Genomic DNA, 288,358 nt, shown 5'->3' on the forward strand with positions numbered 1-288,358 from the left:
TAGGAATGATTTAAAACTAAGCAGGCCAAGAAATTTGTGGCGCCTGTTACATGAATTTCAGTTTAGGAAAAGGACCTTTAAATATTAGATAGAGATTACAATTGTATACAACTTTTGTCTTTTAAAAGTAGATACGAGATCAACCATAATACTTTAGACAAAAGGGCTAGATTTTAGGGCATTTATTTATTTATACATCCACTGATTCATTTCAGAAATAATGTAGGATATAGCATGTACTAAACTTCTCGTACATAAATATTCAAGTATAAACAAGACTAAATACCATTAATAGCTAGAAACTTAAGGTATAGCATCAAATACTTAGGCTTCAAAAAACAATTATATTGCAATCTTGCTAAGCTAGTTCATTTCTTGGTACATAGAAAGGTGCCTACCATCCAGTGATTCGTGACTTAAATCACAGCATATAACAATTAGAATCTAGTTCTTAGAAAGTAGACAACAATGAGTTAATTTTGGAAAAGTGTAGGCTCAAGGACACTCAGATAATCCATAACTCCTAGGCCTGAAGAATTATACTATTTCAAGATTTCACTGGAAATGCCCTTAAAGGTTGCTTCATGACAGTCAAAATCCATTGATGAAGTAAAGGGGTAACAGTGTTCAAAACAGGGAATGTACTCATTATCTGGCTTATGCAATGGTAACCCCTCTGTACAATACTTTAATAATAACAAAATAATTTAGAATCATCCATTGATATGTATTCTACAGAGGAACCTATTGCTAATTCAAGATGGAAAAAACAAGAAGAAAATAGAAAGGAATCATTAAAATGAATCTTGATTACTCAGATGAATTAATAGAGTTACACATGCTGGATGTTTAGAGTACAAAAGCCAGACCCCTAGCATGGCGATAAGCTTGAGCTGAAAGGTTTACATAATTGAAATTCACGACAATTGACAATTAATTCTAATTTGCAGAACTTCTAGCAAGTAAAATCAGAAGGAGGCAGCAAAGAGCTGTCTGGGACAAAGAAATCAACCTAATAAAATGTGGTATATATACACAATGGAATTCTATGCCTCCATCAGAAAGAATGACATTGCCCCATTTGTTAGGAAATGGAAAGGCTTGGAAAAATTATAGTAAGTGAAGTAAGCCAAGCCCAAAGAAACATGGGTCCCATGGTTTCCCTTATTTGCAATATTTAGTATATGTATGAGTCAAGCAGAAAACGTCAACTAAGGTGATGTTAGGAAAATGAACCCTAAGATATGCATTTAAATGTTTTTATCTTTCATATATTTGTTTCTAATGCATTTATAAGATTACTTCTTTGTTACTTTGTATGTCCCTCACCCACAGTATAACCCCTGCTTTCACTGTATTTGATGTCGGTATAATTTGTGGAAGGGAAGGGGAAAAACAAGTCGTTTAAATAAGGATCAGGTGGACCCTTTGCAACAATGAGAAGTACAAGTTGTCATGTCGAAAACCAACTTTTCAACTTTGGTGGGGGGTGAGGATTGGGTGTGTGGGGGAGGCTGGTAAGGGATGGGAAGGGGAAACAAAGGAGGATGCTACAATGCTTGATAAGAAATGTACTCACTATCTTGCCCATGCAATTGTAACCCCTCTATATAGTATTTTCAAAACAAAAAAATATCAAAAGAAACAACGTGGAAAATGCTGCTCCACATGGGAATCAAAGATCCTCAAAGTCTGTGTTTAAGAATCGTCTCTCACCTCCATGGTTTTCTTCTTCTTTCTGGAAATATCTCTCTGCCATTTTCTTACTGAAATATTTCCTTTCTTCATTCTGTACATATTCTCTGGTGTTCTGGCCATGGTAAACTTTATTCTTATATTTCAGTGTGCTGTATCTTTACATTGTATGCAATTCTCTTACATGATCTCATGAGAATAATTAGCATCGATAATCCAAAAGAGTGTCACCTAACACATAAACTGACTTTAGTGCCAATAAGAAAATTGTGTGATCTTGATTTCAAACAGCTACTCCTAGGGAAACCAATAGAATCACCTCAGATTTCTCAGCAGAGACAATCAAAGCAAGAAGAGCCTGGAATGATGAATGCCATGCCCTAAAAACAAACAAATATCAACCAAGAATACTGTAACCAGCTAAAATCTCCCTCATAACTGAAGGCCAAATAAAAACCTTCCATAGCAAAGAAAAATTGAAACAATACATCTCCACCAAACCAGCCCTACAAAAGTTTCTTAAAGATGTCCTACACATAGAAAACCAACAACACCACAATAAAGGCCAAGAAACTGCACCCAAACTGAGAATCCAAGGACCATAGGAAGAATCTAGTTTTCGCAGCACCCAAGAAGGTGGATAGCATGGCAGGAACTCCCAAATACTCTCAGTCCTATCCCTTAACATTAACGGACTTAACTCTCCAATTAAGCGACATAGTTGGATTAAAAAACAAGATCCTTCTATCTGCTGCCTTCAGGAGTCACAACTTGCCCCTAAAAACAAACACATTTTCAATGTCAAAGGCTAGAACAAAATCAACCAAGCAAAATGCCTCCATAAACAGGCGCGAGTTGCAAGCCTAATGTCAGATAAAATAGACTTCAAATTCAAATTCGTGAGAAGAGATAAAGAAGGTCGATACATACTAATTAAGGGATCTATCCTTCAGGAGGATATTACAATTCTAAATATCTATTCGTCAAACAATGGAGCACTCACATTTATCGAAGAAACACTACTTTCCCTCAAATCCCACATAGTTCCAAAGACATTAATTGTTGGGTATTTTAACACACCACTCTCTCCACTAGATAGATCAACTCGGCAAAAACTCAACAAAAAATTCGCAGATCTAAACAGCTGCATAGATCAACTAGATTTAACAGAAATCACTGAATATTTCACCCAGCAGCCTCAGAATACACGTTTTTCTCAGCAGCACATGGAACATTTTCTAAAATAGACGAAATTTTAGGCCACAAAGGAAACTTGTTCAAAATCAGAAACATTGAAGTTATACCTTGCATTCTCTCTGACCAGAAGGGAATAAAATTAGAACTCAACACCAAAAGCCACTAAAGAAAATCCAGTAGTACATGCAGGTTGAACAACAGACTGCTGAATGGAAGAGATTAGAAAGGAAATTCAAATGGTCATGCTATTCAACAAAAATTAGCACACAAATTTCCAGCTCCTCTGGGACACAGCAAAGGAAGTACTCAGAGGCAAATTTATAGGTCTGAGCTCCTACATCAACAAATTGGAGAGATCTGAAACCAACAATTTAATGACACATCTAAACCTCCTTGAAAAAGAGCTGCAAGATAAACCCCAATCCAATAGATGGAAAGAAATAATTAAAATTAAATCAGAATTAAGTGAATTAGAATCCAAAAAAAACTATAGAAAGCATCAACAAAACAAAGATTTGGTTCCTCGAAAAAATTAACAAAATTGACAGACCCTTAGCAAATCTTATCAGAAAAAGAAGAGAACACACCAAAATAAATAAAATAAAAAAGGAGAATGGAAACATCACCACAGAAACAACCAAGATTCAGGATATTATAAGGGAATACTTCTCAAAACTTTATGCTAATAAGTTTGAGAACTTGACAGAAATGGACCCTTTCCTAGCAAATATTGACATGTCAAAACTAAACCAAGATGAGTTAAACCAGATTAACAGGCCCATATCAAGCATTGAAATAGAAACAGCAATAAGAGACATTCCAGCTAAGAAAAGTACAGAACCAGATGGTTTTACAGCGGAATTCTACAAGGCCTTCAAAGCTGAACTCAAACCAATACTCCTCCAACTCTTCAATGAAATTGAAAGACAAAGTTCACTACCGAACACATTATATGAAGCTATCATAACCCTGATCCCAAAACCAGGCAGGGACTCATCAAAGAAAGAGAACTATGGACCCATTTCTTTGATGAGCATTGATGCAAAATATCCTAACAAAATTTTGGCCAATCGACTTCAACAATTCAACGAAAAATCATACACCCAATCAAACAGGATACATTTCAGGGATGCAAAGTTGGTTCAACATACGCAAATCAATCAATGTTATTCATCACATCAACAGGAGCAAGGATAAGAACCACATGGTTATCTCAATAGATGCAGAAAAAGCATTCGACAAGATCCAACACCCCTTTTTGTTGAAGGTTTTGGAAAAATTAGGAATCCATGGAATATTCCTCAATAAAATAAAGACTGTATATGACAAACCTACAGCCAGCATTATACTTGATGGGGAAAAACTAAAGCCGTTTCCTCTTAACTCAGGAACAAGACAAGGATGTCCACTCTCTCCACTTCTCTTCAACCTAGTATTAGAATGCCCAGCTACAGCAATAAGACAAGATCCAGACATAAAAGGGATACAATTAAGGAAAGAAGAAATAAAACTCCCACTTTGCAGATGACATGAACTTGTACTTAAAGAATCCCATAGACTCCACTCCCAAATTACTCAAGCTGATTCAAAACTTTGGCAAAGTAGAAGGGTATAAAATTAACCCCCCAATATCAATGGCTTTTCTGTATTCCAACAATGAGAAAAGTGGGGCTGAAATTAGGAAAGCAACTCCATTTGTAATAGCCCCACAAAAAATAAAATACCTCAGAATTAACCTCACCAAAGAAGTGAAGGACCTCTTTGATGAAAACTTTAAAATCTTGAAAAAGGAAATAAGAACACAACTTAGAAAAATGCAAAAACTCCCATGATCCTGGATTGCAAAGATTAACATCGTGAAAATGGCAATACTTCCCAAGGCTATCTACAAATGCAATGTGATACCAATAAAAATCCCAACCTCATTCTTCAAGGAAATAGAAGAGGCAATCCAAAAATTCATATGGAACAATAAAAGACCCCGAATATTAAAAACGCACCCACACGGAAAGAACACAGCTGGAAGAATATCAATACCAAATTTCAAACTCTACTATAAAGCCATAGTAATGAAACAACTTTGTTCTGGCATAAGAACAGACCTCAGGACCAATGGAATAATATTGAAAACCCAGAAATGAACCTAGAGACCGATAGCCATGTAATCTTCGATAAGGGAGCTAAAACAATAGAATGGAAGAAAGACAGCCTCTTCAGTAAATGGTCCTGGCAAAATTGGTTAATTACTTGTAGAAAACTTAAGCTAGATCTTTATATATCACCCTGTACCAGAATCAACTCCAAATGGATCAAAGACCTCGGAGTCAAAGCAGACATTCTGAAAACATTACAGGATGGAAAGGCAGAAACCCTAGGTCTCCTTGGCTCAGGCTAAAATTTTCTTAATAGAGACACAGAAACACAACAAATCACAGAATGGTTGGACAAGTTGGATTGCATGATGTTGCAGAGCTTCTGCATGGCAAAGGACATAGCTAGCAAGATCAATAGAAAGCCCATGGATGGGGAGAATATCTGCACTGTCGATACAACGGACATGGGTCTCATATCTAAAATATACTTGGAACTCAAAAAATTAAGTCCCTCAACAACAAATCCTCAAAGAAACAACTGCCCAATAAATAAGTGGACTAAAGACTTAAAGAGAAACTTCTCTGAAGAAGAGAGAAGGATGGCCAATAGACACATGAAGAAATGCTCAACCTTCCTATCTATAAAAGAAATGCAAATCAAAACAACATTCAGATACCACTTCACCCCCGTTAGAATGGCAAAAATCAAGAATTCTAACAACAACATATCCTGGAGGGGACGTGGACAGAAGGGAACCATACTTCTTTTTTGGTGGGAGTGTAAACTTGCTCAACCACTTTGGAAAGCAGTGTGGAGGCTCCTCAAAAGACTCCACATAGAGCTCCCCTATGAGCCAGAAATCCCACTTTGGTGCATTTACCCAAATGTTTACAAACAAGACCACACTAAAGCTACCAGCACAACTATGTTTATTGCAGCATTATTTACCATAGCTAAGATCTGGTACCAACCCAGATGCCCCTCAGTGTAGGAATGGATCAGGAAAATGTGGTATATGTACACAATGGAATTCTGTGCCTCCATCAGAAAGAATGACATTTCCCCATTTGTTAGGAAATGGAAAGGCTTGGAAAAAATTGTTTTAAGTGAAATAAGTAAAGCCCAAATAAACATAGGTCCATGGTTTCCCTTATTTGCAACATCTAGTATATGTATGAGTCAAGCAGAAAAGGTCAGATAATGTGATGTTAGGAAAATGAACGCTTAGATATGTATTTAAATGTTTTTTTCTTTCATAAATTTGTTTCTAAAGCTTGTATAACATTACTTCTTTGTTGCTTTGTATGTACCTCCCCCACAGCATAACACCTGCTTTCACTATATTTGATGTCGGTATAATTTGTGGAGGAGATGGGAAAAAACAAAGTCGTTTAAGGATACAGATGGACCCGTTGCAACAATGAGTAGTACAATTTGTCATGTCATAAACGAACTTTACAATTTTGGTGCAAGGGGGGGTGGTGAGGGTTGGGTGTGGAGTCGGAGGGAGGCTGTGAAGGGATGTGAAGGTTAAACAAAGGAGGAGGCTGCAATGCTTGATAAGAAATGTACTGGTTGTCTTGCCCATGTATTTGTAACCCCTCTGTACAATATATTCACAAAAAATAAACATAAAAAATAAAATAAAAATCAACATGGTTCCCTGTAAGACTCATAACATTTTCTACCTTTTTGCTTATTTGATATGAAAAGGAACTTTGTCTTTTAAAAACTATGTTCTTCTCTATTCACAACATATAAGTATGATGTTATTCACCTTTCAAATTTTTATCTCCAAAAAGAAACATTTAGGTTGATTGTATTTGACTAACTTCATAGAATAATCTTTTTTCATTAAGATTCCACTCAGGATTTTGCAAAGAATGCAAGGAACATCTACTTTCATGCTAGTTGAACATATGACATAATTTGTTGTATGTCAGAGTTTAAATTCGATCACCACAATTAGTTCAAAATGGAAACATTAGACTAATTCGAGTTTAATATTACACTCATTTTGTTATTATACCTAGAAGTGTAATAAACAAATGTATTTTTATATATTTTCCCAGTTGTTCACAAATACTTATTCCAAGTCTTTTGGTAATAAGTACATCACAAAATCCATACATCATTCAATCAATTGACTAATCACAAATTATTTGTCCTTTCATTCGTTCATCCTCATTTTTTTGTCATGTATTTGTTTTTCATGCTTTCTTGCGGCTTTTCACTTCTCTCTTGCAGCTTTTCTCCTGGGGACTGTCCTACCATCAAACATTCAATACTATTTTTTAACTAATTAAAAAAATCACCTTCATGTCAAATCCTACTTTTTGGAATATTCAAAGCTCACTTTTCAATTCTAATTTCAGAAAGAGTTGGCTATATTTACTTTCTACTTTCTCACCTCCTATTTCCTTTGGAACACACTTCCATTTCCACAAAATGACACTTTGTTGAGGTTTCCAGAAATGACTGTGTTTCCCCTTTGGCAAATTCTCAATGTTCAAAAAAGATGAGCCACAGATTTTATAGAGTGGATCACACCTGTTTTTGCTACACATATTATTTTCTTTTGATTTCTTTATTTTATTTTATTTTTTATTGTGAAAATACTGTACAGAGGGGTTACAATTACATGGGCAAGATAATGAGTATATTTTTATCAAGCATTGTAGCCTCCTCCTTTGTTTCTCCTTCTCATCTATTCCCATGCTCCCCCTGCCCCCACTCACTCCTCCCCACTAAACCCCCCTTCGCACCAAAGTTGTAAATTTCATTTTTCGACATAATGATGTGTACATCTCATTGTTGCAATGGGTCCACCTTTATCCCTATTTAAACGATACCACTTTCTCCACAGACTTTACTTTTATATATGTCCATAGTTATATGTATGCATCAAGACACATTCAAGCAAAAGTATTTTATCTGAAAGTAAAACACTCTAAACCAATACTTTTCTTTGCATTTTCTTTCAGTGATTTCACCGTTGAGAACTCCTTGGTTGATTATGAACTTAATTTGCTTTTTTTACTCGAGGCTAGACCTTTACTGCTTTGAGCCACCGTGCTATTTCTGGTTTTCTGGTAGTTAATTGAAGATGAGTCTCATGCACTTTCCTGCCTGGACAGACTTTGAACCATGATTCTTAGATCTCAGTCTCCCGAGTAGGTAGGATTACAGGTGTGAGCTACCAAATGGCTAGTAGGAATGCAAAATGTAAATCATTCATAGGGGTACACAAATATTAACTCATTTTGTAATTCCAGCTACTTGGAAAGCTGAGGTAGAATGGTTTGTGGACAGCTAGAGAATAGTGCCACTCCCTATCTTAAAAAGCAAAAGCAAACTAAAGAGCAACATCTTTTCTCCTTTTGCTCCCTAACCAAAACAAAAAACAAAAACAAAAAAAAGCAAGCAAAGTTAAACTAGTTCATCTATGAATATTTACAATTGGAAAATGGTTAAAATTTTGGAGCCTTTATTATCTATTATTTTGAAACTTTCTTCCTCATTGTAAAATGCAAAACTCAGCAGGCGCATGTAATTCCTTAATCTCTCATTTTTACCATTTTTCTAATTTGTAAATTTATCAAAATATATTTACTTCTGGCAAATTGAATTAGGACAGCTAGAAGACATAGCAAATATGAGCAAAGACTCAGTTACTCACACATGGTAGTCAACATGCACAGGAGGAAGATACCAGATTATCATGGTTTGAAGCCAACCCAATCATAATATTTTTGTTTGCTTGTTCATTTTAAGCACTGCTTACTGAAGCTTGAAAATATGATCTCACATTCATGTTTAGTTCATCTGTTCAAGGCTGTCATTCTACCTCTTGAGCCACAACTCCATTCCTGGCATTTGGCTGTCTAATTGAAGGTAAGATTCTCTCCCATATTTAAGCCTAGACTGGATACAGATATCCTTAGATCTCAGTTACCTGAGTATCCGGATTATAGGCTTGGGCCACCAGTGACCAATTTATATACAGTTGTAATATACTTCTTTTACTAGAGCATTTTTAAAGTGGTTTTTTTTTTGTTAATGAATTTTACAAAGGGAATTAATTCCACAAGCCAGCTTATGAATACAATGGATCTGAATCAATGTCACCTTTTCTGTATTTCTCCCTTATAGAACATTCTTCATATTTGTAGAAAGCTTGGAAAGCTAACACAAATAGTTCCACTCTCTTCACCCAGTTCTTCCATTTGTATATTATATAAATGATGTGAATGTCTTATAATTAATGAATTTATGTTTATGCATTATGATTAATTAATGTACATTAATGAGAAGTTTTAAATAACATTTTTCCTGGGCCTCAAATGGAGGTTCAAGTTGTATTCCATGCTATTTAGTAACAGTTGAGTTCAGGGAGCTCTGGCTACCTTACCTGTCCAGAAAAACTGCATTGTAATCCCAACTCATGTTAGATGTATGGACATCTGCAGGTTTCCTAACATTTCTGACCCTTAATCTTGCGTTTGTGAAAACAGACTAAAGAAACTGTCAGTTTGAACTATTGAGAATTATTAATTAATTGGGAATTAATAATTGATTAATTAATTAATCTAATTGATAAGTACATTCACAAACTCAAGTTCTGTTCTGTGAAGTAATCATTAGTATTAAGCAATTTGGAGTCCATGGTAAATGTACAGAATATAGTTCAAACAAATGATAAGAATCCACTTTCATGTGCACATGTGTACATTCGGCAAGCTTACCAAGATGGCAGCAGTAATTATGTGAATGAGAAAATAGTAATGCAGTTTTCAGTGAAATCTCACCAGCACAAGTTCTTCCAATCCTAGATATAAATACGTAGCAGTTTGTTATAAGTCTTCTGGAGGAAACAGTTCCAATTTTGCCTTAGTGGGTAGCAAATTAAACGGTTGTGTAATATTTTACTTTATTCCTTTTGTGTGCTTGGGGAAAACAAACACACAAATAATGTCAATATGACCTGGGTGGTGGTGGTTCATGATTATAACCCTAGCTACTCAGGAGACTGACCTCTGAGGATCAAGGTTTGAAGCCTCATTTCCAATTAACCACCAAGAAGTCAGAAGTGGATCCAGGGCTCAAGTGGTAGGGAACCAGTCTTGATTGTGTGTGTGTGGGGAAGGGTCACAAGGGAGAGAGTGAGGTCCTGAGTTCAAGCCCATGGATAGTCATCCATCCAACTATCCATTCATCTATCCATCCATCCATCAAGCAATCAATCAATAACACCAGCAAGTGAGTGTTTACTTAAAAAAATTAAAAAGTGAAAGGAGTAAATCAAATACCTGTTTTGGAACCTAGAAATCTGAGAGGCAAGAACAAACAAAAGCTTGCCACAAATTAGGTAAATTCATGTGTAATATGTCAAAAGCATATGTAGTAGGGAGGCCAAGTTTGGTGGAGCAGAGAGGGTTAGGACCTGAGTAGGTCCTGAAATGAGAAAAGTGATACACATAGTCAGGACCCCATCTTTTAGCCTTATTAATAGCTATATCTGTTTATCCTTCTGACCCTAGATATAATTTAAAAAAATGAAATCTACTGGAATATAAATCTTTTTCCAACAAGATTATTCTTAAATTTAGGTATTATTAATGACTTCAAAATATTGATTAATTGTTTTCTTCTCCTCTTGTCATTTCTGTATCTGTTGTTTGTGGTATTAACAGTAAAGTTTATGATGTTTTATTTACAGCTCTGTAATTTTACTTTTAGCATTTCCTATTATGGCTTAAATTGATCCTCTTGGGTCAATTTATTCAGTTGTACTATCATTCTTCATTCTAGAATGGATACTTTCCTACAAATATGAGTTAGTTTCCTGCTGCTACCTCTTGGATTCTAGTCATTGTAATTAGCATAAATTAAAGTGTTTTTTCTAACTACCAATAAATAGTTTATTCTTTTTGGATTAAGAGTTTAAATTGGATATTATAACAAAAAACATGGCAGAAACAGGCAATACTGGTACAAGTTATGCTTAATTACCTTTCATGGCTAGAAATATTATATGTAAATGTCAATTTTGTTTCACTATGCTGATAAGTATAAATTAAAGTATTACAAGAAAGCTTATGAACAAATATCAAAGTTCTAAATTCAGCACATACAGAGAATCTCTCATACTAAGAAATATTAACTAAAGTCATCATTTTACTTTTAAGTTAGAGTTTATTTTTTGAAATAAAACAAGATGAATTAGCCAATATGTAACATTGCTATTATCTAACTAGGTAAAATAGCAATAGCCTGTCAATACACAATTTTTTTAGGAGACTAGCTTTCAAGTAATATTTTACATTAAATTCTAACAGTAGTGTAATAATTTTAATGATAATATATTAATTTACAATAATAATGAGACCTACTCCAATAAAATTAGTCCCCATTTTTGATTTAGGCAATGTGAAGTTTAGGAATCAACTAGCCTTACTCAAAACTCCCCAAGTGAATTCATGTGATTGCATAAAAATTGTTAAGAAATAATTGTTAGAGAACACTTTTTGGATATGATATGAACAACAACATTGCACAATTCCCATACATTAGATATTACCTTACAATGAAAATAATAAAGGCAAGAAACCTGGAAATAAATGACAATTTTAGTAATGACTTAAAAGTTTATTTTAGCCCATCATTGTGGATTTCTCTAAGAATGCTTGTAAAGGATGATTAATATTGGATATATATTTGTCAATTCCCACCAGATAAAATCACCTTCTAATTTTCACATAAGCAATGTTACCTATTGAATATAACTATGAGCTTGCGATTGATTTAAATTACTTCCCTAAATACGCTTTCTAAGTCCTCTAGCATTCCTCTTAGCTTCTGTGGCTTCTGAGAAAATATTTTACCTCTTTTTTGTCTATTGCTTGTTAAGAAGGAAAAGACAGTTATTAAATGTGTGTTTAACAGGGTGAAGAAGTTGGTATTATGGAGCAAGAATAATTGAAATGTATAACATTGAAGCATAATGAAAAATCACTCTGGAAGCCTGTTAGCTCTCCAGTGTTGGATTCAGTATAGCCTTCAATTGCTTCCTGCAATTCGTGCATGGGATAGCCACTCACCCCCTGTCTTATAGCCTCCTGGGGAGCATTTGTGACGTCAGAAGTACTGCTCAAGGTTACAGGACTGTGAGACTTCAGAGCTCTTCCAGGCTTGTCAAGCACTGTACTCAAAGACTCGAGTCGAAGTCTCGACTTACTCGAATTCTCTCACCTCTCTTGCTCGTGCAACTTAATCATACACACAGTGGAAATTTATAACATGAACAGTTCTAGAATAAAAGGTGTGTCAATGTGCTAGCAGAAGGAACCCGCAGAGGTGTCTGACATAGTCAAAGTGAGGTACAATAATCGTTGCAGATTGTTTTAGGAACTTATTTTAAAGGTACTAAGGTACTGAGGTTTCCTACACAAATGCTTACAACTCAGGAAGAAAAACGACAAAATGAACATGTTAAGGTGCAACACAGTTATTCAGTGTTGAAGAAATCTTTTGGTGTGTAATTTAAAAGTATTTATTTATTTTCTGAGAACATTCATGCCAAAATTAATAGTATGATTACTCACTTGACATCATAAGTAGCTCTAAATGAAATTGTCACCGACAAGTGCAATTGATTCAATAAAGTGAATTAGAATTAATGTGTAAAACTAGTTAAAAATTAGTATTTCAAACTCGTTGAATACAAGTTAAAATTAGTAGTTTACTTTATTGACCCAATTAGGAAAATTAATACACACTTACATTTTAAGCATTTTAAAATTAATATTAGTACATACTTTGAATGTTCCTATAGTAAGAATATAAAAATTCAAGAGGTAGTCTTACCTTCTGATTTACAAAAGAAATGAATGGTCTCAGATGCGTTTTTTCTTTATAAATTTTCTTATATTTCTTCCATCAAAAAACCTTATAGTTTGCACTTTATTGAAATAATTCACATGAAAGGTATAGAAAAAAACATAAGAAAATAATATATACTAAAATATTTAAGAAAGTATTCTTACATATTTATTTTTTCGTTTTAGTCAAAATAATACATATAACAAAAAGGTCATAATATAATATTTGAAGCTGAAAATAATAATAAGTGTAAAAATTGCTTCCCAAACAAGGAAACAGGATGACCCATTTCAACAACGATACCCACAAGACAGTATAATGGAAACGAAATTTACAACTTCAGTGGGGGGAGGAGTGAGAGGGGTTGGGGAGGGAATGGATAGTGGGAGAACAACAAGGGAAGGGATAACAAAGCTCGACAAGAAATATACTCATTGACTTACTTATGTAACTGTAACCCCTCTGTACAGCATCTTTACAATAAAATAAAATTTAAAGAATTTGAAAAGTTAAGGCAAATACTGGGAGTAAATACTTGTAAAACATTTACGTGCTAAGTGTATGGAATTAGCATATTTATAAAAACATTGAAAATAGGGGTACTGGGAAGTTGGCTAAGTGGTAGAGTGCTTGCCTCTCATGCAGGAGGCCCAGGATTCGATTCCTCAGCACTGCATAAGCAGAAAAAAGCTGGAAGTGGCGCTGAGCTCACGTAGTAGGGCACTATCCTTGAGCTGAAGAACTGAGGGATAACGCCCAAGCCCAGAGTTCAGCCTCCACGACAGACCAAACAAACAAAAAAAGAAAACAAAAACAAAGAAAATAGGCACAGAGTTAATTAACATGGAAACTGAAGAGCCACTATAAAGCTGATAGTGATCAATACAGTAAGTTTCTGGTCAGCCATTCTGATAGCAGTATGTGGAATAAGTAGAAATGAACAATGGAATAGCGGGAACTGTTTCTCATTTTTTGGATATAAACTTTCAGACAAGGTGCGATGCCTAGAAATATAAGACTAGAGGATTGGTATCAGAGATGTTATAATCTCCTGCTTAGCTTAATGCAAATACAGAATGGATATATAAGTTCATAGATACTCCTTAGTATGCAGCAATATACCTCCTTATTCTGTCAGCTGAGAGAATTGCAGGAGACGACATCAAAGAACTAAACACAATCAGATAAAAGATGATTTTGTCAATATTAAATAAAGAGGGAAATTCAAAAATTCCTAGAATCCAACAAAAAAAACAAACAAACACAACCTCCTAGCCAGGCAGCAGTGGCTCACTCCTCTTATCCTAGCTACTCAAGGGCCTGATATCTGAAGCCAGTCTAGTCAGACAAATACCAGGAAAGCCTTATCTCCAATTAATAAGTAAAATTCTCTAAATGTAGCTGTGGCACAAGTAGCAGAGGTCCATCTTCCAGCAAAAATAGTGAAAGGAGATAATGAGGACCTAAGTACATACCCAGGACTAACACACACATTCCACACATGTACAAACACACATGCATGCATACACACACACACACACACACACACAAACAGAAATTCAAAACCATATGCTAGAATCGTTGTGACAATATTAAGAGGAACATTTATAAATATGAGTCATAACTCTGTCTTGAAAAACTATGGATACAAAATAGCACTGATTATAAGTCAAAACTTGTGTTTACTATTATTTAATGAATTGTTTCCTAGGGGTCTTTTGAAAGAGGTACTAATTTCTACGGGATTAAAAGGGCACCAAACAAGTTTGTAAGTGTTCTCCATCCTTGATTATGAGAAGTCACAACTTACTGCACATATCTATTAAAATTAACTGGTATTTTTATATGTAATTCATCATAATACATAGTTTTAGTAGAAAAACTGAAATACTACAATAACCATGCAATAAAATAATTACCATAACTTATTTAATAAAGCATCTGAAGCATCTATTACTAATCTCATAGAGTTGACAAAAAAAAATCCTGCTCTTAGTGGTTTTGAAGTTATTTCAAATGAATGTGTTAAAAGTATGTCTTCATTTACTAAAAAATTAAGACTTTTAGAATATAATAAAGCCTATGAAATAAGCAATTGTCTATCATCATAGTTTATGTATACATGCCCATTATTAATTCATCTTTCTATAGTGTCTAGGATTCAATATCAATGTTATAAATCTATTTATATTTGTTTAATATAGTTTTTCCATAATATGTTTTATCATAAAAATATTATGAATAATGTTATAGCAAATAAGGTAACATACTTTTATAACAAATATATTTTTCCTCACTCATCGATATGGTTGATGTATTCTATAAACAAATAATTTTTGAAAATTATTAAATAACTTATAAAAGATATGACTTTCATAAAACTGGTTAGGTCCTAGATGTATCCAGTTTCTTTCATGCATGTGTTTCTAACGCATTTATAAGATTATTTCTTTGTTGCTTTTGTATGTCCCTCCCCCACAGTGTAACCCTCGCTTTCACTATATTTGATGTCAGTATAACATGTGGAGGAGATGGGGACAAACAAGTCGTTTAAGGGTTCAGGTGGACCTGTTGCAACAATGAGAAGTACAAAATGTCATGTCAAAACCAGCTTTACAATGTCGGTGGGGGGGGTATGATTGGGTGGGGGGGAGGGGGAAGGCTGGGAAGGGAGGTGAAGGGTAAACAAAGGAGGAGGCTGCAATGCTTGGTAAGAAATGTATGCATTATCCTGCCCATGTAATTGTAACCCCTCTGTACAGTATGTTCTCAAATAAAATAAAATTTAAAAAAAAGAAAAAAATTCATAAAAAATTATAATATGTCCTACATTCCAGTATTTAAATTTGTATGCATTCTATTTTGTCTTCCCTTTGGGAAAAACTGGTATATATATATATATATATATATATATATATATATATATATATATATGTATGTATGTATGTATGTATGTATCATCCAATGCACAGTGATTATTCTATATACTTATTGTTTGAGTGGAAGTGTGCATTGAAATCCCTCACTGGTATCAGCATTCTATGACGTTACATCTAACTCTTGGATAAAAGAGAAACAATATGCTACGTGGTTCATCATACTTTAAGAAGCACCCAAGAATTTATGTGCAAGCCTAGACCTTCTAAATTATTGCAATAAACGGCTCGTCATAAATCCTATAAATGTTTCCTCTGATTTTCAGTCTTTGCTAGTGGCTGCCATAATCCTAACAATTTCTATAAGTTCCAGTGGCTTCATTTTTTATTTTGTCTAACCCAAATCTGAAAAATGTTATGTTGCTGTAGTTTAGCAACAAATGGTACCCCATATCCTTCTTTTTACCCATAATCTCTTCATGAGTGGTAATTACTATGAGAAACATTTAACATAACCCATTATTTTTCTGTCCTTAGGACTGTACAAGGTATCTAGCTAAATATCAAATGTATAACTTTTCCAAAAGGATATTTAGAAAAAGTAGTGCATTTAATCAGAAAATTAATATGACCAGGTTTTCTTTCCTTTCTATTTGAATTAGGAGGGGACATTTTTGTTGGATAATGATAAAATTATGTCGTTAGTTTCGGCAAACATTTTCCTAAAATAATTTACAATGATGAGTAATTGTTATGATTTAATTTCATAAAACATGTACATATGTGTGACTGGGAGAATTTATAGGAGTACTTCATAATTTTCTATGAAACAATAAAAGAAAATGGAATCATAAATGCAGAGTTAATTGTTGCACAAGGCATGACTAAAGGTCCAAGAGACGAAAGACATAGAAGTTTATAGAAAACCTTTTTATTGTCTGAATATGAAATGAGAAAGGAAAAAAAATAAAAAAACTAGATGCTACTGGCAAATCACTGTAGGTTTAGATACTAGGAGGCTGAGATATGAGAATCCCAGAGTTCTCAGTTTGCAGCCAGCCCCAGTAGATCAAATTATAATGATAAAGTACCAATATTAAGCTAAAAAGCCCAGCAAAAGTACAAGGCCCTGACTTCAAGCCCAAGTAGCAGCACTAACAATTTTTAGTAAGAATTCATTCGTAATAATAATGATATATAAAAAATATTATATTATCATTTTATATGATCTATATTATATACATTATATAATGTATATATTATGTAATGATAATATGATGTATGTAAGATATTATGTTTGTATATAATATTGTATATTGCATATACTCTAATATAATATATTATAATATATACTATAACAGTATATGTTAATATTACCTATTGTATATAATGTATGATATATAATAGATATCATATGCCATACATTATATTATATGATGTATACTTATATATAATGTGTTATATATTATACACAATATGTAATGTTATATAATGTGCAATATATAAAATACATTATATTATATATAATAATATAGAGATACTATATTATAATTCTATTATTATATAGCATATGCTATATTATATCATATTATATATGTGTTACAATTATTATAACTGTATTATAATAAATTATTATTATACTGAAATAGCTGAGTGCTGGTGACCCGCATATGCAATTGTAGCTATTGAGGAGTCTAAGATTTTAGGATCACTGTTTGAAAACAGCCGAGGCATGAAAATTTATGAGACTCTTATCTGCAGTTAACTACCAAAAAAAACTCAAGGACAATGTCACTTCCTGAGTCCAACCCCCAGTATTGAGACACAAGAGAGAGACAGAAACAGAGACTTAAATAGATACAGAGATACAGAGAGGAGAAAAAAGTATAGTTTTCTTAAGAGTAGTGACATATGAAAATTACTGACTTGACAACTGTTTGATAGAATCAACTGTTTCTATACTCTATTGTTACCATAACAATAAGTCAATAACAGGAAATAACCCATGTACCTAAATGGATAGTTATCTCAATTTCTCTCCAGAACATGATTTTTTAAAGCCAGACCAATGGTCCAAAAATCACGGCCTTAGTCCACTATGCTTTCAACAACAAGATAAATGATACAAATTTACATATTCATTGAGTAGTTGAAATTAGAATACAATGTGTAGTGGTATTTCTGAATATCTAGTAACAATATTCTTTATTCCATTAGAATAGAAAGAGGTAACAAAAATCTCATTACTATTTTAGGCACATTCATATAGTATTCTAGATGGCATCATAACTTAATATGTATATTTCTATACCATTCACTACATAGAAAATAGATCCTCTACAATCTCTCTTTCAAAACTGAATGTAAATTGATAGCCTCATCACACACACTGGAGAAGAAAGCCATTTATACCATGTTAATCCACTTTCCAAAAAGAAGATTTTTACATGATATCTTTGATAGGGGAATTTTCTCAAAGCAATTTGTCAAGTTGAATATGACCCTCCAGCCTAAGTGAAAATATCTAGTTGTTATTCATGAGAAGAAGCATATCAGTTTAACAAGGTTGGCTTATTATAGTAGAATGGCAATTCTAGATTTCATTGTATTACTTTCATATACATGTGTATATTGACATTTTCCCTGAGAATATTTTATTTATGAATGAGCTAAATTTTGAATTAATGAAACTGACAATTAAGTTGCACTACTAATGGTTGCAATGCATACTTAAAGTAATTACTTTTCTAAAGAATAATGCAACAGGCTATAGATGCTGTTGGTAGTGAATGGAGTAAATAGGCTTTGTGTAATAATTTTATACTAGAATGCTATTATGACAAATTTTAAGATTCAGATACACTGGTTCTTGCATTTATAAATGTATGTGTATACATGTATATCTATGTTTATAATGTATACGAGTATGTCTAACATTGTTTTGCAGATGATAAAAATAACTTTGGAAGATTTTAAACACTTGTCTAAGATTCCTTTTTTTCTTTTTCTATTTTTTATTGTGAAAATACAGTACAGAGGGGTTACAATTACATGGGCAAGATAATGAGTGCATTTATTATCAAGCATTGTAGCCTCCTCCTTTGTTTCCCCTACCCATCCCTTCCCATCCTCCCTCTCCTCCCTCCCACAAAATCCCCCCCATCAACGTTGTAAAGTTCATTTTCGACATAACGACTTGTGCATCTCATTGTAGCAATGGGTCCACCTGTATCCCTATTTAAATTATTTGTTTTTCCCCTTCCCTTCCACAAATTATACCGACATCAAATAGAGTGAAAGCAGGGATTATATTGTCGGGGAGGTGACATTGCCCCATTTGTTAGTAAATGGAAAGGCTTGGAAAAAAATATATTAAGTGAAGTAATCCAGGCCCAAAGAAACATAAGTCCCATGGTTTCCCTTATTTGCAATATCTAGTATATGTCTGAATCAAGCAGAAAAGGTCAGATAAGTTGATGTTAGGGAAATAAACCTTAAGATATGTATTTAAATGTTTTTTTCTTTCATGTGATTATTTGTCTAAGATCCTTAAAGAGAAGTATTAAGGTCTATACAAAAGAGGAAAAAATGGGTGGTGCTCTGGTTGCTGACATCTATAATCCTAACTACTTGTGAAATTCAGATACACGGATTAAGGACCAAGCCATTACAAGTAGCAAAACCCACGAGATTCTTACCTCTAAGCAAGCACTAGAAAGCCAAAAGTTGAGCTGAAGCTCATAGAGTTAACGTCTTGAGCAAAAATGTCTTTTTTCTCCTAGGCCCTCAATTTAAGCCCAGAACTGGCACATATATACATATATATGCACACACACACACACACACACACACACACACACACACACACACACACACACACACACACAGAGGCAGGAAGAAACATCTCACTCTTTAGAGCATTCTGATTCTACCATACCACAAACATTTTTCCATCTCTGCCATTTAAAGAGCTTAAGTTATGATCTAACATCCATGATGGTGATACTTAAGAGTACTTTCTATTTCCCTGGCATTGTTCTAAATTATGTTCCATCTATCAATGGACAATCTCAGTAACAACCCTGATACAAAGATTCTGTGATTACTTTCAGTAAAAACTAAGAAAAATATAAATGACTAAACTTAGAAAATTACTGAAGTTATCACAGCAATAACTGGTTTCAGAATGCAGTTTTAGAGAATTACTTGATTTTATCAAGTGTCTTACTTGTATGATCTAGATCGTATCAATATCGTCCTTCAGAATATCCTAGATTGAGTTGGTGACTTAAGATTCCTCTTAACCAACTACCTGGCACTGCCCAGTTGAGAACTTGGACTTCCTCATGTTAAACGATTCAAAGTTGCAATGATTCCATATATGTGGCCCTTTATGTCATAGCCAAGATTCCTTGGTCCAATGATCAAAGGAAGTAGCATTGTTCATGGTTAATCATAGCTAATTCAAGTAATAATATTTTTATTTCCTGTGTTGCCTCCTTAAGCTCTGCTCTTATTCTATTTCCAAAGTTAGAGTGCTTCACAGGGGGACACAAATACTATTCAACCAGAAATCAAACCTTTCTCTGTGTAATGTGAACACCTCCTACCTCTACAGCTGGTGAAGAACAAAGTTATGAATCTGGTTTTGGTTATCCTGGATACTAAAAGAAAGTTGGACCATTGCTACATAAAAGTGACAATGAATATCGAGTTTGGTATTGCTTAATACCACAGTGTCTTGTAATTAGAGGCAGTGGAAAAATTATGACTACTCAATCAAAGACATGACAAGATAATTATGGGCACTACTATAAACCCGGATATGTCAGTATTGAAGATCATCCCCAAAACAAAGAAAACATGACTAGCTTTCACATTTCGGATTTTAAAAGTGAATAGAAGGCTGATGTATTAAAACATGGTCTCCAGGTTTTGATGCTATTGCCAGTTACAGGGATCTTAGAGAAATGGGACCTACTGGGAAGTTCTTAGTCATTGGGATTTTGTCTTGTCCATTCCTTGCTCTCTTTTGCTTCTTAATATTCAGAGAAATGTGCTTGCTCTGTCATGTACTGCTTTCACAATGTACAAGAAATGTTACAAGTTAGCCAAAACTCTGTGCTAAAAAACCTTTTTATCTTAATTTAATCATATTAGTTAGGAATTTTATTACATTAGTAGAAAAAATCTAGTACACCATCAGAAGTTCTTGTGAGGACAAAGTGCATATGAAATGATTAGAAGAATAAGGAATTAATTCTAAATAGTAATTAAAGCCAGGTGGCTAGTAGTAACTTTTGATGAATACATATCTGGATTTGTTATAGTGACTTTTCTTAATATATTTAGATTATGTACATATTTATGAGAGAGACAAATTGATATTTTGTTTTATTTCCATTCTTAACACTTTATAACCTAAAATGGTATTAGAATAGATTATTATGTTCCATGTGATTTCAGTTATGGCACTATCAAGAAATATGACTTTCATAAAAGACATGAAGAAAAGAGTTAAAAAGTTTTCAGTTATAGGTATGACAGGCATATGTTGGGTGGAAGTAGGACTTTCCTATTATCTTTATTTGGATAATATGGTGGGAAGTCTTAATTTTCAAATTTATTGGATTGAGGAACACCTAGGAGATTGATAAATAATTCTGGGTGGTTTGGGGTAGACACGTTCAGAGACAATAACATGACAAAGGCTCTCACCTAAGGACTGCTTTGATGGTTTTGTAGCCTGATGAAACTGTTGGGAAGCCGTGCTGAGTTGGATGTTGGACCATTAGAAGTGGCTCACTATTGCATGTTCTCAGGGCTATGTACAACTTGCCCTGGCTCCATCTTATGTTCTTTTTCTGTGCTTCCAGGCCTACATCATGAAAGCTGCTCTGTTCTTCCTCATTCTTCCTTCAATGATGAACTGAAGTTTGGGAAAACATGAGAAAAATAAATCTACCTGAATTAATTTGCTTATGTCCAAAACAAGCAGGCAGGGAGCTAAAACAGATCACATTGATATGTATGGGTGATATATGTATAGGTGTCAAGTTGGTAAGAAAAGAACAGTGGCATGAGTTTTATGTGTCCATTTGCATAAGCAATATTACCTTACTGTCCAATTAAGCACTACTAATCTTGGTGATGATGTGAAGGCATTTTTTAAAGATGTGGATAACATATACAATCAATTGACTTTAAGTAAAGTAGATTACCTTCCTTAAACCTGACCTCATCCATTTAGTTGATAGGTCTTAATTATAAAACTGAAATTTCCCTAGGGAATTATGGTCAAGAATGAAACATCAGTGCCTGGCCAGGAATTTCTGCCTTGAAACACCTTGCACTACAGATTGAAAACTGGCCAAACTGCACAATTTACATCAGCTGATTATGTACATTCATATATATGCCTGTATGAACTAAAAAAGTAGATACACACTCACACACTAGTCATAGAATTATTCCTCTTTTCTATAAGTTCTACATCTATAGATTCAACTGAGAGCAGATAGAATATAATTATAAAATAAATTATTTCTTTACTAAGCATGATTATTATCAATAATCTCTAAGTAATAGAGTATAACAATGAATACAATTTGCACTTTATTAGATATTATAAATAACATGGAGATTATTTACAGTATGCAGGGCTGTGTTCACAAGTAATAAGTGAATACATCAATGTGTTGTATAATGCAATTGATTTTAATATCCAGAGGGTTTCCTGGAAACAATGTCCCCTGGATATCAAGGACCATCTATGTATAGATAATCTCCTACTAGCTGTTGTCAGCTAGAGAACCTTAACTGATACATACTTGAAGAAACAAAGATAAATATAATATCCATCCATTAACTGAGATTTGTAGCCTAAAATGCGCCAGGAAATGTGATATGAATTTCTTAACTTCCGTTTATCCACCCCTGGTCTCTGCAGGATACAATCATGCTTCACATGGTTTTGCTCAGTGGGTAACATCTCTCTCCTGAATCAAAGTATTGCTATATTCATTCTAACTTCCTCTATGTGCTATTTGTAGAAAAGACTGACATGTAGAATTTGGGATCAAAAACCATTATCTCACTAGGAAAACAAAATGTTCATCGTAAGGATCTCTGCAGAGATTCCGTCTTAGATCTGCTCTCTCTGCGGGTGTCCCTCTTCTGGTTATTCTAAATGAACTGATTCTGTATGGTGCATCTCTCCTATAGTTCTTACGTGATGACTTATTTTCCACTGATTCAGTTAGTCCAAGTTTTTTTTTAATTTTAATTTTTATTTTTTGTGAACATACTGTACAGAAGGGTTACAATTACATGGGCAAGATATTGAGTACATTTCTTATCAAGCATTGCAGCCTCCTCCTTTGTTTACCCTTTACATCCCTTCCCAGCCTCCCCCCCCCCCCCGCTCCCCTACCCAACCTCCCCCTCCCATCCCCACCAAAGTTGTAAAGTTCGTTTTCGACAGGACAACTTGTACTTTGAATTGTTGCAACGGGTCCACCTGAATCCTTGACGACTTGTTTTTCCCCATCTCCTCCAAAAATTATACCGACATCAAATATAGTGAAAGCAGGGGTTATACTGTGGGGGAGAGACATACAAAGCAACAAAGAAATAATCTTATAAATGAGTTAGAAACAAATGCATGAAAGAAAAAAAGCATTTAAATACATATCTAAGGTTTCATTTTCCTAACATCATATTATCTGACCTTTTCTGCTTGACTCATACATATACTACATATTGCAAATAAGGGAAACCATGGGGCCTATGTTTCTTTGGGCTTGGCTTACTTCACTTAATATAATTTTTTCCAAGTTTTTCCATTGCCTAACAAATGGGACAATGTCATTCTTTCTGATGGAGGCATAGAATTCTATTGTGTATATATATAACACATTTTCTTGGTCCATTCATCTATTGAGGGGTCTCTGGGTTGGATCCATATCTTAGCTATGGTAAATAATGCTGCAATAAACATTGTTGTGCTGGTAGCTTTAGTGTGGTCTTGTTTGTAAACATTTGGGTAAATGCCCAAAAGTGGGATTGCTGGGTCATAGGGAAGTTCTATATGTAGTCTTTTGAGGAACCTCCATACTGCTTTCCAAAGTGGTTGAACAAGTTTACACTCTCACCAACAATAAAGTAAGGTTCCCTTCTGTCCACATCCCCTCCAGCATCTGTTGTTGTTAGAATTCTTGATTACAGCCATTCTAACTGGGGTGAGGTGTTATCTCAATTTTGTTTTGACTTGCATTTCTTTTATGGCTAGGTAGGTTGAGCATTTCTTCATGAGTCTATTGGCTATCCTTCTTTCATCTTCAGAGAAGTTTCTCTTCAAGTCTTTAGCCCACTTATTTATTGGGCAGTTGTTTTCTGAGGATTTGTTGTTGGGGTATTCAACTTTTTGAGTTCCAAGTATATTTTAAATATTTGACCCTTGTCCGTTGTATGGCTAGTGAAGATCTTCTCCCAATCTGTGGGCTTTCTATTGATCTTGCTAGCTCTGTTCTTTGCCGTGCAGAAGCTCTGCACCTTCATGCAATCCCATTTGTCCAACCTTTCTTGGATTTGTTGTGTTTCTGTGTCTCTATTCAGAAAATTTCGGCCTGAGTCAAGCAGACCTAGGGTTTCTCCTATTCCATCCTGTAATGTTTTCAGAATGTCTGCTTTGACTCCAAGATCTTTGATCCATTTGGAGTTGATTCTGGTGCAGGGTGATTTATACGGATCTAGCTTTAGTTTTCTACAAGTAGTTAAGCTCTTTTGCCAGCACCATTTACTGAAGAGGCTGTCTTTCTTCCATTCTACTATTTTAGCTCCCTTATCGAAGATTAGTTGACATTAGGTCTGTAGGTTCATTTCTAAGTTTTCAGTTCTATTCCATTGGTTCTGAGTTCTGTTCTTATGTGAGTACCAAGCAAATTCCAACCTCATTCTTCAAGGAAATGGAAGAGGCAATCCAAAAATTCATATGGAACAATAAAAGACCCCGAATAGCAAAAACGCTCCTCAACGGAAAGAACACTGCTGGTGGAATATCAATACCAAATTTAAAACTCTACTATAAAGGCTTAGTCCACGTTTTGAGTTGTTGACCCAACTAAGCCTATTATTTTAAGTAATAGCATCTTCCTTCAATTGCTTACTGAATACTAGTTTCTTATAGAATATTAATTGCTGTATCATTCTATATCAAAGCTAAGTGTATTCAATGCTATTTTTCTTAGTGAGTGAGCCATGTAATCATGTCTAGGAATTTTTAAAACCTGACATTCTCCTTACTTCTTTAAGTATTGACTTTCCAATAAATCAAAAGCTTTCCTTACAAGCTGTAATTCTGTTTTCTTTTCTTTTTTATTGTGAGAATACCATACAGAGGAGTTACAATTACATGGGCAAGATAATGAGTACATTTCATATCAAGCATTGTTGCCTCCTCTTTGTTTCCCCTGCCCATCCCTTCCCATACTCCCCTCCCACCTCCACCTGATCCTCCCCTCATCCTCCATCAAAGTTGTAAAGTTCATTTTTCCACATAACGACGTGTATATCTAATTTTTGCAATGGGTCTACCTATATCCCTAGTTAAGCGATTTGTTTTTTCCCTTCCCCTCCACAAATTATACAAATATCAAATACAGTGAAAGCATGGATTATAACTGGGGGAGCGATATACAAAGTAACATAGAAATCATCTTATAAATATGTTAAAAACAATTGCATGAAAGAAAAAAAACAAAAAATCATTTGAATCTTATCTTGGGGTTCATTTCCCTAACATCAAATTATCTGACCTTTTCTGCTTGACTCAGACATATACTAGTTATTGCAAATAAGGGAAACCATGGGACCTATGTTTCTTTGGGCCTGGCTTACTTCACTTAATATAATTTTTTCCAAGTCTTTCCATTTCGGAAGAAATTAGGAGAACATCTTCACTAGCCATACAACAGACAAGGGTCTCAGATCTAAAATATACCTGTAACTTAAAAAATTAAATCCCCCTAAAACAAATCTTCAAAGAAACAACTGCCCAATAAAAAAGTGGGCTAAAGAGTTAAAGAGAAACTTCTCTGAAGAGGAAAGACAGGTGGCCAATAGACACATGAAGAAATGTTCAACCTCTCTAGACATAAAAGAAATGCAAATCAAAACAACATTGAGATAACACCTCATCCCATGTAGGATGGCTATAATCAAGAACTCTAATAAAAACAGATGCTGGAGGGGATGTGGACAGAAGGGAACCATACTGCATTGTTGGTGGTAGTGTAAACTTGTTCAACCACTTCAGAAAGCAGTATGGGGGTTCCTCAATAGACTCCACATAGAGCTCCCCTATGACCCAGCAATCCCACTTTTGGGCATTTACCCAAATGATCAAAAACAAGACCACACTAAAGTTACCAGCATGACTATGTTTATTGCAGCTTTATTTACCATAGCTAAGATATGGAACCAAACCCGATGCCCTTCAGTAGATGAATGGATAAAGAAAATGTTGTTTATATTCATAATAGAATTCTATTTTCTTTTCTTTCTTATACTTGCAATGTCACTGTCCTTATTTTCATGTTTTAACAGTCCTATTTCTTCAAATATTTCAGTTTATATAGTAGTCATGTTATTTAAAGCATACATTAAAAGTGCTTCCCATATATGAGACACTATGAATTAATTCATTTGAGTAACTACTACAAAGAGAAATTATGTAAAAAAGCAAGCTGAGCTATGAAGCATTACATGAAAAAATATCTAATTAATCAGTTTGAAGCATAGCCCATTGGAACTACAGTCAGTAAATATTTAAGACAATTATCATTAAAGTAGAAAAATTTTCTACTACTTCAAAAATATTGTATGAATAGAGCTTTTGTTGGTAGTAAGCAAACCATTTAAATCTATACAGATAGACTAATTAAGGATATCAGAACATAATATGCTGATAACAACGTGGAAGACTAGGACAGGCATGTACTGAGTTGCCAGAAGACAATTATGTAAAATTCAAATGACTAATTAGATTTTCCAGTCCCACAGAAAAAAATAGAGCTAGAACAAACATCAGTCAACTATAGAGACATTTTCTTCGAACATTCCAAAAAATAACACAAAAATAGATTTTTAGCTTTATTATTCTTCTCTTAACTAAGAACAAATTGTCCCTGAGAGAAATGTATTGACTAAACATGCTCCACCCTTTCATAAATTTATCGTCCTAGGATATCAGTTTGTCAGAATGAGAAAATAAACATGCATGTATGTGAAAAGGATTATTAAGGATAATGACCATGATGGAATCATAATTATACTTACAAAGAGACTTCGCCTAATCCTTCCTATTGGAAAAACAAAAGTGTTCTAATGATAATAAAGTTTATCTACTTAATTTGAAAAGGAGACATGGATGATGGTGAACAGAAGTTTGACATGTAAATAACTTAGAAAGATGCCACATTTACAAATACTCAAATTCAGTGTTTCACAAGAGACTCTAAGGACAATGTTGTTATTTTTAACACACAACAGCATGCCAAATGTCATAGAAGGGATGTCTGTACTTAATAAATTTTCCATTGCATATACACATCCTTCTAATGATAGATGCGGTTCTGAAAATTAGCATGCTATAGACTTGCTGAGTAACAGTTTGAATGATGGATTTATTGATAGTAATAACTGGATTGGTGCCAATTCATTACCGGATTATATTTAATTCAGTTTAATAATATTAAATTGTACGTGTGTAGAAATGATTTTCTATAAAAAGAAAAAGAATTGTGATTAAACATGTAAAGCTTTGAGGTAAGGTTAACGAGTTTAATCCTTATGTTTATTTTCAGTCCAAATATCGGAAGACCTAAACACATCATGGTTAAAGCCACCTATATTTGTCACCCTCCTAAGGTCACAATTTTGAGAGAGATATACAGACCCGGACACAAAGAGACTCAGGACACTTAGAAAGGTACAGCAAATCAGGTCCAGTTGCAATATGCTTTTACGGTTAAGAGTGCCAATTTGAAGCCTGAACTTTTGTTTTTATTTTTTATTTATTTTATTTTATTTTATCTTTTTATTGTAAAAATACTGTACAGAGGGGTTACAATTACATGGTCAAGATAATGAGTATATTTCTTATCAATCGTTGTAGCCTCCTCCTTTGGTTCCCTTTCCCATCCCTTCCGGTCCTCACCCCCGACCCCTCCGTCCAATCCTCCCCATTACCCCCTCATCGCACCAAAGTTGTAAAGTTCATTTTTCGATATAACGACCTGTACATCTCATTGTTGCATTGAGTACACCTGTATAATTATTTAAATGATTTGTTTTTCCCCTTCCCCTTCCCAAATCATACCGAAATCAAATACAGTGAAAGCAGGGGTTATACTGTGGGGGAGGAACATACAAAGCAACAAAGAAATAATCTTGTAAATGTGTTAGAAACAATCGCATGAAAGAAAAAAAAACATTTGAATACATATCTGAGGGCTCATTTCCCTAATATCACCTTATCTGAACTTTTCTGCTTGACTGAGACATATACTAGATATTGGAAATAATGGAAACCATCAGACCTATGTTTCATTGGGCCTGGCTTACTTCACTTAATATAATTTTTTCCAAGTCTTTCCATTTCCTAACAAATGAGGCAATGTCATTCTTTCTGATGGAGGCATAGAATTCCATTGTGTATATATACCACATTTTTTGATCCATTCATTTCCTGAGGGGTATCTGGGTTGGCTCCATATCTTTTTTAAAAATTAATTAATTTATTTATTTATTTTTATTTTATTTTATTTTATTTTATTTGTGAGCATACTGTACAGAGGGGTTACAATTACATGGGCAGGATAATGCGTATATTTCTTAACAAGAATTGCAGCCTCCGCCTTTTGTTTACCCTTCACGTCCCTTCCCAGCCTCCCCCCTCCCCCCCCAATCCCAATCCTTCTCCTTCCCCCCATTCCCCCCCCCCCCCGCACCGACGTTGTAAAGCTCGTTTTGGACATGTCAAATTGTACTTCTCATTGTTGCAACAGGTCCACCTGTATCCTTAAACAACTGGTTTTTCCCCATCTCCTCCTCAGGTTATACTGACATCAAATATAGGGAAAGCAGGAGTTATACTGTGGGGGAGGGACAAACAAAGCAACAAAGAGATAATCTTATAAATACGTTAGAAAAACATGCATGAAAGAAAAAAAAACATTAAAATACATATCTAAGGGTTCATTTTCCTGACATCACATTATCTGACCTTTTCCGCTTGACTCATGCATATACTAGATATTGCAAATAAGGGAAACCATGGGACCTATGTTTCTTTGGGCCTGGCTTACTTCACTTAATATAATTTTTTCCAAGTTTTTCCATTTCTTAACAAATGGGGCAATGTCATTCTTTCTGATGGAGGCATAGAATTCCATTGTGTATATATACCACATTTTCTTGATCCATTCATCTACTGAGGGGCATCTGGGTTGGTTCCATATCTTAGCTATGGTAAATAATGCTGCAATAAACATTGTTGTGCTGGTAGCTTTAGTGTGGTCTTGTTTGTAAACATTTGGGTAAATGCCCAAAAGTGGGATTGCTGGGTCGTAGGGGAATTCTAAGTGGAGTCTTTTGAGGAACCTCCATACTGCTTTCCAAAGTGGTTGAACAAGTTTACATTCCCACCAACAATGAAGTAAGGTTCCTTTCTGTCCACATCCCCTCCAGCATCTGTTGTTGTTAAAGTTCTTGATTTTTGCCGTTCTAACTGGAGTGAGGTGATATCTCAATGTTGTTTTGATTTGCATTTCTTTTATGGCTAGGGATGTTGAACATTTCTTCATGTGTCTATTGGCCATCTTTCTTTCTTCTTGAGGGAAGTTTCTCTTCAAGTATTTCACCCAGTTATTTATTGGGTTGTTGTTTCTTTGAGTATTTGTTGTTGGGGGTTTTAATTTTTTGAGTTCCAAGTATATTTTAGATATGAAACCTTTGTCCGTTGTATGGCTAGTAAAGATCTTCTCCCAATCCGTGAGTTTTCTATTGATCTTGCTAGCTATGTCATTTGCCCTGCAGAAGCTCTGCAACTTTATGCAATCCCATTTGTCCAACCTTTCTTTGATTTGTTGTGTTTCCGGGTCTCTATTCAAAAAATTTCGGCCTGAGCCAAGGAGACCTAGGGTTTCTCCAATTCCATCCTGTAATGTTTTCAGAGTGTTTCCTTTGACTTCCAGGTCTTTGATCCATTTGGAGTTGATTCTGGTGCAGGGTGATATATAAGGATCTAGCTTTAGTTTTCTACATGTAGTTAACCAATTTTGCCAGCACCATTTACTGAAGAGACTGTCTTTGTTCCATTCTATTGTTTTAGCTCCCTTATCGAAGATTAGATGGCTATAGGTCTTTAGGTTCATTTCTGGGTTTTCAATTCTATTCCATTGGTCCTGAGGTCTGTTCTTATGCCAATTCCAAGCTGTTTTGATTACTATGGCTTTATAGTAGAGTATGAAATTTGGTATTGATATTCCTCCAGCAGTGTTCTTTCCATTGAAGAGCATTTTTGCTATTCGGGGTCTTTTATTGTTCCATACGAATTTTTGGATTGCCTCTTCTATTTCCTTGAAGAATGAGGATGGAATTTTGATAGGTATTGCGTTGAATTTGTAGATAGCCTTGGGAAGTATTGCCATTTTCACGATGCTAATCTTTCCAATCCAGGAGCAAGGGAGGCTTTGCCATTTTTTAGTTCTGTGTTGATTTCCTTTTCAAGATTTTAAAATTTTCATCATAGAGGTCCTTCACTTCTTTAGTTAAGTTAATTCCTACGTATTTTATTTTTTGTGGGGCTATTACAAATGAAGTTGCTTTCCTAATTTCAGCCACACTTTTCTCATTGTTGGAATACAGAAAAGCCATTGATTTTTGGGGGTTAATTTTATAACCTGCTACTTTGCCAAAGTTTTGAATCAGCTTGAGTAATTTGGGAGTGGAGTCTATGGGATCCTTTAAGTACAAGATCATGTCATCTGCAAAGAGGGAGAGTTTTATTTCTTCTTTCCCTATTTGGATCCCCTTTATGTCTGCATCTTGTCTTATTGCTTTAGCTAGGCATTCTAATACTAGATTGAAGAGAAGTGGAGAGAGTGGGCATCCTTGTCTTGTTCCTGAATGAAGAGGAAATGGCTTTAGTTTTTCAACATTGAGTATAATGCTGGCTGTAGGTTTGTCATATACAGCCTTTATTGTATTGAGGAATGTTCCATGGATTCCTAATTTTTCCAAAACCTTCATCATGAAGGGGTGTTGGATCTTGTCGAATGCTTTTTCTGCATCTCTTGAGTTAACCATGTGGTTCTTATTCTTGCTCCTGTTGATGTGATAAATAATATTAATTGATTTGTGTATATTGAACCAGCTTTGCATCCCTGAAATGAATCCTGTTTGATCGTGGTGTATGATTTTTTGGATGAATTGTTTAAGTCGATTAGCCAAAAATTTCTTGAGAAGTTTTGCATCAATGTTCATCAAAGAAATGGGTCTATAGTTCTCTTTCTTTGATGAGTCCCTGCCTGGTTTTGGGATGAGGGTTTTGATGGCTTCATAGAATGTGTTCGGTAGTGAGCTTTCTCTTTCAATTTCATTGAAGAATTTGAGGAGTATTGGTGTGAGCTCTTCTTTGAAGGCCTTGTAAAATTCTGCTGTAAAACCATCTGGTCCTGGACTTTTCTTAGCTGGGAGGTCTCTTATTGCTGTTTCTATTTCAGTGCTTGATATGGGCCTGTTAAGATAGTTTAACTCATCTTGGTTTAGTTTTAGCATGTCAATATTTGCTAGGAAGAAGTCCATTTCTGTCACGTTCTCAAACTTATTAGCATAAAGTTTTGAGAAGTATTCCCCTATAATGTTCTGAATCTTGGTTGTTTTTGTGGTGATGTTTCCATTCTCATCTCTGAGTTTATTAATTTGGGTGTGTTCTCTTCTTTTTCTGATAAGATTTGCTAAGGGTCTGTCAATTTGGTTAAGTTTTTCAAAGAACCAAATGTTTTTTTTGTTGATTTGTTCTATAGTTTTTTTTGGATTCTAATTCATTTAATTCTGATTTAATTTTGATTATTTCTTTCTGTCTACTGGATTGAGGTTTATCTTGCTGCTCTTTTTCAAGGAGGTTTAGATGTGTCATTAAATTGCTAGTTTCAGATCTCTCCAGTTTGTTGATATAGGAGCTCAGAGCTATAAACTTGCCTCTGAGTACTGCCTTTGCTGTGTCCCAGAGGAACTGGTAATTTGTGTGTTCCTTTTTTGTTGAATAGCATGAACATTTCAATTTCCTTTCTCATCTCTTCCAGGACCCACTCTTGGTTCAGCAGTGTGTTGTTCAGCCTCCATGTGATACCAGACTTTCTTTGGTGGCTTTTGGTGTTGAGTTCTAATTTTATTCCCTTGTGGTCAGAGAGAATGCAAGGTATAACTTCAATGTTTTGGGTTTAGACAAGTTTGCTTTGTGACCTAAAATGTGGTCTATTTTAGAAAATGTTCCATGTGCTGCTGAGAAAAACGTGTATTCTGATGCTGCTGGGTGAAATGTTCGGTAGATGTCTGTTAAGTCTAGTTGATCTATGCAGTTGTTTAGATCTGCGGTTTCTCTGTTGAGTTTTTGCCGAGTTGATCTATCTAGTGGGGAGAGTGGTGTGTTAAAATCCCCAACAATTAATGTCTTTGGATCTATATTGGATTTGAGTGAAAGTAGTGTTTCTTTGATAAATTTGGGTGCTCCATTGTTTGGCGAATAGATATTTAGAATTGTAATATCCTCCTAAAGGAGAGATCCTTTAATTAGTATGTAGCGACCTTCTTTATCTCTTCTCAAGAATTTTAATTTGAAGTCTATTTTATCTGATATAAGGATTGCAACTCCCGCCTGTTTATGGGGGCCGTTTGTTTGGTAGATATTGTTCCAGCCTTTAACATTGAAAATGTGTTTGTTTTTAGGGGCAAGATGTGACTCCTGCAGGCAGCAGATAGAAGGGTCTTGTTTTTTAATCCAACTAGACAGTCTATGTCGCTTAATTGGAGAGTTCAGTCCGTTAACGTTAAGAGATAGGACTGAGAGGTATTTGGGAGTTCCTGCCATGTTATCCACCTTCTTGGGGACTGCAAAAACTGGGTTCTTCCTATGGTTCTTGGATTCTCAGTTTGGGTACAGTTTCTTGGCCTTTGTTGCGGTCTTGTTGGTTTTCTATGTGTAGGACATCTTTAAGAATCTTTTGTAGGGCTGGTTTGGTGGAGATGTATTGTTTCAATTTTTCTTTGCTATGGAAGGTTTTTATTTGGCCTTCAGTTATGAAGGAGAGTTTAGCTGGTTACAGTATTCTTGGTTGATATTTGTTTGTTTTTAGGGCATGGCATACATCATTCCAGGCTCTTCTTGCTTTGATTGTCTGCTGAGAAATCTGAGGTGATTCTAATTGGTTTCCCTTTATAGGTGATTACCCTTTTCTCCTTGACAGCTTTAAGGATCTTTTCCTTGGTCTGAGTTGATCCTGTCTGGATTATAATGTGACGGTGGGATGTCCTATTCTGGTCTGGTCTATTTGGTGTTCTAAAAGCTTCTTGTATCTGGATAGGCCTATCTTTTTGTATGTTAGGGAAGTTCTCTGCTAGGATCCTGTTAAACAAATTTCCTAGACCATTAACTTCTGTTTCTAGGTGCTCCTCTACACCCATTATCCTTAGATTAGGCCTTCTGATGGTATCTTCCAGGTGTTGGATAGATCTATCATATTTCTTGGACTTGTCTTGGATGGTTGTATGTTCTTGTTCTATAATATCTAGTCTGTCTTCATATCTTATCTATAGTAAATAGTGCTGCAGTAAACATAGTCGTGCTGGTAGCTTTAGTGTGGTCTTGTTTGTAAACATTTGGGTAAGTGCCCAAAAGTGGGATTGCTGGGTCATATGGGAGCTCTATGTGGAGTCTTTTGAGGAACCTCCATACTACTTTCCAAAGTGTTTGAACAAGTTTACACTCCCACCAACAATGCAGTAAGTTTCCCTATTGTCCCCATCCCCTCCAGCTTCTGTTGTTTTTAGAGTTCTTGATTTTAGCCCTTCTAACTGGAGTGAGGTGGTTTCTCAATGTCATTTTGATTTGCATTTCTTTTATGGCCAGGAAGGTTGAGAATTCTTCATGTGTGTATTGGCCATCCTTCTTTCCTCTTCAGAGAAGTTTCTCTTTAAGTCTTTTTTTTTTGTGTGTGTGTGTCTTTTTTTTTTTATTTGTGAACATACTGTACAGAGGGGTTACAATTACATGGGCAGGATAATGCGTACATTTCTTACCAAGCATTGCAGCCTCCTCCTTTGTTTACCCTTCACAACCCTTCCCAGCCTTCCCCCTCCCCAACCCAGTCCCAATCCTTCTCCCTCCCTCCCCCCCCACCCCGCACCAACGTTGTAAAGCTCGTTTTGGACATGACAACTTGTACTTCTCATTGTTGTAACAGGTCCACTTGTATCCTTAAACGACTTGTTTTTCTCCATCTCCTCCACAAGTTATACTGACATCAAATACATTGAAAGCAGGGGTTATACTCTGGGGGAGGGACATACAAAGCAACAAAGAATTAATCTTATAAATACGTTAGAAACACATGCATAAAAAACATTAAAATACATATCTCAGGGTTAATTTTCTTAACATCACATTATCTGACCTTTTCTGCTTGACTCATACATATACTAGATATTGCAAATAAGGTAAACCATGGGGCCTATGTTTCTTTGGGCCTGGCTTACTTCGCTTAATATAATTTTTTCCAAGTCTTTCCATTTCCTAACAAATGGGGCAATGTCATTCTTTCTGATGGAGGCATAAAATTCCGTTGTGTATATATATACCATATTTTATTGATCCCTTCATCTACTGATGGGGCATCTGGGTTGGGGTGAAAGACTTGAGAAACTTCTCTGAAGAAGAAAGAAGGATGGCCAATAGACACATGGAGAAATACTCAACACCCCTAGCCATAAAAGAAATGCAAATCAAAACAACATTTAGATACCACCTCACTCCAATTATAATGGCAAAAATCAAGAACTCTAACAACAACAGATGCTGGAGGGAATGTGGACAGAAGGGAACCTTACTTCATTATTGGTGTGAATGTAAACTTGTTTAAGCACTTTGGAAAGTAGTATGGAGGTCTCTTTAAGTCTTTGGAACAATTACTTATTGGCTTTTCTGTATGCCAACAATGAGAAAAGTGTGGCTGAAATTAGGAAAGCAGCTCCATTCATAATAGCCCCACAAAATCCTAGGAATTAACTTATCCAAAGAAATGAAGGTGCTCTATGATAAAAACTTTAAAAACTTGAAAAACGAAATCAATCTGAACTTAGAATGTGGCAAAAACGCCCATGCAACTGGATTGGAAAGACAATCATCATGAAAATGGCAATGCTTCCCAAGGCTATCTACAAATTCAATGGGAAACCTATCAAATTCCAATCTCATTCTTCAAGGAAATAAAAGAAGCAATTCAAAAATTCATATGGAACAATAAAAGACCCCGAATAGCAAAAACGATCCTCAACAGAAAGAACACTGCTGGAGGAATATTAATACCAAATTTGAAACTCTACTACAAAGCCATAGTAAATCAAAACATCTTGGTACTGGCACAAGAACAGACCTCAGGACCAATGGAATAGAATTGAAAACCCAGAAATGAACCTACGGACCTATAGCCATCTATTCTTCGATAAGGGAGCTAAAAACATAGAATGGAAGAAAGACAGCCTCTTCAGTAAATGGTGCTGGCAAAATTGGCTAACTACTTGCAGAAAACTAAAACTAGATCCTTATATATCACGCTGCACCAGAATCAACTCCAAATGGACCAAAGACCTCGGAGTCAAAGCAGACACTCTGAAAACATTACAGGATGGATTAGGAGAAACCCTAGGTCTCCTTCGCACAGGCTGAAATTTTCTTAATAGAGACCCGGAAACACAACAAATGGGTTGTTGGACAAATGGGATTGCATGAAGTTGTAGAGCTTCTGCATGGCAAAGGACATAGCTAGCAAGATCAATAGAAAGCCAGATCTTTACTAGCCATACACCGGACAAGGGTTTCATATCTAAAATATACCTGGAACTCAAAAAATTTAATCCCCTAACAACAAATCTTCAATGATCTTTTGTTTATAATTTGGCAGTTTGTGAACTGACCAGGCGAATTGTATACGAACTATTATTTCTTTTTAAGAATTTGAGGATCAAATTTAGCCCAGGGTAACATAATGCAACCCAGAATACTGCCTTACCTAGAGGAATGACTGAAGGAAATCTGCCATCAGCAAATTCCCCCCCCCCTCATTCCCAAACAGAGGGAAGAGTCTAGAAATGTATTTGAAACACCCTACATTTGCTCCAGTGGGTAGATTACAAAACTGGAGATCACTTCGTGTTACAGTTTTCTCCTTAAAAAGTGCTTTAGTTTTCTAATCATTTAACTTCTGTTAAAAACTCTACATGAACTGAATACCAGATACTCACTAGGCTGAAGTCTGTGGATCATAGTTAGAAGCCAGCCTAGGCAGGAAATAAATCACATACACACAAAACAAAGCAAAAAAAACCAATAAACCCAGAACTGGAGCTGCGGTTCAAGTGCTAGAGCATTGGCCTTGAGCAAAATATTTTGGTAGGTGCTGGGAATGTGGCTTAGTGGTAGAATGCTCGCCTACCATGAATGAAGACCTGGTTTCGATTCCTCAGTACAACATAAACAGAAAAGGCTGGAGGTGATGCTCTAACTCAAGTGTTAGAAGGCTAGCCTTGAGAAAAAGAAGCTAAGGGATTGTGCCCAAGCCCTGAGTTCAAGTCCCAAACTGTCAAAAAAAATGCTTTCGGACAGCACCTAGTCTCTGAGTTCAAGCCTAAAGACCAGCATGAAAAAAAGACAAAACCTCATTTCTATATAAACAAGATATCCACGTCCTAGGATGCAAAATAGTATTGCAGAAGCTCACAACTATCTAACATTATTATTAACAGGTTTTGTGAATTATTTTTCCTTCTTTAATAGAGTCAGGCTTCCAGTCATTTTCTCTCTCTCCATTGTCAAGAAATCGGGGAAAGTTTGAGCTACAGAGACTAAATTCTAGACAATTGTAGATGAAAGTTGTGGAATCTTTTTCTTCTACACAATCACACCTTTCAGGGAAAATGTGGTAGAATTGGAAAAAAATAATAACAACCAAATGAAAAGCTAAGTTCTTACATTCTCTTACTTCAGATCAATCATAATGTAGATTTTCTACACTGAGAAAGGTATGAAAAAAGAGGCAATCGTCTCTGTGACATCACTTAAACCAGCATTGTCATTTCTAAGAGAAATAGTCCATCTATTCTCCATTGCAAGCACTATAGAAGAAATACAGATTTTTTTACACAGAGATGGAGGGCAAAACATAAGGATAGGGAACACCAGAGCTCATAGAACATGTTTACATAACATGGTTCTCATTGTGAGTACTTTGGCATCTGAATTGTATATAACTACATCTTAAAGTAATTAAGTCATGGTTACACCTATTTTAAATGATTGTTGGTAAAATATTTGATCACTAATTTTCCAGTTGATCAACTGGCCAAATTTTAACTGCATCAATTATAGGTAAAAGTTACAGCAGAGCAAAGCAAAATATTGCTATTATTTCATCATTTGAGCATAGCTTGTTCTTCATATTAACCAATGGTGATCAAGTACACAATTTTTCAATAAAATAAAATTTATTCTAAACCACACCCCCTCCTAACTACATCAAGCATTGGCTGCTACTCTATAACGACACAAAAATATGGCATACACCACCCAAATTAATGAACCTATTCTGTAACAAAACATAACTTTTTCCTTTTTTTATTGTGAAAATACTGTACAGAGGGGTTCCAATTACCTGGGCAAGACAATGAGTACATTATTTATCAAGCATTGTAGCCTCCTCCTTTGTTTCCCCTTCCCATCTCGTCCCATCCTCCCCCTGCCCCCCAAACCTCCCCACTCCCCACGACCCCTCCCACCAGAGTTGTAAAGTTCGCTTTCGACAAATCTCATTGTTGCAATGGGTCCACCTGTATCCCTATTTAAAAGATTTGACAAAACAGAATTTTTAATTTGCATTCTATATTCCAAGAGTTCAGGATAATTATGAGAGGAGAAGAGAGAGATTTCTTTTTCACATTACAAGCTGTAGCCTTATGAGATTTGGGGATATTTAAAAATACTGAAACTTTGGAAGAATCTTTTAATATTTTTAGTACTATTTTGAAGTTGTTTCTCCAGGCACCAGTACCAAAAGATAAAGAATAAAATCTTAGTTCAATAAAAGGCACATCACAAGTCTTTGTAAAACCCATGAAAAATACATTTCAAAAGAAAGAGAAGCTCCAGTCATCCCATAAGTATATACTAGAGGCTTCTGTTGTTTTTGTGGTTTCCTCAAGTGAGAAAGTTAAGAGAAATATAGGAATTGAAGTTATGAAAGCAGCTCAAAATATAATTCGGATAACTTCATGAAGGAAAATGGCATCAGAATCGTATAGTTCATCCAATATAGTTGCACTACAGATATCAGATAATAGAAATACAACTTTTAAATAATGACAGATATTTTCTCTTTTTTCTCTTGCTTTCTTCCTAATAAGGAATTAGTATAGATTTTTGTAATTTTCACACACACAAATTAAATTATTCAATTAAAAACTTAGCTTAAATAACCCCAAGTGCTCACACAATACATAAATTAGAGTTTAGTAGGTGATATCATCCAACACAAAGACAATTTTATAATAAATTATTGAATACCTCCTGTCACTTATTGCACACTTATATAAAAAACATACCTGCAACACAGCATCCAGAAGTCAGCTGTTTACGTTGCGATTACAGTGCTGCATGTGGTTGAGGATCAGCACAGCTGCCCAGTTTGTAACAGAGAGTAATCTACCATATGTGTCTAGTTAGAAACATATCAAAATTCAACAACTGAAGTAAAATTACTTCTCAAGGTGTGCCCCTTTCAAACTTTTGTAAACTTCAACAATACAAAGTGCACCATCATAAGACAGGAAACATGTATATTTAATTGTATACAGTGTGTATCAGTATTATTTATAAACATATAGTTCAAATGTGTTTCTATCAATACACAATAGATAAAATACACACAAATATATATGTTAATAATATATTCATTTATATTATATATAACTGTGTGTATATTATGTATTTATATACTGGTAAACTTTATTATCAAGTAAATTGCAAGACTCTAGGTATTCACATACAAACAAGAAGTGGAAACATGGGTTATTGTTTTTGTTGTTGGTTGTGATTGTTTTTCTTTTTATTGGGGGCAATGGGAGGGTGCAGAAATCGGGAAAAGAAACGTGAACAAATGCAACCACTCTTCAGTATACACTATGTGGAAAATGACAATGAAATTATATTTTAAAATATCTAACTTAAAAGCACACAAATTATCAGAGACCTCGAAAGAGAATATCTTCAAATTACATAATCACACAAGAAAAATATGTTTCCAAGAGGTACAGAGCATACTCTTCATGAAAATTTTTTCTTAAGAATATTTTCTATTGTGCATTTGGGTGGTGTATTCAATGAATTTGTTGGATCTGCATTGACATATCATTGTTAATCAAAATCTATAGTTTAAATTAGGATTCACTCTCAGTGTTGTACATTCCATTGGTTTTTAAATTTAATTTTACTTGATTCTTTATTTTGCCTAATCAAGACATGAACACACCAAGATATTAATACTGTGAGATGGTATGTATGTGTCTACAATCCCACTCAATACCTCTTTAAAACTACATTGAAACCAGTATAATTTGTGATTTCATAAGTAAATAAGCAGATCACTGAGGCTGCCAGCAAATCAAGATATCTTGGAATATTATGAGGTTATTATACCCAATCTATGAGTCTATGAACACATGCTGAGATAATGATACACATAATGCATTGAATACATAGAATCAGTTCTAGGCAAAACTAATGTCAGTGATAGTTTAGTTTTCCTTCGTTCTTTCTTTCTTGGTGGCTAAGGGATTCCCTGAACTCTGCTCTCATTTAGAAATAATAAAGACCATTTTATAGTTTATAATAATATTTATTAATCAGAACCAACATCATAATGACATCAGCAAAATGAGTCTGAAAATTAATGTGTTAATATGTATTAATGTCTTGAAGTTTTGTTCTTCTATATAATATAGCTTGCTTTTGCGATGATTTTCTATGATATTTCAATTTTAAGTATATAGAATGAATATGGCAGCAGCAATTTCATGCGAAGCTTAAATGAATGAGTTTCTCAGTAATCTAAGCCTCTTATCACTTCTTCTCATCATATACTTTGGAAAGGACTAAGAAATACACTTTCATTTTGGGGAAGCTAAAATGTTGACCTTTTAGTTACATCTAAAACTTTGAGACTACACCAGGTATGTAATCTGAGTTATAACAGTATTCATCAGTGATTCAAACATCTAAAACACTACAATGAAGAGTTCTCTTTCTGAGCTATTTATATGAGGTAGAAGAATCTTTGAAATGTATATGTTGGTTCGTGTATATGTATACATGCATGATTTCATATATTATCTATAAGTTCTACAATGAAAATTCATAGCACACTAAAATGATACAATTGAGGTATAAAAATGTATTATATATTTCACATATATCCTAATTTATCCTTGGGATATTAATAAAACAACTAAACTCTAGTAAACAAAGTAAATATATTGCTTAATGTTAGATTTTTCTCCTTTTCATTAACCTGGTGTTGAGTTTGTTTCTACTTTTTTAATTATTGAAATGGTTAATTTTCTTTCCAAGTCCTCTATTATTTAGTTTAAATCACATACTTTTATTCTGAAATCAAACACAGATGTCATTATTTTAGATGTTATCATGGTTATTTCTCTTTTTTATCATTTTCTTTAACTCCACTGTACAATTCAAAGATTTAGAGATGTCTAGTGCTTCTTCTGCTGGTTCATGGGGCAAAACACACCCATGACAGTGTTTCTGACCCTGGTCTCCGTGGTGATTTCATTAGAGATCAGTACACTAGGCCTCTCCAGCTCTGTTTTCTGCACTGGCTTCCTGACAAAGCAACTACTCATTGGAGATCTTCTATCCCCAAGTTTCTGATTTGTGCCTCAATTTCAAATGGATCCTTTTCAAATAACAGGAAGATAATGATGGCTCTTGCATCACACAAATGCCGTAGAAGGAACATCTAGATCCTGACACTGTAAGTATTCTGTGATTCCTGTTAAAAGTGCCATTCTTTTCTTAGGGCTTCTTGCTTCTTTGGCTATAGGAATAGCTTCAGTGTTCTCTCTCTCTCTCTCTCTCTCTCTCTCTCTCTCTCTCTCTCTCTCTCTCTCTCTCTCTCTCTGTATCTTTTTTCTCTGTATATCTCCCTCCCTCCCTCCCTCCCTCCCTCCCTCCTTCCTTCCTTCCTTCCTTTCTTTCCTTTTTTTCTTCTTTCTTCCCTTGCCTGTATCTGTATATGGGCTTAAACTCAGAGCCTGTGCTCACACATGGCGTTCCTTGCTTATGGATTATGTTCTACCAAATTATTCTCTTTTTAAATTATTTCTAAATGAAGTCTTATAGAATTTCCTGTGTGGCTGGTTTTGAACTACCATTCTTCAAATCTCAGCCTCCTGGTAGTGAGGATTATAGATGTGGTCCACCAATTCAGGGCTCTCATCTTTGGATTAAGTAGAGAAGATAGTACAAGTACAAATGCAATAGTATAATGAATTTCAGATTCAGTCTAAAAATCAATAAAAATATATGCACATATGCTTTCATATATACTTAAGAACATTAAGATATTAGCAAAAAAAAAAAGACCTGCAAGTGAGGATCATGGAAACATGAAACATATTTTCTTTACCTTTAGTCAGTAATTTTTCAAGGTTTCTAAATAGATAACATACTACAAATATTTCAACATTTCACTATCATAACTAAACCTCTTCATCTTTGCTCCTGTATGTTACCATAATTAAAACATATGTGGGCTATTTATGAACAATATAGGTGTATTTTTTTATGATTATATAGGTTCGAATAGCTCAGTTGCTATCAAATGCTGATCTGGCCTCTGGGGGCAGTCTCCTTGTTTCTTTCTTAGACAATGCCTCTTCATTCATCCTCATGTGGGAAATGGGTCAATGCTGTATCTTCCTTCCCATGTAAAAAGAGGTGCACCACCTCGTTCCTTTATTTAAAGCACAAACTCCATTCATGAAGCTGGAATCCTCATAATTTAATCACTTTTCCCCAAATTCAGCCTCCTTTTACTTTCACAATGAGGGTTTGGTTTCACCCTATGTTTTGGAGGTAAACATTCACACTATTCTATACATTTTTAGAGAGCAATGCATATGATAAATATAAATAGATGAAACAAAGATTGATAAAGACCTAAGCAGTCAAAATCTCTTCAAGCTATCAGGAGCCACATGGTATTAATATAGAATTTAATAGTAATTTGTATAACCACTGGGGTTACAGCTTGCTAAGATGAAAAGCCAGAATAGCATAAAAAATTACAACATGCAAGCCAAAGGATCTGGTGGCTCATTTCTGAAAACCTAGCTACTCAAGAAGTTGAGAACTTAGGTTGCAGTTGGTAGCCAGCCTGGTCAGGAAAACTCAGGGGACTGTCTCCTATAAACTACCACAAAAGCCATAAATAAACTGTGGCTCATGTAGAATGCTAGAAGCTCAAGGACAGCATCCAAGCAGGATATTCAAGCCCCAAGAGTGGGAAAAAATGTAACATGCAGCACAAAGGTAGAAGGTTGTAAGCAACTCTGTAAATTTACTGCAACTTAAAAAGTTCTCTAAGTCACTCTATCAGTTTCCTGATTGGATCCACAAAAGTGAGTAGTCATGTGATGTTCACATTTTTTTTATCCTTAGTCATTTGTCTCAATTTCCAAATTTGATTAGACTAGATTTTATTGAAAAAACAGAATTAGAAAAAATTAAAGTCATAGAAAAATGTGGACAGACACACAAAGAAAGTAATGCAAAGAACTGTCCATATTTCCAAGCAATTAAGGATCTTGCAACATCCCCAACATCCCCAGCCAAACAAAGAAGAATGATGACAGTGTAGGAATGGTAACACTGGACCTGTGCTCTCTTAGGATGCCCCGTAGGGCTTAATTAAACTGACAAAGTTGATAGATTTGTAGGACAAATGCAAACAAATTTAAATGTTATGTGACCTGGATAAAAAAAATGAAGTAACAGAGCACACATGCTTTCATATGAAGTGAAGAGAAGAAGTTATATAAAATGAAAATAAATGAATGATATGGACAGTAAAGAGAAGATAGTAGTTTTGTTTGTTTGTTGTTGTTGTTGTTGTTGCCAGTCCTGGGGTTGAAGTCAGGGCCTGAGCACTGTCACTGGAGATCCTTTTGCTTAAGGCTAGCACTTAAGCCAAAGCACCACCTCTGGCTTTTTCTGTTGATGTGGTACTGAGAAATCGAACCCAGGGCTTCATACATGCTAGACAAGCCTCTACCACTAAGCCACCTTCTCATCCCCAAAAGTAGTTTTAACAAATTCCCCCCACCCCAGAATTCTCATTTCTGTCACTCCAGGTCTAAGAGTTTGCTTTTAGTTATTTTATTTTATTTTTCTGTTCTGAGATTGCAATTTTTTCATGGGAGTTTTTAATCTCCTGGCTTTGGAAGAAGGGTGTTGCGTAAGGGGATCTCTTTTATCTGCTATTGCATGTAGCTTTTCTGACAACAATTCTAAAACTCACCAAAGCAGCATATTTGGGGGAAGGGCGTGCGTTCTTCTTCCTTCCATTAACATCTATGAAGATACTCCAACTTCTTTCCTTCCAAGGAGTCATAACAATTATGATTGTTATCAGAGAATTTCAACGCATTTATTTATTGTTTTATCTTTGAAATAAGACTCCTTTTTTAATACATTTTTATTGTGAAAATACCATACAGAGGGGTTACAATTACATGGGCAAGGTAATGAGTACATTTTTTATCAAGCATTGTTGCTTCTTCCTTTGTTTCCCCTTCCCATCCCTTCCCATCTCCCCTCCCCCATCCCACCCCTGTTCCCTGCTACCCCCTTCCCCTCCCCAGCCAAAGTTGTAAAGTTTGTTTTTCGACATAACATCTTTTACATCTCTTTGTTGCAATGGTTCTACCTGTATCCTTATTTAAACAATTTGTTTTTTCCCTTCCCCTCCACAAAGTATACCAACATCAAATACAGTGAAAACAGGGGTTATATCATGAGGGAGGGACATACAGTTTCTCTTCAGATCATATAAATCTTTGGCCTTTTAATACATTCTTTATTGTAAAAAAATGTACAGAGGGGTTACAGTTACATGAGCAAGGTAATTAGTACATTTCCTATCAAGCATTGTTACTTCTTAATTTGGGGGCAATACTGGAATTGGAACGCAGCACCACACACTTGCTGGGCAGGTTCTCTGCCACTTGAACCATACTTTGTTTCCTTTTGTCATAATTTTTGTCGTTTTTTAGAGTGTCATGTGCTTTTTACCTAAGCAGACATCTGATGATTAGCCTCTTACTGACACCTCTACGGTAGCTGGGGTTGCACCAGCAAGCTGTTGCCCCAAGCCACAGAATTTATACAATCATTAGACATACTTTGGATTTTCCTAATTTGATCATAACATAATGGACATTTTAAGGAATGTTTTGTGAGATCCAGCTACCTTTCCTAAACAACTGCTTTGAGATTCATTTATGTTACATAGATTTATTTCTGGTCTATCATAATAGATTTGTTTGTCCTTTTATGAAATTATATTGGCTTGGTTTTAGTAGCTTGTAATATATATCTTAAATCAGAAATTGGGCCGTTATTCTGATACAAAAAGTTTAGCTTAAATATGACTCCTTTTGAAGAATTTACTCCATCCAATTACACTCCTGCATATACAATTCTTCAGTCAGCTTGATTCTGTACATATACATATACCCCCATGTATGTGTTTATATGGGAGTTTGTATTATGCATTCACAAACACACAAAAATCCACATGTGATGGACTGGGAAAATGGCTCAGTGCTAGAGTGCTTGCCTTGCATGCATGAGGACCTGGTTTCAATTCCTCAGCACCACATAAGCAAAAAGAAAAAAGCCGGAAGTGGTGCTGTGGCTCAATTGGTAGAGCACTAGCCTTGAGCTAAAGAGCTGAGGGACAGTGCCCAGGACCAGAGTTCAGGCCCCACGACTGGACCCCCCCCCAAAAAAAAATCCACATGTGAGAGAAAATATGCTTGGGCCTGAATTATTTCACTCAGTATATTTTCCAGATATCTTCTCCCTGCAAAAGACATAATTATGTTCTTACCTAATGGTTACAGAAAATTCCAGTGTGTGTGTGTGTGTGTGTGTGTGTGTGTGTGTGTGTGTGTGTGTGACATTTGGGGTTTAGGTGAGGGGTTTGTGGAGGGAGAGATGGATTAATAATAAAGGAAACAGAGGACAAATACAGTCAGAATACTCAATGTACATATGCAGTAAAGCAAATGGGAAATGAGAAATGAGTGGTTACATGTGGGATTGTCGAGAATGGTAGCAGAGGTAAGTGATCAGGAAGCATTGGAGAGGGTTGGGATGTAGCCCAGAGGCAAAACACTTGCTCAGCAAGTGCAACATCCTGGTTCAAATAATTTAAAAATATTAAAAATAGTCGGGCGCTGGTGGTTCACGCCTGTACTCTTAGCTACTCAGGACGCTGAGATCTGAAAATCACTGTTCAAAGCCAGCCTGGGCAGGAAAGTCCTTGAGATTCTGCTCTCCAATAAACCACTAGAAAACTGGAAGTGGTGCTGTGGCTTAAGCAGTATAGTGCTTGCCTTGAGCTGAAGAGTGCAAGGACAGTTCCCAAGGCCAGATATATATCAAACTAAAGCTCCCTGGCTTGGAATTCGTGCCTATTTTTTTCTGCCAGGCCTGGGAATTGAACTCAGAGACTGTGTAACTGTTATGCACTGTGGGGGACAAGGAAATTCACCCTCTTTGAAGACAAGTAATTCAGGCCTGTTCCCTAGGCCTGAATTCAATCCCTAGCCCTGTTAAAGTAATATTCATCCACATTTGAAATAATTAATATCTACATACTTATGTTTATTAAAATTGCTTCGAGTGTATTTATTTTATTTTTTTATTGATTCATTATTTTTGTTGACTATTATTACACTTATGTATTAAATTGATTATATCTTATGAGTACTATACAGATTTGCATATGTATTATGTATCTTACTTCAGACCCAGGACATTCACTGAAATTCTATAGTATATCATCCCATGCTTAGAAAAACAGAAAGAATACACCAACCAAAGTCTAATTTATCCCTAGGCACCCCAGTGGCTCACATCTGTAATCCCAGCTACTCAGGAGGTGAGAAGTAGAAGATGAAGTTTCAAAGCCAATCCAGGCAGCAGAGCCTGAGAGACATCATCTCTAATTAACTGGCAAAAAGCCAGGCTACAAGTATGGCTGAAGTGATAGAAAATCAGCTATGAACAACCAAGCCAAGAAAGAGCAAGCTGAGTTCAATTGCGGGGAGGGGGGGTAGGGGGATAAAGGGGAGAGAAATCCTCCAAAAACAGAGAACTAAACAACACACAAATCCCACCTAATTTATGGTACCAACAAACTGAAAAAAATATCAAGCTTGTGCAGTTGTATAAATTTACATTAGCACATATGCTCTTAGGTACACTTCAAAGCCATGTTTTTAATAATATATGTATATATAAAATTACTTATGTATATATGTGAATAAACTAAGAAACCAGCCAATGAACAAATACTTCTGAATTAGTGCCTTTATATTTATATTAGTGGCACTATAAATTATTTGTACTAAAAATATATTCCAAATTTCTTTCTGCGGAATCGATCTTAAAATGTTTCTTCATGCACCAGGCGTCAGTGGCTTATGCCTATAATACTAGCTCCTCAGGAGGCTGATATCTGAGGATGGCAGTTCAAGGCAAGCCCCTGCAGGAAAATCCGTGAGACTCTTATCTCCAATAAACCACTAGAAAACTGGAAGTGGCGCTGTGGCTCAAGCTGTAGAGTGCTCACATAGAGCTATAGAGTGCAGGGATAATGCCCAATCAGAGTTCAAGCCCCACCACAGACAAAAAAATAAGGCAGAAGTTTGTTCATACAAAATTCTAACATTCTGAGCTTTAGGAAACTTTTCTTCCAGGGTCTTATGCTCTTCAGGCAACTACTCCACTACTGAGCTACATCTCAGTACCAATGTTTTTGTTTTTCATTTTACAATCCAGTTTATTCCCAAAATGCTTACAAGAACTACTGTCCTCACAGAAGTGAGTTTATATTCAGAAACCCAACCTTTTGTGGTATGAAGACTCCCCTAGTGTATTTCGTGGTAGGCACTGAGGAAAACTCACACGACACAATTGCAGACATTTTATAATTATACAAATAATTCAAAATAGAAATAACATAAACTATTGGGCACGGGTAGCTCATGCCCGTAATCCTAGCTACTCAGGAGGCTGAGATCTCAGGTTTGTGAGACTCTTATCTCCAGTAAACCACTAGAAGCCTGGAAGTGGTTCTGTGGCTCAAGCGGGTGAGCGCTTGTCTTGAGCTGAAGATCACAGGGAAAGTGCCCAAGCCTAAAGTTCAAGCCCCACGACCGACAAGAAGAAGAAGAAGAAGAAGAAGAAGAAGAAGAAGAAGAAGAAGAAGAAGAAGAAGAAGAAGAAGAAGAAGAAGAAGAAGAAGAAGAAGAAGAAGAAGAAGAAGAAGAAGAAGAAGAAGAAGAACAAAGACAAGGACAAGGACAAGGACAAGGACAAGGACAAGGACAAGGACAAGGACAAGAAGAAGAAGAAGAAGAAGAAGAAGAAGAAGAAGAAGAAGAAGAAGAAGAAGAAGAAGAAGAAGAAGAAGAAGAAGAAGAAGAAGAAGAAGAAAAGAAGAAATAACATCAACTTTCCCAAACTTCTAGGGAGAAATTATATCCTCATTTTCATTCTCACTCTTCATGGCAGATGGTCAAAATAGAAAAACCAATGTGCTATGCTGAAATGTAAAAGTTTAAACCCCTTTAAAAAAAACTCTCATGTTATAAAATCAAAATGTTTCAAATAAAGGCAAAGTGAGCTTAAAACAATATTAAAAATGCTAATGAAGCTCCTTGGCTTGAAATGTGCCATTTTTACTCTTCAAGGCCTGGGATTAGAACTCAGGGTCTGGGTAACTCTGTTGCACTGTGGGGGAAGGGGAAGCTCACTGTGCTTGAAGACCAAAAAGTCAATCCTGTTCCCTGGGCCTGAATTCATGCCCCAGTCATACTCCTTATATACATTTTAAAGATAGGATTGAACTTCCGTACAGTTGTTCAGTCTATATAATGTTTGGTGTGGTTATTCATTGTATTTTTTGTTTTATTCATTTATTTACCGTTTGTTTTATTGACTTTGATGACACCTAACCATGTATTACATTGTTTACATCCTATCCCATAGCATCTAGATTTGTAGACTTGTTCTCCATCATGCCTGACACCCAGCACTCTCCCAGAAAAGGAAAACAGGTGTCACACTTGGCTTCTTACTCCATGTTGAAATTTTTGGCAGGCGCTGAGATCAAGCCCCAGAGGTGGCCAAAATAGCTATACATGGATAGGCAAGCGGTAGTATACCAATAAATGCATATTAGTACAGAGTGTCAGAGCCGTGTATCTAGTATTCAATGATATCTACTAGGTTCCTAACCAGTCTTAGGTATTTATTATGCCTCCATTGAAGTAATATTATTCTTTTCATGCCTAATTAACCATTAATTAAATGCAGTCTGTGTCCTAGGATTATTGTGTCTAATTTGATACTCGACTGATACACAGACTACTCATTCAATCAGAACTTTTATGCATGGGCAGGAGTCTCTTGTGATCTCTTGCCATTGGTAGGTGTCAGGACTGGAATTTGAACTCAGGGACTCTGTTGCGGGGTTGAACTATGGCTTTTCTGAAAGTTCGCCAGCCCTCAGCAATGACAAGTCACCTGTGCGTGGCAACCATGTCATTCAGACCCAGGATAGTCACCACGCAAGGAACCACATCCAAGAAACCACTTACAATGTGCAGCTTGCAGCTTTTTTTTTGGTGACATTTTCATTTTGGTTTCCTGTCAGAACTAGGGTCTTAGGATTCCAGGATCAGCTTTGGTTCCTGAGGCTGCACCCCAGCCTAATGTGAAGAAGCTGAGACAGAGCTGGGACGATTGAGTTCAAGCCATGTGCATGGCCAAAAAAATTAAAAAAATTAAAAAAATACAAAATTAAAAAATTAAGACAATTAAATACATAATAAAACGATTACTTATCTCCCTGGTTTGCAATTCGTGCCATTTTTTTCTGCGAAGCCTGGAATTTGAACTCCAGGTCTGGGTAAATAGGCAGCACTGTGGGGAAAGGGGAATCTCACTATGCTTGAAGACAACAAAGTCAGGACTGTTCTCTAGGCCTGAATTCAAGCCTCAGTCCTGGAAAACATACTCCTTATATACATTTTAAAAATAGGACTTATACTTCCATTCAGATATTCAGTCCATATCCTGTTTGGTGTGGTTATTCATTTTATTTCTTGATTTATTCATTTATTTACCATTTATTTTATTGACGCTTATGACACTTATACCATTTATTACATTGTTTATATACTATCACATAGCATCTAGATTTGTCGATGTGTTCTCTATCATGCCTGACATCCAGGACTCTCCCAGAAAAGGAAAACATGTGTCACACTCGGCTTCTTATTCCAAGATTAAATTATTGACAGTGCTGGGATCTGAACTCAGGGCCTTGTAGGCCCAATTCATGAATGGGTGAGTGTGAGAACAGCAGCCTCTAGCCAGTGAAGCTGTCAGATGGTTCCCATGCACTGAGATCAAGCCCCAGGTTTGTACAAAACAGCCATACATGGGGAGGCAGACGGTGGTATCCAAAAAATATATATTGGTAAAAAGTGCCAGTCTGTCTATGACTGAATGACATCTACTACGTTCTGACCAACTCTTAGGTATTTATTATACCAACATTGAAGGAATATTATTCTTTTCATGCTTAATAAACTATTAATTAAGATCAATTAACATTCTAGGAATATTGCATACAATTTTACACTCGACTGATGCACAAACTATTCTTTCAATTGTATCTCTAGTGATCTCCTGCCATTGGTAGGTGTCAGGACTAGGATTTGAACCCGGAGCCTATGTTGACAGGTTGGCTGTAGCTTCCCTGATAGCTCTCCAGACTTCAGGAATGTCAGGTCAGGTCCACTTTGCAGCCCTGTCATTCAGACCCGGGATGGTAACCATCCAAAGAAAAAAACGTAAAACCCCCCAGCCCTCTGCAGCTCACCACATTTTGTGCTTTACCACTTTTTTTTCTTCTTACAAACCCTCTGGGCCTAAGATCCCAAGATTGGCTATGGGTCTGGAGTCTGCAACCAGCCTAGATGATTGAGGCTGAGGTAGAGCTGGCACGACCTGAGTTCAAGCCCCGTGGTTGGAAAAAAAAAAGAATAAATAAAAGAACTAAGTAAGTAAGTAAGTAAATTTAAAAAAATCTCCCTGGTTTGGCATATCTGCCAGTTTTCTTTCTAGCCTGGGATTTGAACTCAGGCTCTTGGTAAATCCGTAGCCATGTGAGGGAAGGTGCAGAGTTGCCACTACTTGAGTTCAAACCCCATGCCAAGCCAAAATTTATTAAAAAATTAAGTCACTGACCTTGGCAGGGGGAGAAGTTGTGGAGATGGGAGGGAAGGGATGGTAGGGGGAAACAAAGAAGGAGGCAACAATGCTCAATAGGAAATGTACTCTTTACCATGTTCATGTAATTGCAACCCTCTGTACAACATTTTTACAATAAAAAGTGCACAAAAGAAGAAACAATGTAATACTCAGAGAAGCATTTTGGGAGTAAGGGAAGGATGTCTGAATAGCTGTACAAAATTCTACACTGCTTTGTTTTTTAATGTTCACTATGGAACTGAATAAACATAACTGCTTTTATTAAAAAAAATTAAGTCACTGTCTTGGAACTGGGACCAGTATTTCTGCCATTACTGGGATCTGATCTCACCGTCCAGGTAACTCTTTTGATCCATGTGGGAAGGCAAGGCTCACTATCCTTGAGGAAAAGAAATTCAGGCTAGAGTTACCAGGGACTGAATGCAGGTCCTGCAATAGAAAAAAAAATATTTCTAGGGGCTGGGAAGTTGGCTCAATGGTAGAGCGCTTGCCTAGCTTGCCTGAGGCCCTGGGTTCGATTTCTCAGCACCACATAAGCAAAAAGAAAAAAGCCGGAAGTGGGGCTGTGGCTCAAGAGGCAGAGTGCTAGCCTTGAGCTGAAGAGCTGAGGGACAGTGCCTAGGCCCAGAGTTCAGGCCCCATGACTGGACCCAAAAAATAAAAAGAAAAAAAGAAAAGAAAAAGAAAAAATATTTCTACATATGTGTAATATATGATATAAACTTACATATGTCTGCTAATTACATATTATGATTTTTTATTATTGATTTTGTATATATTTATTATTTGATTCATTTATTGTTTATTGTAGTTAGTGTTATTATACACATATTTATTTTAAAATTATACAAAATAATTTAAGACATTGACTCATTTTTCCTTAATACTATATTAAGTGTTGAAATATGATACATAATTAAATGGAGGCATTTGTCACGGTCTTCACATGTTTAGAGTCTCTCCCAAGTATGATATTTGACTTCTTTATCTCTGGACATCTTCCTCTAGGGATTTTTTAGATGATTTATACTCAGAAGCCTTTTCATGAGGATAGGCAAGTTGAGGGATAAAATTGCAAGGGTGGGGTTAGAAATGTGGCTGAGTGGTAAAGAGCTCACTCAGCATGCATAAATGCCAAGGTTTGAATCCTCAGTGCCACATACTCAGAAAGAGCCAGAAGCTCTGGAGTGGCTCAAGTGGTACAGTGCTAGGCTTGATAAAAAGGAGCTCAGAGACAGTACCCAGGCCCTAAGATCAAGCCCCAGGACTGGCAAAAACAAATGGCCAGATGCCAGTGGCTCACACCTGGAACCCTAGCTTCTCAAGAAGCTGAGATCTAAAGACCACAGTTCAAAGACAGCCTAGGAAAGGAAAAACAGTTAGACTCTTTTCTCCAATAAACCACCAAAAGACCCCACATGGTGCTGTGGCTCAAGTGGTAGGGTTCACCTTGAGCTGAAGGGCTTAGGGACAGTGCCCAGGCTTGAGTTCAAGAAACAAAACAGGAAAAAAGTGGGGGATAATCAAAGTACTTTTCTTATTTGCTAATTATGAGAACATTATCTGGAAAATGAACGCTGATGTACACCAGAATTGGAGTCTGAGTTCATTGTTCAAGTGTAGCAGATCCATATGCTGAGGCTCTCTGTCTCTAGCATTATAACCTTGTGTCCTAGAGGGTTCTGAAACGTCCAATGTTGAAAGGCTTAATATGCTCCCCAAGCCCTTTGTGATAAGCAGTTGACTTGTATTGTCAATGTCATTACAGTTCTGAACCTCATGCCCATCACCCTAGCTCAGGAGGCTGAGTTCTGAGCATCACAGGGTGAAGCCAGGCAGGGCAGGAAAGTCTATGACACTTTGACTTCCACTTCTGCAAGATCAGATATTCAACAGCTTCTTAGATTTCCTTTGGTAATGAGAAGTTATTTGCCCCTAAATGTTCTTAGAGTTCTCGAGCTATCGATGCAGGATAAAAAACATCATTGACCCATCCTGGGTTTAAATGAAGTTCTCAGGATCCAACCTGTAGCCCTGATAGCAAAATAACCTCCAGTGTAACACTGTATTTGAGGAACAGAAAACAGTTTCAAAAGCCAGGCTAGGTGAAGAAACCTAGGCTTGCTGGACTGGGAGGCAGAATGAACACACTCAATAGGGAAGTAAGCTGCAAAACCACTTCATTCATTCCTGGCAAAGCCAGCAATGGGAGGAAACCTGAAACATTTGTTAGAGTTACACCAGGATCAGGCTTTTCTCAGCCTCTTCAAACAATGACTAATTAACCTTCCTCCCTCAGGTGAAGGGAGCCTCAGGCTATCTTTAGTTTAACAATCAAGAGACAGTTTAGAGGGGGATAGGGGAGGAACAGAGTAGAAAACCTTGCTCGCTGGTTTTAGGGAGTGGGTTTTTGACTCTCCATCTGTCAGATTTAAAGGCCCTTCTACCTCTGCCAGTGCTTTTTCCTTCCTTCATTCTCCACATCATTAATGCAAATCCCCAGTCCAAGGAGAGAGGTAGGGCTGTTTCTTTTCTGTCTCTGAACACCTGAGTTAGAACCTGGCTCTGCCTTCTTGGCTTTGGAGCCCTCGGCTTCCTGAGAAGTGGGACAGACACAGTCTTCCTGCTCTGTGGTTGTGTGAAGGCAATGCTGGTGGCATGGCACACTGCAGAAGGCCTCATCAATGGAAAGTATTCCCTTTGATACTCCTGACATCCAAGAGCAGGTTCATCTATCTATCTATCTATCTATCTGTCTGTCTATCTATCTATCTATCTATCTATCTATCTATCTATCTATCTATCTATCTATCTATCTATCTATCTATCTATCTATCTATCTATCTATCTATCTAATCTATCCTTCTATCCTTCTATCCATCTATCCATCTATCCATCCATCCATCCATCCATCCATCTATCTATCTATCTATCTATCTATCTATCTATCTACTATCTATCTATCTATCTATCTATCCATCCATCCATCCATCCATCTATCTACATAGGTGTCTACATACCTACCTAGCTATCTCTTTGCCAGTTCTTGGGTTGAACTCAAGGCCTGGGCACTGTCTCTAGCATTCTACTACTTGAGCCACACCATACTACTGAGGAATCAAACCCAGGGATTCTTACATCTTAGGCAAGCACTCTCTCAGTAATCCAAATTCCCAGGCCCCTATCTTTTTCTTAGTGGTAGTTTTTACATAATTATGCTACCAGCCGACATCTCCAAGTTTAATTTTCTGAATACAGGTTATTTCTACAAAACATACCCTTCTCTTCCCCTACCTGATTTGTGACTCTACTGGCCTTTACCTCATAATAAAATGTAAATAAAGGCTACTGTGAGCTTAGGTGGGCATCATATAAGGTCACATGCCTGGAACCCTGGAAGAGAAAAGCCATGGGCCAGAAATGAAGAGAATGAGGCAGTATGCACAAGAGCATATCTGAAAAATAAATCTGTAAATAAAAGCAGAAGCATTTCATAAGGTCTGTTTGCACTCAGGGAGGTAATATACACACATTAGTAGTTAGGGCTCTCATTTTTTTTGAATTTTTTTGGCCTTCTCTTTTTGAAATGTTTTGTCGTCATCCCAGGGCTTATCCTCAAGGCCGGATGCATTCTTCAGCTGTTTTGCTCAAGGCTGAGGCTCTACCACTGCCACAACTCCACTTAATTGGACATAAGTGCCTCCCAGGCTTTCCTGCCCGGTCTGGACTGTATCTATTACTTGGCTTTATCAAAGCTGGAGCTCTACCCTTTGGGCCACTGCTCCACTTCTATTTTTCAGGTGGCTTATTGGAGATAAGCCTCTCACAGTCTCTCCTGCTCAGGCTGCCTTTGGATTGTGATCTCTTGAGGAGGCTTCAAGCGGCTTTCCTCAGGGATTCACCAAGAGCAGATTCACAGAAACCCTTAGTCTAAATCTCGAGAGCAACTGGAGTAAAACAGACACATGAAGATGCTTCTAGTGTGTTCTAGATAATTAAAGTGGGAGACAAAAAACACTCATACTAATTAGATCATTTTATAGGCAAAAGGAGCAATGCAGACAGCATGAAGATTGCTCCAGCTTTCGGTCCTCTCATCCTGAGACAATAAATTCACTGCAGCTCAATGCTAAGTTACAGAACTGGTATGTCTTGTGGACATTTGCTCCCAAATCCTGTGACACTCATTTCTCACTTTTGGCTTCCAACCTCTGACCAGAGGAGAAGATGACAAGAGAGATTCCTTCTCAGAGAAAGCATCTATAAAGAACATTTGGTAGTTTACTTATAAATTCAAACCATTGGAATGACCTTGTGAAGAAGTCAGATTATCCAGATTAAAAAATGACGAAGAAAAGGAAGGCAGGTGGCAGTGGCTGCTGGCTGTAATTCCACCTCCTAAGGAGGCTGAGATGTAGAGAATCTGAGTTTGAATCCAGCCAGCATAGGAAAGTCTATGACACTGTTATTTCTAAAAGATCAAATTAAAACACAGAAGTGAGGCAGTGACTCAAGGTTAATGCACGACCCTTAAACAAAGGAGCTCAGGGACAACCCCTGAAATATGACCTTAGTGTCATATTTCAACTGCAGGACCTGCCCCCCCAAAAAAAAGAACCTGTACATCATGTAGTTTGTATATATGGATGTATTCCTATAGGTGAAGCTCCAGAGTATCTATGATGATTGGCACCAAGCTAGGAAATTTGTATTCAATACAATTATTTCAAAACACAGAGACGGCTTTCATGACAGTACATATTTCAGGCTTCCCTTCACTGTTCCCAGTGTAGGCTGAGGGTTTCTCTGCCTCCAAGGCCTGCTGGAAGAAGTCTCTCTCATTGTCTGGATATGCAGACAAAAGGCCTCATTTCTGTACAGCTATGTAACAAACAATTCCATCAGGGCCACTTAGTGAGGAGGAGTGTGGGAGGACTGTGACGGTCAGGAGAAAAAGGCCTCTTTGTACCCAAAGTTATCTCTTTCCCCAGTGCTCCATGTTGACAGGAAGCCTTCATTTGTGCTACCTCCTGTGGCAGGCCAAGTTCTATTCACTTATCCTGCCTTCGTGAGACAATATAACTGGTGTTCAGATACAGTGCTCAATATAATTCAGGAGTCCTTCTGACAGACAACTCGGGCAAGGGGCCTTATGAGATGTTTCACTGATGGCGATGATGGGCCTATGCCATCTCTTCTAGGTTTGCAGAAGCTTGAGAAATCCAAGTGTATGCCAGATATCACAACGCTCCCTGTCATATTGGGTTGGTGAAGCTCATCAGGTTTTGAAATCTTTGACCTCTCCTACTTGGGCCCTGGGTGGCTAGGTTTTGGGTTGAACACAGGGCCTGGTTGCTGAGCATGAGCTCAGTGAGGAATCCCAGTGCTTTACCATTTTGTGTCATAGCTTCACTTCTGGTCTGCTTGTGTGTGTGTGTGTCCATGTGTGTGCACACTTACACCAGTCTTGGAGCTGGAACACAGCACCTGAGTACTGTACCTAGTTTCTCTTGTACAAGGATAGCCCTCTCCCACTTGAGCCACAGAGACACTTCCGGCTTTTTTTTTCTAGTGATGTGGTCCTGAGAAATCATGGCCAGGGTTTCATATATGCAAAGCACTATACCCCTAAGGCACATTCCCAGCCCTCTACTTCAGGTTTGTTAGTTAGTTTCTTTCTTTTTTGTTGTTATTGGTTGCAGGAGTTGAAGTCTAGGCCAGGTGGTGTCCCTGAGCTCTTCAGCTCAAGTCTTGTGCTTTACCACTTGAGCCACAGAGCCACTTCAAATTTTCTGGTGGTTCGTTGGAGCTAAGAGTCTCAAGGACTTTCCTACCCAGGCTAGCTTTGAACCATGATCCTCAGATCTCATCCTCCTGAGTAACTAGGATGACCAACATGAGCCTCAAGCACCCAGCTTCCACTTCAGGTTTCTTAGTGATGAATTGGAGATATAATCTCATGGGACCTTTTGTGTCAGGGATAGTTTGGAACCCAGATCCTCAGATTTCAGTTTCCTGAGAAGGCAGGATGACAGACATTGGCTATAGAACCCTAGGCCATGGCAATCTGCTGCAAGGGGCTCCTTGGCTCCACATGGTGGAGTGCTAGCCATGAGCACAAGAGGTAAGGGTCAGTGCCTAGGCCCCGAGTTCAAGATTCATGACTGAGGAAAAACAAAACAAAAAAAATTGTCTGCAGGAGACAACTCACCCACTCTTTAGTAATACATAATTTCGTCCCTGCTATTGGGACATATCTGAGCCTCAATATTCTTGTCTGCAAAATCATCTCATTTCAAAGAGACTCACTTACTTCCTGTCAGGGCTGGGTTTTATAGCCCCCGAGCAGCTTGGATGATGGGGGTAAGCCAGCAGCCTCTGGTTCCATGTAGCTGGGTTGCAGCGGCTTTCATCTGGCTAAGTCAGGTTAAGTGGCATTTGTCAGCGCCAGACTCCTAGCTTGCTTTGTGATGAGTTGTTTGAAGTCCTGCCCTTCTGTAGTTGCAGTTAGAACATTCTACCTTTTTTTGCGGCAGTCCTGGGCCTTGAGTAAGGGCTTAGACACTGGCCTTAAGCATTTGTGCTCCAGGATAATGCTCAATTGATTGAAAGACAGCAGAACTTCTGGGTTTTCTGTTTATATGGCACTGAGGAATCTAACCCAGGGCTTTGTGATTACTAGGTGAGCACTCAACCACCGAGCCCCAGGAGGTATAGAAATTGCATAAGAAGAGAGATGTCTGTATATTATTAATTTATAGATAATTACTACCATTTATTATGTATTAAGTTATGTCTCCTTAATGATTTGTCTCTGTAGAACAACTAATAAAACATTAATTAATAATTACTTAATATCCTGTTATTGTTTATAATATATGTATATACATCCATACATATAATTACATATTTTATTGAATGAGACAGATGTCTATATATAATGAAATTATGCATCATGTGTTACAACCTATTATTAGGTATTTAATTATGTCTCCATGTAATTTTTATTCTGTTAATGCTTAATAAAATAGTAATTTTACTTAATTCACGTTCTATAACTATTGTGTCTAATTTTATCCCAGAATGATTCACTACTAATTCAATCTGTTTTTCATTTATTGTAGTGACAATCCTTCCGCCTATGACATTTCTTACCTTTATGACATTCTCTTACATAGCATATAGATTTGCATCCAAATTATACATCCTACCTGACACTGAGCACTTTAAAAGAAAAGGAAAACATGTGTCACGCTCAGCTTCTTACTCCAAGACTACATTTTTGGCAGTGCTGGGATCTAAACTCGGGGCCTAGAAGGCTCAATTCATGAATTGGTGACTGCCAGCACAGCAGCCTCTAGCCATATTGCACTTAGTGTACTTATTCATTTTATTTTTTATTCATTTATTTACCATTATTTTATTGAATGTTATTACACATGGAATATTTACTACATTTATTGTATAGGATATACATTTGCCTATGTATGAAACTTCACACCTGACACCCAGGCTTTTCACAGAAAAAGAAAACTTGTCACCCTAGTCTTCTTACTCCACCATTCAATTTTTGTGAGTGCTGGCATTTGAACTCACAGCATACATGGATCAATTCATGAATAGGTGAGTGTCAGCACTCCAGCATGAGGCATATGGAGCTGACAAGCAGGTCCCAGCATCTGAGATCCAGCCCCAGGTGTTGACAAAACAAGAACAGATTGACATGCTGATGGTAGTACACAAATAAATATATATCCTTAAAATGTGCCAGAGATGTCTACACATTATTCAGTTATATAGGCTACATTCCTACCAATTCTTGGGTATTTATTATGCCTCCATGTGATTATTGTTGTTTTCATCTTTAATGAATTATTAATTAAATCAACCGCTGTCCCGAAACTATTGCATCCATGTAATTAATAGTACTCTTTGGATGTGTCAAAAAGTATTCATTAAAATCCATTGGCCTCCTAAAATCACTCTCTAATTTTATACTAGTATCATTCAGGAAAAACTAATTCAACCTTGATATTCATAACCTTCCATCCGTATTCCTATGAATAGGAATGAGACTCTTAGGATCTCCCTCCATTGGTAGGGGTCAGGACAGGGCTTCAAACACAGGTCCTATGTTGCTGTGTTGGTCTATGGCTTCCGTGGCAGCCTGCCAGCCTTCAGCAATGCCAGGTAACAAACACTTTTCAGCCATGTCATTCAGACCCAGTATGGACAACTTGAAAAAAAAATTTAAAACTGGCAGCCATGTTCAAGTTCCTGGGGGTTTTTTTGGTGTCATTTTATTTATTTATTTATTTCCTGTCAGCCTTTGAGGTTCAGGAACCCAGGTTTGGCTGTGGGTCCAGTGGCTTCAACACAGCCTAAAGTGATCAAAGCTGAGGCAGCGTTGCCATGCCCTGAGTTGAAGCCCTGTGCTTGACAAAATAAAAATACATACATACATACATACATACATACATACATACATACATACATACATGCATACATGCATGCATATATACATACATTTAAAATATTAAAAAAATTATGAGGCTCATTGGCTTGGAATTCATGCCATTTTCTTCTGCAGGACTTGGGATTTGAACTCAGGGTTTGGGTAAATCTGCAGCACTGTTGGCGAAGGGAAAGCTCACCATGCTAAAAGACAAGAAAGGGTGCTGGGAAGATGGCTCAGTGGTAGAGTGCTTGCCTTGCATGCCTGAGGCCCTGGGTTCGATTCCTCAGTACCACATAAACAAAAAGAAAAAAGCCAGAAGTGGTGCTGTGGCTCAAGTGGTAGAGCACTAGCCTTGAGCTGAAGAGCTGAGGGACAGTGCCCGGGCCCAGAGTCCAGGCCCCACGACCGGGCCCCCCCAACCCCCCCCAAAAAAAGACAAGAAAGTCAGGCCTGTTCCCAGGGGTTGAATTCAAGACCTAGCACCCGAAAAAATAATATTCATATACATTTTAAATACATGATTTATATTTACATACACATGTTTACTACATATTACAATTAGTGTAGTTATTCATTTTATTTTGTGTTTTATTTATTTCTTATGTATTTTAGAGAGTATGATTAAATGTATAACATTTTTTACATTCTATTACATAGGACATAGATTTGACTATGTATTATACATCATCCGCAGACCCAGGACTTTCACTGATAAGGAAAACAAGTGGGACAATTGGTTTCTACCACAAAGATTAAGTTTTTGGTAGTTCTGTGATTTGAACTCTGGGCCTCGAAGGCCCACTTCATGAATGGGTCAATGTTAACACACCAGTCTGATGCAAGTGAAGTTGGCAGGAAAATTTGATGACCTGAGATCAAGCCCTAGAAGTCGCTAATATATAAACAAATAGATGTGTAGGTTGCTGTGTGTGTGTGTGTGTGTGTGTGTGTATTTACATATGTATATACATCTATAAATAAAAGTATACAGAGACAGATGAACATTTAAGTAGATTCTAGTGTATAACTCTATATGAAGTGATGTTTTATATGTTCTATTACTATAAATTATTTGGTCTAAAATTATGCCTCCATCAACTAATCACGGTAGAAAACTTACAAAGAATTAATTAAATTAATCATTGACCCATATTTATTGCATACAATCTTATTTTATAATTATTAGCTAATTAGTAATTCAATTAGTACATGTCAAACGTACTATTAGTTCCTATAGAGAGGAAAGAGTTTTCTAGGATCTTCAGACATGTGTGGGTGGCAGTCCCAGGATCAAACTAAGGGCCTAGGTGTCTGGGTTGGGCTCAGGGTTCACCGACAGACTGGGAGCCTTCGGCCATGTAACGTCACATACAATTTTCACGCCGAATCATTGAGACCCAGGATGGTCACAGTGCAAATGAAACAAAGGTAAAACAGTTGTGCAAAACTTACTGGTTTTTTCCTCCTCCATTTTTGTTGGTTTGATGCATTTTTGCCAGTGTTGGGAGTTGAACTCAGGTCCTAGGAAGCCTGGATCATATGTGGGTGTAAATGCTACACCCCGGCCTAAGGTAATCATAAGTTAAGACACAATACAGTGCTTCCTTGTGCAAAAGTAGCTCAGGGACAGTGCCTAAGCTCACAGTTCAAGCCTCAGGACCTGCCACAAAAAAAAGAGCCAGTAACACCATGTGTCTGTGTATGTATGCATGTATTTTTATCAGTGAACATCCAGAGTTGTTATGAAGAAAGGTTTGAATAGAATGATTTTATAGCACAGAGAGTGCTTTCAAGACAGTGTATGTTCCGGGGCTCCCCTCACTGTTCCCAGTGTAGCCTGAGGGTTTCTGCACACCCAAGGCTGCTGGAGGAAGTCTGCCTCATTGTTGTAACAAGCAGACAAAAGGCCTCAGTCCTGTACAACTGTATAACAAACAATTCATCCAGGGCAATTAGTGAGGATGAGTGTGGGCAGATTCTGAAGGCCAGGAGAAAAAGGCCTCTTTGTACCCCAAGCTATCTCTCTCCCCAGAGCTCTCTTTTGACAGGAAGCCTTCATTTGTGCCACCTCCTGTGGCAGGTCAATTTCCCTGCACTTATCCTGTCTTTGTTAGACTATGTTCCAGTGTTGAAACAAATTGCTACAATTAATTCAAGGGTCTTTCTGGCAGACAACAAGTTAGCTGAACCTAATGAAAAGATTCCTAATTGGCAAAGGTGCCTCCCTAGGTTTCCTGAAGCTTGCTAATTCTAAGCACTTGTGCAAAATCACAACGCTTCCTGTCATCTATGGCTGGTGAAGTTCATCAGGTTTTGAAACCTTTGACCTCTCCTAGTTGGGCCCTGGGTGGCTAGGTTTTGTGGTTGAACACAGGGCCAGGGTGCTGACCATGAGCTCAGAGCAGAAGCTCTTCGCTTTACCACCATTTGGTGTCACAGTTCCACTTTTGGTATCTGTTTTGTGTTTGTGTGTGTGGGGGGGTGCGCATGTGCAAACACCAGTCCTGGAGCTTGAACTCAGTACCTGAGCACTGTACCTGAGTTTATCCTGTATAAAGATAGTGCACTACCACATGAGACACAGAGCCACTTCAGGCTTTTTTTCTAGGAATATGGTACTGAGGATTCAAACCAAGGGTTTCATACATGCAAAACACTCTACCCCTAAGACACATTCCCAGCACTCCATTTCAGGTTTCTTTCTTTTCTTGTAAGTTGGAGGAATTGAAGACTGGGACTGGGTGCTCAAGTCTAGCACTCTACCACTTGAGCTACAGTGGCTCCTCAGGCTTTCTGGTGGTTCACTGGAGAAAGCATCTCAAGGAATCTCCTGCCCAGGCTGGCTTTGAACTGTGATCCTCAGCTCTCAGGTTCCTGAGTAGCTAGGATGACAGGCATGAGTCACCAGTGCCCAGCTTCCACTTCAAGTTTCTAAGTGGTGAATAGAAGATAATAGTCTCATGGGACTTTTGTGTCTGGGATAGTTTGGAACCCAGATCATCAGGCAGGATGACAGACCTCAGCTAAAGACACCTAAGCTGTGACACTTTGCTGCAAGGGTGTGCTTGGCTCCACGTGGTAGAGCACTAGCCATGAGCACAAGAGGAAAGTCAGCGCCTAGGCTCTGAGTTGAAGGTTCATGATGGAGAAAACTAAACCAAAACAATTGTCTGTAGGAGACAAGTCACTAGAGTTCATTACATACATAAATTTGGCTCTTCTTTGGGGACATATCTGAACCTCAACTTTCTCAGCAGCACAATCATCTTACTTGTTGAGCTATAACAAGGACCAGATGAAAGAAAACCCCCCTTGAAGGGCTCAGCACATAGCTCCCTGTGAAAGACTCGGCACACAGCATCCCAGGAAGGACTTGTACATTTCAAATTGAGAAATTGTAATAGAGTGGATTAAAAACTACACGTAAATATTTTCTCAGTCTACACATAAAAAAGCACACAAGAAGAAGGGTGTAGTGTGGGCTAGGATGATATTAAATAGGTTTCCTGTCATAGTTCTACCTTGCCTGAGTTGCCTTGTGTTTCCCTTTCTTACTATAATAAGGCCTGGGACATTGGTTTCGTAGTTTAGCACTGATCCAATGTCTGCAGCATTGAGTGAGGCACTCACACCTCTCATGCCTGAGACCTGAGTCTCTTGAACTTTGAAAACAACACAGGAACATCTTTCTTGTTCCTGAGCCACAGGCCAAGTGAGCTGGCTTGAGCTGTCAGTTACAGTTACTTGGTGCTCAGAATTCCATTATGAGGGAGGTAGTGTCATCTCTCAGAGTCCAATGTTCTAAGCTGCTTTCTCACATAAGACCATCCCAAAGACAAACTGGAGGCAGAAATCTCCCCTCCCACATCACTTTATACACATATGGACATTGTTAAATCCCAACATCCTCAGCTTGAACTAGATACAGGCATTGTCTCAGCCTCAAAGAGCCCTCCCTAGGTCAGATTCAGGCCTTATTTGTCACTATTCTTCACATCCTGCACAAATCATTTTGCTTCTCAGGGCCCTATCAGCCTGCCATGTGCTTCTTGTTTGTATTCCTAGGACATTGTTAGGTTTTTATTTCCTAATCTTCTGTTTGCTCTTGAAGCCCTTGTGTGCTGTCACTTGGAAAAAAGATAAGTACTTAGAGGTGGGAAAAATCAAAAAAGTATTGAAAACAAACATTACACATATAGTCAGACATTTTTACAGGTGTACAGTCTTGTAAGACGAGAGTATTTTTGATACTTTTATCATATTTTATGACAGATGGGAAGGGGAGAAGGGAAGAGGTGCTGCATTGTATTCTCATAATTCAATGATTATTATTTTAAAATACTGTATTTGAAGGAATGTAATATTTAAAGATAAAAATTGTGCTCCTGTTCTTTATTATAAGCTAGTGGTTTATAAAGCATTCCTCACTAAAGTCTTGTCATCTGTGTCCCATGAACAATCCTCCTCCTTCAAAATAATCAAGGAAAACACTTCACAAATAAGTGGACTGTTGTCCAATCTCTGGATAAGAATTTAAGATACAGCATTGCCTGTGATTTTGTGCGTGTACATGTGTGCGGGAGTGTGTGTGTATGTAGGTGAACGTGTGTCTGTGCATATGGGTGTTTTAGGACTTGAACAGGGACTATATGACAATCCTGAGCATCTTTACCTTGACTATAGTGCTGTACCAATTGTGCCACAGTTCCAATGCAAGCTTTTCGTAGTGAACTGGAGAGGAGAGACTCATAAAAATTCCTGATTAGGCTATCTGAACTAAATCTCACGTCTCAACCTCCTGATTAGGTAGAGTTATAATTATGAGTCTCCAGAACCTGGTGATAAAGCACTGTTACTGGAGAGAGTGGGATTGCATGTTTCAGTCCAGCTTCACAACACTCTGTATCAAGAAACAGCAACAGCAAAAACCTATATCAAAATACAATAATAAGATGTAATTATAATACAATTTAGTGATATATTCTGCTAGCATAACTTTCAGGAAAAGTTGGTCTTAATGATTTAGCAACACAAAACCAAACAAAATGAGATAATTTCAGTAGATTCTATGAATTTTTTAAATTCCATCTTAATAATTTCAAAACATTATAAGGAACAAGAAAACATTCATACTTCTAAGGAGAATGTTAAAAAGATAAAAGATGGAAGATTATGAAATGGAATATTCTACACTGCAGGAATATTATTGTCATGGTGAATATATGGTGGTATTGTTATGGTGAATATATGATAATGTTCTTCAGAGGAGCAATAGATAAATATATACTTACTGCACATAGTTTAACTTGTCTATCTCTATCAACTTCCAGTCTTCTAGTGCACATTATCAATGTATTCATGTTTATGGTGTATTCCAAAAAATAACTATCAGAGGCAGGAGTTACCAAAATACATTAGCTTCAATGTTTTAGGAGATAAACGTGTTAATCATATTGACTGTTTTATATAAATTATACATGTAATGTGTTATCATTGTATCTCTAAGTATGTACAAACACTACTTCAAAGTGAAATGAAATACAACAAGGTTTTGAAGGCATATGCCTATAAAGCTAGCTATTTGGGACATCAGTTCATGACCAGTGTAGTTTTACCTGCAATGGTCCCCAACCCCTGGCTCTGTGTGATGGAATACATCTATCATCACAGGTTCATGGGGAGCTGAGAGCAGGAGGATTTGAATTTCATGCCATACTTGGCAAGAATTTCCACATGGCTCCATCTCAACCAAAGAAGGTTCAACACTCCCCCACCTAAGTGAAAGTAAAAATAAGAGCATTATAGTATAAGAAACGAACAATATTAAAACATGCCAATACCATCATGAACAACACACATCTAGTGTTTGTTTCTCAGACCTGTAATCCTAACTATAGCTAGGATTATATATGTGAGCCAGAGGAACTAAGAAGTTCATTATTTAAAAATGACTATTTGAGTGTCTGCTTTGACTCCGAGTTCTTTGATCTATTTGGATTGTTTCTGGTGCAGGGGGATAATATAAGGATATAGTTTTAGTTTTATACAAGTGATTAACCAATTTTGCCAGCACCATTCACTGAAGAGCCTGTCTTTCTTCCATTGTATTTTTTAACTCCCTTATCGAAGATTAATGGCTATGTCTATAGGTTCATTTCTGGGATATTAATTCTATTCCATTAGTCCTAAAATCTGTTCTTGTGCCAGAACCAAACTGTTTTGATGACTATGGCTTTGTAGTAGAGATTGAAATTTGGAATTGATATTCCTCCAGGACCGTTCTTTCTGTTAAGGATCATTTCTGCTATTCGAGGTCTTTTATTGTTCCATATGAATTTTTGGACTGCTTGTTCTATTTTCTTGAAGAATGAGGTTGGAATATGGATATCCCATTGAAATTGTAGATAGCCTTGGGAAATATTGACATTTTCGCGATGTTGATACTTACAATACAGGAGCACGGGATGTTTTTCCACTTTCTAAGTTCTGTGTTGATTTCCGTTTTCAGTTGTAAAATTTTCATCCTAGACGTCCTTCACTTCTTTGGTTAAGTTAATTCCTAGGTATTTTAATTTTGTGGGGCTATTACAAATGGAGTTGCTTTCATGATTTCAGCCACAATTTTCTCATTGTTGGCATACAGAAAAGCCATTGCTTTTTGAGTGTTAATTTTATACCCAGCCACTTTGCCAAAGTTTTGAATCAACTGAGTAATTTGTGAGTGGAGTCAGTGAATAGGAGAAACCTAGGTCTCCTTGGCACAGGCAGAAATTTTCTTAATAGAAACTCAGAAACACAACCATTCAAAGAAAGGTTGAACAAATGGGATTGCATGAAATTGCAGAGATTCTGCATGGCAAAGGGCATGGTAGCAAGATCAATAGAAAGCCCACTACTGGGAGATCTTCACTAGCCATACAACGGACAATGTTCTCATATCTAAAATATACTTGGAACTCAAAAAATTAAATCCCCCAACAACAAGTTCTCAAAGAAACAACTGCCCAATAAATAAGTAGGTTAAGACTTAAAGATAAACTTCTCTGAAGAGGAAAAAAGGATGGCCAATAGACACATGAAGAAATGCTCAACCTCCCTAGCCATCAAAGAAATTCAAATCAAAACAACACTGATACATCACCTCACCCCAGTTAGAATGGCTATAATCAAGAGCTCTAATAACAACAGATGCTGGAGTGGATGTGGACAGAAGGGAACCTTACTGCACTGTTGGTGCGAGTGTAAACTTGTTCAACCACTTTGGAAAGTAATATGGAGGTTCCTCAAAAGAATCCACATAGAACTCCCCTATAACCCAACAATCCCACTTTTGGGCATTTATCTAAATGTTTACAAACAAGACCACACTAAAGCTACCAGCACAGCTATGTTTATTGCAGTATTATTTACTATAGCTAAGATATGGAACCAACCCAGATGCCCCTCAGAAGATGAATGGATCCAGAGAATGTGGTATATATACACAATGGAATTCTAGGCCTCCATCAGAAAGAATGACATTGCCCCATTTTTTAGGAAATATAAAGACTTGGGAAAAAAAATATTAAGTGAAGTAAGCCAAGCCAAAGAAACATAGGTCCCAGGGTTTCCCTTATTTGCAATATCTAGTATCTAGTATATAGTCAAGCAGAAAAGGTCAGTTAAGGTGATGTTAGGAAAATGAGCCCTAAGTTATGTATTCAAATGTTTTTTTTTTCCTTTCATGCATTCGTTTGTAACACATTTATAAGATTATTTCTTTGTTGCTTTGTATGTCCCTCCCCCACAGTATAACCTCTGCTTTCACTGTATTTGATGTCGGTATAATTTGTGGAGAGGAAAGGAAAAAACAAGTCTTTTAAATAAGAAAATCTATTCCCTATTTTAAAACATATATCAATTTAGTGGATGTTAGTGTTATCAGTATAAATTATGCATGCATAATATATGCAATGCATTATATTACATAACATATAAATGATATATTTATAATGTATGTATAATTACTGATATTCTATAAATACTGTATGTTTAAAACTGGTTTTAGTATTATATTGTGAAGGATACAAAGAATGACAACTTTATTTCAATAAATATATTTGTATGATTTAGTCACTTTATTTTTTTCTGTGTCAGTACTGAGGCTTTAACTGTGGTCTGGGTGTTGTCCCTGAGCCATTTAACTCAAACTGGCTTCATATAGCTATATATAGATTTCAGCCCCTAAGTAGCTGGGATTACAATCATGAGTCATATTATGTTTTTTTTTTTAAATTCCATCCTTGGCATGTTCTTACATAATTATTTTTGAATGTTCAATTATATTATGATATTTCATTTCTAAACCAATTCAGAATAAATAACTACTTATTGGGTAAAGCTATTTGTTGCAATAGAAATTGTAAAGACCCTACTTTACTATCAATTTTCAAAGATATTACTAGTTTAATACCTGGACAGACGAGTAGAAAAATTAAATTAAGTGTTCATAATAAATGTACTATATTATATTACATAATATGTAAATGATATATTTATAATATATGCATAATTAAGGATATTCTATAATTACTATAAAAATATATGTATAAAACTGGTTTTAATATTATACTGTGAAGGATACAAGGAAAGAAAATATCCCTATCTTAACTGTCTCACTTTCAACGGTAGACAAACTATGCTAAAAAAATATATCTTCAAGAAAGCACACCTTTGAAATCAGTGTTCATCTTCATCGGTATGAACACCTTCTAAGATTGCCTACATTTATCCACTAGTGTCAACCTACAATCACAAACACTTTGTGATACTTTCTGGATAAAGTTGCTTCTCCTCATTCTCATGAACCTTTCAGTAACTTCAGTGCAGAACATTTTCTCCTGCTTAGCCTGTAGATGATATCATCCTTTGTTATTTCCCATCAAAGAAATTGTGGCTAGCAGGCTTGAGTATTGGTATATTCAGAAGTTCTTTGGTTGTGAATTTTTCCTTTCCTTTCTTGGCAAGTGAGCTGGAATAATGAAAAACATTTAAGGCAATGTGTTTTACTGTAAATAAAAACATACTGATTTGGAAATACTACAAATACTGATTCTTAAAATTTATTTTTAATTCAAATATAATAGGGATGGGTTTAGTGTTGCATGCCTTTAAATCTAGCTATTTAGATGGCTGAAAACAGAGGATCATAGTTTCAAGCTAGAATAGGTAAATAGACCATGAGTCACTTATCTTCAACTAAGAACCAAAAAGCTAAAAGTGGAGCTGTGGTTCAAATAGAAGACTGCAAGCCTGAACAAAAAGAAGAGTAAAAGAACCTAGGCCCCAAATTTAAGTCATAGTACTAGTACACATATACTATATAGATATATGGTTCCTAATATATTTGAAACCTGGTCATAGATTAAGTATGAAGTGTGAAAAAGTATGTAAGTCTGAAATGACTCCGAAGTATTTTGACAGGACAACTGGAAGAGTTATCACTTAATCAAATAGTAATGAGGGATTGGTTTGTAGATAAAGATCAAAGCTCACTTTGGAAACTGTTTAGTTTGTTAAAATCAGTAGCTAGGAGTTGTCAGTAAACAGGATGCTATTAAGCATTGTAATTAAAGAAAGAACAAAGCTGGAGAAAAAACAGAAATAATTACATGTACTCAGTGGTAACAACCATGAGAAGGAATATTATAGAACTAAGATAGAAATAAGCCCTGTGATACAAATATGTAAAACATGACAAATGAAGAAAAACAGTAATAAGTATGCAATGCAGACTTATATGGGTAGGTATTTTTAATGTTTAAAGCCTATGAAGTGATTGTGTGATGACCTAAAATTTAAGAAATTGGTAAGGTCAACTATCCCTTGTGCCAACCATAGCTGATAGTTTAAGTAAAACAAGGCCACAATAGTGTGTCTTGATTTACCAAAGTGAAAACAGGCCAATATTTGGAAAGCCAATTTTTGGATATGTGGTTGGAGTGACAATTACTGCAGTTTGTTCAAGTATCAGTAGAAGGGTACAGTTTTAGCACAATGATAGAAATCTTTCAGGCATCTGGTAGATTTCCCTCAGTCTTCAATTTTCCTTTTTTTTTCTGAGTACCAAAATATCATTACTGGAATCCAGTCCCAAATTTTGCCTTTGGCAATTTATCAGATATTCAGTCTATCCCATGTCCAAATAATAGAGAATGGGAACAGGTCTACATTGAGCACTCACAGGAGACAGGTCTCTGGAATTTCTCATGAAGAGCCTTCTTTAATCGTGGGATGGATAGAGCTGGATTATATACAAAATAGACATCATAAATTGAAAGTATTCTGCTAAATTGACACTTGAGATATTGGATGTTTTAAGTGCATTGTATTGATTTTTATGAATCAATTAATTAGATACTTCATACCATATGATATTTACAAGACAATGAATTGCATGCTTCCTGCATTACCTTTGTATAACATATACTATGTTTTGAAATTTGGTAAAAAAAAAAGATTCGTCTTTGTATTTTTTTAATAAGGATTACTCCTAGGGAAATGCCCTGGAACATTGTAACTTCAAGTCATATGATGCCATGTGTCATATCCTATTTTCCTTGTACAGACTTGGTAATAAATTATATGTAATTTATTTTTTATTTTATTTATTTTCTATTGCAGCACCTTGATATATGTAATTAAAACTGTAGTTTTCTTCAAGTATTTCATCTTACACTCAAGTTTTTTCCTTCCAAGCTTTCTAATAAATATGTAATCTATTCAATTTTGAAAAGTACTGCTGTACCTCCCACTTATTTGTGGCATTTCTGAAACCTTGTGTGTCAGGGTGGATACCTTTGCCTGTAACAATATTGTTGAATACATAACATGTGGCTACTTAGAGAACAAAGGATGTGAAGTACACTAGCCAGATAAAGATCTTCCAGGACAATTCCAGGGCAACTCATGTACTCTCTATGTAGGTGAATAGGGAGCATAGAAAAGAAATTCTTACACTTGAAAATGATTGAGTGTGTGTGCACATAGATGTTCACTTATTTATCTGTTGCTAGAGTTTTACACATTCACAGTTTCCAAAATCCAGAGAACCACATCCATGGGCATCGCTTTCCTATGTTGCTCTTTGGGTAATAAGAATGAAACGTGGTATTGTCCTGTGGTAGAGAAATTACTCAGAGATTCAAGTTTTTTCTTTCAGGATGTTGCTTGTTCCTACCTCTAAAATTAGGAAGTCTGTTAATACATAATATATTTTAAATTATTACACATTTAATACATAACACAATATATAATATATTATATATAATACCTGACAGTATTATATATTCATAAGGTCAAATACGGCAAACGTCTCAATGTCCATACTTTCCTAGCCATGATTAGGTTCAGTAGAGTTAGGTGCATTACATCTCCACAGGGAAAGTCTACTGAAGTTTTAATGACCTTGACCTAGATAAGGAGAATTCCTGTAAAAGGAGCCTCTCCTCAATTATGAGAAAAGATAAGTTTGGAAGTTTTTTGGTTTTTTGTTTGTTTGTTTTTATTTTGGCCAGTCAAAAGGTCTGAACTTTGGGCCTGGGCACTGCCTTTCACCTCTTCAGCTCAATGCTAGTGCTCTACCACTCAAGCCATAGTACCACTTCTGGCTTTTTCTACTTACGTGGCACTGAAGAATCGAACCCAGGGCCTCATGCATACAAGGCAAGCACTCTACCACTGAGCCACCTTCCCAGCCCAAGTATGGAAGTTTTTGAGAAGAGGGATTTGGCATTTGGTTTGCATCCTTGATTATTAATGAATAGGTATTATTTTACTCCAAATTTCCTCTCCTTTTATGTTCCATAAACAGTTACACATGATCAACATTCCATTGCATATCTTTTTTGTTGTTGTTGTTGTTGGTCGTGGGGCTTGAACTCTGGGCCTGGGGGCTGTGCCTCAGCTCTTCAGCTCAAGGCGAACACTCTACCACTTGAGCTACAGCTCCACTTCCGTTTTCCTGGTGGTTTAATGGAGATAGGAGTCTCATGGTCTCTCCTGCCCGGGCTGGCGTTGAACCACGATCCTCAGATCTCAGCCTCCTGAGTAGCTAGGATTACAGGCATGAGCCACCAGCGCCCGGCTCCATCGCATATCTTTAAGTCCTTCTTTTATTTTTTTTATCATTATTATTTTGTTGTAGTTTTGCTGATCCTGAAGCTTGAACTCAGGTCCTAGGTAGTGTCCCTGAGCTCAAGGCTAGTACTCTGCCACTTGAGCCACAGCACAACTTTTGAGTTTTTCAGCTTTGGCTTGCTTTGAAGCATAATACTCAGATCTCAGCCTCCTGGGTAGCTAGGATTACAGGTGTGAGCCACCAGTGCCCAGCAAGTCCCTCTCTTTTAGATATTATTCTAAAAGCTTCCTGTCCAAGGTCACTCCTAAGAGAGTAAATGGACCTATATCAATAGTTCCTTCAAACTCTTATCTCCTGTTATGTCTATGGTGTGTCTTTTGCATCGTATCCTAGACCTAATTCACTGTTCTCTTTCCAATCCATGATTCTAGATGTGTTACTAATAATTACCTAAATTTTGTGGCTATAAACCCTAAATCACTCAACTATTAATTTCATTTAAATTTTTTTCAATATGATTGTTCTTCAGTACAAATCTGAGCTTATACTCACCTCTTCCATCTACCTCTTGGCATGAGCAGAGCCTGGGCCTATTCTACCTCAAATGCAAAAGGTTAGCCAAAGAATAGCCTACAGTAATCCTGCCTAGGAGTCCGGACAAGTAGTTGAGTGCCTGAAAGAAGCAATGCATTCCTGGCATGGGAAGGGGTGAGAGAGACAACAGCCTAGAGAGCAAACTGACAGTCACACCATTTAACAACTTCTCTTTTGGAGAAACTGACCTCCTGCAAAGTGGCAGTGAGATAACTCACCTAGCGAATTTTCGTATATGAAGGAAGTTGTCATGTTTCACTACACAACTCACTTGTAGTCAAAGAGAAGGTCATTCTTTTGTGTCCTCCTTTGGCCCAGTCTCATTTAATCTCCATGTTAGAATTTGCTCATAGTCTGTTCCTTCCAGAAGGTCCTTGATGAAGAAAGTGTGATCTTTTGGCTTCTGACTGGCCCTGTGGGAACTGAGGCCACTTTTAGTTTTGAACCTGTTCTTTCTGACATTGGGAAAGCTCATTCTCTGAATTTTGCCTGAGGGAGTGAGTTTCTCCAATTCCAAAGAGGTCAATAAATATCTGATTCTAAGACCCAAGTGGAATTCCTTCACCAGATCCTCCAAGCTGGAGTGGATGTTAGCTCAGACTTCAGGCCATCCTCATATTTCTCCAGCTCTTTCTCATGAACCAAAAGGTTACAGGAGTTCAGTTCAGAAACAAAGATAAATGAGAATAGCAGAAGAATCATTGGCAGGGGGAGGAATTAGAAACATTGGGGGAAACAAGGGCTCAGAAAATCTAGGATCACTCACATCATTTGGGAATGACATCGTAAGATTAGGAAATAAAAGTAATATATTACTACCTAAATTATTAACTCGTCTATTGTACATCACAACTGTTCTGTCAAAAGTAGCTGTCCTAGTTGTATTTTGATGAGGGAAATGGAGCACATTCTTTCCTAACTGAGTTCTACTGAGTATTTTCATCCATACCCCAGGTTGTTCTCACTCTCTACTTCTCTGTTACTTTCCTTTGCTGGATTCAGTCAATGACACTTGAAAGTGTTATCATCTTCAGACATGTAATTACATTTTCTTCTAATCCATTTGTTATCAAATACAACAAATTATGTGGAAATATATGTCTATGGTAAATTTTCTCCATGGCATATTTATTTGATGATATTAAGTATTATTTTTATAGTTTCAACTTTAAAACTTGAGGAAAATGTTTTGTTACTATTAGCACTATTTGTACATTTTTTTGTATTTTTCCATGTCTGTGTATTTGGTATTAACCTTCTAACATTTTCTTTTTCCCCAACTGTTGCCTTCTTAAAATTTCAAGTTACAAGCTATATATGATGGTCCTGTATGTGTGCAGTGATATATTTAAATTTGGATCTGATATCCACATATTATAGGATATCATCAACCTATTGTAACTGCTCTGAAAATAAATAGGGAGGTCCTCAACTGCATGGATCAATTAGATTTAACAGACATCTACCAAAAATTTCGGCCAGCACCATCAGAATACACGTTTTCCTCAGAAGCACATGGGATATTTTTCAAAAATACACCACATTTTAGGTCACAAAGCAAACTTCTCTAAATTCAGAAACATTGTACTTTTACCTTGTGTTCTCTCAGACAACAAGGGAGTAAAATTAGAACTCAACACCAAAAGCCACCAAAGAAAGTCCTTTAACGCATGGTGGCTGAACAACACACTGTTGAATCACCAGTGGGTCATGGAAGTGATTAGAAAGAAAATACAAATATTCATGATATTCAACAAAAATTAACACACAATTACCAGTTCCTCTGGGAAACATCAAATATAGTATTCAGAGGCAGATTAGAGCTCAGAGTTCCTACACCAACAAATTGGAGAGATTTGGAGCCAACAATTTAATGAGACATCTGAACGTCCTAGAAAAAGAGCACAAACATAAATCCCAGTCCAGGAGACAGAAAGAAATAATTAAAATTACATCAGAATTAAACGAATTACTTTTAAAAATGATAAAAATAATAAACAAAACAAAGAGTTGGTTTTTTGAAAAAATTAACAAAACTGACAGACACTTAGCAAATCTTATCGGAAAAAGGAGAGAACACACCCAAGTAAATAAACTCAGAGATGAGAATGGAAACTTCACCACAGAAACAACCAAGATTCAGAACATTATAAGGGAATACTTCTCAAAACTTTACGTTAATAAATTTGAAAACGTGGCAGAAATGAACCTTTTCCTGGCAGATATTGACATGCCGAAACTCAACCACAATGAGTTAAACCAACTTATCAGGCTCATACCAAGCATTGAAATAGAAACAGCAGTAAGAGACCTTCCATCTAAGAAAAGCCCAGGACTATATGGATTTACAGTGTAATTCTACAAGGCCTTCAAAGCAGAGGCCACACCAATAGTCCCTCCAATTCTTCAATGAAATTAAAAGAGAATGTTACCTACCTAACTCATTCTATGAAGCCATGATAACCCTCATCCCAAAACCAGGCAGGGACTCATCAAAGAAAAAGAACTATAGGCCCATTTCTTTGATGAACATTGATGCAAAACTTCTCAACAAAATTTTGGCCAATCGATTTCAACAATTCATCCAAAAAATCATAAACTGCGATCAAAAAATATTCATTTCAGGGATGGAAAGCTGGTTCAATATAGCAAATCACATGACTCGTCACATCAACAAACAGCAAGGATTAGAACCATATGATTATCTCAATAGATGCAGAAAAAGCATTTGACAAGATCCAACCAACCCTTTATGATGAAGTTTCTGGAAAAATTAGGAATTTATGGAACATTCATCAACACAATAAAGGCTGTATATGACAAACCTACAGCCAGCATTATAATTAATGGTGAAAAACTAAAGCCATTTCCTCTTATGTACACTCTCCACTTCTGTTCGATTTAGCATTAAAATGCCTAGCTACAGCAATAAGACAAGATGCAAACATCAAAGGGATCCAAATTGGGAAAGATGAAGTAAAATTCTCCCTCTTTGTAGATGACATGATTTGCCATTTAAAGTATCCCACAGACTCCACTACCAAATTACTGAAGCTGATTCAAAATTTGGCAAAGTAGCAGGGTATAAAATTAACCCTCAATAATCAATGGATTTTCTGTATGACAACAATGCGAATATAATGGGTGAAATCAGGAAGGCAACTCCATTCATAATAGCCCCACAACAAATAAAAAACCTAGTAATTAATTAACCAAAAAAGTGAAGGACCTCTATGATGAAAATTTTAAAAACCTTAAAAAGGAAATCAAAAGGGAACTTTGGAAGCAGAAAAACCGCCCATGCTCTTGGATTGGAAGGATCAACATCGTGAAAATGGCAATACTTCCCAAAGCTATCTACAAATTCAATGTGATACATATCAGTATTCTAACCTTATTCGTCAAGGAAATAGAAGAGGCAATCCAAAAATTCATATAGAACAATAAAAAAAACCCAAATAGCAAAAACAATCCTTAACAGAAAGAACAGTGCTGGAGGAATATCAATACCAAATTTCAAACTCCACTACAAAGCCATAGTAATCAAAACAGCCTGCTACTGGCACAAGAACAGACCTCAGGACCAATGGAATAGAATTGAAATCCCAGAAATGAACCCATACCTAATCTTCGATAAGGGAGCTAAAAAATAGAATGGAAGAGAGACACCCTCTTCTGTAAAGGGTGCTGGTTAAATCGGTTGATCACTTGTAGAAAACTAAAGCTAGAGGCTTATATAGCATCCTGAACAAGAATCAACACCAAATGTATCAAAGAACTCAGAGTCAAAGCAGACACCCTGAAAACAGTACAGAATGGAATACAAGATACCCTAGGTCTCCTTGGCACAGGCAGAAATTTTCTTAATAGAAACCAGGTAACACAACAAATCAAAGAAAGCTTGGACAAACGGGATTGCATGAAATCACAGAGCTTCTGCTGGCAAAGGACATAGCTAGCCAGATCAATAGAAATCCCAAGGATTTGGAGAAGATCTTCACTAGCCATACAATGGACAAGGGTCTCACATCTACAATATACCTGAAACTCAAATAATTAAAATGCCCAACAACAAACCCTCAAAGAAACAACTGCCCAATGAGTAAGTGAGCTAAAGACTTAAAGAGAAACTTCTCTGTAGAGGAAAGAAGGGTGGCCAATAGACACATGAAGAAATGCACAACCTCCATAGCCGTAAAAGTAATGCAAATCAAAACACCATTGAGATACCACCTCATTCCATTTGGAATGTTTATATTCAAGAATTGTAATAAAAACAGATGCTGGAGGAGATGTGGACAAAAGGGAACCTTACTGCATTGTTGGTGGGAGTGTATACTTGTTCAACCACTTTGGAAGGTAGTATGGAGGTTCCTCAAAATACTCCACTTACAGCTCCCCTATGACCCAGCAATCCCACTTTTGGGCATTTACCCAAATGATCACAAACAAAGCTATCAGCACAACTATGTTTATTGCAGCATTATTTACTAGAGCTAAGATGTGGCACCAACCCAGATACCCCTCAGCAAATGAATGGATCAATAAAATGTGGTATATATACACAATGGATTTCTAGGTCTACATCAGAAAAGATGGCATTGCCCCATTTGTTATGAAATGGAACGACTTGGAAAAAATTATATTAAGTGAAGTAAATCAGGCCCAAAGAAACATAGGTCCCATTGTTTCCCTTATTTGCAATAACTAATATATGTCTGAGACAAGCAGAAACTGTCAGATAAGTTGATGTTAGGAGAAATTAACTCCAAGATAAGGATTCAAATGTATTTTTTTTCTTGTGTTTGTTTCTAACATATGTATAAGGTGATTTCTTTGTTTCTTTGTATGTCCTTCCCCCACAGTAAGGCCTTGATTTCACTGTATTTGATGTTTGTATAATTTCTGGAGGGGAGGGAACAATTATTGTTTAAATAGGGATACAGGTGGACCCATTCCAGCAATGAGATGTGCAAGACTTTATGTCGAAAAACAAAATGTACAACTTTGGCTTGGAGGTGGGATGGGGGAAGATGGGAAGGGATGGAAAGGGGAAACAAACGAGGAGGCAACAACGCTTGATAAGAAATGAACTCATTACATTGCCCATGTAATTGTCACCCCTCTGAAAGGTACGTTCACAAATTTTCAAAAAAGAGGCAAAAAATCACCTCTATGGTTTCTTGTGAAAAGACAGAAGAATACAATAAGTTTCTCAAGGAAATTGACCCATAACTATAGTATTGTCAATTTCATAAATGATGTAAGAAGACAAGAACAAATTTCAACTCAAAGTGTATGATATAAAATTTACTTTGTCTCCTGTAAACAACCTTTCAATTCTATCTATGTCTTCTTCCCAAAGTGATTGGTATTTTATTCTAATCATATTTTTAAATTAACTTTAAGTAGCTGTATAGAAATTGCTGTTTGACAAAGCAGTTTATGTACAGTATTTAGTGTGGTACTGGGGTTTGACCTCCGGGCCTGGGCTCTGTCCCTCACTTTTTTCATTCAGGGCTAGCACTCTACCACTTAAGCCACAGCTTTTCTTCCAGGTTTTGGGTGGTTATTTGCAGAAGAGAGTCTCACAGGCTTTTTTATCTAGGCTGCCTCTGAATGGCACTCCTCAGATCTCAGACTCCTGAAGAGCTAGAAGTATGAGAGCATGAGCTATTAGCATCTGGCCACACTTCCTTTCTTGGCTAAAACATACTACCTCTCTCCCAGCTGAGCACCCATCTACAGCTACCCCTCCTACCCCAGGCTTCAGATGAAACATAACCTCCTCCCCTGAGGAAAAAGAATGGGATCAGGTTTGAGTTATATGTTCTTCACACAGTCAGGGGCTGGTGGAAGCTGATGTGGAGGTCAGAGATCTAGGCCAGGGCAAGTAGACAGCTGTTAGAACAGAAGAGATTAGGAAAAGACATCCATGCAGCTGGATGCCAGTGGCTCATGCCTATAATCCTAGTTACTCAAGGCTGAGACCTATGGATCAATCAAGATTCAAAGCTAGCCTGGAAAAACTCTTATCTCCAAAGAATCATGAAAAAGATGGGAAGTGGAGCTACTGTAGTTCAAGTAGTACAGCACCAACCTTGTGCAAACAAGTTAAAGATACCTAGGATACCACCTAAGCTCTGAGTTTAAGCCCTGGTAAACACACACACACACACACACACACACACACACACATACACACACACACACACACACACACACACACACACACACACACACACACACACACACACACACACACACACACACACACACATCCTTAGCAGTTGCCAGAGACTCATACCAGAAATCCTAACCACTCAAGTGGTTGAGCTCTTAGGGCAGCAACTTGAAGCCAGCTAAGGCAGGAAAGTATGTGAGACTCTTCTGTCTACTCAGCTACTAAAAAAGATGAAAGGTGAGCTGTGGTTCAAGTGTTAGAGTGTTAGCTTTGAACAAAGGAAGCTCAGGGACAATGCCAAGCTCTGAGTTCCAGCTCTAAGACTTTATTAAAGACACCCTACACCCCATTCAGGCCATAAATCCCGATTTTGATCATCCTAGATCTCACCTCTGCTCCTACCACTTCCACAGCACAAGTGGCCGGTGTGTGGCTAGCACTGGGTTAAGAACTTACGCAAGGGGGACATAGCCAGTTCAAGGATAATGCCCCAGAACATTGAGGCACTGGCCATACCAGTCTCTCATCCCCTAGTTCTCTGGCCCTGGAGCTCAAACTCTGTGCCTCTGTATTCTGACATCTGGACTTGTCTAGAGGCCCTGCTAGGGTTGGAAGATAGACTTACCTGTGAAAAGATATGTTGACATTTCCTAGACATCGACCAATACTTCCAAGCCACCTTGGCCTCACCTCCCATGTCAACCCTGATCATCCTTGCTGGGTTAGCCTTCAGTGAGCTATCAAACTCGAGTTGGTCAGAGCCACTGGCAACCACCCTTCCCCTACTCCACTGCCAGACTGCTGAGAGTGGGACGTACAGCCAGAGGCCCAGCTGAGGAAAATGACAGGACATCGCATGACTGACCCTGCCCCCCCAAAGGCAGGGGAGAACATATGCCAGCTGGCCCTGCTGACCCAGAATCCTCTGGAGGTGTACAAAGATATGGACAGCCGAATTTGGGCTCCAAAGGAAAAGTGGAATATTCAGGTCTCTGACAATTTAAGATTGATTACAGATCCTGATCGAGGCTAAAGGCAAGTATGCAATGGAGAAGGGGCACTATCCGAGATTAGGAATAGGCAGACAGGCACTCACAAAGTGGACAGGGGAAAATGAGGGAAACAAACACACTCACACACACACACACACACACACACACACACACACACACACACACACACACACAACAATGGGTAGCCCAAGGCCTCAGGGAGTCCTTGAACACATGAATATTCTAACCCCCAAGAAGATGACACTATTGTTATCAGAACAACTGTAGACAAAACTCAGAGCCTCTACACATCTGGAATGGCTCCTAACACAGCAGGTCATTTCCTAATGTACACACAGCTTTTTACAAAATTTATTTTTTATTTCAGTTTTCTCAAGGCTAGTATTTTATTGCTTGTACCACAGCTCCATTTCTAGTTTTTGCTGGTTACTTTAAAATCAGAATCTAATGGACTTTTTTTTCTTGGTCTGCTTTCAAACACAATCCTCAGATTTCATCTTTCTGATTAACTAGTATTAATGACATGAGCCACTAGTGTGGCTTCTACTTTTTTCTCTATAACTATCTAATGCACATACTTAGATAGTAATGTAAAACTGAGAGTATAGAAGCAAGATGTACAGTGATGATACTGTCCTGTCAGAAATTCAAGTTAGTTATGTAAATTTCTTAAGTCCATAAACAAAAAATACCATGATACAGTGTAAGAGAACTCACTATTGAACATATGAGCTTTAAGAGCCTTCTAATACATCCATTATTTATTGTTACCCAACATTATAAAAAATGTATGAGGCATTGGTAAAATAAAAGTCCTATGCATAAATTCTTTGTTTTTTAAAAGACACTTGTGTTCATATAAAAAAGTAGGCCTGTCTATTTTCTTCATGTGATTTTGATGATTAAAGGTGCTTAGTGAGAAGGTCAAAATGTATTAGTAGCCCTAAACTATCAATTCTCATTTTTTCTTCTTGGAGAATATAATGATCAAAGCAATAGTTCAGAATCAGCAAGCAATAGTTCAGAATCATGCTTCCAGTGCAAGTGGATCACCAGTGAGAAATCCTCAATACCATTTTCCACAAAGTTTTGTCACAGATAAAATCTTCCTGCCTTCTCTAGCTGCTTTACTAGCTTGGACGTCTTTCTTCATTGTACAGGAAAAGTGTGATTCAACTGATTTCAGTGAAATTTTACTAGAATTACCAAGGATTTACTAGAATTACCAAGGATTTACTAGAATTAGCAAGGATTTAGATTCTTGTCTGTAATTTGGTCAAAGCTATGTCTCTTTATGTAGGCTACTAAAATGTATTTACTAATTCCAAGTAAATATATAAATTCTATTTCCATCTTTTTTAAAAAATAAAATTTTGTTTGCTCTATCAATTGATTAGAGGCATGAATTTTGTGGCTAGCTAGGTCATTGCACATCTGTATCTCTCTCCCTTTCTCTATTTCATGGTTCTCATAGATAATATATTGCTCTATAATTATCCTAATTTATTTTGCTTTTATATTTTTGGTTGCATCATTTCACTTTTTGCTCTGCCATTTCGCAAATCATTTATATAGAGGGCATTATTTCATATTTTCTCATTCCTAGAATAAGCTGCACTTGAAGACATCACTGGTCCTCATTTTCAGTCTGTACCTTTGAATACGGAGGAACATCTTTCCTCTGTTCTCCATCAATTCCCTACTCTCCAGTTAGAATAATTTTGAATAGTAAAATTGGAAAAAGGATATAAATCAGATATGCAGAAAATTCACTAGATTTTTCTGACCAGTTCAACCTATGTGAATTATTAGGGAAATACATGGAAACTTCATTCCCACTGGCACTCAAAGTCTCTGGTTTGGCAATTCTTAGGAAGATGAGGAACAAGATGAAAAAATAAGGAATGGTATCAATTGCAAGACAAAAATTGGAGAAGGATCCAAGTAACTTTCTTCATTGGGCTGCTGAAAATATTCACCTTACTACAATGCGGAGACTACTTTCCAAAAGGGCCACTCATGTGAATACTAGGGATAATGATGAGTATACCCCTCTTCATCAGAAAGCCTACAGTGGACACTTAGACATTGTCTGTGAGTTGGTGGCTCAAATGGCAAATGCAATAACTGTAGATGGCTGGACAACCCTGCACAGTGTATATATGCAGAATAATACCAGAGTGGCTTCTTTCTTACTTCATCATGATACAGATACCAATGCCCAAACTAAAGGCCTCTTGCTGCTGAGAATTGAGATAGCAAAGATACAATGGACCTCTGCCACTGACTGGCTCTGTCGGGACGATGGAGGACACCTAGTGGAGGTACTGGAACAGGTGGGGAGATGGCAAACAGGCAACTCACACAGAAGAGGAATGAATGCTGAATGTGATTTATTGCAGAGGATAACACGCTTTTATAGCAAAAGTCTCCATGAGAAAGGGCAAAAATTACACAATCTTGCTGCAAAGCTTCATTTTTGGGTGTTCACCAGCTGGTCACCTGATCTTGTTTTTTGGATGACCAGCTATGACAATAGGCACTTGTTTTCGGCTTTACCTCTATTTTTAAGAAATACAATTGGTTTTGATGTTTATCACCTATTAACCATTAACCAGAGCACATGGGCAAGGTGCTGGACAGAAAGGCATGAACTCTAGTACTTTATAGTTACTTTTGTTTAGTTTTGTACTTTATATGTTTCAAATCTTTTTTAAGCAATTGGGCTTCTTTGCCATTCTTTAGAGGGTCCCCAATTTGTGGCCAAAATGATGATATTTAGTATACTTAGTTAAATCTAGCCATATATCAAATTTAAGCTCATAGTGTCTTTTCTGTAACCCTTTCACATAATCGTTTACTCTTCTCCATAGAGGCCTTAACTGTCTCATAAGATCTTTCTTGTTCCTTCTTTGATAGTAAGTAACAAGGAGACCTAGATCTAGCAAGTCTCTCAGTAAATGAAAGAGAGTAATAGGAAGTTCTTTCTTCTTAGTAGTTTTCCCAATGGTTGCCATCCTTATCATACACACCTGTAAAAGGCTATGGATCTGGGGGAAGTCTTTGGGTCCTCTAGATAATGGAGGATCCCACCATTTTCCTCTGATAAGCCATTGCCACCTACCATCTACCAACTTTTTAAGAATCTTATTTAGTTTTTGGTCTAAATATCCCTCTATATCTTTCTTATCTAAAGGATATCTATATGAGTCTATTGTATATGCTTTAGGATTAAAGGGAAGTCTCCAGTAGCCATACACTCTTTTTGCTCTAGCCGTGCCTACAGCTTCCTGTAAATCTCTTACAAACAATTCCTTCTGCTGAAGTTATGTCATGAAACCCCCAATACTTTTATATTTACTTATGACTTGTCTAATAGTTTCCATAAGAGGGGCTTTTACGGTAGAACTTAACTCTGGTGAGTTAGTCATATTCTCTGGACACTCATCGTATGTTGAAGTCATCAACACTTTTAAGAAAGAGCCTTGAATAAGGGAACATTGAGCATGAGTAAGTAGAACAAGCAGCAGTAACAGTAAAAGATTAATAGGCACTCCTATACAGCGAAGAAAATAAAAACAGGAATAGAAACACATCTTTCCCAGGGGCTTGCCAGCCTTTCCAGGAGGTAGGCCTCTTTGAAGCCCCATTCTCTGAGGTAGACTTCAGTGAAGTCCCATTCTCAGAGATAGGCCTCTTTGAAGCCCCATTCTCTGAGGTAGACTTCAGTGAAGTCCCATTCTCAGAGATAGGCTTCTGTGAAGCCCCATTCTCAGGTCTGAATACAGGTGTTCCATGCGAAGCAGACTCCACCAGAGTAGGCATGGCATTTGCCACTTTTTTATATATTAGATGTGCCAGAGAAATTTCTTCTCATATAGAGAAGATGGATCAGAAGACTAGTTTGAAGAGGACTGGAAAGACAACAAGAATACATACAACAATTAGTATTATGACTGCAAATGTAACCAAGTAGTGCCACCAATCTAAAGGATTAAGACTTTTTAATCCTCTCTGTAAGTCTGCTGCCAAAGAATTTATCCCCACAGTTTCCAAATGAGCTTAACTAAGGGCTGAGATGTCTTCCTGTAGCTGTCCTATCTCATGAATTAAGCTATTGTCCTTCCAGATTTTTTGTAAATGCACTTTGGTAACTTCCCAATCTAAGCTCTCATTATAAGGTAATGGGTAACATATTTAAATGACTGATGACATCTAGTTGTCAGCTGGGTTTTTAGATTATTGACTTCAGTCCCTAACTTTAAGACTACTTTTTCCAAAGCCTCTATTTTGTTTTTTGTTTTTTTTTTTAATTTTGGATCAATAATTTGTTGCTCTGTTAATGTTAGAGAAACATCCTTACTTAACTCATTAACAAAATGTGCCGAGCCTTTTCAACTAGCTTCTTGATCTTTCCCCATATAGGTTGTGTTGCGGTTTTTGTTGAATTAGCCTGTGGTGGTGATAGAGAGAGTCTTTATCTTCTGCTCCAGTTTTCTCTCCCGATGTATTTTCATTTTCTTCCTGTCTCTTTTTTGGGCCCGAGAAAGGCCTGATGAGTCTGTTTGGGACCCAAATGGGGGATTCCGCATTCTGTGGGAAAACATAAGCATAGCCTCTCCTGGATGTTAACAGGAAGTCTGGCCCACGCCAGGTTCCAGTAAGTAGATCCTTCCATTTTAGTAAAGGAAAAGTTGTAGTTTTTTCCATGCCCCAATGTCTCATCATTGGGGTTATTCCTTGCTCATCAGCATTGAAATGATTAAGAACCAGTAAAGCATGGTTAAGAGTGTAATGGGGGAAGTATTGCTTCTCTCCTTCCTGTCTAATTCTTGTCAATTGAGTTTTTAAGGTCTGATGAGCTCGTTTTATGATTGCTTGGCCTTGGGGATTATACGGAATCCCTGTTTTGTGCACGATTTTCCATTGTGCACAAAATTTAGCAAAAGCATTGGAGGTGTATGCTGGTGCATTGTCAGTTTTTATTCCCTTAGGAATTCCTAGGTCTACAAAGGCTTTAACCAAATGTTGAATAACATCTTTCACAGCCTCTCCAGAATGGGCTGTAGCAACCATAGCATGAGAATAAGTATTTATAGTAACATGGACAAAGCAGAGTTTCCCAAATTTTGTTACATGGGTAACATCCATTTGCCACAGAACTCTAGGCTTTAAGCCTCTAGGATTAACTCCCATTTTTTGTGGATGAAAAACTTCCGGGCATGCCTCACATTCCCTTACAATTTGTCTTGCCTGTTCTCAGGACACTTGAAACATCTTTCTTAAGGCATTAGCATTCTGATGGTGTAGTCTATGACTTTCCTGAGCTTCTTCTAAAGCTGACATTACATGACTTTCCTTAGTTAATGTCTGCTAACTTGTTCCCTTGAGACAAAGGTACAGGGAGGTTACTATGCCCCATGATGTGTCCCACAAATGCCTTTGTCGTTCTTTGTTGTAATAGCTGTTGTAATTTTATTAATTACTCTTTTACTTTAGAATGACCAGTAACTAGGGCTGTTTCAATGGCAGGAAGCAAGGAAACCACATAGCGGGAATCTGTGTAAAGGTTAACCTCTGAATAATTTTGAAAGGCTAGCAGAACTGCAATAATCTGTTGTGCAGATACAGTTGGGTCAGAAGATATTAATGGTGGTTTTGTACTGCAATAAACCACAGACTTTCCGCTAGAAGATCCATCTGTAAAAATAGTTAATGCCCCGCCCAAAGGTTCTGTAACCAAAACCTTTGGAAATATCACAGGGGTTTCAGTATAAAAATGTAACAAAGGATGTTGGGGCATATGAAAGCTTATTTTACCTGTGTAAGTTAATACAGCAATTTTCCAATCATCATCAAATCGTATCAAATGTTCTAATTGTTTCTTATTATAAGGGATAATAATGTTAGTTATTTCTTGGCCAAATAATTCTCTAGTTCTTAATCTAGACTTTAAAATCAAATTAGCACATAAATAGGGATATGAAGCAACTATTTTTCCAGGGTTATGGGAATAATGGATCCATTCTAGTATCCCATCCTGCCAAAAACATCCTGTGGGAGTAAAGCTTGTAGCCAGAATTATAAAGGACCATGTTTGTGCAATATTAATTTGCTGTATTTTAGCTGTATTCATTGCTTTTTCTACCAATTTTATACAGGATAATGCAGCAGGAGTTATTTTCTTGGTAGATTTAGGATTAAGGTCTCCGTCCAACATTTTCATCAAAGGATCTAATTGTCTTGTAGTTATTTTTAAACTAGGCCGAATCCAATTAATATTCCCTAATAATTTTTGGAAATCATTTAATGTTTTTAGTTTATCTATTCTAATTTGTGTCTTTTGAGACATAGTATAATCATGTCCAATCACTTTTCCCAGATAATTTAAAGGTCATTCCTGTTGAACTTTATCAGGAGCTATTATCAAACCGAATTTTGTTAATTGTTCTACCATATCCTGTAATATTTTTTCTGTCTTTTCTCTAGTTTCATCGGCCATATGTATATCATCCATATAATGAATAATATATGACCCTGGATATTTTTCTCTAATTTGTTCTATAGCCCTTTTCACATATTGTTGACATAAGGTAGGGCTATTTTTCATGCCCTGAGGTAGCACTTTCCATTGGTACCTATTATAAGGTTGTCTAAAATTAGCTGAAGGGACACTAAAAGCAAATCTCTTGGAATCTTCTGGTTATAATTTTATTGTAAAAAAGCAATCCTGTAAGTCTATTATTATTATGTATCTACCCTGTGGGACTGCAACAGGAGAGGGTAGACCTGGTTTAAGGGCTCCCATGTCATGCATGGTCTCATTAATTGCCCTTAGATCTTGTAATAATCTCCATTTTCCTGACTTCTTTTTTAATTACAAAAAATGGAGTATTCCATGAACTGGTAGTCTTTTCTATTCTTCCCTTGACTCAATTGTTCTTGAACTAAGTCCTGTATGGCTTGAATCTTTTCTTGAGTTAGGGGCCACTGATTAATCCATACAGGATCATCACTTTTCCATATTATTTTGTCAGCATAAAGCTGTTCCTCAGTGGCCCCTATGAAAAATTTTGCTCCTTCCATGAGGAGTCTATTTGTCCTATTTTAGTTTCATGGCTTGCATGATGTCTCTGCCCCATAAAGAAAAGGGCAAGCTGGGGATAACATAAGGTTTGAAGTGGCCTTGCTGCCCTTCACATACCCATTTGAGTCTCTGAGCTGACTAAGCTACATTAGAAGCCATCCCTAATCCAATTAAGGAAGAAGAAGTCTCTTGCACTGGCCAGGCCATAGGACAATCTTTTCCAGCTATACAGGATCTGTCAGCTCCTGTGTCTAAGAGTCCTGTCATTTGTTTTCCATTGACTTTAATGGCCTTGTAAGGCCTTTTATCTGTAATTTCCTGAACCCAGGCTACAGTATCTGTGGTGCCAAACCCTCCTTTTCTGTTTTGAGTCAGTGTGGGATTAGGCAAGTTTACATATGAGAGTAAAAGTATTTGGGCAATCCTCTGCCCTTTATTAACTTGAATAGTCTCTTTTAGAGACCTTATCATGACCTTTATAGTGGTAGGACTGTCTGAGTCTATTACACCTGGTAATACCTCAAAATTCTTTTTATAGTTTGAGCCACCAGCGTCTGGCAACACCAATACTTACTGTAAAAATTCATGAATTTCGTGGAATTCTTCCAATTGAATTGTGTGCATTGGATGTCAAAATGTATTCAAGAGTTTTTGTATACATGTATAATGATTTCTGCAGAGTTTGTGAAATTTTAATCAGATATAATTTTAACTTACCTGTTTAAATGAATAGTACAGAAACTAAAATATTTCTGGTGCTTGTCTGAAAAAGAATATTTTAAAATATTCTATGTTTGTATAATGTGTCCTTTCAGATTGTATTCCATATAGAAAGTTTTAGATTCCTTTTTTTCCTAGGTCCTAATATTATTTTTCTTTGGGATAAAATGACAATGTTGTCTAATTTCAAAAGTTTGTAAAGTTTATGGTATGTAAACGCCTTTCTGAGGTGAAGATTTAATACACTGATGTCAAAGTAAATTTAATTATATGAATTACGTGTGTTGTTACACTTGTTATTTTGTAATCAACTTTTTAATAACTGTTTTTCATTTCTTGCATCTGGAGAATGAAAAATACGGAATACTTCACAAATTTTCATATCATCCTTGTGCAATTGCCATGTTAATCTCTGTATTGTGATTTGGGAATACGTGCTGCTGAAGCATGTAGTATCTTCTAAATTTAAGTAGTTAATGAGGCAATCTTTATACAGACTTATATCCACGGTTGCCTACTTGAAATAAGGAAACTATATTGTTCCTGACAATGCTACTGATCATATTTCCCTAAAATTCTGTGAATAGTGGAAAAAAATATATTGTTCATCTTAATGCTCACATTTGCAAATTTTTTTGTCAATGACAATTTTAAGTCTTTTTCATTTGGAATTTGATCATACATTCAATAATTTATTGCTAGGTCCAAAGGTGATCCAACTGAATTAGCTTTGTGGAGCTAATGGATTCAAAGTAAGCCTTACTTAAGAGCTACTTCTAACCTTTTGCAGTTGACTTTTTCCCAAGTGAGGTCTTACTGGCACAAATGTCTACGTGAACCTTTATTCTTCTTCCATGTAGGAACAGACCAATCAGAATATCTTACCCTGACAGCATAGATTGTTTTACTTGTACAACACTAATCTTAGTTACAAGGGATCATAGAGAGATGAACAGTTCAGTCATAACTGTTCAGACTAGAAGGTATTTTATCAAAATATAATTGCTTATTATATCTAACATTTCAAAAGTAACTAAAGCCAAGAAGGTGAAAAAATTGATCATATTCATGATTACTTAATATCCTGGCCTGTCTACCATCCTACCAGGCAGGAAGTTACACTACTGCATTTCTATCACCAAATAGTTCATAGTTGCAGGAGAAGTCCAGATGTTTCTTCTCATTATTAGGCCTTAAATTGGTAATGTTTTAATCACAGTGTTTTCTCTTGCCTACAGGCTATAAATCTACAAATAGTAAAGCTTTAGGTCCAACTCTATCAAACACTGAGGTAGAGATAATGTAATAATACTTTAAAACAGAGTTGCCTTTGATACTGTAACAACAGAAAAATGCAAAACATGTCTTTTTCTTATATTATATATAGTTATATATTTTATATTTATATGTGCTGATTTTATATTTCACACAATGAAACTTACTAGAATTAGTTGATAATCTCACAAATAAATTAAAATTTATTTATTCCAATAAATAGAATTGGAATATAAATAATTAGGTATAAAATGTATATTAGAATATAAAAAGTATCAATGCAGTGTCTTTGGTATAAACTTGTGATACATTCTAACTGTTCTTGTTCTTCGGAATTCACATTGTAAAAAACAATTTTGTTTTCCTCTAATCTATAAGGGATTTTACTCTGCTTCTCTGTTTATTGTTTTAATTCACTGATCCCAAACTGTTTTTCTCCATATATCTGAAGCATTCTTACTGATTATGCCCAAATTTTTCTGATAAGATGTCTAACAAATATTATTCTTCTGCACGACCCAATTATTCCTAGGATCCCAGGTATCAGTTACCTGTATCATCAGATAACAAGGGTAAGACTTCTCACATAGGCCCATGCAACATGCAACAGAGTAATTGAAGACCCATTTCAATTTCTCATTTCCTATATTTCAGGGCCCCAATTCCTTGAGATGCAGGATTTAGCAGTAAGCAATTGTGAAATGCAAGGCAACTTAAAATGAAAGATGAGATCACAAAATTTGAGAGTATGTACTATGATTCAAACATTCAACTTACAGATGGCCAGCCCATATCAGTGAACAAGTTCACAAGGTGTCATAAGATTATTTTTAATACCCCTCCCCTATGATTAATGAAAGATTTTAGTCCAGCATAAGTGGGCCAAAAAATAGTTCCTGGAAGGATAGATCCATAATTAGTCTACCAAGGCCCAGAAAAATTTACTTAGAGTTCAAATGTAATTCAGAAAAACATTGAGAAGATCCTTAGTGCCGCAAAACACTGGGACTTCAGTACAACATGGTTCAGTGGTATAAAATGTCACTCTCAAACCAATGATAATCTACATTTAATCGCCTGAAAGTTATTCCTTTACAAAATAACTTTTTAAATCACATTCGCCAAAATAACATTTAACAAGTAGATGATACTTAGTGACATTACAAGTTTTTCAAGTGTAAGGAGCAAGTTACAATAGAGTTGAATTATTTACCCAGCACTAATGCCAAACACGTTCAACCATTCATTAAAGTCTAGAAATAGTACCAACCACAATTTGTGTTTTTCAGTAGGAGCCTTCCAGAAATGTGTTAACTAGATCAGCCTGCCAAATTTCAAACCAAAACGTTTGCTAATAAAGTAAATGTCATCATTTAATAAGGTACATTTTAAAACGTCACAAATAGTTGTCTTATCATATGTAATATTATGTTTTCCCTATCTGTGTAACAGGGAGAAATATGACTTTATGTCTTGCATATGGGTACTCATCAGAGATATGACAAACATAAAAGCTGTCTTCTATTTCTATCACATTCCTATATAGGAATAAATTTTAGTTTTCTTCTTTTTCCAAAACTTATAGGTAGTAAAAAAATATTATACCATGTAAAATAAAACAATCACATCACTGTACAAAGCTATTTATAAAAATTGGTAGCTAGGAGTACATTCTATGCATTTTTAAACTTTCTTTTTGACTGAAGATCAATCTTCCAAATGGATGAGAATAAAATCATGTTTAGGTGCTTCACGTCTCCAGTCTTGCAAATTGTTACAGCAGATGAATGAATTATGGAAATATAAGTTGACATCAGTTCAAGCATATGCAGAAAGGAAAGTCCATGAAATGTATACAAACCTTTCAAAGTATTAATAGACAGTTTATCAGGATGACTATCAGGAAGCTGAAAACAGAAAGAAGTTATAGTAAAGACATAGAATGAATGAAAAATGAACAAGGGGCAAGTACAGCTGGAATACTCAATGTACACATATGATAAAGGAAGTGGTAAATCTGAAATAAATATTGGAGAAGCATTTGGTTGAGAATGATGGAAGGAGTGACTCTGATCCAAGAGCAATGGATATATTTAATTGTAACCCACTTGCACAACCTTTTGAAATTCAGTTTAAAAACACAACCAAAAACAAAAACAGACAAAAAATCACAACCAACCAGAAATCTCTAGAGAGTATGAATATTGCCTCCCAAAATTTTAAGCGGTTAATGAAGGGTAGTCTTGGGAAAAGCAAACAACGCTGTCCAAAGAGAGAAGTTTGGGATAGGAGAGAATTTTGAACAGATTTAAATAGATTGTCTAAGGTTATAAATCACCTACATCTGCTGCAAATAGTATCTTTCTTCTAGGAGTTCTCTGTCTGAAATGGATAATCCAGTCATGAGACACACTTGATAGCTTGTGAAGATAGAATGGAAGAAACAAATCAAGAACACATTACTCCACTGGAGAGAAAACAATCCTACATAATTCTCTAATCTTTCTTCACTACTCTTTCTTCATACTTTTAAGTCAATTGATTTTGAATTATATTTTTCCTTCTTTCTTCTGGCAAAGTAATTGGTCAAAGTAATTCATTAAATATTATTTGCCATTTTCTTCTTTCATGCTGATTAATTGGCCAGGTGAGTCTATTAAACTTCCCTCTTGCATTTGGTTGCTATGAAACAACATCTATGTCAATGAGAAGAAATCTAATATAAATCTTTGCCTCCAGAAAACAGTCCAAGAAGCTGTAATCACAAATATTTGGCTGTATTTTTTCTTTTTTCTTTCACCTTGAAAGTCTTCTTGTGTCTAAAGTGCCCACAAACATAAGTACTCCATCACTTTTTGGTTCAATAAATTCTAACCTAAAAGATATATTTTGCTAAGAAGATAGTTAGAGGAAACTGAAAAATACTGCACTTTTATCTTCTATCGTAAGACTCTCCTTAGATACCATATCAGGAACAATGAAGTTATTCTATGCAAAATTATTTCAGTATATTATTTTTCTCTTGGTCTTGCATTTGTTCACCAAGATGTATGGAGGAGAGTAGAGTTAAATCACCTATACCTAGAAAGACAGTGTCTGTTACAAAAGGTCATTGTTTCTATGTCCTGCTTCTATGTCCTCCTCTTAGCTCTTGCCTGATTTCCAATTAATCACAGCATCTTGGCTTCAAGTCTAGTGAAGCTGAAGGACTATATGGGCTCCACCACTGTTACATCTTCATGATTTGTCTTTGAAAACTCTTTAAGTTGCCTCATTTGGATGTGGAATGTATTTTCATGTCTCCATTCAATCTGTTCGGCATTGTAGTGAGCCAAATAGGCTGTGTAAAATCACTTTAGGTAGTAAAAATATTAACACAATTTAGGGCTGGGAAGTTGGCTCTTTGGTAGAGTGCTTGCCTTGAATGCCTGAGACCCTGGGTTTCATTCCTCAGCACCACATAAGCAAAAAGAAAAAAAGCCGAAAGTGGTGCTGTGGCTCAAGTGGTAGAGCGCTAGCCTTGACCTGAAGACCTGAGGGACGCAGGCCCAGAGTTCAGGCCCCACGACCGGACCCTCCAAAAAATATTAATACAATTTATATAAAAAGTTTGGACTCCCTTCACTGCTAAAGCCAATACGCTTAGCTAGGGCTTCTAGGAACTATGTTTTCTTATCTTTTCCATTTGCTCAATTCCTTTCTGAACCCAAAATATTTTGGCTTATGTAATAAGAGAAGTCTTCTCTATCTCATGTTATTAAAGATATTATTTTTTGTGAGCCACTTAGAAATGTGAAATCATTGGTTTGAATTATATAATCAGATTTTTTTGTTTCACTGCTTCAAATGCAAAGACATTGTGGAAAGTGTTACAAACAGAAATGTGTAAACCCAACACCTACTTGCATTTTGGAGGGCACTTTCTCCCTGAATATTTTGACTCAAATTATCTTTTTTAGAGAATTACTGTTTGGTAATTAAAGGTAATTTCACAAATTTTGATGTCTTATTTTTTAAGAACTGAATTTAAATTACAATACAACCTTGTTTCACACAGTGAGAATATATTTCCTGGGTAAGGATAATTCCAACGGAACCAACCGGATTTACAGCAACGTTTCTGAGGTTTGTTTAGTGTGAAAAAGAGCCATTTTCACCCACATTGCTTCCTCTCTACTAAGTCTCCATGGATTTCTTTGCATGAAAGCCTATTCTCCCAGGAAATTTTAAATTTTCTTAATAGGCTAAGTTGTTAAAAATTTTGAACAATTCAAATTTACCTGTCATAACTTTAAAACTCTTGAAATTCCTTTACCAGAACCGCGAATTCACCAATCCTAATTCCACCTTTACCATCCAAAAGTTAACATGCTCTTTTCATGATATAGTGTCCATGCAACTATTAGTTTCCAGTAGCTTTGTACTGCGTATATATAACCATATAAGCTGATGCTAAGCAAAATGAATTCCAAGATATGGAACCAGATTTTTTCATTTGTGGTTGTTGTTTTTGATGAACTATGTGACTTGTTTACTTTGGGTTTTTCCCCCAAAGTTCATTCCTGCTGTATTTGATTTTGTATTGTGTATGCATTTACCTTAAATAGGGAAGGGAAGAGGAAAAGCAAAATGGTGAGACAAAAGACAAAGGGAAAACCAATGCAATAGCAACACTCACAAGACAATATGTTGGAAATGTACCTTATAACTTGTGAGGGGTGAAGGGGTGAAGGAAAACTGTGAGAAAAATGAAGGAGGGGTAACAAGTTTGAAATGTTTTTTATTCACTACCTTACAATTACTGTAACCTCACTATACATCAATTTGATAATAATATTGAAAAAATAAGCTGCGTAAAATGTAATTTAACTGTATTGGCACAGTAAATATTATTCTTTATGTAGCAATATTTTAAAAATCAGTTCTATTTGACATCTAGTTCAAATTGATTACCTCTTTTTTATCAGAGGGTCATCAACGTGATTGTTATCCAACTAGAAAATATTTTCATAATATACTGGCCGAATTTTTTGAAAAAGAATAAATTTATTACTTTCTCATTCTAAAACAGAAAAACACTTTAATGCTATGGAAACCCATAACTTTAAAAATTAAATAATTTGTTAAGAGGACAGAGTGTATATTTTCTTCAAAATTCATCTACAAATAACTACTCATAATTACTCATTTTTAAATTCTCAACATTCCATCCATTAGAGATTCAAAACAGTACTTTTTTGCATGCTATAAAATTCTTCAATAGATGCAGTTTCCAATGGAGTGTACAGATTGAGAAGTCAATAGAAAAATAGCCACATTCTGGTAGAGGATAAAACTATGAAGCATCTGTAATAATTTGTCAAGAGTACGCATTTTTTATGATCAGAGTAAGCTGTTATTTCTATGATAATCAATCCCAAGATTTATGCCATGAAGTCATCCTAAATGCTGTGCCATGGGGAAGGGGAGGAGGGGGCCCAAGCGCAGGCGGGCACATGGTGGGCCTGAGCAAGGCCTCTCCTCTTAGTCCTCGAGTCTCCTGCTCATCACTCAGCTACCTCTACCTCAACTGCTGGTAGTGGTGTCAACCAACAAACAGAATCCCAATGCTACTGGGTAGTATGGAATGTGGGCATGGCCACCATTCTTTTATCCCATTGGTCAGAAAGATCCATGAAAGAATGGGGGTGTGGCTGGAATCCTGTGATGCAATCAGAATGGGTGGAGTCAAGATGATGACAGCCCCTTTCCCAGGGAACTCAGTTCAATCCACTTAGGGACAAGAAGGTTACCTGCTTTAGCCGGATGGCTGCAAAGATTGTTGTGTATGTCTGTTTGTTCTGAGTCCTAGACCTTGAACTCAGGATCTGGGCACAGTCTGTGAGCTGCTTTTGATCAAGGCTAGCCCTCTACCAATGGAGCTACATGGCTTTACTTCTGGTTTTATTGGCACAATTTGGACAGGAGTCTCAAGGACTTTCCTGCCTAGGGTGACTTTGACCATCATCCTCCTATCACAGCCTTGTAAGTATCAAGGAGGACTGCTGAGAGCATTTTTCTATCAACATTTTGACAACTGAAACCTGTTAGGAACTTTAGCACTTTTGAAAAAAAAATGGCCTTTGTGTCATCACAGTTCATTTGCGTATGTCATTGTGATTTCATTCTCATATCCACACTATAAACTCATGGCAATTAAGATCTGACTTGCCACTGTGACATCACAAACCCTTTGTGACATCATCACCAATGTGACATCTGACTGTCGTTATGACACCTTCAGTTCATGGTGATATCACCGATCTACACTGACATCATGGCATTATGACATTGCATTGCCATTTTGCTGTCATAGACACATTGTAAATGTATATCCTATGATTTCATTCTATTTTAAATGTGGCATATCAGTTGATATCAGAAACATATTGTGACCTCATAACCATTGTAACATTATAAACCCTGTGTGACGTCATAACCAGTATGATATCACATTGTTGTTATGATATCTTTAGCTTATGGTAACATCACAAAATGACAATGACATTACAGCATTTGCCATTATGTCATTGTGACATCATAGTCACATTATGAATGCCTAATCTGTGATTTCATTGTATTTGAAATGTGGCATGTGGGTGGATATCAGAAACTCATTGTGATGTCATAACCTTTGTGACATTAATATCCCTTTGTGACATCAATTTGGCAATGTGACATCACAATGACAATGTGATGCTACTAAGGCACCATGATATCACAATGGTGATGAACTCAAAATGGGTTTCTGATATCAACCAACATGCCACATTAGATATAGAATCAAATAATATAAAGGACAAACACAACGTGTCTATGATATCAGAATGACAATATAATGTTACAGTGCTATGACGTCATTGTAGTTTTACATGTCAAAACGAGCTGATGTTGTCATAATGGCAACATGATGTCACAATTATGATGATGTCAGAGAGAATTTTTTTGTATTTTAATGGTATGTCTGATGTCAGTTGTCATTAGTTCCCCATGAGGATATGGATACAAAAAATGTTCTGTGATATCATAGAGGCCATGTGTGTTTTCAAAGGTGGGAAGAGGTCATAATAGCTTTGGAAGGCACACTGTGATTCATAATATCACAATGGAAATGAGATTTCCCATTGGGTTTTTGATGAGGTCACAATGGTTTTGTGATGTCACAGTTTATAATATCAGAATAATATATCCAATTTCAATTACTCTTAATTCAATATGAGGATACCAGGTGATAGAAGAAGCTTCATAGTATGAGGTCATACTATGTGAAAACCCAATGGGACACTGATTTCACAATGACAATGTGATATCTCAACATCATGTTATAATAATGTTTTGATGTCACAATTGGTGACACCATACTGATGAGGAGGTCGCAATAGATTTGAGATGTCCCAAGGAGTTGGTGATGTCAAAATGGCATGTGGGACCTCAGTTGTCATACACCATGAGTATATGGGTTTGCGAAGGAATTCTGATGTCCCCAAAGTACATTTAGTCAAAAAGGTAAAGAACTAACAGTTCTGAGATGTCACAAAGTGACACAATTGTTATGATGTCCAGTGGTGTAATATCATGATGTTACACTGGATTTTAGATATCTAATATCATATCTGAAATATGAAGTCAAACACAGATTTTCAACTCACAAAGGGCCTAAAATATCACAATGACATGTCACAAATGTTGTGAGGACAGGACAAGTATTTGATGTCACAGTGGGTTAGTGATATAACAAAGGTAATGTGGTATGACAAAGAGATTTTGATGTCACAAAGGTAATGAGTTCACAATGGTTTCCTGATATCAACCCACATGGCACATTTGAAATAGATTGAAATCAAAGAATGGCATTCACAATGGGTCTATGATATCAAAGTGACAATGTGATGACAAGGCAGCAATGTTTGATAAGATATGTACTCATTACCTTACTCATGTAACTCTAATCCCTCTGTACAATATATTTACAATAAAAATGTACAGAAGAAAAAAAAGAAAAAAAATGGTATAGTGTCATTGGGGTTTGGTGTTATCACAATGAGATGATGGTGTCATGATGACAATGTGATTTCACAGCTGTAATTATTGCACAAAGTATTTGTGATGATACAATGCTATGTGTGATCAAAATTTTCACTATGAGAATATGTGTACACAAAGGATCTGTGAGGCCACAGAAGTCATGTGTTTTTTTTAAATGTGCTAAGACTTCACAACTGCTTTGTGATGTCACAAAGTGATTGTGAAGGCACAACAATAATGTGATGTCACAATGAGTTTGTGATGTCACAGTGGTGATGAGATCACAATGAGTTTGTCATGTCACTATGAGTTTGTATTATTACAAAGACATGTCCAATTTCAATTTCTACTAGTTCACAATGAGGATACAATTTCAAAGAAAGAATCTTAAGATCCAAAGACCATGAGCTTTTAGTCATAACTTGTGTGATATGCTGCCCTTAGGATATTTAGGCCTTTAGTAAGCTTATATTCTGTTTTCCAACTCATAATAATTCAGGCATGACATATGATATCAGAAATTGACTCTGATATTATGAATATTGTGACATCCCATTAATAGACATCCAGACAATGGTGTCACATTGTGAACTCACAAATCTGTTAGGATTTCATCACATTTGTGCCAACACATGACTTTGGTGACTACACAGTCCCTTTGTGAACTCATATCCTCATTGTGAATTAATGATATTTGAGAATCGACATGCCATTGTGACATTTCCAACCAATTGTGACAGCACAAACCTATTAGAGTAGAAACACATTGAGATCTATTAGCCATTGTGGTAGCACAATCCCTTTGTGACCCTACATTTCCATAGTAATATCACTAATCCACTGTGAAATTCCAATCCTCTCATACCCAATCCAGGTATGAAATGTGATACCCGAATCCAGTGTGACATTTAGATCATGGTGACCTCACACTGATAGATAATATGAGCATATGTCACATTCTGATAACACGCACATTAGGACTTCATCACTTTTGAGAAAACACATGCCTTTGGAGACATCACAGTCCCTTTGGGAGCACATATACTCATTGTGAGTTGACAATTGAGATCACATGTGTCATTTTGATGTCGCCAACCCATTGTGACATCACCTCTTATGAACTCATTACTAGTGTGGCATCACCAATTGTGGTATCAAAACATTTTTAAGTCATCATATTGCAACATCAGCTTGCCATAGTGATATCACTGTTCCATTGTGTTTTCAATAACCTAGTATGTCTTCATAGCATTTTAGAAAATTCAGGGCCTTTTATATTTGTCTTCTTCTGTGAACTCTTATCCTCATTGTGAAATAGTAGCAACTCAAATTGGGCATGTGATTTTGAGATGTGACTTCACAAAACTTTGATTTCATCACCAGTGTGACATCACAAACCCATTGTTAGCTTTCATAGATATTTGACATCACTATCACATTGTAAAATCCCAAACATATTAGGTCCTCTTAGCACCTTTGAAAAACACATGGCCTTTGTGACATCACAGTCCCTTTGTGTAACTATACCCTCATTATGAACTGACAATTGATATCAGACATGCCATTTTAACATCATGAACACTTTGTGACAGCACCAGTGTGACATAACATTCTCATTATAATAGCATCAACTACTTTTGACATCAGAAAACAATGACAAGATAGTATTATCAGATCACATTGTCATTGTGATGTTATAAACAGATTGTGAATGCCTGTTTTTATTCTTTTTGTTGTAGTTGTTCATGGGACTTGAACTGTGGGCTTGGGTGCTTTCCCTACTCTACAGCTCTAGGAGAGCACACTATCACTAGAGCCACAGCACCACTTCTGGTTTTCTAGTGGTTTTTATTGGAGATAAGAGGCTCATGGACTTTCCAGCCTGAGGTGACTTTGAACTGCAATCCTCAGATCTCAGCCTCCTGAGTAGCTGGGATTACAGGCATGAGCCACCCGTGCCAGGCTTTGTCATTCTATTTAAAATTTTACATGTGTGTTGATATCAGAAACATAATGTGACCTCATAACCATTGTAACATCATAAATCAGCAGTGACATCAAATTGTCATTATGACACCATCAGCTCATTGTGACATCACCAAATGACAATGGCATCATAGCATGATAAATCACAGTGACATCGTTATGTCATAGACATAACAGTATGAAGGCTTACTCTGTGGATTCATTCTATTTCAGAAACCCATTTGACCATATAACCATTGTGATATCACAATCCTTTGTGACATCACATTGCCATTGTGACATCATTAACCTGCTGTGCCATCACAAACCAGTCCTGTCCTTATAAGTTTTGTGACATTGTCATATGTTAGAACCTTTGTGAGCTCATAATCTGTTTTCAATATCATATTTCTGATATGACATGTGATATCAGAAATCCCCTATGACATCATACTGCCAGACATCATGACCATTGTGTCACATTGTGACATTACAAACCTGTGAGAATGGCATCACATTTGTGACAACACATGCCTTTGGAGACATTACAGTCCCTTTTTGAACTCATATATTCATTTCCAATTAAGGACCATTATATGCCATCTGACATTATGAACCCATTGTGACATCACAAACTTATTGTGACCTCATCACAAGAATGGCATCAAGAAATAATTCTAGTATCAAAGCATTATTTTGACATGATATTGTGGTATTGCCGTTGTGATATCACTGTCCCATTGTGTTTTTACAAACCTATATGGCCACATCACATCTTAGAAAATTCGTGGCCTTTGAGACTTCAAGCTCTTTCTGTGAACTCATGTACTTATGACCTCTAAGACAAGGAGACAAACAATGTAGTCACATTTAATATAATAAAACAATTTACAATAGCAAGAGGACTGAGATTACCTTATGCTGGCCTGGATAGCTAGGTCCAAAAGCAGCCTTGACCACCAAACCTGAGACCTCCAATGGGCAGCCCCACCCTTTCTTAATTGGTCTGCAAACCACTGGCCAAAAAATTATGATCTCCGAATCTCCAAACCTCAATGGGCAAGGCTTTTTACTTTTTCATTCCTCCCTCCTTCACTACAGACCTGTCCTTCCTTCCTGGTCGTTCCCTTTTTCCCTTCCACCATTTCCTTATTCTCTTCAGGTCTCTCCAATCTCCACAGGCCTGCTCTACTCTGACCCAGTGACCACTTGCCAAACTTCTGCTCTCCTTCATCTTCCTCTCTTCTCAGGTTTTTCCTTCCTGTTGTCTCATCACTTTCTTACATACAGGTAGCTCCCATTTTTATCCCTACTTCCAATGCTCTGAAAATGCAAACTATATATAGGTTGTACCCCTCCTCACTCTAACGGGTCTTCTGCTTAACAATTTTTAATCGTTTCTTCCCAATCTTCCCAATGCTCAATCACTTCTTGACAGCTCAGCATGTGAGGTCTAACAACTCCACCTTTGGCGGCATTCCCCACATTCTCCTGTGGGCCAGGCCAAGAATTTACAATGATTATAGGCTCCCACAGATAATTCTGGCAACACTGGTTATTACAGTATCCTAATAATGAATTAGAAGAAATTGAAGTTGTATATGTCATTATTATATTAAAACCTGATGAGATATCACTAATGCATTGTGACCTCATCACAACGGAGACATCACAAACTCATTGTGATATCACATTGCCATTGTGCCACCATGATCATATTGTGACATTCCAAACCTATTATGACCTCAGAAGCTTTGAAAGCATGGCCTTTGTGCCATCACAGGCCCTTTGTGTACCCATATCCTCATTTTGAGCTGAGATCAGACATGCCATTTTAACATCGCAAAACTTTTGTGACATCATCACCAGTGTAACATTACATTGTCATTATGACACCATCAGACCATTGTGACATCATAAAACAACAATGACTTCATATCATTATGACATCACATACTCATTGTGATGTCACAGATACATTGGAATGCCTATTCTGTGATTTCATTCTATTTCAAATGTGGCAGGTGGGTTGATATCAGAAATAGATTGTGACAACCTAACCATTATGACATCACAATACCTTGATGACACTACATTGCCATTATGATATCACTAACCCACTGTGACACCACAAAACTGTCCTATCCTCATAAATGTTTTGACATGCTGCCAGTGTGATCTCTGGCCTCCCTGAGCTAATAATTGTTTAATTCATAATACATCAGGTATGACATGTGATATTAGAAATCCAGTGTGACATCACAACTACTGCAACAACACATTGCCAGATGTCATGAACATTGAGTCACATTGTGACATCACAAACCTGTCAAGACTCATTACACTTGTGCCAACATATGCCTTTAGATACATCATTATCCCTTGTGAACTTATATATTCATTGTCAATTAGAGACCTAGCATGAGATTGTGACATCACCATCCCATTGTGAAATCACAAATCTATATGACCTCATCACCTATATGGCATTACCAACTATTTGTGACTTCAAAACAATACTATCTCATGTAATTGTAACTTTATATTGCCAATGGGATATCTCTGTCCCATCACATTTCCACCAATCTATTATGTACTCATAATATTTTACAAAATTCATGGCCTTTCTGACTTCTAGCTCCTTATGTGAACAACTATCTTCACTGTGATCTAGTTATATCACCATGTAATGGTGATATTACAAATTCATAGTGACGTCACTATCAAAGTGTGACCTTATCTCCACTGTGACATCACAAACCCATTGTGACATCATATTTCCACAGTGATATCACAATCACCTTGTGATATACCAAACCTGTTGTGACCTCTTAGCACCTATGAAAAAGCACATAGGGTTTGTGACATCACAGTCCCTTGGGTAATTATATCCTCATTGTGAGCAAAGGACAACTGATATCAGACAGGCCGTTTTACCATTACAAATGCTTTGTGACATCATCTCCAGAGTGAGATCACAATGTTGTTAGGATAACATCAGCCCATTGTGACATGCCAAAATGACAATGACATCATAGCCTTATGACATCACATTTTCATTGTGAGGTCATAGAGACAATGTGCTTGCCTATTCTGTGATTTCATTTCATCTCAAATGTGGCATATAGTTTGATTTCAGAAACCCATTGCGACCACATCACCATTGTGACAATACAATCCCTTTGTGACCTCATATTGACATTGTGATATCATTAATGCAATGTAATATCACAAACCTGCCTTGTCCTCATAAATTTTGTAACAAGCGACTACCTTGACCTGGGCTGGATGCCCAGAGCTAAATTCAGCCTCAACCATGAACCCTCAGAACTCCAAACAGAAGCCCAGCTATTTGTTAACTGGTCTGCAAACAACCATCCCCCAAAATAATGATCTCCAAAACTCCACACTTCAAAGGACAAGGCTTTTTCCGTGCTTTTCATCCTCCTTCTCTCCAGACTTGTCCTACATTTCAGGTCTTTAAATTTTTTCCATCCACCATGCCCTTCTTCTCTTCAGGCTGCTCTACTCTTGACAGTCCTGCCCTGCCATATCCAGGTGGCCAGCTGCCATCCTTCACCTCCTGCTCTCCCTCAATTTCCTCTCCTCCCAGGTCTTTACCTTCCTACAGGCTCATCACTTCTTTCCTTCCATGCCTTTCCCCTTTTTCTCTCCCCTTCTTTTGCTCTGAACCTGCAGCCTATATATAGGCTGGGCCCTTCCCCCACTGCGATGTTTTCTGCATAACAGTTTTCAATCATCACTTCCCAAATGTTCATGCCCATGACTTCTTGGTAGCTCACCATGTGGGGCTTGACATCCTATCTCCTTTAGCAGCATGTCCTGCCCCCTCCAGTGGCATGCAGCCACCCTCTCCAGTGGTCGAGACCAAGAGGCCATGATGACTGTCTGTTCCCGTGGATTATAAGGGCACTGCTGGTTTTTACCGTGTCCTCATGGTGGTCTAGTAGCAATTGAAATTGGACAAATAATTGTAATATTAAAAGTCGTGGCATAAATAATCCATTATGATCTCATCACCAGATTGACATCACAAACCCATTGTAACATCACATTCCTGGTTTGACACCAGGATCACATTGTGTCATCTCAAATCTATTATGACCTCTTATATCCTTTGATAAAGTACATAGCTTTGTGACATCACATTCCCTTTGTGTACTCAAATCCCCACTGTGAAATATTGACAATTGAGAATCAGACAAGACACTTTAACATCAAAAACAGTTTGTGAGTTCATCACAATTGTGACATCACTTTGTCATTTTGACAACATCTGCTTATTGAGAAATCACAAAACTAAAATGATATGATAGATTTAGATCTTCACATTGTCCTTGTGACACCATAGACACATTATGAATGCCTTTTCTGTGATTTCATTCTATTTAAAATGCGGCCTGTAGGTTGATATCATAAAGAAATTATGAACTCATAACCATTGTGACATTACAATCCCTTTTTACATCACATTGCCACTGTAATATCATAATAACCACATATCACAATATCACATAACACCCCGTGACATCACAAACATATCCTGTCATAACTTTTGTGATATGCTGCAATTATAATTCTCAGGCCTTTTTGTCCACATAATCTCTTGTTGACCTCATTAAATTTCACATATGACATTTTTAAAAATTAATTTTAATTTTTATTTTTTGTGAACATATTGTACAGAGGGGTTACAAATACATGGGCAAGATATTGAGTACATTTCGTATCAAGCATTGCAGCCTCCTCCTTAGTTTACCCTCACATCCCTTCCCAGCCTCTCCCCACACCCCACCCAATCCGCCCCCCCTCCCCCGCACAAAAGTTGTAAAGTTCGTTTTTGACATGACAACTTGTATTTCTCATAGTTGCATCGGGTCCACCTGTATCCTTAACCGACGTGTTTTTCCCCATCTCCTCCACAAATTATACCGACATCAAAAATAATGAAAGCAGGGGTTGTACTGTGGGGGAGGGACATACAAAGCTACCAGGAAATATTCTTATAAATGAGTTAGAAACAAATGCATGAAAGAAAAAAAAACATTGAAATACTTATCTAAGGGTTCATTTTCCTAACATCACATTATCTGACCTTTCTTCTTGACTCATACATATACTAGATATTGCCAATAAGGGAAACCATGGACCCTTGTTTATTTAGGCTTGGCTTACTTCATTTAATATTATTTTTTCCAAGCCTTTCCATTTCCTAACAAATGGTGAAATGTCATTTTTTCTGATGGAGGCATAGAATTCCATTGTGTATATATACCACATTTTCTTGATCCATTTATATGCTGAGGGGCATCAGGGTTGGTTCCAGATCTTAGCTATGGTAAATAATGCTGCAATAAATATAGTTGTGCTGGTAGCTTAATGTGGTCTTGTTTGAAAACATTTGGGTAAGTGCCCAAAAGTGGGATTGCTGGGTCATATGGGAGCTCTATGTGCAATCTTTTGAGGAAACTCCATACTGCTTTCCAAAGTGGTTGAACAAGTTTACACTCCCACCAACAATGAAGGAAGGTTCCCTTCTGTCCACATCACCTCCAGCATCTGTTGTTGTTAGAGTTCTTGATTATAGACATTCTAGCTAGGGTGAGGTGGTACCTCAATGTTGTTTGGATTTGCATTTCTTTTATGGCTAGCGATGTTGAGCAATTCTTCATGCGTCTGTTGGATATCCTTCTTTCTTCTTCACAGAAGTTTCTCTTCAAGTCGTTAGCCCACTTATTTATCGGGCACTTGTTTCTTTGAGGATTTGTTGTTGGTGAATTTAATTTTTTGAGCTCCAAGTATATTTTAAATATGAGACCCTTGTCTGTTGTATGACTAGTGAAGATCTTCTCCCAATCCGTGGGCTTTTTATTGATATTGCTAGCTATGTCCTTTGCCATGCAGAAGCTCTGCATCTTCATGCAATCCCATTTGTGCAACCTTTCTTTGATTTGTTGTGTTTCTAGGTCTCTATTTAGAAAATTTCGTCTTCAGCCAACGAGGCTTAGGGTTTCTGCTATTCCATCCTGTAAAGTTTTCAGAGTGTCTGCTTTGACTCCGAGGTCTTTGATCCTTTTGGAGTTAATTCTGGTGCAGGGTGATATATAAGGATCTAGTTTTAGTATTCTACAAGTAGTTAAGCAATTTTGCCAACACCATTTACTGAAGAGGCTGTCTTTCTTCCATTCTATTGTTTTAGCTCCCTTATCTAAGATTAGTTGGCTATAGGTCTGTAGGTTCATTTCTGGGTTTTCAATCTATTCCATTGGTCCTGCGGTCTGTTCTTATGAAAGTACAAAGCTGTTTTGATTATGATGGCTTTATAGTAGAGTTTGAAATTTGGTATTGATATTCCTCCAGCGGTGTTCTTTCCGTTGAGTAGCCTTTTTGATATTCGGGGTCTTTTATTGTTCCATATGAATTTGTGGATTGCCTCTTCTATTTCCTTGAATAATGAGGGTGGAATTTTGATAGGTTTCACGTTGAATTTGTAGATAGCTTTGGGAAGTTTTGCCATTTTCACGATGTTAATCTTTCCAATCCAGGAGCATGGGAGGTTTTGCCATTTTCTAAGTTCTGTTTTGATTTCCTTTTTCAAGATTTTAAAGTTTTCATCATAGAGGTCCTTCACTTTTTGGTTAAGTTAATTCCTAGGTATTTTATTTTTTGAGGGACTATTACAAATGGAGTTACTTTCCTAATTTCAACCACACTTTCCTCATTGTTGGCATACAGAAATGCCATTGATTTTTGAGGGTTAATTTTGTACCCTACTACTTTGAAAAAGTTTTCAATCAGCTTGAGTAATTTGGGAATGGAGTCCATGGGATTCTTTAAATACAAGATCATGTCATCTGCAAAGAGGGAGAGTTTTATTTCTTCTTTCTTTATTTGGATCCAGTTTATGTTTTCAGCTTGTCTTATTGCTGTACCAAGGCATTCTAATACTAGATTCAAGAGAAGTGGAGAGAGTGGACATCCTTGTCTTGTTCCTGAGTTAAGAGGAAATGGCTTTAGTTTTTCACCATTACCATAATACTGGCTGTATGTTTGTCATATACAGCCTTTATTGTATTGAGAAATATTCCATGGATTCCTAATTTTTCCAAAACCTTCATCATAAAGGGGTGTTGGATCTTGTCGAATGCTTTTTCTGCATCTATTGAGATAACCATGTGGTTCTTATTCTTGCTCGCCTTGATGTGATGAATCATATTAATTGATTCGCATATATTGGACCAGCTTTGCATCACAGAAACGAATCCTGTTTGATCATGGTGTATGAGTTTTTGGATAAATTGTTGAAGTCGATTGGCCAAAATTTTGTTAAGAAGATTTGCATCAGTGTTCATCAATGAAATGGGTCTATAGTTCTCTTTCTTTGATGAGTCCCTGCCTGGTTTTGGGATGAGGGTTATGATGGCTTCATAGAATGTGTTCGGCAGTGAACTTTCTCTTTCAATTTCATTGAAGAGTTTGAGGAGTATTTGTGTGAGCTCTGATTTGAAGGCCTTGTAAAATTCCGCTGTAAAACCATCTGGTCCTGGACTTTTCTATTTCAATGCTTGATATGGGCCTGTTAAGCTGGTTTAACTCATCTTGGTTTAGTTTTGGCATGTCAATATTTTCTAGGAAAAGGTCCATTTTTCTCAAGTTCTCAAATTTATGAGCATAAAGTTTTGAGAAGTATTCCCTTATAGTGTTCTGAATCCTGGTTGTTTCCATGGTGATGTTTCCATTCTCATCTCTGAGTTTATTTATTTGGATGTGTTTTCTTCTTTTTCTGATAAGATTTGCTAGGGGTCTGTCAATTTTGTTAATTTTCTCGATGAACCAACTCTTTGTTTTGTTGATTCTTTGTATAATTTTTTGGATTCTAATTCATTTAATTCTGATTTAATTTTAATTATTTCTTTCCGTCTATTGGATTGGGAGAATGCAAGGTATAACTTCAATGTTTCTGAGTTTAGACAAGTTTGCTTTGTGGCCTAAAATGTGGTCTATTTTTAGAAAATGTTCCATGTGCTGCTGAGAAAAACGTGTATTCTGATGCTGCTGGGTGAAATGTTCGGTAGATGTCTGTTAAATCTAGTTGATCTATGCAGCTGTTTAGATCTGCGGTTTCTCTGTTGAGTTTTTCCGAGTTCATGTATCTAGTGGGGAGAGTGGTGTGTCAAAATCCCCAACAATTAATGTCTTTGGATCTATGTGGTATTTGAGAGAAAGTTGTGTTTCTTGGATAAATTTGGGTTCTCCATTTTTTGGCGAATAGATATTTAGAATTGTAATATCGTCCTGAAGGAGAGATCGTTAATTAGTATGTAGCGACCTTCTTTATCTCTTCTCACGAATTTTAATTTGAAGTCTATTTTATCTGATATTAGGATTGCAACTCCCACCTGTTCATGGGGGCCGTTTGCTTGGTAGATTTTGCTCCAGCCTTTAACATTGAAAATGTGTTTGTTTTTATGGGCAAGATGTGACTCCTGATAGCAGCAGATTGAAGGATCTTGTTTTTTAAACCAACTAGACAGTCTATGTCGCTTAATTGGAGAATTCAGTCTGTTAACGTTAATAGATAAGACTGAGAGGTATGTGGGAGTTATTTCCCTGGTATCCACCTTCTTGGGGGTTGCGAAAACTAGGTTCTTCCTATGGTTCTTGGATTCTCAGTTTGGGTGCAGTTTCTTGGCCTTTATTGTGGTGTTGTTGGTTTTCTATGTGTAGGACATCATTAAGAATCTTTCGTAGGGCTGGTTTGCTGGAGATGTATTGTTTCAATTTTTCTTTGCTATGGAAGGTTTTTATTTGACCTTCAGTTATGAAGGAGAGTTTACCTGGGTACAGTATTCTTGGTTGATAGTTGTTTGTTTTTAGGGCATGGCATACATCATTCCAGGCTCTTCTTCCTTTGATTGTCTCTGCTGAGAAATCTGAGGTGATTCTAATTGATTTCCCTTTATTGGTGATTAATCTTTTCTCCTTGACAGCTTTAAGGATCCTTGCCTTGGTCTGAGTTGATTCTGTGAAGATTATAATGTGACCATGGGTTGTCCTATACTGGTCTGGTCTATTTGGGGTTCTAAAAGCTTCTTGTATATGAATAGGCCTATCTTTTTGCATGGTTGGGAAGTTTTCTGCTAGGATCCTGTTAAACAAATTTCCTAGACCATTAACTTCTGTTTCTAGGTGCTCTTCTACACCCATTATCCTTAGATTAGGTCTTCTGATGCTGTCTTCCAAGTGTTGGATAGATTTATCATATTTCTTGCACTTGTCTTGGATGGTTGTATGTTCTTTCTCTATAATATCTAGGCTGTCTTCAATCCCTGAGATTCGGTCTTCTGCATGGTGTAACCTGCTATCAAGTCTTTCTACTTTGTTTTTTATCTCTTTTCCTTCTAATTGGTCAGTTTTGATGGCTTCAAATTCTTTGTTATAGCTTTGTTTTAGATCTCGTATGAACTTCTTTACTTCCTTAATTTGGTGTTCAGTGTTTATTCTCAAATCACTTAGTTGATTGGTTATGGTTTCCTTGGACTCCTATTCCTGCTGTTGGTTTCCATTCAGCATTCCCTTTGTGGTCTCCCTGTCTTCCTTCAGCTCTTTGTTAATGGATTCCATGAATGCCTTTAGTGATCTTTTTGTATTCTTTTCCTGCTCTCTCAATTCCTGTATGTCTCTTTGATTAGCTTCCTCCCGTTCATGGGATTCCTGTAGTTCTCTTTGAGTGTTCTCAGCCTGCTCACACCATTCCTCCCTTTCTCTTTGAGTATTCTCAAGCTGCTCACGCAAATCCTGTATCAGTTTTTGAGTAGCTTCCTCATACTTATGATATTCCTGTATAAACTTTTGGATTGCCTCCTCTCTTTCCTTATCATGCTCATACAGAGTCCTTTGTAAGTTTTCAATCTTTTCATTTATCATGTTTGCCAACAGTGTTTGTAGAGCTATTTGGGAACTCTCCTCTCGATTATTCATTATCTGTTCTGTCCCCTGATTATCAAGATTGGCAATTGAGATACCCGGACTTGCCTTTTTTCTTGTGTTTTTCAGGCTTTATCTGACCATTTGAGATGAAAATAGCAACAGTTTTGTGCTAGAACACTGTCTTAAGGCAAGCATCAACCAAAGTCTGAATTTGCACAGTCAATAGTCTACAGATACAATCTAGTTTAACAGATACATCTATTCAATATCAAACAACTATATGTTAATGGGCTACGAACCGCAAAGAAGAATTTGGAAAACCAGAAATTATTAGGGTTAGGGAGCGATGTGGGTAAAAAATAGGAATAGATTGATGTGGGAAGTCACAGGGAGTGTTAACTAAGTACTAATCTCAAAGCAGGAAATAGGTTGGGTAGGATGAAATTAGAAAGAGAGAGAAAAAATGAAGAAAGGGAAATGGAAAAGAAAAGAGACCAGAAAAAATAGAAAAATAAAAATTAATAATATTATGCAGGAATTCGACAAGAATCTATTTAGAGAATGTGAATATAATGAGAGAAGGGGAGGGATATAAAGGAGATGTGAAAACTTAAAAATAAAATGCTTAAAATATTATATAGGTATAAAGAAGTATTACTGCTATTAAGGAATTTACGTCTCAGAGGTATTGAATTGAGTAATAAATTTGTTGATTAAGTGTGTACCCAATGGAGGATAGGGTCTAATAGTCAACTACAGGTTTATCTGAGGATGTGCAGGACAAGAATTAAGTCACATAAAGAAGAACGAAAGAGAGGAAAAGGTGAAAGGATAAGAAAGGAAGAAAAAAAGATCAGAAATTCAGTAGAGCTAAACAAAAAACAAAAAGATAATTAAAAAAGAAAAAAAAGAGAAAGAAATCAAAAAAGAACGAAAAATGCACACACGTATCCCTAAAATAAAAATTGTAAGAGGGAAAGAAACGTTACTGGAAAACATTTTTTTTTCAATCAAGGCAAAAATTAATGATTAAAAAAGTTTTAGAAATGAAAATGTTTTTATATAACGTACCAAAAAAAAAAAAAAAGAAGAAGAAGAAGAAAAAAAAAAGTGCTTTGATTTTTTGGGGAGGGGTGGGAAAAATCCTGTATCTCCCTTGTGTCCGTAACCAGCCTCTTGTTGGAGTCTCTTGTCTGCTTTTGGTCCTTTGGCTTGGTTGGTTTCTTAAGTCAGTTTATTCAAACAGGCAGCAAAATGCTCTGCTTTACCCAGGATTTTGTGATCCTCCTCCTAGGCTAGTTCAATGGGAGTCAGATTTGCTTTGAGTATCACAAAAGAGGGAGATGCAGTGATGAGGCTAGGTTCTGGGTAGAGTTGAGGCCTTTCAACAAACAGTAGCTTTTCCTGGTGGCTAGTTTGTGAAAGACTCACAGAGCCCAGCCTGGAGCCATTCTCAGGGTTTCTGTTTACTGAATTTCAATTGATTGTCGATGCTGCTAAAGGGAGGAGCAGCCTCTGGCTCTGATTACCCAGTGAAGAATGCCATTACTAGGGCTGGTGCCCAAGCTGCGTGACTTTTCCCTGGGTGGAGCTGAGTCTGGCAGGTCACGCCGCCGTTAAGTTCTTGTGACCTGCTAAATGATTCATTTTATTCCAATGTTTGAGTTGGAGCTCTTTGTCAGTATCCAAGATGGAGATCTCCAGTACGGGAGGGGAGGGGTGGCATTCCCTCCTCTGCTCCCTGAGAAGGAGTGAGGACCTCAGGCTTCTACTCCCGCCAAGTCTTGGTTCCTGGTTCGTCTCTGGTCTGTGAAGATGTCTGCTCCTAGTCGGTTCTTGCTGGTTTTGAGTAGAATCTGCTCACCTGTTGCATCTAGCTCCTTTGTCCCAGACTCTCTGTGCCTCAGGTATGGCGTCTGCGGTCACAGCTGCCACCACTGCCACCACTGCGGCGGCTGCTGGCAAGAGCTCAGATCTGTCTCCTTGCTTGGATTTTCCCTCTCTGGCCTGACTCTCTGGCTTGTGATGGCACACTTGGTGTGATTCTCTGGCTTAGGACTGTTCACTGGAACTCTAAAACTGCTTTCTATGTGAGAGCTTGTTTAGACTCCAGCTTCTCCGCCATCTTCCCAGGTCTGACTTTCTTATCTTCAAGTACAGTGATCTTCTCCTTCATCCACATTGCTGCAGATTTACCCAGATCCTAAGTTCAAATTTAAAGCCTGGAAGATTAAACATCACGAATTGCAAGCCAGGGAGCTAAATTTTTTTATTTTACTTTTCTCAGTATGGGCTTGAAGTCAGATTGTGGCAACTCTGCCTCAACTTGGATCACCCTAGGCTGGGGTGCAGCCACTAGACCTACAGATGCTTCTGGGATCCTAGACCCTCAGGTCTTGTAGGGAAAGCAATACACAGAAAAAATGTGGCCTTTTTATGTTTACTTCCTTTACATGGTGACCCTCATGGGTCTGAATGACACTGTTGCAAAGGGTACTTCACCTTGCATTGCTAAAGGCTGCCCACGTGGCAACGTACGCCCTGATTTCGAATCCCCCTCCTAACACAAACCAATGGCAGGAGATACTAAGAAAATTGTTCCCAACCATAGGAAGAACAATAGAATGTTATCAATGTCAATGTTCAATGACTTGATCATGAATGATGCTACTATAAATTTAGCAAGCATCATTTCAGGAGGCTAATTGATTTTCATTTAATATTTAAGAAGCATAAAAAGAATATTATTACTTACAGGAATGCAATAATTTCAGGACACTGATTGATTTCATTAATAGTATAAGGATGAAAACAATAACATTAATTACACGAACGCATGATTAATGCCCAGGAATTGGTATTAATGTAGTCTATATAACTGAATAATATATAGACATCTTTAACACTCTATATAAATACATATTTATTAGCGTACTTCCATCTGCACGTCAATCTGTTCTTATTTTGCTAACACCTGGGGCTTGATCTCAGGTCCTGGGAATAGCCTTTCAGCTCAATTTGCCCGAAGATGGCGTGCTGACACTCACCCATTCATGAATTGGGCCTTGTAAGCTTGTAGGCCATGAGTTCAGTTGCCAGCACTCCCCAAAAATGAATTGTGGCGTAAGAAGTTGATGGCGACACATGTTTTCCTTTTCTGTGAAAGTCCTGAGTGTCAGGTATGAAGTGGAATACATTTGCAGACCTCTATCTTATGTAATCAATGTTTTATGTGCCATAATAGGCAAAATAAACGGTCAATACATGAATAAAACAAACAAATAAAATAACTGCACTGAATGCAATATGGAGTCAACATATGTATGTAAATATGAATCATATATGTAAATTGTATATGAATAGGATGTTTTCTAGTGGTGGGGATCTATTTCAGGCCTAAAGAACCGACTTGAATTTCTTGACTTCAAGGAGGCCAGCTTCCCCTTCCCACACAGTGCAACAGAGTTACCAAGACCATAGGTTCCAATCCCTGTCCTGGCAGAAATATGGCACCTTTATAATACGTAATAGTATAGTAATTCTCAGGTATTTCATTATGCCTCCATTTTATGAATGTGATTGTTTAAATGCTTCATAAAGCATTAACTAAGATCGATCAGTGTCCTATAAAATAATGCTATATAATTTTATCCTAGAATCATTCAAGAACTGCTCTTTCAATCATGACATACATCATATTCCATTGGTAATCATATGGACAGGAATAAGTTTCTTAGGATCTCCTTCCATTTTGAGGTGGCTGGACCAGGATTCCAACTGTGGGCTATAGCTCCCACCACTTAAACCCGAGGATAGGGAACTCATCAGTCTGTCCAAGAACACCAGTAAGACCAATGATTAGGCAGGCACCAGTGGCCCTCAACAGTCTTCCTTAATACTTACAAGGCTGTGATGGGAGGATCATGGTCGAAGTCACCCTAGGCTGAAAAGTCCAGCTTCAGTGCCAACAAAGCTAGAATCCCTGTGGCTCCAGTGTGGAAGGCCAGCCTTGAGCAAAAGCAGCTCACAGACTGTGCCCATATCCTCAGTTCATGGTCTGGGACTGGGAACAAACAGCCATACACAATGATCTGTGCAGCCATGCAGCTAAAGCAGGTCACCCTCTTGTCTCCAACTGAATTGGACATTGTTCCCTGGGAAAAGGGCTGGGGGAGCTGCTATCTTCTTGACTCCGCCCATGCTGTTTGCATCACAGGATTCTGGCCAAACCCCTATTCTTTCATTGTTCTTTCTGACCAATGAGATAGAAGAATGGTGGCCACGCCCACATTCCATGCTGCCTGGTAGCACCAGGATTCCCTCTGTTAGTTTACACCACTACCAGCAGTTGAGGAAGGTATAGATGGCTGAGTGGTGAGAAGAGACTCAAGGCGACTGGAATATAGAAGGCAATTGAGATGCCTCCTTAGTCCCCAGTCCCCTCACCGCCTTCCCAACGTTCAGAATTTCAGACCAGGCAATGGCACCCTGCCAGGCTGTGTAAAGCCCCAACTTGGTCAATGGCCTTGGTTCTTTGAGGCCATGTGTCTGCAATGCCACTGCCATTCCTGCTCGCCCCACCTGGAGCAGCCTCAAGCAACTTCTCCCAGGAGCACATGTGAGTGGCTGCCCAAAACCACCCCTACCCTGGGTCAGACACCCCACTGAGGGCACCAAGACCCGCTACATATTTCCTTTCCCTGGCTCTGAGGAGCCACCTTTCTGTTTTGGGCACTTCTGAAACAGAGCCTCTATATGCTCTGGCTGGGCTGGATTGATGTCCTCCTATCTGTGACAGGTATGTTCCACGGGGCCTGGTCATCTGTAGTTGCATTGGTAGACATGTAGCAACATGCACAGTCATCGATTTAGATGGATTATCTCAAACATTTAGCCCACAGCAGCCGATTCTTTTTTTTTTTTTTAATTGTGAAGATACTGTCCAGAGGGGTTAAAATTACATGGGCAAGATATGAGTACATATCTTATCAAGCATTGTAGCCTCCTTTGTTTTCCCTTCCCATCCCATCCTTCCCCCCCCCCCACCGGACCATCCCCCTCCCCCAACCAGAGTTGTCAAGTTCAGTTTCGACATACCACTTCTACATCTCATTGTTGCAATGGGTCCAACTTTAGTCCCTATTTCAATGATTTGTTTTTTCCCTTCCCCTCTATAAATTATAACAACATCAAATACAGTGAAAGCAGGGATTATACCGTGGGGGAGGGATATAAAAAGCAACAAATAAATAATCTTATGAATGTACTAGAAACAATCGTATGAAAGAAAAAAAATGAATAGATATCTTAGGGTTCTTTTCACTAACATGAATTTATCTGAACTTTTATGCTTGACTCAGATATATACTAGTTATTGCAAATAAGGGAAAACATGGGACCTATGTTTCTTTGGTTCTGGCTTACTTCACTTAATATAATCTTTTCCAAGTCTTTCCATTTCCTAACAAATAGAGCAATATCATTCATTCTGATGGAGACATAGAATTCCATTGTGTATATATAACCCATTTTTTTGATCCATTCATCTACCGAAGGGCATCTGGGTTGCTTCCATATCTTACCTATGGTAAAAAAAGGCTGCAATAAACATAGTTGTGCTGGTAGCTTTAGTGTGGTCTTCTTTGTAAACATTTGGGTAAGTGCCCAAAAGTCGGATTGCTGGATCATAGGGGAGCTCTATGTTGAGTGCTTTGAGGAACCCCCATACAGCTTTCAAGAGTGGTTGAACAAATTTACACTCCCACCAACAATGAAGTAAGGTTCCCTTCTGTCCCCATCCCCTCCAGAATCTGTTATCAGAGTTCTTCATTATAGCCATTCTAACTGGGGTGAGGTGGTATCTCGATGTTGTTTTGATTTGCATTTCTTTTATGGCTAGAGAGGTTGAGCATTTCTTCATTAGTCTATTGGCCATCCTTCTTTCCTCTTCAGAGAAGTTTCTCTTTAAGGCTTTAGCCTTATTTATTGGGTAGTTGTTTCTTTGAGGATTTGTTGTTGGGGGATTTAATTTTTTGAATTCCAAGTATATTTTAGATATGAGACCCTTGTCTCTAGTATGGCTAGTGAAGATTTTCTCCCAATCCGCGGGCTTTCTATTGATCTTTCTAGCTATGTCCTTTGCCATGCATAAGCTCTGCAACTTCGTGCAATCCCATTTGTCCAACCTTTCTTTGATTTCTTATGTTTCTGTGTCTCTATTAAAAAAAAATCAATCTGTGCCAAGGAGACCTAGGATTTCTCCTATTCCATCCTGCAATGTTTTCAGAGTGTCTGCTTTGACTCCGAGGTCTTTGATCCATTTGGAGTTGATTCTGGTGCAGGGTGATATATAAGGATCTAGCTTTAGTTTTCTACAAGTAGTTAACCAATTTTGCCAGCACCCTTTACTGAAGAGGCTGTCTTCTTCCATTCTATTATTTTAGCTCCCTTATCGAATAGTAGTTGGCTATATGTCTGTAGGTTCATTTCTGCGTTTTCAATTTTATTCCATTGGTCCTGAGGTCTGTTCTTATGCCAGTACCAAGCTGTTTTGATTACAATTGCTTTGTAGTAGAGTTTGAAATTTGGTATGATATTCCTCCAGCACAGTTTTTTCTGTTGAGGGTCGTTAGCTATTCGGGGTCTTTTATTGTCCTCTATGAATTATTTGATTGCCTCTTCTATTTCCTTGAAGAATGAGGTTGGAATATTGATAGGTATCGCACTGAATTTGTAGAGAGCCTTGGGAAGGATTGCAGTTTTCACGATGTTGATCTTTCCAATCCATGAGCATGGGAGTTTTTGCCACTTTCTAAGATCTCTTTTGATTTCCTTTTTCAGGTTTTTAAAATTTTCATCATAGAGATCCTTCACTTCTTTCGTTAAGTTAATTCCTAGGTATTTTATTTTTTGTGGGGCTATTATGAATGGAGATGCTTTCCTAATTTCAGCCACACTTTTCTCATTGTTGGCTTTTCTGTAAAAGCCATTGATTTTGAGGGGTTAAATTTATACCCTGCTTCTTTGCCAAAGTTTTGAATCAGCTTGAGTAATTTGGGAGTGGAGTCTATTGGATTCTTTAAATACAAGATCATGACATCTGCAAACACGGAGAGTTTTACTTCTTCTTTCCCTATTTGGATCCCTTTTACGTTTGCATCTTGTCGTATTCCTGTAGCTAGGCATTCTAATACTAGATTGAAGAGAAGTGGAGAAAGTGGACCTTCTTGTCTCGTTCCTGAGTTAAGAGGAAATGGCTTTAGTTTTTCACCATTAAGTATAATGCTGACTGTAGGTTTGTCATATATAGTCTTTATTGTATTGAGGAAAGTTCCATTGATTCCTAATTTTTCCAGAACCATCATCATAAAGGGGTGTTGGATCTTGTCAAATGCTTTTTCTGCATCTATTGAGATAACCAGGTGGTTCTTATCTTGCTCCTCTTGATGTGATGAATTATATTAATTGATTTGCGTATATTGACCCAGCTTTGCATCCCTGAAATGAATTCTGTTTGATCATGGTGTAGAATTTTTTCAATGAATTGTTGAATTTGATTGGCCAACATTTTGTTGAGATGTTTTGCATCAATGTTCATCAAATAAATGGGTCTATAGTCATCTTTCTGTGATGTGTCCCTGCCTGGTTTGGGCATGAGGGTTATTATGGCTTCATAGAATGAGTTCGGTAGTGAACTTTCTCTTTCAATTTCATTGATGATTTGGAGGAGTGTTGGTGTGAGCTGTGTTTTCAAGGGCTTATAGAATTATCCTGTAAAGCCATCTGGTCCTGGGCTTTTCTTAGATGGGAGGTGTGTTATTGATGTTTCTATCTCAATGCTTGATATGAGCCTGTTAAGATGGTATAACTCATCTTGGTTTAGTTTTGGCATGTCAATATTTGCTAGGAAAAGGTCCATTTCTGCCAAGTTCTCAAACTTATTAGCATAAAGTTTTGAGAAGTATTCCCTTATAATGTTCTGAATCTTGGTTGTTTCTGTGGTGATGTTTCCATTCTCATCTCTGAGTTTATTTATTTGGGTGTGTTCTCTTCTTTTTCTTATAAGATTTGCTAAGAGTCTGTCAATTTTGTTAATATTTTGGAAGTAACAAATCTTTGTTTTGTTGATTCTTTCTATGATTTTTTTGGATTCTAATTCATTTAATTATGATTTAATTTTAATTATTTCTTACCATCTACTGGATTGGGGATCATCTTGCTGCTCTTTTTCAAGGAGACTCAGATGTTTCATTAAATGGTTGGTTTCAGATCTCTCCAATTTGTTGATGTATGAACTCAGAGCTATAAACTTGCCTGTGAGTACTGCCTTTGCTGTGTCCCAAAGGAGCTGGTAATTTATGTGTTCATCAACATTTGAATTTCTTTTCTAATCTCTTCCATGACCCACTCGTGATTCAGCAGTGTGTTGTCCCAGTGTGTTACAGGATTTTCTCTGTTGGCTTTTCCTATTGAGTTTTAATTTTTTACCCTTGTGGCCTGAGAGAATGCAAGGTATTACTTCAATGTTTCTGAAAAGAGATAAAAAAGTACACACACATATACCCCTAAAATAAAAATTATGAGAGGAAGAAAAAAATTAATAGAAAAAAGTTAAAGTAAAAAATTAAAAATTAAAAAAACTTTTAGAAAAAAATTATAAAAGGTTCAAAAAAAGAGTTCTTTGATTTTTTTGTGGGGTATGAGAAGGTCCTGTATGTCCCTTGTGTTCTTAACCTGTCTCTTTTTGGAGAGACTGGTCTACTTGTGTTTGATTTTCCCTGGCTTGAATGGTTTCTTAAGTCAGTTTGAGCAGGCAGAAAAATCACAGCAGACGATTCTTGACCACAGGTCAAGGTTCGTAACAATCAGACCTCATTCTCCTCACAGGACAGTTGTGAGGAAACAAGGGATTTATACAGAGGGATCTCTGGAGCATGGCTAGGAACAGAGGAAGTAGTCTTCAGATAAGGTTCTCGGCAATTCTGTGAAGAAATGACAGGAAGATAGCCAGAAAGGGCTCAGGCGAGGCCTGTTATTAATTGTGCAACAGATGTGGGATTATGAAACAAAACATGGCTCTCTCTCATCATTACCCTATCCCCATGAGGAAGATGATCCTTCACTGTGTTGAGTTTTGCAGCTGGAGATACCAAGGCAGAGAGAAGCCAGGTGACCTACTTATGACTTCAACTTCAGAGGAAGCTCTGCCTGACTTTGCTACCATGCTCCCTAGGACAATGGGTGCTATTCACTCCGCTTCTTGTGGTAGGAAGTCCACTTCTTGTCAGTCGTGGGGCTAGAATTCTAGGCATGGGCGATGTTCCCAAAAGCCTCAGCAAAAGGCTAGTGTTCTACCACTTGAACCCACAACACTACTTCTGATTTTCTGGTGGTTCTTTGGAGATAAGAGTCTCACAGATGTTCCTGCCTGGGCTGGTTATGAACCATGATCCTCATATCTCAGCTTCCTGTGTAGTTAGGATTAGAATTCTGAGCCACTGGCACCAGACTTAATTGTAATTCTGACTTTTTTCTCTCTCTCTTTCACAAGAACTGGTCAAATGGGTGCTGGAGGAGGGGGCCCAGCATCCCCATGTGGCTGGAACCCAAGGTTGGCCCTCTCATTCTGGAGGTTGGCTGTGGGTCAGGAGCTGTCTCCTCAGCTTGTTGAAACAGCTCCATGAGATAAGCCCTTCTGTTACCTGGCTAGACCATAACAGTTATTCATTGTCCATCCAGCCTTACTAGACTTATTGTATTGTATTGCTTTCTACATAATTTTCTAGCAGTTGGCCAAAATTATGATACGTAGTTACAGAATGAAAGTAATGCCATCTTAAGAAAGTTATTTAGGGCTCTGGTAATGTGGCTTCCTAGTACGGTGATTGCCTAGCATCCATGAAACCCTGGGTTCAATTCCTTAGTAACACACACACACACACACACACACACACACACACACACACACACACACACATACACACACACACACAAAACCACTGGAAGTGGTGCTGTAAAAATGATAGAGAGCTAGCATTGAGCAAGAAAAAAAAAGCTCAGGAAAATTCCCTACCCCTGAGTTTATGCCCCTCGACTGGCAAAAAGAACAAAAACAAATCAAATCAAAACAAAACAAAAACATTCAGTTAGTAAATGCAAAATAAATAACCCAAACTTGGAATATATAATTGCTCCTTCCATACTGACACCTGACAAAAGTTCCTAATTCATGTACTTTACTTATATGAGGATACAGTGTTGAAAAAAGTCACAGCAATTAATGCCAGGGATGTGCTTAGATGTCAGGTAACGTTTAATTCTGGAAATTCAACCATTCCTGGATTTGTGTCATCACTGCTAATCACAAAGAGGATGGTAGGCTATGTGTGATTTTGAAATCTTTTTGGTCAGTTATGGCACCAAAAATGCAGAGGCTAATTAATAGTTGTGAAAGAAAATAAGGAATAACTCCAGATAGAAGGAATAAATGATAGTAATTAAGGTATACCAGAAACTGTTCTTGAGAACCATTTTTGGTTATTGTAGAACTAGTTGTCAGCTAGGCTGTTCCTCATTGCCTTTAGCATTCTAAATCTCTTAGGCTAGCTCTTAATCTCTGTGTGATAAATGTATCTCCTTCTATGCTATTCTTTCACACCTTATCTCCTTTGCTTTCTAAAAATCTTATTCTTTCTATATTTCTCTATGAACATTTTCTGATACTAAATACACCTATACAGATGGCAGAGGATGCTAATGTAAGGGTCCCATAGCTCATCAGTCATTAATGTAACAAAATGGAAAGGAGGACATATTTATTGCTACTTCAATTTTTCTGAAATGCTGCAATATGATTTGGTTAAAATTTCCATTCTTTGTCTACACAGTGTCATTCAGTGCTCATAAATGCAAATATGAGCCAGGTGTTGGTGGTTTACTCCTGTAATCCTAGCTACTCAGGAGGTTGAGACCAAATGATTGTGGTTCAAAGCCAGCCTGGTCAGGAAAGTCCACGAGACCCTAACCTTCAATTAACCACCAGAAACCCGGAGGTGGTGCTCTAGCTTAGCACCCAGGATCAGAGTTCAAGCCCCACAACCAACAAAAAAGGTGAAATATGACTTTAAGTTTCCCCAAAAGGAATGACAAGTTCAATAATCTTCCCAAACAAAAAAATTCCAAAATGATTCAGTGCACTTTTGCTGAGTTATGTTATGGATTCTTTTCTGGACATATGCTCTAAAAACAAATCATTTAACTAGGGATACAGGTGGACCCATTTCAACAATGAGATGTACAAGTCGTTATGTCGAAAACCGAACTTTACAAAGTTGGTGGGGGGGAGGATCGGGTATGGGGAGGGCGGAATATGGGAAGGGATGGGAAGGGGAAACAAAGAGGAGGCAACAACGATTGATAAGAAATGTACTCATTATCTTGCCCATGTAATTGTAACTCCTCTGTACGGTATGCTCACAATAATAAAGAAAGAGAAAATTTGTAAAATATTAGCTTTACAATAAACTTCATCTAATATTTCTCGTTTGAAAAGAGAAGTCTATACAGTTGATGTCACTTTGCTTAATTACTATCTTAGTTTAAAGCCAAACCAGGCAGGAGAGTCTGTCAAACTCTTATTTGTAATTACACAGCAAAAAAGCCAGAAGTGGAGTTTTGGTTCAAGCAATAGAGTACTAGCTTTGGGGGTAGGTGAGCAGGAAAGAAAACTGTTCAGGGACAGGGTTCAGCCTCTGGGTTCAAGCCCCAGAACCAACAAAAGCTAAACACAAAAGCAAACAAAAAAACAGATATTTCATTGGGACCCTCCTTAAAGGAGTATTGGTCTGAGAAGTGGCTCCTTTTGCTGATCATACGCACTGGATGCTTTTTTGGAATCCTTATTGCTCTGGAGAACTCAGGACCAAACTAAAGTAATTGATAACTGACTTCTGCAACAAAAGAATCATCTCAGGGGTGAAATATCCATCCACAAAACACTATAAAACATCCATGTCTTTGTTTCTTTGCAGTAGAATTTTTTTTGGGTCCAGTCTTGGGCCTGAACTCTGGGCCTGGACACTTTACCTCAGCTCTTCAACTCAAGACTAGCGCTCTAGCACTTGAGCCACAGCACCACTTCTGGCTTATTTTTGCTTATGTGGTGCTTAGGAACCTAACCCAGGGCCTCAGGCATGCAAGGCAAATGCTCTACCACAGAGCCAACTTCCCAGCCCCTGCAGAAGAACATATTTAAAACAACGTTATTTCTTTTTGTTCTATGCTGGCCATCAAATGGCACCTTATATCTTTTTGTAATACTCTCAACTAGAAGTTTACAGAAAAATTATATATAAGTAAAAACACACTAGAAAAAGTTAGGGACAGAGTTTCCTTCAAGCCTTCGGATTCTCTTCTTTTACAGTAAAAAGGAAAGCACAAGTTAACTTGAACTTTGTCAATCCTCTATGTTCCATTCCTCTACTGGGATCATTTTCCATATCCAGTAACAGTTACTTCCAGAAACAATCTATGGTGCTGCTTGAGGTATAATGAATGATTTCTGGCTTCACCTAAATAACACAAGAACACATTTGGACCTGATGTAACACGTGTTTCAGAGACAATTTAGTAAAGAGAAAACATGAAATTTATATTACTTATAAATACATTATTCATGAGTATATTGAATTCAAAATTTGTAAATTCTCTGTAAATTGAGGCAAATTTTAAAGAGGAAGAAGGTTCCCAGATCATTTTTTTGTGAGTATATGTGCTGCACATTATTTCCCAAGTGTACATGAATTTGTTAACTCGTGTTAACTATAGCAATAAAAAGGCCAGATAATGTGATGTTAGGAAAATGAACCCTTAAATATGTATTTTAATGTTTTCGTTTCTTTCATGCATGTATTTCTAATGCATTTATAAGATTATTCCTTTATTGCTTTGTATGTCCCTCCCCCACAGTGTAACCCCCGCTTTCACTATATTTGATATCAGTATATCATGTGGAGGAGATGGGGACAAACAAATCGTTTAAGGATTCAGGTGGACCTGTTGCAACAATGAGAAGTACAAAATGTCATGTCAAAACCAGCTTTACAATTTCGGTGTGGGGGGGGGAGGGAGGTATAATTGGGTGGGAGGAGGGGGGTAAAATTGGGTGGGGGGAGGGGGGAGGCAGGGAAGGGAAGTGAAGGGTAAACAAAGGAGGAGGCTGCAATGCTTGGTAAGAAATGTATGCATTATTCTGCCCATGTAATTGTAGCCCCTCTGTACAGTATGTTCTCAAATAAAATAAAATACAATTTAAAAAAAAAAAAAAAAAGAGAAAGGGAAATTCTGTGTTTAAGTATAAGGGTTCAATACACTATAGAAGACTCTACAAATAAGACCACATTGAAACAATAAAGCCAAGTTCAGTATGTAGATTTATGAGACTGATATAGAGAAAGCATTACTCCTACGTGGAACACAAAGTATGAGGCCACTCCCTTCTTAATCACGATTGCTAATGACACAACTTTGTAGAAATTAAAATGGAAGAATAATTCTGTTTCCAATGCAAGTCAGATATAAGAGCATGGATTTAATAAGGAAAAAAATTCCATCTTGAGAGAGCAGGGATTATACTAGCCATCAACTGGTGGATAAGATCACATTTTTTTCTTTCCTTTACTTATATATTTTTTGTTGGTGGTGGTCTTGGCACTTGAATTGTGGGCCTGGGCACTGTCCCTCTCCTATTCCGCTCAAGGCTGATGCTCTACCACTTTAGCCACAGTGCGGCTTCCAGTTTTCTTGCAGTAAATTGGAGAAAAGAGTCTCCTGGTCTTTTCTACCTGGGCTGGCTTTGAACCCCAAATCCTCAGATCTCACCATCATCCAGCTTAGGATCACATTTCTAACAGTGTACATTCAACATATGTAATGTGTATGTGAATCTATCTTTATATGAATTCTTGAGTTAAAAAATCTGGGCTACAATTTAGACTTTACACTCAAAAAAATGTTTGTAGTTTAAAAGTTGTTTCTACTGGATAAATGAAACCTAAGTATGTAAAGGAGTCTGGGAAGTTCAGATTGCATCCAGCCTGGGCAGAACAGTGTTTGAGACACTATCTATAATTAACCAGCCAAAAGCTAGATTGGAAGATTGGCTCAGGTGATGGAATAACAGTCATGAGCAAGAATGATGAATAAGAGCTTGAGGCTTTTGCATACGTACATATAAACATACACATACACACAGAGGCACTTGTATGTACAGACACATATACACAAATGAATCAACTATCAGAATATGTAGAAAAGTTAGAAAACAATAGAAAGTATGTCCTGAGTGAGACTAGAATCAAGTGATAATTTTTAAAATTAGAAAATCCTAAAGTGAACTTTCTTCAAAAAAGTTTGAGAATATTACGTAAGTAGGGACCAGAGATAGTAAGAGAGTCAAGTAATCCATATTAAAGGGATAGGTTCCATGGAGGAATGAATCAGAGACCCGGCAGGTGCATTTGAAAATGTTCATACCCTGTGTCAAATGTTAGAACATCTTTGAAAATAGTGCATGAACAGTCTGAGAAGTCTAGTGGATAATATCACTGGAGAAGTTCAGAATTGATAGTCTGTATCTAGATTAAATAAACCAAGAAGGGACTGGGAAGGTGGCTCAGTGGTAGAGTGCTTGCCTTGCATGCATGAAGCCCTGGGTTTGATTCCTCAGCACCACATAAGCAAAAAAAAAAGCCGGAAGTGGCTCTGTGGCTCAAGTGGTAGAGCACTAGCCTTGAGCTGAAGAGCTGAGGGACAGCATCCAGGCCCAAAGTTCAGGCCCCATTACCGGACCCAAAAATAAATAAACAAACAAACAAACAGATAAATAAATAAATAAACCAAGAAACTATGGTGGGGCAATGTGATACAAGCCTTGAATTCTAGCACTCAAACTGACAGGAGATTAGAGACTGGAATTACTACTGGTACCTTCCCTGGACCAGGTAGTATAATTTTGTCTTAATAAAACAAACCAAACAAGAAATGAATACACAATTGGAAATTTGGGCTAATTTTTTCATTATGCTTTGAGAAGCCAAGTTTTCTATTGAAATACAACTGGTATATAATCCTCTTGTGTTTTATTTTATTTTTTTCTTTTTTTAACTCTTTTTTTAAATTTTTTTTTGGTTCCGGTTGTGGGGCCTGAACTCTGGGCCTGGGCACTGTCCCTTATCTCTTCAGCTCAAGGCTAGCCCTCTACCACTTGAGCCACAGCACCACTTCCAGCTTTTTTTCCTTTTTGCTTATGTTGTGCTGAGGAATTGAACCCAGGGCCTCATGCATTCGAGGCAAGTGCTCTACCACTAAGCCACCTTCCCATCCCCTCCTCAGTTGTGTTTTAAATGCGCTCTTCATTACAGAACATTCAGAGATGCAAAGTGGTTCATGATTCCCATCCAAAATTTGAAAAAGTAAGTAATCATCATTCTGTTAGATTACAAGGAAAGGCTTAAGGATTACAAAAGCTTAAGCCTGTAGGAATAGCAAAGATCACCTAATGTAGGTCTTTATAGATCTTGCTAAATAGGAGTTTAGACTTCAAAAAATATTTTGGTTTCATTTGTAATTTCATATTCTATAGGATACTACAAAATTCTTTTTAGGTAGAGGGTTTAATTGACAAATTTACAGATGTTTCTTGCATTCTATTTACCTAGCATATTGTTTCAAGCGAGTTATAATTAGAACTCAGTTAATAGATAATTCTAACTGTTCATGTAGAAAATGATAATGTGAATAATTTAGACTGAGTTGCCAAGAAATTGGTGATATTAATTTATAAATTTAGAAAAAGCAATTTTTGAGGCTTTAATATAACATGGTATGAAGAGAATAATTGTGTGACATCTTCTTTCTTCTACCTGTATGTAACACAGGAAGCAATTTCCTTAATTATATGCCTCTGTATACAGTGAGAAAAATGCTAGGATTTGGGTTTGTTTTTATTTTTGTTTTTGTTTTATTGCTTTGTCATAGGGCTTGAACTCTGGACCTGGACACTGTCCCTGAGCCTGTTAAGCTCAAGGCTTGTGCCGTACCACTTCAACCTCAGTACCACTTGTGTCTGGCTTTTGCTGAGAAGTTTATTGGAGATAACAATCTAGGGAACCTTCCTGCCTGGGTGGGCTTTGAACTGTAATCTTCCAATCTTAGCATCCTGAATATCTATGATAGTAAAAAAGTATAAATATAAATAATATTTTCAAGAATACCAGTGGAGGAAAAATGATGCAACCCAGTATATTGTGGTGTTCTTTCCAGAACATGGAGGGCATCACATTAGCAAGGTGTAATATTTTTCCCAATAGAAATAAGCTATTTGTGATGTGAATTAAGGGAATTTTGAGGCGCACCCTACAAGTTGGAAACTGTTGGTCTAGGATGACTTTATGGCATGAATTTTGGGATTGATGATCATAGAAATAATAGCTTAATCTGATAAACAATTGCTTACTCTTGAAGAATTAATTATAACCGATGCTTTCTAGTTTTATCCTATACCAGAATGTGGCTATTTTTCTCTTCACTTCTCAATCTGTAACACCCACTGGAAAATGCATCTATTGCAGAATTACATAACATGCAAACAGGTACTATTTTGAATCTCCCAGGTATGGAATGTTGAGAATTTGAAAGTGAGTAGTTATTAGTCATAGGAATTTTGAAGAACACACATATTCTGTGCTCTTAACAACTTATTTAATTTTAAAAGTTATGGGTTTCCATAGAATTAAATGGTTTTCGGTTTTAGTATGAGAAAGTACTAATTTATTCTTTTTGAAAATATTGGCAAGTATATTGTGAAAAAATTATCTAGTTTGATAACATTCAAGTTGATGGCCCTCTGATAAAGAAGGGGTAATTAATTCAAATTATATGCCAAATAGTACTGAATTTTTAAAAAGTTACTACATAAAGAATAATATTTACTATACCAATACAGTGAAATTTTATTTCATACAGCTTATTTTTTAAATTTAATTTTAATGTGAAAGTGATGTACAGTGAGTTAGCAATTGTAAGGCAGTGAATACATAACTTTTCAAACTTGTTATGCCCTCTCTCATTTTTTCTCACATTTTTCCTTCACACCCAAACCCCTCACACGTTGTAATGTACATTTCCAACATATTGTCTTCGGAGTATTACTATTGCATTGGTTTGCATTTTGTCCTTTATCTCGCCATTTTGTTGTTTCTCTTCCCTTCCCTAATTAAGGTAAATGTATACACAATACACAGGGTACCAAAATCAAACACAGTAGGAGTTATACCATAGGGGAAAAACCCAAGGAAAATAGAAATCACATAGTACATTAAAAACAACAACTGCAAATAAATATCTCTTTCCATATCTTGGAGTTCATTTTGCTCAGCATCAGCTTATATGTTCATATATATGCATAACAAAGCCACTGGAAAATAATAGTTTCATGGATACTATATCATGAAAACAACATGTTAACTGTTTTTGACTGTTTTTGATGGTAAACGTGGAATTAGGATTGGTAAATTTGCGATTCTAATAAAGGAGTTTCAAAAGTGTTTTAAAATTATGACAGGTAAATTTTAATTGTTCTAACTTTTAATTTGGCCTATTAAGAAAATTTAAAATTGCCTGGGAAAATAGGCTTTCATGCAAAGAAATCCATGGAGACTTAACTGAGAGGGAGCAATGTGGGTAAGGTGGCTCATTTTCACAGTAAACAAACAAACCTCACAAACCTTGCTGTAAATCCAGTAGGTTCCCATGAGAATTGTCCTTACCCAAGAAATATACTCTTACTGTGTGAAACAAGATTGTAGTGGAATTTAAATTCAAAGTTTTTTTTTTTAATAAGACATCAAAATTTGTGAATTGACCTTTAATTACTACACAGTAATTCTCTTGAAAAGATTACTTGGGTCAAAATATTTAGGGAGAAAATGTCCTCCACAATGAAAGAACGTATTGAGTTTACACTTCTCTGTTTTAATACTTTCCACAATGTCTTTGCACGTGAAGCACTGAAACACAGAAAAAAATCTGATTGGATACTTCAATGATTTCACATTTCTAAGTAGCTCAAAAATATAATATCTTTATTAACATGAGATAGTGAAAACTCCTTTTATTACATAAGCCAAAAAGTTTGGGGATCAGAAAAGAATTGAGCAAATAGAAAAGTTAAGAAAACACGTTATTAGAAGCCCTAGCTAAGCGTTTTGGTTTCAGCAGTGGAGGGGGCCAAAACTTTTTATATAGTGATATAGATTGTATTAATGTTTTTGCTACCTAAAGTGATTTTACAGAGCTTATTTGGCTCAGTATAATGCAGAACAAATTGAATGAAGACATGAAAATAAATTCCACCTCCAAATAAAAGAGTTTTCAAAGAGAAACCATGAAGATGTAGCATTGGGGACGCCTTATAGTCCTTCAGCTTCACTAGAATTGAAGCCAAGAACCTGTGATTAATTGGAAATCAGGCAAGAGCTAAGAAGAGGACATAGAAGGAGGACATAGAAGTACTGTCCTTTGTAAAAGACAATATCATCCAAGGAATTGGTGATTTAACTCTATTCTTCTCCATACATCTTGTTGAGCAAATACAATACCAAGAGGAAAATAACCTATTGGAATAATTTTGCAAAGAATAACTTCACTGTTCCTGATATGGTATCTAAGGAGATTCTTAAGAGAGAAGATAAAAGTTTTAAGAGAGAAGATAAAAGTGGAGTATTCTTAGGTTTCCTCTAAGCATCTTGTTAGCAAAATATCTTTGAGGTTAGAAGTGATTGAACCAAATAGTGGTGGAATACTTATTTTTGTGGGCACTTTAGACACAAGAAGATTACAAGGTAAAAGAAAAAAGAAAAAATTATAGCTAAATATTTGTGATTATAGGTTCTTGGAATGGATTTTTGGAGACAAAGTTTTGCATTAGCGTTGGTCCTCATTAACATAGTTGTTGGTTTTTCGTGGCAACCAAATGAAAAGGGGAAGTTTAATGGACTCGCTTGAACAAGTAAACAGCATGATAGAAAATAATGGCAAATAATATTTAATGAATTATTTTGAACAATTACTTTGTGAGAACAAAGAAGGAAAGATATAATTCAAAATCACTTGACGTTATTAAAAGTATGAAAATGGAGTAGTGAGGAGATTGAGAGAAAACAGAGAGGACTGTTTTCTCTCCAGTGGAGTAATACGTACTTGATCTTGTTTCTTCCATTCTGTCTTCACAAGCTATTAAGTGTGACTCAGGACTGGAGTATCCATTTCAGACAAAGAGCACTCGCAGAAGAAAATATTTGCCGAAGATATAGGTGATTTTTAACCTTAGACAATGTTTTTAAATCTGGTCAAAATTCTCCCCTACCCTAAACTGCCTTCTGTGAACAGTTTGTTTGCTTTTCCAAAGACTGCCCTTCATTAACTGCTTAAAATTTTGAGAGGTCATATTCATACTCTAGAGATTGCTGTTTGGTTGTCATTTTTGTGTGTTTTTGTTTGTTGTTTTTTTTTAACTGAATTTCAAAAGGTTTTGCAAGTGTTTTACATTTAAATATGTCCATCTAATTGTCTAATGCTCCTGGATCAGAGTCACTCCTTCTATCAGTGTCAACCAACTCTTTCTCCAAGATTGAGTTCAGATTTAGCACTTCCTTCATTACATATGAACATTGAGTGTTCTAGCTGTACTTGCCCCTTGTTCCATTTTTCATTCATTCGATTTCTTTACTATTGTTCCTCTCTGGTTTCAATTTCATGATAGTCATTCTGTTAAACTGCCTGTTAATACTTTGAAACGTTTATATACATTCCATGAAGTTTTACTCCCACATATACTTGAACTGATGTCAGCTTATATTTCCATAATTCATTCATCTGCAATAACAATTTGCAAGACTGGAGATGTGAAGCACTTAGACATGATTTTATTCTCGTTCATTTGAAGATTAATCTTTAGTCAACAAGAAAATTTAAAAATGGCTTAGAATTTATTTCTAACTACCAGTTTTCATAAATGGCTTTGTACAATGGTGTATGATTATTTTATTTTACATAGGATAATTTTTTTTACTACCTATAAGTTTTGGAAAAAGAAGAAAACTAAAATTTACTACTTAGAGGAATATGACAGAAATAAAAGACAGATTTTATTTTCGTCACATCTCTCATCAGTACCCATATTCAAAACTTAAAGTCATATTTCTTACTATGTTAGACAGATAGGGAAAATATAAAACAACACATGATAAGGCAACTATTAGTGACTTTTTAAAATGTACCTTCTTATGTGATAAAATTTTAAAATTTACTTTATTAGCTAATATTTGGGTATGAAATATGGGAGGCTGATCTATTTAACACATTTCTGGAAGGCACCTACTGAACAACACAAATGGTGGGGAGTACTATTTCTACACTTGGATGAATGGTTGAACTTGTTTGCTATTGGTGCTGGGTACGTAAATCAACTCTATTGTAACTAGCTCCTTACACTTGAAAACCTTGTAATGTCACTATCATCTACTTGTCAAGTGTTATTTTGGCAAATGTGATTTTAAATAGTTTATTTGAAAATGAATATACTTTCAGGAGATTAAATATATGTTATCTTTGGTTTGAGAATGACAACATTTTTTTATACTACAGAACCTAGTTTTACTGAAGTACCAGTGTTTTGAAGCACTAAGTATCTTCTCAATTAATGTTTTTCTAAATTATATTTCACCTCTAAATCAAGTATTCCTAGCCTTGCTAGGCCACTTATGGATCTATCATTACAGAAACTATTTTTTGGCTGCACTGAAATCTTTCATTAATCATTAGGAGAGGGGTATTAAAAATAATCTTGTTCATTTGTAATTTTGTTCACTCATATGGCCTGGTCATCTGTAAATTGAAAGTTTGAATTACAGTACTTTCTCTCAGATTTTGTGATCTCATCTTTCATTTTAATTTGCCTTGCATGTCACAATTGAATTCTGCTAATTCTTGTAAGGAATTGGGGTCCTGAAATATTATAGGAAATGAGAAATTGAACTTCAATTATTTTCTGTTGGCATATTGCATGGGCCTATGTGAAAAGTCTTGCACTTGTTATCTGATGATACAGATAACTGGGAACTGGTATCTTCGGATCCGTTGGTCCTTCAGAAGAATAATAGCTTTTAGACATCATATCAGCAAAATTTGGGTATAATCAGTAAGAATGCTTCAGAAATATGGAGAAAAACACTTTGGGACCAGCGATTTAAAACAATAAACCAGAGCATCAGAGTAAAATCCGTTATAGATTAGCAGAAAACAATACTGTTATTTTACCATGTGAATTCAGAAGATCACGAACACTTAGAACGTATCACAAGTTTATACCGAAGATATTGCATTGATACTTTTTATATTCTAATATATATCCTAAATCTGATTATTTATATTCCATTCTATTTATCAGAATAAATGTCAATATATTTGTCAAATTATCAATTCTAGTAAGATTCACTGTGTGAAATTTAAAATCAGCACATATTTTATATTTATAAATATAAAATATATAAGTATATATAATATAAAAATTGTTTTGCATTGTTGTGTTGTGGTTAGGGAATCAAAGGCAACTCTGTTTTAAAGTATTATTCCATTATCTCTACCTCAGTGTTTGGTAGAGTTAGACTTAAATCTTTACTATTTGTAGATTTACAGCCTAGAGGCAAGAGGAAACACTGTGATTAAAACATTACCAATTTAAGGCCTAATATCGAGGAGAAACATATGGACTTTTCCAGGAGCTATGGAAATATTTGGTGATAGAGCGTCAGTAGTGTAAGTTCCTGCCTGGTTGGATGATAGACAGGCCAGGACAGTAGGTAATCATGCATATGAAATTTTTTTTACCTTCTTGGCTTTAGCTACTTTTGAAATGATAAGTATAATAAACAAATATATTTTGATAAAATACCTTCCATTCTGAACAATTCTTTCTGAACTGTTCATCTCTCTATGATCCCTTGTAACTAAGATTAGTTTTTTTCCAGTAAGACAATCTATGCTGTCAGTGTAAGATATTCTAGTTGGTCTGTTCCTACAAGGAAGAAGGGTAAAGGTTCAGGTAGACATTTGTGCCAGCAAGACCTTATTTGGGAAATTTTAAGCTGCAGAAGTTTAGAAGTAGCTCTCAAGCAAGTCTTACTTTGAATCCATTAGCTCTACAAAGCTAACTCAGTTGATAAATAAGTACTTGAAAAGCCATCACCTTTCGACTTAGCTTTAAAGGCTTCAAAGTATGATCAAATTTAAAATGAAAACGACAAAATAGTCATTGACAAAAAAATTGTAAATATGAGCAATCGACCAAATGATATAAGCATTTCCACTGTACACAGAATTTTAGAGATATAAGATCATTCTCATTTTAAGGAACAATAACAGCTCCTTGTTACAAATAGGCAACTGTGGATATATGCCTGTATAAAGATTGCATCATTAAGTACTTAAATTTAGAGGGTACTACATGCTTCAGCAGCAGGTCTACCCAAATTACAATAATACAGAGATTAACATGGCACTTGCACAAGGATGATATGAAAATTTGTGAAGTATTCCATATTTTTCATTCTTCTGATGCAAGAAATATAAAAACAGTTATTAAAAAGTTGATTACAAAAATACAAGTGTAACAATATATGTAATTCATAGAATTAAATGTTAGTTTGACATCAGTGTATTAAGTCTTCACCTTAGAAAGGCCTTTACATAGCATAACCTTTACAAAACTTGAAATTAGATAACATTGTCATGTTATCCCAAAGAAATAAAATAATATAAGGACCTAGGAAAAAAGGAATCTTAAACTTCTTCTATATGTAATGCAATCTGAAAGGACATATTTATTAATGAAACTATACATTATATAAAAATGTAGAATTCAAAGTATTATATCTAGGAGCGAATGAAATAGATTATGGATATTGTACAAACATAGATATACTTTTTTCCCAAAAGCACCAGGAACATCTTTAGTTTCTATACTATTCATTTCAACAGATAAGTTAAAATTATTTCTGATTAAAAAAATCACAAACTCTGCAGAAATCATTATAGATGTATACAAAAATCTCTTGAATACATTTTGACATCAGAGTCAGGCAATGCACTTGGAAGAATACCATGGAATCCATGAATTTCTAAAGTAAGGTATTGCTGTTGCTTTGTATTGTGAAAAAAATTGTAGGGCCACAGAGGATGGACTGGCATTTTTGAAATTTAAGAAACTTAACCAAACCATTACGACTTATGAGAACCATTTGTACAGCCTTCCACAACTTCAAAGAGGTAGTGATACATACTTATCCTTTTGGCAATATTGAATGCAGTTTCTTCCAACCTGTTCTTCAAACCTTGTTTGATATAATGGTTCAACAGAGTATCTTTTCGATTTCTATTCCCAGCAGCAACATGCAAGGTGAACAAGAGGCCTTTAGTTTGGGGATTGGTATCTGCCACTCTGGTATTATTCCACATATAAGCACTGTGCAGGGGTGTCAGCCATTCAGAATTATTGCATGAATATCTGCCTTGAGCTACCAACTCATGGACAATGTCTAAATGTCCACCGTAGGCTTCCATATGAAGAGGGGTATACTCATCCTCATCCCTAGTATTCATCTGGGTGGCCTTTTTGGAAAGTAGTCTTCACACCACAGTAAGCAGATTAATTTCGGCATCCCAAAGAAGAAATTTGCTTGGATCCTACTACATTTTTTTTCTTGAAATTGATACCATTCCTCACTTTTTCATCTTGTTCCTTGTCTGAACATGAGGACCTTTGGTGTCTTCATGTGCAGCTTATTCTAGGAATGAGAAAATAGGAAACAATGCCTTCTTTGTAAATGATTTGGGAAGTATCATGTTATAGTGTAAGAGAACTCACTATTCAAGATATGGGCTTTAAGAGCTCTCTAGTAGCTTTCTAATGTTGGTATCCAACATTAGAAAAAATGTATAATGCAATAGTAAAATAGAAGTCCTTTGTATGACTACCTAAATTCTTGTTTTTTTAAAGACACTTGTTTTCATCTAAAAATAGTCCTGTCTATTGCCTTCAAGTGATTTTGATGATTGAAGATGCTTAATGAGAAGTCAAAATGCATTAGTAGTCCTTTACTATCAATTAAATTTCACTTTTTCTTCTTGGAAAATATAATGATCAAAGCAATAGTTCAGAATCAGCAAGCAATAGTTCAGAATCATGCTTCAAGTGCAAGTGAATCACCAGTAATTAATCCTTGATTCCATTTTCCACAAAGTTTTGTCACAGATACAATCTGCCTGCCTTCTGTAGCTGCTTTCCTAGCCGAGACCTATTCCTTCATCGTACAGGAAAAGTGTGATTCAACTGATTTCAGTCAGATCTGTTAGTAGAATTATCAAGTATTTAGATTCTTTTTTAAAATTAGTTGTGGGCCTGAACTCTGGGCCTGGGTACTGTCCTTTAGCTCTTCAAATCAAGGCAAGCGCTCTACAACTTGAGCCACAGAACCACTTCTGGATTTTTCTGTTTATGTGGTGCTGTTCTGGGAAATGGCAGAGCAGAAAGTGAAATGATGCAACTAAAAATATAAAAGCAAAATAAATTAGGATAATTATGGAGCAAGCATATTGTCTATGAGAACCATGAAAGAGAAAGAGGAAAACAGATACAGATGTGAAATGACTTAGCTAGCCACAAAATCCATGCTTCTAATCAATTTACAGAGCAAACAATTTTTTTATTTTTTAAAAGAGATGGAAATAGAATTTATGTACTTACTTGAAATTAGTAAATATATTTTTAGTCACCTACGTAAAGAGACATAGCTTTGACCAAATTACAGACAAGAATCTTAATCCTTGGGCTGGGAAGTTGGCTCAGTGGTAGAGTGCTTGTCTTGCAGCTTACTACAGTGTGGAGAGTACTTTCCAAAAGGGCCACTTACATGAATACTAGGGATGAGGATGAGTATACCCCTCTTCATCGCGAAGCCTAGAGTGGACACCTAGACATTGCCCATGAGTTGGTATCTCAAGGCAGATATTCATGCAATAACTGTGAATGGCTGGACACCGCTGCACAGTGCTTATATGTGGAACATATTGCAACAGCACACACACACACACACACACACACACACACACACACACACGCATATACACACACAACATCAGATTTCTTCTTAAGTATTTTTTGTATATGGTCTAAAGAAGAAATTTACATTACTAACTTGAATTTCTGACAGGACAATATCATCACTGTACATCTTGCTTCTATGCTCTCAGTTTTAAATTACTATCTAAGTATGTGCATTACATATGTACAGGAAAAATTAAGAGCCACACGGGTGGCTCAGGTCTTTAATCCTACCTAATCAGAAAGACGAAATCTGATGACTGTGCTTTGAAACCAGACAAAAAAGTCCATTAGATTCTGGTTTGAAAGTAACCAGCAAAAGCTAGAAATGGAGCTGTAGTATAAGCAGTAAAATGCTAGCATTGAGAAAACAAAAACAAAAACATAACAAATTCTGGGACAGAGCCAGGCCTTGAGTTCAAGCTCCAGTATTGACACCAAACTAATGAATGATGAATGAATGAATGAACTAAAAAGAAATTAAGTGGTCACATGTGGACAGGTAAAATGTAACAACCGTGGTGATTGGATTATGTATTATTTTGTAATAAGTCAAATTATCATTTTTCCTAATCACTAATATTTTAATTGAACTTTTATGTACAATAAACCCTGAATTTGGCATTCATGTATATGTGTGTGTACATGTGCGCACATGTGTGTGTGTGTGTATGTGTGTGTGTGCAGTTGCAATGTTGCTTGCCAATGTGGACAGTGAGGCTGAAAAGAGCTATGTTGCAATATTGTTATTTATCAGTGTTCCGTCCTGTCATTTCAGTGGAACCACCCTTCTGTACATTTTATTTGTAAAATAATAACATCATCATAATCAAAGCATTTACACATTAATTTAGATAAAAGAGATCACTTTCAGCTCTTAGTATATGCTAGGAAAGAAGATACACATATAATTAGGTAGTAAGTTATTGCTGTAAGATGACTGTCAGTACAAAATATGTATTTGACCTCTTAAATTGGATATACTTTTAAGATATACTCATAGAGTAATTTTGACCAACTTGACCAAACAGGTATTATTCTCCAGTTATTCCTGTGAAACTCAAGGTGGATAAACTCTTTCCGGATTTCTGTTGAAAATAACTTTCTTTGTAAGATTGAATCTATTCACACTAAGATAATAAACCCCGTATTTTTTAGGTTTGAATATCCCATCATATTTACTGAAAATCAGTATTGTGGATATGTTTGTTAGATATACATTGCAAAAACAAAAAAAAAGCATGTGTCACCTCCAGATTGTGGATGCATTTGAAGTTGTATTATACATACAAAGGTTTCTTTATTAATAGTACTTTTGTGGGAGTAACTATCACAACTTTAACACATAAGGCTTTTTGAATATCCTTTCCAATATAAATAACATCCCAGAGCGAGTCTTGCAATTTCTGAAAACCCTTTGAATATTTTACTGTTATTTCGGTTCATTGACTATACAGCTAAAGACATTTCAAAATAAACGTTGTTAAAATCTGAAAATGTAAGTGGGTATATAGGCTTTTTATGCATCATTTTATGAAAAGCCAGTTTTTTACGAAAATAAAAGATATAGAATAAAAGAATGGAAGTGAATTGGGTGAGCTAATTATTAGTATAACTTTATTTTCTATTAGCAAAGTCCTTTGAATGTATATGATGAAGTTAAATTATGTCCTTCGTGACACTATGCTTCAGTTATTTTTAGAATCTTTGTAGTTATAAGAGTGAATTTGTAGTATAAATAAATGTCTTTGAAAATGATTAGGATTAATCTTGTGTTTTGTTTCCTACTCCCAAGAAAATGAATTATTTTCAAGTGTTAACAGTTTACAATTGAATCTTCAGTATCATAAGAAATTTTGAACAAATATAGTAGTATTGTTTTCTTTTTTTCGGGGGTGGGGGAGTCTGGTAGTGGGGCCTGAACTCTGGGCCTGGGCGCTGTCCCTCAGCTCTTCAGTTTAAGGCTAGTGGTCTTCCACTTGAGCCACAGCACCACTTGTGGGTTTTTTCTTTTTGCTTATGTGGTGCTGAGGAATCGAACCCAGGGCTTCATGCATGCAAGGCAAGCTCTCTACCAATGAGCCACCTTCCCAGCACTTAATGTCTTTTTAAACCAATTGTATTCACAAGTTGGAGAGGCTTTAATTCATGCTTTTTTAAACCAATTGTATTCACAAGTTGGAGAGGCTTTAATTCATGCTTAGGCCTTCTTGTCTATGATTTTTTATCCTCTCATTCCTAACATTAATAATAGGTCAGACTGCATTTTTGGGTACATTAAAGGTAAATTATTTATATGGGGTCAAAGGTGATTTTTATATCAGTGTTGCTTTAATAGCATTTTAAAGTAGTACCTTTGTCTCAAAATGTTGGGTATAAAAAGCAATCAAAAAACTTCTAATGGTAAACAATTTAGTTGAGCTACAATTTGGAAATGATTGGTCCATAAGATCTGCAGTCTGTTTCCATCAGGAATTGGGGAGGTCATTCTTTCAGTAAGACAGTGTTAAACAGAGTTAGGCTCCCCAGGCAGTGCAGTGTTGAGTGAAGGGATAGAATATGATTTCTGCTATTTTGACCTAGAAATCAAGAATGTTATACTTTAGTAGTTCCTTTCACCAGGGAGGTATGCATTGATTCTGAACTTCGAGTTTTCATATTACAGTTCCCTATTTTCTAACAACGATAAACTGAAATATTATGAGTGTACACAATAATTCTGGGAATTTTTCCTAGAATTTTAGTCATAAAATAGAATGAGGTTAATTGATACAGTCGGGGATGGACCTCAGGCTAACACTTACCATGTGTGCAATCTTGTACTAGTAATTACAAATCTGAAGACTTCAATATCATCATCTGAGAATTAAAAATGTAAGTAGGTCCACTTTATGAAATTATTCTGAGAATTAAATTAGATACAATAGGTAAAGTACTTGGAAAAATAATCAATTAGCATTTAGCACATTCTACCTGGTATTTTATCATGTGGTGAATTCTAACATTTTTACTGTGATTTTTATTATGTCTCTTTCTGATGTGCAATGTCATGTATTGATATTCATTGCATTGATCATTTTTCTGTCACTATGAGGAAAATACCTGCAAAGAAAATTTCTGAGGAGGAAACTATTTTATTGACTCATGGTTTAAGAGAACACAGTTTAAGATCAGATGTCTCCATTGTTTTTAATTATATTTTTATTATCTTAACTAGTTGTACAGGGGAATTTCCATTCAATAAATCATGATTTAAGTGTAATGGATCTTTATATAACTTTTCCCTACACTTTTTTTTTCTTTTTTATTATTTTTTTTTGTGAACATACTGTACAGAGGAGTTACAATTACATGGGCAAGATAATGAGTACATTTTTATCAAGCATTGCAGCCTCCTCCTTTGTTTACCCTTCACATCCGTTCCCAGCCTCCCCCCGCCCCCTCATCCAATACTCCCCCCGACCAAAGTTGATTGAAATTAATAGCAATTATCCATTTTGTTAAAGTAGAGATGGTTTTCCCAAACTGATTCTCACAATTCATCTTCCATTCAACAAGTAGTAACGTGTAACAATTCCCTTTGTTTTGCTCCTTATTAAAATTGTTTCCATTTTATTTTTTTATTCTAATTTTTAAATTTAATTTTATTTTATTTGTGAACATACTGTACAGAGGAGTTACAATTACATGGGCAGGATAATGCGTACATTTCTTACCAAGCATTGCAGACTCCTCCTTTGTTTACCCTTCACATCCCTTCCCAGCCTCCCCCCTCCCCCCATCCCAATACTTCTCCTTCCCCCCCTCCCCCCCACCGACGTTGGAAAGCTCGTTTTGGACATGACAACTTGTACTTCTCATTGTTGCAAGAGGTCCACCTGTATCCTTAAACTACTGGTTTTTCCCCATCTCCTCCACCAGTTATACTGACATCAAAAATAGTGAAAGCAGGGGTTATATTGGGGGGAGGGTCATACAAAGCAACAAAGAGATAATCTTATAAATGCGTTAGAAACACATGCATGAAAGAAAAAAACATTAAAATACACATCTAAGGGTTCGTTTTCCTGACATCACATTATCTGACCTTTTCCACTTGACTCATACATATACTAGATATTACAAATAAGGGAAACCATGGGACCTATGTTTCTTTGGGCCTGGATTACTTCACTTAATATAATTTTTTCCAAGTTTTTCCATTTCCTAACAAATGGGGCAATGTCATTCTTTCTGATGGAGGCATAGAATTCCATTGTGTATATATACCACATTTTCTTGATCCATTCATCTATTGAGGGGCATCTGGGTTGGTTCAATATCTTAGCTATGGTAAATAATGCTGCAATAAACATTGTTGTGCTGGTAGCTTTAGTGTTACCTCAGGACCAATGGAATAGAATTGAAAACCCAGAAATGAACCTAAAGACCTATAGCCATCTAATCTTCGATAAGGGAGCTAAAACAATAGAATGGAAGAAAGACAACCTCTTCAGTAAATGGTGCTGGCAAAATTGGTTAACTACATGTAGAAAACTAAAGCTAGATCCTTATATATCACCCTGCACCAGAATCAACTCAAAATGGATCAAAGACCTTGAAGTCAAAGCAGACACTCTGAAAACATTACAGGATGGAATAGGAGAAACCCTAGGTCTCCTTGGCTCAGGCCGAAATTTTCTGAATAGAGACCCGGAAACACAACAAATCAAAGAAAGGTTGGACAAATGTAATTGCATGAAGTTGCAGAGCTTCTGCAGGGCAAATGACATAGCTAGCAAGATCAATAGAAAGCCCACGGATTGGGAGAAGTTCTTTACTAGCCATACAATGGACAAGGGTCTCATATCTAAAATATACTTGGAACTCAAAAAATTAAACCCCCAACAACAAATCCTCAAAGAAACAACTGCCCAATAAATAAGTTGGCGAAAGACTTAAAGAGAAACTTCTCTGAAGAAGAAAGAAGGATGGCCAATAGACACATGAAGAAATGGTCAACATCCCTAGCCATAAAAGAAATGCAAATCAAAACAACATTGAGATATCACCTCACTCCAGTTAAAACGGCAAAAATCAAGAACTCTAACAACACCAGATGCTGGAGGAAATGTGGACAGAAAGTTACTTTACTTCATTATTGGTGGGAATGTAAACTTGTTCAACCACTTTGGAAAGCAGTATGGAGATTCCTCAAAAGACTTCACATAGAACTCCCCTATGACCCAGCAATCCCACTTTTGGGCATTTACCCAAATGTTTACAAACAAGACCACACTAAAGCTTCCATTTTATTTTATAATGAAGGATGATTTCATAAATCTACTGTAGATTCAAATATATGTCAATATATTTGTAACTGTATGCATTGATCTATACATACACATATATTACACAGGTTACAGTGATAATTTATAACTTCTGTAACTATACAATTTACTGAATTATTAAAAACGTCCACAGCTCATGCCTGGAATCCTGGTTACTCAGGAGGATAAGATCTGACGATCATGGTTTGAAGCCATCCTGGGCAGGAAAGTCCATGAGCCTCTTATCTCCAAACAACCAACAGAAAATCAGAATTGGAACTGTGGCTCAAAGTATTAGAGTAGGAACCTTGAGAGAAAAAGCTCAAGAGCATCACCCAGGCTCTTAGTTCAAGAACTACAATCTACCCAAAAAAATCTAATTTACACCTCTGTAAGTAGAGTATTTCCATCACCCAAGTGTACATCCATGCTCATTTGCAAGATAACTCGGTTTTGTCTCAAGTACCACTAAATATTATCACTAAAGTAGCATTGGAACGTGGGTTCATTCTATCTCTCTAATGGATTTTTCTCCACTCAAATACTCAAGTATTACAATTGTTCTAATTATTTAAATCATAGCTTTTTTTACCCCTAATACTAGAGTTTGATTGAGTGTTTTGTGCCCCTTAAATGGATGTTCTTACCACTTTGTCATGCCCCCAGCCCTAAGTTATCCTGATTATTTTTCAGCTAGAAACTAGCTTCCTACTTGTGTATGAACTTGGTCTCAGTGCACTTGATGTTATTCTTCCTGGAATTTAGAATAACAGGTGCATGGCATTGTGTACAGAACTTTCTGTTCAGTCTGGGCTTTAGCCACTATCCTCCCAACAGTGCACTTCCATGTAGTCACGAATTTCATAAGCTTGTCATAGCTGATTTTTTTAAAATCTTTCATTTCCTACAGGTTCTTGAGTACTGAATTAATTTTTGTTGTCTTGGGTTGTTTTGTTTCATTTGAATCTATGTGTTGAGTTGTTCCTCACTTTTCCTTTTGTTTCTTTCCCTCAAGTTCTTACTTAAAGTGCTAAGAAACCAATTCTTCTTTTTCAAGATAGTCAGGGTGAACATTATTTATTCCAAAGCAATTTCAGTATCTATGAATGGTATACACATGCTAAGCGCAGACTTTGGCATACACAGAGAGATCATGAAATATATGAAGAAAATAAAACTACAGATGAATGCCAGGAGGAGAATAAGCTATTATTAATTGTTTGACAGAGGTTTCTCTTCTAGTGAAAGAAATATATTGCTTGAAGCAGGATTTCAAAAAAATCATATTGCTAGGAGGAACCTAAATAATCATCTAATACTATAGACTTGAGAGTGATGAGTTGACTTCCTGAATAATTTACTTTTGGGACAAATAAAAGCAGGCTTCCAAAAAGAGAGTAGATTTTAGAGAAATATGAGGAATTTTATGTAAATAGGTCCTTAGCTGATTTTGTTAATTTGTGAACTCATACAGGGAAATAAAGTACAGCAAGGTATAATAAAATAAATAACTTCACATTGAAATATTCATTTGTGTTTGTATATGTGTGCATGCATGTACGAGTACGCACACGAACATGTGCATATGCTCATGCATGCATTCATCATTCTTGAGGCTTGATAGTCCCTGGGAACTATTCCTCACCTTCTGTGCCCAAGGATATTGGTCTAATACTTCAGCCACTGCTACAATCCTGTTGTGTTTTTTTTTTTAGATAATCGCTTCATTTTCATGATTGAATAGTGGTCTTCAGATCTCAGACTCCCGAGTAGCTAGCTAAGCTTATTCAGCCTCTGAGTAGCTAGTTAAAATTTTACCTATCCTCTGCGCTTCACTGCTCTTTTATTCTTTTCCTGAGGTATTCACAAGCCTAAGTCATATATGTATATATATATATATATATATATATATATATATATATATATATATATATGTCTACTTGCTTTAAAAATATTCTTACTGCTTGGCACCAGGGTATCGCATGTTTACTCTTAACTACTTAGGAGGCTTGAGGACAGAACCCAGGCCAAAATTTAGTGGACTTATTTCTCAATCTATAGCTGGGTGAATTGGATCATTTCCACCATCCTGCACTATCTCGAAACTAAGATTGGAAGGACTGAGGATGCAGGCCAGGCAAGGTAGCAAGCTAGAAAATTTGATGTGCAACTCTGATGCCATTGATGATGGGAAGGCTAAAAGGACAGATCAGGTGCAAGTTCTTGTGGAAAGAGAACCACTATCCTAAAATTAACCACAGATATGATGCCGGCCTGCAAGAAAAATATACCCAAAGTTGAAATCGCCACATTTTCCACAACCAAAATAAGTATATACATTAACATCCAAAACCTTAATAAATCTGTTCTTTGTTCTAATATCAGCTTTGTCTGATTATCATATGAGGTGACAGAATAATTTCTTCATTAAACTTATGATAATTTAAAAAGACCTAGAAAATTCTTTCTCACTTATTAAGTGCAAATGAATGGCAAATTGCCTCATTTCTTACATATTTTACTACCACTATAAATTTGTCATATGATTATTATTAATAGTAATATATTCTGATTTATTACTTTACTTTGTAACAGTTTTTAAACTTTTTGCTTTTCTGCTGAATTTGAAGCATTTAAATAGTATCATCAAAGTATATTCCTTGGATATTTAGGGGAGTTTTTTACAATGTTTTTAACCAATGGCTTCTAAGAATTTTTAATTGGTATATTATTTGGTTTATTTTTAATTTCAAATTAATTTTATTGTAATGATAATGTACACAGGGGTTACAGTTACATAAATGAGGTAATGAGTACATTTCTTCGGGAAGGAACATTGTTATATATTCCAACGATATTTTTGTACACTCAAAATAAGAACTATTGATGCTTTTGCTGTTGCCATTGTTCAATGGGTACTTTTGCTTTTTTCGTTCAAACATTTTTTATTATAAAATTGATATACAGAGCATTTACACTTAATTAAGTCAACTAAAGAGTATACTTCATTTTCTTTTCTTTTTTTTTTTTGGGGGGGGGGTGGTCCGGTTGTGGGGCCTGAAGTCTGGGCCTGAGCCCTGTCCCTCAGCTCTTCAGCTCAAGGCTAGTGCTTGAGCCACTTGAGCCACAGCACCACTTCCGGCTTTTTTCTTTTTGCTTTTGTGGTGCTGAGGAATCGAACCCAGGGCCTCATGCTTGCAAGGCAAGTGCTCTACAACTGAGCTACCTTCCCAGCCCCTACCTCATTTTATTTTCTAAATTTCAAATTTTGAGCTTAAATGTTTCTTTTTGTTTCTTTAGAGTAATTCTTTTTTCAAAGTTTTGGATCAGTAAATTTAATTTTGCATGATTTTTACACATGTAAATTATTCAGACACATATATTTTGCTTTTATAATATTTAATATGTGGCTATTTAAAAATTAATTTCTTAATTTTATATGGTTTGTGAATCTAAATACATTTATTTTCTTTTAGTATAAAAATATTTGTCCAGGTAACAAATACTTACAGTATTTTCATGAAGCACATACTTTACTAAGAAAGGCTTCATTACTTGGTCACTTTTTGGAAGTACTTTTACTTGAATTAAAAAAAAAAAACTTTCAGCTCGGCATGGTGATTTGTGACATCCATTTTCTAGCTATGGTGGGAAGTGTAAATAGAGTTTGTAATTCGGGAGAGACTGGGAAACTATGAGACCTTAGTATAAAACTATTCAGAGTGAAATGATTATGGATATAGCCATCCTTAGCGTTATATACAGCACCTCGCTATCATATTCTAAATCTTGAGTTAAAACACCAGTAATATCAATCATTTGTTAAAATAAAAGAACACATGTTTCAAAATGTTTATTATTTAAAACTTATTTGCAAAAGTTCTCATGTCTTCTATTAATTTTCAATTTACTTAATCTATTAAAATCCAAGTATATTGTGACTATTTTCTTTCTACTAAACTTTTAAATACTACGAGCAATATTATTATTTCACATATTAACATACTTTTACTGTTTGTGATAATTTCTTCCGTTTAAAAGGACCCGCAAGGATGACGTGACAACAGGTTCTTCTTTCAGGCGGTTTATTCAGGACCTTGTTTACAGCTTCTTCTCTCCTGCTTCTCTCCTGCCCGCTTCTTCCTGCTTCTTCCTGCTTCTTCTTCCCATCTGCCCCCGCGCTCCGGTTATAAGCCTCCTGGATGGCCAATCCTGAAACGCCACGTGGCATATACTAATAGGGCTGCAAACACAGAAGCAAACTAGGAGCCAAGTCATAGCCATATAAGGAGTTGTTTTTAACAGAGAGCACTCGTCACCGGGAAGACGGAAGGCGGGAGCCTGCGCCATCTTAGGTCTGAGCCGCACCACGCGGCCCCACCATTTTAGCTACAATGTTGCTTTTGCAGCCGTCTTTGGTCGCGGCTCCCGCAGCTCTCCAAAGCTCCCCCTTTTTTGTTTTATTAAGCAACATGTGAGAGTAGAGGTTGGGCCTCTGTCTAAAACATTAATGAGAGGACCTTGCACTGTTCTTCGCCTGAGGTGCGCGCCTTCCCCAGTGATGACCAGGCCTGTCCGATGCCTTTTTTGCAGAGGTGGGATCTTGGGCATCAACCCACTTGCAACCCAACATGCTCTTCTTGGGCTCACACCAGGGAGTGATTCCCAAGTGCAGTGTGTTTGCCTCGCACCCTGTGCTATTCCTTTAATGTGGCAAGCCACGCATAGGGGGACTGTCCGGCCTCAATGGCAGTGAAGGCCTGGACCACCGTAGCCATATTTCTGCACTGCGAGCTCCTAATCCGGTATATGCACCACAGGCACAACAAGATCACCAATGCCAGGATACCAATACGGGAGCCCATTCCCGCCCACTCCTTCAAATGATCCACAGCTGTCAAACTCTCCAGTCCAATTATCTAAAAGATAAGGGCATCGGTCTTGGGAACACAGACAGGATACTCCATCTCGGCACTTGTCTTACAGGCTGTCCTTTTGAGGGCGATCAGAAGAATCATCACCACCCCTTGCATCTTGTGCTTCTTCTCCTTGGACCCTCCTAACAAGTCATTCAGGTACCCTGTTGGACCCTCCTAACAAGTCGTTCAGGATCCTGTTGGTCCTGTGGAAAAACACAAACAGAACCTCGTGCCCATGTTAGCACAGATCAGGCCCACGCCAGAGCCCTGTCAAAATATCTTCCCATTTTACCATTCCTTTTGTTAGACCTTGAGACTTGTTATGCCTGTCCGCCACAGACAGGCCTTGAGCATCCAAATTTAAAAAATTAATAGTGAATAAAGCAAGAGAAAGCCTTTCCTTAGGGTTACGGCCATGGCCAATTCCCCCTTTTTATTTTTGTAAAGTCTCCTTTAGCGTGCGATGTGCACGTTCTACGATGCCTTGGCCTTGAGGGTTATAGAGCAACCCATGAAGAAGTTGAACATCCATTGCTTTGCAAAAGGAGAAAAATTGATTTCCTGCATATGCAGGACCATTATGAGTTTTGAGCTGTTTTGTTTTGCCCCAAGCCGCCCACGCCTCTAGGCAGTGGGTAATAACCTGATGTGCCTTTTATCCAGTCATATGGGAGGCATATATAATGCCAGGGCATGTGTCTACAGAAACGTGCACGAATTTCTGGCGTCCAAATTCAGGTACATGGGTAACATCCATTTGCCATATTTTAAGAGGCAAAAGGCCTCGAGGATTAACACCAACACTAGGTAAGTGGTGATAAATTACACAATGAGGGAAATCTAAATCTATTTGTCGGGCATCCGCACGGGAAAGTCGAAATTGTTTTTGTAAAGCTTTTGAGTTAACATGAAAGTTATTATGAAAAGTTTTTGCTCTATCCAAATTTGAACTAAAAAAAATCCAATCTTGACGGGTATAACAATCAACAATATCATTGCCTTCATTTAAAGGGCCAGGCAGACCAGTATGGGCGCGAATATGTAAGCGATAGAAATGGTGTTGTCGTTGCCAAAGCAATCGTTGTAAGCGACAAAACAAATATCCAACAGAAGAGGCCTGTTTTATTGGCCCTGCAGCCTCCAAGACTCTTAAAGCATTTATAACATAAGCAGAGTCTGAAATTAAATTAAAAGGAAAAGGACAGGTTTGAAACACTTTTACAACAATTTGTAGTTCCACTAATTGTGGAGCACCGGCTTGAAACTGGTGGCGGACTGGGTCATGGCCTTCCACCATGTACACGCCGCATCCCATTTTAGAGCCATCGGTAAAAATATTGCAAGCTCTAGCAAGGGGATTTAAGGAGGTAACTTTAGGAAAAACTACGGGATGTTCTTTTAGAAAATTTAACAGGGGATGTTTTGGAAAATGGTTATCTATCTGTCCTTTAAAACTACATTGTAAGACTGCCCAATCATCTACAGTAGCACATAATGTTTGTACTTGATGATTAGTATATGGAACAATAATGAAGCATGGAGCATTGCCAAAATGTTGGATTCACTGCTGAACCCCCGATAACGCCACAGTGGCTACCGCGGCAGGGTAATACTCAATGGATTTTGCCGGAGAAACTTTTGGGTAAATCCAAAGCACTGGGCCATCTTGCCATAAAAGCCCTGAAGGTTGAACACATGTAGGGAGAATACACAAAGTAATTGGCTCACCTTCCTTAACTCTTTTTAAACATGCCTTTTGTAACTCATGCTCTACCTTTCGTAGTGAATCACGTGCCTCATCCGTAAGCTGTCTTGGAGAATCTAATGCAGAGTCTCCTTGTAGCATGTTATATAAGGGCTTAAGTTCATAATTTGGCAGCTTTAAATAACATCAGATCCAATTAATGTCTCCTTCCTCAATTCTACCTTTTGGGGTACAATATGAGATTTATGTATGGTAGCCCCTAAATATTCAACAACAGAGTGTTGTTGTACTTTCTCAGGGGCAATAAACAAGCTTTTAGCATTTAACAGCTTGGTAAGTTCCTCATAAGCTTTATGTAGTAATTGCTCTGATTTAGAGGCCAACAAAATATCATCCATATAATGAATGCAGCGCACCTTGGGATATTTTTGTCTAAGTGGCTTAAGAGCCTCGGTCACAAATAACTGACACATGGTTGGACTGTTTGCCATGCCCTGGGGAAATACTACCCATTCGTACCTTTTGTCCGGTTCCTCATGATTACAGGAAGGGAGGGTAAAAGCAAAACGTTCAGTGTCCCTAGCAAATAATGGAATAGAAAAGAAACAATCCTTTATGTCAATGACTATAACAGGCCAATTTTCAGGTAGGGAAGAAAGAAGCAGTAAGCCCCTCTGAACTGGACCCATAATTTGCACTTGTCCATTGATTGCACGCAAGTCATGTAGCAATCTCCACTTTCCGGATTTCCTTTTTATTACAAAAATAGGAGTATTCCAAGGAGAAACAGAAGGCTTAAGGTGCCCCAGTTCTATCTGTTCTTGTACTAGAGTTTGAGCAGCAGCAAGCTTTTCCGAGGGCAGTGGCCACTGAGGCACCCATACCAGATCCCCCGTCTTCCAAACTATGGGAATGCCCGCCCCAGTGGCCGCTATGAAAACTCCAGTCCCTGTTTGTCTAACTTTTGTTTTACTTGGATGGGCTCTTTATTGCCTTGTAGAAATTTCCCTAGGCCAAAGCCAGGATGATACCCCATGCGAGTCATCATCTCTTGGGAAACAGCTGAATATTCATTGCTCAGAGTAAACCCCATCTCTTTTAACAGATCTCTTCCTCACAGTGATACTGGCAGCTCTAGCACGTAAGGCTGAATAGTGCCTGAGTGGCCTTCATCGTCCTTCCAGGAGAGTTGTCTTGCACTCATTTGAGGAGTTTTTGCATATCCTAGGCCTTGTAATACTTGAGGAGAGGTCTGTATAGGCCATCAAAACGGCCAATCCTCTTTTGCAATTATACTTTTATCTGCCCCAGTATCTAGAAGACCTAGTATCTTTTTATTGTCTATTTTTAGTTCTAGCACTGGTCTTTGGTCTAAATCAAGTGATATAAATGTCAGATCTACTCCTGTGGATCCGAAACCCTTTTCTGCCCTAGTCTGTTGCTGCGCTTCAAAATGCTCATGGAGGCTAGGTAAAATAAGCAGCTGTTCAATGCGGTCACCAGGAGATATGGCAAAAATTTCTTTTGGTGACTCAACCATGATTTTAATAGTTCCAGTATAATCAGGGTCTATTACTCCAGGGTGTATTTTAAGACCCCGTAGAGTGACAGACGACCTGCCCAAAAGCAACCCTACTGTTCCTGGTTCCAAGGGTCCTTTGAAATCTGTATCCACTAACTGAACTCCCATTTGGGGGGTTAGTACGAGTCTGGTGGTAGCGCAGAGGTCCAGTCCTGCGGAGCCTGCAGTGGCTCTCCGCGGTTCTGTGGGTGCTGTAATGTCGGCCACTGTTCCAGTTTTGATTGTTCCTGCTCCACTGCCCCATATATTTGTGGGCCCTGGGGATGAGGGCCCCGCTTCTCGTTTTTTGTCTGCTCTAGGGGTTGGCCATTGATATCCTTAACGGATCTGCATTCATTTGCCCAATGCGTCCCCTTTTTGCAGCGCGGACAGAGGCCAGGCTGCTTTTGTGGTCCTGGGAGCTTGCTACCTCCCTCTCCTCTATGGGGACAATTATGCTTCATATGTCCATCTTTCCCACAGTGATAGCACACCCCTGTCCTTCCTCCCTTTTTGTGTGTTAACTGCAAGACTGCAGCGGCTAATCCGGCATTGGTTAAAGGCCCTCCAAATTCTCTGCAAATTTTCATCCAAGCCTCCAATCCCTGATTTTTGTAAGGGGTAATGGCAGACTTGCACTCTTTAGTGCATGCTCAAATACTAGTTGTTTAATTAGGGGCATGGCCGCATCAGGGTCCCCAAAGATTCTTCCTGCTGCCTCAACCATCCTTGCTACATAGTCCGAGAAGGGTTCAGTAGACCCCTGTATGATTTTTGTTAAGTTCCCACTTACTTCTCCTTTATTAGGCAAGGCTTTCCATACTTTAATCCCTATCTTGTTAATCTGTTGATATACTTCTACTGGATATCCTATCTGTTGGTTGGCAAACCTTCCTATACCTAGAAGCATGTCTCTATCCCAAGCAGGATTGCCAGCAGCTTGGTTTGCTGCGGCTTCTTCATTTGCAAATTCAACTAAATAAGCTTTCCAATCCAAGTATTGTCCAGGGCTCAAGCAGGATTTCACGAGACTAGCCCAGTGTCCGGGTGTCATACAATGCCTTTCTAATGCCTCGACTTGTCCAATAGTAAAGGATGCAGTTACTCTATACATATGTACTGACTCAGCTAGAGACTTAATCACCTTGAAATCTAAAGGCTCATGGTATCTCTGCTGATTAGCATCCACAAATACTGGAAAAGTCAGGGGTAACTCACTTCGTGCCTCTCTCCATGCCCCTGGGTTGAAGGACCAGCCCGAGACCTTGAAACCTTCACTATAAGGGGGAGAAACTGTCGGTGTTCTGGGGCATCTGGAACTCCCACAGCAGCACCCTCTATCTTTCCTTAACTCCTTTTCCTCTTCTTTTCCTTTATCTGATATCTTTGTCCTTTCAATTTGTTCTGTGATTGCTTGAATCTCCTCGAAGTCAGATTCCTCAAGGGAATCGAGCTCTGTGAAATCGGGGTATAATTTTGACCTTGGCCTTTTTGCAGTGCCGCTAGCAACACTGCCTCTCTCTGATCTTTTTTCCTGCAGTCTCTCTAAAGCTGCTTGCCCAATCTCCACTACCTTGCTGCAGTGCTGATCCTCCAGGCAACTTCTCACTAACCTCCAAATTGGTCTTTCCCCACCCTTAAGTGCTCCTTGTTCATAAGCAAAATCTAACTCCTCTCCCAACTTCTCCCATGAGGCTACTGTGAGGCTCCCGGAGACTAGGAACTAAGGAGCTACAATGTTGCATTCCTCAAGGAACCTCCGTAAAGTATCCTTTTTTAACTTTAGTCCTTTTGAGCATAGCAGCTCTTCCAGGGCCAGAAAAATTTGATGTGACGTGGCGGTGCCCATCTTAGTTGTTTTTTTTGTTACTTTCACTTTAGGCCTGTATTTTATTTCTTCCCGGGTTTCTGCTCTCTCTTTTATCTACAGAGACGAGAAAAAAATCCCTCCCGCTTTTATCGCAGATCCCCTCTTACCTGGGAACTTACCCCTGCTCTTGTCGCGGATTCCCCCTTTTCCTGGGAATTTACCGGTGCACCACCCTGACCACTGAAAGTTCTGAATCCTGTCGAGCCCTACCTTGGGCGCCACTTGTCCCGACCACCTCGACCCGCAAGGATGACGCGACAACAGGTTCTTCTTTCAGGCGGTTTATTCAGGACCTTGTTTACAGCTTCTTCTCTCCTGCTTCTCTCCTGCCCGCTTCTTCCTGCTTCTTCCTGCTTCTTCTTCCCATCCGCCCCCGTGCTCCGGTTATAAGCGTCCTGGATGGCCAATCCTGAAGCACCACGTGGCATATACTGATAGGGCTGCAAACACAGAAGCAAACTAGGAGCCAAGTCATAGCCATATAAGGAGTTGTTTTTTATAGAGAGCACTCGTCACCGGGAAGACGGAAGGCGGGAGCCCGTGCCATCTTAGGTCGGAGCTGCGCCACGCGGGCCCCGCCATTTTAGCTACAATGTTGCTTTTGCAGCCGTCTTTGGTCGCGGCTCCCACAGCTCTCCACAAATATCAATATTGCAAATGTGTGTATGTGGTGTGTGTGTGTGTGTGTTTATGTGGTTTTTGTGTGTGTGTGCTTTGTGTGTACTTTGTAATGCTTGGGAGTTCACACAATTGCTTCACATATGCAAAGCCAATGGTTTACCACTGAGCTATACTGTCTAGTTATAATCCAAATAGTGTTTTAAACCATGACTTTCATTCCTAGTATGCTTTTTCAAAATTATATATGATAACATGTCATCCATATTCTATCCATGCTAGCAATTTTTATTGTAATTTAGAATATTTCCACTTCCAAACTCTTGTGTTTGTTATTGATAAAGGTTTTACTTTGCTTCTTTTCTCTCTTCATTCCTTTTCCCTTTAGAGTTTAACTATTCTCTCTCTTATTTCTTTGAAAATTATCATATTCCTATTACAACATGTATATACAACGCTTTAATTTCTATTTTAATTTTTCCCATTTCCACTGATTTTAGTACAAGCTATTAGATGGATTAAAAAGAAACTTCTCTCAGGACACTTTATTTTTCTCCTTTTCTTCTCTGAAGTCTTCCTGGTTTTTGAAACACAATAGCAATCACATATAGCTCCTATGTGGTCCATCATTCTTTCTCCTCTCACTTTCTTCTGTTGTACAACTCAAGTTGTTATCATTCAGCTTTGTTATGCTACAGTGTTATCTAAATCTTAACTAATTCCTCAGTTAATTTTAGTTGTTTCAAGTATTCTCTGAAGACATTTTTCTATATATAATATCTGGGGTCTTATGTTTTTTGAAGGTACAAAATATGAGTGACTATCAAACATCTAGATATCTCTGTAGAATATTGGTCCACCTGCTCAATAAACTCCTATGTAAATTCAAGGAATACAGGTCAGTCAGAACAATCTTGTAAAATGGTGTAGCTTCACCCTTCATACTAGCTTTGAATCTTTTTATCATGTTTAGTAGTGAAGACAACATAGTTCTACTACAAGAGCAGACACATAGAAGAATGTAACAGATTTGTTAAAAATAATTTCTCAGTTGTATGATCAATAGATTTTGAAAACTATCCTATGACTTTATGAAATAAAAATAGAATCTTAAATGGGTGTATTGGCACTATTGTCTTTCGGGATTTACAGAATGATCTTAGACTACTACCTCAATCCTTTTTTTTTGTTTCTTTTGTTTTGTTTTTTTGTCACTCATGGGGCTGGAACTCTGGGCTCAGGCACTGTCCGTGTGCTCTTCAGCTCAATGTGAGCACCCTACCACTTGAGCCACTGCACCACTTCTGGATTTCTATTGGTTTATTAGAGGTAAGAGTCTCATGGACTTTCCTGCCCAGGCTGGCTTTAAACCGTGGTCCTTAGATCTCAGACTCCTGCCTAGCTAGGATTACAGGAGTGACCTACAGGCGCCTGGCCTACCTCAATCCTTATACAAAAATTTATAATAAAAAAAGATTATCAAACTAAATGTGAGATGTAAAAACCTATAAGAGATAAACGTAAAAATTCATGACATTTTATCAGTAAAGTTTTCTAATGGAAATCATTAGTGGCTAAAGAAAGGCAAGAATATACTGGATTATATCAAGTGATAGCATTTCATAATTCAAAGGAAACTATACTCATAATTCAAAGGACACTATAACCGAAGTGAAACATATCCAACAGATAGAGGGAACATATTTGTTAATGCTACAATCTGAATCTTAAGTATTTTTATATCTTCCAATTCCATATAATTTTTCCTGAATAGGATATTTCTTTAAAGAACATGTGTAAATTAAAAGTCAATAGGAGGAGCATATGAAATAAGTTACTCTTTAGTATCTAAGAAAAAAGACAAAGAAAACTCACTAGTATGACCCTAACATAAAAAGATGACACAAAATAAAGTAATGCATTTGTGGAGAAATTGATAAACTCCTCATAATGATCGATTTTTATAATACTGCAATCATTTTAGCAAGCAAGATTTCAAGTCATAAAGGTAAAAAAGAATTGTATATTCATTACACTTCTATGAATGCATTAAAGAGAAGTAAAAACCGTGTTTCGAAAGAGAATTGTAGTTCATTGACAGTGCACTTGAAAATATGTGTGAGACCCTGGAAAAAATCCCCAAAAATCAAATTTTGAAAAGACACACTATAGAGGATGTATGCTGGAAAAATTCCTGTAAGTGAATTTTATATCTATTTTAATGTCTGTTCTAAAATTTATAGCATTTCTATTTGAAGAAATGCAAGTTTGTGAAAATTAGGCTTTGAAAACCTATGAAGGTACAATTCACTTCCACAGCACTAAAATGTATTCAATAAAAGGAGATAATATATTGCAAGTGAATTACATGTGATCCTAAGCAGGGTGCCAGTGGCTCACACCTGTAATCCTAGCTAATCAGGAGGCTGAGATCTGAGGATTGCAGTTCAAATCCAGCATGAGTAGGAAAGTTTCTTAGGCACTTATCTTTAATTAACCACCACAAAACTGTAAGTAGTGCTGTGGCTCAAGAGGTAGAGCACAAGCTTTGAGCTGAAGAGTAGAGGGACAGTGCCCAGGCATGGAGTTCAAGCCCCACTACCATCAAAAGAAAAAGAAAAGAAAAATAAAAAGAAATAAAAAGAAATATGATCTTAGCCACCAGTTCATTGCTAGAATAATTTCTGCTCTCTCAACATGGCATTTTTCCCCCAGTTAAGTCCATGGTCTTATATATGACTTGCTTGGAACCAGAATTATTCTTGCATTCTAGTTATTACAAATTTGCATGATTAGCTACCATGATTTATAGCTAGTAGAAGAAAGAGAGTGGCCTCATCCTTCATGTTCCATTTAGGAGTAATGCTTTCTCTATGTCACTCCCATAGGTCTAAATACTGGCCTTGGCTTTATTGTTTCAAAGTTGTCTTATTTGCAGAGTCTTCTATAGTTTATTGAACCATTATACTTAAACACAGAACTTCTCTTTCTCCTATTCCTATTGTTTCTCCTTCTGTTAATTTATGTACACTTGGGTAATAATGCACAACACCAACACTGACAAAAAAATGTTTCTGAGAACCTACTTCCCATTTAAAATTGGTCTTAGTTTACAGAGCATTTAGGATATTTGAACTTAATGTACTCCAGGATATTTTTTCATGTTTTTTTAATTGTGAAAATGGTAGACAGAGGGATTAGAGTTACATAAGTAAGTTAGTGAGTACATTATCTAACGAACATTGTTACCTCCTCTTTTGTTTTTCCCTGCCATCCCTTTTCTCCCCACCGCCCCAACTCTCACCTTTCATTCCCAACTAGTAAAGTTCATTTTCAACATAGTGTCTTGTTCATCTCATTGTAACAACGGGTCATACTGTGTACTTCTTTCAGCATTTAATTTCCCTTCCCCTCCCCACATTAGAAATTTGTATATACAAGTTGGAGCTCACAGACCTCAAATACAGTGGAAACAGGTTATACCATGGAGGAAGAAAATAGAAGAGAAACAAAAAAAATCACATAATATATGGTAGATTGGTAGTTGGGGTGGCTTTGCTAGGGCATGTTATCTTGGTGAGGAGAAGAAGAAGTCTCGAGTCCCACCCAAACAGATAATGAAAAATCAGACAACCAATGGCTGAAGAATTTCAAGAACAAAGGCAGGGACTTATAGGTAACCTCTAGGGGCAGTGAGGGCAGCAAGGCTGGGCCTGTGGTTGTCATGCCTCTCTCGATGCCCTTGGAAGTGAGGGCCAGCTCTGCTGTGGGCTAGGCCTGGCTCTTGCCTTGAAGCAGGCACCAGGCAGGAATTGTCAGCACAGCTTCAGCCTGCCCCAAGTAGGTGGTCTGTTGTGGGTGCTGTAGCCTGGGCAGCTGCTAGGAGGCTATACTCAGCAGGGCAGAGGAAGCATGGCTGGTAGACTCCGCTCCAGCCCAGCCAAGCTCAGGGCGACTTGGGAAGTTCCAGCTCTGGATCAGGACCAGGAACTGCTCCCCAGACAAGTAGGGCCTCTGGGGACCTGTGCAGTGGCCGCCACGTGTGGGTTGTGAACCTCTTTAGAATGACCGAGGAGTCTCAATGGAGAGGTGCATTTGCTTCTGTGCCTCTCCCATCTTCTGGATTCCTGCTCTCCTCCTGTCTCATGCCATGTGCAACTACAGGAGTCAATTTCTCCAATCCACTGAGAAGCCATACCGGAGATGTTCACAGGGCTTTCCAGGCTGCTTCACCATGCATGCAGGGCTCACAGGGTGCCACCCTCCAGGCAAAGTTTACCACCATTTCAGCTTGGCCACCCCTGCCTAGAGGACCACAAACTGCATTCTTACAAATCCAGGGGTACACAAGGCCGTCCTGCAGTCTAAGGCATCCTTTCCTTCCTCCTGCTCAGGTGTGGAGCAACTGTGGAGCCAACTGCAACATCATGATTGATTATCTGAAAAGAAGAGGAAAAAAGCTTCATTGTTCCAGATACAGCTGCCCCTGGGGTTCTCTGTGTACACTAGCCTTGTGCTTAGATAAGGATCCCCAAAGACCACCATGGAGCCAGTTCTCATGTGACCAAATTAGAGTCATTTATTGCAAGGTCGAGCCTGGACTCACAACTGTCACCATTGCAGTGGATCAGAGTTGAGATCCCCGACCCTTCTGTTAACTGGGTAATTTTATAACAATCTTATTGGCTATCGAGTGCAGGCTAAGCAATAAGCAATAATTTGTGGAGGAGAAGGGGAAAAAAACAAATCATTTAAATAAGGATACAGTTGGACCCATTGCAACAATGAGATGTACAAGTTCTTATGGAGAAAAATGAACTTTACAACTTTGGTGAGGGGAAGGGGGGAGGAGGATTCGATGGGGGGCGGGGGACAATGGGAAGGGATGGGAGGGGGAAACAAAGGAGGAGGCTACAATGCTTGATAAGAAATGTACACATTATCTTGCCCATGTAACTGTAGCTCCTCTGTACAGTATTTTCACAATAAAAAAGTAAAAGAAAACATTAAAAATTAAAAATAATCTGTAGCTTTAGGTACTTCCTGTCATCCGCTGATGGCTATTGCTAGGGGAGTTATGGGCAGAAATTTATTGTGACATTTCACGGTTTTTCCAGGAACCTGAGTTCTAACTTTCAGTAAATGTCTACTTACAATGGGTACTTTCAGTAAAGGCCTTCACAATGGATAGTTTCAGAGTATTCGGTGTCTAAGTCCAGAATGCCTGTGCTTTGGCAAAGATCTCTCACTAGGGGTATGTGTGTGTGTGTGTGTGTGTGTGTGTGTGTGTGTGTGTGTGTGTGTGTGTGTGTCTGTGTGTGTGTCTGTGTTTGTGTGTGTGTGTGTGTGTCTGTGTGTGTTGTGTGAGAGAGTCAGACACAGCTGAGGTTTGGGGTAAAATTCTCCTTCCCTTCAGCACTGAGTTTTGGTATCTATCGTTTGTCCCACCTCCCCAATTTTGAGTTCTAAAGTTGTCCTTCTAAATACTTTTATCCTTTGATCTTCTTGATATTCAGATTCCTAAGGTCTGCTTGTGAACTTCAACATTTGCTTCATGAAGGTGATGCCTTTCTTCGATCTTTTATGAAGCCCTTTGCTCTCTTTAAATGCAGTTTATACTGTGTTAGTGGTTTTACTTAGCCCAGACTGTGGTGGCCCAGGCTCTCCCTGTTAATTCTGAGATTAATTTAGGCCAATATGAGATACTATAGTTTCAGTATATCAATGAAAGAAGTTCAGCATCTTTATTGAAACAATTTCCTGGCTGTAAATACAAACAAAACATCCAGTGATATAAATGTACAATCTGTTGTTTTTAGTTAATTGTGCACCACTATAATGAAAAAAAAAATCTTTTTACTAACTGAAATGAGTATTTGTAATGGGAAAAAATCAAAAGTTATAAATCTTAAAAATTGATCAAATACCAAAGAAAAAGAAAGACACTAATCAGGAATGAAGTACAAATGTAAGTGTTTAATAAATAAATGAAATTTTTGAGATTCATATCCACATAGCAAATACGAAGGAAAATAAAGAGGAAAGTCACTGAGATCCTATCTTACACACCAGAATAGCTACCACCACTCAAATAAATAAACTGCTGGAGATTTAAATAAATAAGGAACTATATTTGGTTTTGTGGCATTGTAAACTAGTGCAAACCATAGGGATATCTTAATGGAAGTTTACACAATACCAAAAAGACAGATATGTTGATGACCTTTACTGCAATTGGATACATATTGAAAGAATATAAATCATCATGAACATACATGTTCATGGCAGCAATATTCTATAGCAACCAACCTGTGTAATAAACCTAGATGCACCAGAAAGAGAGAATGAAGAAAATGTGCTGTTCATAGCTATAAACATGTTCTGGTATATGAGAAGTGAATGTTTCTACTGTATCATTGCTAAATATTTTGAATATATACCTAATCCTACTTTCACTAAGTTTTGTGGCATTGTGTTTTTGCTTTAATGAGGAACATCCATATTGATTTTCAGAACAATTACAATAGGTTGAAGATTTCCTATAATATGTACATATTAGATCAAAATTTAAATATATCAATGAACACATAGAGGACCATCATATATAGTTTATAATTTGAAGCAATTTTAAGAAGGCAACAGTTGGGGGAAAAGACGATGTTAGAAGCTTAAAAAATACACAGATGTGGAAAAATATCAAAAAAATGTGCAACTAATTACTGCTAATAGTAAAATATTTTTCTCAAGTATTAACAATGAAACTATTAAAATAATACTTAATAACATCAAATAAATATGCCATAGAAGAAAGTGTACCATAGATATACATTTCCCCATAATTTGTTTTACTTTATAACAAATAGATTAGAAGATGCTAACACATTCAAGTGTCATTGATTGAATGCAGCAAAGGAAAGTAACAGAGAAGTAGAGAGTAAGAACAACCTGGGGTATGGATAAAGATACTCAGTAGAACTTTGTTTTCCTGATCAAAATAGAGCTAGGACAGCTAACTTTTGACAGAACACTTGTAATGTAGAGTAGTGGAGTTAATAATTTAGGTAGTAATTTATTACATTTATTCCCTAATTTTATGATGTGATTCCCTAATGATGTGAGTGATCCTAGATTTTCTTTTTTTGGGGGGGGGTGGTGTGCGGTCCTGGGGCCTGAACTCTGGCCTGGGCACTGTCCCTCAGCTCTTCAGCTCAAAGCTAGCGCTCTACCACTTGAGCCACAGCGCCACTTTCAGCTTTTTTCTTTTTGCTTATGTGGTGCTGAGGAATCGAACCCAGGGCCTCAGGCATGCAAGGCAAGCGCTCTACCACTGAGCAACCTTCCCAGCCCCCTGATCCTAGATTTTCTGAGCCCTTTTTTTTAACCCAAAATCTCAAAATTCCTCACCCTGCCAATGGTTCTTCTACTTCTCTCATTTCTCCTTGTTTCTGAACTAAACTCCTGTAACTTTTTGGTTCATGAGAAAGAGCTAGAGAAATATGAGGATGGCTTGGAGTCTGAGCTAACATCCACTCCAGCTAGGAGGATCTGGTAAAGGACTTTCACCTGGGTCTCAGAATCAGATATTAATTGACCTCTTTGGAAATGGAGAAACTCACTCACTCAGAAAGAATCTGTCATTCCTTGACTTACTCTGAAGAGATTCGATACTAGGGCACAATGAAGAGAATGAGCTTTCCCATTGTCAGAAAGAACAGGTTGAAAACTAAAACTGGCCTCAGGTCCCAAAGGGCCAGTCAGAAGCCAAGAGATCACACTTTCCTCCTCATCAGGAACCTTCTGGTAGGAATAGAGTCTGAGCAAAGTCTGACATAAACTGAGACTTGGCCTAAGGTGGAAACAAAAGAATGACCCTCTCTTTGATTACAAGGGAGTTATGTAGTGAGACATGACAACTTCCTTCATATAAGAAAATTAAAGTTATCTCACTGCCACTTTGCAGGAAGTCAGTTTCCCCAAAGGAGAAGTTTTTAAATGCTGTGACTGCCAGTTTGCTCTGTAGGCTGTTGTCTCTCTCACCCCTTCTCATGTTAGGAATGCATTGCTTCTTTCAGGCACTCAACTACCTGTACTGACTCCTAGGCAGGAATACTGTAGGCTGTTCTTTGGCTAACCTCTTGCATTTAAAGCAGATTAGGCCCAGGCTCTGCTCATGCCTAGAGGTAGATGCAAGAGGTGAATATAAGCTCAGATTTGTACAGAACCTCGATCATATTGAAAAAAAATTAAATTAAATTAATAGTTGAGTGATTTAGGGTTTATAGCCACAAAATTTAGGTAATTATTAGTAATATATCTAGAATCATGGATTAGGAAGAGAACTGTGAAGGAGGTTCAGGATACAATGGAAAAGACACACCATAGCCATAACAGGAGATAAGAGTATGAAGGAACTATTGACAAAGGTCCATTTATTATCTTAGGAGTGACCTTGGATAGGAGGCTTTTAGAATAATATCTAAAAGAGAGGAAAGTGCTGGACACTGGTGGCTCACACCTGTAATCCTAGCTACCCGGGAGGCTGAGATCTGAGTATTATGATTCAAAGCAATCCCAGGCAGAAAAAGCCAGAAGTGGTGCTGTGGTTCAAGTGGTAGAGCACGAGCCTTGAGCTCAGGGACAATGCCTAGGGTTCGATTCTTCAGTGCCACATAAGCAAAAAAAAGCCAGAAGTGCTGTTATGGCTTGAGTGGTAGGGAACTAGCCTTGAATTGAAGAGGTGATGGACAGTGCTCAGGCCCAGAGTTCAGGCTTCTTGTCCGGCCTAAATAAAAACAAAAAAAAATAAAACAAAAATCCTTCCAAACTTATCTTTTCTCATAATTGAAGAGAGGCTCTTTTTACAGAAATTCTCCTTATCTAACTCAAGGTCATCAAAACTTTAGTAGACTTTTCCTGTTGAGATGTAATGCACCTAACTCTACTGAACCTAATCATGGCTGGGAAAGTATGGACCTAGGTATGTTTGTTGTATTTTTCCTTATGAACTCAGTTATTATATATAATATATATTATAATATAGAATATATTATACATTGTATAAATATATTAAATAGATTATAACATGTATTATGTATTAACAGACTTCCTCATTTTAGATGTAGGAACAGGCAACCTATTGAAAGAAAAATGTTTGAATCTGAGTTATTTCTCTACCACAGGACAATACCAGGTTTCATTCTTATTACCCAAAAAGCAACATAGGAAAGCAATGACCATGGATGTGGTTCTCTGGATTTTGGAAATTGTGATCATATATGTATATATATATATATAATGAATAATATTGAATATGTAAAACTATAACAACAGATAAATAAGTGAATACCTATGTGCACACACTCCCAGTCACTTTTATGTATAAGACTTTCTTTTCTATGCTCCTATTCACCTACATAGAGAGTACATGAGTTGCCCTTGAATTGTCCTGGAAGTTCTTTATTGGGATACTGTAACTTCACATCCTTTGTTCCCTAAGTAGTCAGATGCTATGTATTCAATAACAAAACTGTTACAAGCAAAAGTATCAACCCTGACACACAGAGGAACTTGGATTTCAGAAATGCCACAAATAAGTGGAAGGTACAGCAGTACTTTTCAAAATTGAATAGACTACATATTTATTAGAAAGCTTGTAAGAAAAATACTTCAGCGTAGGATGATACACTTGAAAAAAACTACAGTTTAAATTACATATAGCCGGGGGCTGCAATAGACAATAAATAAGAATTAAAAAAAAATAAATTACATATGACATCAAATTACAAAGTTCCAGGGCATTTCCCTACTCATGAAAACTAGAGTAATACATATTAAAAATAAATAAATGAAAAGACAAATGTTTTATACTAAATTTCAAAACATACTATACGTTATACAAAGGAAATGCGATAAGCATGAATTTTACAGTCTAGTAAAATCATATGGCATGAAGAATCTGATTAACTGATTCATTAAAGTCAATACAATGCAGTTAAAACTTCCGATAACTCAAGTGTTAACTTAGCAGAATACTTTCAATCTATGGTGTCTATTTTGCATATTATCCAGCCCTATCCATCCCACAATGGCAGAAGGCTTTTCCTGAGAAAGTCCAGAGACCTGTCTACTGTGAGTGCTCAATGTAAACCTGTTCCAATTCTCTTTTATTTGGGCATGTGATAGACTGACTATCTGTTAACTTGCCAAAGGCACAATTTGGACAGGCTTCCAATAGTGATATTTTAGCTCTCAGAATAAAAGGGAAATTGAAGACAGAGGGAAAATCTACCAGATCCCTGAAAGATTTCTATCATTGTGCTAAACCTGTTGCTTTCTACTGACAGTTGAACAAACTGCAGTAATTGCCACTCCAACCACATGTCCAAAAAGTGGCTTTCCAAATATTGGCCTACTTTCACTTTGGTAAATGAAGACACACTATTGTGGCCCCGTTTTACTTAACCTATTAGCTATGGTTGGCCCAAAGGATAGTTGAACTTACGAATTTCTTAAATTTTAGGTCATCACACAATCACTTCATAGCCCTTAAACATTAAAAATACCTACCAATATAAGTCTGCATTACATACTTATTACTGTTTTTCTTCATTTGTCATGTTTTACATATTTGTGTATCCCGGGGCTTAGCTCTGTAATATTCCTTCTCATATTTTTTACCACTGAGTACAGTATTATTTCTGCATTTTTTCTCCATCTCTGTTTACTTTAATTCAAGTCCTTAATAGCATCCTGTCTACTGACAACTCCTAACTACTGATTTTAACAAACTCAAAATATCCCAAAGTGAGCTTTGATCTCTATCTACAAACCAATCCCCAATTACTATTTGATTAAGTGATAACTCTTCCAGCTGTCTTCTCAAAATACCTTGGAGTCATTTCAGAGTTACATACTTTTTCACACCTCATATTTAATCTATGACCAGGTTTCAAAAAATTAACTCACTGTATATTTTAGGAAGCATATATATGTGTATATATATATATATATATATATATATATATATATATATATATATATATATGTATATATATGTATATATGGTATATGAGTGCTAGTACTATGACTAAAATTTGCGGCCTAGGTTCTTTAATTTTTTTTCGGGGGGGGGGTCCGGTCGTGGGGCCTGAACTCTGGGCATGGGTGCTGTCCCTCAGCTCTTCAGCTCCAGGATAGTGCTCTACCACTTGAGGCACAGTACAACTTTCAACTTTTTTCTTTTTGCTTATGTGGTACCGAGGAATTGATCCCAGGACCTCATGCATTCAAGGCAAGCGCTCTATCACTGAGCCACCTTCCCAGCCCCTTACTTTTCTTTTTGGTTCAGTCTTTATTTGGTATAAAGATCACCTACAATGTCATTACCCACACCCTTTTAATTTAAAACTATGTATATTCTGTAGCAATGTTATTGCCATTTTAACCATAATTAGGAAGATAATGTGGGTTCATCTGCTCCATACATCTTGAAAGGTAATGAATGTGAAACTTACAGAATATCCTCAGATATGCCTGGTGGAAACCTGGATTTGAATTATGGTTCTACAGCTTATCCGTATTGGGTACTTGGGAAATTTGTTTGGCCTTGTTGTCTACTTCTTTTTTTAATAAAATACTTAATTCATTTCCTAACTGGAAGAACTATCTTGAGCATGAAAATGACCCTAATGCAGGTGCAGTGCTTGGAATGGGGTCTGCACATTGTGTAGTAGGTCCAAAAGAAGTCAGCTTCCATCAGCATTGTCAAAGCATCCTTCCTGAAAGCCTTAAGAAATATATACCCAACTGATGTTAATATCTGTGAAAACTTATCTTTACAAAAAAAGGTCTTGTCTTCATATGAAACAAAGTAATGTTGGGGCTGTCCTGTGGCTTTTAGTCTGAAGGAGTTTTGTCTAAATTATATTCTTACACTATTAGTAGTAGCAGTAGCATTCTTTAGTGCTCCCCTTCATTTTTCTAATTCTGTGTTCCATTTGGAATACTATTGTAACTTAGATTATAATCTTTGTTATTAGAATAAATAAACTACAACTGCTGAAGTTTTAAATAAAGAGACAATTTTAGGTGTGCATTACATTTTATGTGCTTAATACTTTCCTGCAATTATTCCTTTTAGGTTATAAATCCATAACAAACTATTTTTTTAAGATTTCTTATATGATTTATAGATTTATTTTATGATTCTTATATGATTTCTTAGAGATCCATAAATAAAACATCTCAGAACAGGAAAAAAGTAGGTAAGAAGTTATAAAAATACTATTATGGTGTCTTAATGGCTAAGTGTAAAGAACATGTAACAAAACAGTTGGAAGATTCATTTGCTCTTTTTTCTATTCTCTCACCCTTCATTGTAGAAACTTTCTCACTATGAAGTGCCAAGTCGTCTGGACATTTCAAGCCTTGTCTCAGTGACAGAAGTGATGGGATTAGGACATGTGCTCCTATGACTGGCTTTTAGGAAGTTCATAATAAAGCAATACCAGTACATATAAAGAAACTTTTGTTAGTGATGTGCATTGACTTCCTCAATTGCGAAAATTAAATTCATATGTCAAAACATCAAATTTCTTACATTATAATATATGCAGTTCAACTGACATTACTAACACTTCCATAAATCAAATGCAAACTAAAAGCTCTATATCAAAAACCAACATCTAAGGCAGTGTTGGAAATACAAGAAGAAACACAATAAATCTAATAGAGTGAGATCTTTAACACTGGCAATGAGCAATGATAGCTGAATTTTTAACCAAGCTTGGAAAGTTCAGGTGTCCACTAATGATGTGATTAGAGTTGCGAAGTTGACCTTGGTATTAAGATTAGAGGTAAAATTCAAAGACAGCTAAGGTTGCTGCAGTATTGTAGCTCTATACAGTGTGACCCTCCCTGATAATGGTAAAGCACAGAGTAGAAGATAAGTCAGTAAAATGTATAGGAAGGATTTTCCACTAAGAATAATTGCAGGGGGTGATCATCACTCTTCCGTTGAAAATGTACAGCCCGTCATTCTACTTTAAACTCTAGAATATTTCTGATCTGAAGACAATTATAACACACCAATGTGTTGTGAGTGCTGAGCAGTTTAGGTGTGTATTACTGTAATATATGTAAAATCTTTAGAGGTATGGAGTGACCTGACCTTCAAACTTCATTCTGTGTTGTAAAGTTTCATGGAAAAATGTTCACAATTATGCAATTCAAACTCATCTAAGTCTGAATCAGGCAACTGAGATAAGACATTTGGGTCATCACTCCAGTGACAAGGTTTGTGACCTATGAAATAAATAACATTATTTCACAATGTATATGTGTTTCTGAAAATTTATGCAATACCAAATACCAAATGTACAAAAGGGACAATTGTCCATCTCTTATATATATCCGAAGCAAAGATACACCTGAATTACACTTTCTTGTTAGAGGATCACAGAATGACTGCTGATGTTTGGTTTCTTTCCAGGTGCTCCTATACATTTGTGAATCTTCTCTGAGGAAGTGTTTTCCATAGTTTGTTTTGAGGTGTTCCGAATATCAGTACTGTCATTCACCACAACCATGAAACAGCAAAGATGATGGGATACCTGGCCAAAGAACTGAGAAATCACAGGAAGTAATAGGAAAGAAGACACCAGAGGACCCAAAGCCTCATTGCCAGCTTCTGGATCCCCAAATCCTGTTTAAAATGCTTTATATTCATTCTACTATAGGGGTGGGGTAATGAGTGGCTACAGGTATGTCCACAAACTGAGGCATCAATCTAGTTTGTGGTTACAACTATTAACTGAGGTATTGTTTGTATACATAGTGATAATTGAATCCCTTATTTTTAATTAGCAGAATGGAGCAATAATCATTACAACCATAGCACAGACATCCATCTTGTTTCCAAAGTCTTAAACTTTTAGTGTCCAACAGCTCTAACTTAAATACTTTTGAGGTAATAACCCATACCCCTGTCTTCCCTTAACTGTTTGACCTTTCCACAGCACAGCTCTCAGCCTTTTGATTGCTGTTTGAGATGGCTTCCCAATATATCCCTTTCCAGGTATAACAGTTTGACTCTAGAATCCCTCACAAGTACTATTACAGATGGGTTATTTTGAAAGGGATATTTTTTTCTAGGGTAGGGTCACTTTTTTAAATTTTATTTTATTTAAAGGTACTGTACAGAGTGGTTACAGTTACATGAGTAAGGTACATTCCTTGATGAGTATTGTTACCCACTCCATTGTTGTTCTCCTATCCTTTCCCACCCTCAACCATACCCCCCACCCCAAAGTTGTAAAGTTCATTGCCGGTATATTATCTTGTGAATATCATTGTTGCAATGGGTCACTTCTTTCATCATTATGTTATTTCCCTTTCCTTCTCCAAATCAGATAATGTATATACAAGATGGAAGGTACCAGAATCAAGACAGAGATGTCCAGAGATAAATCAAAAACAAATGAAATAAAATAACATCTAGTTACACTTCTTTACCGACATCAAGGTTGATATCTGAAAAAAAAAGTAATTGTTGTTTCCATGTCTTGGAGTCCATTTCAATTAGCATCATTTTGTATGGTCAAATGTACATAGCTCTAGAGCCAGCAATCCCATTCATGGGCATTTGTCGAAATTATCTCTAGATAGCTAATGGATGAAAAATAGAATTGAAAATAGCAAAGGAAAACAAATCAACATTCAGGTATTATGATTTTATAATTCTAATACGAAAGAACTGAAGCTTTTGTTTAATGAAGAAGAAAGTTTAGCCTGTAATTTCAATGCAAGGCATCAGTTGTAATGAGTCTAAAGTCTTTTCCTCAAAGATATCCAAGTGTAATATACTCATCCTCTGAAGAGTAAATAAGTAATTATTTTAATTAGCTTTGCTTAATATTAATTTACATGTAGAAAATAAGTTAAAATATCTTCTCTCAGGCTGGGAAGGTGGCTCAGTGTTAGTGTTTGCATGCAAGAGTCCCTGGGTTCAATTCTTCAATACCACATAAGCAAAAAGAAAAAAACCTGGAAGTGGCGCTGTGGCTCAAGTGGTAGAGTGCTAAACTTGAGCTGAAGAGCTGAAGGACAGCGTCCATGTCCATAGTTCAAGACAGACGACCGGACTCCAAAAAATAAAAAACTAAAACTACCAGCACAAGTATGTTTTTGGCACCATTATTACCATATCTAAGACATGGAACCAGTCCAAATGCCCCTCAGTAGATGAATGGATCAGGAAAATGTGGAATATATACACAATGGAATTTCATGCTTCTGTGAGAAAGAATGACATAGCCCCTTTCTTAAGAAAATGGAAAGACTTGGAAAAAAAAATCATTGTGTGAAGGAAGCCAGACTCAAAGAAACATAGGCTCTATGGTTTCCCTCATTTTTATTAATTAATATATGCTTAGGATAGTCCTGGCAGATAGGTTCATTTTTTACACTCTTAATATTCGCTGTGTGTGTGTGTGTGTGTGTGTGTGTGTGTGTGTGTGTGTGTGCACGCGTGTGTGCAGTAATGAAACTGACTCAGAGCCTCAAAATCTTGCTTGTTTTTTTTCACTCATGACTGACTGAATCTGTACTATTTTAACCAAGGTTTCACTATGTGTTTGATTGAACAATTGAACATAAATTTCTCGTGGATTGCTACCCCATCCATCTGTGAACCATGGTCTTACAATCTCAGCCTCATGAGATGAGATACTGGCATCTAGCTCTATTGACAAGTGTCATTTCTTCGTTTTGTTTTGTTTTGTTTTTGTGCATCCAAAATCTGTATGGAAAACAAATCATTTATAATCAGGACTATTCACATAAAATTGTGTGTTGTTTAAAGATTACCTTAATAATGTAATCCTTTTGCATCCATATTATGTGATTTGATTTTTTGAACTCTATTGTTGCAGTCAAGTCACTTATATATAATTTGAATCTTCTTGTCTTGGTTTGATAGGGTGTTAGGTATTTAAAAACAGAATTTATCAAGGTTTAACTCTACACTACTGAAGCAGGACCTTTATTATTACTCAGTGTCCTGTAAATCATAAGTTTATCACTACTTGAGGCACCATATGAGCACAAATAGTTTCCTATAATACCTACACATATTTTAGACCTCAATGCCATGCAATGCACACTTCTGTCAAATATGCAAGGTCATTCTTTGTGATTCTCCATGGATTTTCACTGTTCTTTTCTCTATTCTCCAGTGCTAAGTCCTGTGATGGTCATGTTGATTTTTTCCCCTCTTATATTCATCATTGCATCTTGGGAACTACTGGTATGCATTACTGTACTTCTGTCCATTCTCCTTGTGCTTCGGCTTGTACCCCTCTGACCTCGAAGGGCTAAGAATTGGGGATATTTGCTTTACTGTTTATCTCAGACATCTATCTTTACTTTCTAGAAATACATTCATTGAATTCCTTCTGTAAAGTCTAATGTCTTGAAAATTATTACTGCATTTTCATGGCTTTGTTATTTGGCATTAGGGAAGAACATAGATCAGTACTGTAACTTAGGTAAAAGATTATTGCAATCATGCTTCAATAGATATTCTTCAATGGATAATGTGTATTTCAAGGTCTGCCTGCCTGCTTCCTTTTCACTGTTTTGTTTATTTTTCAATGTAGTCTTTTCTTCTGGAAAATATTTATGTGCCTAGTGAAGATCAATTCTTACTGTAACTATTCATTAATTTTATTCCAACCTCATTGCACAGATCCCTCTGAGTTTCTTCAGGGTCTGTATAGTGCTTCACATTTTTAAATATGTTTTAATATCGATGCATCCAATGATGAAGACACATTCCTTAAGTCACCATTTTGATGAATGAAAAGAAACCATGCTGCAATCTCACTATATGGCAATTTTCTGGTTTTAAATTCTTTTAGATTAAAATTGATGCTGGGCAACAAATATTCTGTGTACAATTTTATATTTTCCTAATTATTTTAATATACTTCCCATATTATATAAAGTTAAAACATTATCACTTACTTAGTTTTAGGATTTCTAAAACGGTCAGAGTAAAAGTTCTATTCATTCACAATTTTAAGATAATAGAGTGTCCATTATGACCAAGTGAGATATTTTAAATTTTTTTGTAGTCCTTAAAGGTTGTGCTGGGGAATAAAGTCCAGTGCTTCATATTCTTAGTCTACTGTGGGCCTCTGAGCCTGATGTGACCTGTGGTTTTATTTTCACTCAACAGGAATTTAAAAAAAATTCAATAGGAAGGAATTATTACTTGCTTACTTTCTCCAATATCTCTCGCATACATAAAAGTAATATAATTCTACACTGACTGAAAATGGTGTTCCTATTAGATAATTGTTTATTTTTCTGTAGCCCCACTCTTCACTAAGTCTTGTCCCTTTCCTATCTCCCCTTCCCATAAAACTTGACTGGATCCACTGGAAACCTAATTCCAGTCAGCCTGGTCCTTAAAAAGCCAAACCTTAACTAACCTACCCCCTGGTAGTCCTTCTATAAACTTTCAAAGGCATGACTGCAACCAGAATCCTTCCTGAAAGTCCTCCTCTGCTACAGGGAAATCCTTCTTCCACTCCACCCTTTCCTGGAATCCGTGCTCTGCACCACCAGAAACCAAGCCACATCCATATCTCCTCCTAAGATCCACCTTGCTGTAACAAGAACTCCGCCTACATTGGGCTCCTCCCTCTAATCCTAACTTCATCCACCAGATACCCTGTCCCTAACTACTCTATTCCCTCAGAGTCCCATTGCTCCCATATTCTATTACTTCCAAGATCCTCCCGTCCATTTCATACCCCACTCCCAACCAAACTTCTCCCTCGAACCCTCCTGGTTTCATCAGAAACTCGATCCATAACTAGTCTAAGTAGCCGAACTTTTCAAGCCCAGCCATGAACCTACCTCTTCCCACAATTCCCTTCATGCTACACCAAAAACCCTCCACTTCTCTATAACTGCCCTTGTAGCCCCGCCTTAGTTGACCAGAAGCTTCTCACACAGCCCATCTCCTGCTTGGAAAGCCAGCCCTGCTCCACCATTGGCCTCTCTACCTCCCATATCTACTCTCTCAATGGCTTAATTGTTCCCGTGATGAATCCTCCCCTTATTGGCTCCACCCACAGAGCCACACCCTACTCAACCATGCCCATAATTACTCTACACCTTTGTAGACCTTTCACTCCTTCTCAAAGTCCCTCTTCCAATTAACCCCATGGCTCCAAGCCCTGACCTGCTCTAGAAAACCCCCACCACACTATCCCATCTCTCGACACCCACATTGCTCCACTGCAAACTACTGCATCTGTTGGCCTCCCTCTGGAAGCCTTGCCAGGTTCAACTGTAAATACCTGTCCCTTCATAATCCCTTTTTGAAGGTTGCCTTGCCCCACTGGAAACCCTGTCCAAGTCTAATGTCCTGCGTTGCAACACTGAAATCCCCACCCAAACTTACTGCTCTTTTCGAAGTGGTAACTGGCTACACCAGAAACCCTGTCCTAACTAGTCTAGTCCACTGGATCTTATCTCTGCTCTCACAAAGCTCTGGTCCTGAAAAATTCCTCCATACATTGTTACTACATCCTGCTCTGCCAGAAACCCCACCTCCACCCTAACACACTTCCCAAAGGCCCGCCCCTTACTAGTCCACTTCTTTCTAGCACCACTCTGCCCGCTCACAGACCTTGAAAAGCCTCTCCCTCATAGCTCTGCATTCCTGCAACAGAATCCCCACCTTTTGTCAGCCTCTTGCCTTCATTATCTTCCCTGCCTTACGGGAAACCTCACCCTACATATCCCACCAGGGCTCACAGTGCTACACCACAACCCCTCCTCTAAGTAACCTCCTCCTCTGTAGCCTTGTTCTTCCTTTTCAAAGCTCTGCCCCAAACAGCCTCTTCCCCAGTGACCTTGCCTTCTTCCACTGGAAACCCATCCTAAAGTCCCACCTACTCCACAAGAGACCCTGCTCCTAACAAGTCTAGTCTTTCCTGTCCCCTCCCTGCTGTCTCAAAGCCTTACACAGACTGGCTTTCACCCTCAAAGCCCCGCCCTGCTTTACCACAGAGGCTGTGCCAATACCAACTCCTCCCTTGAACCAGACAGGGCTCCACCAGAAACCCCACACCACCTCATCCTTGAAGTTCCCACTTAGGAACTTTTATTACAAACGTGATTTTATAATGGTCACAGAATTCATACTAGTCAATATGGTAAGAAAGCAGTATTGACAAAAGACAACAAAAATTAGATAGCTATTAGATGCCTTAGTCTATTTTGGGGTTCTGTTAACAGGCAGATTCACATTGTGTGAAAATGTGTGAAGATGATTCCTCTAACTGGAAAGCATTCCTTGTAGTATCAGTAAGGTTTCATGAGTGATCATTTTATTTCTAGAATTTTCATCCACATTTGTGTCCATTAACTTATAAATATAAGTTATTTTAAATCCTCTGGTTTGGTTGAGGAAATAGTATTAAGATGTAAAAAGATGACTTTCAAATCATCTCTCTAATGAATAATTTTGAACTTATTTACTTTACTATGTACCAGAGTTTTTAGTAACAGAAATTCTCTACCAGAATCCCCTTTGAATTTCCTACTTCCACTAAAGTGCCCTTTGGAAAAGATTGAAGTGAGATTATACAGGTAGAATGCCAGAAATAAAAACGTATTTGAGATCATAACAAAATCATGAAAAAGACCCTACCCAATGTGGTTTAAATTTTCTAATGAAAGGAACTGAAGACATTATGAAGACTAGAAGACAAAAATATAAGAAATGCCCTCCTATACCACGGTTCTGAAAACAAAACAAAACCAAGGAAAGACAACATAATGAGACAGAAGGGAATGAGAAACTTGTACATGTGATATAGAATATAAAAATACACTTAATCAGGTAAAAATAATTTTGGACACAATGCCTGGTTGTTCAATATATTTCATTGTATATATTGTTCCTTTTTAACCTGTGACATAATATAGGTCTCAGCAGGGATCTGTCAAGGTAATTGTGTAGTTAGTCAATTTCATCATTGCAAGATCATCAGGATGATAAACTCCCACACACCTTAACATACCTGCAACAGCACTAGACATACATTCCTATTGGTCCAACAGTGTAGGGCAGACCTGTATTTAACCCAAGTTTTGTATGCGGTATGCTATGGTTTTTTTCAGGCTTGATACAAAATGTCTCTGCACAGAAATAAATGAAGGCATTTATAGCTAAAATGATTTAGGGTCATTGTTAACATCTAACGCATGATGAGGTTTTTCTTTATACCTCTCCTTTTCCCTTTCATTCTTCCTCCCTTTCTTTCTTCCTCCCTTTCTTTCTTCCTCTCTATCTTTCTTTTCTTTTCTTTTCTTTTCTTTCTTTCTTTCTTTCTTTCTTTCTTTCTTTCTTTCTTTCTTTCTTTCTTTCTTTCTTTCTTTCTTTCTTTCTTTCTTTCTTCCCTTTTCTTTCCTCTTTTAGGAAATGAGTATGAATTTAAATATTTTGTTTGCTGAACAAGTATTCTACCATTAGAATAATCCTTTTTTGATTTATTTACTTTGTTCATAGGTTATCCATTTTGCTGAGGGCTGAACACAGGCTAAGTTCCTCACCTCTGTCTGCCAAGTAGCGGAGATCACAAATGCATTCCAACATGCGAACCTTTAGGATGATATGAGACTCTTATTACTTTCCTTGCACACTGATTCTGATCTGTGATCCTCTCAAATTCTACCTCTTCAATTAGTGATGTGAGTTCCAGTAGCCTGCCCTCAGTTTAGATTGTCTAAATGAATTATTGAAGGCAATTTCACTTTAATCTCTTTTTTTGCCAGTCCAGGGGCTGTTATAGTTTTATTTCTAGACAAATTTTGTGTATATATGCACATTAGCGTTAAAATATTATTTTTCCCCCTTTTTACCTTTTTAATTTTCTTGGTCAAGGGGCTTGAATTCTGGGTCTGGGCGCTGTCCCTGGCTCTTCAGATCAAGGCTAGCATGTTACCACTTGAGCTACAGTGCTACTTCTGGTTTTCTGGTGGTTAATTTGAAGTAAGAGTGTCATGGATTTCCTGCCAGGGCTAGCTTTGAATTACTATCCTCAGATCTCACCTGCTGAGTAGCTAGGATTCCAGGCATGAGCCACTGGCACCCAGCTAAAAATGTTACTTATTTTAAGTTCTGTGTTTTAGTTGAGGGAGTAACATAAGTGTGTAGAAATTTAACTTTCAAGTTACCTCTCTAAGTAATTTCAGAGTTTCATTTTCATATTTATTGCAGTTATTAATAACAGAAACTGCCAAAGTAACAGAATAATCCTTCATTTTCTCCTTCCCATAGGTACTATTGGAAGAGAATGAGTGAGATCTTAGACAATATGTACTTGAAATTATAAAAAAGTTATATTGATGATACATAAAGAGCCAGATCACACAAGGTGCTTTATATTTTCTAAAGAAAGGAATGTCATGAAAGTATATTTATTGGCAGGCTTTTCACTTGTAAAACAAAGAAAAAACAATTTCATAAAAAATCTGAAGGGGATCAGCAGCCATGAAAGTGTGATATAGCATTGTAGACTTTATGAAATGAACTGGTTCAGGTAAAGTAATACTTTGGAAAAGTTATCTGTTCACTAAATTTATTCATTATATTTTTTTAATTTTTATTTACCTGTCACTTAATATATAAATGCATACATGTGTGTGCAATATATATATATATATATATATATATATATATATATATATCAGCTGTATCTGTCCAGTGAACTGTATGGTTATGTATGTTTAGGTAATTTCATCATGTCAAGTCCATCAAAAAGATGGACTTCCATAAACCTTAACAACCCTGCAACACCACTGCACATGCAAACTTAAGTGTTCACCATTGTAAGCTAGACCTGTGTTCTACCAAAGCTTTATATATATGGTGTTAATTTTTCATTTAGTCTTCACACAAAATGTGTGTGCTCCTAGAAATAAATGATGGCATTTATAACTACAATGATTTAGTGTAAATCTTTACAATGAACACAAGCTCAGTATGAGTTGTTCTTTCTTTCCTTGTCTTATTTTATCTTTAGGAAGTTGATTTGAGTTTTGATGTTGTTTGCTAGATAAGTATTCCACCACTGGAGTCACTCCACCACTCCTTTCTAGTTTAAGTTACTTTACACATAGAGTAGCAATTTTTGCACCCAGCCCAAAAAGCAGGGATCAGGATTGCATTCCAATATCCCTACCTAGTAGGTTTATATGGCTGATACTTTCCTTCCTAGACCTATTCAGAACTCTGATCCTCTCAAATTCTACCACTTTAGTTAATTGTGTGAGCTCATGTTCTCCCTACTTCTAGAAGATAGGCCAGACATAAATGATTACAGGTAATTTGAGGGAATCATTGGCTAAATATAAGTGATTTGATATTAAAGTGTAGGGTAAGTTTGAAAGTATAATCGCAGTAGTCAGATATTTTGCTAAGTAATTTTGTTTCACATTAACAACACATCTTGACCAGAATTAAGGACTTACTTTTGCTGTCTGTCTAGTTGTATGTCATTTGGTAAAATAAACTTCATGTCTTCCATGTGGCATAAAGAACTTTGAATGGTCTGATGTGCTGGTTCACATCTATAATCATGGTTAGCAATCAGAAATAAATAGATCACAATTTGAACATAGCCTAATCAAAAATTTAAGGAGTCCCAATCTCAATAAACTAGTGGGTCATGTTGAATCATGCTGCCATTAATCTCAGCACCACAAGAAGCTAAGTCTCTGCCTTGTAACTGTTTCACTTGAGTAACTGGGACTCTTGGAGGCAGTCACCTCTATGGATGCAGAATCTGGGCTGAGATTTAGCAAGAGGAGGGAGGAGTCTGCCCCACCTTCCCAGGGTGAACCTCACAGAATGAAGTGAGCATGCTTGCTTTCCTCCTCCAAACGGCTTGAGAAGCCATGCTGCTGAGTGTTCATTATTTAATTCCAGTGACCTGTGGTAGAAGTAGAAGGAAACATTAAATAAATTTCACATATGCCAATTGAGCTTCTCTCCCAGCCTGTGAGTTCAACTCAGCAAGTGTTCATTATTTGAGAGTTGAGAACGTTGAGGTAGGGGAGAGAGGGAGGGTGAGTGAAAGAGAGGAGAGATAGAGAGAGAAAGAGCTGGGCGCTGGTGGATCACACCTGTAATCCTAGCTACTCAGTACGCTGAGATCTGAAGATTGCAGTTCAAAGACAGCCTGGGCAGGAAAGTCCGTGAAACCCTTATCTTCAAAAAACCACTCAAAAACCAGAAGTGGCGCTGTGGCTCAAGCGGTAGAGCACTCGACTTGAGCTCAAGAGCTGAGGGACATTGCCCAAGCCCAGAGATCAAACCCTACGACCAACCAATAAAACAAAAAAGAGAGAGGGGAGGGAGAAAAGAAAGGCAGGAAGGCAGGAAGGAAGGAAGGAAGAAAGGAAGGAAGGAAGGAAGGAAGAAAGAAAGAAAGAAAGAAAGAAAGAAAGAAAGAAAGAAAGAGAGAAAGAAAGAGAGAAAGAAAGAGAGAAAGAAAGAGAGAAAGAAAGAGAGAAAGAAAGAGAGAGAGAAAGAAAGAAAGAAAGAAAGAAAGAAAGAAAGAAAGAAAGAAAGAAAGAAAGAAAGAAAGAAAGAAAGAGAAAGAAAGAAAGGAAGGAAGAACATGACTGAGAATGAATTGTTTGGAGTCAGGAGTCATATGTCAGAAGTACTACCTGTATTTGTTGTTAGGTCTGCCCCAGGTCATGCAGACCCTATGCAGCCAATTCTTGGCTAAGTTTCAACCCTTTATGTGTTGCCTAGTATCTGGCACACCTGGAGGCAGCCACCTCCCCATCCTGTTAAGTCACAACCTGGTCAGCCTCTGGTCCCACTTTCCATCTGGCCAGAGGTGAGTCCCAGAACATGAAGTCACATCCAGATCCAGTGTGGCCAGAGTTTCCCCCAAACAGCCACACCTCATCTGGTCCTTCACATAGATTCATCCTTGCCAGAGGTTAGATCGCCCCATTTTGTTTTACATGCATTTCGACCATGTATGGGATGGGCAGCAGTTCAGTAAATAAACTTCTTTACCTGACTGAAAACCCTGTGGTGTTCTCTTCATTGGCTACCTAATGAAACTCACCTAATTAATATACCTTACACTTCAGAGTTTCTAGTTATGAATCCATGAATATTTTTGTGACACATATGAGATCAGTATCTACAAAACATATTTCCTAACATCATTTAACAGTATAATTGTGCCTAGAATCTTTAATAGCAGCTTAATTAACAATAATGTCTATTTTGTTTGCTTTGCTTTGCTTTGTTTTTGCTTAAAGTAATAGAAGACTTGGTAAACAATCTCTGTGAAGACTCAGGGTCTGTGTTGGAGGGGCAGAATGATGCTGGCTCCGGCCTCAGGATTATCTGAGGACTGTGTTTGTGTATGTGGAAAGCTCTTGGCATACCAGCCTAGAGAGGGAACATGTTCTCTCTCCCTATCTCAAAGCTATCATGTCTCAAAGCTGAGGAAGTAGCTCTTCTGCTTACTTACGCATAGATGAACAGCTAGTCAAGCATTTTCCAGAGTACGGGGAAATGGTTTGAGCTTGCACTAAAATAGTTTAGATAAAAATATACAAAGATTTATATCATAGTTTAAGCAAAATTGTATCTGTTGAAATTCTTTGTGTGAATGTCTCCTGAATAAATCTTGGCAAAGATAATACTTGCTTGTCTTTAAATACCCACTAACAATAAAGCACAGCATGCAGTGGCAATTGCTGTTTGCACTCTGCAACCCCTGTGTCCTGGTGATTTTGCAACACTTACCCAGGGACCCCAATGCCTGAGACGTTGACAACTGGCACACGAACAGGGACCCTGCAGTGTTGAATACAGGAAGGGATATTCAGGTAAGTACTTTTAATTACAGGGTGATGGAACAAGTTAAGTCTACTCCGTACTTACATATGCTAAAATATTTACTTGCTGCTTATGGTGTAACTATTTCTTCTTTTGACATAGAAATGTGTATTAATGTAGTTAGGGAATGGAATCCTTGGTTCCCCGTTGATGGGGCATTAGATGTTGATAATTGGAAATGAGGAAAGTATTGTAGAAAGAGATGTTCGAGAAGGGGAAAGGATTCCTGTTTGATTTTGGTCCATTTGGGCTATTTTACATAACCTTTTTAAAGCTTTAAATGAGAAAAGATTAATAGCAGACTTAAAGAAAGAGGCAGCGCCTTCTATTGTAGGTTTACTATTGGACTCGGAGGTAAAGGACGCAATAGATAAGGCTGCATCACAATTAGGAGAAAAAACAAGAAGTAAAGAAAGTTGAAAATGAACAAACTGAAAGCGTAAATAGAATGTCTGAGCAAATGGAATTGATTTTATCAAGATTACTACATATGGAGTTAGAAATTAGCAGAATGAAAGGATAATCTGAGAAGGTGAAAGTAAAACAGCCTTCCTCTCCTCAGCTTGCGGAAGCAATTTTTACCGCATCACTCCTTCACAAAACAGAAGGCTCAGTGAGTTTGATGAAGAAATGCCTTTTTTTTCTTATCCTGTAATTTGACCACCTCCTATGAATGGTATAGCTCAACCAACCAGATATGAGGGTGTTGCTGTTGATGATATTGGTAAACTTAACAATCAGTGACTTATGGTCCTTAGTCTCATTATATTAAGGAGTTACTTAATGGGCTTGCATGATAATTTTGCTCCCGAGGATTGGAAGATGATTTGTAGAGCCTTGCTTAAGGAACCAGAATACCTACAATGGCAAATGTAGTTTACTGACTTATATACAGAAAGGATTAGACAAAATGCACAGAGCAATAATCCACGCCTGCAGATCATAACCTGTCCTATGTTGAGTGGAACAGAAACATATGCAGATGCTCATATGCAAGTGAACTCTCCTGAAGAGATCCATGATCAGTTATGAGACATAGGTATTGAGGCATGGGGGGAGGTTCGGATGGTAGGAGCGCATTTTAGCTCCTGGACTAAAGTAATTCAAAAACCTAATAAACCCTATGTTGAATTTTTATCACGACTGACACTGACCTTGGAACATACTGTTGTGGGAGAGGCTGCACTGCAACAACTACTAGGCATGTTGGCTTATGAGAATGCTAATGAGGACTGTAAACGAGCCCTATTGCCTATTAAAGAATCTGGGGATGTAAATACATATTTAAGGGCATGTAAAGACATTACATCCGAATCCCGGCATTTGCAGTTGTTTGCTGAAACTATGCCCACTACCTGGAATGCTTTACAAACCATCTAATCTAAAATGTTTTGGATGTGGTCAAATGGGACATATAAAGAAGAACTGTAAAAAGGCTACTGATGTTAACAAGAGAGGATCAGAAATTTGCCCTAAATATAAAAAGGAAAGCACTGGGCAAGAGTGTATAGATAAAAAATAGACAATAAAGGAATTCCTATAAAAATGCTTAGCCTATGCAGGGAAACTCTCCATCTGGCCAGCCCTGGGACCCAGGATTAATAACTGAGGGTAGCCAACCATTTTTCTTCCTCGTCCCCGCCACAGACCACAGCACCACAATGGACATGCCAATTCATTCATCTACTGAGAGGCATATTGGTTTAAAACATGCTTGCATGTAAGTATCAATTATGGTCATTCAAAAATGACATATGTCACCTCCCCAGACATACTAAAATCATGATTTCTAAGTAGGATAGGATTTTATGGTGGTACAAGTGTTGAGATATATGGATGAGTCTAATGTGTATATTGCACTGAATTAGGCAGGAAGATATCCAATATCATATGGGATAAAAAAATCTTAGTAAGAAGATATTCCCTTGAGAAAGATATAGGAGGCTGACAGAAGTATGGATAATTTTGAAGGATTTAGAAATGCAAGCTCAAGTATGTCTCTTTAAGTGGAAGGGCAAAAGAAGGGGAAGAGAAGAAAATAACTGAAAGCAGATCATTGTCCCAACGTAGAGTATAAAAAAAAACAAAACCTATAACTTCCAAGTTAAAGAGAGACCAATATAATTCATCCCACTTAATTGAGATACATGCAAAATATTTACTTTGCTTTTTCACACTTTAATGCTCCAAAATAATTGAAAACTTATATGAAACATTATGTGATTGTCGTTACTTCAACCTGAACACTAATTGTGATGAGCCCTCTTTTTCTCAGTATGCTCTTGGAAAATACTCCCTAAATTGATGATGTTGTGACTGATTAGATAGTCAGTGTAACAGGTTTCTACTTGTATGATAATCCCAGAAGAGTTTAATGCAGTTTTTTCTCAGGGTATACAAGTATATTGTCTGATGCTGTACTTTGAACACACCCTCACACCTGAGCATTATTTGAAATTGTACATCAGCATTTCCTTGGCACATTCTATTTTGTGCCTTTGTTTATTTGCATGTTCCTTTTGATTGCTCTATTTCCATTTCATCTGTACAAACTGCTAAGAACATTGTTCAGCTACCACTTCTTGTTTGCAAACACCCAGTCTATTTATGAAGGTACTTTATCCATGTTAACCAATAGGGTAGTACTCACTCTCTGCGGATAAAAGTTCCACAGTGTAACTCTATGCCAACATTATAAGATGTAGAATTTAAGGCATTTTGAGACAAACAGTGATATTTGAATTGAAAGGCTTCTTAGAGACATTTTCTTAGAGCTAATTAGTTCTTCTAAGATCAGAATAAAAGCATTTGTTCCCAACATTTAAAATAAAAAGGATCTGTTGAATTAATGGATCTAGAATTTTATGGCTTCACATTCATATCTCAAAATTTCATCAATATGAATTACATCTCTAGCAGTTCACCAAACACTGTTCTTATTGAACTTGTCTATGTCCTTTTAGTTTTCAAATCCAAATAGCATATTTCCTTCAATGTCTCTGTAACAGTTTTGACCTTTTCTTCCTGCAAATTCTTTCTTTTCTTTTCTTCTGTAAATCTGTTTCGATTACTTTTTTGTTTCCTTATCTCTTTCTTCCAATCTTGTCCACACTGGTGCTCACATTACTACACTTATGTCATAACTTTTCTTTTCTTCTTCTCTTTAATAATGCCCCCAATTTTATCATTCTTTTTCATATTCATGGTCATGGTTATTTTGATGATATCTAAACAGATCAATCTTTGCATCTGTTTAATATAAACGTTAGAACTATCAGAGAGTTTTTTCCCCTAAATCGATCATTTTCACCTGTAAGCCTTATCACCAAGAACATGACTAACACATTTGCCTGGCCATAGATGTAGAACCCTTTAGATTTCTTGTTACCCTTCTTCTCCCACCCATTATATAAGATGAACGATCAAGGTTTTCTTAGTTTCTGTTACTAATTTGATTTATTTTTTTGTTTTTGTTTTTGTTGGTCATGGGGCTGGAACTCTGGGCCTGTGTGCTGTCCCTGTGCTCTTCAGCCCAAGGCAAGCACTCTACCTCTTGAGCTACAGCACCACTTTCGGGTTTTCTAATGGTTTTCTTTTTACTTTCCTAGCGAGTCCATTAAACTTCCCTCTTGAATTTGGTTGTCATGAATACCCAACTTCTATGTTAATGAGGACACACTCGTAAAACTTTGTCTCCAAAAACCAGTCCAAGAAGCTGTGATCACAAATATTTGACTATCCTTTTTTTCTTTTTTTTAACCTTGAAAGTCTTTTTGTGTCTCAATTGCCAACAAAAATAAGTATTCCACCACTTTTGGGTTCAATCGTTTCTAACCTCAAAGATACATTTTGGGAACAAGATGCTTAGAGGAAACCAAAGTATACTCCACTTGTTATCCTTTCTCTTAAGTCTCTCCTTAGATATAATATCAGGAAAAGTGAAGTCATTCTTTGCAAAATTGTTTCAATTGATTATTTTTCTCTTGGTCTTGCATTTGTTCAACAAGATGTATCGAGGAGAATAGAGTTAAATCATCCATACCTTGGATGACAGTGTCTGTTACAAAGCACAATGCTTCTATGTCCTACTTCTATGTCCTCCTCTTAGCTCTTCCCTGATTTCCAATGAATCACAGCTTCTTGGCTTCATGTTTAGTGAATCTGAAGGACTATACGGCCTCCCCCATTGCTCCATCTTCATTGTTTCTCATTCAAAATTCTTTTAAGTTGCCTCATTCGGATGTGTAATTTATTTTCATGTCTTCATTCAATCTGTTCTTCATCGTAGTGAGGCAAATAGGCTCTGTAAAATCACTTTAGGTAGCTAAAATATTAAGAGAATCTATATCAAAAAGTTTTGGCCTCTCTCCACTGTTGAAGCCAATATGCTTAGCTCGGGTTCTAAAAAGAGTTTTCTTACATTTTTCATTTCCTCAATTCTTTTCTGATCCCAAAATTTTTTGGCTTATGTAATAAGAGAAGTGTTCACTATCTCATCTTAATAAGGATATTATTTTTTGTGAGCCACATAGAAATGTGAAATCATTGGTTTGAATTATCCTATCAGATATTTTTTCTGTGTTTCAGTGCTTTATGTGCAAAGACATTGTGGAAAGAATTACAAACAGAAAAATGTAAACCCAATACATTCTTTCATTGTTCAGGACACTTTCTCTCTAAATATTTTGACTCAAAATATATTTTTCAAAGAATTACAGTTTGGTAAAGGTCAATTCACAAATTTTGATGTCTTTTTTTTTTAAAGAACTTTGAATTTAAATTCCACTACAACCTTGTTTCACAAACTGAAAATATATTTCCTGGGTAAGGACATTTTCAAGGGAACCTACAGGATTTCCAGCAAGTTTTCTGAGGTTTATTGGTTTGTTTGTTTGTTTGTTTAATGAGACAACTTCACCCACATTGATCTCTCTCCAATAAGTCTCCATGGATTTCTTTGCATGAAAGCCTCTTTTCCCAGGCAATTTTAAATTTTCTTAATAGGCTAAGTTGTTAAAAATCCTGAAGAATTAAAATTTACCTGTCATAATTGTAAAACTCTTTTGAAATTCCTTTATCAGAATTGTGAATTCACCAATCTAAATTCCACCTTTACCATCAGAAACAGTTATCGTTGTTTTCATGATATAGTGTCCATGCAACGATTCTTTTCCAGTGGCTTTGTTATGCATATATATTACAATATAAGCTGAAGCAGAGCAAAATGAACTCCAAGATATGAAAACAGAGGCATTTTTTCTTTTTGCGGTTGCTGTTTTTAAGGTAGTATATGATTTCTATTTTGTTTTGGGTTTTCTCCCTATGGTTTATCCCCCTGATTTTGGTACCCTGTATTTTGTGTATACATTTACCTTAATTAGGGAATGAAAGAGGAAAAACAAAATGGTGAGAAAAAAGACAAAGGGCAAACCAATGGAATAGCAATGCTCACAAGACAATATATGGGAAATGTACATATCAACTTGTGAGAGGTATTGAGGAGAACGAAAACTTTGAGAAAAATGAGGGAGGAGGTAACAAGTATGAAAAGTTATGTATTAAGTACTTTTCAATTACTGACGGGATCATTTCAAGATAATGTTAAAGCATGCATAGATGCCTCACCAGCAGTCACTCAAGGAATGGCATATGCTGCAGCAATGAAAGGAGAATCATTCAGTGCTTATGAACAAAAATTACATAAGACACGACCTCAGGCCAGAAATGGGGTCTGTTTCTCATGTGGCCAGTCAGAACACATGAGTAAAGATTTTCAACAAAAGCAAAATAAACCTAGTAACAATAAAAAGGGTAAAGCGCCTGGACTTTGTCCACGATGAAAGAACGGCAATCATTGGAAAAATGAGTGTAGATCAAAATATTATAAGGATAGAATTCTCCTAACAGCAGAAGAAAAGGAGACAAAAAAACAAGAAGAGGGGTGCTCCCTCTGCCCCTTAAACGAAAGAGGCGAAACAACTACTTTTACACAAAAATCCCCTAAAGGATCAGTTCCATTAAATCCCTTGTCTCCTCCATTTACAGTATGGGATTTACCAAGAGCTACTCCAGGAAGTGCAGGGTTAGATCTGGCAGCAAAAAGAGATTACATCATCTCTATCATGCATGCTGTTCAGCTAATAGAAACTCAAGTTTATGGTTCTGTAATTGAAGGAACTGTGGGTTTGATAATTGGTAGAAGCTCAAATTATAACAAAACTTTGAGGTATTACCCGGAGTAGTTGATGCAGATTACCAAGTGAAAATTAACGTAACGGTAAGGTCTTTAAAAAATATGCAAATACCTATGGATCAAAGATTAGCTCAAATCTTAATCTTAATTTTAAATTATGTCCATCTTCCAAATCAAATCCTAAAACAAGATCGAGGTACAGGAGGTTTCATTTGCACAGAAACTGTGGCCTGGGTACAATCTATTTCTAAGGATTGACCCATGAAAACTATAAAAGTGGATAGAAAGCCTATTAAAGATCTCTTTGACACAGGGGCAGACCCAACATGTATTTCAGGAAAAGACTGGCCCTCATCCTGACCAATTATGAAGACTGAATCTACATTAATGGGATTGGGTATGGCTAACAATGTTGCTCAAACTTCAAAAATTTTAAAGTGGGACTGTGAAAATAGATTTGGAAACTTTCAACCTTATATTATATCTTCTTTGCCCTTACATAATGGGGCAGAGACATTTTGCAAAACATTGAACTAAAATTCGTTACTGCAGATTCCTTTACTGTACAAAATTTTTCATAGGGGCCGCTGATGAGAAGTTGCTGATGCAATATCATGGAAAAATGATCAGCCTGTGTGGGTTGATCAGTGGTCCCTAACTCAAGAGAAGATACAGGCTGTAGGATAATTGGTAAATGAGCAAATACAGAAAGGATATTTAGAGGAATCCAATAGCCCTTGGAATACTCCAATTTTTGTAATCAAAAAGAAATCTGGGTAATGGAGGTTGTTACAAGACCTCAGAGCCATTAATAACACCATGTATGACATGGGGGCTCTTCAGCCAAGATTTCCATTTCCTGTGGCTGTTCCTAAAGGACAGTATATAATAATCATTTATTGTCAGGATTTTTTAAACAATAAAATTGGATCCTAATGATTTTCAAAGATTTGCATTTCATGTGCCCTCATGTAATTTGAAAAGACCCTGGCAGAGATATCAGTGGAAGGTCTTGCCACGAGGCATGAAAAATTCTCCTACATTGTGTCAAAAATATGTGGATAAAGCTTCACAAAAACTAGGGAAGAGTTTTCTAATGCTTATATTATTCATTATATGGATGATATTTTAATAGCTGCTGAAAGTAAACATTTAACAGAACAAATTTTAACAATTAACCATTGAGCAATTAACCAACTTTGGTTTGCTTATTTTCCAGATAAAATTCAACATAATAAACCTTTAAACTATTTAGGAAAAATAATACATCATGTCACAAAAATGAGTATTAGGCTAGATAAATTAAAAACATAAAATGATTTTCAAAAATTACTAGGAAACATAAATTGGGTTAGACCCTACTTGAAAATTACCACAGGAGAATTACACCCATTGTTTGAAGCCTTAAAAGGGGATTCTAATCCTAAATCTAAGAGACAATTCACTCCAATAATGTTAGAAAAATTTCATTGGTGGAAGAAAAGTTACAAGCAAAAGTGGTCCAATTGGACTATAATAAAGACTGGGCTATTATAATATTAAAGACATCTTATACAAGATGTTTATGGCAAGATGGAGTCCTGGAATGGCTTCACTTGCCTCACAGTCAGACAAGAATGATAGCTTCTTATGTATATTTGTGCAGCCAACTCATTGGCAAGGCAAGGAGTAGGTCCTGAGAGTTACTTGAGAAAGAAATGTATAATATAATTATAACTTATAATAAAAAACAATTAAAATATTATTACAGAATGATGAGAATTGGAAATTAGCATTATTAAATTATACAGGACAAATAAAATTTCATGTTCCTCAACATCCTTCATTAAAATTTGTGGAAGAGGTAAAAACCATTTTTCCATTAGTGGTAACAACACTTTTCGAAGGAGCTCTAACAGTTTTTACTGATGGGTTCTCAAATGGAACTTCGGTGGTATACATTCCAGACCATTCCCTATTATTAAAAGGGATCTGACATTTCAGAGCAACAGGCAGAAATTATTGCTGTAATTTTAGCTTTAACCATATTTTGCCAGCAACATAACATTTACACAGACTCTAAGCATATGGTTAACTTATTTCCTGCCATAGAGACAGCTCTTTTATCAGGACAATTAAAAATTATAGACTTGTTACAACAGTTACAAAAATTAATTCAACTTAGAAAAGAAAAATTATTTATTGAACACATAAGAGTCATACAAATTTACCAGGTCCTCTTTCATTTGGAAATATGATGGCTGACTTATTAACTAGATAAACCATCATGCTTTATTTGTAATTAATCACCTTAATACTAATCAACAAAATCTTACACTTATGCAAAAACATTGGAGCGAAATTGGATTTAAAGTTCAGCCAAAAGTTAAAAGGAAAGATTTGCTCACAGGCACCTGGAAAGGGCCTGATGTATTAATCACCTCGGGAAGAGTGTATACATGTGTGTTTCCACAGGAGCCGCGTCACCCATCTGGTATCGCAATCGATTTGTGTGCCCTACAAAAATAAGAGAAACCCAGGAAAAAAAAAAAACAAAACAGAAGATGCAAATGAAGAAAGCGATGCCAAAGCTCAAAAGTCTTCCCCTTTCTCCTCAACAGGCGAAGACAACAAAAGAAGCCCAACCACCAACCTGGGAATAAATTAAGAAACTCACCCATTCTGCGGAGGAGATTGTTGTTTCTACAGGAAAGACTATCACTGTTGAAAATAGGTTTCTTGCTATGCTTGCCATTATTGCTGTGCAGGCAGTGTCTGTTTCAGGAGAACAATACTGGACATATGTTCCTAATCCTCCTCTTCTACATCCTGTGGGATGGGGTGGGGGGATGAGGATATAATACAAGTAATGACAAATAATAGTGACCTGCTAGGGGGTTTGGAGGACTATTCTAATTCTCATATGACTTCTCAAACAATTAATTATGAAGGAATGACAGATACCACTCCAATTTGCATAACGCTATCAGGAGAAAATCTCCACGGGTGTTGGCCTATAAACTATAGAACTTTTTTGACTGATACCCTTGATCAATCCAATGATAAAAAGTTCAAAAAAAGATTGATGTGGCAAATTGGCATGATGACATTAGGCTTTCATACTTATAACGAATACTTTTTCATTCCCAAGAGGAATATACATTTAGGTAACTGCCTACAAAAATATCATGACAAAGATCAGTTTGGGGATGTATTAATTACCTCACCGAAATGGTGAGAATGTGGATTTCAAAAGGCCTCTTTTTACAACCCTTTGGGGCACCAGATAGTATTTTTGATTTTTCCATTGCTAACCCCGATTATGATTATGCCGCCTACTTAAAACATAATTCAGGAAAGTTTAATGGCTATGCTCCTGATAGGCACGGGGAACCCCTGAAAAGATGGCTCACTCCAGCGTGGGTGGCTTCCGTTTTGGTGAGTCACTCTCCCTTTCACAATAAAATGGGCATTCATCTGTATTTGTTTAGACTTTTTGCAGCAACAAACATGATTTTACTGAAAAAGCCCAAAGAAACTAAAAGTACTGCAATTGGGGTAAGAGCATGTGTAGATTATCCTATGGGAATTTTATCTAGAAAACTAGATAATTTAATCATTATTAATCAAGGAAAATCTTATTATGTTAGTTGTAAGGATTATATTTTCACTAATTTTCTTACTTCTTCTCTGGATAAAACATATTCTGTAATTTTTATTTTAAAAAGACCTTCATATGTAATGTTACATGTAGATCTATAAAATGACCCTTGGTTTAAAAATTCTGCTTTACAAATGCTGAAAATTCTGGATATTATGTTGCAGCCAAAACGCTTTGTTGCGGCCTTGATTTTAGGAATAAGTGCTTTATTAACAATAATTAGCTCTTTAGCGATTGCTACAGCAGCCTTAGTAAATGAAGTAAACACTGCTCATTTTGTTACTGATTAAAACAAATATGTTTCATTAGCCTTAGCAGAACAACAAATTATAGATAAAAAGTTAGAAATGAAAATAAATCCTCCGGAGGAAGTGGTTCTGGCTATAGGTCAGGAAGTTAAAAATTTAAAAACACAACTCTCAGTTAAATGTCATGCTAGTTTGAAATATATCTGTGTTACTGTTGTAAAATACAGCTTTTCTTTTAATTGGAATGCCACCAAAAATCATTTGTTAGGAGTCTGGAGAGATAAAGATATCTCTCATGTTATGGAGGCTTTACAGGATAAAATTATAGCAGTTAGTAAAGCTCATTTAGATGTAAAAAACTTACAATCTTTGGCAGCATTATTTAAGCATAACGTGGAGGCTCTCAATCCTCTGGATTGGATTAATGTAATAATTATAATTACCATTGTCAGATCAATTCTCCTAATTCTTATTCTTATATTTCCAGTCATTTTCCGGATGATCTTTAGATTTATCTCTTCTGTGCACCAAGACATTCATGAGCTTCAATTAAAAAATAAAAAAGGAAGAAATGCCATGACACCTCCTGCTGAATCTGCGTGAGAGATCATGCCATACAAAGCATAAGATTCATGGAAGCATGCTTGCAGGAAGGGGTGTTGGTTCAAGGCTTCCTCTATACTTGGCTGCACCTTTATTGCCTCTACCTTTATTCTAACTATATTCTTCTTGGCTGTACATTTGTTTCCTTTATTCTTGTTTTGGCTATTTTTCTATTGATCCACGAACAGAGCATGTGAAGCCACTTACCCTCATGCCTATCCTTGCTCTTCTCTGCTCTCTCTCTCTACTTCTACTCCTCTTGCAGGCCGCCTCACATCCTCTGCACATGTACATCTGCCCCTGGGAGACCCTGGCCACTGCTGACTCCACATTGAGGCCCCCGACCCTGCCTCCTCCTCCCCTCTGCCCAGTCCCCTCTTCCCCTTGGCTCCGTCCCCTACCCTTGCCCAAAAGATCAGCCCTGACTGGGCCTTAAGGCTTCCAGGCCATAGGAATTGCAGCCTCACCTCAGCTCTGCACTCCCCGCCAACCCTAGCGCTTGCTCAGGGGATCGAATCTCTCCTCAGCCCCACCTCTAGAGGAAACTCTTCTCCAAGCCTCTCCACTCCACATATCAAGAACGTGCACAGTGACCCAGTTAGAGAGAGAGACAGAGAGAGAGACTGAGAGACTGAGAGACTGAGAGAGATTGTTGGGGAAAACTACCTCTCAAGGACTCAGAACATAGCACACTTTGGGATGACTCAGCACACAGCATACTTCAAAAAACAGCACAAAGCACACTAAGTAAAAGACTCAGCACAATGTGTCCTTTGAAGGACTTAGCATATAGTAGCCTTTGGGATGACTCAGCACACAACACCCTTTGAAGGAGGGAGTCCATAGCACTCCGTGTATAGGACTCAGTGCATGGCATGCTTTGAAAAACTCAGCACATAGCACTCTTTCCCAGGACTCAGCATATAGCACCCTGTGTTAAGACTATTTAAATACTTATACTTCAGCAGAAAAGCAACATGTTTAACAACTGTTACAAATAAAGTAATAAATCAGAATATATTACTATACTAATCATTGAATGGATTTTTAGCGACAGTCAAATATGTAAGAAAGGAGGTAATATACCATTCGTTTGCACTTAATAAGTGAGAAAGAATTTTCTAGGTCTTTTAAAATATATCATAAGTTTAATGAAGAAACTATTCTGTCATGTCCATATGATAATCAGATAAAGATGAGATTAGAGCAAAGAACAGATTGTACTAAGTTTTGGGATGTTAATGTATGTACTTATTTTGGTTTTGGAAAATTGTGAGGATTTCAAATTGGGGTATTGTTCTTGCTAGGCTGGCATTATGTCAGTGGTTAATTTTAGGATAAGGGTTCCCTTTCCACAAAAACATGCACCTGATCTGTCCTTTTAAGTTTCCCATCATCAATTGCATCAGAGTTGTACACCAACTTGTCTAGCTTCCTGGATCTTGCAGTCCTTCCAATGTTAGTCTCTAGATAATGCAGGATGGTGGAAATGATCTAATGCACCCAGCTATAGATTGAGAAGGAACTCCCCTAAAATTTGACCTGGTTTCTGTTCTCAAGCCTCCTAAGTAGTTAAAAGTACAGATTGGAGCCCCTGGTGCCAAACAGTAACAGTATTTTTAAAGCAATTAGACATTTATATGACACGTTTGTGATTACCTCAGGAAAAGAATAAAAGAGCAATGAAGCATAGAGGACAAACAGAATTTTAGCTAGCTACTCAGAGGGTGAATCAGCTTAGCTAGCTACTCTGGAGGCCGAGATCTGAAAACCACTTTTCAAAGCCAGTACAATCATGAAAAAACATGTGATTATCTCCAAAAAACCAGAAGTGCATCAATGGCTCAAGTGGTAGACCACTACTTTGGGCTCGGATGCTTAGAGCAGGAATGATGAATGCATGCATGAGCACATGAACATGCACATGTGTGTAGAGGCACGAGTGTGCACACACACACACAAATGAGTATTTCAATGCAGAGTTCTTTATTTTTTTTACCTTGCTGTACTTTATTTCCCTGTATTAGTTCACAAATTAACAAAATTAGCTAAGCACCTATTTACATACAACTCATCATGTTTCTCTAAAGTCTACTCTCTTTTTGGCAGCCTGCTCTTATTTGACCCAAAAGTAAATTATTCAAGAGATAAATTCATCTCCCTCATCTCTGTAATGTTAGATGATTGTTTAAGTTCTTCCTAGCAATATAATTTTGTGAAATCCTACATCAAGCAGCATATTTCTTTCATGAAATGGGAAGCCTCTGGAAAAAAATAAACTATAGGTTTTACTCCTCCTGGCAAGCATTTGGAAATTTATTATCTTCATATAATCAATGATATGTCTGTGTATGCCAAAAACGGCTGTGAAAATAAAAAGACCCTTCTAAGCACATATAATTCGTATACCATTAATAGGTATGAAGGTTTTTTTTTTATTATTCTGAAAATACCATACAGAAGAGTTTCAATTACATGGACAAGGTAATGAGTACATTTCTTATCAAGAATTGTTGCCTCCTCTTTTGTTTCCACTTCCTATCACTTTCCATCTCATCCCTCCTGCCCCTCCCCCCCATTATGCCCCGCCTTGCGAAAATTTTAAAGTTCATTTTTCGACAAAACATCTTGTACATCTCATTGTTACAATGGGTCCAACTCTATCCTTTTTTAAAATATTTGTTTTTTCCTTTCCCCTCCACAAACTATACCAACATAAAATACAGTGAAAACAGGAGCTATATTGTGGGGAAGGGACATACAAAGCAACAAAAATTCATCTTATAAATATGTTAGAAACAATCGCATGAAAGAAAAAAATATTTGAATGCTTATGTTGGGGTACATTTCACCTAACATCAACGAATCTTACCTTTTCTGCTTGTCTCAGGCATATCCTATTTATTACCAATAAGGGAAACCATGGGGCCTATGTGTACTTGGACCTGGCTTAGTTCACTTAATATAATTTTTTCCAAGACTTTCATTTTCCAAACAATGGGGCAATGTCATTCTTTCTGATGGAGGCAAAAATTCCATTGTGTATATATACCACAATTTATTGATCCATTCATCTACTGAGGGGCATGTGGGTTGGTTCCAAGCTTAGCTATGGTAAATAATGTTGCCATAAACATAGTTGTGCTGGGAGCTTTAGTGTGGTCTTCTTTGTGATCATTTGCGTAAATGCCCAAAAGTGTGATTGCTGGGTCATAGGGGAGCTCCATATGAAGTCTTTTGAGGAACTTCCATACCCCTTTCCAAAGTGGTTGAACAAGTTTACACTACCACCAACAATGCAGTAGGGTTCCCCTATCCACATCTCCTCCTGCATCTGTTGTTATTAGAGTTCTTGATTATAGCCATTCTAACTGGGGTGAGGTGGTATCTCAATGTTGTTTTGATTTGCATTTTTTATAGCTAGGGAGGTTTAGCATTTCTTCATGTGTCTATTGGCCATCTTTCCTTCCTCTTCAGAGTAGTTTCTCTTTAAGCCTTTAGCCCACTTATTTATTGGGCTGTTGATTCTTTTAGGATTTGTTTTTGTGGGATTTAAAATTTTGGAGTTCCAGATATATTTTAAATAGGAGACCCTTGTCCATTGTATGACTAGTCAAGATCTTCTCCCAATTTGTGGACTTTCTATGGATCTTGCTAGCTATGTCCTTTGCCATATAGAAGCTCTGCAATTTCATGCAGTTCCATTTGTCAACCTTTCTATGATTTGTTGTGTTTCTGGGTCTCTATTAAGCAATTTTCGGCCTGTAACAAGGAGATCTAGGGTTTCTCCTATTCCATCCTGTAATGTTTTCAGAGTGTGTTCATATTGTGAGGTCTTTGATCCATTTGGAGTTGATTCTGCTACAGGGTGATATATAAGGATCTAGATTTATTTTTCTACAAGTAGTTAACCAATTTTGAGAGCACCATTTACTAAAGAGGCTGTCTTTCTTCCATTCTATTTTTTTCAGCTCTCTTATCAAAGATTAGATGGCTGTAGGTCTTTAGGTTCATTTCAATTCTATTCCATTTGTCCTGAGGTCTGTTCTTGTGCCAGTACCAAGCTGTTTTGCTTACTATGGCTTTGTAGAAGAGTTTGAAATTTGGTACTGATTTTCCTCCAACACTGTTCTTTCTGTTAACGATCGTTTTTGCTATTCAGGGTCTTTTATTGTTCCATATGAATTTTTGGATTGCCTTTCCTATGTCCTTGAAGAATGAGGTTGGAATATTGATAGGTATCACATTCAATTTGTAGATAGCATTGGGAAGTATTGCCATTATCACGATTTGATCTTTCCAATCTAGGAACATGGGAGTTTTTCCACTTTCTAAGTTTGTTTTGATTTCCTTTTACAGGTATTTAAAGTTTTCATCATAGAGGTCCTTCACTCCTTTGATTAAGTTAATTCGTAGGTATTTTATTTTTTGTGCAGCTATTACGAATGGAGTTGCTTTCCTAATTTCAGCCACAATTTTCTCATTGTTGGCATACAGAAAAGCCATTGATTTTTGAGGGTTAATTTAATACCCTTCTAGTTTGCCCAAGTTTTGAGTAACCTTGAGTAACTTGGGAGCGGGGTCTTTAAATACAAGATCATGTCATCTGCAAACATGGAAAGTTATACTTCTTCTTTCCCTATTGATTTCCTCTTTATGTTTGCATTGAAGAGCAGTAGAGAAAGTGGGCCTCCTTGTCTCGTTCCAGAGTTTAGAGGGAATAGCTTTAGATTTTCACCATTGAGTATAATGCTTTTGTAGTTTTGTCATGCACAACCTTTATTGTGTTGAGGAATGTTCCATAGATTCCTAATTTTTCCAGGACCTTCACCATAAAAGGGTGTTGGATCTTGTCAAAGGCTTTTTCTGCAACTATTGAGATAACCATGTGGTTCTTATCATTGCTCTTGTTGATGTGATGAATTATGTTAATTGATTTGTGCATATTGAAGCAGTTTTGCATCCCTGAAATGAATCCTGTTTGCTCATGGTGTATGATTTTTTGGATGAATTGTTGAAGTTGATTAGCCAAAATTTTGGTGAGAGGCTTTGCATCAATGTTCATCAAAGAAATGGGTCTATAGTTCTTTTTCTTTGATGAGGGTTTGGGGATGAGGGTTATGATGGCTTCATAGAAAGAGTTCGGTAGTGAACTTTCTCTTTCAATTTCATTGATGAGTTGGAGGAGTATTGGTGTGAGTTCTGCTCTGAAGGCCTTGTAGAATTCTGCTGTATAACCATCTATTCCTGGGTTTTTCTTAGATAGGAGTTCTCTTATTGCTCTTTCTATTTCAATGCTTGATATGTGCCTGTTAAGATGGTTTAACTCATGTCAAAATTTGCCAGGAAAATGTCCATTTCTGCCAAGTTCTCAAACATATTAGCATAAAGTTTTGAGCAGTATTCCTTTATAATGTTCTGAATCTTGGTTGTTTTTGTAGTGATGTTTCCATTCTCATCTCTGAGTTTATTAATTTGGGTGTGTTCTCTTCTTTTTCTTTTTTAAGGGTCTGTCAATTTTGTTAATTATTTTGAAGAACCTTCTCATTTTGTTGATTCTTCATATGGTTTTTTTTGGATTCTAATTCACTTAATTCTGATTGAATTTTAATTCTTTCTTTCCATCAACTTGATTGGGGTTTATCTTGATTCACTTTTTCAAGGAGTGTCAGATCTCATTAAATTGTTGGTTCCAGGTCTCTCCAATTTGTTAATATAGGAACTCAGAGCTATATACTTGCTTCTGAATCGTGCCTTTTCTGTGTCCCAGAGGAGCAGAAAATCTCTGTGCTAGTTTTTGTTGAATAATATGAACATTTGAACTTCGATTCTAAGCTCTTCCATGACCCACTGGTGTTTGAACAGTGTGTTTTTCAGCCTCCATCTTTTACTGGACTTTCTTTGGTGGCTTTTTGTGTTGAGTTCTAATTTTTTTCCCTTTTGGTCTGATAGAATGCAAGATATGAATGCAATGTTTCTGAATTTTGAGAAGTTTGATTTGGAAAATGTTCCATGTGCTGCTGAGAAAAAAGTGTACTCTTATGCTGCTGGATGAATATTTGCTAGATGTCTGCTAAATCAGTTGATGTATGCACTTGTTTAGATCTGCAGTTTCTCTGTTGAGTTTTTGCCGAGTTGATCTATTTAGTGGGAATAGTAGTTTGTTAAAGTCCCCAACAATTAATGTCGTTGGATCTATGTGAGATTTAAAGTAGTATTTCTTGTATAAATTTGGGTGCACTATTGTTTGGCAAATATTTAGAATTTTAATATCCTCCTGAAAGAGATATCCCTTAATTAGTATGTAGTAACCTTCTTTATCACTTCTCAATAATGTTAATTTGAAGTCTATTTTATCTGATATTAGGATTGCAACTCCTGCCTGTTTTGGGGGGCCGTTTGCTTGGTAGATTTTGTTCCAGCCTTTCACTTTCAAAATGTGTTTGATTTTTATGGGCAAGTTATGATTCCTGAAGGTAGAAGATAGAAGAATCTTGCATTTTAAACCAACTAGACAGTCCATGTCACTTAATTGGAGAGTTACATCCCCTAATATTGAGAGAGAGGACTGAGAGGTATTTGGGTGCTCCTGCCATTTTATCCACCTTCTTGGGTCCTGCGCCTACTGGATTCTTTCTGTGGTTCTTGGATTCTGTTTGTATGTGGTTTCTTGGCCTTTCTTGTGGTCTTGTTGGTTTTCTATGTTTAGGACATCTTTTAGTATCTTTTGTAGTGCTGATTTGGTGGAGATATATTGTTTGTTTTTCTTTGCTATGGAAGATTTTTATTAGACCTTCAATTATGATTGAGAGTTTAGCTGGGTACACTATTCTTGGTTGATAGTTGTTTGTCTTTAGAGCATGGTATACACCATTCCAGGCTCTTCTTGCTTTAATTGTCTCTTCTGAGAAATCTGAGGTGATTCTAATTGGTTTTCCTTTATAGGTGACTGATCTTTTCTCCTTGACAGCTTTAAGGATCTTTTCCTTGGTCTGAATTGATCCTGTGTGGCTTATAATTAATTGGACGATGGGAAGTCCTGTTCTTGTCTGGTCTATTTAGAGTTTTAAAAGCTTCTTGTATCTGAATATGCCTATCTTTTTGCGTGTTGGGAAGTTCTCTGCTGGGATCCTGTTGAACAAATTTTCTAGACCATTACCTTCTGTCTCTATATGCTCCTTTACACCCATTTCCCTCAGATAAGGCCTTCTGATGGTGTCTTCCAAGTGTTGAATAGATCTATCATATTTCTTGAATTTGTCTTGGATAGTTGTATGTTCTTTCTCTATAATACCTAGGCTGTCTTCAATGCCGGAGATTCAATCTTCTGCATAGTCTAACCTAATGTCAAGACTTTCTACTTTATTTTTCATTTCTTTTCCTTTTAATTGGTCGGCTGTTATGGCTTCAAATTCTTTGTTGGAGCTTTGTTTTAGATCTTGTATGGAATTCTTTACTTCCTTAATTTGGTGTTCAGTGTTTACTCTCAAATCACTTAGTTGATTGGTTATGGTTTCCTTGGACTCCCATTCCTTCTGTTGGGCTCCATTCAACATTCCCTTTGTGGTCTTCCTGACTCCTTTCAGGTGACTGTTTATGGATTCCATGAATGGCTCTATTGATCTTTGTCTATGCTCATCCAGCTCTTGCAATTCTTGTATTACTCTTTGATTAGATTTCTCACGTTCATGTAACTTCTCTAGTTCTCTTTGACTGATCTCAGCCTGCTTACACAATTCCTTTATTTCTCTTTGAGTATTCTCAAACTGCTCATGCAATTCCAGTATCAATCTTTGAGTAGCTTTCTGAAGCCCATGAGCTTCCTGTTTTGATCTTTGGTTTGCCTCCTCTCTATCCCTAACACGTTCACAATGAGTCCTTTGCAGGGTTTCAATCTTTTCATTCACCATGTTTACCAGTAGTGTTTGTAGCGCTTTTTGGGAACTCTCGTCTGGATTATTCATTATCTGTTCTGTCACCTGATTATATTGAGTGGGAATTGAGATACCCGGACTTGCCATTTTCCTTGTGTTTTTCTTGCTTGTTCTGCCCATTTGGGATGAAAGTAATGCCAGTTTTGTGCTAGAACACCATTTTAAGGCAATCATCAACCAAAGTCCTGTAATTGCATAGTCAAATGTTTGAAGATACAATCTAGTTCAACAGATACAGTCCATTCAACATTAAATAACTATGTTTTAATGGGCTAAGAATACCAAAGAATAATTTGACCAACCAGAAATTATTATGTTTAGGGAGAAAGGTGGGGAAAACAGCGTTAGAGGGATGTGGAAAGGTAAAAGGAGAGTGAAATTAACCAAGTCCTAATCTCACAGAGGGAAATGGATTGGAAAGAATGATAGAAAAGAGAAGAAAAAATTTTTAAAAAGAGACAAGAAAAAATGGCAAGACAAATATTTAAATTTAAAAAGTGAAACTCTTAAAAGTAATGAAAATTTAAAGAAGTAAAATTGAGAGATGAAAAAGGATGAGAGGAGGGGAGGGATAGAAAGGAGACCTGAAAAATTAAAAAATAAAAATACTTCAAATAATTTATAGGTATAAATAAATAATACTGCTATTAAGGAATTTAATCCTAAGAGGTTTTGAATTGAGTAATACATTTTTGGATTAAGAATGTACACAATTGTGGATAAGGTCTTATAATCAATGACAGGTATATAGGAGGTGAACAGAACAACAAATAATTCAGGCAAAAAGAACAAAAGATGAAAAAGTAAAACGAATGAGAAAGAAAGAACAAAAAAGACCAACAGGTCAGTAAACATTTTTTTTTTAAAAAGCACACACACACACACACACACACACACACACACACACACACACACACACACACACACACCTAAAATAAAAGTTATAAGAGGAAGAAAAAAAAGATTAATGAAAACAATTTTTATCATTAAAAAGTAAAAATTTAAAAAGATACAAAAAAGACTTCTTTGATTTTGTTTTTGGGGGGTTGCTGGGAAAATCCTGTATCTCCCTTGTGTCAGTCACCAGTCTCTTGGTGGAGTCTCTGGTTTGCTTGTGGTGTTTGGTTTTCTGTGGCTTGATTGGTTTCTTAAGTCAGTTTGTTTGGGCAGGCAGAAAAAATTCTGTTGGTTTACCCAGAAGTTTGTGATCGCCTCTCAGGCTAGTTCAGTGGGAGGGAGATCTGCTTTGAGTATCACAAAAGAGGGAGGTGGCTGTTTCCTCTAGTTTGGAGTTACTGTAATAAGGCTGGGTTCTGGGTAAAGTTGAGGCCTTTCAGCAAACAGTAACTTTTCCCTGAGGGGCTAGCTTCTGAGACATTCACAAAGCCCAGCCTGGAGCCATTCTCAGGGTTTATGTTTACTGAGTTTCAATTGATTGTCAGGGCTGTTGTAGGGAGGGGCAGCCTCTGGCTCTGTTTACCCAGTGAAGAAAGCCACTCCTTTGTGGGATTAGCTTTCTCTGCCTTGTTGTTGTGACTTTCCCATGGGCGGAGTTGAGAATGGCAGGTCAGGGTAGGTACTTGTGACTAGCTAAATGACTCTTTTGTTTTCTTCAAAGAACTCAGTTGGATCTAGCTACTTAGCCAGGCTTTTGTCTACATCAAAGGTGGATATCTCCGGTGTTCGGGGGAGGGGTGTCCTTCCCTCCTCTGCTCCCTTTGAGAAGGAGTGAGGATGTTAGTTTTGTACTCATGCTGGAGTGTGGGTTACTGGGTAGCCTCTGGTCTGCTATCTGCAGGATGAAGATATCTGCTACTTGTCAGTTCTTGCTCATGTTGAGTAAAATCTGCTTGCCCGCTGCATCTGGCACATTTGTCCCAGACTCTCTGGGTTGTAGTTATGGCGGCTATGGATGGCACCAAGGCCGCCACAGCAACCTCAGCCATGGCTGCTGGAAAATGCTCAGATCTGTCTCCTTACCTGGATTTTTCCTCTCTGCCCAAACTCTCTGTAATGTGATGGCACACTTGTTGTGCCTAGGACTGTTCATTGGAACACTAGAACTGCTTTCTATGCAAGAGCTTGTTTAGCCACCAGATTCTCCTCCCCCATCTTCTCGAAATTTCTGAAGGTGTTTAAATATTACTGGAATTGTTTTGGAATAAATAATGTTCACCTTCACTATCTTGAGAAAGAAGAATTGGTTTCTCAGCATTATAGGTAAGAACTTGAGTGAAAGAAACAAAAAGAAAAATGAGGAACAACTCAACACATACATTCAAAAGAAACAAAACAACCCAAGAAAACACCAATTAACTCAGTACTCAAGAACCTGCAGGAAATGCAAAGATTTTTTTTTTAATAGCTATGATAAGCTTATGAAAATCCTGACTACGAGGGAGTCTACTTTTGTGAGGATAGTGGTTAAAGCTCAGACTGGACAGAAAGATCTGTACACAATGCCAGGCACTTGTTTTTCTAAATTCCAGGAAGAATAACATAAAGTAGACTGAGCCCGCTATCATACACAAGTAGGAAGCAAGATTCTATCTGAAAGTTAATCAGGATAATTTAGGGCTGGGGGCATGCCAAAGTGATAAGAACATCCATTTAGGAGACACAAGACACTCAATTCAAATTCCAATCTTATGTGTATTAAAGAAAAAAAGGTATGACTTTAAATAATGGGAATAATTGCAAGATTTGAATATTTGAGTGGAGAAAAATCCATGAGAGAGGTAGAGTTTACCCATGTTGTAATACTTTCTACTTAAGTGATGATATTATGTGGTACTCCAGACATAACAGAGTTACCTTGCAAATGAGCGTGGATGTGCATTTGGGTGAAGGAAATACTCTATTTACATAGGTGTAAATTAAATACTTTTTGGGGGTAGATTTTAGTTCTTGTACTAAGAGCCTGGGTGATATCTCTGAGTCTTTTCTCTCAAGGCTATCACTCTACTACTATGAGCTACAGTTCCAATTCTGATTTTCTGTTGGTTGTTTGGAGATAAGGGGCTCATGGACTTTCCTGACCAGGATGGTTTCAAAACCATGATCATCAGATCTCAGCCTCCTGAGTAACCAGGATTCTAGGCCTGAGTCGTCCATGTTTTTAATAATTTAGTAAATTGTACAGTTACAGAAGTTATAATTTATCATTATAACCTTTATAATATGTGTTTATATTTATATCAATGCATACATATAGAAATTTTTAACATATTTTTGTATCTACAGTAGATTTACGAAATCATCCTTCATTATAAAATAACATGGAAACAAGTTTAATGAGGAGCAAAACAAAGGGAATTGTCACATGTTTCTTGTTGTTGAATGAAATATGAATTGCGAGAATCAGTTTGAGAAAACCATTTAACAAAATGGATAATGGCTATTAATTCCAATCCCTTTATTTGCCCATATTGTGCATCCTCACACATGAGTGTCAAAGTCAAACCACACTTTTTTGCCTTTGTATTTAAATCACATGTTATAATTTAGGGGATAGGTAAAGTAATCAAATAAAGATTAAAATAATACTAAGTGAGGCTATGAGTTAGAGCTGAAAATTATTTTAAATATGTTAATAGCTAATTTAATTCCATATCTCTTACTTTTGCTCTATTGTCATATACCTCATTCACACATTAGGAAAGTACATAGAAGGTTCTCACTAAATTATGTGTAAAATTATGAAAAATGTATTAAAAGAATATGGGCACATCGGGGCTGCGAAAGTGGCTCAGTGGTAGAGCTCTTGCCTTGCATGCCTGAGGCCATGGGTTTGATTTCTCAGCATCACATAAGCAAAAAGAAGAAAGCCAGAAGTGACTCTGTGGTAGATTGCTAGCCTTGAGCAAAAAAGCTGAGGGACAACACCAGAGGAGCCCAGAGTTCAGGCCCCTCGACCGGAAAGAAAACAATAACAACAACAAAAGAATATGGGCACAGTATGGTTTTAGCTGATTGGTACCTGTAGGGGGTAGTGTGTTTTTGAGGACCTGAAAAACGTTGTGATGTAGATGAAGGAAGGGATGTGCTAATTCTGGAAAATTGGCTAGAGGATTGCTCACAGAAAAACAGTGATTAATTTTTCCAAAAGGTTAGAGTAAAATCACTCTCACAATCATGTTCACTACTGCACTATTCACCGTAGAGAATTTATGGAAACAGCCCAGATGCACTTTAGCAGAAGGATGGTTGGAGAAAGTGTTGCACATATACACAATTGGATTGCACCCATCCATGATAAAGTCTGTTACAGCATTTGCAAGAAATGGATAGAACTAAAATTATGTTAAATAAACGAAGTCACAGCCAGACACAAAAAGAACGTGTATTTAGAAGCCAGAATTTTATGCAAGTTAAAAAACAGTATTAATCAAAGCATGCTATTTGTAGAGGAGTATTTAACAGGTGTAATTTCTTATAAAATTGAACTTTTAATCCAACAAAATGAATACCAGGAGGCTACCACTTGGAAAATGTGAGGGAAAATCAAAGGGAAGAAATAAAGAGACTGATGGAAGTAGAGAGTGAAGCTATAATATTCAATGCAGATAGTATGAAACTAATAAAAACGAAAGTGGGTTGAGGTTTGGAAGGATGTGAGAAAGTTATGTAAAGATCCATTGTACTTATAAACTGATTCGTTGAATGGAAAACATTTCGTACACCTATTTAATAAAAATATAATTAAAAACAATGGAGACATCTGATCTTAAACCATGAGTCAATATGATACTTGCCTTCTCAGAAATTTACTTTGCAGGTATTTTCCTCATAATGACAGAAAAGTGAACAATGCAATACATCACTTTGCATATCCTAAATAGATAATATAAATATCACAGTAAAAATATTAGAATATATCACATGATAAAATAAAAGGTAGAAAGTATCAAACTCTGATTGTTTTTCCAAGTACTTTACCTTTGGTATCTAATTTAATCCTCACAATAATCCCATAAAGTGAAACTATTTATATTTTTAATTCTAAGATGATGATATTTAAGTCTTCAGAGTTGGAATTACTAGTACAACATTCTACACACGGTAAGTGTTAGCCTGCGTTCCATTCCCACTATATGAACTAACCTCATTCTATTTTATAACTAAATACCAGCACTCAGTCTACTAATTCTAGGAAAATTCCCAAAATTATTGTGCACACTCTAATAATATTTTCTTTATCTTTGTTAGAAAATAAGTAACTAAGACGGACACCGGTGGCTCACGCCTATCATGCTAGCTACTCAGGAGGCTGAGATCTGAGTATTGTGGTTCAAAGCCAGCTTGGACAGGACAGACTTTGAGATCCTTATCTCTAATAAACCACTAGTAAACTGGAAGTGGCACTGTGGTCCAAGTGGTAGAGCACTCGCCTTGAGTGGAAGAGCGCAGGAACAACACCCAAGCCCAGAGTTCAAGCCCCATGACCAACAACAACAAAAAAAGAAAATAAGTAACTGTAAGAAGAAAACTCCATGTTCATAATCAATTTATACCTCCTTGGTGAAAGGAACTGCTAAACTATAACATTCTTGATTTCTAGCTCAAAACAGTAGAAATCATATTTTATGCCTTCACTCAACACTGCACTGCCTGGGGACCCCATCTCTGGTTAACAAGTCTTACTGAAAGAATGACCTGCCCAATTCCTGATGGAAACAGACTGCAGGTCTTTTGGAGCAATCGTTTCCACATTGTAGCTCACCTAAATTTTTTTTACCATTTGAAGTATTTTGATTGCTTTTTATACCCACCATTTTGAGAGAAATGTACTACTTTAAAATGTTATTAAAGAAAGAATGATATAAAATCACATTTGACCCCAGATAAATATTTTACCTTTCATATACCCAAAAATGCAGTCTTACCTATCATTAATGTTAGGAATGACAGGTTAAAAATCATTGACACCAAGACCTAATTATGAATTAAAGACTCTCCAACTTGTGAATACAATCGGTTTAAAAAGACATCAACACTACTGCATTTTTAAGTCCCTATGATAATGATAATGATTCGCTATGATAATCATAATGATAAACTATTACCACTTAAAAATAACTCATTTTCTTGGGAGTAGGACGAAAAGCACAAGGTTAATCCTAATCATTTTAAAAGACCTTTATTTAAAAGTTCACTCATAACTATAAAGATTCTAAAACTAACTGAAGTAGAGAGGAAATAATTTAACTGCATCATCTACATTCAATAGACTATTAATAGAAAACAAAATTATACTAATAATTAGCTTACCCAATTCACTTAATTCTTTTATTCTATTCCATTTACTTTCATAAAAACTGGGTTTTCATAAAATGAAGCATAAAAAAGCGTATATACCAACTTACATTTTCAGAACTTAACAATATTTCAGAAATTTTAGCTCTACAGTCAATGAACTGAAATAATACTAAAATATTCAAAGGATTTTCAGAAATTGCAAGACTTGCTCTGAGATGTTATGTATATTGGAACAGATATTCAAAAAGCCTTATTTGTTAAAGTTGCCATAGTTTCTCCCACAAAAGAGCCATTAGTAAAGATACCTGTGCATGTACAAAACACCTTCAAATGCATCCACAATATGGACATAACACTTGCTTTTTGTTTGTTCGTTTTTGAAAGGAATATCTAACAAGCATATCCCCAATACTTATTTTCAATGAATAAGATGGGATATTCAAACATAATATGGGTTGGATTATCTCTTAGTGAGAATAGATATAATCTTGCAAAGAAAGTGATTTTCAACAGAAATCTGGAAAGAGTTTATCCAACTTGTGCTTCACAGGAATAAGCAGAGAGTAATACCTGTTTGGTCAAGTCGGTCCAAATCACTCTATGAGTGTATCTTGAAAGTATAACCAATTTAAGAGGTCAAATATGTATTTTGTACTGACAATCATCTTATAGCAACAACTTACTAACTAATTATGTCTGTATCTTCTTACCTAACATACAATAAGAGCTGAAAGCGGTCTCTTTTTCTAACTTAATATTATAAATGCTTTGATTATGATGTTATTATTAGACAAATAATATGTACAAAGGCTGGTTCCACTGAAATGACATGACATGACAGAACACTGATAAATAAAAATATTGCAACACAGTTAGCTTTTTTCAGCCTCACCCTGTCCACATTGGCAAGCAACATTGAAACAGCACATGCACACATATACACATACACACATGTTCGCACATGTACACACACATATACACGCATGCTAAATTCAGGGTTTATTGTACAAAAAAGTCCACATAAAATATTAGTGATTAGGACAAATGATAATATGCCTTATTACAAAATATTACATAAACCATTACCACGCATGTTACATTTTACCTGCCTCTCCACATGTGACCACTTAATTTAGTTTTAATTAATTAATTACCTTATTAATTAATTTATTTGTTTGGTGCTACTACTAGGGCTTGAACTCAGGGCCTGGCTTTGTCCCAGAATTTATTTTTTGTTTCAATTTTCTCAAGGCTAGCATTTTACTGCTTGTACCACAGCTCCATTTCTAGGTTTTGCTGGTTACTTTCAAATCAGAATCTAATGGACTGTTTTTTCTTGGTCTGCTTTCAAACCACAATTCTCAGATTTCATCTTTCTTATTAACTACTACCTAAGACATAAGCCATCAGTGTGGCTTCTACTTTTTCCTATATAGTTATCTAATGCACATACTTAGATGGTAATTTTAAAATGAGAGTATAGAAGCAAAATGTACAGTGATGATACTGTCCTGTCAGAAATTCAAGTTAGTAATATAAATTTATTCTTAAAACCATACATAAAAAAATACCATGATATAGTGTAAGAGAACTCACTATTGAACATAGGAGCCTTAAGAGCTTTCTAATAGATCCATTATTTATTGGTACCCAACATTAGAAAAATGTATGCGGCATTGGTAAAATAGAAGTCCTTTGCATGACTACATACATTCCTTGTTTTTATAAGACACTTGCTTTCATCTAAAAAGTAGGCCTGACTATTGTCTTCATGTGATTTTGATGATTGAAAGTGCTTAGTGAGAAGGTCAAAATGTATTAGTAGTCCTTCACTATCAATTCTCATTTTCTTCTTGAAGAATATAATAATCAAATCAATAGTTCAGAATCGGCAAGCAATACTTCAGAATCATGCTTCCAGTGCAAGTGGATCACCAGTAAGAAATCCTCAATACCAATTTCCACAAAGTTTTGTCACAGATACAATCTCCCTGCCTTCTCTAGCTGCTTTACTACCCTCTTATCCTTCATTGTACAAGAAAAGTATGATTCAACTGATTTCAGTCACATCTGTTACTAGAACTATCAAGGATTTATTTTACTGTCTGTAGGTTGGTAAAGTTATGTCTCTTTACATAGGCTACTAAAAATGTATTTACTAACTTCAAGTAAATACATAAATTCGATTTCCATCTCTTTTAAAAAATAAAATTTTGTTTGCTCTACAAATTGATCAGAGGCATGGATTTTGTGGCTAGCTACGTCATTACACATCTGTCTCTTTCTTTCTCTCTCCATTTCATGGTTCTCATATATAACACGATTGCTCTATAATTATCCTAATTTATTTTGCTTTTATATTTTTGGTTGTATCATTTCACTTTTTGCTCTGCCATTTCCCAAATCATTTATATGGAAGGCATTATTTCCTATTTTCTCATGCCTAGAATAAGCTGCACATGAAGACATCACTGGTCCTCATTTTCAGTGTGTACATTTGAATATGGAGGAATATCTTTCCTCTGCTCTCCATCAATTCCCTATTCTCCAGTTAGAATAATTTCGAATAGTAAAATTGGAAAAAGAGAAAATAAATCATGGTGAATAAACAGTTGCAGAAAATTCACCAGATATTTCTGACCAGTTCAACCAATGTGAACTATTAGGGAAATACATGGACACCTCATTCCCACTGGCACTCAAAGTCTCTGATTAGGCAATTCTTAGGAATATGGGGAACAAGATGAAAAAGTAAGGAATGGTATCAATTGCAAGAAAAAAAAATTGGAGAAGGATCCAAGTAACTTTCTTCATTGGGCTGTTGAAAATATTCAGCTTACTACAGTGCGGAGACTTCTTTCCCAAAAGGCCACGTATGTGAATAGTAGTGATGATGATCAGTATACCCCTCTTCAAGAAGCCTACGGTGGACACTTAGACATTGTCAGTGAGTTGGTGTCTCAAGCGGCACATGCAATAACTGTAGATGACTGGACACCCCTGAACAGTGCATACACGTGGAATAATAACAGAGTGGCTTCTTTCTTACTTCATCATGATACAGATACCAATGCCCATACTAAAGGACTTTTTTTAAAAAATTTTTTTTTGTCTGGTCGTGGGGCCTGAACTCTGGGCCTGGACGCTGTCCCTCATCTCTTCAGCTCAAGGCTAGCACTCTACCACTTGAGCCACAGCACCACTTCCTGCTTTTTTTCCTGCTTATGTGGTGCTGAAGAATTGAACCTTGGGCCTCATGTATGCAAGGCCAGCGCTCTACCACTGAGCCACTTTCCCAACCCAAATATTTTTGTTTGTTTGATTTTTGTTGTTGTTGTGTTTTTTTTTTTTGGTCGGTCATGGGGCTTGAGCTCTGGGCTTGGGTGCTGTCCCTGTGCTCTTCAGCTCAAGGGGAGTTCTCTACCACTTGAGCCACAGTAACACATCCCCAAACTAAAGGACTCTTGACACCCTTATAGCTTGCTGTTGAGAATTGAGATAGCAAAGATACGCTGGATCGCCTTCTGTTGAACCATTATATAAATCCAGGCCTGAAGAACAACATAGAAGAAACTCTATTTGATATTACCAAAAGCATAAGTATGTATCACTACCTGTATGAAGTTGTAAAAGGCTGTACAAATTGTTCACCGAAGTCCTAATGATCGAGTTAAGTTTCTTAAATTTCAAAAATGCAAGTTCATCTTTTGTGTCCCTACAAAATATTTTCACAATCCAAATAAGAGCAATATCTTTTTTTTTGGTCCGTCATGGGGCTTGAACTCTGGGCCTGGAGCTATCCCTGTGATCTTCAGCTCAAGGTGAGCCCTCTACCACTTGAGACACAGCTGCACTTCCAGTTTTCTAGTGGTTTATTTGAGATAAGAGTACCACAGACTTTCCTTCCCAGGCTGGCTTTGAACCATGATCCTCAGATCTCAGTCTCCTGTTTAGCTAGGATTATAGGCATGAACCACCAGTGCCCAGCAGCACCAATATTTTACTGTAAAAATTCATGGATTCCGCGGAATTCTTCCAAGTGAATTGCCTGCCTTGGATGGAAAAATGTATTCAATAGATTTTGTAAACATGTATAATAATTTGTTCAGAGTTTGTGATTTTTTAATAAGAAATAATTTTAATTTACCTGTTGAAATGAGTAGTACAGAAACTAAAATATTTCTGGTGCTTCTCTGAAAAAGTATATTTTAAAATATTCTATATTCTATATTTGCATAATGTTCATAATTTATTTTCTCCTAGATATACATTGAATTCTTTATTATTTTATAATATATAGGTTCATTAATGTGTCCTTTCCGATTGTATTCCATATAGAAACAGTTTGATTCCTTTTTTTCTAGGTCTTAATATTATTTTTCTTTGGGATAAAATTACAATGTTGTCTAATTTGAAAAGTTTTGTAAAGTTTATGCTATGTAAACGCCTTTCTGAGGTGATTTAATACACTGATGTCAAACTAAATTTAATTATATGAATTATGTGTATTATTACACTTGTAATTTTGTAATCAACTTTTTAATCACTTTTTTTCATTTCTTGAATCTGAAGAATGAAAAATATGGAATACTTCTCAAATTTTCATATTATCCTTGTCCAAGTGCCATGTTAATCTCTGTATTGTAATTTGAGTATACGTGCTGCTGAAGCATGTAGTATCCTCTAAATTTAATAGTTAATGATGCAATCTTTATACAGGCTTATATCTATGGGTGCTTACTTGTAACAATGAAACCTTATTGTTCCTAACAATGCTATTGATCGATCTTATTTCCCTAAAATTCTGTGAATATTGGAAAAAATTATATTGATCACTCGATTGCTCACATTTGCAAACTTTTTTTCCAATGAATATCTTAAGTCTTTTTATTTGGAATTTGATCATACTCTCTATTATTTATAGTTACGTCCAAAGGTGATGGCTTTTTCAAGTACTTATTTATCCAGCTTTGTGGACCTAATGGATTCAAACTAAGCGTTGCTTAAGAGCTACTTCTAAACTTCTTCAGCTCACATTTTCCCAAATGAGGTGTTACTGGAACAAATGACTACCTGAGCCTTTACCTTTCTTCCATGTGGGAACAGACCAACCAGAATACCTTACCCTGACAGCAAAGATTTTCTTACTAGAACAAAACTAATCTTGGTTACAAGGGATCATAGAGAGATGAACAGTTCAAACAGAACTGTTCAGACGAGAAGGTATTTTATCAAAATATAATTGTTTATTATACCTTCCATTTAAAAGTAGCTAAAGCCAAGAAGGTGAAAAAATTGTTCGTATGCATGATTACTGAATGTCCTGTCCTGTCTGTAAGTTCCTGGCAGGAACTTACACTACTGCCTTTTTATCACCAAATATTTTCGTAGTTGCAGGAGAAGTGCATATGTTTCTCCTCGTTATTAGGCATTAAATTGATAATGTTTTAATCACAGTGTTTCCTCTTGCCTCCATGCTGTAAATCTACAAATGATAAAGCTTTAGATCTAACTCTTTCAAACACTGAAGTAGAGATAATGGAATCATACTTTAAAACAGAGTTGCCTTTGTTAAAGTAACTACAACAGAACAATACAAAACTTGTGTCTTTTAATCATATTATATATAGTTATATTTTATATTATATGTGCTGATTTTATATTTCACACAATGAAACTTACTAGAATTAGTTGATAATTTGACAAATAAATTGATATTTATTTACTCCAATAAATAGAATTGGAATATAAATATTTAGGTTTCAAATATGTATTAGACTAGAAAACGTATCAATGCAAACTTTTTAGTATAAACTTGTGATACATTATAACTCTTCTTGGTCTTCTGAATCCACATGATAAAAAAACAATGTTTTCCTCTAATCTGTAATGGATTTTACTCTGAAACTCTGTTTATTGTTTTAACTCGCTTGTCCCAAACTGTTTTTGTCCATATTTCTGAAGCATTCTTACTGATTATGCCCAAATTTTGCTAAGATGTCTAAAAAATATTATTCTTCTGCAGTACCCATGGGTCCTAGGATCCCAAGGCCCATTTTCCTGCATCATCAGATAACAGGGGCAAGACATTTCACCAAGGCCCATGCAATATATCAAAACAAAGTAATTGAAGACCCATCTCAATTTCGCATTTCCTATATTTCAGGGCTCCAATTCCTTGAGATGCAGGAATTAGCAGTAAGCAATTGTGAAATGCAAGGCAACTTAAAATGAAGGTTGAGATCACACAATTTGAGAGAAAGTACTGTAATTCAAAATTCAACTTACAAATGACCAGCCCATATGAGTGAACAAGTTCACAAAGTGTCATAAGATTATTTTTAATACCCCTCACGTATGATTAACGAAGGATTTTATTCCTACATTATTGGGCCAAAAAATAGTTCCTAGAAGGATAGATCTATAATTGCTCTACCAAAGCCCGAAAACTTGACTTAGAGGTCAAATGTAATTCAGAAAAAATATTTGAAGCACTAAGGAGTGCTTCAAAACACTGGGACTTCAGTACAACATGGTTCTGTGGTATAAAAATGTCACTCTCAAACCAATGATAATCTACATTTAATCTCCTGAAAGTATATTCCTTTTCAAATAAATTTTTAAAAATCATTTTCGCCCTTACTTCATTGTTGGTGGGAATGTAAACTTGTTCAACCACTTTGGAAAGCAGTATGGAGGTTCCTCAAAAGACTTCACATAGATTTCCCCTATGACCCAGCAATCCCACTTTTGGGCATTTACCCAAATGTTTACAAACAAGACCACACTAAAGCTACCAGCACAACAATGTTTATTGCAGCATTATTTACCATTGCTAAGATATGGAACCGACCCAGATGTCCCTCAGTAGATGAATGGATCAAGAAAATGTGGTATATATACACAATGGAATTCTATGCCTCCATCAGAAAGAATGACATTGCCCCATTTGTTAGGAAATGGAAAAACTTGGAAAAAAATAAATTAAGTGAAGGAAGCCAGGCCCAAAGAAACATAGGTACCATGGTTTCCCTTATTTGCAATATCTAGTATATGTATGAGTCAAGCGGAAAAGGTCAGATAATGTGAGGTCAGGAAAATGAACCCTTAGATATGTATTTTAATGTTTTTTTTCTTTCATGCATGTGTTTCTAACGCATTTATAAGATTATCTCTTTGTTGCTTTGTATGTCCCTCCCCCACAGTATAACCCCTGCTTTCACTATATTTGATGTCAGTATAACTTGTGGAGGAGATGGGGAAAAACCAGTGTTTAAGGATACAGGTGGACCTCTTGCAACAATGAGAATTACAAGTTGTCATGTCCAAAACGAGCTTTACAACGTCGGTGCGGGGGGGGGGGGGAAGGAGAAGGATTGGGATTGGGGGGAAGGGGGAGGCTGGCAAGGGATGTGAAGGGTAAACCAAAGGAGGAGGCTGCAATGCTTGGTAAGAAATGTACGCATTATCCTGCCCATGTAATTGTAACCCCTCTGTACAGTATGTTCACAAATAAAATTAAATTAAATTTAAAAAAATCACTTTCGCCAAAATAACATTTGACAAGTTGATGATACTTAGTGACATTACAAGTTTTTCAAGTGTAGGGAGCAAGTTACAATAGAGTTGAATTATTTACTCAGCACTAATGCCAAACATGTTCAACAATTCATTAAAGTGTAGAAATAGTACCACCCACAATTTGTGTTTTTCAGTATGGGCCTTTCAGAAATGTGTTTAATATGTCAGCCTCCTAAATTTCAAACCCAAACGTTAGCTAATAAATTTCATCATTTAATAAGGTACATTTTAAACAATCACAAATAGTTGCCTCATCATATGTTATTTTATGTTTTCCCTCTGTCTAACATAGTAAGAAATATGACTTTAAGTCTTGAATATGGGTACTAATCTGAGATATGACAAACATAATATCTGTCTTCTATTTCTATCATATTCCTATCTAGGAATAAATTTTAATTTTCTTCTTTTTCCAAAACTTATAGGTAGTAGAAAATATTATTCCATGTAAAATAAAAGAATCACACGATTGTACAAAGCCATTTATAAAAATGCATAGTTAGGAATACATTCTAAGCCATTTTTTAACTTTCTTTTTGACTAAAGATTAACCTTTCAAACGGTTGAGAAAAAATCATGTTTAGGTGCTTCCCGTCTCCAGTCTTACAAATTGTTGCTGCAGATGAATGAATTATGGAAATATAAGCTGACATTATTTCAAGAATATGCAGGATTGAAACTCCATGAAATGTATATAAACCTTTCAAAGTATTAATAGACAGTTTAACAGAATGACTATCAGAAGTTGAAACCAAAGAGGAATTATAGTAAAAACATAGAATGAATGAAAAATGAACACGGAGCAAATACAGCTACAATACTGAATGTACACATATGATGAAGGAAGTGGTAAATTGGAAATAAATCTTGGAGAAAGGGTTGGTTGAGAATGATAGAAGGAGTGACTCTGATCTAGGAACATTTGACAATTAGATGGATATATTTAATTGTAACACAATTGCACAAACTTTTAAAATTCAGTTAAAAACACAACTAGAAACAAAAACACACAAAAATCACAACCAAACAGCAATCTCTAGAGAGTATGAATATGAGTACTCAAAATTTTAATCAGTTAATGAAGGGCAGAATTGGGAAAATCAAACAAAGCTGTTCAAAGAGGGAAGTTTGGGATAGGGGAGAATTTTGAACAGAATTAAATAGATTGTCTAAGGTTATAAATCACCTATATCTGCTGCATACAGTATCTTACTTCTACGAGTTTTCTGTCTGAACTGGATAATCCAGTCCTGAGAAACACTTGGTAGCTTGTGAGGTAGAATGGAAGAAACAAGATCAAGAACGCATTACTTCACTGGAGAGAAAACGATCCTCTATATTTTCTCTAATCTCTCTTCACTACTCTTTCTTCATACTTTTAAGTCAATTGATTTTGAATTATATTTTTCCTTCTTTCTCTGGCAAAGTAATTTGTCAAAGTAATTTCATTAAATATTATTTGCCATTTTCTTCTTTCATGCTGTTTAATTGGCCAAGCGAGTCCATAAAACTTTCCTCTTGTATTTGGTTGCCATGAAACAACATCTATGTTAATAAGGAGAAATCTAATATAAAACTTTGTATCCAGAAAACAGTCCAAGATGCTGTGATCACAAATATTTGGCTATATATTTTTTTCTTTTACCTTGAAAGACTTCTTGTGTCTAAAGTGCCCACAAAAATAAGTACTCCATCACTTGTTGGTTCAATCAGAATTGTCTAACCTCAAAGATATATTTTGCTAAGAAGATGCTTAGATGAAACCAAAAAATACTGCACTTTTTAATCTTCTCTCTTAAGATTCTCCTTAGATACCATATCAGGAACAGTGAAGTTATTCTATGCAAAATTATTTTAATAGATTATTTTTCTCTTGGTCTTGCATTTGTTCACCAAGATTTATGGAGGAGAATAGAGTTAAATCACCCATACCTTGGAAGAAAGTGTCTGTTACAAAAGGAAAATGCTTCTATGTCCTACTCTTAGGTCTTGCCAGAGTTCAAATTAATCACAGCTTCTTGGCTTCCAGTCTAGTGAAGCTGAAGGACCATACGGGCTCCACCACTGCTACATCTTCATTATTTCTCTTTTAAAACTCTTCAAGTTGCCTCATTTGGATGTGGAATGTATTTTCATGTCTTCATTCAATCAGTTCTGCATTGTAGTGAGCCAAATGGGCTCTGTAAAATCACTTTAGGGAGTAAAAATACTAACACAATTTACATCAAAAAGTTTTGGCCTCCCTTCACTGCTGAAGTCAATACGCTTAGCTAAGGCTTCTAAGAAAAATTATTTATTAAGTTTTCCATTTGCTCAATTCTTTTCTGAACTTTTTGGCATATGTAATAAAAGAAGTCTAGACTACCTCATATTAATAAGAATATTATTTTTTGTGAGCCACTTAGAAATGTGAAATCATTGGTTTGAAGTATCCAATCAAATATTTTTCTGTGTTTCACTGCTTCACGTCCAAAGACATTGTGGAAAGTGTTACAAACAGAAATGTGTAATCCCAACACCTTCTTTCATTGTGGAGGGCACTTTCTCGCTAAATATTTTGACTCAAATTATCTTTTTCAGAGAATTACTTTTTGTAATTGAAGGTACATTCACAAATTTTGATGCCTTATTTTTTAAAGAACTTTTAATTTAAATTCCAATACAACCTTCTTTCAAACAGTGAGAATATAGTTCCTGGGTAAGGACAATTCCAAGGGAACCTACAGGATTTACAGCAAGGTTTCTGAGGTTTGTTTGTTTAGTTTGAGCCATCTTCATCCACATTGCTCCTTCTCTACTAAGTCTCCTTGGATTTCTTTGCATGAAAGCCTATTCTTCCAGGCAATTTTAAATTTTCTTAATAGGCTAAGTTATTAAAAATTTTGAACTATAAAATTTTACCTGTCATAAATTTAAAACTGTTGAAAATCCTTTATCAGAACCGCAAATTCACCAATCCTAATGCCACCTTTACCATCAAAATGTTAACATGCTGTTTTCATGATATAGTATCCATGAAGCTCTTATTTTCCAGTGGCTTTGTTATGCATATATGTAACCATATTAGCTGAAGCTAAGCAAAATGAATTCCAAGATATGGAACCAGATTTTTTTTTCATTTGTGGTTGTTGTTTTTGATGAACTATGTGATTTCTGTTTTCTTTGGGGTTTTCCCCTATGGTTTATCCCTGCTGTATGGTGAGACAATGGTGAGGCAAAGGACAAAAGGTAACCCAATGCAATAGCAATACTCACAAGACAATATGTTGGAAATGTACTTTACAACTTGTGAGGGGTAAAGGGGTGAAGGAAAACTGTGAGAAAAATGAGGGAGGGGTAACAAGTTTGAAATGTTTTTTATTCACTACCTTACAATTAGTGTAAAGTCACTGTACATCAATTTGATAATAAAATTGAAAAAATAAGCTGCGTAAAATGTAATTTTACTGTATTGGCACAGTAAATATTATTCTTTATGTAGTAACATTTTAAAAATCAATAATATTTGGCTTCTAATTTGAATTAATTACCCCTTATTTATCAGAGGTTCATCAACTTGAATGTTATCCAACTAGACACTATTTTCACAATATACTTGCCAAATTTTTCAAAAAAGAATAAATTTAGTACTTTCTCATTCTAAAACAGAAAACAGGGTCTGGGAAGATGGCTCAGTGGTAGAGCGCTTGCCTTGCATGCCTGAGGCCCTGGGTTCAATTTCTCAGCACCACATAAGCAAAAAGAAAAAAGCCGGAAGCTCAAGTGGTAGAGCGCTAGCCTTGAGCTGAAGAGCTGAGGGACAGCGCCCAGGCCCAGAGTTCAGGCCCCACGACCAGACCCAGTTTAATACTATGGAAACCCATAATTTTAAAAGTAAGTAAGTTTTTAAGAGGACAGAATATATGTGTTCTTCAAAATTCCTATGACTAACTACTCATTTTTAAATTCTCAACATTCCTAAGAGATTCAAAACAGTACCTGTTTGCATGTTAAGTAATTCTGCAATAGATGAAGTTTCCAATGGGGTGTTACAGATTGAGAAGTAAACAGAAAAATAGCCACATTCTTGTAGAGGATAAAACTGTGAAGCATGTGTAATAATTAATTCTTCAAGAGTAAGCAATTGTCTATAAGAGTAAGCTATTATGTCTATGACCATCAATCCCAAGATTTATGCCATAAAGTCATCCTAGCCCAACAGTTTCCAACTTGTAAGGGACACCTTAAAATTCCTTAATTCACATCATGAATACCTTATCTCTATTTTGAAAAAATACTACACCTCTGCTAATGTGACACCCTCCTTGTTCTGAAAAGAACACCACAATAAACTGAGCTGCATCATTTTTCCTCCACTGGTATTCTTGAGATCAGAACACTTGCAAAAATTATTTATATTTAGACTTTTTTAACTATCATAGATATTCAGTATGCTAAGATAGGAAAATTATGATTCAAAGCCCACCCAGGCAGGAAGGTTTCTTAGAATCTTATCTCCAAAAAACTTCTCTGCAAAAGTCAGACTCAAGTGGCACTGAGGTTGAAGTGGTAGGGCTTGAGCCTTGAGCATAAACAGGATCAGAGACCCTGTCCATGCCAAGAGTTCAAGTTCTAGGATGAACCAATAAAAAAAAAACTGAAAAAAAACCCAAACCTAGCATTTTTCTCCATGTATACAGAGGCACGTAAATAAGGAAATGGCTTCCTGTGATACATATAGGTAGAAGAAAGAAGATGTCACACAATTACTCTCTTCATACTATATTAAACCAAACCTTTAAAAATTGGTTTTTCTAAATGTATAAATTAATGTCATCCATTTTTGGCAACTCTGTCTAGATTATTCATATTAACATGGTATACATGAACTCTGCGAATTATCTATTAACTATGTTCTAATTATAACTGTCGTGAAAGAATATCTAGGCAAATAGAATGCCAGAATTATTTGTGAATTTTTCAATTAATTCCTCTACTTTGAAAGAATTTTGTAGTATCCTATAGAATATGAAATTACAAACAATTCCAAAAAATATATTTTAAATCTAAATTCTAATTTAACAAGGTCTACAAAATCCTACATTAGACGAACTTTGCTATTTCTCCAGTCTTAAGCTTTTGTAATCCTTCAACATTTATTTGGAATCCAACAGAATGAGGGATGGGAATCATGAGTTCTTTTGCATCTACGAATGTTCTGTAATGATGAGAGCATTTAAAACACAAGTGAGGATATATATGCGGTGCATTCAATAGGAAACTTGACTTCTCAAAACATAATGACAAAATTAGGCCAAACTTCCAACTTTGTATTCCTTTCTTGTTGTTTGGTTTGTTTTACTGAGACAAAATTATTCTACCTGGTCCAGGGAAGGTATCATTATGTAATTCCACTCTCTTATCTCTTGTCTGAGTGCTAGAATTCCAGGCTTGTATCACATTGCCCTGCCATAGTTTGTTTATTTAATCTAGAAACAGACTAGAAATTCTGAACTTCTCCTATGATTTTATCCACTAGACTGACTGCTCAGAATGTTTATGTACTATTTTCAAAGGTGTTTTAACATTTGACACAGGATATGAACATTTTCAGATGCACCTGCTGGCTTCCATGATTCATTCCACTATGTATCCTATCGCGTTAAGAATGATTGCTTGACTCTCTTACTATCTCTGGTCCCTACCTATGTAATATTCTCAACTTCTGGGGGAAAGTTCACTTGAGGGCTTTCTAATATTAAAAATTATCACTTGATTCTAGTCTTACTCAGGACCAATTTTCTATTGTTTTCTAACTTTTCTACATATTCTGAGAGTTGTTTCATTTGTGTATTTTTGTGTGCACCTATAAGTGCCTCTGTGTGTATGTGTATGTTTGTATGTATGTATGTATGCAAAAACTTAAAGCTGTAATTCAGCAATCTCCCTCGTGACCAGTATCCCAGCTTTGGCTGGTTAATTATAGGTAGTGTCTCAAAGCCTATACTGTCCAAGCTGGATGCAAATTGAACTTCCCAGACTCCTTTACATTCTTAGGTTTTATTTTTCTAGGAGTATCAACTTTTAAACTTCAAACACTTTTGTGAGTGTAAAGTCTAACTGTAGCCCAGATTTTTAACTCAAGAATTCATATAAAGATAGGTGAACATATACATTACATATCCTGGGTGTACACTGTTAGAAATGTGATCATAAACCAAGTTGTTGTGAGATCTGAGGATTGGGTTTTAAAGTCAGCATGGGTAGGAAAGTCCTGGAGACTCTTTTCTCCAATAATTACCAGAAAACTGGAAGCGGCACTGCAGCTCAAGTGGAAGAGCACTAGCCTTGAGCTGCGTTTCAGAGGGACAGCACCCTGTCCCATATTTCAATTGCCATGAAAAACAACAACAATAAAAAGGAATATAAGAAAAGGAAAGAAAAAGAAATGTGATCTTAGCCACCAGGTTCATTGCTAGTATAATTCCTGTTCCCTCAAGATAGACTCTTTTTTTCCAGTTATGTCTGTTCTCCCATATGTGACTTGCATTGGAAAAAGAATCATTCTTCCATTCTCCTTTTTGCACATTTACATGATTAGCAAGCGTGATTTAGAAAGGGAGTGGCCTCATGCTTCGTGTTCCACTTAGGAGTAATGCTTTCTCTATATCACTCCCATAAATCTACATATGGGACTTGGCTTTATTGTTTCGATTTTTTATTTGTAGAGTCTTGTATATTGTATTGAACACTTATACATAAACACAGAACTTCTTTTTCTCCTATAATTGCTATTGTTTCTTTTACGGTTAACTCATGTACAGTTGGGAAATTAATGCACAGCATATAGACTCACAAAAAATTATCTGAGAACCTTCTTACCATTTAAAATTCACCTTAATTTACAGAGCACATGAGAAGTTTGAACAAAATATTCTCATGGATAATGTATTTATAAGCAATTTAAATTGCATATTTCTTTACTAAGTTGTCTCTGAAACACGTGTTACCTCATGTCCAAAAGTGTCTTTGTGCTATTTCAATGAAGCCAGAAAACATTCATTTCTTTCTGGAGCAGCACCATAAATTGTTACTGGAAGTAGGTGGAAGTAACTGTTACTGGATGTGGAAACTGATCCCAGGAGAGGAATTTAACATAGAGAAATGACAAAGTTCAAGTTAACTATTGCGTTCCTTTGTACTGTACAAGAAAAGAATCCAAGGCTGGAAGGAAACTCTGTCCCTGACTTTTTTGAGTGTATCCTTTACTCATATAAAACTTGTCTGTAAACTTCTGGTTGAGAGTTTTGCAAAAGGAAACAATATGCCATTTGAAAGCAGGCATAGAACAAAAGGAAATAACTTTGTTTTAAAAGTATTCTACTGCAAAGAATCAAAGACATGGAGGTTTTAAAGTGTCTTATGGATGGATGTTTCACTCCTGAGATGATTCTCTTGTTGCAGAAATCAGTTTTCAATTCCTTTAGTCTGGTCTTGAGTTTTCCATAGCAGTAAGAATTCCAAAAAAGCAGGATCCAGTGAGTATGATCAGCAAAAGCAGCCTCTTCTCAGACCACCACTATTTTAAGTAGAGTACCAAAGAAATACCCAGGGTTTGTTTTGTTTGCTTGTTTGTTTAGTTTGTGCTGGTTCTGGGGCTTGAACTTAGAGACTGGCCCCTGTCCCTGAATAGTTGTCTTTCTTTCCGACCTGGCCCAAACCTAGTACTCCACTGCTTGAGCCAAAACTCCACTTCTGGCTTTTTTGGTGTTTAATTACACATAAGTGTTTGACAGACTCTCTTGCCTGGGTTGGCTTTGAACTAAGACAGTAAGAAAGCTAGGTGACATCAACTCTATGGACTTCTCTTTTGAACCTAGAAATATTAGATGAAGTTTATTATAAAGCTAATATTTGACAATTTTTAAAGACGAGAATATGTTTATCAAAGAAGCCATAACAAATAACTCAGTAAAAGTAGGTGCACTACTAAATCATTTGGGAAGATTAATATTGACTTCATCATTCCTTTGGGGGAAACTTAAACCTATATTTGCACTTTTTTGTGGGGATTGAACCTTAATCCTGGGCACTGTCTCTCAGCTCTTCAGCACAACTTGAGCACTCTACCACTTTAGCTACAGCATAACTTCTGGGTTCCTGGCGTTAATTGAAGATAAGTGTTTCATGGACTTTCCTGACCAGGCTGGCTTTGAACCACAATCCTCTGGACTCAACATCCTGCGTAGCTAGGATTACAGGCATGAGCCACCAGCACCCCACTCATATTTGCATTTATGTGCACTTAATGTCACTATGTAGACAAAGAATGGAAATATGAACCATATGATGTGACATTGCAGCTTTTCAGAATAATTAAGGTAGCAATAAATATGTCCTTTTCCATTTTGTTACATAAATGACTCATGAACTATGGGACTCTTACATTAGCATCCTCTTTCATCTTTGTAGGTGTATTTAGTATTAGGAAATGTTCATAGATAAATACAGCAAGACAGATTTTTAGAAAGCAAAGGAGATCAGGTATGAAAGATCAGCATAGAAGGAGATACATTCATCACACAGAGATTTAGAACTAGCCTAGGAGATTTTGAATGCCAAAGGCAATGAGGAATAAGCCTAGTTGATAACTAGTTCTTTAATAAGCAAAAATGGTTCCCTAGAACGGTTTCTGCTATACCTTAGTTACTATCATTTATTCTTTCCATCTGGTGTTATTCCTTCTCTTCTGTCACAACGGTTAATTAGCCTCTGCCTTTTTTGTAAGACGACTGGCCAAAATAGTTTCTGAATCTCACTTACACTATCCTTTTCATTGTGATTAGCAGTGACCCCACTCAAAAGCCTGGAATCTTTGAATTTCCAGAATTAATCTTCACCTGACATCTAAGCACATTCCTAGCATTAATTGCTGTTACCCAATGAACAAAACATTTTTTTTCAACACAGTATCCTAACATAGGTAAAGTACATGTATTAGGAACTATTGTCAGGTATCAGTATGGAAGGAGCAATTATATATTCCAAGTATGGGTTCTTTATTTCGCATTTACTAACTAAATGTTCATTGTTGTTGTTGCTGTTGTTTTGGCAGTCCTGGGGCTGAAACTCGGTGCTTGGGAATTATTCTTCAGCGTTTTTTTTTCCTCAAGGCTAACCCTCCACCAGTTGAGGCACAGGACCACTTCCAGTGTTTCCTTTTCAATTTATGTGGTACTGAGCAATTGAACCCAGGGTTTCATGCATGCTAGGCAATCACCATACCATGAAGCCACATTCCCAGAACCCTAAATGGCTTTCTTAAGATGGCATTACATTTTCATTCTATAACTCTATATCATAATTTTAGCCAGGAATTTTTGCTAGAAAAGAGCATTGAACACAGTACTGAGTCCAGTAAGGCTAGATGGACAATGGATAACTGTCACAGTGTAGCCAGGGCACAGAGGGACTTACCTCATGGAGCTGGTACAACAGACTGAGCGAGACAGCTCTTGACCCACAGCCTACCTCGAGAATGAGAGGACCACCTTGGTTCCAGCCACAGGCGGATGCTGGACCACCTGCTCCAGCACCCATTGAATCAGTTCCTGAGAGAGAAAGCGAAAGAAAGAAGGTCAGAATTACACTTAAGCCAGGTGCTGGTGTCTCAGGCCTATAATCCTAAGTACAATGGAGGCTGAGATATGAAGAATGTGGTTTATAGCCAGCCTGGGTAGGAACACCTGTGAGACTCTTATCTCCAAAGAACAACCAAAAAACTGGAAGTGGTGCTGTGACTCAAGTGGTAGAGTGGTAGCTTTGAGCTGAGGAGCTCAGGGAGCTGCCCTAGGCCCAAAGTTCAAGCCTCATGACTGAAAAGAAGTGGACTTCCCACCACAAGAAGTGGACTGAATAGCACCCATTGTCCTAGGAAGCATGGCAGAGAAGTCAGGCCGAGCTTCCTGTCAGCTGGGAGTCATTAGTAGGTCACCCAGCTTCTCTATGCCTCAGTTTCCCCAGCTTCAAAACTGAACAAAGTGAAGGATCCTGTTACTCATGGGGATAGAGTAATAAAGAAAGAGAGCCATGTTTTGTTTCATAATCCCATAACTGTTGCACTGTTAATAACACACACCATCTGAGAACTTTCCGGGTATCTTCCTATCATATGCTCACAGAATTGCCAAGAACAGTATCAGATGGCCCCTCCCTCTGTGCCTGTCCCTGCTCCAGAGATCCCTCTGTATCAATCTCTTGTTTCCTCACAACTGTCCCATGAAGAGATTGAAGTCCAATGGTTGAGGCCCAACCCAGAGATTCACCACTGGTCAAGAATTGGCTGCCGTGGACTGAGTTTGGAACAATCCATCTAAACCAATCACTGAGCATGTCGCTACATATCTACCCTCCCAACTACAGAAGAATGGGCCTCGTGGCTCAGGCCTGTCACAGATCGGAGGACCATGATCCAGCCCAGAATGAGCATATACTAATTCTCTATCTCAGAAATGCCCAAGACAGAAAAGCTTGACTCGCATGGTAGAAGACTTGACTGACAAGCCTAAGGCTATGAGGTCAAACCCTAATATACCAAAAAGAACCAGAGTCCCAGTGCCAGAGGCTCATGCCTATAATACTAGGTACTCAGGACGCTGAGATCTGAAGATCACAGCGCAAGATTTAAAATAGGGTTGGCCTTGCCCATCAGACATCATTATGAGAAGACCCAGAGACTGACATATGCTGTTGCGCTCCATACTAGCAGAACTCATATCATTATTAAGAGTTGGCCATGCTCTCTGTCCTCCTGGGAAGCCATCCCCTGCAGGCCACACTCCCAGATCCTCCCAAGCTCCCACTGCCACCAACCAGGCCAAGGGAGTACACAGCTCCATTGCACACAGATCCCTTGTTCTTGTAATTTAAGTGTGCTGTGTCCCCTTCAAGCCTCTCACCCTTCCAGGCCCCCAGACCTCAGCTGTGAAGCCCATACATGCCCCAAAGATAACAGGTAGAAGTTACCAAAGCATTCGGCCTCCTTGTTCCAACCCAATTCTACATACACACACACACACACACACACACACACACACACACACACACACACACACACACACACACACATCCAGACAGGTGACAGAAGACTCCTCCATGCAGTACCTGCAATTTGCCAACTGATCACTCACCTGAGCACAGTCAGGCTGTACAAGGAAAAAGATTATCTCTCTGTCTCTGTCTCTGTCTCTGTCTCTCTGTCTCTCTGTCTCTGTCTCTGTCTCTCTCTGTCTCTGTCTCTGTCTCTGTCTCTCTGTCTCTCTCTGTCTCTCTCTGTCTCTCTCTCTCTCTCTGTCTGTCTGTCTCTCTCTCTCCATCTCTCTGTCTTCAGGTGAAAGTTTGACTGAGCACAGAAGACAAGGGCTCACACAGCAAGGGTGTCTATCTTCTGCATCCAACACCTCCCATCCCCAGAAAAAAATGAAAAAAACCCAGAAGGTAGGTGTAGACATGCTGCTCCCCACCTCTGATTAAAGCCACTGGGCTCCCACCAGGGAGTGGAAGGGCGCAGATGTGCTGCTGTGTGGCTCCCACTGCTCCAGGCCAGATCTTTGGCGCCCACTCCTCACCCAACCTGCATCTCCCCGTATCCTGGACATTAGCCGCTGGGGAGGGGGGTGGCATCCTCGGGTCAACCCCCACCCCCACCCCTGGGGCACATTTGTGGCAGAGCGTGGGCCAGACTGTGGGGCACAGGGAAGGCGCGGTCCGGGTCGGAGGGGAGGTAGTGGTGTCAACAAACAGAGAGAATCAAGGTGCTAGTGGGCAGCAAGGAATGTGGGCGTGGCCACCATTCTTGTATCCCATTGGTCAGAAAGAACCATGAAACAATAGAGGTGTGGCTGGAATCTTCTGATGCAGGCAGAATGGGTGGAGTCAAAATGAAGGCAGCCCCTTTCCCAGGGAACTCTGTCCAATCCAGTTGGGGACAAGAGAGTGACCCACTTTAGCCAGATGGCTGCACAGATTGTTGTGTATGTCTGTTTGTTCGCAGACCTTGAACTCAGGATCAGGGCACAATCTGTGAGTTGTTTTTGATCAAGGCTAGCTCTCTACCACTGGAGCCACACGGCTTTAGTTCTGTCTTTGATGGCACAAGTTGGACAGGAGTCTCAAGGACTGTCCTGCCTAGGGTGACTTTGACCATGATCTTCCTTTCACAGCCTTGTAAGTTTTAAGGAGGACTGCTGAGAGCCACTGATGCCTGGTTTTGCTGATGTTCTTGGACAGACCTGTGAGTTCCCTATCCTCAGGTTTAAGTGGTAGGAGCTGGAGCCCACAGCTTGAATCCTGGGCTGCCACCAACAAATGGCAGGAGATCCTATGAAATTCATTCCTATTCATATGATTACCAAAGGAATGTGCTGTATGTCATGATTAAATGGGCAGTACTTGAATGATTCGAGGATAAAATTATACACAATTACATAATAGGACACTGGTCGATATTAATTAATACTTTATGAAGCATTTAAACAATCACCTTCATTAAATGGAGGCCAAATGAAATACCTACAAATTGGGCATCACATAGCATAGAGATGCCATTTTTTTTCCGCCAGGACTGGGATTTGAACTCATAGTCTAGGTAACCCTGCTGTTGCACTTTGTGGGAAGGGGAAGCTTGCCTCCTTGAATTTAAGAAATTCCAGTCTGTTTTTTAGGCCTGAAATCGATGCCCACAACTAGAAAACATACTATTTGTTTACATTTTAAATATATGATTTATATTTTTAAACATATGTTGATTCCATATTGCATTCAGTGTAGCTATTTTATTTTTTGTTTTATTCATGTACTGACGTCTCATTTTATTAACTATTATGACACATAGAACAGTGATTACATTGATTACATAGGATATAGGTTTGCATATGTATTGCACATCCTTCCTGACACCCAGGACTTTCACAGAAAAGGAAAACATGTGTCACCATCAGCTTCTTACTACACGATTCATTTTTTGGGAGTGCTAGCATTTGAACTCACAGCCTTTAAGGCCCAATTCATGAATGGGTGAGTGTCAGCCTGCCATCCTGTGGCAAATTGAGCTGACAGGCAGTCCCGAGTACCTGAGATTGAGCCCCAGCGGTTGACAAAATAAGAACAGATTGACATACAGATGGTAGTAAATGTATATCTTTATAGAGTGCCAGAGATGTCTATACATTATTCAGTTATATAGACTACATTCCTACCAATTCTTGGGTATTTATAATGCCTCCATATAATTAATGTTATTGTTTTCATTCTTAACATGGTATCTAAATTTGTAGACATGTTCTCCATCATGCCAGACACCCAGGACTCTCAGAGAAAAGGAAAAAAGTTTCACACTTGGCTTCTTACTGCATGATGCAGTTGTTGGTAGTGCTGGGATCTGAACTCAGGGCCTAGCAGGACCAATTGGTGAATAGTTCAAGGTGACAACACCAGCCTGTGAGCAACAAAGGAGTTAGGCCATCCCAGGATCTGACATTGATCCCCAGGGTGGGCCATGATAGTCATAAATTAATAATTTAAACATAGCATTATATTTACATATATGTGTGGACAGTATCTTGCCTTTGGAGTACTTTTCTCCTTATTTTCTGTCTTATGTAAGTATTGTGTATTTTACTGAATAATGTAACAGATATAACAGAACTTACATGGAAGACAACCTATTGCCCTGGCTATAGGGTTTCCTATGCATTCTCCATCCAAGCTGAGACCCAGGACTTTCATAGGACAGGAAAACAGGTGAATCAATGGGCTTCTCACATCAGGATTCATCTTTTGGCAGTGTTGGGATTTGAACTCACACTCTATCAGGCCCAATTGGGGAAATGGTCAAGGTGAGGACACCAGCCTGTGAGCAACGAAGGAGATAGGCCATTCCTAGGAACTGACATCGAGTCCCAGGGAAGTCCAGATAGTCATAAATTCGTAATTCAAATATAGGATCTATATTTACATACATGTGTGGACAGCATCTTGTATTCGGTGCACTTCTCCTTAATTTGTGTCTAATTCATGGAGTTATTGTGTATTTTACTGAGTATGGTGACAGGTATACTGTGCTGACATGGATGACAATCTGTTCCCATAGTTATATGGTTTCCTATGCATTCTACATCCTAGTGAAAGCCCGGTTCTTTCACAGGAGAGGTAAACATGTTCAACGACTGGCTTCCAACAACAGAATGAATCTTTTGTCAGTGCTGGGATTTGAACTGAGGTCTGGGTAGCTCTGTTGCACTTTGGGGCAAGGGAAATCTCACCATCCTTGAAGACTAGAATGTCAGGCCTCATCAAGGGCCTGATTTGAAGCCCCAGTACTGGACAAAATCATAAGCCCGCCTTTTATAAACATACGATCTCTCTTTACCTACAAGTTTGGTATGCATCTTGCATTCAGTGTAGTTATTCTTTTTATTTTGTGTCTTATTCATGGATGTATTGTGTATTTTATTGAGTATGGTGATAGATATAACTATGCTGACATGGATAACAACCTATTCGAATGGCTATAGAGTTGTCTATATAGAATTTCCATCCTCGCTGAGACCCAGGATTTTCACAGGACAGGTGGATCGATTGGCTTCTCAAATCAAGGTGAATCTTTTGGCAGTGCTGGGATTTGAACTCAAGCCCTAGCAGACCCAATTGACGAATGGGTCCATGTGAGCACACCAGCCTGTGAGCTACTAAGGAGTAAGGCCGTTCCTAGGACCTGAGATGGACCCCCAGGTGGGGGGGGAGGAGGGTACACAGTAGTCATCCATTCATAAGTTGAAGGTAGTATGCAAATGAGTACACATTTGTATAGATTAGGAGAGACAATAACCTGTGATGGAATCCAATCTACCATGTGTATACTGATTCTTGGATCTTTCCAGATGTCTTCATTTCATGACTGTGATGATTATTGTCACGCTTAATCAACACTGCTTTACAAATAAGTGATACCCCATGAGTCTTGCCTATCATTTCCTAGTCACATCATGCATGAAATACTCATTCGATGAGATCGATCACATTCCATGACTTTTCCTGGTCCAGAAACCAGTTTCTCAGGATTTCCTGCCATTGCTTTCTCATGGGGGTGGGCTGAATTCAAGGCTCAGGCATGGAAACATACTCCTTATATAAATTTTAAAGATAGGATTTATACTTCCATACAGATGTTCAGTCCATATCACGTTTAGTGTTGTTATTCATTTTATTTCTTTTTTTATCCATTTATTTACAATTTATTTTATTGTCTTTGATGACACCTATACCATTTATCCACTTATTACAATTTTCACATCATATCACATTCCATCTAGATTTGTAGATGTGTTCTCTATCATGGCTGACACCCTGGACTCTCCCAGAAAAGGAAAACATGTGTCACACTCGGCTTCTTACTCAAAGATTAAATTTTTGGCAGTGCTGAACTCAGGGACTAGCAGGCCCAATTCATGATTGGGTGAGGATGAGCACAGAAGCCTCTAGCCAATGAAGCTGTCAGGTGGTTCCCAGGCACTGAGATCAAGCCCCAAGTTTAGCCAAAACAGCAGTACATGGCTAGGCAGAGGTGGTATACAAATAAATATATATTGTTAAAGAGTTCCAGAGCTGTATATCTATGAATGACATCTACTACGTTCCTATCAACTCTTAGGTATTTATTATATCTCCATTGAAACAATATTATTCTTTTCATGCTTAATAAACTATTAATTAATGTCAATCAGCATCCTAGGATTATTGCATCCAATCTTAGACTAGACAAATGCATGAACTACTCTTTCAATCTGTATTCTTATGCATAGGAACGAGTCTCTTGTGATCTCCTGCCATTGGTAAATGTAAGGATTAGGATTTGAACCGAGGGCCTATGTTGACATGTTGGCTTATGGCTTCCCTGATAGCCTGCCAGCCATCAGCAATGGCAGGCAAGGTCCACTTTGAAACCATGTCATTCAGACCCAGGATGGTCACCATGTAAAGAAAAAATTGTAAAACCCTGAGCCCTCTACAGCTCCCCACTTTTTGTGCTGTTCTGCTTTTTTTCCTTCTGCAAGACCCCTGCGCCTAGGGTCCCAAGATCAGCTTTGGGTCTCGAGGCTCTACCCCAGCCTAGGGAGAGTGAAGCTGAGTCAGAGTTACCATGACCTGAGTTCAAGCCCCATGGTTGGCAAAATTAATTAACTAATTAATTAATTAATTAACTAACTAAATTGAAATAATAAATCTCCTTGGTTTAGAATTTCTGCCAGTTTTTTTTAATAGCCTGGGATTTGAACTCAGAGTTTTGATGAATCTGTAGCAATGTGACAGAATGCGCAGAGTTGCCAATATTTGAGTTCAATCCCCATGCCAAGCCAAAAATAAATAAGTCACTGACCACACCAGGGAAGTTAGTTGTGAAGATGGGAGGGAAGGGATGGTAGGGGAAAAACAAACGAGGAGGCAACAATGCTCAATAGGAAATGTACTCATTACTTTGCTCATGTAACTGTGACCCATCTGTACAACATTTTTAAAATAAAAAACGTACAAAAATTATGTAGTGCTCAAGAAGCACTTTGGGGTTAAGGAATGTATGTCTGAACAACTGTACAAAATTCTACACTGATTTTTTTTCAGTGTTCAGTATGTAACTGAATAAACATAACTGTTTCTGTTACAAATATTAAGTCACTGTCTTGGAACTGGGGCCAGTATTTCTGCCATTGCTGGGATTTGAGCTCACTGTCCATGTAACTCTTTTGCACCTTGGGTGAAGGCTAAGATCCCTGTCCTTGAGGAAAAGATTTTCAAGCTAGAGTTCTCAGGGCCTGAATTAAGACCCTGCAATAGAAAAAATACTTGTGTACACGTGTAATATAAGATATATAGGTAAATATGTATGTATATTTCATATTATGATTATTATTATTAATTTTGTATTTAATTTTCATTTTACTCATTTTATTGTTTATTGTATTTAATATTATTATACACATAATATTTATTATGTTGTGTATATATATATTATAAAATTATAAAAAATAATTCAGTACATTGACTAATTTTCATTAATACTTTATTAAGTTTTGAAATATAATACTTAATTAAATGGAGGCATTTGTCAAGTCATCACATGGTTAGAGTCTGTCCCCAGTATGAGTTTTGTCTTATTTATCTTTGGACAACTTCCTATACAGATTTGTTTAGATGATTTATACTCAGAAGCCTTTTCTTGTGGATAGGCAAGTTGAGGGATAAAATCGTAAGTTTGGGTCTGGAAATGTGGCTTAGTGGTAGAGATCTTGCTCAGCATGCATGAATGCCAGGGTTTGAATCCTCAGTGCTACATACTCAGAAAAAGCCAGAAGCTGTGGTGTGGCTCAAGTGATAGAGTGCTAGCCTTGAGAAAACGAAGCTCAAAGACAGTATCCAGGCCCTAATTTCAAGCTCCAGGTCTGGCAAAAACAATACTCCAGATTCCAGTGGCTCTGGAAACCTACTTTCTCAGGAGGCTGAGATCTGAAGATCACAGTTTGAAGACAGCCTAGGGAAGGAAAGCCTGTTAGACTCTTATCTCCAATGAACCATCAAAAAACCCCATGTGGCACTGTGGGTCAAGTGGTAGAGTGTTTGCCTTGAGCTGAAGCGCTCAGAGACAGCACCCAGGCTTCAGTTTGAGACACACAACTGGAAAAAGATTGAGGGATAATCAAAATAATTTTCCTATTTGCTACTTATGAAAATATTTTTAGGAAAATGAATGCTGATGTACACCAGAATTGGAGTCAGACATCAAGGTTCAAGTGTAGCACATCCATAAGCCCAGCCTCTCAGACTCTAGCACTATAAACTTATGTCCTACAGGGTTCTGAAAGGCACATTGTTGAAAGTCTTAATATGCTCCCAAAGCACTTTGTGATAAGCAGTTGACTTGTATTGTCAATGTCATTACAGTTCTGACCCTAGCAGAGAACCAATACCTCATGCCCATCACCCTTGCTCAGGAGGCTGAGGTCTCTCATAGGGTGAAACCAGCCAAGGCAGGGAAGTCTAGAACATTCTGATTTCCTGTTCTGAAAGGTCAGATGCTTAAGAAATTCCTGTTTCACTTGGTGATGAGAAGTTACTTGCACTCTAAATGTTCTTGGAGTTCTTGAGCTACAGAAGAAGGAAAGAAATACTATTGACCCAATCAGGGTTCAAATGAAGTTCTCAGGATCCAAACCCTAACTCTTTTAGCAGGAAGAACTCCAGTGTAACACTGTATTTGAAGGACAGAAAACAGTTTCAAAAGCCAGGCTAGTTGCAGAGAACTAGGCCTGCAGGATTAGGAGGCAGAATATACACATTCATCACGGAAGTGAGCTGCAAAACCACTTCATTCCAGGCACAGCCAGCAATGGGGGCCTGAAACATTTGTTAGAGTTACAGCACGATCAGACTTTTCTCAGTCTCTTCAAACAATGACTAATTAACCTTCCTTCCTCATGTGAAGGGAGCCTCAGGCTATCTTTGGATTACCAATAGAGAGCCAGTCTAGTGCTGGAGAGGGGAGGAACAGAGTAGAAAACCCTGCTCTCTGGTCTTAGGGAGTAGGATTTTGACTCTCAATTTGTCAAGTTTGAAGGCCCTTCTATCTCTGCCAGTCCATTCTCCTTACTTCATTCTCTATATCATTAATGCAAATCCCCAGTCCAAGGAGGGGCAGGGCCATTTCTCTTCTGTCTCCAAGCACCTGAGTTAGAACCTGGCTCTGCTCTCTTGACTCTGGGGCTCTTGTATGCCTGAGAAGTCGGACAGAGACAGTCATCCTGCTCTGCATTTGTGTGAAGGTGATGCTGGTGTCCTGGCACACTGCAGCAAGCCTCATGACTGGGAATGTTCCCTTCTTTCCTTCTGACGTCAAAAACAGATTCATCTATCAATTTTCTTTCCTTCCTTCCTTCCTTCCTTCCTTCCTTCCTTCCTTCCTTCCTTCCTTCCTTCCTTCCTTCCTTTCTATCTTTCTTTCTTTCTTTCTTTCTTTCTTTCTTTCTTTCTTTCTTTCTTTCTTTCTTTCTTTCTTTCTTTCTTTCTTTCTTTCTTTCTTTCTTTCTGTCTTTCTTTCTGTCTTTCTTTCTGTCTTTCTCTCTCTCTCTCTCTCTCTCTCTCTCTCTCTCTCTCTCTCTCTCTCTCTCTCTCTCTGTCTCTCTCGCTCTCTTTATTTCTTTTTATCTATCTACCTACCATCCTACCTAGGTAGCTATCTCTTTGCCAGTTGTTGGGATGAATTCAAGGCCTGGGAATTGTCTCTAGCACTCTGGTACTTGAGCCACAGCACATATTCTGGCTTTGTCTGTGTACAGGTGCCTGAGGAATCAAACCCAGGGCTTCTTGCATGCTAGGCAAGCACTCTCTCATTAATCCATATTCCCAGCTCCTTCATTTTTTTCTTAATGGTAGTTTTTACATAAGTATGCTACCATTTTATGTTCCCAAGTTTAATTTTCTGAATACAGGTTACTTCTAAGAAACCTGATATCTTCCCTTGCCAGATTTGTGATTATTCCTGGATTGCCCTCATAATAAAATGTAAATAAAGGCTGCTGAGAGCTTCACTGTGCATCATATAAAGACACAGGCCTAGAACCCTGGAAGAGAAAAACAATGGGCCTGAAATGAAGAGAATGATGCAGTATGTACAACTAGCATATCTGAAAAATAAACCACTAAATAAAAGCAGAGTTTGCACTATGGGAGGTAATATATATACACACATAAGTAGGTAGGGAACTGATACATAAACTTGGCCTTCTCTTTTTGAATGTTTTTGTGGCCATCCCAGGATTTAAACTCAGGGCCTGATGTGTTCCTGAGCTGTTTTGCTCAAGGCTGAGTCTTTACCACCACCACAGCTCCACTTCCCACCAGCTGGTAGTTAATTAGACGTAAGCAATTCACAGGCTTTCCTGCCTGGTCTGGATTGTATCTCCTACTCAGTTTTCTCTCTCAAAGCTGGAGCTCTACCCTCTGGGCCATTGCTTCACTTCTGGTTCTCTGGTGGTTTATTGGAGAAAATAGTCTCAGAGACTCTCCTGCTCTGCTGGCTTGAATGGCGTTCTCTTGAGAAGGCTTCAAATGGTTTCCTCAGGAATTCACTGAGGAGCCACTCCACACAAACCCTTAGTCTAAATCTCGAGGAGTACTAGAGAAAAATGGAAACATTGTTATACCCCAGTCGCAGGACCCCCACCAAAAAGACCACCGAGTGTCAGACTTTACAGCTGTTTTAAGGTTTTATTTAAACGGGCAGCAGCTCGGGTGTCATCCTACACTCCAACACAGCAGCACTTAGGAGAAGAGCCCAAGTGTAAAGATTTGCAGAGTTTATAAAGGCACACAACCAACCAGGTGTTTAGATTACCACCACGTGTTGCTCTGCTAGAAACAAGCAACAAGTGGTCACTGCCTCAAAACTTTAACCCTTCATTCCCCCCCTTGACTTATGGTCTTGTGGCTCCAGCCTCAAACTAAACTCCAACAGCTCTTGATCTTGAACGAGTATGGTCCCTACCTGACCTTAGCCATACTATTAAACAACAATACCAATAATAATCAGCTCATTTTTCTTTTCTTGAGTTGTATGCAGAGTGGTTGGGTAGGATGTTGGAGACTTCCCATGTTTCCCCACGGTTGTCCAGGGCAAAGGGGTCAGCTGGTCTGGGGTGGGAGCAGTGGATCCAAGCAGCAATGCCATCCACCTTAAGGGCAGTAGGTGTAGCCAGTAGCACCATGTAAGTTCCCTTCCACCGTGGTTCCAGAAATATCAGGTTGTGTCTTCCAACAAACACCCAGTCCCCTGGTTTAAACAAATGGCGGGGGGTAGGAATAGAAGCAGAATCATATAATGCTCTAAGCTGGGTCCACATCCTCTTATGCACAATCTGTAGTCAAGCTTACACAGAAATTAAATATCATCCAAATCAGCAAGCAATTCAGTCTGAAGGGTAGGGATAATGGGTGGAGGGTGTCCATACATTATTTCAAAAGGAGTAAAGCCAAGCTGATATGGTGAATTTCTTACTCTAAACAGGGCAAAAGGAAATAGTGATACCCAGTCTGGGCCAGTCTCCAAGGCCAATTTAGTTAAGGTCTCTTTTAGAGTCTGATTCATTCTTTCTACCTGCCCTGAACTCTGGGGTCTATAAGCACAGTGCAATTTCCAATCCATCTCCAGTGCCACGGCTATTCCCTGACTTACTTTTGAGTCGAAGGCTGGTCCATTGTCCTACCCAGTTGTGGATGGGAAGCCATCCCTGGGTAGGATTTCTTCCAGGATCTTCTTAGATATGACGTTCACAGTCTCATGTTTTGTTGGGTAGGCTTTTACCCATCCTGAAAAAGTGTCTACAAAAACTAGCAAATATTTATATCCAAATTTTCCAGTTTTAATTTCTGTGAAGTCTACTTCCCAATACACACCTGGCCTATCTCCATGGAGATGAGCTCCTTTTGTAACCAGTTGATTAGTGGCATTGTTAAGCTGACAGGCTTTAAAATTTTTTAACAATGTTCTCAATGAGTTGATTTCCTTGCCTGATTTTTACTTCTGAGAGTAGGAGCAAGTTCTCCATTCTTTGGGTTCCCATGTGAGAGACCCGATGGATTCTCATAAGAAACCTCTTGCCCAATCTTTGTGGCAAGATAAGCTTTCCCTCACCAGTTTTCCACCAGTCTTTATCTCTTTCTCTGTTTGGGGGTTTATAGGCCATGGAAATTTTCTTTATCCACTCCAAGTCTTCTTGGGAGTACTGAGGCTCAGGAGGCAAACCTTGTGGCCCTGGGCTGGAGGTCCACCTCCTTAGCTGCCTGATCGGCCAAGTTATTTCCTTTGGTTATTGAATCAATTACCTTTTGATGGCCAGGAAAGTGCATAATGGCAATATTTGCTGGTTCCCATAAGGCCCGGATGAGGCTTAAAATTTCTTTTTCGTTTATAATAACCTTTGCCTCAACTGTCAACAGCCCCCTCTGTTGGTAAATGGCTCCATGGACATGCACAGTGGCAAAAGCATACCGACTGTCCTTGTAAATGTTTAGTCTCTTCCCTTATCCCATCTGTAGGGCTTTTGTTAGTGTCACTAGTTCTTCTCTTTGTGCAGACGTTCCCTGGGAGAGTGTTTCTGCCCACACTATCTCAGTGTCCGTGGTGATTGCTGCACTGGCGTACCTTTTTCCCTCTCAAATGAAACTGCTGCCATCTGTGAACCAGGTATGCTCAGCATGCGATAGTGGCAAGTCCAACCAGTCTAGCCTCTTTTCTTTGGCCTGGTCGCTCTTTTCACACTCAATTTCATGTTCTTTGTCCTGCCATTCCTGTCTTTGCTACTGTCTCTCTCTTATTGTAAACCCTTTCCACTGCAGCTACTAGATCCTTAATAGACTTTTCACTAAGTCTGTCTAGAGCCTGCAACTTTCGCTTTATGTCTGGTGCAGCTTGATTTATATAGGCAAACATAATCATCTGAGCCGACTCCTGGGTCTCAAGATCATACGGGTATATTGACTAAAAGCTTCCATGAGCCACTCAAGATATGCTGCCAGACTTTCACTTCCTCCCTGTCTAACATTATAAACTTTGGCCATATTAGTAGGTTGGCAAGCTGCCACCTTGAGACATGCCAACAGAGCCTGGTGATTGACGAGGAGTCGCTCCCTACTTTCAACTGTATTGTTGTCTCAATTGTTGGTTGGATCTCAGGAAAATAGGCAGTGATCAGGGCAGGATCCGTGATAGGTGCTCCTGTGGGGCCAGGGATATGTTTCCGGGCTGCCACTTGGATATAGTCTCTCTCTTCGGTGGTAAAAAGGACCTGTAAAAGCTGACTAAAATCATCCCAATTGGGCTGATGAGTAAAGAGAATAATTTCAAGCAAACAAATTAAATCCTGGTGTTTCTCAGAAAAGGGGGCATTTTGGGTGTGCCAATTGTGTAGATCACTGGTAGAAAATGGCCAATTTTGGAGTTGCTGTTGACCATCTGCATGCACACGACCTATGGTGCGTATGGGAAAAACAGCTGCATTAGAAAAGGGGTTGATCCCACTTTGTCATGGAGTGACTGGCCACTCAGAAACTTTAAGGGCAGGTGCCGAGTGTTTTATAGCTCCCTCCTCCTCTTGACCATTCTCAGGTTCTGCAAAAGGAACCTGGAAAGGAGAATATGGGGGAGGAAACATTTCTTCTTCCAAGTTATCTCCCTGAAAAACCGGGGGGTACCTTTTCTTTCCCTCTGTCTCAGTTACTTTTTGTAAGTCTAGGAGGCTAGATGGAGTGGTGCCTATGGTTTCCAGTCCCGTCAGACGTACAGTCCAAAAAACAACAAACAGTACAAACAAAACACACGCAGGCCTGAGAGTTACAAAAAAGGGCTTACAAAGTGGAGATCTCCCAAATTGGTCCACTGACTACAGTCACAGTGGGGTTCCACACCCAGACCACACAGCAGAAAGAGCAGAGCCAGAGTGGGCGAGTTGCGCCGCTGTTAGAAGGCCCTCTTGGTCAGTTCCAGCCCAACACTGAACCAACCCCCACCCCACAATTCACACGGCGGTGTTCCAAGGACTGCCCCCCCCCGCCACACACAGTGGGGTTCCTAGGACCCCTGCCCCACAAGAGGATCTTGGACATCTCCCAGTTCCTCCAGGGTTGTGGTGCAAGCGCATCTGCCTCAACAACCCTTTACGAATCGGAGTGGCCATCCTCACAAAGGAAAACCAAAGTAAAACAGACAAATGATAGGACAAGACAAATTAACAAAGACAGCTCTGTATTACCTTTGGAGTCTGAGATCTTGGGGGTCTTTGGGGGGATCCCGGACAAGCCCTCACTAATATAGTATACCCAGGTCGCAGGATCCACACCAAGAAGACCATCGAGAGTCAGACTTTACAGCTGTTTTAAGGATTTATTTAAACGGGCTGAGCTTGGGTCTCATCCTACACTCCAACACAGCGGAGCCTAGGAGGAGAACCCCGAGCTCAAGTTTTGCAGGGTTTATAAAGGCACACAACCAACCAGGTGTTTGGATTACCACCACGAGTTGCTCTGCTAGAAACAAGCAACAAGTGGTCACTGCCTCAAAACTTTAACCCTTCACATGAAGATGCTACTAGTGTGTTCTAGACACTTAACGTTGGAGACACAAAACACTCATAATTATTAGATCATTTTATAGGCAAAAGGAGCAATGCAGACTGTATGAGGATCACTCCAGGTTTCAGTCCTCATATACTGAGACAGTAAATTCACAGCAGCTCAATGCTAAATGAAAGAACTGGCATGTACTGTGGATATTTGCTCCCAAATCCTGTGACACTCATTTCTCACTTTTGGCCTCAAACCTGTGACCAGAGGGGAAGATGAGGAGAGAAAATCCTTCTAAGGGAAAGCAGCTATAAATAACATTGGATAGTTTGCTTATAAATTAAAACCTTGGGAATGACCCTGTTAAGAAGTCAGATTGTCCAGATTAAAAAATGAAGAAGAGAAGAAATAAGGTGCCAGTGGCTGCTGTCTGTAATCCCAGGACTTCAGGAGGCTGAGATGTAGAGAAACTTAGTTTGAATCCAGCCAGTGTAGGTAAGTCCATGACACAGTTATTTCTAAGAGATCACAGAAATACCCAGAAGTGGTGCTGTAACTCAAGCTTAATGCAGTACCCTTGAGCAAAAGGAGCCCAGGGACCATGAATAGGATCATATTTCCACCCCAGGACATGCCCCCTCAAAAAAAGCCTGTACTTCCATGTCTTTGGATTCTTATAGGTGAAATTCCAGAGTAGCTATACTGAATAGCACCAACCTAGGAAATTTGTATTCAGTACAATGAGTTCATAACAGAGAGACTTCTTTCAAGATCGTGCATGTTCCGGGGCTCCCCTCACTGTTCACAGTGTAACCTGAGGGTTTCTCTGCATCACAGGCCAGCTGGAGGAAGTCTCTCTCATTGTCTGGACAGGCACACAAAAGTACTCACTCCTGTACAGCTGGGTAACAAACAACTCCATCTGGGCCAGTTAGTGAGGATGAGTGTGAGTTGGCTCTGAAGGTCAGGAAAAAATGGCCTCTTTGTACCCTTAGCTATCTCTCTCCGCAGTGCTCTGTTTTAAAAGGAGACCTTCATTTGTGCCACCTCTCATGGCAGGCCAAGTTCTGTGCACTTATCGTGCCTTTGTGAGACTATATTCTGTTGTTCAGTTACAGTGCTCAATATAATTCAAGAGTCATTCAGGCAGACAACTAAGGCACTGAACATAATGAAATGATTCATTGCAAGCAATGTTGGGCCTATGATGCCTTTCCTATATTTCCGGAAGCTTGGGAAATCCAAGCACATGTTGGATATCACAAAGCTTCCTGTCATCTAGAACTGGTGAAGCTCATCAGGTTTTGAAACCTTTGACTTCTCCTAGCTGGTCCCTGGGTGGCCAGGTTTTGGGGTTGAACATAGGGCCTGAGTGCTGACCATGAGCTCAGTGCAGAAGCCCAGTGCTTTCCCATTTTGTGTAACAACATCTCTTCTGGTCTGTGAGTGTATGTGTGGGTGTGTATGTGTATACACCACGGTGTGTGTGTGCGTGGGTGGGTGTGTGCGTGCACACATATACATGAGTCCTGAAGCTTGACCTCAGGACCTGAGGACTGTACCTAGTTTCTCTTGTACAATGATATCCCTCTCCCACTTGAGCCACAGAGTCACTTCAGGCTTTGTCCTAGTCATATGGTCCTGAGAAATGAAGCCCACGATTTTATATATGCAAAGTATTCTACCACTAAGGCACATTCCCAGCCCTCTATTTCAGCTTTGTTAGTTTAGTTCTGTCTTTTTTATTGTTGTTGTTGTCAATTGAAGGAGTTGAAGTCTTGGTGTGGGTGCTGTCCCTGACCCCTTCAGCTCAAGTCTTGTGCTCTACCACTTGAGCCACACAGCTACTTCCGGTTTTCTTGTGGTTCATTGGTGCTAAGTTTCTCAAGGACTTTCCTGCCTAGGCTAGCTTTGAACCATGATCCTCAGATCTCATCCTCCTGAGTAGGTAGGATAACCAACATGAGCTCAAGCACCCAGTTTCCCCTTCAGGTTCTTAGTAGTGAATTGGAGATAATAGTCTCATAGTACCTTTTGTGTCTGAGATAATTTGGAACCCAGATCTTTAGAACTCAGCTTCCCGAGAAGGCAGGATGACAGACTTCAGCTACTGACCCCTTGGCCATAGCCTCTGCTGCAAGGGCGTCCATGGCTCCACGTGGTGGAGTGCTAGCCATGAGCCCAAGAGATAAGGGTCAGTGCCTCAGCCCCGAGTTCAAGGTTCATGACCAAGAAAAAAACAAACCAAACCATTATCTGCTGTAGACAACTCACGAGTCTTCAGTAATACATAATTTTGTCCCTGACATGGGGGCCTATCTGAGCCTCAATATTCTTGTCTATATAAACATCTAAGTTGTGGAGCTCTTACATAGACAAGATGTAAGAATGCACCCGGTTAAGGACATAGCACATGGCACTCTTTACACCACTCAACACACAACATCCTGTGAAAGATTCAGCACCCAGCACCCAACGCAGGACTCAGTACACTGCATCCTGTGAAAGACTCAGCACATAGCACCCTGTGCAGGACTCAGAATGGAGCACCCAATGGAGGACTCAGCACATAGCTCCATTCCACAAGCTGTCATTAGAATTAGGGTGCTTTCATCAGTATCACCATTCTTTGAGGAAAATTTACAAACCATAAAAGTTCACATTTAATGGTTTAGTGGGGTGTTTTTCTGGGGAGAGGGTGTTAGCCATGGGGCTTGAACTCAAAGCTCTACCACTTGGAGCCACATTTTGAGGTGTCTCTCAGACTTCCTGCCAGGACTGGGTTTTAAAGCCCCTGAGCAGCTAGGATTACGGGCATAAGAAAGGATGACATGGGTAACCCGTGGAGCAGGGTTGCAGCAGTTTACATGTGACTAAGTCAGGTTAGGTGGCAGCTGTCAGCACCAGACTCCTAGCTTGCTCTGTTTGAAGTTCTGTCCTTCTATAGAATCTCCTACCCTTTTTTGGCATCATACCTGGGGCTTGAGTAAGAGCTTAGACACTGTCCCTAAACGTTTGTGCTCAAGGCTAGCACTCGATTGAAAGACAGCAGAACTTCTGAGTTTTCTGTTTTGTGGCACTGAGGAATCAAACCCAGGGCTTCGTGCTTACTATGAAAGCACTCAACCACCGAGGCTCAGGAGTGAACGAGGTATAGATAGATAGGGACTGCTGTATATAAATATTATATACACAAAAAGAGATTTCTGCATAATATTAAATTATAGATAATATTGCTACCAATACTTAGGTATTAAATTATGTCTCCATTTAATGATGTGTCCCAGTTAACAATTAATAAAGCATTAATTAATAATTACTCAATATCCCATAACTGTTTATCATATATATACATATATCCATACATATAATTTGATATTTCATAGAATGAGAACAATGTCTATATATTATTAAATTATGCATCATGTGTTACTCCCAATTATTAGTTGTTTAATTATGTCACCTTGTAATTTTTATTTTGTTAATGCTTAATAAAATATTAATTAATCTTAGTGCACTTCCTAAACTTATTGCATGTAATGTTATCCTAGAATGATTCACTACTAATTCAATCTGTTTATCATTTACTGTAGTGGTAACTCTTCTACCTATGATGTTTTCTACCTTTATTACATCCTATTACATAGCATATAGATTTGCATCCAAATTATACATCCTACCTGACACTGAGCACTTTCAAAGAAAAGGAAAACATGTGTCGTGCTCAGCTTCTCACTCCAAGATTACATTTTTGGGAGTGCTGGGATCTAAAATCAGGGCAAAGAAGGCTCAGTTCATGAATGGGTGACTGCCAGCACAGCAGCCCCTAGCGAATTCAGCTGCCTGGCAGTGCCCAGGCCCTGATATTGAGCCCTGTACATTGACTCCAAATTGTGCTTAGAGTAGTTATTCATTTTATTTTTTAATTCATTTACCATTAATTTTATTGACTGCTATAACACATGGAATATTTACTACATTTATTACATAGGATATAGAATTGCCTATGCATGAAACTTTACACCTGACACCCAGGACATTCACAGAAAAAGAAAACATGTGTCACCCTGTGTCCTACTGCATGATTCAATTTTTGTTAGTGCTGGCATCTGAACTCACAGCCTACAAGGCCCAATTCATGAATGGGTGAGTGTCAGCATGCCAGCCTGGGGCATATTGAACCGACAAGCAGTTCCCAGCACCTGAGATTTAGCCCCAGGGGTTGACAAAACAAGAACAGATGGACATGCAGATGGTAGTACACAAATAAATATAGATCTTTATAGAGTACCAGAGATGTCTATATATTATTTAGTTATATAGGCTACATTCCTACCAATTCTTGGGTATTTATTATGCCTCCATGTAATTAATATTACTGTTTTCATCCTTAATGAATTATTAATTATATCGACCACTGTCCCGAAACTGTTGTGTCCATGTAATTAATAGTATTCTTTTAATGTGTTAAAAATATTCATTAAAATCCATCAGCCTCCTAAAATCACTCTGTAATTTTATGCTAGTATCATTCAGGAACAAGTAATACAACCTTGACATTCATAACTTTCCATCGGTATTCCTATGAATAGGAACGAGAATCTTAGGATCTCCCTTCATTGGTAGGGGTCAGGACCCAGCTTCAAACACAGGGCTTATGTTGTCATGTTGGCCCATGGCTTCTCTGGAAGAACGACAGCATTCAGCAATGCCAGGTTACCAACACTTTTCAGCCCTGTCATTTAGACCCAAGATGGTCACCTTGAAAATAAAACAAATGTAAAACTGGCAGCCATCTGCAAGTTACTGGGTTTTCTTTTTTCTGTGTCTTTTCATTTATTTATTTTTCCTGTCAGCCTTTGAGGCCCAGGAACCTAGGTTCGGCTGTGGGTCCAGTGGCTGCAACCCAGGCTAGAGTGATCAAAGCTGAGAAGAGTTGCCATGCCCTGAGTTCAAGCCCTGTGCTTGGCAAAATAAAAATACGTAATACATACATGCATACGTACATATATACATTAAAAATATTTAGCAATTATTAGGCTACTTGGAGTTGTATTCACACCATTTTTTCTGCCTGGCCTGGGATTTGAACTCAGGGTCTGGGTAAATCTGCAGTACTGTGGGGGAAGGGAAAGCTCACAGTGCTGGAAGATAAGAAAGACAGGCCTGTTCCTAGCACTCGCAAAAATAATATTTGTATACATTTTAAATACATGATTTATACCTACATACACATATTTACTGCATATTGCAGTTAGTGTAGTTATTCATTTTATTTTGTTTTTTATTCATTCATTATATATTTTAGAGAGTATGATTACATGTATAATATTTTTTACATCCTATTACACAGAACATAGATTTTCCTATGTATTATACATCATTCCTGAGACCCAGGACATTCACTGATAAGGAAAACAAGTGGGACACTTGCCTTCTTCCACCAGGATTAAGTTTTTGGCAGTTCTGTGATTTGGACTCTGGGCCTAGAAGGCACAATTCATGAATGGGTCATTGTTAGCCCACCAGTCTGACGCAAGTGAAGTTGTTGAGCAAATTTGAGGACCTGAGATGAAGCCCTAGGTGTGGCCAATATATAAACAGATATATGTGTAGATTGAAGTGTGTATGTGTGTGTGTGTGTATTTACATATGTATATGAATCTATAAATAAATTATATAGAGAGACAGATAGACATTTATGTAGATTCTAGTGTATAACTCTATACAAAGAATGATGACCTATATCTTATTTTTATATATTCTATTACGATGGATTATTTGGTCTAAAATTATGCCTCCATTAATTAATCACGGTAGGAGACTTAATAAAGTATTAATTAAATTAATCAATGACCTATATTTATTGTGTACAATCTTATACTACAATGACTAGCTAATTAGTAGTTCAATTGGTACATTACAAAGATTCTATCATTGTTCTTATAGATAGGAACGAGTAGGTGAAAGTCTCAGGATCAAACTGAGGGCCTAGGTGTCTTGGTTGGGCTCAGGCTTCACTGACAGCCCACCAGCCTTCAGCCATGCAAGGACATGTACAATTTTCAAGCCGAGGCATTGAGAGCCAGGGTGGTCACCGTGCAAAGGAAACAAAGGTAAAACTATTGTCTAAAACTTCCTGGTTTTTCCTCCACCATCTTGGTTGCTTTATTTTTTTTGCCAGAGCTGGGAGTTGAACTCAGGTCGTAGGATCCCTGGATCATCTGTAGGTGTAAAAGCTGCACCCCAGCCTAGGGTAATCAAGGCTAAGGCAGAGTTGTGGTGACCTGAGTTCAAGCCCCGTGCCTGCCCTCCCAAAAAAGTTAAGGTCCTGGCTAGGAGTTTGGGCCATTTTTTCTGCCATACCTGGAATTTGAACTCAGGGACTGGGTAACACTATTGTGTTCTGGGTGAAATGAAAGCTAACCTCCTAGAAGAAAAAAAATTCCGGAACATTTCCCAGTGTGTGAATTCCAGCCCTAGAAATGGCAATAAAATAATATTTATATACATGTATAATATCTATCATATATATGTATTTGCATAGATATTACATATTGTATCTAGGGTACAATATTTCCACAGAAAGGAAATCAGGTCAACTTTGGCTTCTTACTCCACCTATTGACTTCAGCACTCCTGGGATTTGAACTCAGGGCCTGGAATGTCTAAATCATCAAGGGGTCAGTTTAAGGACAGCAGCCTCAAATAAATTCAATGCCAGGCAGTTCTCAGGACCTGAGTTCTAGCCACATGAGTGTCCAATGTATAAATAGATAGATGTGTAAATTGCTGCAAATACGTGTATATAAGTATATATAGTGAGAGAAAGAGAGAGATGTATATGTATATTCCACTGTACATTTAAATATAAATATATTTATAGAATGTGAGATGTCTATATATTATTAAATTACATGTAATATATTACTAATAATTATTAGGTATTAAATTATGCCTCCATTTAATGAAGTATCATGGATTAAGGCACAATAAAATGCTTCCTTGTGTAAATGGAGCTCTGGGACAATTTCTAGGCTCATAGTTCAAGCCTCAGGATCTGCACTAAAAAAAAAAGCCAGTAATTGCATGTGTCTGTGTATATATGCATGTATTTCTATCAGTGAACATCCATAGTCATTATGAACAATAGCACCCAGCTAACAAATTTGCTTTGAATAGAATGATGTCATAGCACAGAGAGTGCTTTCAAGACAGTGCATGTTCCTAGTCAAAAAAAATTTAAGACCGTGGCTTGGAATTTGCACCATTTTCCTGACAGGCCTGGGATGTCAACTCAGGGTCTGATTATCTCTCTGGCACTGTGGGGGAGCGGAAACCCACCATCGTTGAAGACAAGAATTTCAGACCAGTTTCCAGGGACTTAATTCAAACCCCAGTACTGGAAAAAATAATATTCATACATGAGATCTATTTACATACATGTGTTTACTCCACATGACATTTATTACCCTTATTTATTTTTTATTTATTTTATTTAGTATTATTACATATATAGCATTTATTTCATTTATTACATCTTATGACATGGATTTATTTGCATACAGATTATACATCATACAGAGACCCAGGACTTTCACAGAGAAGGAAAAAAATGGGTCAAAATTGGCTTCTGACTCCACATATAAACTTTTGGCCATGCTGGGATTTGAACTCACAGCCCACAATGCACAAATCATGAATGGGCCAGTTGTAAAACAAAAGCCTTTGGCAAACTGAACTGCCAGCCACTTCGCCTGAGGTTTTCTCCACATTAGGGACTGCTGGAAGAAGTCTTCCTCGTTGTTGGAACAGGCCTCACTCCTGTACAGCTGAGTGATTTAAAAAAAAAACTCCTTCTAGGCCATTTAGTGAGGAGTGTGGGTCGGCTCTGAAGGCCAGGAGAAAAAGGCCTCTATGTACCTCAACCTATCTCTCTGCCGAGAGCTCTGTTGTGACAGGAAGACTTCATTTGTGCACCTCCCATGGCCAAGTTCCCTGCAATTATCCTGTCTTTGTTAGACTATGTTCCAGTGTTGAAATAACCTGCTACAATTAATTCAAGGGTCCTTCTGGCAGACAACTATGGAGCTGAACCTAATGAAATGCTTCATTATTGGCAATGATCCTCCCTGCGTTTTCAGAAGCTTGCTAAATCAAAGCACATGTGTAATATCACTATGCTTCCTGTCATCTTGGGCTGGTGAAACTCATCAGATTTTGAAATTTTGACCTCTCCTAGTTGGGCCCTGGATGGCTGTGTTTCAGGGTTGAACACAGGACCTGGGTACTGACTATGAACTCATTGCAGAAGCTCAGTTCTTTGTCATTTGGTGTCACAGCTTTACTTCTGGTATCTGTGTGTGTATGTTTGTGTGCATGTATGTGTGTTCATATACTTGTCCTGGAGCTTCAACTCAGGACCTGAACACTGTACCTGAGTTTCTCCTGTACAAGGATAGCACTCTACCACTTGAAGCACACAGCCACTTCACGCTTTTTTCTAGAGATGTAGTACTAAGGAATCAAACACAGGGATTCACACATGCAAAGCACTGTACTCCTAAGACACATTCCCAGCACTCTCCTTCAGGTTTCTTTCTTTTGTTGGAAATTGGAGGAATTTAAATCTAGGCCTGGGTGTTATCCTTGAGCTCTTTAGTGAAAGCCAATTAATTGCTCTACCACTTGAGCAACAGCACACCTTCACATTTTTGGTGGGTCACTGGAGAGAAGCATCTCAAGGAATTTCCTGCCCAGGCTGGCTTTGGACCGTGATCCTCAGCTCTCAGCATCCTGAGTACCTAGGATGACAGGCACGAGTCAGCAGCGACTAGCTTCCACTTCAAGTTTCTAAGTGGTGAATAGGAGATAATAGTCTCATGGGACCTTTTGTGTCTGGGATAGTTTTGAACCCAGATCGTCAGATCTCAGTTTCCTGAGTAGGCAGGATGACAGACTTCAGCTACTACATGACTAGACTGTAACACTCTGTTGCAAGGGGGTCCTTTGCTCCACATGGTAGGGCGCTAACCATGATCCCCACTGGTAAGTGTCAGTGGCTAGGCCCTGAGTTCAAGGTTCATGATCAAGAAACATAAACCAAAACAATTGTCTGCAGGAGACAACTCACTAGAGTTAGGTACATACATAATTTTGGCCCTGACATGAGGACATATCTGAGCCACAAGTTTCTCATCTGCACAATCATCTTACTTGTGTAGCTCTTAAAAGAACAAGATGAAAAAATGAAAAATTGCACCCCATGAAGGACTCAGCACACAACTCATGAAAGACTCATCACATAGCTGTAACCCACATAATGTCATTAGAAATAGGGGGCTTTCATCAGTATCACCATTCTTTCAGAAACACGCCACATACAGTCCAAATTTAAATTTTGGAGGGGTGAGATTTTTGGGGGGAGTCAGCACGGGGATTGCACTGAAATGTTGGGGGTACTGTCCTAAGATCTTTTGATCGGACTAGAACTCTAACACTTTAAGCCACAGCTCAGTGTTTTACAGACTTCCTGCCAGGGCTGGGTTTTTAACCCACCAGTGTCAGATCTCAGCCCCCGAGTATCTTGGACGACAGGATGAGCAAGCCAGCAGCATCTAGTTCATGGAACTGGGTTGCAGTGGTTTACCTCTGGCTAATTCAGGTTAGATGGCAAATGTCAGTACTAGACTCCCAGCTTGCTCTGTGATGAGGTATTTGCAGCCCTATCCTTATATAGTTGCAGTCAGAACATTCTCTTTTCTTTTTTTTTTTTTTTGTTTTGGTGCCAGTCCTCGGTCTTGAGTAAGAGTCTAGACACAGTCCCTAAGCCTTTATGCTCAAAGCTAGTCCTCGAATGTTTGAGCTATAGCAAAAATTCTGGATTTTTCTATGCACATGATAGTGAGAAATCGAACCAAGGTCTATGTACTTACTAGGTGAGCACTCTACCACTGAGCCCCAGTAGTGACAAGTGTATAAACAGATAAATGTGTAGATTGGTAGATAGACAGACAGACAGACTGATAGATACATAGATAGATAGATAGATAGATAGATAGATAGATAGATAGATAGATAGATAGATAGATAGATAGATAGATAGATGTAGATATATTTAATGAGAGATGTCTGTAAATTATGAAATTGCATATTTGATATTTCTAACAAATATTGCCAATTAAATTATTCCTTCCTTTTTTAAGTATCATGATTAAATGCATAATAAAGTATTAATTGAAAATTAGTCAATGTATTATAATTGTTGTGAATAATTTTATAATATAATCATACACTACTAATGTAATTGTTACTTTTACAACATTCTATTTGTACAGATGCCTATTGGAAAGCGTTTCTTTTTTTAATTTTAATTTTAATTTGTTTTAATATTTTTGGTGGGTCCGGTCGTGGGGCCTGAACTCTGAGCCTGGTCGCTGTCTCTCAGCTCTTCAGCTCAAGGCTAGCGCTCTACCACTTGTGCCACAGCGCCACTTGTGACTTTTTTCTTTTTGCATATGTTGTGCTCAGTAATCGAACCCAGAGCCTCTAGCATGCAACACAAGCACTCTACCACTGAGCCACCTTCACAGCCCTGGAAAGCGTTTCTTAGAATCTCCCGCCAGCCGTTCATTATTGGGAGTCCCGGGATTCAACCTTCAGGCCTAAGTTGCTGATTTCGGCTTGGCTTCCCTAATATCCCGCCAAACATCAGCAAGGTAAGGTCATGTACATTGTCTGGGCATTGTTATTTAGCCCCAGGATGGTACAATACAAAGGGGAAAAAAAATAAAACCACCTTATTGAACTTCTCAGTTTTATCCTTTTCCTTTTTATTTTTTTTTTGCCAGTCCTGAGATTTGAACTAAGGACCTAAGATCCCAGGATCGTCTTTGGCAGAGATGCCAGGACTTGAGTTCAAGCCCGGTACTTGGACTACAACCAAATAATAATAATAATAATAACAACAACAACAACAATAATAATAATAGTAATAATAATAATAAGGCTCTGGCTTGGAATTTGCACCATTTTACTGGCAGGCCTGGAATTTAAACTCAGGGTAACTCTGCGGCACTGTGGGTGAATGGGGAAGATCAGCGTCCTAGAAGACAAGAAGTTCAGAAAAGTTCCAAGGGCCTGAATTGAAGTCCCAGTATTGAAAAAAAAATAATACTCATATATGAGATCTATTTACATACATGGGTTTATTCCATATGTCATTTTTTACCCTTATTATTTAGTATTATTATACATAAAACATTTATTTTATTACATCATATCATATATACTGAGAACCAGGACATTCACACAGAAGGAAAAAAATGGGACAAAATTGGCTTCTTACTCCATGAATACATTATTGGCCATGCTGGTATTTCAACTCACAGCCTACAATGTCCAAACCATAAATGGGGTCACAGTATTAGCCCACCAGCCTCCGCCTCCAGAAAACTGAGATGCAGCCAGGAAGTTCTGAGGACCTGTGATCAAGCCACAGTAGTGCCATAAATATATATATTTATATATATATATATTTATATATGTACATATATGTATACATATGTATGTGTGTGTGTGTGTGTGTGTGTGTGTGTGTGTGTCTGTGCTTGTGCGCACATGTGCATGAGTGCATCTTGGTAGTAGGGCTTGAATTCAGGGCCCGTGCTCTGTCCCTTCAGTTTTTTCATTCAAGGATAGCCCTCTACCACTTGAGCCACAGCTTTTCTTCCAGCTTTCAGGTGGTTCTTGGGAGAGGAGACATTTCTTGTTGGGCTCCGATCTCAGCGTGCTGAGGGAGCTAAGAATATGAGAGCATGAGCCATTAGCATCTGGCCATGCTTTCCTTCTTGGATAAAACAGAATACCTATTTCCTAGCCGAGCACCCATCTACAGCTATCCCTCCTTCCCCTTACCCTAACCCTCCAGGCTTCAGAGGAAACATACTCTCCCCTGAGGACAAAGAAATAGGATGCACTGACAGGTTTGAGCATTATGTTCTTCACAGAGTCAGGGGCTGCTGGGAGTTGATATAGAGGTCCGAGATCTAGGCCAGGGAAAGTAGACAGCTGTTAGAACAGAAAGTATAAAAAGACATCCACATCCGTGCAGCTGCATGCCAGTGGCTCATGGCTATAATCCTAGCTACTCAAGGCTGACACTGGAGGATCAGTCAAGATTCAAAGCTAGCCTGGGCATACTCTTATCTCCAAAGAATCACCAAAAAGCTGGGAAGAAGAAATATTATAATTCAAATGTTAGAGCACCAAACTTGTACAAACAAGCTAAAGGTTACCACCTAGGCTCTTCAAGCCTTGGTAAACACACACACACACACACACACACACACACGCACGCACACACACACACACACACACACACACACACCATGTGCATGCAAAATTAGAGATTTCTACACTGTAACCTTTGGGTATTCTCTACCTTTTTCCCCACTAAGTCTGGTGTTTGTTGGCCTGCATCCAACACCACCTGACATCTATAATTTTGGGGAACAGACTGGCTATAACATCAGCCTTCCCCAATCCCAGCTCCTTGATTGGGTCATGGTCTATCCAGACCCTATGGGACTCCTTTTACAGACTCGCCAAGATCCTTTAAAGAGGCATCACACGCTGGGCACTGGTGGCTCACGCCTGTTATCCTAGCTACTCAGGAAGGTGAGATCTGGCTTGCAAGCCAGCTTGGGTAGGAAAGTTTGTGAGACTCTTATCCTCAAAGAATCATCACAAAACAAGAAGTGTCCATGTGGCTCAAGTGGTAGAGTGCAAGCCTTGAGAAAAAGAGCTCAGGAACAATGCTCATGGACAACAACAACAAGGAGAGGCATTGCATGTTGGCTTTGGGATTGACATGGGCCAAATATTGGAAAATTCAAGAGTGCCAAGATAAAGCAGTACCTCCTTTAGTCCCATGCTCTTCTATCTTGTCCAATCCCTGTCCTTGGCCGTGCTTCAGGTCAGGATGGCTCTGGCTTGACGGCAAGGCTCCAAGGACCAATTGCCCTGCCTCCTTCCTCCCTGCTCACACTGATGATTCTGCTCTTTGCCATAGATGTTCTTCCTGAAATCCATCCATGAGATCATTGACACCAACACAGTGGTGAATGGTGGGTCCAGCCTAACTGAGAGAAGTCAGAGGTGGAAGCCAGCCTGGGACTAGGCTTCTACTCTGGGTGTGGGATGAAGCCAGGGCTGACATTTATTTCATTCTGAGCCTTGCAGGAGTAGGGAGACAGTGTAGACACAACATTGAGTCAGGTAAGATGGGAATCTGTAGCACCACTTGTGTGGGGGAGGCTGTGGCACTCAGGGGGGCACTGTTCTTGGTACTCCTCTTTCGGACGTCCCTCTCCCTCTCTCATCCCTCAATAGTAAAAGAGAAAGTTTAAATAAGGGTGTCAAAGAAGGGGCAGGGAAGTATTTCCTTGTGAACCAGACTTGTGCTTCATATTCATCCTAGCCCCTAATTCCTATTTATCTGAGGATTGGCCATGTGGGTTTGGGGGAGGGGGATCATCCTAGCTGAGAATGTGGCTCAGTGATAGAATGGTCGCCTAGCAAGTCTGAAGCCCTGGGTTTGATTCCACAAAGATAAAGCTGAAAGGGGAGGTGGGGCTCAACTTGTAGACCACCAGTCTTGATAAAATAGAGCTCAAGGACAGTGGCCAGGCCCTGAGTTCAAGCCCCATAACTGGAAGAACAAATCCTTGTGGAGGCTTTATTTTCCCTTTGGAAACAATTTATGCTTTGTGATAAGCATAACATGGCCCTCTTCCCTGGCCACCAATGGGCCATTAGATGTCCCTGGAATTTGGGCCTCCTCCCAGCAGCCTCTGCTCTACTCGGCCCACAGGTTACCCTTCCTATCACCAGGTAGATGGAGGCCTAAAGAACCCCACCTGGCCACCTAGTTCTGGTGGCTGCCGAGGATTTGGGAACTACTCAGTATGTCACATAGGGAGTCATCATCCCCATCAGTCTACAGAGAAAAGGGATGGAGCACTGCAAGCCTGAGTGCACCAGCTGTGGGTAGTTCTGGATGTGGAGATCTGCAGCAGGACATGCTCTGTGGGGGAGTCCTGTATGGGGCAGCAAACCCTGACTTCTCCTCTTGCAGTTTCCACACTATCCTGAAGTAGCAATTCTTCAAAACCTTTTTGTGCCTTCCTCATTTTGCCCACCCAGGAGCCTGAGGCCTCTGAAGAAGCTTGACTGGTGGAGAGATCAGCCTGTGTCGGTATCTGGAGCCCCGTGTAGGAGCGACAGAAACTCTTGCAGCTATCTACTCTTCATCTTCTCCTGGGACAGCCGGCACATGCACTCGGCTTTCTCCTGACAAAGCTGATCCAGAATGAACATCTGTCCTTTACATACCAAGAGGGATTCCTGGACGGTCCGGATATGTGCCGACAGCTGGTTGCATCGATGGTGGAACTCATCTGCAGGACTCTAGAAGTCCACCTCATCAGGCAGGTTGCAGATGAACCAGATTTTCTTCTTGGATGCCCACATGTCCCATTTCCCATTCTTTCACATGTTGTGGTGGCAGCTCATGGGGCACGGGGCCTGTGGTTCTGGTTGTATCTGGTACTGAGCTGTCCGGGGAAAGGGGAGTGCCTGCAGCAGTCAGGCAGGAGATTCCCCCTGTGGATCTCAGCCTCTGAGAGTGCTAACAGAACCACATCCCTCTCAGTTTGGGGGACACCTCCATCCTCTGCCATGGGCACATCGAGGAGAGTCGCTTCCTCAGCTTTTGCTTCTCCAGGGTTCACAGCTTCCCCTTCCCCAGGGAAAGCCAGGAAGCTCAGCTGGGCCTGCAGGTGCTCCTCCTGTGGACTGGTCACTTCCAGGCACTTGAAACTGTCCTGCCACTTTGGGGGCACCACCTAGTCCCTCCACTTGGTCGTACCCTGCACTTGTTTCAGCTGCTCCAACTGCTGTGTTTGCTTCTGCAGGTGCTACTGCAGGACCTACTACTTGGAGCAAAGCTGCTCTTTTGAAGTGATGTGCTGCTCGCAGGTGGCTCTGAGCTCCTGCAGCTAGGCCAGGGACTGCTCCTGCTGCCCCTGCAGCTCACGAGCTGCTTGGCTCTCTCTCTCTCAGCCACCTCTTTCCATTCCTCTATCTTCTCCTCTGAGCAGTCCAGCTGTTCCCGCAGATGTTTCTTCACCTGCTGCACTGAGTCCACGATGCTGGTGAGATCCTCCTCACTGCTCACCCTGCAGAGAGCATCCCGCAACAAGGCCAGCTGTTCCTCCAGCTGTGGGTTGCACACACATGCATATCATGGGGTCTCGGGGATCTCCTGCCAATCTTTGGTTTTCTCCTCTAGTCTTCCCAGTTGCTCCTGGTGCTCCGCAATCTGGAGGTGGAGCCTCTGATTTTCCTGGACCTAGATGTGAAGTTGTGTCTCCAGGTTTTTCAACCCCATCTGCGTGCAGTAGGCGTGGGCCTGTGATTGCTGTTCCTCCTGAGGTGGACCCTTAGGGGGCCTTGGCTCTGCCAGCTTCGTTCTCAGTTCCCCCAACTATTCCCTAGGTGCAGCACCTACCTCGATCCTCACTCTTTCTCCTCTGTCAGTTGGCTTACCTGCTCAGTCAGCCACCAGACCTCCTCCTTCATCATGGACCTCTCAATGCTCTGGTTCTGGGAGAAGGTGTCTGTCTCCAGATTTGCTGTGGTCACCATTCAGCTCAGGTTGTCCTGTAGCCTCTTTAGTACATCACGCCTCTGCAGCACTTGTTGGAACTTGCAGATTCTGTTCTTACTGTTGCTCCTCTATGTCCAGAGTGCTTCCAGCTTCTCCGAAAACTCTGTGTTCACTTGCTCCAGGTCATAGAAGCTTCTGGTCTTTTCCTTGAGCTGAAGTGTTATATCATTCAGCTGTTCAAACAACATTTCAGTATCCTTCTGTAAGTAGTAACCACAGAAGCCACCATCTCCAGCTCCCCCATTCACTGCTCTGTGGCCTGTAGGCAGCTGGTGAGAGCTTTGTGCTTCATTTCTCTGTCATCGGCCGTGAGCTGCATGTGGGCTGGTGCCGATTGTAAAACACTTTCTGCTAAAACCAACCACTGTATGGGTAGCTTGTGGATGTCTAGCTCTGTTCTCGGTGCTTTGTTCACTTGGGCTACCTTCTCCTTCTCTTTCATTTGTCAATCCTGCAGGTCTTCTTTTCCTGCTTCAGTGGTTGGATCTTGGCACAGAGCACCTGGTTTCTTCTTTTGATGCATTCCAGGGAAGGCACCACATGTCGGTAGCACCTCTGCAGATTCTTGGTGGTATCTGGACCCTTGACACTCTGGACCCTGGTGGCTGTGACTGTGTCCAAAAGCAGGGGAGGCCTGTGGTAAGCATCACCTTTGGCCAGACCATCCGTTGAATCACCCTCCCCAGTGGTGTTTGTGTTTGGAATCCTTCCCTTTTTTGTATTCTTTGTTTTCTTGAATGTTGAAGGTCTGACATGAGGATTTTCTGTTGGTGTTCTGGCAGTAGTTTGTTGCCCGCAGCTCTGTCTCAGAGTCTTTTTGTTTCAGACATCTGAGCGCTTGGATGGGAAAGATGGGCTGGCCACATTCCCAGGCTCTGGGAAATCCTCTATTCTCCCAATCACTGACTAGGTTGCCAATTTCCTATTGTACTCCAAATTCGCCTCGAGACTCTTGCTTACCACTCAGTTACCTCTACCTTCCTCATCTTCTGGTAGTGGTGTCAACCAACAGACAGCCGGATGGCTACACTGACTGTTGTGTATGTCTGTTTGTTGCCAGTCCCGGACATTGAACTCAAGACCTAGGCACAGTTCGTGAGCTGTTTTTGCTCAAAGATACCCCTCTACCACTGGAGCCACATGGCTCTACTTCTGAATTTGTTGACACTGAAGTTGGACAGGCGTCTCAAGTACTTTCCAGCCTAGGGTGACTTTGACCATGAATCTCCTTTCACAGCTTTGTAAGTATCATGGAGGTCTGCTGAGAGCCACTGGTGCCTACTTAATCATTGGTCTTGCTGATATTCTTGGACAGACCAGTGAATTCCCTAACTTCGGGTTTAAGTGGTGGGAGCTGTAGCACACAATTCGAATCCTGGTTCTGCCACCTCCAAATGGCAGGAAATTCTAAGAAACTAATTTTTTTTTCCAGAAAAGGTGCCATATAAATCTTTCTTTTTTAATTTTAATTTTTTGTGAACATACTGTAGATAGAGGTTACAATTACATGGGCAAGATAGTGAGCACATTTCTATAAAGAACTGCCCATGTAATTGTAACTCCTCTGTACATTATGTTCACAAATGAAATTAAATTAAATTTAAAAAAAAGAAAAGAAAAAAAGGGGAAATAATGCTTTGAAAATTATGACCATTATAAAACCATAATTAAGGCAAATAAAACATAAATATATATTAAAAAAAAGAATTGCAGCCTCCTCCTTTGTTTACCCTTCACATCCCTTCCCAGCCTTTCCACCACCCCCACTGCCAATCCTCCCCATCTCCCCCTCACCAAATTTGTAAAGTTCGTTTTCGACATGACAACTTGTACTTCTCATTGTTGCAACAAGTCCACTTGTATCCTTAAACAACTTGGTTTTCCCCATGTCCTCCAGAAATTATACCTACATCAAATATAGTGAAAGCAGAGGTTATAGTGTGGGGGAGGGACATACAAAGAAACAAAGAAATAATCTTATAAATGTGTCAGAAACAAATGCATGAAAGAAAAAAAACATTAAAATACATATCTAAGGGTTCATTTTCCTAACATCACATTATTTAACCTTTTCTGCTTTACTCATACATATACTAGATATTGCAAATAAGGTAAACCATGGTAACTATGTTTCTTGGGCTTGGCTTACTTCACTTAATATAATTTTTTCCAAGTCTTTCCATTTCCTGACAAATGGGGCAATACCATTTTTTCTTATGGAGGCATAGAATTCCATTGTGTATATATACCACATTTTCTTGATCCATTCATCTACTGAGGGGCATCTGGGTTGGTTCCATATCTTAGCTATGGTAAATAATGCTGCAAAACACATAGTTGTGCTGGTAGATTTAGTGTGGTCTTGTTTGTAAACATTTGGGTAAATGCCCAAAAGTGGGATTGCTGGGTCGTATGGGAGCACTATGTGAAGTCTTTTGAGGAACCCCCATACTGCTTTCCAAAGTGGTTGAACAAGTTTACATTTCCACCAACAATGAAGTAAGGTTCCCTTCTGTCCACATCACCTCCAGCATCTGCTGTTGTTAGAGATCTTGATTATTGCCATTCTAACTGAGGTGAGGTGGTATCTCAATGTTGATTTCATTTGCATTTCTTTTATGGCTAGGGAGGTTGAGCATTTCTTCATGTGTCTATTGGCGAACCTTCTTTCTTATTCAAAGAAGTTTCTCTTTAAGTCTTTAGCCTACTTGTTTATTGGGCAGTTGTTTCTTTGTGGATTTGTTGTTGGGGGATTTAATTTTTTGAGTTCCAAGAATATTTTAGATATGAGACCCTTGTCCGTTGTATGGCTAGTGAAGATCTTCTCCCAATCCGTAGGCTTTTTATTGATCTTGCTACCTATATCCTTTGCCATGCAGAAGCTCTGAAACTTCATAAAATCCCATTGGTCCAACTTTTCTTTTATTTGTTGTGTTTCCGGGTCTCTATTAAGAAAATTTCGGCCTGGGCCACGGAGACCTAGGGTTTCTCCTATTCCGTTCTGTAATGTTTTCAAAATGTCTGCTTTGACTCCGAGGTCTTTGATCCATTTGGAGTTGATTCTGGTGCAAGGTGATACATTTAGTTTTCTACAAGTACTTATCCAATTTTGCCAGCACTATTTACTGAAAAGGCTGTCTTTCTTCCATTCTATTTTTTAGCACCCTTATCGAAGATTAGATGGCTATAAGTCTGTAGGTTCATTTCTGGGTTTTCAGATCTATTCCATTGGTCCTGAAGTTTGTTCTTATGCGAGTACCAAGCTGTTGTGATTACTATGGCTTTATAGTAGAGTTTGAAATTTGGTATTGATATTCCTCCAGCAGTGTTCTTGCCGTTGAGTAGCATTTTAGCTATTCGGGGTCTTTTATTGTTCCATATGAATTTTTGGATTGCCTCTTCTATTTCCTTGAAGAATGAGGTTGGAATTTTGATAGGTATCACATTGAATTTGTAGATGGAATTGGGAAGTATTGCCATTTTCATGATGTTAATCTTTCCAATCCAGGATCATGGGAGGTTTTGCCATTTTCTAAGTTCTGATTTGATTTTATTTTTCAAGATTTTAAAGTTTTCATCATAGAGGTCCTTCACTTCTTTGGTAAAGTTAATTCCTATGTATTCAATTTTTTGTGGGGCTATTACAAATGGAGTTGCTTTCCTAATTTCAGCCCCACTTTTCTCATTGTTGGCATACAGAAAAGCCATTGATTTTGGGGGGTTAATTTTATACCCTGCTAATATGCCAAAGTTTTGAATCAGGTTGAGTAATTTGGGAGTGGAGTCTATGGGATTCTTTAAATACAAGATCATATCATCTGCAAAGAGGGAGAGTTTTAATTCTTTCCCTATTTGGATCCCCTTTATGTTTGCATCTTGTCTTATTGCTGTAGCTAGGCATTCTAATACTAGATTGAAGAGAAATTGAGAGAGTGGACATCCTTGTCTTGTTCCTGAGTTAAGAGGAAATGGTTTTATTTTTTCAACATTAAGTATAATACTGATTTTAGGTTTGTCATATACAGCCTTTATTGTATTGAGGAATGTTCCATGCATTCTTAATTTTTCCAAAACCTTCATCATAAAGAGGTGTTAGATCTTGTCGAATGCTTTTTCTGCATCTATTGAGATAACCGTGTGGTTCTTATTCTTGCTCTTGTTTATGTGATGAATAATATTAATTGTCTTGCATATATTGAACCAGCATTGCATCCCTGAAATGAATCCTGTTTGATCGTGGTGTATGATTTTTTGGATGAATTGTTGAAGTCGATTGGCTAAAATTTTGTTGAGAATTTTTGCATTAATATTCATCAAAGTAATGGGTCTATAGTTCTGTTTCTTTGATGATTCCCTGCCTGGTTTTTGGATGAGGGTTATGATGGCTTCATAGCATGTGTTCAGTAGTGAACTTTCTCTTTCAATTTCATTGAAGACATGGAGGAGTATTGGTGTGAGCTCTACTTTGAAGGCCTTGTAGAATTCCGCTGTAAAACCATCTGGTCCTGGACTTTTCTTAGCTGGAAGGTCTCTTATTACAGTTTCTATTTCAATGCTTGATATGGGTCTGTTAAGATGGTTTAACTCATCTTGATTTAGTTTTGGCATGTCAGTATTTGCTAGAAAAATGTCCATTTCTGTCAAGTTCTCAAACTTATTAGCATAAAGTTTTGAGAAATATTCCCTTATAATGTTCTGAATCTTGTTTGTTTCCATGGTGATGTTTCCATTCTCATCTCTGAGTTTATTTATTTGGGTACATTCTCTTCTTTATGTGATAAGATTTGCTAAGGTTCTGTCAATTTTGTTAATTTTTTCGAAGAACCAACTCTTTGTTTTTTTGATTCTTTCTATAGTTTTTTTGGATTCTAATTCATTTAATTCTGATAAGTCATAATTAATTAATGAATTAATTTCCATCTACTGGATTGGGGTTTATCTTGCTGCTCTTTTTCAAGGAGGTTTAGATGTGTCATTAAATTGTTGGTTTCAGATCTCCCCAATTTGTTGATGTAGGAGCTCAGAGCTATAAACGTGGCTCTGAGTACTGCCATTGCTGTGTCCAAGAGGAGCTGGATAATTTTGTGCTAATTTTTGTTGAATAGCATGAACATTTGAATTTCCTTTCTAATCTCTTCCACTTGTGATTCAGCAGTTTGTTGTTCACCCTCCATGTGTTACTGGACTTTTTTGTTGGCCTTTGGTGTTGAGTTCTAATTTTGTTCCCTTGTGGTCCGAGAGAATGCAAGGTATAACTTCAATGTTTCTGAATTTAGACAAGTTTGCTTCGTGGCCTAAAATGTGGTCTATTTTAGAAAACGTTCCATGTGCTGCTGAGAAAAACGTGTATTCTGATGCTGCTGGGTAAAATATTCGGTAGATGTCTGTTAAATCTAGTTGATCTATGCAATTGTTTAGATCTGCGGTTTCTCTCTTGAGTTTTTGCTGAGTTGATCTCTCTAGTGGGAAGAGTGGTGTGTTAAAATCCCCAACAATTAATGTCTTTGGATCTATGTGGGATTTGAGGGAAAGTAGTGTTTCTTGGATAAATTTGAGTGCTCCATTGTTTGGGGAATAGATATTTATAATGGTAATATCCTGCTGAAGGAGAGATCCCTTAATTAGTATGCTCCTGAAGGCAGCAGATAGAAGGATCTTGTTTTTTAATCCACTAGACAGTCTATGTGGCTTAATTGGAGAGTTAATTCTGTTAATGTTGATAGATAGGATTGAGTGGTATTTGGGAGTTCCTGCCATGTTATCCACCTTCCTGGGGGTTTTGAAAACTGGGTTCTTCGTATTGTTATTGGATTCTCAGTTTGGGTGCAGTTTCTTGGTCTTTGTTGTGGTCTTGTTGGTTTTCTATATGCAGGACATCTTTAAGAATCTTTTGTAGGGCTGGTATGGTGGACATGTATTGTTTCAATGTTTCTTTGCTATGGAAGTTTTTTATTTGGCCTTCAGTTATGTAGGAGAGTTTAGCTGGGTACAGTATTCTTGCTTGATAGTTGTTTGATTTTAGGGCATGGCATACATCATATCAGACTCTTGTTGGATTGTCTCTGCTGAGAAATGTGAGGTGATTCTAATTGGTTTCCCTTTATTGGTGATTAATCTTTTCTCCTTGACAGCTTTAAGGATCTTTTCCTTGGTCTGAATTGATCCTGTGTGGATTATAATGTGATGGTCGGATGTTCTATTCTAGTCTTGTCTATTTGAAGTTCTAAAAGCTTCTTGTATCTGAATAGGCCTAACTTTTTGCATGTTTGGGAAGTTCTCTTCTAGGATCCTGTTAAACAAATTTCCTAGACCATTCACTTCTGTTTCTAAGTTTTCCTCTGCAACCATTATACTTAGATTAGGCCTTCGGATGGTGTCTTCCAAGTTTTGGATAGGTCTTTCATATTTCTTGGACTTGTCTTGGATGGTTTTATGTTCTTTCTCTATAATACCTAGTATGTTTTCAATCCCCTAGATTCGATCTTCTGCATGGTCTAACCTGCTGTCAAAACTTTCTACTTTGTTTTTTATTTTTTTTTCCTTCTAATTGGGCAGCTTTGATGGCTTTAAATTCTTTGTTGAAGCATTGTTTTAGATCTTGTATGAACTTCTTTAATTCCTTAATTTGGTGTTCAGTGTTTATTCTCAAATCACTTAGTTGATGGGCTATGGTTTCCTTGGGCTCCCATTCCTTCTGTTGGTTTCCATTCAGCATTCCCTTTGTGGTCTCCCTGACTTCCTTCAACTCTTTGTTAATGGATCCCATGAATGCCTTTAGTGATCTTTGTGTATTCTCATCCTGCACTCTCAATTCCTGTATTACTCTTTCCTTAGGTTCCTCCCACTCCCATTCATGCCATTCCTGTAGTTCTCTTTGAGTGTTCTCAGCCTATTCACGCCATTCCTGACTTTCTGTTTGAGTATCCTCAAGCTGTTCACGCAAATCCTGTATCAGTTTTTGAGTAGCTTCCTCACCTTCATGATATTCTTGTATAAACCTTTGTATTGCCTTCTCTCTCTCCCTATCACGCTCATACAGAGTCCTTTGTAGGTTTTCAATCTTTTCCTGCATTGACCTTTTGTTTGCTCCCTCTCTCTCCCTATCACGTTCATACAGGGTCCTTTGTATGTTTTCAAACTTTTCATTTATCATGCTTGCCAGCAGTGTTTGTAGAGCTATTTGGGAACTCTCCTCTGGATTATTAATTATCTGTTCTGTCCCCTGCTTATCATGAGTGGGAGTTGAGATACCCGGACTTGCCATTTTTCTTCTGTTTTTCCGGCTTACTCTGCCCATTTGTGATAAAAATAGCACCAGTTTTGTGCTAGAACACTAACTTAAGGCAAGAATCAACCAAAATCTGAATTTGCACAGTCAATAGTCTGCAGATACAATCTAGTTCAACAGATACATCTATTCAACATCAAACAACTATATAATAATGGGCTATGAACTGCAAAGATGAATTTGGAAAACCAGAAATTATTAGGTTTAGGGAGAAATGTGGGTTAAAAATAGGAATAGAGTGATGTGGGAAGGCACAGGTAGAGTTAACTAAGTCCTAATATCAAAGCAGGAAATAGGTTGGATAAGATGAAAGTAGAGAGAGAGAGAAAAAGAAGAAAGAGAAAGGAAAAAGAAAAGAGACCAGAAAAATGGAAAATAATAATTAATAATATTATGCATATCGAAAACAAACTATTCAGAAGAGAACATGAATATAATGGGAGAAGGGAAGGGATATAAAGGAGATGTGAAAAAATTAAAAATAAAAATGCTTAAAATATTATATAGGTATAAAAAGTTAGTACTGCTATTAAGCAATTTAAGTCTCAGAGGTTTTGAATTGAGTAATAAATTTGTGGATTAAGTGTGTACCCAATGGGGGATAGCGGCTAATAATCAACTACGGGTTTATCTGTGCATGTGCAGGACAACAATTAAGTCATATAAAGAAGAACGAAAGAGAAGAAAAGGTGAAAAGGATACGAAAGGAAGAAAAAAACAGAAGTCCAGTAGAGCTAAACAAAAAACAAAAAGAAAATTTAAAAAAAAAAAGAAAGAAAAAAATGAAAGAAAAACACAAGCACATATGTGTTCTTGAAATAAAAATTATAAGAGGAAAATAAAGATACTAGAAAACAATATTTTTCAAAAAATATAAAAATTATAGATTAAAAAAAGTTTTAGAAAAGAAAAAATATTTATAAAAGGTACCAAAAGAAGAAGAAGAAGAAGAAGAAGAAGAAGAAGAAGAAGAAGAAGAAGAAGAAGAAGAAGAAGAAGAAGAAGAAGAAGAAGAAGAAGAAGAAGAAGAAGAAGAAGAAGAAGAAGAAGAAGAAGAAGAAGAAGAAGAAGAAGAAGAAGAAGAAGAAGAAGAAGAAGAAGAAGAAGAAGAAGAAGAAGAAGAAGAAGAAGGAGGTGGAGGAGGAGGAGGAGGAGGAGGAGGAGGAGGAGGAGGAGGAGGAGGAGAAGAAGAAGAAGAAGAAGAAGAAGAAGAAGAAGAAGAAGAAGAAGAAGAAGAAGAAGAAGAAGAAGAAGAAGAAGAAGAAGAAGAAGAAGAAATAGTTCTTTAATTTTTTTGGGAGGGGTGGGGAAAATCTTGTATCTCCCTTGTGTCCATAATCAGCCTCTTGTTGTAGTCTCTGGTCTGCTTTTGTTCCTGTGGCTTGGTTGGTTTCTTAAGTCAGTTTGTTCGAACAGGCAGAAAAATGCTCTGCTTTAACCAGGGTTTTGCAATCGTCCTCCCAGGGTAGTTCAATGGGAGTAGGATCTGCTTTGAGTATTACAAAAGAGGGAAATGACTTTTTCCTCAAGTTTGGAGATACTGTGATGAGACTAGGTTCTGAGTAGAGTTGAGGCACTTCAACAAACAGTAGATTTGCCGGGGAATAGTAGTTTGTGAGAAGCTCACAGAGCCCAGCATAGAGCCATTCTCAGGGTTTCTGTTTACTTAATGTCAATTGATTGTCGAGGCTGCTAAAGGGAGGGGCAGCTTCTGGATCTGATAACCCAGTGAAGAAAGCCACTCCTAGCTCTGGCACCCGAGCTGGGTGACTTTTCCCTGGGTGTAGCTGAGTCTGGCATGTCAGGTTAAGTTCTTGTGACCTGCTAAATGACTCTAGTTTTATTCAAAGGCCTGAGTTGGAGCTAGCAGCTCCGCCGAGCTTTGTCGGTATCCAAGATGGAGATCTCCGGTACTGGGGGGTGGGAGGGGTAGCCTTCCCTCCTCTGCTCACTGAGAAAGAGTGAGGACGTCAGGCTTTTACTTATGCAGAGTCTTGGTTCCTGGGTTGTCTCTGGTCTGCAAACTGCAGGATGAATATGTCCCAAGGAACTCATTTTTATCCATATGAATACCAATGGAATGTGATATATGTCATGATTGAATGGGCAATTCTTGAATGATTCTATGATAAAATTATATACAATTATATTCTAGGATACTGATTAATATTAATCAATACTTTATGAAGCGTTTAAAAAATTACATTCATTAAAAGGAGAAATAATGAAATACCTAAGAATTGGTTGTCACATAGCATAGAGATGCCATTTTTTTCTGCCAGGACTGGGATTGCAACTCATGATCTGGGTAACTCTGTTGCACTTGTAGGAAGGGGAAGCTTGCTTTCTTGAAGTCAAGAAATTTAAGTCTGTTCCTTATGCCTGAAATCGATCCCCACCACTAGCAAACATCCTATTTGTGTACATTTTAAATATATGATTTATATTAACATACATATATTGACTCCATATTGCATTCAGTGTAGTTATTCATTTTACCTTTTTTTTGTTCATGTAGTAACCAGTTATTTTATTGACTATTATGGCACATAGAATATTGATTACATTGATTACATAGGATATAGGTCTGCATATGTATTCCACTTCATACCTGACACGCTGGATGTTCACAGAAAAGGAAAACATGTGTTACCATCTGTTTTTTACTCCACAATTCATTGTTTGGGAGTGCAGGCATATGAACTCATGGCCTACAGGGCCAAATTCATGAATGATTGAGTGTCAACATGCCATCCTGGGACAAACTGAGCTGACAGGCATTTCCCAGGACCTGAGATTGAGCCCCTTGGGTTGACAAAATAAGAACAGATTGGCACGCACATCGTAGTATGCTAATAAAAATATATATTTATAGTGTGCCAGAGATGTCTATCCATTACTCAGTAATATAGACTAAATTCCTAACAATTCTTGGGTATTTATTATGCTTCCATATAATTAATATTATTGTTTTCATCCTTAATAAACTATTAATTAAATCAATGTCCTGAAATTATTGTGTCCCTGTAAGAAATACAAAGAAGACCACACTAAAGCTCCCAGCACGCCTTTGTTTATTACATCATTATTTACCATAGCTAAGATATGGAACCAACCCAGATGCCCCTCAGTAGATGAATAGATCAAGAAAATGTGGTATATATACATAATGGAATTCTATTCCTCCATCAGAAAGAATGACATTGCCCCATTTGTTCGGAAATGGAAAGACTTGGAAAAAATATAGTAAGTGAAATAAGCCAGACTCAAAGAAACATAGCTCCCATGGTCTCCTTTATTTGCACTAACTAGAATATTTCAGAGTCAAGCAGAATAGGTCAGATAAGTTGATGTTAGGGAAATGAACCCTAAGATATGTATTCAAATGTTTTTTTTTTTCTTTCATGGGCTTGTTTCTAATACATTTATAAGATTATTTGTTTGTTGCTTTGTATGTCCCTCCCCCACGGTATAACCCCTGCTTTAACTGTATTGATGTCGGTATAATTTCTGGAGGGAAAGCCCAAAAACAAATCGTTTAAATATGGATACAGGTAGCCTCATTGCAACAATAAGATGTACAAGTCATTATGTCGAAATCGAACTTTGCAACTTTGGTGGGGGGAGGAGGATTGGGTGGAGGCGCCTGGGGAGGATGGGAAGGGATTGATAGGAGAAACAAAGTAGGAGGCTACAATGCTTGACAAGAAATGTACTCATTGTCTTGCACAGGTAATTTTAACCCCTCTGTACAGTATTTTCACAAGAAAAAATAATAAATTTTAAAAAAGAAAAAAAATCATGAACATGATATTATCTTGTATTTAATGGACTCCATGGACTCCACTCCCAAGTTACTTGAGCTGATATGAAACTTTGGCTAAGTAGGAGAATATAACTTTGCCTCAATAAAACCAACCAAGAAAGGAATAAAAAATAAACAAGAAAGGAAGACACAGTTGGAAATTTGGGCTAATTTTGTCATTATGTTTTGAGAATTCAAGTTTCCTCTAGAAATACAACTCATATATAATCCTCAGTTGTGTTTTAAATGTTGTCTTAATTACATAACATTTCTAGATGCAAAAGAGCTCATGATTCCCAACCAAAAATTTGAAAAAGTAAGCATCATTCTGTTAGATTCCAAAGAAATGATGAAGAATTACAAAAGTTTAAGCCTGGAGAAATAGGAAAGTTCATTTAATATAGGACTTTGTAGACTTGCCTAAATTAGAATTAAATTTAAAATAGATAATTTTTGTTTTTAATTTAATATTCTACAGGATACTGCAAAATTCTTTTCAAATAAAATATTTAATTTACAAATTCACAAATGATTCTGGCATTCTAATTGACTAGAGTAGTCTTTCAAGTGAGGTATAATAAGAACTTAGTTAATAGATAATTCCAACAGTTCATGTGTAAAATGATAATGTGAATAATCTAGACAAATTGTCAACAAATTGATGATATTAATTTATAAATATAGGAAAAGAGCAATCTTTTGAGACTTTGGTGTAACATGGTATGTAGAGAGTAATTGTGTGACATCTTTTTTTTCTACCTTTACATAACACAGAAAGTAATTTCTTAATTATGTACATCTGTATACAATGAGAAAAATGCTAGGTTTGAGGGGTTTTTAAATTTTGTTTTTGTTGTTTGGTTTGTCCTAGGGCTTAACCCCTGGGCTTGGGCACTGTCCCTGAGCCTGTTTTTGATCAAGGCTACTGCTCTACCACTTGAACCTCAGTGCCACTTTGGTCTGGCTTTTCCTTATGAGTTTATTGGAGATAAGAATCCAACGAACTTTCCTGCCTGGGTGGGCTTTCAACCATAATCTTCAAATCTTAATATTAAGATATAAAGATCTCCTGAATATCTATGATATATATATATATATATATATATATATATATATATATATATATACATATATATATATATATAGTAAAATAAAAATAAAATAAAAATAAAAATAAATTCTGTTTGCAAGTGTTCTGATCTCAAGAATACCACTGTTGGGAAAATGATGTAGCAAAGTTAAGTGTATTATTCTTTCCACAATAGGAAGGTCATCACATTAGCAAAAGTGTAGTATTTTTTCATAATATTGATAAACTAGTCATGATGTGAATTTAGGGAATCTTAACGTGAACCTTACAAGTTGGAAACTGTTGGGCTAGGATGACTTTACGGCATAAAAACTTGGGATTGATTGTCATAGAAATAATAGTTAATCTCATGAACAAAAGTTTACTCTTACGGAATTTTTATTGGAAGTGGCACTGTGGCTCAAGTGGTAGAGCGTTCACCTTGAGCTGCAGAGTGCAGGGACAGTGCCCAAGCCCAGATTTCAAGCCCCACGACTTACCAAAAAAAAAAAAAGGAAATTAATTGTTATAGTTACTTCATAGTTTTTTCCTCTACAAGAACGTGTCTATATTTTCTGTTGACTTTTAAATATGTAATGCCTCATTGAAAACTGCATCTCTTGCAGAATTAAATAAAATACAAACAGGTACTCTTTTGAATGTCTCTGGTATGGCATGTTCAGAATTTGAAAATTAGTAGTTAGTAGTCATAGGAATGTTGAGGAACAGATATATTCTCTCCTCTTAACAATTAGTAAGTTTTCAGAGTTAGGAGTTTCCATAGAATTGAACGGTTTTCTGTTTTAGTATGAGACAACACTATAAATAATGTTTTTTTTCCAAATAATGCCAAGTATATTCTGAAAATATTGTATAGTTTGATAACATTCCAGTTGATGTCTGATAAAGAAAGAGGTAATTCAAATTAGCAACCAAAATTTTCATTTTTTAAAGGTAATACACGTAGGATAATATTTACTATACCAATACAGTGAAATTATATTTTATGTAGCTCATTTTTAACTTAATTTTATTGTCAAGGTGATATATAGAAGGGGTTGCAGTAATTGTAAGGTATTGAATACATAACATGTCAAAATTTTTACCCCCTCCCTCATTTTTCTCACACTTTTCCTTCACCCCAATACCACTCACAAATTGTAAATTTCCAACATATTGTCCTGTGACTATTGCCATTGAATTAGTTTGCCTTTTGTCCTTTGTCTCGCCATTTTATTGTTCTGCTTCCCTTGCCAAATGAAGATAAATGTATATACAATACACAGGATACAGAATCCAAATACAACAATGGACAAACCATATGGGAAAACACAAAAGAAAAAAGGAATCATATAGTACATTAAAAACAACAACCACAAAGAAAAACCTCTCTTTCCATATGTAGGAGTTTATTTTGCTCAGCATCATTTTATATGGTCATTTATACATAGCTACTGATTCATTCTGCTCATCTGCTAAGGCTATCAGATATTTCCTAGTTATTACAAATGAGGGAAACCATGAAATCTGTTTCTTTGTGTCTTGCTTATTTTTTTAGTAGGATTTTTCCAAGTCTTTCCATTTCCTTATGAATAGGAAGCATAGAAGTACTCCGTACATATATAAACCACATTTTGTCAATTCATTCATCTACTAAGTGGCACATTGTTTTAAAACATGATTGCATGTAAGTATCACTTAAGGCCATTCAAAAATGACAGATGCTGCCTCACCAGATATACTAATATAATGATTTCTATGTAAGATAGTATTTTATGGTGGTACAAATGTTGCGATATAGGATGAGTCTAATGTATATCTTGCACGAATTAGCCAGGAATATATCCAATATCATGTAGGATAAAAATGGTAGTGACAAAATGTTTCCCTTGAGAAAGATATAGGAGGCTGCCAGAAGTATGAAGTAGTTCAGATAAATTTGAAGAATTTAGAAATGTAAGCTCAATTATGTCTCTTTAAATAGTAATTATGTAAGTGGAAGGGCAAAAAAATGGTAAGAGAAGAAAATAACTGACAGCAGATCATTATCCCAAGTTAGAGTACAAAAAGACATAATCTAAAACTTCCAAGTTAAAGAGATACCAATATAATATGTCCCACTTAATTTAGGTACATGCAAAATATTTACTTTGCTTTTCCCTACTTAAATGCTCCAAAATAAATGAACACTTACAAGAAAAGTTATGTTATTGCCATTGTTTCAACACTAACTGTGATCAGCCCTCTTTTTCTCACTTTGCACTTGGTAAATTGATGATGTTGTGGCTGATTAGAGTCAGAATTAGGGGCTTCTACTTGTACAATTATCCCAGAACAGTTTAAAGCAGTTTTCCGCCCAAGATATCCAACTATCTTGTCTGAACCTGTACTTTGAACACACCCTCACACCTGAGCACATTGTTTGAAATTATACTTTAGCTTTTCTTGGCACATTCTACTTTGTGCCTTTGTCTTCTTTGCACATTCCTTTTGAGTTCATAGTTGCTCTATTTCCATTTCATCTGTACAAACTGCTAAGAACATTGTTCAACTACCACTTCTTGTTTGTACACACCCAGTCTATGTATGAAGGTACTTTGTCCATGTTAAGCAATAGGGTAATACTCACTCTCTGAGGAGAAAAGTTCCACAATATAACCCTATGCCCACATTAAAGGATGTAGAATTTAAAGCATTTTGAGACAGTGATATTAGAATTGAAAGGCTCCTTAGGGACATTTTCATGGAGTTCATTAGTTTACCCAGGAGAAATATAAATATCCACAAAATTTGGAGCTAATTAGTAAGTATCCAAATTAACATTAGATCCTAGATGTTGTGTTAATACAAGTCACAATTGTCTTATTGTTAAATCAGAATCCTTCACTACTTGACAATGTGTATGAGAAAGTGAAAGAAAAGCATTAAAGCAAAAAGTCTTATCTTGTTAGGCATTTAATCCTGGTGGTGAGAGTAATGTCTGAATTTTTCCATTCAATAAAACTTGAAGTTTATAAGAACATTTTCCTACATATAAGAACTTGTGTCAGGTTGGTTGACAGTGTTATTTCAGCATGGAGATATACCTAACAAGATTTAGATTTCAATAGTGTATATGGCAGTTATGATGTGTCAATTGCTATTGAGGCATTTTCTATTCTATAGAGGAATCAATTCCAGTCACATCATTAAAGTTGGCTGTTCAACCTAATACTTGGTGTTACTTGTCCTACATTTATAATGAGTAGGCTGATAAGATATCCAAACATATCTAAATATATTTCAATAAAATCCCAAAATGATATGCATAGATGGGTCACTAATTGGATCTATAGAACAAATTAGGCTTTTTTGTGCTGTAGTTCAATCTATAATCTCCTAGCTAAATAAAGTTTTCAAAAATATTCACAGAATACCACACTAAGAAAAGTTCATGACAGTTATATCTGTATAATATTTCTAAGGTCAGGATTAAAGCATTTGTTCCCAACATTTAGAATCAACAGGATCTGTTGAATTAATCGATCCAGAATTTTGTCCACACATTCACATCTCAACATTTTATCAATATAACTTTCACCAAAACACTGTTCTTATTGAACTTGTCTATGTCCTTTTACTTTTCAAATCCAAATAGTAGGTTTCCTTCAATATCTTTCTGAAAATTCTTTCCTTCCTTTTCTTCTGTAAATCTGTGTTTATTCCTTTTTTGTTTCCTTATTTATCACTTTCCTCCAATCTTGTCCACTCTGGTACTTACATTCTTCACACTTTAGTCAGAACATTCCTTTTCCTCTTCCCTTTAATAATGTCCCTGATTTTATTATTTTTCATATTCATGGTTATGAATATTTTGATGATGTCCAACCAGACCTATCTTTGCATCTGTTTAACATAAATCTTAGAACTATCAGAGAGTTTTTTCCTCTAAATCCATCTTTATCACCAAGATAAATCCATCTAAATCCATCCTTATCACCAAGAATGTAACTAACACAGTTAGGAGACAGAGATGTGGAAAAACCTTAGATTTCCTCTTACCCCACCTCCATCCATTAGATAAGATGAATGATCAAGATTTTCTCAGTTTCTGTCACTAATGTAATTTCTATGTACTTCTTTTTATGACCCTGACACACCAGCCTATTGCAAATACTCATCACCAGTCACTCAGTCCTAAACCAACTGTTTACTAAGTATGCATTTCTCCCCAGTCTTTTCATATTGGTCCTCTCCATCACCCAATGAGTCTCCTTGTAAGCACACAGAGTGAAGAACTCAGACAAAAACTCTAGTACCATTAATTACTCACAACATTGAGTGTTGGTCTTACATTTAATGGATGTAATCTGCCAGAAATATTGAAGAATATATTTGTTGACTTCTAGAGCAAGGAAAAAGAAAATAAACAGTCATTACATTTTCTATCTTAGCTTACAAATAAGGAAAGTGTCAAATTCAGTTTGTTGGTATAAAGTCAGAAATAGTTTCATGCAGAAATAAAAATAAATTTTAACTCCTGGCTCTGCAGCTTGTGTCCTTTTACGGTAACTGCAGATATGTAAGTAGTATTATGTAAATTGTGTCATGTATTTACAGCTGTAATGAAGAACATACTCTTCATATATCATTTGAAAACATTGGTTATTGAATGGTATCTATATGAGAATGTTATTTGAACTAATCACACTAAGTTGAAACCTACATCTTAGTCCATCAAAATGTGGAAATAAACGATTTTATTTATAAGAAAATAATACCACCAAGAACAGTGAGTGTATATACATTAGAAAGACTGCTGGAATAACATTAGGGTTTTTACTGTCTGTACCTGTTTATGGGATTGTAATTCTTGATATTCAAACTCTCCTTTTGTTATTCTGTTTTGTTTTGTTTGGTTTGGTTTGGTTCGTCATGGGGCCTGGACTCTTGGCCTGGCACTGTCCCTCAGCTCTTCAGCTCAATGCACTCTACCACTTGAGCAACAGTGCCACTTCCTGCTTTTTTCTGCTTATGTGGTGCTGAGGAATAAAACCCAGAGCCTCATGTAGACAAGGCCAGCCCTCTGCCACTGAGCCACCTTCCCAGCCCTCCTCCTCTTATTCTTATTGTATGTAATCCAACGCTGTTTATAACTATGCATTCAATGTGATAAATCCAGCTTCAAAGATATCTACGTATTTTTTTTTCCTTTTCAATCACAACATCGTCATTATCAGGCTACACTGTGGTCATCATCCTCCCCATCAAAATTATTATTAGCAACATAAGTGCTAATTATTGAATGTCGGATATGTGTCTATAATTTTATTATTTGTCTTTTGATTAATAATTTTAATGTTACCACTGTGCATGAATTCATATTGAAATTTTGAACAAATAAACAAAAAACCTAAACCATATCAGGTAGTTTGACTATGTGCTTATAACAAATTATGGAATAGATTTTTTGAAGCATTGCAATTTCCTAATCAGTATGAATTAACTTCTTCTCTTCCCCTAACTACAATCAAATATTTAAGAGTTTGGGCAGAACCTTTTCAAGGAATATACTGTAAATGTTACTATAATATCATGTGTATATCTAAAATTCCCTTGAAAGTAATAAACTCTACTTTCTATTGAAATATTAGTTATTTTATTCTAGGAAACTTTTAGAAAAATAGACTGTATATCTTTGAAATGAAAAAGGTCAAAAATAGTAGCATAAAATTTTTAGAGCGAGTCTGTCTTCTCTCTCTATATATATATATCTGTCTTCTCTCTATATATATAAATGTTATGTCTAGAATAGTATATTTTTAGAGATTATTTGTCCTCAAAAATATATACATATATCTAAATTTATGTGTAGAATGATATACATTATAGTGAAACAAGTATCTTAAAATATAATTAAAATTAAAAAAAAAAACTTCATGAAATCAAGTGCCGGTAACTCACCCTTATAATAAGAGCTAGTCTGGGTGCTGACATCTTAGAATTGTTTCCAAAACTAGCCCAGACAGAAAAGTACTTGTTAGATTCTTATCTCCAATTAACCACTAAAAACAACACCCACAACAAAAAATGTAGCACATTAATTTCACAAAAGCATCTTTTAACTGCTGTGAACATTTCTTAGAAACATGAATACATACCCCTGGAAAATGTTAAGTAAAAAAGTGTAGAACAGTGTTCGCTTCGGCAGCACATATACTAAAATTGGAACGATACAGAGAAGATTAGCATGGCCCCTGCGCAAGGATGACACGCAAATTCGTGAAGCGTTCCATATTTTTTTAAACCAGCTTAACAGGCCCATATCAAGCATTGAAATAGAAACAGCAATAAGAGACCTCCCAGCTAAGAAAAGTCCAGGACCAGATGGTTTTACAGCGGAATTTTACAAGGCCTTCAAAGCAGAGCTCACACCAATACTCCTCCAACTCTTCAATGAAATTGAAAGAGAAAGCTCACTACCGAACACATTCTATGAAGCCATCATAACCCTCATCCCAAAACCAGGCAGGGACTCATCAAAGAAAGAGAAGTATAGACCCATTTCTTTGAACATTGATGCAAAACTTCTCAACAAAATTTTGGCCAATCGACTTCAACAATTCATCCAAAAAATCATACACCATGATCAAACAGGATTCATTTCAGGGATGCAAAGCTGGTTCAATATACGCAAATCAATTAATATTATTCATCACATCAACAGGAGCAAGAATAAGAACCACATGGTTATCTCAATAGATACAGAAAAAGCATTTGACAAGATCCAACACTCCTTTATGATGAAGGTTCTGGAAAAATTAGGAATCCATGGAACATTCCTCAATACAATAAATGCTGTATATGACAAACCTACAGCCAGCATTATACTCAATGGTGAAAAACTAAAGCCATTTCCTCTTAACTCAGGAACAAGACAAGGATGCCCACTCTCTCCAATTCTCTTCAATCTAGTATTAGAATGCCTAGCTACAGCAATAAGGCAAGATGCAGACATAAAGGGGATCCAAATAGGGAAAGAAGAAATAAAACTCTCCCTCTTTGCAGATGACATGATCTTGTATTTAAAGGATCCCATAGACTCCACTCCCAAATTACTCAAGCTGATTCAAAATTTTGGCAAAGTAGCAGGTTATAAAATTAACCCCCAAAAATCAATGGCTTTTCTATATGCCAACAATGAGAAAAGTGTGGCTGAAATTAGGAAAGCAACTCCATTTGTAATAGCCCCACAAAAAAAAAATACCTAGGAATTAACTTAACCAAAGAAGTGAAGGACCTCTATGATGAAAACTTTAAAATCTTGAAAAAGGAAATCAACACAGAACTTAAAAAATGGCAAAACCTCCCATGCTCCTGGATTGGCAAGATTAACATCGTGAAAATGGCAATACTTCCCAAGGCTATCTACAAATTTCAACGCGATACCTATCAAAATTCCACCCTCATTCTTCAAGGAAATAGAGGAGGCAATCCAAAAATTCATATGGAACAATAAAAGACCCCGAATAGCAAAAACGCTCCTCAACGGAAAGAACACTGCTGGAGGAATATCAATACCAAATTTCAAACTCTACTATAAAGCCATAGTAATCAAAACAGCTTGGTTTTGGCATAAGAACAGACCTCAGGACCAATGGAATAGAATTGAAAACCCAGAAATGAACCTACAGACCTATAGCCATCTAATCTTCGATAAGAAAGCTAAAACAATAGAATGGAAGAAAGACAGCCTCTTCAGTAAATTGTGCTGGCAAAATTGGTTAGCTACATGTAGAAAACTAAAGCTAGATCCTTATATATCACCCTGCACCAGAATCAACTCCAAATGGATCAAAGACCTTGAACTCAAAGCAGACACTCTGAAAACATTACAGGATGGAATAGGAGAAACCCTAGGTCTCCTTGGCTCAGGTCGAAATTTTCTGAATAGAGACCCTGAAGCACAACAAATCAAAGAAAGGTTGGACAAATGGGATTGCATAAGATTGCAGAGCTTCTGCAGGGCAAATGACATAGCTGGCAAGATCAATAGAAAGCCCACCGATTGCGAGAAGATCTTTACTAGCCTTACAACGGACAAGGGTCTCATATCTAAAATATACTTGGAACTCAAAAAATTAAACCACCCAACAACAAATCCTCAAAGAAACAACTGCCCAATAAATAAGTGGGCGAAAGACTTAAAGAGAAGCTTCTCTGAAGAAGAAAGAAGGATGGCCAATAGACACATGAAGAAATGTTCAACATCCCTAGCCATAAAAGAAATGCAAATCAAAACAACATTGAGATTTCACCTCACTCCAGTTAGAACAGCAAAAATCAAGAACTCTAATAACAACCGATGCTGGAGGGGATGTGGACAGAAAGGAACCTTAATTCATTGTTGGTGGGAATGTAAACTTGTTCAACCACTTTGGAAAGCAGTATGGAGGTTCCTCAAAAGACTTCACATAGATCTCCCCTATGATCCAGCAATCCCACTTTTGGGCATTTACCCAAATGTTTACAAACAAGACCACACTAAAGCTACCAGCACAACTATGTTTATTGTAGCATTATTTACCATAGCTAAGATATGGAACCAACCCAGATGCCCCTCAGTAGATGAATGGATCAAGAAAATGTGGTATATATACACAATGGAATTCTATGCCTCCATCAGAAAGAATGACATTTCCCCATTTGTTAGGAAATGGAAAGGTTTGGAAAAAATTATATTAAGTGAAGTAAGCCAGGCCCAAAGAAGCATAGGTCCCATGGTTTCCCTTATTTGCAATATCTAGTATAGGTATGAGTCAAGCGGAAAAGGCCAGATAATGTGATGTTAGGAAAATGAACCCTTAAATATGTATTTTAATGTTTTCGTTTCTTTCATGCATGTGTTTCTAATGCATTTATAAGATTATTTCTTTGTTGCTTTGTATGTCCCTCCCCCACAGTGTAACCCCCGCTTTCACTATATTTGATGTCAGTATAACATGTGGAGGAGATGGGGACAAACAAGTCGTTTAAGGATTCAGGTGGACCTGTTGCAACAATGAGAAGTACAAAATGTCATGTCAAAACCAGCTTTACAATTTCGGTGTGGGGGGGGAGGGGGGTATAATTGGGTGGGGGGAGGGGGGTAAAATTGGGTGGGGGGAGGGGGGAGGCGGGGAAGGGAAGTGAAGGGTAAACAAAGGAGGAGGCTGCAATGCTTGGTAAGAAATGTATGCATTATCCTGCCCATGTAATTGTAGCCCCTCTGTACAGTATGTTCTCAAATAAAATAAAATACAATTAAAAAAAAAAAGTGTAGAACATTTACGTCCATGTTAAAGACATGATTATTTAGATTGTTTAAGATATTTAGGTAATGATTAGAAGTTAAGAATAATGATAGGTACATCATATATTGGGACTGATTTTTTATTCTAATTTACAATAGTAATAAAATGATATTTATAATGATTATATAAAATTACACTTGTTCGTATTTGAATTATCACAAGTGATAAATATTTTTAAATGATTTCCAAAGCAAAGGTGTATCAATTCTTTTGTAATTTCAAAACAATTAAGAAAATGATTTCAAGGCTGGTTCACTCTAAGTCTATATTTGTTTTCCTGTTTTAGTTTTCCTATGTTAGTAGAAATTAAAATTCCAAAAATGTAATGGATATTGGCATTTAGGAAGATCTTCACATACACTAATATTGGATTCCCTTCAGTGGAATTATTTTATTTCATTTGTTACTTTCACAAATAAATCAAGATGATTGTGTATTTTGTTATTTTCACTGCTTTTGGTTCTTGAGAATATGTTTTTCCTAGAAAACTAGAGATAAGCAATTGGATTAAGCATGTAACATATGACTTTCATAAAATGCAGATGCATAGATTTGTGTCTTTTGTCATTTGCTAAAATTTTCTTCTAGAAAAGTATCTCAATTACTTAGAAGTTTTACCCCTTCCCCTCCCCAATTATACCGACATCAAATACAGTGAAAGCAGGGGTTATACTGTGGGGGAGGGACATACAAAGCAACAAAGAAATAATCATAAATGTGTTAGAAACAATCGCACGAAAGAAAAGGAAACATTTGAATACCTACCTTAGGGTTCATTTCCCTAACATCACCTTATCTGACCTTTTCTGCTTGACTCAGACATATACTAGATATTGCAAATAAGGGAAACCATGGGAAAACAATAGGGATACAGGTGGACTCATTTCAACAATGAGATGTACAAGTCGTTATGTCGAAAAATGAACTTTACAACTTTGGGGGGGAACAGGGAGGATTGGGTGGGGGACAGGGGGAGGATGGGAAGGGAGTGGAAGGGGAAACAAAGGTGGAGGCTACAATGCTTGATAAGACATGTACTCATTATCTTGCCCAGGTAATTGTAACCCATCTGTACAGTATTTTCACAATAAAAAATAATAAAAAAAATTACTTAGAATTGATGCATAATTCCTAGGTATTCCAGTTATCACATATACTTTTGGATTGAGTTATCTCTGTATAAACCCAAACGGACAAAATACCCTCAAAATAAACAGAAATCACATCTTTGTTTTAAATGCAGTAGTTTACAAAGAGTTTTTAGCCAACACCAAAACATCTTTTTAGCTATTCTGCATTTTGTGTGAAGAAGTTTTAACAATAGTTTTTTTTTCCTGACATGCAATTCACTTACAATATATTATCTCCTTTTATTGTATACATTTTAGTGCTTTGGAAGTGAATTGTGCCTTCATAAGTTTTCAAAGCCCGATTTTCACAAACTTGCATTTCTTCAAATAGAAATGCTGTAAATTTTAGAACAGACATTAAAAATAGATATAAAATTCAGTTACAGGAATTTGCCCAGCATACATCCTCTATAGTGTGACTTTTCAAAATTTGTTTTTTGCGGATCATTTCCAGGGTCTCACACATACTATTCAAGTTCACTGTCAATTAACTACATTCTCTATCCAAAAAAGTTTTTTTTACTTCTGTTTAATATATTCATAGAAGTGTAATGCCTGGATCCTATAAAATTCTCTTTCACCTTTTGAAGACTTGAAATCTTATTTGCTAAAATGATTGTAGTATTATACAAATCGATCACTATCAGAAGTGTATCAATTTCTCCACAAAAGCATTACTATATTTTGTGTCCTCTTTTTATATTATGGACTTATTAGTGAGTTTTTATTATTTCTTAGACACTAAAAAGGAGCTTATTTCATATGCTCCTCCTATTGACTATTAATCTGCATATGTTATTTAACGAAATATACTATTCAGTAAAAAAATTTATATAGAATTAGAAGATATAAAAATACTTAAGTTTCAGGGGCTGGGAAGGTGGCTCAGTGGTAGAGCGATGTCTTGCATGCCTGAGGCCCTGGGTTCGATTCATTTGCATCACATAAGCAAAACAAAAGCCGGAAGTTGCTCTGTGGCTCAAGTGGTAGAGCTCTAGCCTTGAGCTGAAGAGCTGAAGGACAGGGCCCAGGCCCAGAGTTCAGGCCCCACAACCGGACCCCTCCCAAAAAACACTTAAGTTTCAGAATCATTGTAGCATTAACATTGTAGCATTAACAAATATATGCCCTCTATCTGTTGGATATGGTTTCGTTTCTGTTATAGTGTCCTTTGAATTATGAAAGGTTATCACTTGATATAATCCAGTTCTTGCTTCTCTTTAGCTACTAATGTTTTCCATGTCAAATTTTTAGAAACCTTTACTAATCCGATGCCATGAATATTTACATTTATGTTTTACAGGTTTTTACATCTCACATTTAGTTTGATAATCATTCTTTATAAGGTTTCAGGTAGGCCCGGTGCCGGTGGCTCACGCCTGTAATCCTAGCTACTGAGGAGGCTGAGATCTGAGGATGGTGGTTTAAAGCTATCCTGGGCAGGAAAGTCCATGAGACTCTTATCTCCAATAAACCACTAGAAAACTGGCAGTTTTGCTGTTGCTCAAGCGGTAGAGTGCTCACCTTGAGCTGAAGAGCACATGGACAACTCCCAAGCCCAGAGTTCAAACCCCATGACTGACATACATACACACAAACAAAGGATTGAGGTAATATTCTAAGATCATTCTTTAAATCTAGAGAGGCAATAGTGCCAATACAACCATTTAAGATTCTTTTTTTATTTCATAAAGTCTCATAGCATCCTTTTCATAATCTGTGGAACATAAAACTAAGAATTTATTTTTGAAAAATCTGTTACCTTCTTCTATGCGTCTGGTCTTATAATAGAACTAGGTTATCTTCACTAAACATGGTAATATGATTCAAAGCTTGTATGAAGGTTCAAGCTACACCATTTTACAAGATTGCTATGAATTCCTTGAATTTACATACGGTATTATTGAGCAGGTGGACCAATATTCTCCAGAGATATCTGGATGTTTGATAGTCACTCATATTTCGCACCTTGTGGAAACACAAACCCCTGATATTATATATAGATAAATGTCTTTAGAGATTGCTCAAAGCAACTAAAATTAATTTAGGAATGAGTTAAGCTTTAGATAACATTATAGCATAATAAAGCTGAATGATAACGACTTGAGCTGTACTGCAGAAGAGAGAGAGATGGGGAAGAATGGTGGATCACATAGGAGCTGTATGTCATTGGTATTGTTTCAAAAAACAGAAAGACTTCAGAGAAGAGAAGGAGAAAAATAAAGTGTTCTGAATCAAGTTTCTTTTTAATCCACCTGATAGTTTGGACTGAAAGTCAGATAACATGGAAAAAATAAAATAGAAAACAAAGCATTGTATAGAGCTGTTACAATGTAAAAAAGTTGTAATAGGAATATAATTCATTTCCAAAGAAATAAGAGAAAGAATAAAACTAACAGTTGCTAATGTGGATAGAAGGTGGATCACATTTTATCATATATAATTTTGAAAAAGCATATTAGGAATGAAAATTTTAAAAAGTCATAACTTAAAACACAAATTGTATTATAACTAGACAGTATAGTTCAGTGATATAAAACTTTGGCCTAACATATGTGAAGCAATTGTGTGATCTCCCAAGCATTACAAAGTACACACAAAGCACACACATACAAAACCCACATAAACACACACACACATAGCACATACATACATTTGTAATACTGTTATTATCATATTAAACAGAGGAAATTATCACAAACAGTAAAATATTTCAATATATGAAATCATAATATTGCTCATACTATTTAAAAGTTTAGTAGAAATAAAACAATCACAAGATTCTTGGATTCTTATAGATTAAGTAAATTGAAAATTAAGAAATAAAAGACATGAGAAATTTGCAAACAAGTTTTAAATAATAAACATTTTGAAACATGTATACTTTTATTTTGATAAAAGATTGATGTTACTGGTGTTTTAACTCAAGATTTAGTATATGATAACCAGGTGCTCTATATCTTGCTAGGCATGGCTATATCTCTAATCATTTCACTCTGGAAATTTTATGATGAGGTCTCATATTTTCCCAGTCTCTCCCGAATTACATACCCTATTTATACTTCCCAACATAGTTAGAAAATGGAAACTACAAATCACTATGCTCAGCTCAGTTTTTTTTTTAATTCAAGTATAAATATTTCCAAAAAGTGACCATGTAATGGAGCCTTTTTTATTAAGTATGTGCTTCTTGAAAATACATTATTCATTACCTGAACAAATATGTTTAGAACTTTAATAAATTAAATTTATTTAAATTCATCAACCATATAAAATTTAAGAAAATAATTTTTAAATATTCACATGTTAACTATTTAGAAAGCAAAAAATATATCTCTGAATAATTTACATGTGTTAAAATTATGCAAAACTAAATTAACTAATCCTACAACTCTGAAAAAAGAATTACCCTAAAGAAACAAAAGAAAATAATTAAGTTCAAAATTTAGAAAATAAAATGAAGTGTACTCTTTAGTTGACTTAAATAACTTTAAGCCCTCTGTATATCAATTTTATAATAAAAAATGCATGAAGAAAGAAAAGTACGCATTGGTCAATATGGACAGGAAAAGCATCAGTAGTTTCTTTTTTGAGTGTGCAAAAAAATCAATGGAAGCGATAAATATGTTCCTTCCATAATAAATGTACTCATTATTTAGGTAGCTGTATCCCCTCTGTAAATTACCTTTACAATAAAATTAAATTGAAATTAAAAATAAACTAAATAATATACCAATTAAGAATTCATAGAGAGCTAGGAAGGTGGCTCAGTGGTAGAACTCTTGCTTTGCATGTTTGAGGCCCTGGGTTCAATTCCTCAGCATCACATAAACAGAAAAAAAACTGGAAGTGGCGCTGTGGATCAAGTGGTCGAGTGCTAGCCTTGAACTAGCTTTGAGGAACAGCGCCCAAGCCCAGAATTCAGGTCCCATGATCCGACACCCTCCCCCCCAAAAAAAAACAGAATTACTAGAAACCATTGGTTTAAAACTTTTTAAAAAACTGCCCTAAGTACCCAAGTAATATAATTTGATGATACTATTTAAATACTTCAACTTCAGCAGAGAAGCCAAAAGTTTAAAAACTGTTACAAAGTAAATTAATAAATCTGAATATATTACTATTAATAATAATCATAAGATGAATTTATAGTGGTAGTCAAAGAGGTAAGAAATGAGGCAATTTGCCATTCGTTTGATTTAATCTGTGAGAAAGAATTTTCTAGGTTTCTTAAAATATATAATCAGTTTAATGAAGAAACTATTCTGTCACATGATATGATAATTAGATGAAGCTGATATTAGAGCAAAGAGCAAAGTTTTTGCATGTTAAAGTATATGCTTATTTTGGTTGTGGGAAATTGTGTTCAACTTGGGTATTGTTTTTGTAGAGTGTTGTCATATCAGTGGTTAATTTTAGGATAGGGGTTCCCTTCCAAAAGAACATGCATCTGATCGGACTTTTTAGCCTTCCCATTATCAAGGGAATAAGAGTTACACACCAAATTGTCTTGCTTCCTAACTTGGCTGGCCTGGATTCGGCAGCCCTTCCAATCTTAACCTGTAGATAGTGCAGGATGGTGGAAATGATCCAATGCACCCAACTATAGATTGAGAAGGAAGTCCACTAAAATTTTGGCCTGGGTTCTGTTCTCAAGCCTCCTCAGTAGTTAAGAGTTCAGATGGGAGCCCCTGGTGCCAAGCAATAAGAGTATTTCTTAAAGCAACTAGACATATATATGACTTAGGCATGTGAACACCTCAGGACAAGAATAAAAAGCAGTGAAATATAGAGGACAGGCCGAATTTTAACTAGCTACTTGGGGGCTGAGTAAGATTAGCTTCCTACTCTGGAGGCTGAGATATGAAGACCACTATTCAAAGCCAGTCCAATCATGAAAATACATGCGATTATCTCCAAAAAACCAGAAGTGGAACAATGGCTCAAGTGGTAAGCCACTATCCTTGGACACAGAAGCTTAGGGATGATGAATTAATAAATGAGCACTTGCACATATGCATGCGTATATACACGTGCATGTACACACACACACACACACACACATGAGTATTTCAATGCGAAGTTCTTTTTTTTACCTTGCTGTACCCTATTTCCCTGTATTAGTTTACAAATTAACAAAATCAGCTAAGCACCCATTTACATAGAACTCATCATGTTTCTCTAAATTCGACTCTCTTTTTAGAAGCATGCTTTTATTTGACCCATATGTAAACTATTCAGGAGTTTGATTCTTCTCCCTCAATTCTGTAGAATTAGATGATTGTTTAGCTTCCCCCTAGCAATACAATTTTGTGAAATCTTGCATCAAGCAACGTATTTCTTTCACTAGAACTCAAGCCTCTGTCAAACAATTAATAATAGGTTTTTCTTCTCTTTGCTTGCATCTGTAGTTTTATTATCTTCATAGATTTTATGATGATCTGTCTGTGCATGGCAAAGACTGCTGTGAAAATAAAAAAACCCGTCACAGCACTTATCATTTATGTACCATCCATAGATATGAAGATGTTTAAATATTACTGAAATTGCTTTGTAATAAATCATGTTCACCTTGACTATCATGAAAAAGAAGAATTGGTTTCTCAGCATTTTAGGTAAGAACTTGATTGAAAGAAACAAAAGTACAAGTGAGGAACAACTCAACACATACATTCAAATGAAACAACACAACCCAAGAAAACAAATTAATTCAGTAGTCAAGAACCTGCAGGAAATGCAAAGACTTAAAAAAAAAACATCAGCTATCACAAACTTATGAAAATCCTGACTACATGGGAGTCTACTCTTGAGAGGATAGAGGTTAAAGCCCAGACTGGACAAAAAAATCAGTACACAATACCATGCACCTGTTATTCTAAATTCCAGGAAGAATAACATAACATGGACTGAGCCCAAGGTCATACACAAGGATCTGAAAAATAATCAGGATAATTTAGCGCTGGGGACATGACAAAGTGGTAAGAGCACCCATTTAGGGAGCAAAAGACACTCAATTCAAACTCTAATATTTGGGTATTAAAGTAAAAAACTATTATTTTAAATAACTGGAATAATTGTAAGATTTGAATATTTGAGTGGAAAAATGCATTAGAGAGATAGAATGAACCCACGTTCCAATGCTTTCACCTTAAGTGAAAATATTTTATGGTACTTCAGACAAAACAGAGTTACCTTGCAAATGAGCATGGTTGTGCATTTGGGTGATGGAAATACTTTAATTACACAGGTGTAAATTAAATAGATTTTATTTGGGTAGATTGTACTTCTTAAACTAAGAACCTGGATGATATCCCTGAGATTTTTCTCTCAAGTCTACCACTCTACTATTTGAACCACAGTTCCAATTCTGATTTTCTGTTGGTTGTTTGGTGATAAGAGGCTCCTGGACATTCTTGCCCAGGATGGCTTCAAACTATGATTGTCAGATCTCAGCCTCCCGAGTAACCAGGATGCCAGGCATGAGCCGTTAATAGTTTTAATAATTTAGTAAATTGTACAGTTACTGAAATTATACATTATCATATAACGTGCATAATATACGTGTGTATGTATATGTCAATGCATACGGATAGAAATATTTTAACATATTTTTGTACCTACAGTACATTTATGAAATCATCCATTATAAAGTAAAATGGAAAAAAAGTTAATAAGGAGCAAAACAAAGGAAATTATCACATGTTTCTTGTTGTTGAATGGAATAAGAATTCAAGAATCAGGTTGTGAAAATCATCTCTACGTTAACAAAATGGATAAGAGCTATTAATTCCAATCCATCTATTTGCATTTGCCCATGTTGTACAACCTCACACATGAGTGTCAAAATCAAACCACACTTTTTGCCTTTGCTTTTAACTCACCTGATATAATTTATGGGTTAGATGAAGTAATCAAATAAAGATTAAAATAATATTATGTGAGGCTATGAATTAGAGCTGAACATGATTTTAAATATGATAATAGCTAATTAAGTTGCATATTTCTTACGTTTACTCTGTCATGTCCCTCATTCCCATATTAGGAAAGTACATAGAAGGTTCTCACTAAATTATATGTACAATTATGAAAAAATGTTTTGAAAGAATATGGGCACAGTGGTGTTTTAGCTTATTGAGACCTGTAGGGGTAAGTGTAGGGGTAAGTGTGTTTTTGAGGACTTGCAATACATTGTGATGAAGATGAAGGGAAGGATGTTCTTATTATGGAAAACTGGATAGAGTATTGCTCCCACAAAGGAAGTGATGAATTATTCCAAAACGTAACAGTAAAATCACTTTCACAATCATGTTCATTGCTGCACTATTCACTGTAGCCAAGTTACGGAAACAGACCAGATGCCCTTTGGCAGAGTGATGATTAGAGAAAGTGTGGCACATATACACAATTGGATTGAACCCATCCATTTTGAAGACTGTTACATTATTTGCAACGAAATGGATAGTTCTAAAAATATATTAATGGAACTAAGTCAGAGCCATATTTGGAAGCTAGAAATTTATACAAGTTTACACAAAAATATTAACCAAAGCATGCTATTTTCAGAGGAGTATTTCAAAGGTGTAATTTCTTATAAAATTGAACTTTACTCCAACAAAATGAATACCAGGAAAATATCACTTGGAATATGTGAGTGGAAGTCAAAAGGAAGGAATAAAGAGAGTTATGGAGGAGGAGTGTGAAGGTATAATATTCAATGCAGATAGTATGAAACTAGAAAAAATTAAAGTGGGGTGAGGTTTGGAAGGGTGTGGAAAAGTTATATAAAGATCCATTTTCCTTTAAAAAACTGATATGTACAATGAAAATTCCCTTGTACAAGTATTTAAGATAATAAGAATATAATTAAAAACAATGGACACATCTGATCTTAAATTCTATTTCCATATCTTTTAAAAAATAAATTTATGGGCTGGGAAGGTGGCTCAGTGGTAGAGTGCTTGTCTTGCATGCCTGAGGCCCTGAGTTCGATTCCTCAGCACCACATATGCAAAAAGAAAAAAGCCGGAAGTGGCACTGTGGCTCAAGTGGTAGAGTACTAGCCTTGAGTTGAAGAGCTGAGGGACAGTGCCCATGCCCAGAGTTCAGGCCCCACGACCGGACCCAAAAAAAAAAATAAATTTATTTGCTCTATAATTTGATGAGAGGGATGGATTTTGTGGCTAGCTAAATCATTGCACATCTGTCTCTCTCTTCCTCTCTCCCTTTCATGGTTCTCATAAGTAATATGATTGCTCCATAATTATCTTAATTTATTTTGCTTTTATATTTTTGGATGCATCATTTCACTTTCTGCTCTGCCATATCCCAATTCATTTACATAGAAGACATTATTTCCTGTTTTCTCATTCTTAGAATAAGCTGCACAAGAAGACAACACTGGTCCTCATTTTCAGTCTGTACCTTTAAATACGGAGGAAAATCTTTCCTCTGCTCTCTACCAATTCCCTACTCTCCCGTTAGAATAATTTAGAATAGTAAAAATGAAAAAAGAGAAAATAAATAATAGTGAAAAAACAGATGCAGCAAATTCACCAGATTTTTCTGACCATTTCATCCAATGTGAACTATTGGGGAAATACATGGACAGCTCATTCTCACTGGCACTCAAAGTCTCTGGTTAGGCAATTCTGAAGAAGTTGAGGAACAAGATGAAAAAGTGAGAAATGGTATCAATTGCAAGAAAAAAATGAAATAGTATCCAAGCAAATTTCTTCTTTGGTCTGCTGAAAATAATCGCCTTACTACAGTGCAGAGACTACTTTCCAAAAAGGTCACTCATGTGATTACTAGGGATGACGATGAGTATACCCCTCTTCATCGAGAAGCCTACAGTGGACACTTAGATATTGTCCATGAGTTGGTGGCTCAAGGCAGATATTCATGCAATAACTGCGAATGGCTGGACATCCCTGCGTAGTACTTATACATGGAATAATAACAGAGTGGCTTCTTTATTTCATCATGATGCAGATACCAATGGCCAAGTTAAAGGCCTCTTGACCCCTATGCATTTGCTGCTGGGAATAGATATAGCAATGATACGCTGGATCTCCTTCTGTTGAACCATTATATCAAGCCAGGTCTGAAGCACAACTTGGAAGAAACTGCATTTGATATTGCCAAAAGGATAAGTATGTATCACTACCTCTTTGAAGTTGTGGAAAGCTGTATAAATTGTTCTCCTAAGTCCTAATGGATCAGTTCAGTTTCTTTAATTTCAAAATTGCCAGTCCATCGTATGTGACCATAGAAAATATTTTCACAATACAAAGCAACAGCAATACCTTACTTTAAAAATTCATGTATTCCATGGTATTCTTCCAAGTGAATTGCCTGACTTTGATGTCAAAATATATTCGAGTTGTTTGTATACATCTATAATGATTTCTATAGAGTTTGTGATTTTTTAAATCAGAAATAATTTTAACTTATCTGTTGAAATGAGTAGTACAGAAACTAAAGATATTTCTGGTGCTTGTCTGAAAAAGTCTATTTTAAAATATTTAGTATTCTGTTTGTATAATGTCCGTAATCTATTTCATTCGCTCCTAGATATAATACTTTGAATTCGACATTGTTTTATAATACATACGTTCATTAATAACTGTGTCCTTTCAGATTGCATTCCATATAGAAACATTTTAAGATTCTTTTAATTCTTAGGGCCTTATAGAATTTTATTTCTTTGGGATAAAATGACAATGTTATTTATTTCAAAAGTTTTATAAAGGTTATGCTATGTAAAGGCCTTTCTAAAACGTTGAAGATTGAATACACTGATGTCAAACTAACTTTTATTTCTATGAATTACATATATTATTACACTTGTATATTTGTAATCAACTTTTGAATAACTGTTTTTCATTTCTTGCATCTGAAGAATGAAAAATATGGAATAATTCACAAATTTTCATATCATCCTTGTGCAAGAGGCATGTAAATCTCTGTATTGTAATTCGGGTAGACCTGCTGCTGAAGCATGTAGTATCCTATAAACTTAAGTAATCAATGATGCAATCTTAAGACAGGTATATATCCTTGGTTGCCTATTTGTAACAAGGAAACCTTATTGTTCCCAAAATTACTATTCATCTTATTTCTGTAAAATTCTGTGTATGGTGGAAAAACTTAACGTTGTTTGTTCGATTGCTCACATTTGCAAGTTTTTGTAAATGACTATTTTAAGTCTTTTTCATTTGAAATTTGATCATACTTTGAGGCCTTTATAGATAGGTGTAAAGGTGATGGATTTTCAAGTACTTATTTATTAACTGATTTAGCTTTGTGGAGCTAATGGATTCAAATAAGCCTTGATCAAGAGCTACTTCTAAATTTCTGCAGCTTAAAATTTCCCAAATGAGGTCTTGCTGGCACAAATGTCTCCTTGACCTTTTACCCTTGCTTCATGTAGGAACAGCCCAACCAGAATGTCTTACCCTGACAGCATAGATTGTCTTACTGGAGCAAAACTAATCTTAGTTACAAAGGATTATATAGAGACAAACAGTTCAGACAGAACTGTTCGGACTACAAGGTATTTTTTCAAAATATAACTGCTTATTACACCCTACCATTTCAAAAGTAGCTAAAGCCAAGAAGGTGAAAAAATTGTTTATATGCATGATTACCTAATGTCCTGGCCTGACTACCATCCAACCAGGCAGGAAGTTACACCACTGATTTTCTATCACCAAATATATTCCATAGCTCCAGGAGAAGTCCATATGTTTCTCCTCGTTATTAGGCCTTAAATTGGTAGTGTTTTAATCACAGTGTTTCCTCTTGCCTCTAAGCTGTACATCCCCGAATGGTAAAGCTTTAGTTCTAATTCTCCCAAACAATGAGGTAGATATAATGGAATAATACTTTAAAACAGTTGCCTTTGATTCCCTAACCACAACGGAACAATGCAAAACATTTTCTTATAGAAAATTATATATTTTATATTTATATGTGTTGATTTTATATTTCACATAGTGGATCTTACTGGAATTAATTGATAATTTGACAAATTAATTTATATTATTCCAATAAATAGATTGGAATATAAATAATCAGGATGAGAATATATATTAGAATATAAAAAGTATCAATGCAATGTTTTCGGTATAAACTTGTGATACTTTTTACGTGTTCTTGGTCTTCTGAATTCACATGGTAAAAAAAACAGTGTTGTTTTCTTCTAATCTATAAGGGATTTTACTCTGCTGCTCTGTTTATTGTTTTAACTCGCTGGTATCAAATTGTTTTTCTCCATATTTCTGAAGCATTCCTACTGATTATACTCAAATTTTGCTGATATGATGTCTAAAAGGTATTATTCTTCTATAGAATCCATGGGTCCTAGGATCCCAGGTCCCAGTTATCCGCATCATCAGATAACTAGGGCAAAAGTTCCCACCTATGCCCATGAAACATGCCAAGAGAAAGTAATTGAAGACCCATCTCAATTTCTAATTTCTTATATTTCAGGGCCCCAATTCCTTGAAATGCAGGAATTAGCAGTGAGCAATTGGGAAATGCAAGGCAACTTAAAATGCAAGATGAAATCACAAAATGTGAAAGTACAGTAATTCAAACTTTCAATTTTCAGATGACCATGCCATATGAGTGGAAAAGACCACAAATGTCACAAGATTATTTGTAATACCCTTCTCCTAATGATTAATGAATTATTTCAGTCCAGTATCAGCAGGCTAAAAAATAGTTCCTGAACAATAGATCCATAATTGGTCTACCAATGCTAGGAATACTTGACATAGAGGTCAAATATAATTTAAAAAACATTAATTGAGAAGATCCTTAGCGCTTCAAAACTCTGGTACTTCAGTAAACTTGGTTCTGTAGTATAAAAATGTTGTCATTCTCAAACAAATGATAACCTACATTTAATCTGCTGAAAGTATATTCCTTTTCAAATAAACTTTTAAAAATCACATTTGCCAAAATAACACTTTACAAGTGATGATATTTAGTGAGGTTACTAGTCTTTCAAGTGTAGGGAGCAAGTTTCAATAGAGTTGATTTATTCACCCAGCACTAATGCCAAACAGGTTCAGCCATTCATTAAAGTGTAGGAATAGTACCCCCCACCATTTGTGTTTTCAGTAGGTGCCTTCAAAAATTTGTTAAATAGTTCAGCCTCCAATATTTCAAACTAAAACATTAGCTAATAAAGTAAATTTCATCACATAAGTACATTTTAAAAAGTCATGAATAGTTGCCTTATCATATGGTGTTTTATGTTTTCCCTATATGTCTAACACAGTAAGAAATATGACTTTAAGTCTTGAATATGGGTACTCATCAGAGATTTGACAAACATACAATCTGTCTTCTATTTCTATCATATTCCTCTACCGTAGTAAATTTTATATTTCTTCTTTTGCCAATACTTATAGGTAGTTGAAAATATTATCCCATGTAAAATAAAATAATCACACACCACTGTACAAAGCCATTTATAAAAACTGGTAGTTAGGAATACATTCTAAGTCATTTTTAAACTTTCTTGTTGACTACAGATTAATCTTCCAAATGGAGGGCAATGAAATCATGTCTAGGTGCTTCATGTCTCCAGTCTTGCAAATTGTTACTTCAGATGAATGAATAATGGAAATATAAGCTGACATCAGTTCAAGTATATGCAGAATTCAAACTCCATGGAATGTATATAAACCTTTCAAAGTACTAACAGACAGTTTAACAGAATGACTATCAGGAAATTGAATTAATAGTAATAATAGTAAAGGAATAATAATAAAGCCATAGAATGAACGAAGAATGGAACAAGGGGCAAGTACAGCTAGAATACTTAATATACACATGTGAGGAAAGGAAGTGGTAAATCGGAAATAAATCTTGTAGAAGGGGTTGGTTGAGAATGATAGAAGGAGTGACTCTGATCACGGAACATTGGACAATTAGATGGACATTTTTGTAACACACTTTCACAACTTTTTGAAATTCAGTGAAAAAACACAACAAAAAACAAAAACACACAAAAAGCACAACCAAACAGCAATCTCTATAGAGTACGATTATGGCCTCTCAAAATTTTAAATAGTTAATGAAGGACAATCTTGGGAAAAGCATACAAAGCTGTTCGAAGTGAGCAATTTGGGGTAGAGGAGAAATTTTAACAGATTTAAATAGACTGTTTAAGGTCATAAATCACCTACATCTGCTGCAAATATTTTCTTCTGCGAGTTCTCTTGGTCTGAAAGGATATTCCAGTCCTGAGCCACACTTGATAGCTTGTGAAGATAGAATGGAAGAAACAAGATGAAGAACCCATTACTCCATTGGAGAGGAAACAGTCGTCTACGTTTTCTCTCATTTCTATTGACTACTTTTATTCATAAGTTTAAGTCAAGTGATTTGAATTAAATATTTCCTTCTTTGTTATGGCAAAGTAATTGGTCAAAATAATTCACTAAATATTGTTAGCCATTTTTTTTCTATCATGCTCTTTTCTTGTCCAAGCGAGTCCATTAAACTTCCCCCTTGCATTTGGTTGCCACGGAAACCCAGCATCAATGTTAATGAGGACAATCTCTAATGTAAAACTTTGTCTCCAAAATATCAGTCCAAGAAGCTGTGATCACAAATATTTAGCTATACATTTTTCTTTTATCTTTTACCTTGAAAGTCTTCTTTGTCTAAAGTGCCCTCAAAAATAAGTACTCTGCCAATTTTTGGATCAATCACTTATAACCTCAAAGATATTTTGCTAACAAGATGCTTAGAGGAAACCGAAGAATACTGCACTTTTATCTTCTCTCATAAGACTCTCCTTAGATACCATATCAGGAACAGTGAAGTTATTCTTTGCAAAATTATTTCAATAGATTATTTTTTTCTCTTCATCTTGCATTTGCTCAACAAGATGTATGGAGAAGAATAGAGTTGAATCACCCATACCATGGATGACAGTGTCTTTTACAAAAGGACAATGCTCCTATGTCCTATTTCTCTGTCCTCCTCTTAGCTCTTGCCTGATTTCCAAGTAATCACAGATTCTTAGCTTCAAGTCTAATGAAGGTGAAGGACTATAAGGCCTCCCCTATTGCTACATTGTAGGGCTAGATCTCTGGCAGGAGGTAAGTGTGAAAGACGCACTCAAGGAACACACGTTGGGAGAACAGGCTTAAGCAGTTCTGGTTTATTTCTGCACAAGGGTTGGGATTTTATAGCTCCAGCTTTCCCAACCTCCTGAGTCCTTCCCAGCCAATTTCTTAGCGGGGAGTTGATGATGGGCACTGCTTGGTGACAGGCACTGATTGGTCCCCCGGGGGCATGTAGGGAGCATGGACAGCTCATGGCTGGAAAGCTAGGCAGACGTGCCTGTGGGTCACGTCTCTATGAGCAGGAAGTGTGCTTCAACTACTACTCTAGCTGACTCAACCAGATCTGACCGGCTCTACCCACAAATTTTCCCTTTTCTTTTAAAAGGACCGTCATTATGGTGACCCGTCATTGGAGGCAATTTTGCCAGGAGTGCAAGCATTTAATAATTCCTAGGAGAGTAAGCCCTACAAGTGCACGGCCTCCCCAGATGACCAGAGAGGATGGCGAAAACCATTGTTTTAACTTTTTAAGCATATCTTCTAAAAAGGAGACGGCGGGAATAAGCTGAATGATGGTCTGGTTTAGGTGGGTAACATCATGCAGCAGGTTTTGGTTCAAGTTTAAGTACTTAAGGGACTTAAGGCCTTTGATGTAGTTACTAAGTTCAGTGAAATTGGGTGCGGGAGTGGAAAGCTGACAGACAGAATTAGTCATAGCATTACATAGTCCTCCTTGTTGTAATCAAAGAAACGTAATCTGTTCTTGGAGCAAGTCTATTTGTTATTGGAGCAAAAGGAGGCCTCCCTTAAGAAGATTGGCAACTTGTAAATGTTATAATTCTATGGAGGACAGTTGAGGGATGAGCTGGTTTATCTGTTGCACGGTGGACACGCTTTGGGACAGCAATATAGCGACCGTGGTAGCTGAAGCCACTGTAGCGATGATTGCGGACCCGATTGCAAGGATCAATCCTACTGCTCTTTTAGTGCACGGATGAATCAATTGAACCTGGGAAAACTGAGAGTCATTAGTAGCCAGAACAATAAATGGGGGAACACGTACCAAACCTGCAAAAGGATATGAGTCATTGGGTTACCAGTGATTGCTGAGAGTGCAAGTAGGGAGGAGTTGTCTCCTAGAAAAAAAAAGAACGGGGCTCTAACCACTACCATTCCTGACACCTGGTCATATCCAGATCAGTTACAGCGACGAATATTGGTCAATAGGAAAGGGGACAAAACGAGGCAGGAATGTGATGATCAAACGATTGGCATGGGGGGGGGTCCTAGGTCTCCCAATCGTCCTCCTGAAGAGTCATAAAACTCCTTTAGATTTTGAGGTTTGGGATCCTTTTCAGATTGGTTGTATATAGCTGGGTCTCTACTCTTAAAAGAGTTTTAAAAGAGAAACTATGAAGATGAATCAGTGGGTGAGGCTTCAATAGCCAAGAAGCTGTGTTTAATTGGAAATCAGGAAAGAGCTGAGAGGAGGACATAGAAGTAGGACACAGAAGCGTTGTCTTTTTGTAACAGACCTGTCTTCCAAGGTATGGGTGATTTACCTCTATTCTTCTCCATACATCTTGGTGAGCAAATGCAAGAACAAGAGAAAAATAATATATTGAAATAATTTTGCAAAGAAAAACTTCACTGTTCCTTATATGGTATCTAAGGAGAGTCTTAAGTGAGAAGATAAAAATGGAGTATTTTTTGGTTTCCTCTAAGCATCTTGTTAGCAAAATATATCCTTGAGGTTAGAAGTGATTGAAACAAAAAGTGGTGGAGTACCTATTTTTCTGGGCAATTTAGACACAAGAAGACTTTCAAGGTAAAGGAAAAAGAAAAAAGGTAGCCAAGTATTTTTAATCACAGTTTCTTGGACTGGTTTTCTGGAGACAATTTTTACATTAGATTTGTCCTCATTAACATAGATGTTGTTTCATGGCAACCAAATACAAGAGGAAAGTTTAATGGACTCGCTTAGTCAATTAAACAGCATAATCAAAAAAAAAATGGCAAATAACTTTTAGTGAATTATTTGACCAATTACTTTGCCAGAATAAAGAAGGAAAATGTAATTCAAAATGAATTGACCTAAAAGTATGAATAAAATGCAGTGAAGAGAGATGAGAGGAAAAAATAGAGGATTGTTTTCTCTACAGTGGAGTAATGGGTTCTTCTTTTTGTTTCTTCCATTCCATTTTTCCAAGCTATCAATTGTGGCTCAGGACTGGAGTATCAAGTTCAGACAAAGAGAACTCATAGAAGAAAGATAATATTTGCAGCAGATATATGTGATTTATAACCCTAGATAATCTATTTAAATCTGTTCAGAATCCTCCCCTACGCCAAACTGCCCTCTTTGAACATCTTTGTTTGCTTTTACTAAGACTTCCCTCCATTAACTCCTTAAAATTTTGAGAGGTCATATTCATACTCCCTACAGATTGCTGTTTGGTTGTGATTTTTATGTGTTTTTGTGTTTTTTTTAACTAAATTTCCAAAGGTTGTGCAAGTGTCTTACAATTAAATATGTCCACCTAATTATCCATTGCTCCTGGATCACAGTGACACCTTCTATCATTCTCAACCACCCCATTCTCCAAGATTTATTTCCGATTAACCACTTCCTTTCTCAAATGTGTACATTGAGTATTCTAGCTGTACTTGCCCCTTGTTCCATTTTTCATTCATTCTATGTCTTTACTATTATGGCACTCTGGTTTCAACTTCCTGATAGTCATTCTGTTAAACTGTCTGTTAATATTTGAAAGGTTTATATACATTCCATGGAGTTTCAGTCCTGCATATACTTGAACTGATGTCAGCTTATATTTCCATAATTCATTCATCTGCACTAACAATTTGCAAGACTGGAGACTTGAAACACCTAGACATGATTATATTCTCATCCATTTGGAAGATTAATCTTTAGTCAACAAGAAAGTTTAAAAATGGCTTTGAATGTATTCTTAACTACCAGTTTTTATAAATGGTTTTGTACAATGATGTGTGATTATTTTATTTTACATGGAATAAAACTTTCTACTACCTATAAGTTTTGGAAAAGGAAGAAAAGTAACATATACTACTATAGAAGAATATGATAGAAATAGAAGATAGATTTTGTCACATCTCAGATGAGTACCCATATTCAAGACTTAAAGACATATTTCTTACTGTGTTAGACAGAGGGAAAACAAAACAGCATATGATAAGGCAAGTATTTGTGACTTTTTAAAATGCCCGTTATTAAGTGATGAAATTTACTTTATTAGCTAATGTTTAGGGTTGAAATATGGGAGGCTGATCTATTAAACAAATTTCTGGAAGGCACCTACTGAGCAACACAAATGGTGCGTGGTACTACTTTTAGACTTTAATGAATAGTTGAACTTGTCTGACATTAGTGCTGGGTAAATGAATCAACTCTATTGTAACTTGCTCCCTACACTTGAAAAACTTGTAATGTCACTAAGTGTCATCTATTTATCAAATGTTATTTTGGTAAGTGTGATTTCAAAAAGTTTATTTGAAAAGGAATACACTTTCAGGAGATTAAATGTAGGTTGGTTTGAGAATGACAACATTTTTATACCACAGAACCAAGTTGTACTAAAGTACCAGTGTTTTGAAGCACAAACGATCTTCTCAATTAATGTTTTGCTGAATTAAATTTAACCTCTAAGTCATTTTCCTGACCATGGTAGATCAATCACGGATCTATCCTTCCAGGAACTATTTTTTGGGCCCACTTATACTTGACTGAAATATTACATTAGTCATTAGGGGAGGGGTATTAAAAATAATCTTGTGACACTTTCTGATCTTGTTCACTCATATGGGCTGGTCATCTGTCAATTCAGTTTGAAATACAGTAATTTCTCTCGATTTTGTGACTTCATCTTTCATTTTAAGTTGCCTTACATTACACAATTGCTTGCTGTTAATTCTTGTTTCTCAAGGAATTGGAGCCCTGAAATATAAGAAATGAGAAATTGAGATGGATTTTCAGTGACTGTCTGCTGGCATGTTGGGTAGGCCTAGGTGAGAAGTATTGCCCCTGTTATCTGATGATGCAGGTAACTCAGCCATAAGATATTAGGACCCATGGGTCTATAGAAGAATAATGTCTTTTAGATATCATATTAGCAAAATTAGAGTATAATATGTAGGAGGAATGCATCAGAAATATGGAGAAAAACAGTTTGGGACCAGTGAGTTAAAACAATAAACAGAGCATCAGAGTAAAATCTCTTATAGAGTAGAGGAAAACAACATTGATTTTTAACAATGTTAATTCAGAAGACCATGAACACTTAGAAGGTATCACAAGTTTATACCTAAGACACTGCATTGATACTTTTTATATTCTAATATATATTCTAAACCTAATTATTTACATTCCAATTCTATTTATTGGAATAAATAAATATCAATTTATTTGTCAAATTATCAATTGATTCTAGTAAGTTTCACTGTGTGAAATATAAAATCAGCACATATAAATATAAAATATATAACTATATATAATATAATAAAATGGCACATGTTTTGCATTGTTCTGTTTTGGTTAGGGTATCCAAAGCAACTCTGTTTTAAAGTATTTTTCCATTATCTCTACCTCAGTGTTTGATAGAGTTAGATTTAAACCTTTACCTTTTGTAGATTTACAGACTGGAGGCAAGAGGAAACATTACCAATTTAAGGCATAATAACAAGGAGAAACATATGGACTTCTCCTGGAGCTATGAAAATATTTGGTGATAGAAAGGCAGTAGTCTAAGTTCCTGCCTGGTTGGAAGGTAGACAGGCCAGGACATTCGGTAATCATGCATATGAACAATTTTTTCACCTTCTTGGCTTTAGCTACTTTTGAAATGGTAGGTATAATAAACCATTATATTTTGATAAAAACCTTCTAGTCTGAAAAGTTCTGTCTGAAATATTCATTTTTCTATGATCCCTAGGAACTAAGATTTATTTTGTTCAAGTAAGACAATTTACGCGATC

The 288,358-nt window shown here is 37.2% G+C and overlaps 2 long non-coding RNA genes, 1 other non-coding gene and 4 pseudogenes across 3 annotated transcripts; 3 read left to right on the plus strand and 4 right to left on the minus strand.

The window, feature by feature from the left end:
- Positions 1–87,247: 87,247 nt before the first annotated feature.
- Positions 87,248–87,344, minus strand: LOC138830224 (U6 spliceosomal RNA; annotated as a pseudogene).
- A 25,159-nt stretch (positions 87,345–112,503) lies between these two features.
- On the plus strand, positions 112,504–163,820 carry LOC138830204 (uncharacterized). Its single transcript, XR_011372919.1, has 3 exons — positions 112,504–112,768; positions 162,838–163,108; positions 163,757–163,820. It is a non-coding gene; the product is annotated as an uncharacterized lncRNA (long non-coding RNA).
- Positions 130,712–130,811, plus strand: LOC138830218 (U6 spliceosomal RNA; annotated as a pseudogene).
- A 33,857-nt stretch (positions 163,821–197,677) lies between the features above and the next one.
- Positions 197,678–218,053, minus strand: LOC138830205 (uncharacterized). Its single transcript, XR_011372920.1, has 3 exons — positions 217,926–218,053; positions 216,214–216,347; positions 197,678–197,751 (listed from the first exon to the last, which is right to left on the minus strand). It is a non-coding gene; the product is annotated as an uncharacterized lncRNA (long non-coding RNA).
- On the minus strand, positions 203,753–203,849 carry LOC138830222 (U6 spliceosomal RNA; annotated as a pseudogene).
- A 46,914-nt stretch (positions 218,054–264,967) lies between the features above and the next one.
- LOC138830227 (U6 spliceosomal RNA) lies at positions 264,968–265,074 on the plus strand. The gene has a single exon (XR_011372933.1). It is a non-coding gene; the product is annotated as a U6 spliceosomal RNA (small nuclear RNA).
- A 14,086-nt stretch (positions 265,075–279,160) lies between these two features.
- Positions 279,161–279,257, minus strand: LOC138830226 (U6 spliceosomal RNA; annotated as a pseudogene).
- Positions 279,258–288,358: the final 9,101 nt, after the last annotated feature.

This window comes from Dipodomys merriami, unplaced genomic scaffold (genome assembly GCF_024711535.1).
Source record: "Dipodomys merriami isolate MVZ:Mamm:240054 unplaced genomic scaffold, mDipMer1.0.p SCAF_186, whole genome shotgun sequence".
Classification (NCBI taxonomy): Eukaryota; Metazoa; Chordata; class Mammalia; order Rodentia; family Heteromyidae; genus Dipodomys; species Dipodomys merriami.